General features: G+C 45.3%; 27 protein-coding genes, 1 long non-coding RNA gene and 1 other non-coding gene across 43 annotated transcripts in view; 15 read left to right on the forward strand and 14 right to left on the reverse strand.

Annotated features, from left to right (window-relative positions):
* The window catches only part of LOC143000435 (uncharacterized), a 9663-nt gene extending 8691 nt beyond the window's left edge, over nt 1-972 (forward strand). Inside the window, exons 6-7 of the mRNA XM_076149745.1 lie at nt 1-83; nt 230-972. The exon at nt 1-83 is cut by the window's left edge and continues 140 nt beyond it. Coding sequence (XP_076005860.1) covers nt 1-83; nt 230-422 — 276 coding nt within the window. The 3' untranslated portion in view covers nt 423-972. The remainder of the gene's footprint in view (nt 84-229) is intronic.
* Nucleotides 973-1863: 891 nt separating this feature from the next.
* LOC143000588 (uncharacterized) lies at nt 1864-3315 on the reverse strand. The gene has a single exon (XM_076149964.1). It carries the CDS (start codon nt 3257-3259, stop codon nt 2009-2011), a length of 1251 nt encoding a protein of 416 aa, XP_076006079.1. The 5' UTR covers nt 3260-3315; the 3' UTR covers nt 1864-2008.
* A 1163-nt stretch (nt 3316-4478) lies between these two features.
* Nucleotides 4479-7602, reverse strand: LOC143000581 (uncharacterized). Its single transcript, XM_076149958.1, has 2 exons — nt 7415-7602; nt 4479-6975 (listed from the first exon to the last, which is right to left on the reverse strand). The coding sequence occupies exon 2, from the start codon at nt 6895-6897 to the stop codon at nt 4729-4731; it is 2169 nt and encodes a 722-aa protein (XP_076006073.1). The 5' UTR covers nt 6898-6975; nt 7415-7602; the 3' UTR covers nt 4479-4728.
* Nucleotides 7603-10528: 2926 nt separating this feature from the next.
* LOC143000584 (uncharacterized) lies at nt 10529-13477 on the reverse strand. The gene is made up of 2 exons (XM_076149961.1): nt 13226-13477; nt 10529-12508 (listed from the first exon to the last, which is right to left on the reverse strand). Exon 2 carries the CDS (start codon nt 12428-12430, stop codon nt 11060-11062), a length of 1371 nt encoding a protein of 456 aa, XP_076006076.1. The 5' UTR covers nt 12431-12508; nt 13226-13477; the 3' UTR covers nt 10529-11059.
* Nucleotides 13478-14920: 1443 nt separating this feature from the next.
* Nucleotides 14921-19080, forward strand: LOC143000583 (double-strand-break repair protein rad21 homolog A-like). Its single transcript, XM_076149960.1, has 14 exons — nt 14921-15110; nt 15196-15325; nt 15481-15580; nt 15780-15886; nt 16002-16211; nt 16311-16433; nt 16592-16720; nt 16832-17055; nt 17161-17317; nt 17414-17559; nt 17692-17871; nt 17956-18039; nt 18167-18375; nt 18480-19080. The coding sequence occupies exons 1-13, from the start codon at nt 14967-14969 to the stop codon at nt 18356-18358; spliced, it is 1926 nt and encodes a 641-aa protein (XP_076006075.1). The 5' UTR covers nt 14921-14966; the 3' UTR covers nt 18359-18375; nt 18480-19080.
* A 323-nt stretch (nt 19081-19403) lies between these two features.
* On the reverse strand, nt 19404-20960 carry utp23 (UTP23 small subunit processome component). Its single transcript, XM_076149969.1, has 3 exons — nt 20579-20960; nt 20321-20495; nt 19404-20104 (listed from the first exon to the last, which is right to left on the reverse strand). The coding sequence occupies exons 1-3, from the start codon at nt 20764-20766 to the stop codon at nt 19703-19705; spliced, it is 765 nt and encodes a 254-aa protein (XP_076006084.1). The 5' UTR covers nt 20767-20960; the 3' UTR covers nt 19404-19702.
* Nucleotides 20961-21483: 523 nt separating this feature from the next.
* rnf5 (ring finger protein 5) lies at nt 21484-27453 on the forward strand. The gene is made up of 6 exons (XM_076149972.1): nt 21484-21878; nt 24183-24201; nt 24584-24696; nt 24781-24838; nt 24941-25052; nt 25212-27453. The coding sequence occupies exons 1-6, from the start codon at nt 21664-21666 to the stop codon at nt 25328-25330; spliced, it is 636 nt and encodes a 211-aa protein (XP_076006087.1). The 5' UTR covers nt 21484-21663; the 3' UTR covers nt 25331-27453.
* A 250-nt stretch (nt 27454-27703) lies between these two features.
* On the reverse strand, nt 27704-38467 carry slc44a4 (solute carrier family 44 member 4). Its single transcript, XM_076149959.1, has 22 exons — nt 38321-38467; nt 34672-34720; nt 34403-34476; nt 33138-33216; nt 32923-33022; nt 32704-32829; nt 32500-32560; nt 32254-32374; nt 31717-31800; nt 31367-31479; nt 31064-31186; nt 30871-30970; nt 30642-30734; nt 30382-30484; nt 29894-30153; nt 29666-29760; nt 29365-29468; nt 29197-29270; nt 28987-29057; nt 28595-28689; nt 28415-28499; nt 27704-28309 (listed from the first exon to the last, which is right to left on the reverse strand). Exons 1-22 carry the CDS (start codon nt 38361-38363, stop codon nt 28197-28199), a joined length of 2166 nt encoding a protein of 721 aa, XP_076006074.1. The 5' UTR covers nt 38364-38467; the 3' UTR covers nt 27704-28196.
* A 1538-nt stretch (nt 38468-40005) lies between these two features.
* Nucleotides 40006-48467, reverse strand: ehmt2 (euchromatic histone-lysine N-methyltransferase 2). 3 transcript variants are annotated; one of them, XM_076149956.1, is made up of 27 exons: nt 48364-48467; nt 47328-47397; nt 47057-47221; nt 46681-46919; nt 46407-46476; nt 46233-46327; nt 45974-46114; nt 45666-45786; nt 45451-45537; nt 45178-45314; nt 44901-45044; nt 44472-44791; nt 44153-44386; nt 43987-44069; nt 43760-43866; nt 43477-43599; nt 43218-43316; nt 43011-43115; nt 42715-42869; nt 42451-42618; nt 42194-42338; nt 42011-42088; nt 41648-41763; nt 41355-41441; nt 41192-41270; nt 40867-41042; nt 40006-40750 (listed from the first exon to the last, which is right to left on the reverse strand). In XM_076149956.1, the coding sequence occupies exons 1-27, from the start codon at nt 48388-48390 to the stop codon at nt 40570-40572; spliced, it is 3552 nt and encodes a 1183-aa protein (XP_076006071.1). In that variant the 5' UTR covers nt 48391-48467; the 3' UTR covers nt 40006-40569. The 3 variants fall into 3 exon arrangements, with proteins under 3 accessions (XP_076006071.1, XP_076006069.1, XP_076006072.1); XM_076149954.1 differs by having other exon boundaries at nt 43218-43319; XM_076149957.1 differs by having other exon boundaries at nt 40007-40750; nt 43218-43319; nt 46248-46327.
* A 141-nt stretch (nt 48468-48608) lies between these two features.
* On the forward strand, nt 48609-52355 carry LOC143000593 (uncharacterized). Its single transcript, XM_076149973.1, has 5 exons — nt 48609-48760; nt 49507-49715; nt 49826-50020; nt 50149-50346; nt 50750-52355. The coding sequence occupies exons 2-5, from the start codon at nt 49512-49514 to the stop codon at nt 51914-51916; spliced, it is 1764 nt and encodes a 587-aa protein (XP_076006088.1). The 5' UTR covers nt 48609-48760; nt 49507-49511; the 3' UTR covers nt 51917-52355.
* A 114-nt stretch (nt 52356-52469) lies between these two features.
* nelfe (negative elongation factor complex member E) lies at nt 52470-55302 on the reverse strand. Of its 2 annotated transcripts, none has more exons than XM_076149963.1 (11): nt 55213-55302; nt 54862-54948; nt 54647-54716; nt 54375-54520; nt 54227-54301; nt 53987-54024; nt 53433-53905; nt 53193-53337; nt 53027-53081; nt 52796-52898; nt 52470-52672 (listed from the first exon to the last, which is right to left on the reverse strand). In XM_076149963.1, the coding sequence occupies exons 2-11, from the start codon at nt 54934-54936 to the stop codon at nt 52599-52601; spliced, it is 1254 nt and encodes a 417-aa protein (XP_076006078.1). In that variant the 5' UTR covers nt 54937-54948; nt 55213-55302; the 3' UTR covers nt 52470-52598. The 2 variants fall into 2 exon arrangements, with proteins under 2 accessions (XP_076006078.1, XP_076006077.1); XM_076149962.1 differs by having other exon boundaries at nt 54862-54953.
* A 210-nt stretch (nt 55303-55512) lies between these two features.
* On the forward strand, nt 55513-65265 carry skic2 (SKI2 subunit of superkiller complex). Its single transcript, XM_076149953.1, has 29 exons — nt 55513-55585; nt 56085-56203; nt 56326-56447; nt 56688-56805; nt 57003-57117; nt 57247-57321; nt 57411-57464; nt 57566-57741; nt 57853-58008; nt 58278-58423; nt 58564-58710; nt 58803-58887; nt 58995-59101; nt 59180-59326; nt 59438-59534; nt 59639-59851; nt 60036-60146; nt 60230-60341; nt 60439-60557; nt 60803-60934; nt 61091-61228; nt 61323-61427; nt 61690-61825; nt 62044-62170; nt 62304-62514; nt 63210-63320; nt 63530-63748; nt 64378-64518; nt 64756-65265. Exons 1-29 carry the CDS (start codon nt 55573-55575, stop codon nt 64954-64956), a joined length of 3753 nt encoding a protein of 1250 aa, XP_076006068.1. The 5' UTR covers nt 55513-55572; the 3' UTR covers nt 64957-65265.
* A 263-nt stretch (nt 65266-65528) lies between these two features.
* On the forward strand, nt 65529-73512 carry prrt1 (proline-rich transmembrane protein 1). Of its 2 annotated transcripts, XM_076149971.1 has the most exons (4): nt 65529-65809; nt 68924-69264; nt 69375-69566; nt 70667-73512. In XM_076149971.1, the coding sequence occupies exons 1-4, from the start codon at nt 65791-65793 to the stop codon at nt 70841-70843; spliced, it is 729 nt and encodes a 242-aa protein (XP_076006086.1). In that variant the 5' UTR covers nt 65529-65790; the 3' UTR covers nt 70844-73512. The 2 variants fall into 2 exon arrangements, with proteins under 2 accessions (XP_076006086.1, XP_076006085.1); XM_076149970.1 differs by lacking the exon at nt 65529-65809 and having other exon boundaries at nt 68660-69264.
* A 666-nt stretch (nt 73513-74178) lies between these two features.
* Nucleotides 74179-79133, reverse strand: tmem268 (transmembrane protein 268). 3 transcript variants are annotated; one of them, XM_076149966.1, is made up of 12 exons: nt 78951-79133; nt 78680-78711; nt 78471-78572; nt 78300-78362; nt 77348-77468; nt 77050-77144; nt 76812-76919; nt 76145-76297; nt 75946-76056; nt 75346-75423; nt 74932-75147; nt 74179-74831 (listed from the first exon to the last, which is right to left on the reverse strand). In XM_076149966.1, the coding sequence occupies exons 5-12, from the start codon at nt 77451-77453 to the stop codon at nt 74592-74594; spliced, it is 1107 nt and encodes a 368-aa protein (XP_076006081.1). In that variant the 5' UTR covers nt 77454-77468; nt 78300-78362; nt 78471-78572; nt 78680-78711; nt 78951-79133; the 3' UTR covers nt 74179-74591. The 3 variants fall into 3 exon arrangements, with proteins under 3 accessions (XP_076006081.1, XP_076006080.1, XP_076006083.1); XM_076149965.1 differs by having other exon boundaries at nt 78471-78708; XM_076149968.1 differs by lacking the exons at nt 78471-78572; nt 78680-78711.
* A 1040-nt stretch (nt 79134-80173) lies between these two features.
* neu1 (neuraminidase 1) lies at nt 80174-84069 on the forward strand. Its single transcript, XM_076149927.1, has 7 exons — nt 80174-80394; nt 80924-81113; nt 81409-81671; nt 82172-82354; nt 82545-82764; nt 82972-83208; nt 83320-84069. Exons 1-6 carry the CDS (start codon nt 80308-80310, stop codon nt 83190-83192), a joined length of 1164 nt encoding a protein of 387 aa, XP_076006042.1. The 5' UTR covers nt 80174-80307; the 3' UTR covers nt 83193-83208; nt 83320-84069.
* A 1245-nt stretch (nt 84070-85314) lies between these two features.
* Nucleotides 85315-100278, forward strand: prrc2a (proline-rich coiled-coil 2A). 4 transcript variants are annotated; one of them, XM_076149923.1, is made up of 17 exons: nt 85315-85446; nt 87700-87851; nt 88653-88830; nt 89093-89195; nt 89289-89400; nt 89505-89648; nt 90162-90403; nt 90610-90698; nt 90911-91062; nt 91639-91741; nt 91841-92030; nt 92222-92311; nt 92535-93087; nt 93307-93560; nt 93736-94060; nt 94158-94410; nt 94517-100278. In XM_076149923.1, exons 2-17 carry the CDS (start codon nt 87737-87739, stop codon nt 97671-97673), a joined length of 6060 nt encoding a protein of 2019 aa, XP_076006038.1. In that variant the 5' UTR covers nt 85315-85446; nt 87700-87736; the 3' UTR covers nt 97674-100278. The 4 variants fall into 4 exon arrangements, with proteins under 4 accessions (XP_076006038.1, XP_076006040.1, XP_076006041.1 ...); XM_076149925.1 differs by having other exon boundaries at nt 94203-94410; XM_076149924.1 differs by lacking the exon at nt 85315-85446 and adding an exon at nt 85455-85636.
* Nucleotides 100279-101024: 746 nt separating this feature from the next.
* On the forward strand, nt 101025-176019 carry csnk2b (casein kinase 2, beta polypeptide). The gene is made up of 8 exons (XM_076149779.1): nt 101025-101154; nt 101735-101815; nt 101937-102039; nt 102657-102772; nt 102873-102948; nt 103035-103224; nt 103735-103851; nt 176007-176019. Exons 2-7 carry the CDS (start codon nt 101744-101746, stop codon nt 103823-103825), a joined length of 648 nt encoding a protein of 215 aa, XP_076005894.1. The 5' UTR covers nt 101025-101154; nt 101735-101743; the 3' UTR covers nt 103826-103851; nt 176007-176019.
* On the forward strand, nt 109603-116317 carry LOC143000612 (lymphocyte antigen 6 complex locus protein G6d-like). Its single transcript, XM_076149997.1, has 3 exons — nt 109603-109772; nt 114969-115079; nt 115180-116317. The coding sequence occupies exons 1-3, from the start codon at nt 109721-109723 to the stop codon at nt 115404-115406; spliced, it is 390 nt and encodes a 129-aa protein (XP_076006112.1). The 5' UTR covers nt 109603-109720; the 3' UTR covers nt 115407-116317.
* clic1 (chloride intracellular channel 1) lies at nt 128039-130898 on the forward strand. Of its 2 annotated transcripts, none has more exons than XM_076149795.1 (7): nt 128039-128133; nt 128698-128762; nt 129515-129624; nt 129805-129930; nt 130014-130120; nt 130236-130417; nt 130506-130898. In XM_076149795.1, exons 2-7 carry the CDS (start codon nt 128724-128726, stop codon nt 130665-130667), a joined length of 726 nt encoding a protein of 241 aa, XP_076005910.1. In that variant the 5' UTR covers nt 128039-128133; nt 128698-128723; the 3' UTR covers nt 130668-130898. The 2 variants fall into 2 exon arrangements, with proteins under 2 accessions (XP_076005910.1, XP_076005911.1); XM_076149796.1 differs by lacking the exon at nt 128039-128133 and adding an exon at nt 128308-128415.
* Nucleotides 130976-131259, reverse strand: LOC143000471 (uncharacterized). Its single transcript, XR_012963625.1, has 2 exons — nt 131175-131259; nt 130976-131048 (listed from the first exon to the last, which is right to left on the reverse strand). It is a non-coding gene; the product is annotated as an uncharacterized LOC143000471 (long non-coding RNA).
* Nucleotides 132637-135170, reverse strand: LOC143000619 (prostate stem cell antigen-like). Its single transcript, XM_076150006.1, has 3 exons — nt 134888-135170; nt 134305-134424; nt 132637-133599 (listed from the first exon to the last, which is right to left on the reverse strand). Exons 1-3 carry the CDS (start codon nt 134937-134939, stop codon nt 133388-133390), a joined length of 384 nt encoding a protein of 127 aa, XP_076006121.1. The 5' UTR covers nt 134940-135170; the 3' UTR covers nt 132637-133387.
* On the forward strand, nt 137980-144230 carry ddah2 (DDAH family member 2, ADMA-independent). The gene is made up of 6 exons (XM_076150015.1): nt 137980-138079; nt 138832-139465; nt 139600-139788; nt 140777-140896; nt 141257-141400; nt 143544-144230. Exons 2-6 carry the CDS (start codon nt 139166-139168, stop codon nt 143661-143663), a joined length of 873 nt encoding a protein of 290 aa, XP_076006130.1. The 5' UTR covers nt 137980-138079; nt 138832-139165; the 3' UTR covers nt 143664-144230.
* On the reverse strand, nt 145347-185873 carry ripor2 (RHO family interacting cell polarization regulator 2). Of its 2 annotated transcripts, none has more exons than XM_076149777.1 (22): nt 185499-185873; nt 162462-162582; nt 159617-159772; nt 159394-159472; nt 159107-159130; nt 158683-158736; nt 153105-153254; nt 152758-152821; nt 152612-152655; nt 152380-152505; nt 152023-152171; nt 151744-151873; nt 150059-150805; nt 149777-149949; nt 149456-149618; nt 149229-149361; nt 148928-149089; nt 148646-148831; nt 148262-148464; nt 148059-148142; nt 147864-147954; nt 145347-147682 (listed from the first exon to the last, which is right to left on the reverse strand). In XM_076149777.1, the coding sequence occupies exons 1-22, from the start codon at nt 185575-185577 to the stop codon at nt 147582-147584; spliced, it is 3219 nt and encodes a 1072-aa protein (XP_076005892.1). In that variant the 5' UTR covers nt 185578-185873; the 3' UTR covers nt 145347-147581. The 2 variants fall into 2 exon arrangements, with proteins under 2 accessions (XP_076005892.1, XP_076005893.1); XM_076149778.1 differs by lacking the exon at nt 185499-185873 and adding an exon at nt 175684-175971.
* Nucleotides 185874-194709: 8836 nt separating this feature from the next.
* Nucleotides 194710-194781, forward strand: trnat-cgu (transfer RNA threonine (anticodon CGU)). Its single transcript has one exon. It is a non-coding gene; the product is annotated as a tRNA-Thr (tRNA).
* A 2748-nt stretch (nt 194782-197529) lies between these two features.
* Nucleotides 197530-207083, reverse strand: LOC143000650 (Y+L amino acid transporter 2). The gene is made up of 12 exons (XM_076150041.1): nt 206693-207083; nt 204644-204858; nt 203775-203950; nt 203447-203589; nt 203090-203215; nt 202787-202931; nt 202522-202645; nt 201315-201418; nt 201084-201180; nt 200851-201000; nt 199984-200167; nt 197530-199435 (listed from the first exon to the last, which is right to left on the reverse strand). Exons 2-12 carry the CDS (start codon nt 204770-204772, stop codon nt 199341-199343), a joined length of 1473 nt encoding a protein of 490 aa, XP_076006156.1. The 5' UTR covers nt 204773-204858; nt 206693-207083; the 3' UTR covers nt 197530-199340.
* Nucleotides 207084-208990: 1907 nt separating this feature from the next.
* On the forward strand, nt 208991-215547 carry stmn2b (stathmin 2b). Of its 2 annotated transcripts, none has more exons than XM_076149950.1 (5): nt 208991-209115; nt 214208-214303; nt 214393-214565; nt 214916-215107; nt 215438-215547. In XM_076149950.1, exons 1-5 carry the CDS (start codon nt 209097-209099, stop codon nt 215495-215497), a joined length of 540 nt encoding a protein of 179 aa, XP_076006065.1. In that variant the 5' UTR covers nt 208991-209096; the 3' UTR covers nt 215498-215547. The 2 variants fall into 2 exon arrangements, with proteins under 2 accessions (XP_076006065.1, XP_076006066.1); XM_076149951.1 differs by having other exon boundaries at nt 214208-214284; nt 214377-214565.
* Nucleotides 215548-218404: 2857 nt separating this feature from the next.
* On the reverse strand, nt 218405-221072 carry hey1 (hes-related family bHLH transcription factor with YRPW motif 1). Its single transcript, XM_076149716.1, has 5 exons — nt 220897-221072; nt 220715-220790; nt 220526-220609; nt 220309-220390; nt 218405-220142 (listed from the first exon to the last, which is right to left on the reverse strand). Exons 1-5 carry the CDS (start codon nt 220980-220982, stop codon nt 219472-219474), a joined length of 999 nt encoding a protein of 332 aa, XP_076005831.1. The 5' UTR covers nt 220983-221072; the 3' UTR covers nt 218405-219471.
* Nucleotides 221073-247353: 26281 nt separating this feature from the next.
* zbtb10 (zinc finger and BTB domain containing 10) lies at nt 247354-265124 on the reverse strand. 2 transcript variants are annotated; one of them, XM_076150060.1, is made up of 5 exons: nt 263989-265124; nt 256751-257786; nt 252643-252708; nt 250872-251047; nt 247354-250608 (listed from the first exon to the last, which is right to left on the reverse strand). In XM_076150060.1, the coding sequence occupies exons 1-5, from the start codon at nt 264661-264663 to the stop codon at nt 250306-250308; spliced, it is 2256 nt and encodes a 751-aa protein (XP_076006175.1). In that variant the 5' UTR covers nt 264664-265124; the 3' UTR covers nt 247354-250305. The 2 variants fall into 2 exon arrangements, with proteins under 2 accessions (XP_076006175.1, XP_076006176.1); XM_076150061.1 differs by lacking the exon at nt 252643-252708.
* Nucleotides 265125-266554: 1430 nt separating this feature from the next.
* tpd52 (tumor protein D52) overlaps nt 266555-277863 on the forward strand; it is a 14060-nt gene continuing 2751 nt past the window's right edge. The window contains exons 1-4 of one of the 2 annotated variants that reach the window (XM_076150062.1): nt 266555-266714; nt 276047-276174; nt 276676-276824; nt 277022-277123. In XM_076150062.1, the coding sequence (XP_076006177.1) occupies nt 266696-266714; nt 276047-276174; nt 276676-276824; nt 277022-277123 (398 nt within the window). In that variant the 5' untranslated portion in view covers nt 266555-266695. Of the gene's footprint in view, nt 266715-276046; nt 276175-276675; nt 276825-277021; nt 277128-277863 lie in introns of those variants that run through there. The other variant, XM_076150063.1, reaches the window with a different exon arrangement.

Below are 277863 nucleotides of genomic sequence, written 5' to 3' on the forward strand. Positions count from 1 at the left end.
CAGCTTGCTGTCATGGCAACCTACATCGACCAGGACCTCCTTAAACTGGTGCCGCTGCTCACCATCATATTTGTTTTTGGCAGGTGAGAGCGCGTTGACGGAAGCAGGTGTTTCATGCACCAAAACCAGAAAGTATGTCCGTATCTGTGTGTGTGCGGGTGTAAATTTAATATAAAAGTTGGTGTGTGTGTTCACTTGTGTGCTGCTTGTGTTCCTTGGCGCTCTGCAGGCTGATCTACTGGCTGTGTCTCTCACTGGGTAGCAGCGTGAGAGGATTTGGCTTCGGCTTCTCTTTCTTCCCCACGCTGGCCATGCTGGGTGTCAACCTGTACTATGTCAGCACATCGCTCGGACAGAGTTCCGTGTTTGACGTCGAGCAGCCCACGACTGCTCCTTCTTCCAGGCAGGGTTGGTGGGGTTAAAGGTCGCCACCCCAAGCTCCTGTTAACATCTCTATTATTTCGAAAAGCAGCAGATTTAATGTGCAGGTTTGTGATTGTGTGTCTGCTGAATGCACTTAATAATGTAAATCTCTTTCACTGAAGTAAATATTTGAAGGTATGTTGGATATGGGACATGATTTGTAAAGTAGAATATATTGTAATTAATAACTACTATTGCATACAAAGTTTTTAATATTTCGGTTACTGTTTCTTACACTTTTTTATAGATTCTTGTCTATTTTATAAATGTTAATGCTATATTAAGCTAATACTATACAGAGACTGTTAAATGCATCTACAGAGCTTTTAACTGATGAAAGGTTTGTTTACAGCAGCATTGTTTCTTTTTAATGATCTTTATTAACTTTAGTTAGTAGTAACTTTGATCACTATTGGGTCAAGTTCAGTAAAGCTGTAAATCAAATGCTGACTCATGTTGAGCTACAGGTTCAGGACTGATATTAGACAAATTAAACACATTTTGTTAAATCAGTAGAAATTTCAATAAAAACTGATGTCTGAACTGTCACTCAAATACTGTGAATTTACCAAAGACAAAAATTATTTCACAGTATTTTATTTTGACAGGAACTGGAACCAGGACCGCTTCGCTGGCACATTAGAGTGCAATGCTGTAACCTCCTGCGCCACAGTTCAAACAAACAAACACATCGACTCTGAGGGCTTTTCACTCTTTGCTTGTGAGCTTGACTTTGAAAATAAACTGTGAGCCCTTAAACTTGGACAAGCACAGGATTTAAACTCGCCACATTGCGCCCATTGTACCAGCATTCATCCTGGTGAGCCAATTGTCAGGTGATATTTTCTTTTCAGTTGTGGCTGGTGATACTTAAAGTTCTGAACAAATGTCAAACAAATGAGTGCAGTAACAGGTTTTGAACCCGCATTCTTGTGGTCATGGAGCAGCAGCTTTCAAAGAATAGATGATGACTATTAAAGGCAACAAAGAACAAAACTCGGAAACAAACTGCTTGTGGTGTTCACCATTTACAAAACTACACAACGACGAAATAAGAACAAAAACTACTTTGACAGTAAGGCCATTTATTTTCATTAATCCCCATAATACAGCTCTCAACAACTCAAGTAATCGGTAGTCAAATATTTTTTGACCGACATCAAACATCAAGTTGAGAATTATCCTATTGAGCCAAACGGTAATTATGCTTTACCATCTTTACAACGGACCACAAACTCACAACCTTGTGATCACCAACCATCAGCTTCACTTGCTCATTATATTATTCTTCACAATGAAATCTGATGTTTTAATATGTCAGTCCGATTCAACAAGATCAACAAATATTAAGAACTTGCAACAAGTAAAAATTTTACTTTTTAACAGTAAGCAGCATTTTGAAATCAGATCTGTTTTGTTTAGTTAAGTGATCTGAGTAAAGGAATAATGCACCGGCCACCACAATAGCTGATTATACAAACACAAGCTTTTCCATAGAATGTTTTTGTGTGAAAGGGAAATGATGGACTCTTGTGGGTTGGGCAGGTAGGTGCATGAAAATGAAGTTCTCATGTTCGATTACAATTTAAATATCTAACTGGTTCAGGGGTTTCTCTGCTGTATGGACTCCCATGTGTTTCTGCTGATGCGTCTTCTGCTTAAATCCTTTCCCGCAAACACTGCAGCTAAATGGTCTCTCACCTGTATGGACTATCACATGTCCTTGTAAAGTTGCCTGTTTCTTAAATTCTTTCCCACAAACACTGCATCCAAATGGTTTCTCTCCCGTGTGAACTCTCATGTGTTCCTTCTGATGTGATCGCTGCTTAAAATCTTTTCCACAAACACTGCAACTAAATGGTTTCTCTCCAGTGTGAACTCTCAAATGTTTATTGAAATACGACTGACGTTTGAAATGTTTCCCACAAACACTGCAACTAAATGGTTTCTCCTCGGTGTGGATTCCCATGTGTTCCTTTTGATGTGACTGCTGATTAAATCCTTTCCCACAAACACTGCAACTAAACGGTTTCTCTCCCGTGTGGACTCTAACGTGTCTCTTGAGATCTAATTTTCTCTCAAATTCCTTCCCACAAGCAATACAGCTAAATGTTTTCTCTTCTGTGTGACTTCTCATGTGTTTCTTCTGATGTAATCGGTGCTTAAATTCCTCCCCACAAACACTGCAACTAATAGTTTTCTCTCCTGTGTGGATTCTCATATGTCTCCTGAGATCTAATCTTCTCTTAAATTCTTTCCCACAAACACTGCAGCTGAATGGTTTCTCTCCTGAGTGGATTATCATATGGCCTTTGAGATGCGTCTGTTGTTTAAATCCTTTCCCGCAAACACTGCAACCAAATGGTTTATCTCCTGTGTGGACTCTGGCGTGATCATCTAGATGCCTCTGCTGTTTAAATCCTTTCCCACAGGCGATGCAATTAAATGGTCTCTCTCCTGTATGGAGTCTCGAGTGTTCCTGAAGATGTGTCTGCTGCTTAAATGCTTTCCCACAGATATAGCAACCAAAAGGTCGATCTCCTGTGTGGACTCTCATGTGTCTGTTAAAATGTGTCTGTCGCTTAAATGTTTTCTCACAAACACTGCAACAAAATTTCTCTCCTGTCTTTGAATCTTCATTGTCAGGTTCAGAATCTGATAACGGCTCCTGCCAATGGTCACCACTGCTTTCAGCTTCAGCTTCAGGTTCAGAACAGCCTGAGGTCTCATTGTCACTCATTGGTTGTAAATTACAAGATGGATCCAAGTTACAGTCTGTTTCTAATTGTCCACAGTCCTCTCCATCAACTTCTATTTTCATCTCTTTAGCTGACATGTTGGTTTGTGGCTCTGCGTCTTTATTCGCCTTGGTTTGGCTTTGATGAAGTTGTGAGGAGTTTACGTCTTTTCACTAGAAAAGACGTAAACAGGACCCGAGTGATGTCATCCTCCTCTAGCTCCTCTTTCTGTCTGGTCCATTCTTCGTCCTGTTCTTTTTTAATGTGTGTGAGCTCTGGATGCTGCTGCTCCATACTGGAGGCTAAATAACAGCTGATCACCATCAGAGGTCAGGGACTGAAATACAGATAAATAATAGTTGTTTGGAACACATCAGGTTCAAATGTTATGAGGTCATTTATTCTTGAGTGAACAGTGTTGTCCTATAACCAGAAGAGTAGAACGTTTGACTTGTGAGTTATTGAGTCCAGCAATGCAAATATGTTGTCAAAGTAACCACAGACAAAAATCTACGTTTCCATTTGTTCCGTGAGTAATTTAAAGATGGTAGGTTCAGAGAACATTCGCTTGTTGTTGATGTGCTTGTGAGTAAATGTTTCATGAATGAAGGCGAGGAGACAAACCTCAGCTACCGAGGTGAGCTTGGTTGTCGGAGTCTCTGGGTGCCAGGCTCCATTCGGTTTCTGCCACTGTGACGTTATTTTGCACCGGGTTTGTCATGTACGTGGAGGTTGTGGGCGAAAATGTGTCCAACGGTTTCAATAAGACAAAAACGAGGAGCAAGTTTCCAGTTGTTAGTGACAGCCAACTGCCGCCATGTCGAATCCCACATTCATGACAAAATCTCGCGATACTTAAAGCGCCATCTCCTTTGAATCAAAACAAGCTTCAGACTGAAACAGAGAGATGGAACATAAACGAAGACAACAAAGAGCTGAAACTGGAGATATAATATACAATATGAATCTTCGAAATGACTAGGAATGGTAAATAAATATAGTGGAGTAAATAAAATGTAATCCTCTGAAATAGAGCAGATACAAAGTGCTGTTTCCTTTGCTTTCTTATGAAATCAGTCAGGAGAAGGAAACACTGAACCCCTCTGCAAACTGCAATCTACAAAGTAACAAAAATCCTCAGAATTGTTACATTAAGTTTGTTAATTATTATATAAAATATTGTAAAGCATAAGCAATCTGGATAGGATTTCAAAAGCCTTTGATACTTTGGCACAACCAACACTAATCCCAGTAACATACACAATTTCTATGTATGCAGAAACTGTACATAATTTTTGAAGCATTTAGAAACAAATTTAGTGCTGACACACTTTGCACAGTCAAATATCAGGAGTTTGTGTGCTCACAGTGGAAGACACAGAACAACAGAAATTCACCAAGTTGTCCTTTCTGCTTTATTTATTCATTTATGATGTATTTATTTACTTTAAATACAAAATATATCTGGAGTTGTCATCTTCACTGGCCTAAACACTTAAACCGACATTTCACAAAAGCAGAGCAAATCTCTTAAATTGAATAACTGAACAGAACATAGGACAACCTGTCAGTCATGAATCATAACACTGACTACAAGGTTTTGAGTCGAATTACCATCACCTGATGCAAGTTTATCACAACTAAATTGTTTCTCTGCTGTATGGACTCTCATGTGTTTCTGCTGATGTGTCTTCTGCTTAAATCCTTTCCCACAAACACTGCAGCCAAATGGTCTCTCACCTGTATGGACTCTCACGTGTCCTTGTAAAGTTGCCTGTTTCTTAAATTGTTTCCCACAAACACTGCATCCAAATGGTTTCTCTCCTGTGTGAACTCTCATGTGTTCCTTCTGATGTGATCGCTGTTTAAACTCTTTCCCACAAACCGTGCAACTAAATGGTTTCTCTCCTGTGTGAACTTGCATGTGTTTCTTGAAAGCTGACTGATGCTTAAAGTCTTTCCCACAAACACTGCAAGTAAAAGGCTTCTCTTTCATGTGAACTCTAGTGTGTTGCTTGACATCTAACTGGCTCTCAAATCTTTCCCCACAAAAACTGCAACTAAATGGGTTAGCCCCTGTGTGAACGCTCATGTGTTTCTTACGTTCAAACTGTCTCTGAAATGTTTTCCCACAAACACTGCAACTAAAGGGTTTTTCTCCAGTGTGGACTCTAAGATGTTCTTTTCTATGTGACTGATGCTTAAATCCTTTCCCACAAATGCCACAAACAAATGGTTTCTCTGCTGTGTGCACTCTCATGTGTTGCTTGAAATTTGATTGGCGCTTAAAACATTTCCCACAAATGCCACAAACAAATGGTTTCTCTGCTGTGTGCACTCTCATGTGTTGCTTGAAATTTGATTGGCGCTTAAAACCTTTCCCACAAACACTGCAATTGAATGGTGTCTCTTCTATATGAACTACCATGTGTCTCTTCTGTTGTGCCTGCAGCTTGAAACCTTTCCCACACACAGTGCAACAAAATGGTTCCTCTACTGTGTGAACTCCCATGTGTTTCTTACGTTCAAACTGCCTCTGAAAGTTTTTCCCACAAACTAAACAACTAAATGGCTTCTCTCCCGTATGGACTCTAATATGCTCCTTTTGATGTGACTGCTGCTTAAATCCTTTCCCACAAATGTCACAAACAAATGGTTTCTCTGCTGTGTGCACTCTCATGTGTTGCTTGAAATTTGACCGACGCTTGAATCCTTTTCCACAAAGAGTGCAACTAAATGGTTTCTCTTCTGTATGAACTACCATATGTTCCTTCTGTTGTGCCTGCTGCTTAAACCCTTTCCCACACACAGTGCAACTAAATGGTTTCTCTCCTGTGTGGATTCTCATGTGTCTCTTGAGATCCAACATTCTCTCAAATCCCTTCCCACAAACACTACAACTAAATGGTTTTGTTCCTGTATGGATGCTCATGTGTTTTTTCTGATGTGACTGCAGCTTAAATTCTTTCCCACAAATTCCACAAAAAAACTGTTTCTCTATTTTGTGCTTTCTCATGTGTATTTTAAGATCAAATGTTCTCTCCCAACCCTTCCCACATACACTGCAAATAAATGGGCTCTCTCCTGGGTGGGCTTTCATGTGTCCCTTTAGATGGTTCTGCTCTTTAAATCCTTTCCCACAAATTCGGCAACCAAATGGTCTCTGTCCTGTGTGGACTCTCATGTGTCTGTTGAAGTTTGGCTGACTGTTAAATCTTTTTCCACAAACACCACAGCTAAATGGTTTCTCTCCTGTGTGGATTCTAAGGTGGTCTTGTAGATGGGATTGTCTCTTAAACCTTTTCCCACAAATGCTGCAAAAAAATGGTTTCTCTCCAGTGCTTGAATCTACGTTGTCAGATTCAGTATCTGATAATGGCTCCTGCCAATGGTCACCACCAATTTCAGCTTCGGCTTCACAACTGCCTGGTGTCTCATTGTCACTCGTCGGTTGTAAATGACAAACTTGATCTAAGTCTGACCCAACACAGTCCCCTCCATCAACTTCTACTTCAATCTCAGTTGACATGATGGCTTCTGACTGTTCTTTGGGCTCAATTTGGCTTTGGTGACACTGTGAGGAGGGAGAATTCTCTTCTTCACTTTCAACTTTCACCGTAAAAGAAGTAAACTGGAGCTGAGTGATGTCAGGCTCCTCCAGCTCCTCTTTCTGTCTGGTCCATTCTTCCTCCTGCTCTTCTTTAATGTGTGGGGGTCCTGGATGCTGCTGCTCCATACTTGGGGCTTCACTCTCACTGCTCAGGGAGAACCTCTTCTGTGCTCACAAAAATGTTCTCACCATCGGTAGGGCAGTCTGAAACACATACAAATAATATAAGACTGTGATTTTCAGAGTTGTTATCAGGTTTTTTTGGTCTACCAAGTTGTTGTTGTCTTATTCTTGTGCTGATGCCTTTAACTCTTCCTCAGTGGGTGTAAGCAAAGCGATGCAACGTAACGTTTTAAGGAAAATAAAGTTTGAAGCTTCGAGCCTCCATCATCGCAATGTGACAAATACTTTATTTGTGCTTTAAGAACGTTTGGCTTCTGAGCTATTTCTTCCGGAAGTGCGATTATGGGGCTATAATTGAACATTGCTCCGTGAGAGGTTGTAAGGTATCTAGGTAAGGTTGTCGTTCCTTTGTGTTGTGTTGTGTTGTGTTGCAAGTAAGCAACACATCAAGCAGTGTAAACCGGAGCGGACATCTTTTATTTCTGTCTAATGTTGCATGGATGATGGCGAGGGGACAAACCTTAGTCACCGAGGTCTCCAGGCGCCAGGCTCCATTCTGTTTCTGCCACTGTGACGTTACTCTCCTCCGGGTTCGTCATATACGTGGAGGTTGTGGGTGAAAATGTGTCCGAAGGTTTGAATGAAGCCAAAAGAAAGAGCAAGTTTCCAATTGTTGTTAGTGACAGCCGGCTGCCACCATGTTGGATCCCGCAGTTATGACAAAATCTCGCGATACTTAAAGCGCCATCTCCTTCGAGTCAAAACAAGCTTTGGACTGAAACACAGAGAGAGATGGATCATAAACGAAGACAACAAAGAGCTGAAGCTAGAGATATCATATATAATGTGAATCTTCAAAATGACTAGGAATGGTAAATAAATATAGTGCAGTAAAGGAAATGTAATCTTAGCTGTTTATGTTTGTGCCACAGAGCTGAATATTATACAGAAACTGTTGAATGCATTTACAGAACTTTTTAATGAACAAAGGTTTACAGCCTCATGAAGTTCTTTTCTTTTCTTTTCTTTTCTTTTCTTTCCTTTTTATTTATCTTTATAATACAGAGAAATTTCATCACTATTGGGTTATCAATGATGATGCCCAACTCTGACAACTCTGTGAATGACAAATGAGATCTTAGAAAAAGGGAAAATGCTGTTTCCTTTCCTTTCAGCCTTTGGTACTTCAGCACAACCAAAACCTTTGCACCATTGCTATAGACTTCCAGTAACATCTGTGCATTCGGTCTAAACAAGTTTATCATTACCAACCCCTCGTTTCTCTCCTGCGTGGACTGCCATATGTTTTTGCTGATGTGTCTTCTGTTTGAACCCTTTCCCACAGATACTGCAACTAAACGGCTTCTCTCCTGTATGAACTTTCACGTGTTCCTTCTGATGTGACCGCTGCTTAAATCCCATGATGCTTGAACTTTGACTGATCTTTAAATCCTTTCCCACAAACACCACAACTAACAGATATTTATTCTATGTGAACTCTCATGTGTTCCCTTTATTGGGCCTGTGGCGTGAAACCTTTGCCACAACGATTTCTCCAATGTGAATTCTCATGTGTCTCTTGCGTTCTAATTGTCTCTCAAACCTTTTCCCACAAACACTGCAACTAAATGGCCTCTCTCCGGTGTGGACTTTCATGTATTCTTTCTGACGTGGTCGCTGTTTAAACCCTTTCCCAAGGACACTGCAACTAAATAGTTCGTCTGTGGCTTCTCATGTGTACCTTGAGATCTGATGTTCTCCCAAAACCTTTCCAACAAATTGTGCACATAAATGGGCTCTCTCCTGGATGGACTCTCATGTGTCCTTTTAGATTGGTCTGATCCTTAAAAATGTTTCCACAAACATGGCAATTATATGGTCTCTCTCCTGTGTGGACTCTCATGTGTCGGTTGAAATTTGACCGACTGTTAAATCTTTTCCCACAAACACTGCAACTAAATGGTTTCTCTCCTGTGTGGATTCTCTTGTGGTCCTGTAAGTGCGACAGTCTCTTGAATCTTTTCCCACAAATGCTACAACAGAATGGTTTCTCTCCAGTCTTGGAATCTTCATTGTCAAGTTCAGAATCTGATAATGGCTCCTGCCAATAGTCACCAGTCCTTACAGCTCCAGGTTCACAACAGCCTGGTGTGTCATCGTCACTAATTGGTTGCAAATCACAAACTGAATCAAAGTGACTGTCTGTTTCTGACCGCCCACAGTCCTCTCCATCAACTTCTACATGAATCTCTTCAGTTGGCATGATGGCGATTGGCTCTGCATCTTTGTTCGCCTGGGTTTGGCTTTGATGAAGCTGCGAGGCGTGAGGTTTTTCTTGTTCTCTTTCACTTTTCACTAGGACAGGAATAAACTGGAGCTGAGTGATGTCAGCCTCCCCCAGCTCCTCCTTCTGTCTGATCCATTGTTCCTCCTGTTTGTCAGTAATCTCTGGGAGCCCTCCATGCTGCTGCTCCATACTGGGGGCTTCACTCTTCTGTGCTCGGCATCAGTACCCCTGAAATACAACAAATACTACAAAGCTGTGATTTTCATATTTGTACTTGGGTGTCAATCTAAATGTAAGGGTAACAAACGTCTTGAAGAATGTTAACAATTACAACAGTTATTGTGATTGAGAGCAAGTGGTGAGGAGACGTTTTAATCCTCCTGTCTTGAGAATATGTTACTTATTTTTATCTATTAATGCGAATGGACAAACCTCCATCTGTGGCTCTGGTTTCTCTGGTAATTGTTTAACTGAGTCTCTTTGTTTTCTACAGTCAATAAAACCCTCAAAATCCGCTGTTTGTTCCACTGTGAGATTATCCAGTCCCAGTTTGTGATTCCACTTTAGGCTGTGGGCGAAAATCAAGCCAGATGTATGTTTTAATCCAAAAGAGAAGCAATTTCAAGTCAGTAAAGCACTAGTGTTGTGCTAGTGAGGCTAGTGCTAGTGAGTGCAGCTCGTTCCCATGTTGGAGCTCAGCTTCGCGGTAAAGCCTCGCGATATTCGGGGCGCCATCATCGTCCGCATCACAACAAGATTTTCACTGGAACACAAGGTTTGACTGTCACGCTGACAGAGAACCAGTCAGTCCCCCAAAAAACTGTGGATTGTACGAGCATCTGTGATTTGGTAATGGCGAAACGACGCTGTGTCCGAGGCTTTCTTCATCGGCGCCATAAAAGAGTTGATTACAAAGCTTTCCTACACGGTGCTCGAACCTGACGTCTAGCGGCCAAAGAATGAAGAGCAGTTATATATTAGTTGTCAAGATAATGTTATTCTTGAAATCATATTATTTGCCTGTATTTCTGTAATTTATTTAACAGATACATTCTGTGTTAAATTCGACACAATTTCATATTCCAAATTTACGATTTTGTATAATATAGCAAAAATAAACAATAAATGTAGGAATTAGCACTGTGTGAAATGTGTTAAGTGGTCGTGCTTTATTGGGCAATGTACTTTATTCATTATTGTCACAGGGAACTGTTCATTAAATAGGGAATGTGGGTATTGCGCAGCCTAACTAAAGATATGTGGTTTCTTTCGTGTTTTTCTCTCCTTCTCCATCTTCCAAAGATATGATCTTTTTCACACAGCACTCAATTTACTTTAAAATCATTTTATTCAAGCATTGATTCATTAAGGATCTAATAAGCAAGATGTTTTAATTTTATATGTACAGCATTATTGTTTTGTCATGATAGAATAAATGTATTACATACAAGACATTTTACTCGTCCAACTCATCCTCAGAGAAAGCACATGACTTTAAACAGATTTTTATTGACAATGCAAGACAAAGAAAAACACAAAGAAAACTAATTGAGAAATAAAAAAGTAAAATTATTCAGCTGCAGTTAACCTATTGTGATTTCATACACACTTCACACACACACACACAAATTAATTAGGAATATAAAAAATAGCAAATCCCTCTTTTAAATGACACATTGGAATGTTGAAAATGACTAAAAGATTAAAACATATTTCTCGGAAACAGCTCTAAACAAACCAAAATGTGTATGCACAGTATTTACATGGGTGTGTCTGTAACAACAACACCAACTCAAAGATTGTGTGTTGGAGTTTCATATGATTTCAATGACACTGCTGCTTTCAGTAACATTATTACAAATTCTGATGTTCAGATGTTTAATCCATTCCACAAACACTGGACATGAATGGTTCCTCTCCTGTGTGGACTGCCATGTGTTTCTGCTGATGTGCCTTCTGCTTAAACCCTTTGCCACAAATGCTGCAACTAAATGGTCTCTCGTCTGTATGGATCCTCATGTGTCCTCTTAAGTTTGTCTGTTCTTGAAATCCTTTCCCACAAATGCTGCAACAAAATGGTTTTTCTCCTGTGTGGACTGCCATGTGTTTTTGTTGATGGGCCTTCTGCTTAAATCCTTTACCACAAATGCTGCAACTAAACGGTCTCTCATCGGTGTGGATTCTCATGTGTTTTTTAATATTTGTCTGTTCCTGAAAACCTTTCCCACAAATGCTGCAACAAAATGGTTTCTCTCCTGTGTGGACTGTCATGTGTTTCTCTTGATGCCCCTTCTGCTTGAAACCTTTACCACAAAATCCACATATGAACGGTCTTTCATCTGTATGGATTCTCATGTGTCCTTTGAGATTAGTCTGCTTTTGAAATCCCTTTCCACATACACTGCAACTAAATGGTTTCTCTCCTGTGTGGACCCTCATGTGTTCCCTTACATGTGATTGCTGCTTAAACGCCTTCCCACAAATGCTGCAACTAAACGATTTCTCTCCCGTGTGCACTCTTGTGTGTTTCTTGAGATCTAACTGTCTCTCAAATCCTTTTCCACAGACACTGCAGCTAAACTGGCTCTCTCCAGGGTGGGCCCTCATGTGTTTCTTATGATGCGACTGCTGCTTGAATCCTTTCCCACAAACACGGCAACTAAATGGTCTCTCTCCCGTGTGTACTCTCATGTGCGTCTTGAAATTTGGCTGACTGTTAAATTTCTTCCCACAAACACTGCAACTAAATGGTTTCTCTTCTGTGTGGATTCTCAGGTGATCGGCTACATGCGACTGTCTCTTGAATCTCTTCCCACACACACTGCATCCAAATGTTTTCTCTCCAGACTTCTCGAGTTCAGAATCTGATAACGGCTCCTGCCAATAGTCACCACTGCTTTCAGCTTCAGCTTCGGAACAGCCCGATGTCTCATTGTCACTCATCGGTTGTAAATGACATACTTGATCTAAGTTCCAGTCGTGTTCTGACCCAACACAGTCCTCTCCATCAACTTCTACTTCAATCTCGGTTGACATGATGGCTCGTGGTATTGCCTCTTCTTTAGGCTCAACTTGTCTTTGATGAAGCTGTGAGGAGAGAGGATTCTCTTCTTCACTTTCACTTTTAACTGGAAAAGGAGAAAACTGAAGTTGAGTGATGTCAGGCTCCTCCAGCTCCTCTTTCTGTCTGGCCCATTCTTCCTCCTGCTCTTCTTTGATGTGTGGGAGGTCTGGATGCTGCTGCTCCATACTGGGGACTTCACTCTCACTGCTCAGGGAGAACCTCTTCTGTGCTCACCAACACTTGCTGACCATCGGTAGGGACGTCTGAAATGCATACAAATAAAAGAAAACTGTGATTTTCAGAGTTGGAGTTTAACTGTGAATTCTTTTTTTTTTAATAACAAGCTGTTTACAAATCCTCCTAACCTTTGAAATTGGCCGTTCATCCCATGCTGTCAAGAACAGTGTAGTGCTGTGATCTAAGGATGTAAACAGGCTAAAATCTAGAAAGTATGGGACAGATTTGGAATTCTGCCATTAAAAAAAAGGTTTGGACTGCTCAGACATCCTGTAGAATATTGTTTGTTTTATTTAAGTTCACCACAGGGTAAAACTAAGCACGGGCAGCTTATTAAAACAACCTGTTATAAAAGGTACTTAGGACTCCCTCAGCACATATAAACAGATCCTAATCTAGCTGATTTGTGCATGTATGGAGAGGCTTTCATTCACCGATAAGGGCTTCAGCATACTCTGCTGTAGTCTGCAAATGCTGAAAGTTTGTTCCAATGGTAATAATGGGAATGCCCAAAGAGTTCCAATTGAAAACAATACATAAATCTTAATATATACAGGAAGAAACATGTATATTTACAACATTTCTGTCATGAGTAATCCAATTCTGTGTGTGCCCTGAACGCAGCATATCAGACTTTAACATTGTTTACGTCGTTGAACTGATGGTCCAAGCTTATCAGTGTGTGTTTGGTGTCTTATGATGTGACTGAGAGCAAATTCAAAACTGGAGGAGAAGAAACATACCCCCGTCTGTTATCCTCCGCTGATTCTTCCGCTTTCATTTCCAATTCCAGCTTCCATTCCGTCATATGTACAGTACCAATAATCGATCAAACCCTCTAAATCCGTGATGCCTTCCGCCGTGGGCTCAATCTGGTCCGCTTCTGTGATACATAGTATGCTGCAGGCGGAAATATTCTACAGAAGGCTTTTGTAAATCTGCAACTAAAGCAATTTTTAGTAGTTAACGAAGTATATTGTATGACAGCAGGTCGTCGCCATATTAGATCTCGCGTTTATCGCAAAATCTCGCGAGACTGTGGACACGCTCCCTAAACTTTGACAGCAATGCAGAGAAGAATAATATTAGTTTGTTAGTTTGCTCGAGTAAATCCTTTATACTGTTTCCTTTAAAAATAAAATAACGTTGTTTTTCTTAAAACTTTTTCCAATTGTGAGTAATTATGCACCCCATTGTAACGGAATAATTGAATAGTGGTTAGGTTAAATAATATATGGGGAAAAATTATACATATTTTTTTAACTTTTTTAAGTATTCGTCTACAAATAGAAGGTAAACCCACATTCACTGAAGGGAGACCATTTCAAATTAATTAATTAATTGAGTATTGGGGTATTTTAAAATAACGCATCTTGTCCAAACTAAAATAATAACATAACTTGTGATGGAAGAACAAATACGGATATAAATATGGATATTTACAAAGATTGATAAGTTGATAATGGGTTTTTTGGTACAGTAACAGCCAGTTATAACGACCAAAACATAAGACAACTTCATCATCAAGACATATGCATCATCATCATCAACGACAACAACAACAATAACGATAAATAATGATAATATTATTTCCCAGTTTCGTGTCCCTACATCAGCACCACTCTGCGTCCCGCTGCGGGTGTAGGGGGGAAGGGCGCCATCTTGTTAGTGTCAGAGGGAGGAGGGCTGCAGAAACAGGCTGCTGCAGCAGCAGCGCGACCGCAGCCGGCAGAGCGGGACAAGCGGCGGAGGGCTGACAGGTGAGTCCGCGTGTGTGAAGTGAACGTAAACACGCATACTGATGATCAATCTGCACTCGGGCATCTGCAGCATCACCTGTTGGGATTCATCAATAACATCACTGATCGATCCGATTGGTTGCCATAACAGTGTGATTTCTAACTGTCCAACAATTATTTAAATTGTCTCGCGTTGCTTACAAACCTTTGAGTCTCACTAACACCGTGAACCCTTAAGACGTTAGGCCGTTCAGTATTCGCGCTCATAGCATCTCCTTATAACTGTGATTATTCCTTTGAACCATTGTGCCTGGATGTTTCTACCGGTTTCAGTCAAATCCGTTCAGCTGTCATGCTTTGTTTATCATTGCTACATTTTAATCTGAATTATATACCGCATGTAAAAACATCTACAATGAATTGTTCTAAAAACAAAAACAAAAAAACAGCCCTGACATCAATAACATCAATACTCCACAAGGTGTCGCCACTGACGCATTTTCTGTTTATTTCCACTCAGTTTAGAAGATTTGGAATGGAAATTTAAAGTTGGTATAAATTGAAGAACAACTGAAATACCAGTTCCTCTGGAAATGACCGTTGTAGCTCTCAGATCTGTACAAAGATCAACACCCTCATAACGGAGAGCTTTACAATACTTTCTTCATTAATATTACTTTATGTTCTCACGCAGGCCTGTTGCCCTCCTTCCCTCTGTCCACTGTGGTGAGAGGGCGCGGAGAAGATGTTTTATGCCCACTTTGTCCTCAGCAAACGTGGGCCGCTGGCCAAAATCTGGCTGGCGGCCCACTGGGACAAGAAGCTGACCAAGGCGCATGTGTTTGAATGCAACCTGGAGAGCAGCGTGGAGAGCATCATCTCGCCCAAGGTGCTGTTCATGGTCACCAGCAGAAATGACCTGAGCTTGTTTGAAACGATATGACCGCTGATTATTCTGCGCTTATTTTCCACAGGTGAAAATGGCGTTGCGTACTTCAGGCCATCTGCTGCTGGGGGTGGTGAGGATCTACCACAGGAAGGCCAAGTACCTGCTGGCTGACTGTAACGAGGCCTTCATCAAGATAAAGATGGCTTTCCGACCAGGTTTGGGACAGAATCATGACAGTTTATCATTTATTCTTCTCACACAAACATTTAGCATTCGTAGGAAACATTATAACTCAATTTCTGTGTTCAATATATAAAGTACAAGATGAGAGTACAGATGGAGTAACATCTTTATATTGTGGTGTGTTTAGGTGTGGTGGATCTGCCAGAGGAAAACAGAGAAGCAGCCTACAACGCCATCACGTTACCCGAAGAGTTCCACGATTTTGACCAGCCGCTCCCAGACCTAGAGTGAGTCCTTGCCCTGTCTTTGTACTCCTGAGTGAGTGCGCAGGAAGACAAAGTCACTGTGACAACAAAACCCGATGCAACCAACATTTGGATCTAGATTTGGTCATTTGTCCTGTCAGACCCCATCAGTTTATATGTTACTTCTATTATGCAGAGCCATTCGCACTGGATTGAGTTTTATCTGAATGTTTTTGTGCAGTGACATCGACGTGGCTCAGCAGTTCAATTTGAACCAGAGCAGAGTGGAGGAGATCACCATGAGAGAGGAGGTGGGCAACCTCAACCTGCTGCAGGACAATGACTTTGGTAGGATCTTAGCCATATGAAGGAGATTAGCTTTTCTTGTTAAAAAATTGTTAAATGTGGGGACAAACAGGGATTTCAAACTCACACTTTTCTGTTGTGTATTTCTGTTGTGCAGCTGACTTTGGGATGGACGACCGGGAAATGATGCGTGAGGAGAGCGCGTTTGAGGTGGACATCATGGGAGCATCGGCCTCCAACATTTTACTCGAGACTGAAGGTGCAACGAACCAAATGGCGGACAAGTCCAACCACCTGGCGTATGATGACCAGTACAAGGATGATTTTGGTGACAACCCCATGGAGAGCACAGAGGGAGGCATGCTGGGTAAGAAGTTCTCTGTATTTGAGACAAGAAACTAAATTCTGTCAGTCTTCATTATAATCTTGAAGCACCACAGTAGAATTAGCTCTCATCTCTGTGCAGTGGACAAACTGCTGAGTAACGAAGATGGCGGCGGCATCTTTGATGACCCTCCCGCTATCACAGAGAGTGTGATGATGCCGCAGGAGCACGGGGACGATGAAGACGACTTTGACGCTCTCTCCGGTCAGTTCCGCAGGCATCCCAGCACCAGACCCTGAGCTCAGGCCACCTTACTTGACTGTTGCACTGCAGCAGAATGTGATATGCAGGTGAAGTCATCTATCTGTTAGGATATTAACATCCAGCATGGTGTGTTGATGTCTGATTGTATGTGGTGCCAGCTGGAGCCCCAGACAGTCCAGACTCAGGGCCAACAGAGCCCCTGCCAGCCATGACCGACCAGACGGAACAGACCACCCTAGTTCACAATGAGGAAGAAACCTTCGCCCTGGAGCCCATCGACATCACAGGTGAGTTCAGTCTGTTTGATTTCATCCATATTCCACACACGTTGAAAATATGAACGCACCAAAGATCAGAGATAGTTAGATTTGTCTGAGTGTCCGTCTGGCTCCGTGCAGTGAAGGAGACCAAGGCGAAGCGTAAGAGGAAGCTGATTGTGGACAGCGTGAAGGAGCTGGACAGTAAAACCATCCGGGCACAGCTGTCTGACTACTCTGACATTGTCACCACATTGGACCTGGCACCTCCCACCAAGAAGCTGATGATGTGGAAGGAGACCGGAGGAGTGGAGAAGCTGTTCTCTCTCCCAGCTCAGCCACTCTGGAACGCCAGGGTGCTCAAGGTCACACAAGGCTCCAGATTGTTCACACAGTCGTCATTTCAAAGTAGCATTAAGTGTTATTTTTGAGTTGAATATGTACCTTTAGTTTGATTATTCTCTCTTTAGATGTTCACAAGGTGTCTGACGCCGCTGGTCCCAGATGAGCTGAGGAGGAGGAGGAAGGGCGGAGAGGCTGACAGCCTGGACGAGTTCCTCAAGGACCTGGAAAACCCTGAGGTGCCCAGAGAGGAAACCACTGCTCAGCAGCACAGAGACATTATTGGTGAGACATTAATGTTTTTATGCATACTGAGTGTAAAAATAGCTCAGAAGAAAGAAGTCTGAAGATAAAACCTATGTATGACTGCATCCTCTCCAGATCAGACTATCATGGAGGAAACCAATGCTCTGCAGACATCAGCTGTAGAGGGCAGCAGGACGGCACTAGACGAGGCAATCATGCCCCCTCCTTCCACTCAGCCTGGAGTCAAACGCAAGGCCCAGGACACAGAGCCGGCCCTGCCAGTGAGTGTCACATGTCTGTGAGGCTGTCGGAGGGTTACAGAGACCCACTTTCCACCAGTCAATCTAGTCTCTTCACACTTCTCTGGGGCTCTCTCCTGTAACCAAATTCATCTCCTCCCTTCTTGCCTGTAGATGGGAGCCCTGGACCAGCAGCAGCAGGGATCCAGAGCTTCTGATGTGTCCCAGCAGCTGGAGGTGTCCAGTGTGGATTTGCCCCAGGAAGAAACTATCCCCACTAACATCAGCCAGCTTATAGAGTTGGACCTGCTCTGTGACAAGAAGAAGAAGAGCGACGATGACTCTGATGAGGAGGTGATTTCCATTCATGGAATTGATGCCGGCAGAAGCATTTCCTCAACTTCTCACCTCTACTGTCTGTCATTGTTTGTCTGTCAGGAGGAGGAGGTGCAGGGAGGAGACCAGGACCAGGAGGAGAGGAGGTGGAACAAAAGAACCCAGCAGATGCTCCACGGCCTTCAGGTGTGTGTGTATGAGGAACAGCATGGGGGCTCATTAGTGCAACCTGGAGGAGTTTACCTCCAAAATAATTCAGCAACTCAAGAGTCTCCCTCTCTCAACTACTCTCTCACTCTCACCCTTCCCACAGAGGGTGATGGCAAAGACGGGAGCCCAGTCGGTCAGTTTGCTGGACCTGTGCAGGAACAACAACAGGAAGCAGGCCGCCGCAAAGTTCTACAGCTTCCTGGTCCTGAAGAAGCAGCAGGCGGTGGAGCTGGTCCAGGAGGAGTCGTACAGCGACATCGTGGCTACGCCCGGACCTCGCTTCCACATCATCTAGGAGGACGAGTTTCACGAGTAATAACACAAAGACGACAACAATGATCTATAACATTTTATTTATTTGTGTTTGTTGTTCTTTTGAAAATTAAACTGCACTCTTTTTTGTCCCATTACTGCAGGACTAATGTCTCATCTGAAGGTCCTCTGTCTCATCTGAAGGTCCTCTAAACACTCTAACAAGGAGGAGCAGGAGCATGCACAGTGTCTGTCCAGTTGATGCAGTATGTTTATATATTTACTACCAAGTTACTAAATCCCAGACTCAAAGATTCTACTTTCACAAATGCATAAAGTACATTACGCACATAACATCGACTGTTAGAATAATAATATTTCCGTTGGATCGACCTGTAGATGATGTAACACCAGTGGTCTGCTGTACCTGCATGCTCTGTCCTGAAACATTTTAGTGCAATAGATCCAGACTACAGTTTTTAATCGTCTTGCTGATAGAATTCTTATACAAAAAAAGAATTTAATTGTGTGACAGACACCTTTTGTCCAGTATCCATGTTGTACTGTGATTGCATAATCATTAAGGTACAGCTAAGTGTCTTATATGTCTTGAGAATTGAGATCATCTGGCTGTTGTGGTCCATCACTGTCACAATAACCTGTAATAGTGTCAATCTACTGATTGATAGATGTTAGAATAAAACAGCCTGGTTTTATTTCATTGATTATATTAACGCACACCGTTATAGAGAAAGAGATAATTTACTGATATAAAATAGTTATATGAATTGCTAAGTTATCAAATGAAATCTGCATGTGCGTATCCGGTACATGTGTTGTCCTTTGAAGCCGAAGCTTCTGCTACACTTCTTCCTCCTTGTCCCTTTGCTAAGATGGTTGAATGCATTATTTTTGATATCCAACCCCTTAAAGTGTATATCATGTAATGTTTCAGTATTTTACACTATGTCTATTTTATTTTGTATAAAACTCAAATATAAATCTTGTACATACCAAAGTATTGCTGTGTCAGATCTGTTTGGGTGCATAGAAACATTTATGAAACAAATACTGTGTTCCAACTGCTATTATGTTTTAACAACCCTTTATTCTGTGCAGGCTGAGGCGTCAGAACATCAGAGAGGAAATCAATGTGCAAATGTGACTTTGTTTGAGTTGTTCCTTTTGTTATATTAGTCAGATATGCAGCAATCATGAAAATAACAATCAATGATCAAAGACGCTGACTGATATCGTAGATTCAAACTGGGGTCTCCCAACCACCTCCACTTTTCACAAACTCCCAAATCTTCGGATAGTATTTAAGCACAGAACACAATGCTGTTGCTGTGTTAACACAAAGCAGAAGTCTCTGTCTTCCTGTGTCCTAAGGAGCTTTAACTGAAGGAGCAGACGAGCTGGTGTCTCCTTCTGTCTTCTGTCTCTTATTTCGGCTCCTCTTCTTCTTTCCCATGGCATCTGTTTTTGTCCGTGGCGGCGTGGGCAGTCCTTTCTTCTTCTTTTTCTGGCAGCTCAGCGGGTTTGGGTTGCTCTGTTTCCTCTTCCTCTTCCTTCCCCGCCGTTCTCCGTCCTTCTGGCCGATGCCCTGCTCCTCTTTCAGGGTGCGGATGCTCTGCTGCTGGGCCGGACTGACCAACTCGCCCAGCTGAACAGCCTGGACCTGATCCGAGGACGACTGGCTCGGCTTGTCCAGCACAATGGTGTTGAGGATGATGTACAGCAAAGGGACCCCTGGGATCTTTTTAAGGCCTGCAGTCAAGGTGCGGTCCTGGACATCACACACACATCAAACAGATCTATGATCAAGGTTGCCAAATTTACAAGCATCTCTCATATTTGGTGAACTAATTCATTATGTTTGGGACTCACACTTAATGTGACCTATTTCCCTAATTCTAGTTAAAATCGTTAACAGTCTGCGTGCATGCGTGTATGTATGTGTATAAGTATCTGACTCACACAAATCGAATGTACTCCTCCTCACCTGTGTGGCAATGAAGTAGTGATGCGGGTTTGTGTCCTGCAGCATGGACAGCAGGCACTCTGATGCAGGAACTGGATTCTGGAAATGTTGACAATTCCTGACTTGGAACTTTTGCAGGACGATTTTGGCTCCGTACAGCTGCCCTCCAAGAGTCTCCAGCTCTTTCAGCGCACAACTGAGGCACACATAGACAAGCACCAGAACATTAGAAGTAGTAATTGTGTTACATTTGAGCCGTTCGCAGATTCATGTACTCACTTTGTAGTGCAGAGCTGCACTTCGCCCATCAGATACTTTGGCATTTGCTCCTTGATTTGAATCTTGTTTTTCAGCGCCACCTGACAAAAAGTGCCATCGAGTAGAATCTGAAAGGGTTGCCTGAAATTAAAGTTGTATTTGTAGAAGCTGATGGTTTTCTTAGCTTGTTTCTGTCGTTTAATCTTCATGGTGGCTGTTTAGTAAAGCAGAACACGGGCTGCTCTTTGTAAACTAGTCGGGAGTTTACCAATTCTACTTAACTAAAAAATCGATATGGCGTTTGGTAAAAATGTAGCTCCGATCTTCGCTTTAGGCAGAACGTAATGTTGACAACAAGTATCGCACATTTACGCATGGACACTAACACAACACGCCTGCGGTGCGTACGTGAGACGAGTCCGGGTACAAACCAGATAAAGGACGAAGGTTCCGCTAGTCTACCATATTGTTTAACATGAACATGACCGCTATATTATAAATATCGCTTTCCTATACATTGTAATGAAGATCAAATACTTATTGCTCGTATCCGTTTTTTGTTTGTTATTATTTTCATGACCAAATATATATATATGTATTTAAATAATAGCAATAATCAAAAACACAAACAATGGACCACACTAGAATTACGTCTAAAAATTGTATAACATTAATACAATAAAACGGTCATTACAATATTTCAATCAAGTACAAGAAATAAAACGGAATAGAGTAACAGAGTTAGTTTTTGATTGGAGAATTCTTGACTGAATTAATTTATTGCCTGATCTCAACAATTATTTTGAGTTCATGTATGTACTTGAAAATTTAATTGGCAAAAAAATAGGATTCACAGTAGTAATCAGTAAAAAACAATGTTTGAAACAAAACTAGCCTTCGTCCGCCCCGCCTCCCGTCACTGGCTCTCCCGGAAATGGAAGCTTACAGGTAGAGGAGCAGCAGCAGCGGCGGCGGTGTCGGAATCGGTGTCGGGTCGGTTTGGTGACATTTGTCGTTATCTGCGTGACTCAGGGTCGACTAGCTCGGCTGAAGCAGACTTGCGCCCAGTTTGCTCGCTACAATACCTACTTGTACAGTAAAACACCATGGCGGCCGCAGATCCCCGGTCCTCGAGTGACGGCGGACCGGCCAGCAGAGCAGGATTCCGGGCGGGGGAGAGCAGCAAGGACCGCGACGGCCCGGGCGGCAGCAGCAGCGGCGGTGAGGGCGAACGGGAGCGGGACCGAGCCACGTTCGAGTGCAACATTTGTTTGGACGCTGCCAGGGACGCTGTCATCAGTATGTGCGGCCACTTGTTCTGGTAGGAGCGGGGATGTGGGGAGCGGGGATGCGGGGAGTTGACATATGTGGCGGTTGTAGTGGATTTTGCAGTCTGTGCGGCCTGCTTTTGATGTTTAACTTGGACTTATTTCGGAATCATTTACTTTATTACTATGTGTGTATGCATACGCTATGTAACAGAGGTAGTGGGTGTAGTGGGTGTTGGTTTGTTTTCTACTGAAATGTGTCAGAACTTTAACCCTCTGTATAACCGTGACGTGTGTTGATCACGGTGCTCATCACCAACGTCAGATATGTACTGCCCTGGTTGTGGTTTTCTAAGGAATTAAGTGGTATCTTGTGGGTTTGGAGGTAGTTCGAAGGTAGTGACACACACACCGACACACACACCCTGTGACACATTAACGCTGCTGTCTCACTCTATTTTCTCTCTCCTTCTCGTCTGGTGATCATTTATAGCATGAATCACTCTATTCGTATTGATTGATTCATCTGTTAAACTTGAACACCTGCTCTCTATTTTCAAGTCGAGAAGTGGAATACAATATAACCATATACATACAGTTTGATCCAGACCTTAGTGAGCTTTGAACACAAGCTGCTTTGTGTGTCATGTACACATGAAGGAAAAGTGGAGTGTTTTCAGTACAGACTGGCAGTCATTATGAGATAAGGGCAGTGATTGTAATCCAAAGGGATCACAAGAGTAGGATTCTTTAACATGTAACCTATCAACATTCTACCTGTTGATAGTCAGTCATTGAATCCACATCTGATTCAGGTTTTAAAATGTCAAGAAATAGGTCTAAAAAGTCGCAAAGACAAGAAGTGCAAGTCATTAATAATAATAATTGCTTTGCCTGGATCCTGATCTGCCTCAAGATTGAATTAAATCCTCCTTTTTTCCAATTTTGACTTGTTCCTTTTTCTGCATACAAACATTGGTGAAATTACAAATGTCCGTTGCAGGGCTAATATGGTATTTTACAAATTGTCTAATTGTTATTATTGTGTGTTGTACAGTAATAGAAAAGAAGTAATCCAATTTTCAACCGTGTTTTATTTTGATGGTGTCTAAATTGTGTTATTTTGTGTTTGGCTTCATATATATGTATTTGCTGATTGCTTAAGACAAGAATTGACCCTTGGGGGGGAAGAGAGGGGGTGGGGGGGGTCCAGGTAACATATCATCTAAATTACATCAGTCTAATGTCTGGCATCATCCATCTCTTGGGATCACGTCATTATCTTATGGACGTACCTGGGGACAAGAGAGCTGTGCCACAGAACACAAGAGTTGCGTGTGTCGAAGCGTCTTGTGTCTCAGTTCTCAGGAATATGTTTAGTTTCTTCTGAAGCTTTTCTTTTCTTCTGAGCAGAGAAACAATATCTCTCACTTTTGCTTTGAGTTACACAGGAGCCAGAGTTGTGGACAATGTGTGCGTGCAGATCAGATAAGGCCGCCGTGTTTACTTAAAGTCCTGCAGTCATATCTATATCTGTAAGCATGTGACTGGATCACAGGACACTAAAAGATAAATAACTTCCAAATATTAGCCTGCACCCATTTGTTAGCCGTCGTGTGGCACTTATTGTAAATGAAACTGTTCTCTTTCAGGTCACTGGGCTCAGTTGAACGTGTGGCCACATGTTAAATCAGACTTGAATGGGTCCTTATGTTAGTTGAGGCTCTGTGCTTTGATCGGCTTCGTGCACGCTTAAAGAATGCCAGAACGCTCAGCAGCACTTTGGTAGTTTGTGCTGCAATAACGCAACGCTAAGCCGCCATCCATCAAGGTCGTCTTTTTTTCGCTTTTTGCTTTGTTCCCTCTTGTCGTACGGTGGGGATGAAACGTTTTCAAACGAGGCCTGTTCCACACATCTGGGTCAAGATAAGAGATGTCAGCATTACAGATAAGGCTGGTGAAGAGATGGGACACGAGTCTACGTCTCGTTAAACCTGTTTTCTCTGTGGAATTCCAGTCGGTGGTTTTAAGGAATTGTCGGATCTTACACGTGTCGGGAAAACGAGAAACGATTGGCTCAGAAAAACAAAAAACGCCTCACAGGTTTAAAAAGGACCTGCAACATTTTTCACTGCATGTTGCTGTAGTTTAATTTTGTAGGTCGTTAAGAGCAGCTGCAGGTCGTCTTGGCCAGAGTGAGAGACTGCAACACAGAGCAACAGATGGAACCAATTAATGTTAACGATGGGGAGTCAGGATGAGTTTAATCAGGCACCTGAGGGGGGAGGGGCGGGGCGATATTGGCAGTTACTGAAAACCAACTAATATCTTTAATCTCTCTCTCTCTCTCTCTGCAGCTGGCCTTGTCTTCATCAGGTGAGTGTCGCCCCTCTTCTTCCTCCTCCTCCTCCTCCTCCTCCTCTTCCTCCTGGTCAGCGTGGCCTCCAGCGTTAATTCGCTGCAGGTTTAACCGGCCTAAGACAGTGACGCAACCTCAGCGTGCAGCTTAAACACGCTAATACAATTACAGCTTCACTTCCCGATACTCGCCTCATTGTCATGCTGCATGAGAGATAACACAACAAAACTCACAAAGACAAAATGTGGTATTTGAAAATCAGTGGAAATTCAGTTATTGTGAGAAATTGGCCTCAAATAAAATTGGTTTGATTAAGAAATGTGTTCCTTCCCCCCCCATCCTCTTGACTGTGACCGGGTGTGTGTTGTGACGTCTTTGTCCCTCTGCCGTCTCTGTCAGTGGCTGGAGACGCGACCAAGCAGGCAGCAGTGTCCTGTGTGTAAAGCGGGAATCAGCAGAGAGAAAGTCATCCCGCTGTACGGCCGAGGGAGCTCCAGCCAAGAGGACCCCAGGTACACCCTATGTGTGTGTGTTGTGCGTGTGTACGTGTGTGCGGGCTATAAATATCACGTCTGACCGCTTGTGTTGTCGTCCAGGTTGAAAACTCCCCCCCGGCCTCAGGGACAGAGGACAGAGCCGGAGAGTCGAGGCGGGGTGAGTCTGGTTCTGTCCTTCAGGTTGTGTTTCGTCGGCGGCGTTTTGACTTTGGTTTCCTGTGTGTTCCTCTCCGTCTCTCTCTCCCCTCCCCGTGCACAGATGTTCCAGGGCTTCGGCGACACCGGCTTCCACATGTCTTTCGGCATCGGGGCGTTCCCGTTTGGCTTCTTCACCACAGTCTTCAACACCAACGACCACTTTCACAGTGCAGGTAGAGACGCACACAGACATTTGGTTTCCTTCTGGGGTTACATGAGTTCCGTATAAAAAAGTAATCAAGCTCCGCCTCCGCGTACACGAAGCGACAGAACATGAATACACACATTATCGGAGTAATAACCATCCTGAATGTTTTCCCCCTTCTCATTAGAACAGTACGCGGGCGAGCACCAAGGCAACGGCAACCTTAACAACGGTAATAACAACTGGCAAGATTCCCTCTTCCTGTTTGTGGCCATCTTCTTCTTCTTCTGGCTCCTGAGCGTGTGATGGAGAAGACGGATGGGTGGATGGACGGATGGATGGATGAATGGATGGAGGGAGGGAGGGAGGGATGGATGGAAGAATGGATGGAGGGAGGAAGGGCGAACACACAACCACACACACTTACTCGAAACAGGCTCACACACACACTCATGTTATATTCCCCTGTAGGCACTTACGTGGGAGGCCGGGGGAATGTTTTGTAATGATGATAGTTCGGGGATGTTACTCGTTTACCCCCATGTGGTGACGACGCGTTCGCTGCAGAATGCTTAGCCCCGCCCCCTTCCTTATCGTTTATCCAAGACCCTCGCTCTCTCCCTTTCTTTCTCTCTATCCCTGTGGATCTACGGCTGCACGGAGAGAGACGCAAAAGTGAACACGGCGTTTTCAGAGGGTCACTATTGACGGGTGGAGTCAAGTGTTTTGGGGTGGGCGGGGTCAGTGACGACAGTATTATGTGTTCAGAGAGTCGGAGGAAAGAGTTTGTAGGGAGCCGCTCTGCTGTACTGTGGCGAGAAATGGACCGGCGACAAATTCATGCGGCGACTGACTGCTGTCGGTGTTTCACTTCCCCCCTAGAAGGAGTTGAGTGATTTATTTGTTTAATAACAACAATAAGTTACATTGTCGCTACAGAAATCCGTTTTTCAGGCCAAAGAGTTTTAGTTTGGCGTGACGGAGGAGGGTGTGAAACGTTGTTGAGTCATCTTCCTGTTCACTCACTCACACACACACACACACACACACACACACACACACACACACACACACACACACACACACACACACACCCCCCTGAGGGTACAGCCGGGCCGAGGGAGACGGCACAGATGGATGCATTTTTTTATACGTTTGTCTTAACAAAAAACTGCCATTGCACTGTGAAGTCATTTAAAGAGTGAGTCGTGGTATTGGAGTGCGCTCATGTTGTCTCCGTGTAACAAAGGTGACGCTCGTAACACACACACACACACACACACACACACACACACACACACACACACACAGGGGCGGGGACAGGGAAAGGGGCGGCGGCCAGGGATGTCATCAGAGAGGGTAAATGTATTGTACAGCTTTGAGCTCCATAAAGACGCAACATGACGAGACGCTGCAAATCAATAACAAGTAGCAGGCGAGTTTAATTTATTTGGCACATTCCACGTGTAAGATAATTCAAAGTGCTTTACAGGGGATAAAAGTAGGTACAAAACGGATCCAAAGTGCTAAAAACAAATCTAAAAATTACTATTTAGAAGGAGTGGAGTTGATAACAGTGTTTGTAAGAGTGGAGAGAATCATTTTGGTTAGTCAGCAAACAGGAAATGACACAGCAGTTCACTGAACCAGCGTGATGTGACGTCTCCAACAGGCTTCTTTCTCTGTTGCAGTTGATTTGTTTTCCCTTTGACTGTATGAGTCTGAGTGAGTGAGTGAGTGTGTTGCGTGTGTATATATATATTTGTATATATGAATATTGTAAATGCTGTTTTACGTGTTTCTGAATGGACGAGCAGCCAGAGTGAGAGGGGACGCTGGTGTGTGGCGAGGTGTCAGGGGCTTGTAAGGCTGCGCTGCACTTCCTCTCTCACACAAAAGGCTCGCGGCCCAAATCCCGTCGACCTTGCGCCGGCACTGAAGCGGGTCAAAGGTCACGAGAGAGTGACTCCTTTTCCTGCTTCGAGTGATCCGACGCACGAGGAAGGGGATGTGAGGTCTTTAAAGTGGGACAGGTGCTAGGGCGACCTGATCGGTGCAAACCTAAATCAAATAACAATTGCAACACATTCCTAGTTAAATATGCAGCATTTGTGTAAAAGATTCAATTAACAAAGGCTCGGATTAGACCCCATCTCGGCTCAGACTGACATCTAACGCAGAGGGTCTGTAGCATTATAGCAAACAATGGCACCAGCATCGGAGGAATGAAAGTGTCTCTGTGGGACGGATGAGACGGCTGTGGGGTTTTGTCATTTCTTGCATACTGTCTGTTCACTTTGTATTATGAGGCGTATGTGACTCTAAAACAAGTGGTGAAAATCACTATTGAGTGTGTTTTTTGGAAGACTAAACCTGGAGATATTGTTCAAAACCAAAACGACTACAAGATTAAAATTTGGTTAAAAACATCTGCCTGTTTCCTGCTGTTATTTTGTCTCAGCTGTTGGTTGATGGTTGGCGTGTGACTCCTCTCAACTGGAGCGTGAACATGTGACGGGATCATATGACAGGAATCATTCAGGCTTTGCTGCACGCTGATGCATCATGGGAAATTGCGCTTATCTGCTGCTAATGTGTAGAATTGTGTGCTGTGTTAAATGGTTTGTTGATGATGTCATGGTTTCAGCCGAGTCCAGTCCAATAATCGGGGTACACAACTACAGCCAACACAGTTTTATTACAGTATTTTCAGTAGCGTCTATAACATCGTCATAAAAATATCACCATTTATAAAATGAATCTCTTTACATAAAATATCTAAAAACTTGTGAAAGGTGAATTTTGAAAAACTCGTTGCAGAAGGATTCAGATCATAAAAGTTTTTGCCGTTGAAGCAGTTTACCATTAAATGTCACAGAACACTTTTGTCCTTTGTGAAGCTGAAATGTCACAGTAGAGAGACGGAAATGTCACAAATGAAGAAAAATAAACATTAAAAATTATAATGCAACATACCAGTCACATGACCTTTCATATGAAGTCATTTTCACCATAAACTACACAATAAAACCATTAAAGTGCAAAATTTGCAACTGGGTCAGCGTAAACGTCATTGGAAAGGAAAGGATGCAAAGAGAAATGACCCTGAGTTTCACCTGAGACTCACATGGACCAGCGAGCTGTCGGTCATTGTTAAAAAAGAGAAAAGTCTTCAGTCTTTCGCCTTTTTCGGAGCTTTGTTAGATTTATTCAGGATCTTCATCAGGTTTTTGGACATGAAGTACGGCTTCTGCACGGACCCGTCGTGACGTTCCAAGTCCTCCACTGAGAGAACACAAAAAGGGGGCGGAAGGGCAGTGAGTATGAGTTGCACATTAGCTGTTAAAGTCACCGGCTTTCACACACACATTACTGTGATAGTGTACTCACAGAAGCAGAGGAAGAGTGTATCAACACACATGTTGTACACACTGAAGAATCCATGTGCGATGAGGTAAGTACCAACCACCACAGTCTGGAACAGATTCAACAGAACAGATAAGACTTCCAAATCTAAAAATGAAGAACGGCCGCATTATTTCAGCTCAGTTGTGTTTTGTCACTTCTTACGAAAATGGGCATCCAGTAGTAGTTGAGTGTTTCAGAGCGGAAGCTGTTGCCCGGGAGGGAAATTCGTCCGGAGAAGAAGAAGAAGGACAAGACGCCTGGAAGACAATAAGGCCGATAGGAAGACATGAGCGAGGAGGAGACATGTCCAGCCAAAATGACCTCTATAACATCACAGCGTTACTTCCTGTTGGGCTGGTACAAGTGCGAGACTGCAAGCTTGAAAACTTTCAGTGACTTCAACCCAGCAAACGTCTTCAAACAGCTTTAGTCCCCAAACCTTAGCACCATGTGATGTCACAGAGGTCAGCGTCCCTTGGTATCCACAGCGCCCTCTACAGCCACAACAAGTACCAGCATCAGCCATCATCCTGACATCAAATCCATTTTCTTACCCACTCCGCCAACCACCAACAGTTTCCCAAAAAACAGCAGCAGGTCCGTGACTTTATCCAGCACGACCACCCTGAGGGGAGAGACGACGAAGGGTCAGAGAAAGCCACACCAGGACCTCAGGCCAGGAGCTTTAATACATTTCACGCTCCGGGCAGATCGTTCCAGAAAAACAACACATAAGCAGGAAGTCACGAGACGTCTGGACGAACCTTATTATGTTTCTCATGAGCAGCATGAAAGCGTTTCTGGCTGAAACGCAGAAGTTTTTCCCATATATGGCAATCTGTGGAGGAGAGAAAATCAGCTGGTCTATGTAATGGCTGCATATCAATAAGATGCCATGGACCAAATAGGCTGTAACGATGCGTTTTGCTGACCATGATGTACGCGTTCCTGTTGATGAACTTGATGAATTTCTCCAGGCACCAGAAGCAGCACTTCAGGCAGCACATGAGGAAACGTGCGCAGGGGTTCTGAGCCGCTGGGGATAAAAACGGAAAGGACACATTATTATTACTTTGGTGTTGTTTGCTGCCACCATTTCTTTGATTCACAGGGACAAGTGGGAATGAAGAACCGGAGCTCCAAATCCATCAGCTTTGATAATCACTGAGTCGCACTCACAGGTGATGATGTTTAAGATTCAAACCAGCTCAAAAGCGAGAGAGGGTGACTTACACCTAGTTTTGTGGTCAATGTACTCCAGGATGATCCTCACCACCTGCACCAGCGTCAGGATCAGAGCACCAAACGCCAAGGAACCCACGTGATACCTGGTGGTGAACAAAAAGCCACACTTGACCATATATTCCTGAATTGTAGGTGTAAAACGCCCTCTAGGAGCCAGAGTGGGAACTGCAGGTTTTGGCAAATCATCCAAGAGTAGAATATCAATGTTCATCCTACCTCAGTGTGCGTATGAAGGCGGCAGTCAGGGGGAACATTGGGATATCGGCTGGTTTGGTGAAGGCCCAGTAGTAGGAGGCGAAAGCCCCGGCCAGCGTGCACTGTCCCAACGCGATGACAAAGTTGACGCACCAGAGGAAGGCCACCACGTTGTAGATCTGCAGGTTGAAAAGGTTTCTTTGGAAGAGACCCTCGTCGTTGTACTTGAGGAAGATACAGCTAGCTGACGGACAGCTGGGGTAAAGGGAGACGTTGAATGTCTGAGGAACGAAGAAACACGGGATGAGAGCAGAGAAGAGGACAGTGAAGTCTTTTGGTGTTCACGTTCCAGGTCTTTAGGCGCTTGAATGGATCCTTATGAACACCACAATAAGAGCCAAACATATGTTCTGGGTTCTGTGTTATTGAATCATTACGGTCACACCTTTTGTTTGATACCTATTCTTCCCTACAACGCCCTGCAATTATCCAATTATCTGTAGGCTCACCTGAGGGTCACACTCCTCTGTGCCGTTGATGCTCGCACAGCCAGTCTGGGAGCCGTTGAGCGGCACCACTCTGTACAGCGGGTTCCCTGAAGTCGCCAGGTATCTGCAGTTACTGTGTTAAGAGGAGAACGTGTACTTTGGAGTGTGTGGATGAATAACAAGACGAGTGACTCAGAGTTACCTTAGTGATGGTTAGAATGTTGTAACAGATTGTGTCAGCATAAGGAACACGGTGTAACAAACAGAATGTGCAAGGATACAAAGCAGTGACGCCCCAGTAAGCGATACACACCAACAGGAGAGCAAAGGTGATCAGAGGGTACAGCAGGGTGGACATCATGTGACTGACCGCCCTGTGGAACACAAACACACAGCATATGAAACTGTCTGAACCCAAATACTTCCAGAACGAAGATGGTAGCAGGTTAAAGTCGTTCTAGTCTTCTATAGTAAAGGGGCATAGATGTTAAATATCCAGTAATATCTCACTTGCTGGACTCCTGGATGAGGGCGATGGCAATCAGGATTCTGGTCCGCAGGAAGATGAGGGTCAGCAGAATGATCCCCTCTGCGATAGATATGATTATCACTGAGAGGGAGAAGAGGAAGTGTGAGAAAGACCCAAACAACAACAACAACAACCTTCAGTGTTTTAAAACTAAACTACTTTGGCCGAACGTACAGAAAGCCAGCCAGGTCTCTTGGACTTCCAGGTAAACTTGAAAGTTGGTAGTGAAGCCAACATCCGTAATGGAAGTCGGATTTGACTTGTGGCTATCATATTCCCAGTAGCAGTGCCATATCCCTGCAAGGAAATTAAGAAAACTGACACAACAACTCGAAAAAGCAACAACAAGTACTACAAAGTCTCCTCATAACAAAGTAACTGGCCTAACTGAATGCATTCCCAAAGTGCAGAGCCATGTGATCAAGCCAAGCTACACTGCTAAAGCTTTGACTTGGGAAACCTTTGTTCTGGCTTTACCATATGCTCCTGCAGCCAGGACCCCAACGATCAGCACCCACACCATGACCGGGGCTGTGAACCTCAACAGCAACAGGAACAGCATACTGACCACCATGGCTATCAGCAGCCCACTGTGACGAGAGGTAAGGAGCCGAGAACAACGAGACAAGAGTGTGAACGTTTCCATAAGAAGAGATTCAAACAAGGACAAATTAGAAGTGCATCACACTTGCTACATATAAAGAGGTTTGGTATCTTAAATTAGGGGTGATGCAGATTACAATGTATCTTTATCATTTCATTCTGTGTGTCTGCCAGTAGGTGGCAGCATGTGAGTGTGTGTGTGTAAGTCCTCCATGGAAACGCACATGAGAATCCAGGGCCACGCAGATGCAAAATCCTCAAAGATTCGGACGCCGATTTCCTGGGCATTGAAGCCGTTTACAATGTCCCTGACGAGGACGGAGACAAGGAGACAGTGTGTTAGTCACGGTCCTGCCTTTCACGCAATATAGGTGAAAAGCAAAAGATCGGGGTGAAGCAAATACAGCAAGGCGGAGGAAATGATGTTTCTCTCTAAAACTAAAAAAACTAAAGGACTAAATCTAAAGCTGATGTACTACAGGCAGAGAGCTAAAGCAGTATAAAACTCTGCATGTCCCCCACCACAGCATTTCACACGTTTTAGGCACTACAACTACAAAGAGCTACCAAGTTAACAACAACTCACCCTGACCTGGTGGTAACAAGGAGAAAAAGAGGATTAATATGCACAGTATGTGTTAATATGTGCATGTGCTGTATGTACAGGTCATTAGTCCGAGTGTGTGTGTGTGGAGTCTACCTATATTCAAGGGCACAAGTATGTTTAGAAGCGTTAAGTGATGCCGTGTGCTGCAGCTCACCCAGTGCTGTTCTTGATGATACTGACTGTGTCGTTGAAGGAGGGTAAGAAGGGAATGTCTGCACCAAAGTCTGGAGGTTGGTCGTTCAGGATTGAGAGGTCAGGCAGACATCTTCCCAACACTAAACAGCGTGGAGACAGAAAAAACAATTCAATCAGGCTGAAATGTTGAAATGATGGACATGGAAATGATGGACCACATTCCAGGACACCATTGAGCGTGTATACTGTAGGTAGTTAGACTCACCAGCTGTGGTGGGTGGGGTGAAGAAAGGACACAGCTCCTTGTCTATAATCTGGGCGACACTCTGAGGACACACAGCGATCACTTAGTCCACCACTCTCATTTATGGATTTCTAAGCTATTATTAAGTTACCTAGGAATAAGAAATCAGAAAGATTGTGGCTTTGGTTACTTTGCTCAGCAGGTCAGCGGCATAACGGCACTCACCATCTCCGTCTTGGTCAAATCCAGGGACGGCACGCAGAGTTTTGGGTCGAAGACTTCAGCGGGGGTTTTTAAGTAGCCGTCCACCATCACGGCCCAATATTGTTTGGGGCATTCTTTAACGCACACCTGTGATTGGTGTAAAGGAAGTAAAGGAAGAACAGAACAGTGAGTGGAGGCTTTCTCAGCTATAATGAATACAGAAATCAAGCGCTTCTTTACCTGTTTGGTGGGACACTGCAAACCACCGAGGGCAGCCGCCATTATATTGACAGACGTGGCACATTGGAGAATATTGAAGTAGAACACATTTGGCTGGTCTCTGCGAAAGAGAGGACAGGGAGGTTTATTTAGAGTTTTATTTATCAAATGCATAGATATTGTTGCGAGAAAAGAGAGAGAGAGAAAGAGAGACTGTGGTTGCACTTCAAGCTTACTTATTAGGTCCGGTGCCACAGAACCAGCCCGTTGAGTTCCGTGGGTATAGAACATGTCTGGGATCTCCATAGAGCCAAGCTGGAGGAGAGGAAAGAGGGTAAACAATGAAACACAGATAAGAACTACAGAATAAAAGGAGGGCAAAGCTAGTGGGACACTCAGCCGCGTTGGACTGCTTCCATTTAGTATGAGGTCACTATTTCCCTCGATGCACTTTGGTAAATTCAGTGCATTCACTTCCTTGTACGCCACCTACTGTGCCTTATCAATTTAAAGGACAGAATCGTTTTTATAAACCAGCAATACATCCAATCGGTCATTCTAAACACTTTACTGCCCTGTACTTGTGACCGGCGTGTAATGTAGTAAATAACCGATCATTGGTGTCACGCTATCAGGTCGTCCTATTGACCCGAGATAAGAGCAAAGGCCCAGCGTGATGGAATGAGGTTGATGGCCGAGCAATAACCAACGCACTTACACGGAAATCAGCAACACAACAATGGAGGCTTGTTTTCGACGGTGACATGCATCATGGAAAACAGTGAAATTGAGAGTGAAAGACACGGCAGAAGGTGCAGCCAGAGGAATGATCCCTGCGCTCTCTGCTGTGTGAGGCGAGGCCGGCTCATTTGTGTAGCACCATCCAAACTAAATGTTACCCAAGCTGCTTTACATGAGGCATTAAAGGCAATTAGAACAGGACTTAAAGCGCCAGGCAAGGCATAGACATTAACATGGGAAGGAAAACAAACACAGGTGCTTTTACTGCCAGTAAACAATGTCCACTACGGAGCCCGTCCCACGCTTCACCATGTTGTTTTTGCACTGAACACGTATAGTGAAACTGTCCTCCATTGAGCGATTGAGTGTGTTGGACTCAATAAAGCAAGTAGAGATGGACTGAGACTGATGGATGGATGCAGAGATATGTAAAAAATAACTAAATTTGTATTATTAACATCCATAGCGAGTCCGTCAGGGGCGAATAAACACACATTTGTCATTTGGATTGCCCACTGAAACTTTATACTTAGGCTGCGGCTAATGGTATTTACGTAGAGCCATGGGATTTACATGAAGGAGCCATTCAAAGAGACTAAAGGGAAGGGAAAAAAACATCCAGCAAAGGGGCGTACAAGAGTTACTGAGTGGAATAAACAGAACCGAGCACAGAGGACACAAGAACAAAGATGTGACAATGTCAGTGAGGGCGTGAGGACGGCCCACAGGCCTGCGTCGGCCCTCTGGGGTCGAATCTCACCTAACATCCCGACCGCCAGGTAGCCGAGGATGACGATTATAAACAGGACGCAGCAGATGATATCAGTACAGCCTCTGGTGGACAGAAAGAGAGACACAAACACCTACGTGAGCAGTCTGAGCAGTCTGCATCGAACAGCACCCTCAGGTGATTGATGTGATTCTTTGAGTCAACAGACACCGAGTAAACAATTCAGCTGAAAACACACAGATGTGCGTCTGAGAGCCACACTGGGCTGCGTCGGCTGTAGGTATTTATAAGATATTCACCTCTTGTGTATGGGCCCTGCGAAGTGTGGGTCATACTCAGCAGGCTCTCCTGGGAAAGGCAAACAATGATCAATCAGCTTATGGCTACAAAGCAAATTAACATTACAATACACACACACACACACACACACACACTAACCATAACTGACTTAGTGGTTTAGTAACTTGAGCACATTTATCAGCTTTGACCTTGTGGCACATTATGTTATCTTTTCTTTTATAACACTTCCTGTAGAATTCCAGCACAAGGAAATACTGATGTGATGACAACAGTATGTGTGTTTGTGTGTGTGTGTGTGTGTTTAAGAGCAGAATAACGCAGTTTCTAAGCTATAAAAATGCAACTTTTAATGGGTTGGGTGTTTCTAGATGTTTTATGGTATAATTGCGACAGAGTTTTACAGGAAAGACACGTCTCAGTGCTGCTTCCTGGAGCAGAGAGGGACAGAGAAAGAGAGAGAGAGACAGAGAGAGAGAGAGCAAGGGCACAGGGTTGTTGTTGTTATCCTTTTCACCCTACACAGCTCACTTGTTTCCTTAATAACTAACACTGCTTAGTTGTAATGGTGATTTTGACCCGAGTGCCTGATGGTTCTTTGTTTACGATAAAGGAAGCAAGGGAAGAGAACCTTGAGTAGCAAAGCAAATCATCAGGAATTATTTGAATGAAATTTGAATTTTACACATAGCTTAAGAAGGCTATCAGATCCTGATGTTGGTGTGATTTATCTGGTCTTATCTTGCAAATCTTGTCATTTACACTTTTCACACACATCCTGTTGCAGGTGTTCGGTTGAAAACGTGTGCCAAGACTGAAAGTATTAAGCGGAAAAACTTTCCACACTAATGGCTCTGATGCAAGTTGTACAGGTTCTCCTTTGCTTGTATTCGACACACGCAAATCTAAACACGTGGCCAATCAGACGCAGTGGAATTTTGCAGGCCGGATAACCATTTGTCAGACCTGCTAGACCATTGTTGTTCCTACTGACTGTAATTTGAATAGGCGTGAATTTAAACTGTGTCAACAGTGGAGGCAGAGTCACACCAGGCCTTTCAGTAGGATACACAGCAGGATGTGATGGGCTAATGTAATATAAGACTTAATACAAGACTTATTAAATATTCTGAATGCTGTTTGCTCCAAGATAAAATCAGAAACTTAAACTTATCTTGGTTGATGTTGGATTTGATGTTTTATTTATGCAAGTTTGATGTCTTTGTTTTATGATTCATCATCTTAATATACTTCTATCTATTTTAAGAGTGCATTATTTATGTTATACATGTCAACTTATCTGGTCAACAGCAGATAAGTCGACATGTATATGAATCATATCGAAACATCGGGGCTAGAGGACAACTAGACAAGACCACCAGGATAATCAATATCCATGTGAAAATGTATGTGATCATCACCTTGTCCCAAAACCTTTATTTATGACCCACAATATGTTAGAGAGTCTTTGGAACAAGGAACAAAGGAACCTGTTCATCTGCCTCTTGCAATTCAGGGAAGCTCAAATTTCCGCTCGGTCAGGATTCCACACTGTGTTTAGAGTAAACGATGAGCCTGGAAACAAACTCATTCTGTCCCCATCGACATGAGCTGAGGACTCTTCATCACGGCTCAGATTTTACGCTCTGGTAAACTCTTGAAACCCAGACAGAAGGAGAGTGCAAGGGAGACATCACTTGACCTTTGATATGGAGGAGGAGTGAACCAGTCTCTAGTTTAAGTCTCTTGACCCATGTTGAGAAAAACAATGAGTACATGGTAATGCTTCTTGTCTTGAGGGTTTCTGGAGTTAAATATTACGCAGTCTCTGTACTTTGTGATTCACATCCAACCTGAATCTATACATTAGACTGTAACAGAGAGAAAAAAGGACAGAGTTGTATAAATTGTATATAATTTGTATAAGTGTATAATATATGATAAATAAAAAAGAAGGGATTAGCTATTCAGAATATTCATGCACAGAGGTTGTACATCTGTTATTTAAATCTGCTAATGGCTGATTTGTTCTTTTACTGTGCAGGGGAACAACCTAAACAAAAGGATCCTCAGTACTTAGCTTTGAAATGAAACTCTTCAGTGGTTCTCTTGCGTAACATTTAGGCCTTATTAACCAAGCTGAGTTTGCAGATCAGGCGTTGCAGTCAAGTATAGCAGCTTTAAAACACTTCTAGTCAATGATTTTCACGTTACGGGAATTTTAACCTTGCAGCAGCTTGAGGGGAATGACTGGGTGTGACGGTGTGAAGCGGAAAATATTACCTTTACTTCAAGGCAAAGAACCTGAGCTGTGATGTTTAACCACATCAACCACAAAACCCCCACAAACAATTTTCAAACAGAAGCAGAAGAAGCAGGACCTTTTCAACACATCCACCGTCTTTGTACTTCCTCATGCTGGCTGAACGCTAGAGATTCACTATGGGAACAAATGTACTCAGAATAACATGCAATGCTGAATACAGAAGTTAGGCGGTCAGAATAATACCATGGCAACCACACCTATAGTATCCTCTTAAGCGGCGTTCTTCTTCTCACATGCATGACGACAGAAATCCAACTTTGTGTTGACTTCCAGGGAGGGTTTGTTTATTGTAGCCTTACAAAACCTCCCAGACTGTCAATAGTCTCATGACTCCATCAATATGGGAAAATAAGTAAACAGGGATGTTGGAACAAGATCTCTGCACCACACCGGATATGAAGCTGGCATCCAAATAGAACATGTAGAGGGGCTGGTTTGTATGTTTGAGACAATAGCAGGACAGAGGTTTAATCTTTAGTCTTGATACGAAGAAATAAGATATCAATGGAAGGAGTTGGCTGCTTCTATAATAAACCATTTAGTGTGTGTGTGTGTGATTTCTTTCAGTATAAGGAATTGAGATTTTGATGACTAGAAATCACTACAAAGCCAATAATAAATCCCAAACAGGGAGACATACAATTATTGCAGGAAGACAGTCATTCCATAAAAAGGATAAGAAATAAGATAAGTTCTTGGGCTTTATTTTTTGTTATAGCGGAAATGCAGTCCAAGTCTTCAGGTGTTTTTGCCCATCTGCTACATTTAATTAATTAATGGTCTAAGTTGTACTTGACACCAAATTATGGGGAGATTGTTTGTTGTTGTTGTTGTTTCTCAGCCTAGACGTTTTGAAGATAGAAGACACTAATAACGGCTCTGCGGCATCATTGGCAGATGAATATCAAGGAATTGAAATCAAAGTTGAAACATAAATATCGACAACGTATCAAAGCTTGAGTGTTCTTGTTGGGCTCAGAACTTATCGATCACGATAATATAAATTAACGCCAAAAAATACATTTCTCCTGATAGGCTGGCATATACTGTATAGTAAGAGGACTTCAAATACCAGAACACTTCTGTCGCCTGTTATCAGTTCTACATTATTGCTCAGTGGTAGTTGTAAATTTGCTTTTCCGCTGTCGCTCACAATGACAATCATCCAACATGCATATCTTGTGTAACAATTACAATTCAAAATGTATCCAAAGACCGTTAAATACAGGAAACTAAATGCAGGAAGACAGATACAAAGCACGTTAGATAGTTTTAGTTTTATGCAGCGGAGTGAGGCTTCCGCACTCAAACGCAAGTAAACTCACCATATTCAGAGTCTGAAGGCGCCGTTTTGTCTTTTTTACCCATTTTCCGAGCAGAGGAGAGGGGGGGGAGCAGGTCCCTTCAACACGGGAGCTGAACTGACAAATCTTTCCTCTCTGTCGCCTTGTAACCAGGCGGTGACATCACTGACGCACCTGCCCAGGGACGCACACCTGCACTGTGCCAAAGATCGTCTATAAGGACAAGAGAGGACTAGGAAACGCAAAAACTCTCCTCGTACCACTTCGAAATATTTTGAGAACAATGTGCGGGTTTGGATTGTTTGGTATACAGAATTAACAGGAGTCAAATGTCAAATGTATGTCAAAAATAACCTTTATTATTGTTTTATTGTTTTATCTGCCAGTTAATGTTGGGGCAATCTTGATATTGTTTTGATTTTGTTTCAACAATAACAAAGGGATCATATTTGATGCGTGCTCATGAGAACGGCCCTCAATGTGTGAGTGGAGCTGAGAGTGACAGGTATGTTGACGGAGTATTTCGCTTCTAAAACGCATTTCAATGTTTTATTGACAGTAAAGTTACTTTGTTCAAAGAGAGTGATGTGAGAGGGTCGTAGCATATAACGCTGAAGTCTGTATATGTAATTGTTTCGAAGTTAAACAACAGTTAGTACCTTATTGTTCTAGATTGTTTTATTTTTTTCCCGCGGCTGGAGAGCTGCATTGTGGGTAATGAAGTTCTTTGTGAAAACTGTATGGGATGAATTTGAGGTGCACTGTTCCTTTTGTAGTGTTATGTGTGTGCACATGTGTCACTATGTTCATCCTGTGATGACTTAGACATGTGAAAGGGGGCATATTGATAATATGCTGCTTTTGTTTTACATTGTTATTTTTATATATGAACCTATGCAGTCCCCGTTACATGTTGTATCATTACAGGTAAAAAACACTATATGATTATTTCAATTATTATATTTTGTTTGCACTGAATATAGATGTTTAGTTATATTCACTGTGTTGATTTTATTTGGATTTTTCTAAATGTGACTCAGTTTGTGTTCAGAGCTGAGAGAGAGAGAGAGTTATTTGAGAAGAGGGGGAAGAGGGGAACTCGTGCAGTCCCTGTTACATGTTGTATCAGTACAGTTAGTGTCAGTTACTCCAGAGAGTGCTGTGGTGTTGTGGTGTGTCTTCTTGAGTCCATTTCTCTTGAGCAGGGAGAAATGGAGCACATGCAGCCTTATTGTACTTCAGGGCCACGATTGAGAACCACCGAGTTAGACACATAGGGTTTGGTATGATTGTAATGAACTAGAAATGCAATTGAATATTTCTAATTTTGATATCTTAACAGTCAGTAACCCTGGTAATGTTTCCATTTTGACTAAATTGTGGTCCCATTGCATCTAAACCAAAATATTGATTCATAGAGTTGGAGTTGTCAAAAGAGATTGTTGTAATGGAAAACTTGGCTACATTTGGCATTTTTCCCATTCTAAACTGACAGTCACATGTGAGATTTAAGGTGCGAGAGATAATCTACAGAGTGGGAGGTTTTCGTTATGTTCTTATCCTGATGTTGCACTCGGAGCCCCTTGATCCCTGCTGTTTACGGCGCGTTACCGTCGCCCACTGGCGCAATATGGAACTGCAGTTTATACCCTTTTACAGTAGTTAGGCACTGCTATGCTCCCTGCGGGTCATTACAGCGACACAAGCCCCCCAGGATGGTTCATACAATAGCCCAAAGCCCAATTAATATGCCAATTTATTACACTAAATGCAATACACAAAACATGTATAAAAAAATAACAGAAAATAAAGCTATAAAATAAAGGATGTTATTCCTAAGGTCTTTCCTAAGTCCACCTTGGCAAGAGGTTGACCAACTAGTTTACTTCATGATCTAACTCCATGGTTTTATTGGCACATAAGGAAACATGTATGACTCTTATACAGTGTAAGAGCAAATACTTAATGCACAACCGTCCTCTCCCAATGCAAGAGAAGCACATCATGATACGCAGTAAAGCAAGAAGCATACTGTATGTAGGCTCACGCACACATACTTTTAACAAGTCCCTTAACTCTATCAATATGGTAATGACAAACACTAAAGTGGCAAAAATGTCTGACAAAAAAGATGTGGAAATTTCAAGTAGAAAAAACAGCACCATACATAAAAACAAATAGTGAGACAATAGTCCAAGGTGTATTTGCGATGCAGTACTTGTGTGCATATGTTAAACTGTTAAACGTTAATGCAAAAGGCCCGGTGGGTTTTAAGCATTTCCCAGCAAAGTCATCCCGCACTCGGGTCCCGATTCTGGACAAGCCTCCAGCCGAGCCAGCCTGCTCTGCTCCAAAGCGATGGCCTCAGCCGAGTGCTTGCATTTCTCTGATCCGCACTGACAGGTGAAATATTTGCTCTTTATGTCCCAGAAGCGGTCACCGTAGTCGAACCTAATGAAACGGACAAATGGAGGTGCACAAAGTTATCTCTATAGCCTTTGATCAGAGTAAAAGCCTCACATGTTTGTCTGAGAATCAAACGTTAACAGACTCCAGCGCCTTCTTACCCGAGCTCTTGTCCACTGAGGATGTCTCTGGAGCTGAAGAAGGCGATGCGAGGGAATCTAAGGTCCTGATGCAGCATGAACACCCGCACTGGGATGAGGTTGGGGTCACAGAGGTGGTTGATGAAGCGGCTGATGTTGCCATAGTAGCGAGCGTCGATACAATACACTTCTCCATCCTTTATAGAAAACACAACATAGATGAGCACAGTTGACTGTAGATGCAGCGTTCTTGTAGAAACATGATATCCTCATTTCCTTCCCTCACAGCTCCTTTGTTTCATTTTCTATGCAGCAGAAATGGTTAAGACAAATCAAACAGGTTTACCTTGTTGTCCAGGTCAAACAGGTAGGAGTCGTCTTCTCTGACATCTGCCTCTGCATCAGAGATCAGCTCCCCAACATACCTGTACAGAAAGACACACATTGAGACACAGACCTCATCGCTTTTCATGTTAAAAGATTGAAAACTGCGGTCAGGCCACACTTACTCGCAGATGAAGCTTCCCTGGGGAATGTCCTGCAGGGCTCGAACCCCCCAGCCCATCTTCTCCGTCCTGTAGAGCTGAAGACGAACTCTGAAGGGAGGAGAAGATTAGTCATTATTGTTTAAAGAAAAATGCAGCTTCAGCACAATGTACTAGCTGAGTTCTTAATCTGATGTCATTTGCCAGCAACAAACAATTCACTACAGGATGGAACTAGTTAGACATTAGCACATCAGCTCAAATGCTGGAGAAAACTTGTTTATTCATAACAGTGTTGTATATGGTTGAGCTCTTACTTGATGCCTGCCTGCACTACCCTGTTCTTGCAAGTTCTGTAACAGGAACATGCCATGTTACATTCAAATATAAGTGGAGGTTCAATTTTGTTGAACTCCTGAAGCAACCGTTGGTCCTGTAAGAAAACAAAAAAAAGGCACAGCAAAGTGATTAGTTTTGCTCTTTCTTTCAGGCCAAAAAGGATCTGTAACCAACACATTTTACATTGTGATGTCACTGACAAAACACACTTGGACACAATTGGAATTTCCAATTGAAGGGTTGTGTCTTTACTTTACTATTAACCTGTCTAAAGCTAATGGGTTTTTAAAAAATCTCAGCCATGACATAAGCCACCTTTATGTAATGCCTCAGCTATTTACCTTATCATACCAGCAGCGAATGCTCAGCTGTCCACAGAGGCAGTTACTAGATGAGCAGTCATCAGTGCAGCTACAGTGCTGAAGAAGGACAGTGAGTGTGTGTGTTAATGTAGGGAAGCAAAACGAACAGGGAAGTAAAAACACGATGGATACGATCAGGTGACGGTCAAATTTCCATCCTACCTGTAAGTGTGTGATGTTGCGGTCTATGTTCATAGCAGAAGTTTCACAGTTCTCTGAAACGTATTTGTAGTCTGAAGGACAGCCTTCATCATCCACTGCATTCACACAGGGAATGGGTACATTCTCATAGCCCTGTGCGACGTCACTGGAACATGAGAAAACAACCAGGAAGTCAAAACACCATGAGGGCAACATGTGTTTCAAGAAGAGAAGGTGCTTAAACTTAAAAGGGCCATCTAAGAAGCGACAACACCGACCTGCAGATGATCCGCTCTGTCCGAAGCATGCGATTGGATATTCCCCTTCGCAGCTTCCTATTAATCTGGAGTGCCACCCAAACCGGTGTATCAGCTCGTGCAAGGCTGAGAGGCGTGTCTCCCTCCCTGTTCACAATATCGATATCTGCGCCTCTAGACAGGAACAACCTACAGAACAGAAAGTCATGCCATCTCTAAATGCAATTTTAACAGATTGAAGCCAGCCAAATCTTCTCCAGTAGGTTATGAGTGATGAAGACTTACGTGACACACTCCAGGTAGCCTTCCCTAGCAGCAATGTGAAGAGGAGTGTCCCCGTGCATATTAACAGAGGCGAGGGAAGAGCCAGCGTTCAGCACCAACTCTGCAATATCTACATTCCCGGCATACGCTGCCCAGTGGAGGCACACATTCTGCTCCTGGAGGAAAAGAAGAAGATGAAGAGAGAGGGTGAGAAGAGAAGAATGGTGTATTTACAGTAATATACACTTTTACCTATATCTAGTTTAGCGTACATGGCTCTAACATTTTTCACTGTTACTCCTGAAACAGTGACTCACCTTGTCTTGGATCGTAACAGCTGCTCCTCTGTTCAGCAACGATTTGATCACATCAACGTGTTTGTGCTCTGCGGCCCAAATGATTGGCGTCCAGCCACCGCTGTCCTGAGATGAACAGTAAAGAAGAATTAGAATTGGGCATCATGACCACAGGTGGAAAGTGAACAAACAGTTATGGACGCACTGATGATTAGGCTCTGTCCTTACCTGTGCATTAACATCAACCTGGCCCGTCTCCAGGAGCATGTTGACGATGTCATGGTTGCCCAGTTTGGCTGCATGGTGGAGGCCTGTATATCCTTCTTCCTCCTTGGAAAAGTGACGTTGAAAAGGCAAGAAAGTCACGGCAGATTAATTTGTTGAAACCAAAAGTAAAATCTTTCAATTCTAACTGCAGACCGCAAAGTTGATGGTGTCGTCAGTTAGTGAGGAGGAGACACTTCAAATCTTTAATGGAGTCACTCACAACATGATAGACACAGGCACCGTTCTGGATCAGGTAGCGAGCCACCTCCACGTGGTTGTTGATGATGGCTTCCAGCAGAGGAGTCCTCATGTCTTTGTCTTGAGCCTCCACCTGAGCCCCCGCCTGCCATTACACAATCAAAAGGATTATTCACCATCACCAAGAAGGCCTGGATAGAGTTAACAAGCCAAAACAAATATAAAGAGAATAGACATTCTTCACCCTGACCAATCCTGATAAACTTACAATGTGAACTACGGTGATAATGTTCTCAGTTTCTCACCTGTACCAGGATGTAGCAGACTTCCAGCAGACCTCTCTGAGCTGCAGCGTGTAGAGCCGAACGCCTGTTCTGAGAGTCAGGCTGGTATGTGGGATCTATGCCCTCCACTGTCACACACACACAAACATGCAGACAGTGATTGTGATACACACATTCTGATGCATTCAAAACCAAATAAATGTAAATGTGTCCTTGAATGTGTCAGACACTGATGATAGACGACTCACTCAGCATTAGCAGGACTCTTTGCACCTCTCCTTGTTTGGCAGCAGGGTAGAGCTGGCGGGGATGGAACCTCAATTTTTTCCTCCTGGCCAATCAGGAAAAATAGTGTTTTCCAAAAAAAGAACACAACTGAAAAATACCATACACTCGTTCTCAGTTCTGTCTAACCTCTCTGTGTCCTGCATGAGAATGGCCTTCTGTAGCGACGCCCTGCTGGGCCCGGACGGAAGCGCACTGGGGCTGACGGGTTTCCCATTTGGCATACAGAGCGACGGCCCCACGCTGTCCACACCCTCCTCTGCTGGGGGGACAGTGGCCATGGGTGCCACTGAGGCTACAGGCTGGGGGGGCTGCTGCTGCTCCACTTCACGTGTGACGAACCCGTGACTGTGCATACGTGCACTGGAAGAGGGGGAGAGAGCGAGAGGTAAGGGAGTGACATTTTCCACCTATTCATTCATTGAGGCAAACCGTCATCCCTCCTTACCTGACAGGTCTCTCGGGCATCTTCCCGTTCTTCATCCCCGCCGTGGAGGCAGTGAGAGACGGCGCAGAGGGAACAGACGGAGGAAGAGACGGCGTGGTGGTGGAGGAGGCAGACATGGTGACAACCGTGGTTGCCGAGGCCGTCACTGAGCTGAAGGAAGGGATGGTGACTTCCTGAGCCTCCGAGGCATCTTCACCACAGTGGGGACAGAACAGCATCCCGCCGTTCCCTCTGCTGCGGCCGCCCCCCAGCACCGTCACACAACCCCGGTGAAAGCGGTGAGCAATGCGCTGGTCCGGGCAACACTCCAGGAATGTTCCCTGAAAGGGAAGAGAGGTTCAATGTGAGGCAGAAGATTGAAGGGACCAAAGCATTACAATGAACATTCATTCAGACAGAACAAACAATGTGGAAAACCTGAGCTCTTACCGCTATGCAGAAGTAACCACACCCAGGACAGCAGTGGTGTTTAACCATATGTGAGCGATGGGCGTCACAGAGCACCATGAGAGCCACCCGACTGGATGGACGCATCGTCTCTCCTTTCAGAGTCCAGTTAGTACAAGCCCTCAGCTGACAATCATGGAGCAGGAGAGAAGATTAACAATTAACTTACAGTTGACCATAGATCACGCCAATACTTCCAATGGCTACATGTGCAGTGAATGTACGCATTGAGAAAATACACAAGAGCGAAGAGACGAACCTCTCCGTCGATGCTCTCAGTGGCCATGCACTGTCTGCTGCCGCGGTGGCTGGTGCTGTCGATGCGGGGAGCCTCCATCCTGCAGCTGCACAGAGGAAGCTCCTCCAGCCGCTCTGTGTCCCCGGCATCACTTCCTTCTGCAAATGACAATGTCAACATTCCATATAAGCAAACATGCATTTAATATTAGCCAAGTAATTACCCACCTTGATTAAACAAAACTGTACGCAATGCAGATTATAGTCACGCACTGTATATCCATCAGAGACCTACCATGATGAGGTGAGAGAGTCAGACTGTCTGCAGCAGCAATGTCGAGAGCACCCAGGGGCACCTCTGTGTACTCACTGGGCCTTCCCTCTGAGGATAGAACAGATACTGAATGACTCAATTGTCACAGGCAATCAATCAGGATCCAGGTTTTTGGAATTTTGGAAAGGAAATTTTGGCTTTTGGAAAACACTACAGATGATTTTAACATTTCTCACCTCCCATCGCCTCCACCCCATCAGGAGTGACGTCGCCTTTGTCTCGGTCTGATTGCGCCCAGGGAAAGGCCTCGTTTTCATTTCTCCTCTGAACGGCCCTCTGAGTGTCAGACTTTGAGTTCTGTAAGGGAGAACTTCTGTCTTAAAAACACAGCTGATCTAAATCTACAAACGCTGCACTTCACGAATGGAACAAATGCTAATCTTTCCCACTGTCACTTGGGGGCAACGTGCTTCATCATGTTCAACAGGGAGCATAGGCGATGAGTCACCTCATTCACAAGATAATAAGGAGGTCAAAACCAAACCTTTTCTGAGTCTCGGGTGGACGGACTAGAAATCTGACATTTCTCTGCAGCTTCCTCCTCCGAGTTCCTCACGGAGTTGTCACTCTTCACGACTGCAGACTTGGTAAGAGGATCCACTTTTTTATGGAATAAATTTTCCTCCTGAGTTTAAAAAAGAAATCAGAAATGTGTGTAGAAAATAAATAACTTGGACAAAAGCTAGGACCTTGGTATTTCTGTTAGACAACAATGCATTATATTGCACCATTCTTCATCTTACCATAGTATATGTTACCTTTAGTGTATTGTCTGGAACTTTCTCAGACTTCTCGGGTGCACTATCAGATGACGGGGCCAACTTCCTCCTTTTTGCATCTGTCGAGAAAGAGACACTTTAAAAAGGACAAAACAACATCATCTATGACTTTGTAGGGAATAATATGCATTTACTGACCAGCTTCACTGCCAGAGGAAAGGCAAGCAGAGGGTCCTGAAGGAGTCACAGGGGTCTCAGCACGGTTGGCCTGTCAAATAATACAAGTCAATGACTAAAACGGTCGAAAAGGGGTTGAAAATGGTTGCAAAATGTTACGAAACGCTTTCAGCCAACCTGCTTCAAGAGTTGTGAAATATGATGTGTTAATAACCTTATAAGTAACTCCCTTCATATAAAGCGGTAACTCCCATTTGTCCTCATCTAAAACCTGCCGAGGATGATCTGGGCTCACCTGCATTGGGGAGGGCCTGTTCATGGTTTTGCGTGCTCGGTGGATCTTTGGTGGGGCGGTGGAGACAGAGGGAGAGGAGGAGGCTGTGGTGGGGGAGGCAGACGAGGAAGGTGGAGTGGACGGAAGGCCAGACTTACTGCTACCAGGCCCTGAAACGCTCATCTTTGCTCGGCCCGGGGACAAGGCCGAGGACGTAGAGGGAGAGGAGGACGGTGACGAAATGGACTTAGCCGCATGTCCTGTAAGTAAATGATGGAGAATGTTGATTATTAAAAAATTATTAGCATCTTCACTTTGACATGATAGTATAATCTAACATAGGGTTTATGTTTTGCTGTGAACTGTTAAACCACAAAGATGTCAATTGAAACCCCACCTGCAGCAGCTTTGTATAGTGGAGAGGAGGCCGGCATCTGCTTGTCACTCTCCTCTCCAGCTTTGGTACCATCCTTTCCAGGTTGCTGTGACGACGACGTTGATGACATACCAGCCATTGGCTCTGCCTCCTTAGCAGCCACAGCTGTGGTGGAGGCTGCGTTATCTGGGAAACAATTAAAGTTCTAAATGACAATTGAACAGTAGTACTATCTGTAAAATACATCTGTGAATTTCAAACTTTCGATATATTTTGATGAACTTAAACATACCCTCCTTTACTTGACATGGCCCGTCTAACAACTCTGCATGTGTTCCTGCACCATTTTCTTCAGGAGGCACCTGAAAGATGACAAACAACAAATACTTGGAAATGATTGTGTTGTCAGAAATAACTCCACAATAGCAACAAGAACAACTTCTCATGCAGCACACAAACTCCAGATATGCATATGGACATGACACTAACATCAGCTCTAATCAGGTGCAGAACGCTTAGACACCATTGCAATTTCCAGGGAATCCCAAAGGAATCAACATCATTATCATGGTGGAGTAGCAACATTATTGAAAAGTGGAAGAAGTCGCAAGTAACACTTCCTACGTCTCCGGCAACCATACAAAAAACAATCAGGGGTGCATTAATTCGCCAGATATGCTTCGGATGTTTACTACCTACGTGTCCAATTTCCGCCTTTTTCTCTCCAAAATAAAACTTTCAGCCAATGAATGAGCTCCCCTGCGGTTACGTCAAGTGCCGCCTTCAGTCAATCAGTCCATTCATGCCGTAATACACAAACCCAACCACTAACGACACTCAATAAAAAAAACACATTTACATCTTACAACCTGCTACCTTTCTATTGACTCGCAGCTAAACTCGTTCTGTAACTCAAAGCAGTTTCGATCTCAAAGTATTTGCTAGTATTTGCTAACCCTAACCCTAACCCAACCTGACAGAATATTACAACCACATAATAACACGATAAAAACACCCAGCAGTGGCGGATACAACACAAATGCATTGGCGCGAACTGTTAGAAAACCCACGACATCCACGAAAACACAAACAACTTTGCAATTGTCCTTCAGCTAACACAAAACACTAACATTGCTAGCTGGGTAGCATAGCTTGCAAGCTAACAGATAATATAAATATATATATAACGGAACATGCAGATGAGAATACTTCGCAGCGTACTAGGCTGTAATTTCCCTGCTATTGTCTCTTTGCACTTAAATATTGTATGTCATAAAGGTAACAATAATTCCGTTCGCGTGCCATTTTATGTTGCACTGGTTTGATACCTTTGTCGTCGCCTCAGATGCCGACATGTTTTCCAATGAACGTCGACGTAAATTTACGTCAATGCGTCACGAAGAGCCACGCCCCCTTCGCATGGTTCCTTATAAATAACCGATCAGAAATCAGTGTGCGGGTTTGGCTTTACGACGAAACGCGACGAAATGCGGCCCACACGAACCGACTCCCAGTCAGCCTGTTGTCGCGGCGGCTTGTCAGTGGTTTGTTGTTACGGGATGCGCTTCCTCCGAAAGAGGCCAAAAAGTAAACACAGCAGCTAGGGGCTCGGACATGAACACACACTGGCAGCCAACAAGCTCCACTTAATTCACCCGAAGCCCACCCCATTTAGCTCATTTTACAATATTTCAAGGCTTCTTCTTCGACGCCTGGGACGCCGAGGTGAGCAACGACAAAGTTTAACGACACCTGTGAGGGACTTTGGGTTGTTTGTGCTCCGGCAGATGTCACCGAGCTAGTAGCTAACGGAGCTAGGTGAGCTAGGCCAAGGAGGAGCAAAGGGTGGATGCTTCGATCAATCGATTTGCAGGTGATCGAATAGTAGTTATGTTCATGTTGACGTCATTATGTAGTCAATCAAAGCCCATCCATTCTTACTCTTTGTTTCACCTTCCACCCCGTATAGATATTAGCATGTCAATATGTATATACAATGAAAGGTGATCCCTAGGTATCTGATGAGATGTCCTCTGGTTATCCCACATTAATAATGACATGATGAATATTGCCAGTAGTAATTATTCAGAAGTAGAGTCATCTTGAGTCTCTGGAACTGAGCAGTTATCAGATGTTAGGGCTGTTAAAATGTTATTTGAAGACCATTTGTTTGGATTATTTACAATGAATAGTCTTAGTTTAAAATTGCCATCCTAACAGGCAGAACATGTACAATTTAGTGTCTTGTGTTTGTTTGACAAGAGATTAAACTGAAATTAGATGACACAGCCTGTATCCTCTTTTAGGGGGGTGCAAGACAAATTTCAGATGATGTGTTTGTATGTGACTTGCCCGGATAAAGCATCTGCTGCTTCCTTTCCTCTTTTCACCTCCCTCCTTCCTTTCTGTATTTCTTGCTTAATCCTTTCCTCATATCTCAACTCTGTCTTTGTCATCCTCGTGTGATGCAGACAGCATGGATATGCTGTGTTTCCGCTTGCCGGGCCATGGGGACACGACCCTGAAGCACATGAACTCGCTCAGGTCCGGCCAGCACTTCTGTGACATTACCATTTTGGCCAGTAACAACCAGACATTCAAGGGGCATAAGGTTGTATTGGCTGCCTGCTCGCCCTTCCTCAGGGACCAGTTCCTCCTCAACCCATCCTCCAAGCTCCAGGTGGGCACAAAGCAACAAATGCATGCTTTCACATCACTTTGCTCTTCTCTTTCTCTCTCTCAAGCTGAGGAGAAGGACTTATCCTTGTTTTTATTTGAATTTTTATGCAGGTGTCAATGCTGTATAGTTCAACAGTGGTGTGTGACCTGCTTCTGTCCTGCTACACTGGTCTGCTGCAGTTCAACCCAGAGGAGATAGTCAATTACCTGACAGCTGCCAGCTACCTGCAGATGGAGCATATCGTGCAGCGCTGCCGAGGAGCTCTGAAGAAGTACATGCAGCTAAAGAATCCAACCCCGCACAAGGCCAGTCTACAAAACACTTATTTTAATGGCTTTCTTCTACCTAGTCTCTAGTCGAAACATTTGGTGCACAGTCCTGGGAAAAAACATGAACGCAATGACTGACATCTATGTCGTTCCTCTTCCTATAGATGAGGATAGAGGAGAGCCAAGTGAGGCCAGTGATTGTAAGTGGCAGCTCTCACTCCGTAGCGTCCATGTCGCCTCCCACCAGCCGGCGGTCCCAGAGCCCTGCGGTGTGTTCAGTGGAGAATAACGGCGATGCGTCCAATCAAACAAGCGAGCAACACCACAGTGAAAGTGCAATGCTGGATGAATCGTATATTAAGGTGCGTGTGTGTTTGGACGATGAAACTGAGGCCAATGTGCTTGCAAAGAGAATCAAGCGAGTTTGACACAAGTGACATTCTAGCGATTTTACAACATGTCATGATTTTCTTAGTCAGTTAGTCCCAATTTATTCAATTCAACTTTATTTATATAGCGCCAAATCACAACAAACATTATCTCAAGGCACTTTAAAAACGGAGCATAAACAGACCACAGCGTCTTTCTTGTCTGTAATGAGTTAAGTAAATATTCCACAACAAATTCACTATATCCAGCGGCGATTTGAGTAAAATACAGACTTTGTTTATCCTGTAATAAGAGCATCAGTAGGAACATGATACTGTTTGTGCCAGCTCATCAAATGGCATTCAATTCAGTCTTCAACTCTAATCAACTCTGCAGGTTCGCGTGTCAGATGAGGAGGAAGTGGCCAAACAACAGGACTATGGCGTGTTCAGAGTGTACGTCTCTGGAGAAGCACCGGGAGAAGACGCCAACAGAGATGGAGAGGAGGAGAGAGGAGCTCCCTCTGATGAACCTCAAGAACCATGTTTCTCAGAAACAGAGAGTGCCATGCTGGGGGAAGGCAGTGGATATGGCTCGAACGCGACACAGGAAGATCTCCACGCTGGTGGCTTCTCCGGGGAGGAAGTTTCATTGGAGGGGCTTCCCAATTCGAGACGCAGACTGTCTGAATCTAAATTTGTCCGGAGCAGAGGGCACGGAAGGGGGAGGGGCTTCAAGAGGAGAAGGTGGGTGGCATCTCAGGAGAAGAGGCCTTCAAGCCTGGCGCAGCACAGTGACATGTGGTACCTCACCAATGCAGGGATAGGAGGGGGCTTCGGCCTGGACTTCACCCAAGAAGGGCTGAAGACAGGAAGGCACCTATCCATCGATCTCTCGCGGGTGGACTTCAACATGGGTGACGCTCTGGGAGATCACATGGCTGCTAACGGTGTGGCTCAGTATCCCCTGGAGGAGTCGAGCGATGGTGCCGGTGAAGGGAGCTCTGGGTTGGCGACCGTTCCAGCAAACGAGGGAGGGGACGAGTCGGTGGCGGTGGTGGGGTCCACCTCCAGTGTCGTCGGGCCGCTTATCTGTGAGCACTGTGGTATGACCTTCCCCTCACCCCACGCACTGGCCATGCACGCCCGATCCACTCACATGCTGTACACCTGCCCCTGCTGCGGCAAACACTTCCACCACTCCGGCAACCTTACCCGACACATGGCCGTGCACAGGGGGACCGGCAAGTCCCACCAGTGCCCCCTTTGCTACAAGACTTTCACCCAGAAGTCCACGCTAATAGATCACATGAACCTCCATAGTGGCGAGCGGCCGCACCGCTGCGCGTACTGCCACGCTCGCTTCGCACACAAACCGGCCCTGCGGCGCCACCTCAAGGAACAACACGGGAAGACCACGGGTCAGAATTCCCTCCATGAACAGGAGGAGCGAGAGAGGGAGAGGGAGCGGGAACAGAGTGAAAGCGGAGGTGGAGGAGCAGGTGCAGCGGGAAGAATACGAGAGGAGGAGCAGGAATGTCTCGTTACTGAGCAAGTGTCATAGAGCAAAAACATTACAGGCAAACATCTGGACACACATTCACACGCCTGGCAGCTCTCTGCAGGTGAGTGAGGATAGTAAATGTGTAGCTTGAGATGTTCTGGGAATTGACTGAGCATTTCAAAGGTCTTTTGTAAATCCATCATGATGTGGAAAGATGAGTTGGTTTTATTGCTTTGGGAGTTCTAATGTTCCCAACGCAGACTTTCCCTAGAGTAGTTTGAATCAAAGTTGTAATCATGCTTGTAGTACTGTTGTGTATTCAGTACAAGGACTTGCCCACTAAAGATGATGTACTGAAAAGTGTGTGTAAAGGGCACAACCATGTAAAAATAAAAGCCTTCGAAAAGGGCCTGACTGTGTAATACCCTGTTATGGCCACTGGAGGTCCAGTATTTATAGCTATGGACTGCGTTGAAACTTTGTCCATATTACAAGTTATGCATTAGTTGCTGGTTATACATTTCACTGAGTTATTAGTTCAAGACCCATGAAAGTGTCCGGATACCATTTCTGAGCTCATCAACTAAATCTGTTTCAAAGAGAACAGAGTCAATTTACAACAATGTGCTTTATTGTTATCCAAACAAAAACAAGCAATTTAGGAGATAACAGGTCATTAAAAATAAAACATGAGACTAAATGTGAAAGAAAAGTTGGTTTGAACCTCGTCATTTTGTCTTCATCACAGGAAATCTTCATTGTAAACAACTTGATTCCTCTTGTCCCTGTAGGAGCCTTTGGCACTGTTCTGCACGGCTGTGAGACAGAGAGAGAGAGAGAGAGACGGAGACAGGCGGGGAGAGAGAGAAAGTTAATCTGTAGCTGTGCGGAGACAAAGAGGGATCAATGTTTAAACCGACGGCGGCGAGTTGTGTTTACCCAAAGACGCCCAGACAGACTTCCCGGTGGCAGCGTCCAGCATGGGCTGTTTCCTGGCTATGCTGACTTTGATGTGCGCGTCTCCCACAGTGCTGCCGTTCAACTGAGACAAAAAACAGAGAGGTGAGATGGGACCGGACATCCTGTGCAGTCTAAAGGAGACATGCTCGTATTTAGTCCCGGCTTTAATGATATCTGTCTTCCTGAATCAGCTTACTCTTGAGTACATACCTCAGCTACTGCCTGGTCTGCAGACTCCATCTTCTCATATGTGATGAATGCACAGCTGAAAGGAAAGAACAGGAGACACAAAGTCAGAACTGTATTAAGAGAGAGCGCAATCAGGTTAAACACGTGACAGACACGCCTCAGCAGCCGTGTTCCGGTGGATCCGTACTTGCGTGGGTTGTCCATGGAGAGGTCAATGATGTTTCCATGCTGGGTGAAAGCAGAGCGCAGGCTGTCCTCCACCAGCCCGGAGCCGTATACGTACACCGTGTTCCCCTTCCGCATCCCTCTCCGCTCCGGGTACGAGTCCGAACCTGTGAGGGAAAACAGGACGGATAAATTGTTTACATTTCCTCAGCGTGGCCTTTGAGTTCAACCAGAGCAGTGCAATTTATCTCTTGCAACTCACGTCTGAATGGTCCGTCTCTCTCTCGTTCACGGTCCCTTTCGCGATCTCGATCCCTTTCGCGGCTTCGGTCTCTCTCGCGCTCCCGCTCTCTATCCCTGTCCCGTCCTCTGTCTCGATCTCGATCTCGATCTCTGTCCCTGTCCCTGTCCCTGTCCCTCTCTCTCTCTCTGTCCCGGTCTCGTTCTCTGTCTTTGTCCGGGTCTCTATCACGCTCTCTGTCCATTTCACGGCTGGGCATGCCGCCGCCACCAGCACCAGCACCAGCGCCAGCACCAGCACCAGCACCAGCACCAGCACCAGCACCAGCGCCGACACCAGCACCAGCACCAGGACCTCCACTGGCACCAGCACCAGCACCTCCACTGGCACCAGCACTACCACCGCCGCCAGCACCAGCGCCGCCGCCGCCGCCGCCCCCGCCACTGCCACCTCCATCATCATCATCTCGGTACCGATCACTTGAACTGACAAAACTGGAGAAACAACAGAAAATAAACATGTCACACCCACAGACGCAGATAGTGTTTGTTATTATCCTCATTCAGCTCTCTTACCTTTCATACAGGGACTTTCTGTGGGCTCTCTTTCCAGACTAGAGGAAGCACAAAAGATGCTGCATCAGAATCTGTTTGCATTTCCTACTGAGGTGCATCGTAAACCAGACGGGAGCAATTACTGCGTTAAGTTATAGGTTTGTCTTTATCTTGAGGCATCCAAATTTTCACCAGAACACTAAATACGTATTAATATGTCGCTAATTTAAATGTGTTGTCCACTGAACACCATTACTGTACCTCGGGTAGATCGTCATCTGTGGAGACGCTCCTTTGGAATGGTAAGAAAGCAGGAACCGGGCCTTTCTCAGGATCCTGTGACAGAAAACATAAATGAGACGAAGCAAGGAAATATGGGGGGAACACTGCTTATTGATTCTAACTGCACCTTGAGTTTAATCTCCAGCGTTCTCGAGCGTTTAAAGCCAGAGTTCTTGTTCTCGGATTTAATAGCACTGATGGCACCCGACTTGATCAGCATCTTCGCTTGCTCTGTCGCTGTTGCCGTGTCAACCACCGGCTGGTCCGACAATGCTGTGGAAAAGGGGGAACGTGGGAATTATGTTTGTGTAATTTAAGGTAGTTCTGTGGTGGAGTTGGAGCATTTTAGTCTAGATGGTAATTAAACAAAGCACTTGCAATGGAGTGAAATACACTTACTTCGTTTTAATCCGCTCTGGTTGGTCTGATTGGTCGAGCTCTGCTTCTTCAGAGCGAGCAGGGCCTTTTTCTATTCAAGAGAATGAAAGTTGTGTTCAGGTGACAGCTGACGATAAATAGTACACATTTTCAAAGTGAACCAACACCTCAGAACAATCTAATCCCCTACAAATTTATTTATACTTTACACTGAACATTACTGCAGCCTTTGTTACCTTTTTCTTGAGTTTAGCATATTTCTTCTGCAGCGCCTCTTCCTCCTCCGTCAGTGAACTGGGGAAAGCCACCATGATGGCAAACACCTATTCTAGAGTACACACAGGCAATTTCATGAACAACCGGTACAAATTGTAAGCTGGGAGCAGCAAAAACATTCATCACTTCAACAATCTAGCAGCTGTGGCTCACATCTGCAAACATAGGAAAGATCGTTGCACAAACCAACACTCGACATACCGCCAAATATTCACAAATGTATGCAAAGTATCCGCCATTATGAAACCTCAACACCAGGACGATCGTTTGAAATAAATGCATGGCGTTTTACCAATTATTTTTATACTTACCAACTTTTATGGCGTCAGTTAGCTCTCTATAAGACAGCGGTACAATCATTTAAGAGCTTTACATAGAGAACTCTGTGTGGAATGAAAACATCGGGCGCAGAAATATGACGTCAGATGTATTGGGTATTTTCCCCAAGTAGGCAACAAAAATATTAACAGTAATTCACAGATAATGAACCAAGCTTGGAAAATAATTATAAATTGTGTTATAGGTGAAACAGTGCCATTTTTAGAAATGTAGTAATTTCTGTTTGCGTATGTTAAAAATCTCAATATCCACTTCCGCTTGTCAAAGTCGGTAGCTTCCGGGGCGACAGTAGTTGTTACTGACAACTTTTAATCTCAGTTACGAGTGGGGACATGGACAGAATAGGTAAGATGTGACTTAATAAATGTAAAGTAGGCTCTTTAACTCGGTATAAGATAAAGTCGTGTTTTAGTTTGGTAACGCTTGTATCCGGTGAAGCTTTATAATGGAGCCTTGGTGATGATGTGGCTAAATCACAGGCTAGCCAGATTCATATCGATCACTTCTGACACTTTCTGCTGACACTTTCATCATAACGTATAGATTAACTATTCGCTTCAATTAATAGACATCCAAATATAATATAATTGTTTCCATGTGTTTGTCTTGTAGTTCAAAGTCGTGGAAAAGTAATGCAAATGTATTTGTATGAACCCTGTTGCTAATAATTTAAAATAATTCAAATGAATGAATGTAATTAATAATTATGTGAATGTAATGGGTAGAGCAGAAAATAAAATTATAACGTAATTTTTTAAAGTAGATTTCTTAATATTCCCCAAATTCTGCCTACCGCCCCTTCTCCCTCATAACCTTTTGTGTTGTCATTGCTTTTTCCCTGCAGATGTCCCCCCTGTGGGCCCCCTGGACCTGCCTCTGGCCCTGCTGGAGATGGGCTGCTGCGGCAGGTTTGAGCTCATCACACACCCAGTGCCTGACCACCCATTACTTCCACAGAGCACGGTCAGTACTCAAGACGGCCACACCCTAATCTCAAGTTCCCAGGAGTCGAACACATTGTCATATCATTATTCTTTAACCATAAACACTTTCTGGATGTGCTTTCTGCACGTTTCCCTCCTCAGCTACCCCATGGTCTTCCTCCTACCAGCTTGAGCCTGGAGACTGAAGTAGAGAAGCAGTTTCTCCAGGACCCCGCCTGGCTCCCCTTACACGACACAGACTTTGCCTTCCAGAAATTCCTCAAGTACATAGGCTCATTGAAAATATGACTAGTGGCATGTTGATGATGTCATACTTATAGATCACTACATCTAGTCAATCTTTGGCTCTTACTTGCTGTTTAAAAATAGTTGTTTACATTATATTTTCCAAATGATCATCCTGAACCCATTTCATCATTTTAATTTGAGTAATTGGATACATTTAGTAAACTAAACTTGTGTATGTGAGGACCTTGTGTTTGTGGTTGTCTTTTGTTCTCCAGGGTGACACAAAGAGAGGTTTGTGTGGACTCGCTGCTCAGCTGCTCTCCGTCTCCGCTCCACTCTGGGCTCTCCGTGGTTCGAGATCCCACCACAGGAATGCTGCTGGACTTCACAGAGGTTTGCCCACACGGTTCCATAAACACTCTCCCATTGTTCTTACCATCATTATCTACAAAGTGCAATGTCACGCAGAACGCTATGATATGAGACTGATGCTATCTGTGCTGAAGACGTTGTGCTGCTCTGTATGAAGTAAAGGAAAGTGACAGCTTGATTCAGTGTGTGGGTCTGTTCCTTCTCTTGTTCACCCCCAGGTGTTATTGGAGAACACTGGTCTGTCAGCAAAGAACTCCCTGTCTTTCCAACGACAGCCTGGGCCTCCTGCAGAGAGCCTACGAGGGAGCAACACCAACTACCCCTTCCTGCCTGGTGAGATTCAAGAGTCCCTTGTCACGGTTCTTTCTTTACTTGATAAGTCAGGAAGTGAGACTTTTTAGCTCTGTCCTTGCAGTGATACTTAGTTATACTTTGTGATGTTGCCTTTTTACCTTTTCACAGGTGGTATGGAGGAACTTACTCTGGACCAAATCAAGACTAAATCTGATCTGGAGGAGGAAATAGACTTTGAGAATGGTGATTTTCTGATTTGCTGTGTTACACAATAATAGCAAATCTCCTGCAGTTACTTCATATCTGTTGTGTCGGCTGTTTTCCCCTCACAGATTTACTTAGAGTCCCACCTGGACTCAAAGCTGGGATGGACTTCACTGACAAAGGTTTGTCTCGATATCACACACGGTCCTATTGGAACAGTCGTATGGGGATTCATCAGGATTAATTCTTAATTTTCCCTTAAATCTCCATTTGTTTACTGAAGATACCAAAACACCGAAGGCAGAGGTCAACCTCTTGTCTCTTCTCTCTACGTTTGATGACATCGCTGATTTGCAGCTTGATGCAGAAGAGAAGGAGAAGGAGAAGGAGAAAGACAAAGGAAGTGAAGAAGCTCCTAAGCTCCCCAGAACAAACAGCTTGGAAGACTTGGGCATCAAGGTGCTCAACATGGTCTCGACGATGCAGCTTCAACCAAACCTAAAATCCAGGTCTGCTGTTGCTTCAGGCCAAATAAGGTCTAAACTCTAAGTTCTCTTCTTTCATCTTCAGGACGCTGTGTTATCCTCCTCCACATCACAGAAGGGAAAAGAGGAGAAACCCAAGCCAAGCCAGGACCCGGAGGAGAACAAGAAGTGGGCCATTCCTATCGACATCACCGCACCCTGCGAGGACTTCTACAAACGCATCCCCAACCCAGCTTTCAAAGTGGGTACTGCAATGTCAAAGGACACAATCACCCAAATCACCCAAATCACCCAGTTAACCAAAAATACACTTATTTTGATTTGTCTCTTAACTGTTCGATGCTGTTATTTACACAGATACATCTTAAAAACCTCACACTTACTCTCCTATTTATATCTTTCCTGGCTTTCTCAGTGTGATCCGTTATGGCATGAAAGCCCCTCTGAGCTTTGCGTAGCGGCTGAGCATCTGGCGATACTGACCCGTTTCTCTGCTCTCCTCTGTCCCAGTGGCCGTTTGAATTGGATGTTTTCCAGAAGCAGGCTGTGCTCAGGCTGGAGGCTCACGACTCTGTATTTGTAGCTGCGCACACATCAGCTGGTAAAACAGTGGTGGCTGAATACGCCATCGCGCTCTCACAGAAGCACATGACAAGGTTCGCCTGCTACGACTTACCAGAAAATACAATACTGGGCTCCAAAATACAGAATCTTCCCATTATCACATCGATCATGACATTTATTTATCCTCTAATCATTTTCTGTCCCTTTTCTGTCTGGTTGGTTGTTCTGTTAGGACGATCTACACCTCCCCTATCAAAGCCCTGTCCAATCAGAAGTTCAGAGATTTCAAGAGCACCTTTGGAGATGTTGGACTCCTGACAGGTGACGTCCAGCTGAGTCCCGAGTCTTCGTGTCTCATCATGACCACAGAGATCCTCAGGTACTGCAGCTCTGCGTCGCTCTAACGTCGTCTTTTTAGCGAGCGTCGATATGTTTATCTAGATTCTCCCCTCGCTCTGCTCTCTCTCTCAGGTCCATGCTTTACAATGGCTCGGAGGTCATCAGGGACTTGGAGTGGGTGATCTTCGACGAAGTTCACTACATCAACGACGCTGAGGTCAGGAAAGGTTCTTAATGTCGTTGTTACAGAAACTATACAAGATGAAATGCTGCTAGATAACTGTTTTATTTGCCTCTTCTGCATGCCGCTCCTTGTCTCCCCAGCGAGGGGTCGTATGGGAGGAGGTGTTGATCATGCTCCCCGATCACGTCAGTATCATTCTGCTCAGCGCCACGGTGCCAAATGCTGTGGAGTTCAGCGAGTGGATCGGGTAAGTGCTCCTCCCTGACACGGTACACATACAATCAGGTGAATTCTTTGAATAATTCCTCCTATTCCACCTCTGCAGTCGTATTAAGAAGAAGCACATTTACGTGATCAGCACAATGAAGAGACCTGTGCCTCTGGAACACTTTCTGTATACTGGGAACAGCACCAGGACTCAGAAAGAGATGTTCCTGCTGCTGGACCCCACAGGAACCTTCCTCACAAAGGGGTACAGGAACTTTCCCACCTGCCAGTCATCAAAATCATATTTGTAGTATCTTGGTTAGGGTTTTAGATCAGGGTGGAAGACATTGAAGGGTATTTGAATTTTGTCATGCAGCTACTATGCAGCTGTGGAGGCCAAGAAGGAGCGCACCAGCAAACACGCCCAATCCTTTGGGGCCAAGAATACTTCCCAGAATATGTCATCCAGTCAGGTATCTCCTTCCTTTTTCCCTGCTGATGCATGTCAAAGCATATTTATAGTCATCTGTTTGTCCATTTGTGTTCTAAGTGTCTTTGTCCTCCATTATCTCTCCAGGACCGAGCGGTGTGGCTCTCGCTCGTGCACTTCCTGTCCCAGCGGCAGCAGACGCCCGTCGTCGCGTTCACCTTCTCTCGGACACGTTGCGACGACAATGCCCGCTCGCTGGAGTCCATGGACCTGACCACCTCTGTGGAGAAGGCTGAGATCCACTCGTTCTTCCAGAAGAGCCTAAGTCGCCTCCGAGGAGGAGACCGACAGCTGCCTCAGGTGAGGAGCGTCTCTCTCTGTTTTGAGAGGACTTTGTTGTTGTTGGACGTGTTATTTGCTTCTTGCTTGCCTATCCTGCACAAGTAGGCGAAGTACAATGTTGCCCAGAAAGAATTATAGAAAAAGAATTACATTTCCTCTCCTTGCTTTAAGACTGTAATGACTTGTTGGTTTTATCTCTCAGATCTTACTCATGAGGTCCCTGTTGAAAAGGGGAATAGCCGTCCATCACAGCGGAATCCTGCCAATCCTGAAGGAGGTCATTGAGATGCTCTTCTCCCGAGGTCTTGTGAAAGTGAGTCGCATAGCGGAAAGAACATTTTCACAACGTCTGGCACCTCGACATTAAGCAGGCATGGTCTTGTATATTAATCACAGGTGCTGTTTGCCACTGAGACGTTTGCGATGGGCGTGAACATGCCAGCCAGAACCGTGGTGTTCGACAGTATCAGGAAACACGACGGGACCGGCTTCAGAAACCTGCTGCCTGGTACTATACTCTGTCTCCACCTCTCTGTCTGTCCCTTCTGTCTCGGTCTAGGAAGAGTTGAGTCTCATTCTCGTCCTGTAATCTCTCGTCCTCTCAGGTGAATACATTCAGATGGCAGGTAGAGCAGGCAGGAGAGGCCTGGACGCCACCGGCACAGTCATCATTCTCTGCAAAGCCGGCGTTCACGATATGGGAGACCTGCATGTCATGATGTTGGTGAGGCTCCTGTCATGTGGGTTTCCATACAGCATCAGAGGAGTCTGGACATTCAAGACAAATCTGCAGATAGTTTCCAGATCTTGTTTACTTTCTGAAAGCCGCACACAAAAACAAAGCAGGTTGCCAGAGGTTTTATAGCTACGATTGAAAGGAAAGACAGGAAGGAGCCACAAGGGGGAAATTTTACAGCTTAGTTTTAGTTTCATGCTTTTTTGAAACCGATCCTCTCCCGTGTGTTTAAGGGGAAGCCTACAGTCCTTCATTCCCAGTTCAGACTGACCTACACTATGATTCTCAATCTGCTGCGGGTGGAGGCCCTCCGTGTGACCGACATGATGAGGAGGAGCTTCTCCGAGAGTCACAGAGACACTCAGGTGACAAAACAAAGCAGAGTTGACCATGGAGTAATGGATTAAGTTAGTAAATCACAAGATCCGTGGAAGGAGAAAGCAGAAACATCAGATAATCAATTTAAAAGGAATAAAATGTCTCCTTTCTTATTCTCTCTGAACTTCCTCCTCCTCCTGCAGGCCCACGAGAAGAGGATCACGAAGCTGAAGCAGATGCTCTCCTCTCTGCCTCCGCTGGACACGGAGGGCCAGCTGTCCGACCTGTTGCCTTACTACCACACTGTGACGGAGCTGCGCACCACGTCTGACGCACTCCAGGTTCACACGCCGTTAGACTCTAAGCATCACGAATGCTTCCATCTGCCGCTCCATCGGCTCTTACCCTTCCTTTTCCGCTTCCTTCTGCTTTCAGAATGCCATTGTGGAGTCTGTCAACGGGCTGAAAGCTCTGTCTGTGGGTCGAGTTGTCGTGGTTAACAACAAAAAGAATCTCAACGCTCTGGGAGTCATCCTGCAGGTGTGTGCGTGCGTGCGTGCGTGCGTGCGTGCGTGCGTGCGTGCGTGCGTGCGTGCGTGCGTGTGTGTGTGTGCGTGTGTGTGTGTGTCAGACCTGGAAGACCATTGTACAGAATCTTGTATTTTAATCATGAACTTCTTATTTAATGAATCAATTTAATATATTCATTGGCGACACCCCAGTGATGTCGCCGTGTTATCTCGGGTGTGTCCTTGCCAGAGACGGTTTGTCTGAGCTTCACTTCACTTCCTCTCCCTGCCAGGTGTCCAGTGACTCTGTGAATCGCACGTTTACGGCGCTCATCATCTGCGAGAAGGGCAACGAGGAGAGGGAGGGGAACGGGCCGGACGCCGCCGCTTTACCGCACCTCTTCAACATGGCTCTGTTCGTACCTGAAGGTCGGCTAACAGGCGTCGATAACCAGACGATAGAGCGATACAGACCCACACACCCTCTTCTCCTCACCAACGTGTTAACAATGTCACTGTGCACACACACCAACACGCACACACTTCTACCGATGCAAAAAGAATGAGCTTTGTTTTTCTCTACAGAGCCAAACACACACCCACACACACACTCACACTGTGTTCCTCTCTCCCGCTGTTTTCCTCAGGCCCGTGCAGCCACACGGTGCAGAAACTCAAGCTGCAGGAGATCTCAGCTATCACAGTGAAAACACTTAAGGTGATCCCCGACAGGATCATTGACAACTACAACAAGAGGCAACAACCGCGTTTCAGGTGTGTGTGTATGTGTGTGTGTGTGTGTGTGTGTGTGTTTGCGTTTGGAGAGAAAGTGGGATCTGGTCTGGGTTTGACAGCAAAAAGTTACGGGTGCATACACGTTGTTTACATGCCTCCTCTCTTCCTTCAGACTCGACCCTCCTGGCCAGGCTATCTCCACGGCGACCCAGGAGCTCCTGCGATTGGCTGAGGCTAACCCAGGTGGGCTTGTGACCCTCGACCCAGTGAACGACCTGCAACTGAAGACCATAGACGTGGTGGAGGGCTCCATGAGGCGGCGCGTCCTTCAGGAAAGCCTCCGACACTTCAGCTGTATCCACTCGCCTACTTTCTCTGAGCAGGTGTGTGTGTGTGTGTGTGTGTGTGTGTGTGTGTGTGTGTGTGTGTGTGTGTGTGTGTGTGTGTGTGTGTGTGTGTGTGTGTGTGTGTGTGTGTGTGTGTGTGTGTGTGTGTGTGTGTGTGTGTGTGTGTGTGTGTGTGTGTGTGTGTGTGTGTGTGTGCGTCTCGATTATCGCTATTAAGAATTCAGAAAGAGCATGAATGGCGTCATTTGTACATGGACTTTTCTGTCAGCCCCGTTTGAATTCATCACTTCTCCTCTACAGTCTGATTCATTCAGTCGGAATATCAAACCCTTCCACACATTCTCCGTCTTGTAATCGACCTCGAAGGAGATAAGATGTGAACACTGGAGCCGGCTGTGCTATAATTAACCCACATATCTGCGGCTCCTCACTGTCTCACACGCACAATGTGTCATTTCAGCCATGACACAGTCACACACACACACACACACCCTCACACACGCATGCTCGCTCATTGTGTCCGAGGATAACAAGCTCCTCACGTCTCCTCTTCTCTGCAACATCTCTGAGTGTTGGACAAGGATGGTTAATGCGATGCACTCTATAAAACAGTGTATTATAGTTTTCTGGAGCTTTGAAATCAGGTCAAGTGCTGCAGTACTTATGTGATGTGTTCCTGTTAAGTAATGGGTGTGGGCGGGTGTGTGTGTGTGTGTGTGCGTGTGTTTCAGTTTGCACGGGTAAAGGAGAGGATGAGTGTACAGGAGGAACTGGACAAGCTGCTGTTCCTGGTGTCTGACCAGTCGCTGACTCTGCTGCCTGAGTACCACCAGAGGATCAAGGTTTCTGTCACACACTCACTCTGTGGCCTCAGCCTTAAAGTGACATGACGCCGTTTTACAGTTTCAGGTCATTTAGTTCTGAACTGGGTCACTCACATTGTTTTTCTTTCTAAGTTGGAGATATTTAGCATTCACTTCTGAGGTCTGTAGGTCTTTAAATGGACCTGAATGGGCATTTCTTGAGATTGAGTTGAATATGGTCCATCCAGGTCCTGCAGTCCCTCCAGTACGTGGACAGCAGCGGCGCCGTGCAGCTGAAAGGCAGAGTTGCTTGTCAGATCAGCAGCCACGAGCTCCTGCTGACCGAGCTGCTGTTCGAGAACGTCCTGAGCCCGCTGGCGCCTGAGGAGAGCGCCGCCCTGCTGTCCTGTTTGGTCTTTACGCAGAACACACAGGTGGAGCCCCACATCACCAACACACTGCAGGAGGTAAGCAGGACCGAGTCGTGTCTTTCATCATGGACTCGTGGTTGCGGCGCCTTTGAACGTCCTCTGAGCGTTTACATTAAGCGACTGTTTAGCGTGAATTAAAGTGACCGTGAATATAAAGTGTGTGAGCCGATATACAGTGCAGACTTTCCCTCCTCTGCAGATGATGACCTTACCTGCGCATATTTAATTCATAAGTGCTTTGCCCCGCAGATAAAAACAGCTCTCTTCACCTGACTCACCCAAGTCGCTCACTTATTTATTAATTCTCTGACTGCCACGCTCGAACAAGCACGCACTCGCACGCTGTGTCCTTGTGCGCGCGCCTGTGTGTGTGTGTGTGTGTGTGTGTGTCATCCGTCGTCCCCGAGACATGGAAGTGCTTTATAGGGGGCCTAAATTAGTGATGATTTCCATCTCTGCAGCAATGGCTACATCCTGCCCTCCTCCGAGAGCAACACGGAACAATTTGTGAACAGATTTTTCTCGAGCGCAGACGACAAGGCCTCTGTGCCGGCGCAGAGCAGAGAGGCAGAATGTTGAATGGGATGGAAGTGATGACAGGGATTTGGGGGGGAGGGGATGCGTTCAGGAGCGGCTTGTAAAACTGAAATCCCTCTCTGTTTCAGGGCATCGCCCGGGTGCTGTCAGTGGCTAAGCGTATCGGGGAGCTGCAGAGGGAGTGCGGGATACCGCAGACTGCAGAAGAGTTTGTGGGCCAGTTCAAGTTTGGCCTGACTGAGGTGGTGTACTGCTGGGCCAGAGGCATGGTGAGGCTGGCTTCATCAACTCTACGGTGCCATAACAGGCGTAGTACTCCAAAAGACACAATTCTGCTCTATTCTTACACTGCTCCTTTATTCGTTTTTACGACTTCCTTCATCCTTCGCCCACCTTGTCCTTGCACAACCTTCTCTCGTTCATCATCCAACTGTTTAACGTCACCCCTCTCTGGTCTCTCCTCACCTTGCTGCCTCGTCCCCCCGCACCCCCATCCTCCCTCCCAGCCGTTTGCAGAGATTGCCCAGCTGACCGACGTCCAGGAGGGCACGGTGGTGCGCTGCATCCAGCGTTTGGATGAGGTGCTGAAGGAGGTGCGTCAGGCCGCACGCATAGTTGGAGACGCCGTGTTGGGGAGTAAGATGGAGAAAGCCTCCCTGGCTATCCGCAGGGACATCGTCTTCACTGCCTCCCTCTACACACACTAAAATAGTGCGAGAGAGAGAGGGGAGGTGAATGATTGTGAAAGTGAGCCTGCTTGTGTGAGAGGTGAGAGCGTCTCTGTGTGTGTGTGTGTGTGTGGGAACAGTGCCTGTTGTCTGGTGTCTGCTAATGAGGTGTGCCTATGAATCTTGCTGATGTTTACAAAATCTGGGTCCTGTGAAATTTCCAAGATCACGAAGAAGGGAATTGTTTTTATCAGACCAAACGTAGAGACTGTAGAAGTGAAGATGAGATGAACGTGGGTTTGTAATGTATTGTACAGTAATAAAATATGCTGTGTTCCAAAACAATAATGCTGTGTGTTTTATTCCCTTTGTAAATGCATGACTTCAGTCTATTGACATGTCGTGGCAGGAATAGAAACAATTGTCATGGGCTGCACCTATGGGAGAAATGATGAAATGTGCAGGAATCCACGTAATTAAGAGCAGGTCTTGTGGAGCAGTGATGGGATGATCTGGCCCTTTAAGACGGGCAGAGCTCTGTCTCATTAATGCAGCGTTAGTGGAGAAACCAGCGGCACACACACATACACACACAGACAGAGAGAGGGAGACAGAACATTCTGAGCAGACCTGCGCACAGTGTGGGGCTTAACTGGATTTTGTTAAATAACTAATTCAAGTTATTTAGCGGATTAAAGCTTGTGTGTGTATGTGTGTGTGTGTGTGTGAGGATGGAGACCTCCTAGGGATGGGCTGCTCCTGTTTGGAATAAAACTCCCATCATCGCGCCTTACAGAGGGAAACGTTCCATTCCCTTCCATCGCCAGCTGGAGTGAAAACACATCCAAACGAGGGGAGAAGGGGAGAAGCAGAATGTCGTCGGAAAAACAGGGTAAGTACGTTTTTATTTACCCGTTTATTGTAATTATCGCGATGTTTTGTGTGTCGTGTTTTATTTTGTCGCCTAATTGAGTCAACTCGTATTCCTCTGAGACGTGTGAACCGGGGGATGGAGACACATTCAGGCTGTAAAGACCTGTTTCTCCTCTGCCACCGTTTATCTGCAAAGCGCCGTTTGTACCGGCTGCTGTGTGTGGGTGCAGCCTGAACAGAAACACACTTAACAAGAGCTCATAATGTGGCGCTTTGAGACAAAAGACAGTTTACTGCACTTTGCCTGTCACCTTTTCCTGCCCTGTGGAGACATTTAACCGGGTTGACGCGTTGAATAATTCAAACGGTATTTTAAATAGGTGGATATTGTGACATTTTCGACAGAATTATCGCTTTTATTCGGTTTTTGTGCTTGTCTCGCGCACATCACCATCCTCATCATCCTCACCACCACCACGCACAGGCCCGCTGCGTGGGTGTCTCGTGTCCGCGCGCGCGTCCTTCAGCTCTTTATTGGTTCCAGGAGCGCGTGATTGACGGCCTTTAATTAGCTCTGACGTCACTAGACTCTGATTAATAAGACAATGTATTTGTTTACTCCATGTCGTCGCTCTTGTTTATGTCATCCAGCATGTAAACATCGCGTCAAACACCTATTAAACAAGTAATGAAATGACTGTTTATTGCTTATCATGTGCTGTGCAATTCTAATGGCTTTTATGCCAATTAATTTAGATTAACAGCTGTAATCCCTGGTGATAAAGCAACAGAAATACTTACAAAAAGATTTTCTAAGCCAAAAACCTCAGCAAACATTTCCCTTTACAGCATATGATCACCTAATATGAATGAATCTCGACCATGTAAGTCCATTATGTCCTGTATTACTGATTTGAAGGCACATTCATTTAATATTTTTGTATTTAATTTAACCAGAGATTCATTTACACCTGCAGAGCCAGATGAATGCTGTTATCTAACTAGAGAGGTTCATCTCCCCCCCCCCCCCCCCCCACACACACACACACAGATTCTCAAAATAGCACTTACAGTATCTCTTCCTATCAGACACTAATGCTCAGTATTTGGTCTGTAATCGCTAAACCTCCAAGAGGATTTAGACAGCAGCAGAAGTATTTTTAATTGGAAATCCAGTATTTATTGACATTTGAAGCTTAATTCTCTATGCACAGTAACGGCAGGGTCTTGTTGATTTTGTCACCTGTGATTTCTTAAATTGAGCGTTCTTCATACCCACTGTGGCTGCATTGTTTTAATTCTCTAAAGTATTGCATCGCAGTCATCGATTCCGCAATCTGTAACTGTGGAATATCCTGTCAGCCTGTCAGCAACACTGAATCTCATTTTACACTTAAGGCTGGCAGTCAGTGTTTTAAGAGCAAGGGCACATTGCTCACAGATAAAGGCGCAGACAGTGGGGATTCTCCTTCCTATTAAGTTGAGGCTCTTCAGTGTATAAAATTGTCAATCTATTGATAATTGATGCAGAAATGACCGTGTTAAGCATGTCCTCGTTAATAATTGGCAATCCCAATGTCTTGCATAACAGATTTAGGATGTAACAGATTTAATGTTTTAATATGAGCTCTTCATCCCACTCACTAAATCAGTATTTACTCCCTGCTTATTGATTTTTATTATAGATTAAAACAGGATTTTAGAGTCTGCAGTGTTTATTTCAGTGGTTTACATTAAAAAAAACACACTTAGAATGACTTGATGAGACTTGTGGAAATGTAATTGCATATGTTGTCTCGATTTTAACTTCCTGATTTTCCTTTCTTAGTTGCTAATGAATAAGAAGTGAGGCAATCAATAGTCATCAATAGTGCTATTATTCCCATTGATACTCTCAACATCGCCGGTTTAACTGTTCAAACCTTCAGCTCAGATCAGTGTAGTCATAACAACAACAGTTCATTATAATACAATGTAGACTATAATTATACAACAGCACCTCCATTAGTTATAAATAATTGATGTGAAATTGATCTAAAATGATTAACAATGTATGATTGAATTCAAAACAAACAAAGCAAGTCACAAATATGAAATGGTTGCTAACAGAAGAAAAAGGGTGCAACGTCTAACTTAGTCCCCAACTGAGCCTGATATTGATTACGCAGTGACGAGCCAAATTAGTATTACAAGTATTACACTGAGTAATTGTTTTTTACCCTTTGATTAGCTGATGTTTCATATTCATACAATTGATTATCATGAGAGGAGAGAGTCTGAATGGAGACATTTAAACCCAGTGACTCACTTACTTTCTTCATTCTTACGTTTGCCGGCTGACTGCCTGGCCTTTTAGGGGCATCTCCTCTCATGCTCTCTCCTTCCTCTCAGTCTGCTCCTGGTCCTCCTCTTGCGTTTGACAGAGTTGAGGGCTGTTATGTAAAGCCGGTCCCTGAACACAAGTCGTCATCCTTCATCACTCAGTTTCATCCCTCTGCTCCCCTCTCCCGCTCGCCTGCACATTTCTATTCCCCTTTGTTCTCTCTCCTCTCATGACATCCTCACCTCTAATTTCCTTTCCTCCTCCTCCCTGTTCATGTCGACACGGATTACCGAACGCTTCCCCACTGTGAAACACGGCATCCTGTCAGTCATTTGTTGAACAAACGCTGCAAAGGTGTGATCATGAAATATTCAGACAGCCACAGTGCTGGATGCTTCAATCAAACCATCTGAGGTTCTCCGTGGCTAAAATGTCAAATTTCTAAGCTTTCATCATTGGTACATCTTGTTTTGCATGGGAACAGAAGGGCAGACTGTCATCTTTGGAAGTGAGAATATCAATCACTTGTCATCATTAGCTCACTGAATATACTGGATGGAAAACATCAGGCCTTTTCTTTGTGAGCTCTGTTTGATGAGGCGCTCTGGTCTGTGTAATTGTTTTTCCATCCCAAAGCTTTGGAGATAAGACATTTTATATTCAGCGTTAGGATAAATGTGTTGCCATGCTTGAGTAAGATAAGCACACCTCCTCCATGCGTCTCTCTCTTTCATTGTTCCCTCTCCTGCTTCTCTTGTTTTGTCATGGATCGCCTCCTTCTATCATTCTGTTTTCCTTTTCATATCTCAGGTCTTGATGACTCTGGTCGTCAGACGATGCAGCCTCCTCCATACCTCCCCGGGCCGCAACAAGAACCCAGTGTACCCCAGCACCCCAACGTGCCGCCGGCGCCGGGCTCTCAACCAAACTACCCTCCTCCACCTCCGCCTCCCGGCTCAGATGGCTACCTCCAAGAGACCCAGTTCCACTGCGGCCCGTTGGGGACGGCGGGGGCCCCACAGGGCTACACAGTCCAGACACAGGGCCCTGGGGGCGCCATGCCTCACCCCCCCGTAGGGTACCTTCACCCGGCCTACCCGCTTCAGCTGCAGCCCTGCACAGCTTACGTGCCAGTCTACCCCATGGCATCGGTGAGTCAGAGGAGGAGGAGAAATAAAGGAGACTTTGCTATAGACTGATGCTTTAATATCAATCACACCTCTATGTGTGTGTCCTCTCTCTCCTGCTGTCCTCTGAGCAGGGTCAACCCTACATGCCAGCTGCGGGCGGCCACCCAGGAATCCCACCAGGTCAGATTCACCCCATGCAGATGCCACCCGGCATCACCTTAATGGATCGCCGACCGCCTCACGACTACCTGCCCATCGCTGTGCTCACCACCGTCTGCTGCTTCTGGCCCACAGGCATCATCGCCATCATCAAAGCTGTGCAGGTTGGCGCTGCCTCCTACGCTCCTTTTCAATTATGGGTTTTACATTCTGTTATTAATAACACAGATTTTGGAGGGTAAAGCCACGATGAAGTTAATTAATCCACCATTCTATTTATTGCGCTTACCCCCGTTCTACTATACGTAATATATCAGTTATATAAATCATACCAGCTGCTTTCTTTTGGAAAGTACAGATTTCTGGCTATGTGGGCGGTTGGTGCTTTTATAATCATTGCTATAAAAAAACATTTCAATTAAACTGTTCAAATCTAGGTTGAGCTTGACGTTGTTTGGTAAATCCTTTGTTCCTAAATGCATTAAAGCTCCTTCGCTGACTCAGTTGGAGATTGTCTAAGAAGGCGGCGCAGTGCTGAGCAAGATCTGATAACTCCAATATCAGAAGTATTAAAAAATAACGACGAGAAGAAAAGCAAACTGCCACTGCAGATGTGAGGAGTTAAATTACACACTGAACGGTAATTTATCTTCTGTAATGGCTTTTTTCCCGAAGCAAGTGCAATAAAGTGCTGCAGTGTCATTGCACTAAAAGTTTATGCTCTTGCCTCAGCAGTGTCCTCTATATCCATTCTTGATAAAATGGCACAGTTAGCTCTTTTAGGGGCCTTCTATTGATCCTCCGTCTCCATACCAGTTAAATTGAGCGTGCTGAGAAAGGTAAAGGCCCCAGTCTGAAGGCTGTGTTAGGGCACAATGCCTGTTGTTGGCTGCTGTATTGACTGTTCTGACCGGCATGCACAAAACCCACCACATTACGTAACTGCACCATTGTGGTTGCAATAGGAGAGGATAGATTTTTCCTCTGCGCTCGCTCATCTGGGCTCGAGCTGTGTTCACTGTTATTGGTGAGTGAGTGAGTGAGTGAGTGAGTGTTGTGTTTATGGGCCCTTTTCTACGTATTCAGGATGCACTGCGGTGAAAGTAATCACTTAGTGTTGTTTCATCTCTTTAACAGATTCGACTTAAACAAGGCCCCCACTTGTGCATCTTGGTCTCGTTACATAACCGATAATCTAATTTCTCCTCCCTCCTGTCTTTCTACCCATTCCACCCACCCACCCCTCGCCTCTCCCCACCCTTAGGTGCGCACGGCAATAGCCAGAGGAGACATGGTGACAGCGGAAATAGCCTCCCGCGAGGCACGCAACTTCTCCTTCATTAGCCTGGCGGTGGGCATTGCCTCGATTGTGCTGTGCACCATCCTCACGGTGGTCGTAATCATCGCCTCGCAGCATCACGACGACGACTGGGAGCCGTAACTACGCGCAGCGCCGGTGGAAACGGGGGGGGAAAAACGTCAGGTCTCAATCAGGTGGAAAACATACATGTAGGAGCACTGGAAATGCACTCACTGCTACTGCTTACTGGTACACAAAGGGTGTGTACGTTACACTCTCTCTAACATACACAGACACACACACAGCTCTGACCTAACACGGTTAACATTAGAAACACCACATTGAACGGTTCTTTTATGATAGCTGGTGTACACACACACACACACACGACTCACACAAATCCAAGTATACATCTGTTTAGCTTTTCAAAAACAATGTGCCATGTGGAAACAGTGTACTACTATTGATTTGACAGAGCAGCGTTATTACTGATACCCTTGCATAACTGACTGTCAAACTGATTTACAGAACAGTGTTAGAAGAGATGATCAATGATCAATGGTCAGGGATCAATCATGTTTAACACAACCAAACAGGGAACGGACAGTCGCCATCTAACAACCTGAGATGTTTGTCATTCAGTAGTTTGTTGAAATGATACTGTTGATCATAACCGACACAGTTTGTTTTTATGTACTTATTTAAACAGAGTTTTTAATTTATTTCTATTTATTTATTTATGGATTCAATACCTAACACTGCGTCGTCTCCGTCCGCTCTAATTTACCATATATCACCAGCTTATCGACCATGGGACACAGAAATTTGCTTAAAATTTGATATCTTGTGGGGCAGTATTGCACTTTGTAGTAACCAAATGGCACAGCGGCTTACATTTCTAGTTTTTAGTGCATGTTAAATATACTTTCACGCTGAAGCTTAGGGGCTTTAGTGCAGAGATAACTCGTCTCCCAGCTGTGGTTGGAGTATTTCCACATTTTTTTTTTTTCGTATAGGTAAAGTGAGGTATTTTTCAAAATTGTGGTGGGAAAAAGCTGCTATGGAAATAAGACAAAAAGAGATTTAGATAAATATTTTAATCTAAGGTTTTGCAAGTATTTTTGCCAGTGCTTTAGAAATGTATTGGCTCATTTTGTGTTGCACATTTCTTGTTCTTTGAGCTCTCAGACAGTGTGTGTGAGAGAAGACCTACTGTGAAAGGTTTTAGTGCAACGTTAGACAGAGCTGTATCTACTGCATGGTGTCCTCACTTTGTTCTCATGTATCTTAAATACCGCAGGTGGACGTGAGGTTGTGAGCTCCTACGATAGTATTGTTCCCTCAACCTGCCCGACAACCAATCAGGGTTCCCGGATAGAATAACGCTTTCCCTAATGTAGCGTAGCACTGAGCAGCACAGGCATAGAACGGCTGAAATGTAAACAGTATGAACCAAAAGACTGGCAGGGATCAGACCTGAGCGTGAACGTCTCTGACAGGACAGACAGAAATATGTATAGTTTGTTGTAGCACCTTCCTCGGCGCCTGTGACAGATTCCCTCTTTCTGTCTTTCCCCTGCCAACTTTCAATTATTGGACCTAAACACTGGTATACTGTCTCTCTTCTGCTTACTTTCCTTTGTTGATCTTTATAATAATGCTATTTTTAAAAGATACATTATAGAAATACAGTATATAAAATGGGCTTTGATAATGACAACAAATGGAATTATTGTTATTAACAACTGCTTTACATTGAATTATCATTCATGCATATTAAGCCCGGCCTCCTCTCCTAACTGTGTTCTATCAGCATCTGTTTATGTTTTCTCCTGAGGCGTTCTCTTCATCAGTCTTTCTCAGAAACGGAATTCTCTGTCCCTCCTCATTGTAAACAACATGCATCTATAATTATTTTGGGTGGCGTTCAACAAACAACACAGATTTGTGATACACAGCGTCTTGGAATATACGGTAATGACATGATTTAGTCCTGGTTAAAAGGATTAGACGATCACATTACCATGCAATCGCAGAGGCACGTTTATGGTAGAACATGGATGTTTCATCTCTTCAGAGTGACTGAAGGGACAATGAGAAAAGGCCTCCATTAGGGTGACACGGTGCCATTTCTTTGTACAGAAGGTAAAGTTATCTGACGGTGGGTGTGTGTATACTGAGTGTGTATCTAGTGTATACGGAGCTAGGCTGCGTCTCCCCTGTGTGCTTTCTGACTGGACGTTTCTGTGCTGTTCTTAGCATATTTGGCTCGGCACCGCAAACTCTACGCATCTGCTCAACATTTGGGGCAGATGTGGTCCTCTGTTCTCTTTTCTCGAGGCTTGTAAATGCAGCAGCAGGTTGCTTGTGTGACGAGGTGGCTCCCAAAATGACGCGTGTTCATGTGCTTCTCTTGGGTTTTCTTTTCTTATGTTCATGGACGTGTTGCACATGTATTCATTGTTTCTGACTTCAGTTGTTTGAATAAAATTTGGGTTGTGAATGACAGTCAGTCTCTCTCTCTCTCTCTCTCTCTCTCTCTCTCTCTCTCTCTCTCTCTCTCTCTCTCCCTCTCTCTCTCTCTCTCTCTCTCTCTCCCCCTCTCTCTCTGTCTCTCCTCTCTCTCTCTGTGTGGGGCTATTTATAGCTGCCCTGGTTTTGTCCCTCCCTGTCTCTCGTTCCCTCTCTGTCAGAACATGAACCATCTCTCTCACCATCCAGCATTTCAACATATGAGGTCCTGGCTTTCTCTCTTTTCCCTCCTCTACATAAGGGTTGACAAATACTCTTTTACATCCCCCGGTGGTCACCAAAACCATTACAAGCCCTAATTTGAGTCACTCAGTACGTAATTCTACACTATTGTTGCATTTTTGCCCTTCGTTGAATTTCTGTATTTGCATCTTTACATTTGGACCAAAACCAGACACAGTTGGGGTTTACATGTTGGAAGGGTTAAAGAAGAAATGGATGCAAATGGGAGAGAAAAACTCCTATTCTTCAAAAGAAGAAGTGGTTATTACAGCGCCACTGACTATTGTTGTGTGGAGAAAGGTAAAGAACATGGAGCCACATGATCAGGCCAGTGAAACACTGCAGGGAGACTAAAGGTGGGACTGAATCCAGACTGTGTGTGCAGGATCACAGATGGTCATTTAGCCTCCTGAGGAGAGTCTCTGTCCCTCAGATCATTTAACTTGGACTCGTGCTGCACGCGTCTCATTCCCATCGCACAATCCCAGCCTCCCCTGGACCAACCTGGCTGCTGTTTCACTGTGTGTGTGTGTTTGTTGCATCCTGCCCTGTCTTGGCTCCATGCTGTAGCTGAGGGATATGTGAGAAAGCTGTAGAAATGCTGCATCCTGTCGCACAACACAGAATCACACATGAGCTCCATTTTGCACAGATAACTGAAACACACACACACACACACACACCCACCCATATCATAATCATATGTCAAATTGCCCTGTGTCAGCATTATGTCTTTTATTTGTTGGTGTCATGGTGTTTTGTATGTTGACTCATGCATTCTAAGGTTGATTAGTCACAGATGTGTGTGGCTTGTTGGTGAGGTTGAGCTTATACAGTTTGTGTTGCTTTGCTCTAAGGTGCTACACAAGGACACACATTAACAAATCACAACAGTTGATAATCTGGTATATTATTTACACAAATAATTTAAAGAGCAATGTCTGAAAACATAACTGTCATATACACAAAAGTAACACAACTATTGTTTGACAGCAACTGGATAGAACCAGTGAGAGAATTTGGTGCAAAATGGACAAAAATGTAGATGTACAAAAGTAATGCTGGTATGAAAAAGGCAGCAGTGACCAGATTCACAAAAGGCTAAGTGTCTGAATCTGCTTTTGTCATGATGTCATCAAACATCACTGACGGGGGCACAGTCGGTCCGGGGCCACCAGTGTGGCGCTGCGGGTTTCCAGCGCACCCCTGCTAGCAGAGTTTTGGTTTTGATGTACTGGCAGAGGCAGAGCGAGACGGTAGAGCAGTGATTCCTGTGGGGGCGTAGGCGGTGGTGAGACGGACCTGACAGCTTGTCAGACACCAGCAGTTTCACATACGCTGCACTGTAGGTCAGGAGAAGCTGGTAGGCTTTATCCTGCAAGAAAGGGTTACAAAAATGTACTTTATGTACATAAGATGAACCGTAACCTCACACCCTGACAGAAGCCCTGTGTGACGGCACCGTTATGTCTTACCTGTGCAGGTAAGGATGCTTCAGGTACGAGGCTGTAGTTGGTGGTGATTTTAGAGTCCTCCCGCTGGCTGGAAGAGGTACTGCACTCCTTGTTCTCATCAACAGGCAGCAGAGGCCTCTCCTCATCAGCGCACACCTCAGCCTCTGACCCAGCGACCTCAGGGTCATTAGGCATGGCCACCAGGACAAGATAAGACATCCTCTTCTTCAGTTTTTTCTGGTAAAAAAGAGCGCGGTGATGTCATTTTAATTCCCTCCAAAGCGCCCATCTCCAAAGAGTAAGAGCCTATTTCCTAATAAATCAACGGGCACACACACACCCACTCACACACACACTCACACTCACACACACACGGATACGCAAAATCAATAATGAGCAGGAGAACAAACAGAGTGACAGATGTACTCCACTCACCTGGGCCTCGTTGTCTCCCTCTAAAGTTTCAGTCAGTGCCCTCAAACAGGGGGACATGTCCCAATACACAATGCACAGCTAGAGAGAGAGAGAGGGAGGGAGAGGGAGAGAAATGCAGCACCAGCTAGATGTATTATCAGCCTGCCAATGCTAATTTGTTCCAGTTGATTTTTATGTCCATGAGTCAGCACTGCCGTTTGTTTTTGTCTTTAAACTTTGGCACAAGAACACTTTATGAATTACATCACACAGCACATTGGAATTATAATTACATCCCATAAATATTTGCGGCTTCTATTTTGCAATGACTTCATACCAACAGAATCAGTTCCCTTCACACGAGACACCTTCTTAAAATGCCTTCACATGCAGAGATAGTTCTGGTTTGGTTTAGAAACCTTCCTTTGAACTCTTCTGCTTCTGTCCCAACGTTATGACCCTGAGCTGCAACTACATGACTCATGTGACTCATGATTCATGTGATGTGATGTGACCGTATTACCTCATTTGACCGCCAAGACACAATAAGACAACAGGCGAGCAGCAGCAACAACAGGACCGACCCAGAGAGCGTATTTGTTTAAAAGCCAGAGGAATTACCTGCAGTTTTCCAGTACAGTTCTGCACCCAGTCAGCCACCGTCACCAGCAGCTTGTGTTTCACCATCCTCTCATTCACCAGGATCAGCCGAACATCTAGATTCACGTTGATCTGTCCAGACACACGGAGGGTTTTTAAGAATCAGTTATTTAATAAAAAGGTTCTTAATCATTTCATAAAAGCAAGCGTTCCCTCTCACCTCCTTATTACTGCGATGGAGGATGAAGATGATGGCAATGGTGATGAAGATGGAGATGAGGCTGACACACAGACAGAGCACCCAGTAATCTGCCAGCGAAATGTAGAGGTGGAGGGTGGAGAAGACAGCACACCAGACCACCGCATAGAGCATCTGGAAGAATGAGGGCACAGCCTGTGAACCCAAATCCAACCTGTTTATCCAAGCTTATACAATAACATGAACCAGCTTCTATTTGCTCTGCCTGTCTGTCTTTGTGGCACTGCTTTTGGTTGTGACCTCTGCCTTCCTCTTTTTGACCACAGATTTGTTCTCTGCCTCTGTCCTTGGATTTGTTTACCGTCTGCCTGATACTTCGTCTGTGACTGTAAACGTACCTTTGACTGTTTTTGTCTTTTGGTTTGCTTTGCCTTGATCCTTACTAAAGCTCTACATACTGTTGTTCCCTCTTTTTTTCTCCCCAATTTGGAATGACCACTTCCCGTTTATTCCTTGTTAGTCTCTGGCCCACTTATTTGACTTGTGATGTTATCAACCACTTCTTCTTCACCAACAGGAGGAAGCCTCAACTACACAGCCTTATTCCAAAGGGTGATATAATGATGCAGGGTTATGTTTAATGATCACTGAGGCAGAGACGGACACTGTGCTACATACGATGACGTACCGGCGCCATTACGAGATGGAAGAGAGCCGAGTTGAAAACCACGAATCTCCGGACCGAGGGAACATCCAGAGCGACCTGCAGAGGGGCCTCGAAGTCACTGACTGGGATCTGACATGGAAAAACACAAACACATTCTGAATGCAAAGTCAAAAGAAATAACAAAGTATAGCTCTAAGAGGCAATCTAAACATTTTAGAGGGCTGATTTTGTGTGTGTGTGTGTGTGTGTGTGTGTTGACCTGGAAACCATCCATCTCCAGCTTGGCACGGCACAGAGACAGATCAAAGCTCGGGCTTAACATTGAGCAGCTTGGCATCGCCAGCACACACTGACCTGAGAGAGAGAGAGAGAGAGAGAGAGAGAGAGAGAGAGAGAGTGAGAGAAATATCAAATTATGTTCAAATCTCTGCCTTCACTGCTGTCGATTGAGAATACGATGGAGCTTCCATGTAATGAGTATTGCATCGGTATCCCAATAATCTTTTTTACAGTGCCATACTTAATATCACATTGAGAGGTCAAATATTAATTATTACCATTGGACAAATGGGGTTTGTGGCTGGTAGGTGGCGGAGCTCTGATTGGGCTGGGATCTACATCAGACTCCTCTATCAGATGAGAATTTCCATCCCTGTTCTCCATCGTCCTAGAAGGATCCTGAGAAAAAAGGGATAGGATTTGAAGATATGTGTTTGACCTTGTTTAGAAACACATCAGTGTGGGACACGGAGGACAGTTGGTCAACACTTGTACAGACCGATGTGGACAACTGCTGATATGTGATAAAGAGTCTAATTACAAAAGGGGAAATTCAGAAATGGGCCTAATCATTGACATTTCATGACTCCAAGTGCTAAAAGTCCTTACGAACAATTTTTCAAGTGACAAAAGAGGATCTGAGGTAGCGAAGTCATGCATAATTGTTTAGTTTCATTTAAACTATGGCGAAAAACGGGAAGAGGTAATGACGTGCAACAGTGAAGCAACACTAAACAACAATATATCAACGATCACATGACGAGAAAAATGGAATGGAATGACAGACAGTGCTTTGTAAATAGAGAAATAGGCTTCAAGACATCACATCACATGGCTATAATCTCTATCTAGGTTCCTTTAAGATAAACCATAGCCTTTACTTCTTTACATCTGTGAAGGTTCTCAGCCATCGCGGTCATGGTTTTACATCTTTACATGTGACCAACGTGCTCCAGTAGGTGTCAGTCCTGGCTGGAGTGGCTTCAGTGAAGCTGTTTAAACGCTGCAAGATCAGATACTTCTGCTTTCAGAGCTCCAGAGTGCCTTTTCACAGGCCAGTGATGTGATGACAGCGTTATCTGATCAGCCAGTTCTAACTGTCTGTTACTGTCATATAAGGATTATCTAAATGTTGAACACCAGAATGCCACACGCTTTTATCATGTCCCTCAAGCTGCTCTGCTCAAGGGGGATAACAGGACCGGTAGTTGTTGGTATTGTGTACTGCACCTTAAAACTCTCCTCAGCACTGAAAACACAGCAGACCTCTGCTCCTTTCAATAGCCGAGAGCTCTGTGAAAGAGAGACAGAAGAAAGGAGGTGACATGTGGACAGGACCTGCTTTCTGTCACCTGCCTGCCTGATGGAGGCACATTTTAGCAAAGAAGTGCAAAAACTCACCCTGCAGTTTCAGATTCAGCCTGTCTATGCACTCAGGCAGAGCCGCCGCTCTCGTTTTCACTTCCTCTGGTCTCACTGGCTCTGCATGCGTATCAGCAGCATCTCATCATCCCCACATAGAGGAAATAACATTGTCTTAAAATACTTTTCACAAAACCAGCCTTATTTCATAGAACTAACTGCATGTTGTTTAAATGTTTGTCACGTACTTCTCCAAGGCACAGAAGTAAAAACGAAACTGCTGGAAGAGACCAAATACAGTGTGAGCCAGGATACATATGCATATAATCATTCGATTCAGAGACTTTTCTATTTTTAGGGAAATGTTTGCAACATCTGACAAGTAATTCCAATGAAAGCCTCATTGCTGAGCAGAGACAACAGATGAAAGACTATGAAAAAGGAAGCCGAAGCAGTTCAAAGCCTTTCTCTTCCTGTGACAGTCTTAGTTCATGTTTTATATTGTTAAACATGTCCTACCTGTGCTTTCAATTTAAATCCATCAAATTGTCCCTGACTTTAATGATGCTGTGTTGATCCCCTTCTTGGTTGTATGTAACGCTCCCTAACTACAGCCTCCACACACTCAGACACCTTTCAATACATGCAGCACACAGACTGGGGTGTGTATGTTACTTTCACACTCAGATCAGTCTCACCATCTCTCTCTCTCTCTCTCTCTCTCTCTCTCTCTCTCTCTCTCTCTCTCTCTCTCTCTCTCTCTCTCCCCTAGCGTGTGACTCAGATCAGCCATGCCTCATGACTACAGGAATGCATTTCGTGATTTTTAGAACACTATAGGAGTATAAAGGTCATACAGTATATGAAGAGTGTTATTATAAAATATATATACACATTGGGGGAATCTGAGTCAGTGTGTTTATTGGTACATGATGGGGTTTGTGTTTTATTGGCATTCACTAAAGAGGCAGAGGTGGTGTTTTGTTTTTTTATCGCAGAACGTTTTTTACTGGAACTGTCACACATTAACTCGTCCTCTGAAGCCCAGTGGACACACACATAAAAACACCAGTAGCTGCATATTACTGCTGACATTACTATAGTTCTGGGGGCATGTGTTGTTTTTACTCCTACTTGAACCAAGATATTATTTTCACTTTAACCATAGAGCCAAGTCATCACCCCTAAGAACCATGAACACATCGATAAACATGAAGGGACAATTGGGGGTGGGTGTAAAGATTTGTGCTGCTGCTATGTAATGATACCACACACACCTACACATACATGGACACAAATCTAACAAACTGGCAGTTGTCTCCTGTACCCCATTTCACATACAGCTTTGGAAAGTACCAGATATTACGAGGTATCGCAGGGAAAGTGCGCCCCCCTGTGGATAAGAAAAGAAGAATAGTATTCAATTCGATTTGTTGATGTTTGATAAAAATCGATAATATTTATTATAAACATTAAAAGAGATACATAGTTATGGTCGGGGCACAAACTAGTTATAAATTGCCCTTATATGCTGACTGTATTTATTCAGACACTCAAAACTCATTAACATAATGATTTTCCCCCCCGCTTTTATTTGTACAAAGATCATAGCTCAGTGCAACATGTGCAATAAGAAAGTAACGTCTTTTTAAATAAGAATCTATCTTAGTTGTAGTTCTGTATTTGAGGTCAATAACTTCTCTTTTATTTTGCTGCGTGGTCATGTGACCGCCCAGCGTGGTCATGTGACTTTACAGCGACAGAGCCTGTGGATGTAGTCGAGTTGACGGAACACGGCGCGGTCTATTTCTCTCTTTCCTTTGTTCTTCTTTATAATTCTACATTTTAAACCACTTTTGCGGGATTCGGGGGCGCCATGGAAACAAGAAGCCGAGCAGCTGCTGTGACTCTCCTGCTCTGCGCTCTGTTCTCCCCCAGTGTTTGCCTCCGCAGCTCCATGCAGGTACGTTTACAACTAAATGACAACAAATCCCACCAGAGGTTGGTCAACCTCATCAGATCATCACCGTGGGTTTGATTCCACGTGATTTAGTTCGTTTTTGTTGAGTCTGTACATCTTCCTCCTGTTGTTGTTAAGCTTTGGAGTTGGAGTAGTTTTGTCCTTTCTTCGTTCCGTTCATACTTCAGATGATATGAAAGCATAGACATTAGGATTCCCTCCTGTTCTAGATTAGACATTCAGATTTAAATAACTCTAATTTACTAAGCTACTACATAAACATTTTCTATACATCCGTTCTGTTGTTGTAGTTATTTGTTACGATGTGTACTTCTTCTATCATTGTCTGTGCCTGAGATCCGTGTTCAAACGGATCTACAGACTTTTTATTTGGCCCCTGAGATGCTGCAGGTGTGATTCCTGCCTTGCCAGAGGTTTTGTCTCTCAAACTAAATCTTCGTATAGATTGTAAAGAGTCTTCTTTTCCATTTCCTCTTTTGATTGCGTGTCTTTGCATGGCCTCTCTTCCCAGATCAAACCTCTGCTGTATGAGGAGGAGCTGCTGTGGGTGAGCGGCATGCAGGGGGAGGCCAACACGTATCGCATCCCGTTGCTCACCTCCACCTCCAAGGGAAGCCTGCTGGCTTTCTCTGAGGCGCGGAAGATGTCCTCCGCAGATGTGGGGTCAAAGTTCATTGCAATGCGGCGCTCCACAGACAAAGGCAGGCCGAGCACCAAACAGACACACACAGACATAGAACAACTTCTTAGTGGCTGAAAACCAACAGATGAGTTGTTTTTGTTGCATCATAGGGGGAAAGTCAGAAGTTGTGAGATGATTTGATGGGATCGCCTTCAGTCTTTAATGAGGCTTTGCTCTGTAGTGTATAATTCAGCTCATTATTAGACTTGTTTATGAAGTAACCCCTTAAAACAGCATCATCAATATATGAACTAAATTAGAATAAAGCCTATTGATTTCCTTAATCCCTCCTCTCCCTCTCTTTATCCTCCCAGGAGCCACCTGGTCCCCGACTTCCTATATCCTAGACGATAACATCGCCCCAGACGGGCTGAACCTGGGCGCTGTGGTGGTGGACAGGGAAACGGGTTCAGTGATACTGATCTACGCTGTGTGTTTTCACCAATACCTCTGCCAAACGTCGAGCACCATGATGGTGGAGAGCCGGGATGACGGCCTAAGCTGGGGCCAACACAGAAACCTCTCTCAGATGCTCGGTGTGAAGAGCTTCGCCCCCGGCCCAGGGTTTGGCATCCAGGTGGGACACTGATACTGACCAGTTTTAAGATTGAGTCATGTGGCACTGCGTAAAGAAAGTCTCAGCACTTTTTGAAGTAATGTCAACAAAACAATAACCATATAAAGCAGCTATTTTATGGCCATCATGTTTTATGGGGCAGTAATCACATCATAATCAAGATATAATGATCCACTAAGAATTTACAAGAGTAAGGAATTTGGATGAAGGAAAATCAGAGCTTATTGTCGTCATTTTGTTCCTATACACACGTGATTTATTGTGATACATGATACTACTGGCCGAGCTCCACAAATGCCAAATCATGTGTAGTGCAGGTATATGGGTCACAGCATCTACTACGACAAAGCAAAATCAACTTTTTTAAGTACACAATGAATCGTCAAAGAGGAAGTGCAGCAGATGAAGCAGTTGCAAACTCACCCTAGACTTGGATGAATAGTGAAGACGTTTCTGGATTCATCTGGAAGGTACCTTATCTCTGTTTGTTTGCACGACAGAAACGCTACAACCCAGCGAAGGGCAGGCTGGTGGTGTGTGGCCACGGGACTCTGGCGGGTGATGGGGTTTTCTGCATCCTGAGTGACGACCATGGACACAGCTGGTACAACGGTGCAGCACTGAAGAGCATCCCTTACAACCATGACAAGAAAGCACAGGACTTCAACCCTGATGAGTGCCAGGTACCTTTGGTGCTAGTTGTCTCCTCACAGTAGTTCAATTACAGAACTGGAGTAAAATATTACATTTATCACATTTTAGCCAATTAGTAAATTAACCTTTAAATCACAAAGTTTGTGACTCTGTCCAACTGAACTCATTGTGACCTTCACGCCTCCCTGTTGTCTTTACTCTCCCTCCGTCCTGCTGCAGCCGATTGAGATGCCAGATGGCAGCATCATCATTTACGTGCGGAATCAGAATAATTACCACTGTCGGTGTCGCATCGTGGTGCGCAGCCTGGACGGTGGAGAGTCATTGCCCATAGACGAGCTGTACTTTGACTCAACGCTAATAGACCCCGCTATTGCAGCTGGAGCCCTGCAGAAGGAAGGAGTGCTCTTCTTCGTCAACCCTGCCAACGAATTTCACAGTAAGGACAAGTTGAACCAACGTGTGTGTGTGTGTGTGTGTGTGTGTGTGTGTGTGTGTGTGTGTGTGTGTGTGTGTGTGTGTGTGTGTGTGTGTGTGTGTGTGTGTGTGTGTGTGTGTGTGTGTGTGTGTGTGTGTGTGTGTGTGTGTGTGTGTGTGTGTGTGGGGTTCTTGTCTTAACATTACTGTGTGTGTTTGGCCCTCCCAGGAGTGAACCTGACCTTACGCTGGTCTCTGTCCAATGGCAAATCTTGGGAGAGAGACAATCTCCAGATATGGCCGGGACCGAGCGGCTACTCGTGCATGACATCACTTGATAATGATCCTATAGATGACCAGAAGTTCATCTATATCCTCTATGAGAAGGGCCATAAGGATTATGATGAGACTATATCATTCCTCAAGATTCACCTTTATGCTGGTCGGTAGAACACATGAGAGCGAGGTGAGGAGAATTGCAAGAAATCAGGAGTCAAACAATGACTGCAGTGTGATTTATGTTTTGTTCTTCTGAAAAGTGAAAACACTCATTGTGAGCTGTGTTTTTTCCTCCTAGATGCTGTCGCAGAGGAAGCAGGTATATACTACTTATTACCAACACTTCCTCTGGAAGGAAAGAGAAGACTTGTCAAACTGGCACATCAATTGTGGGAGAATGTGATGCTCAGCATCATCAATGGCCAGTTTTGTGTTTGGGTTATATGTGGAGTTTCCGCCTCATTCTATTCCCCTGCTTCCTAAAATGATCTCAGGGGATTCAATCACAAGTCTTTGCTTTATTTCTCAGTTTTGCAATGTGTCACCAAGCAATAAAGACTGTGTTTCAGAGAACTACCCAATTCAATCTTCAGATAGTTTTACAGACTAAACAAACTAGTGTCTAATCAATTTCAATCATATTTTGATAAGCACATAAATAGAACTAATGTTGCCAACACAGCTGCTTTTTTACCCTGACTACCACAGACCAATGGCAAAATCACATGGTTACCTGTTAGGTTCTTCCAACATGGTGGGTACATTGCAAAGCGTATTATATTTCAAAGATATAGAGTGTGCGTATCTTTTATTTGGTGCTGGAATTGAATGGTTTCTACAGTATACGGGTTCCAGTTCTGTGTATGTGAGTAATACGGAATTTCTGTCTGCGAAGAGTTCATGCTGATAGACGTTGGTTCTGTCTTTGTAAGGTTAAATGTATTGGAACCACTTGATGAACCACTTTGAATTGTCTTTGGTTATGGAATGCTGTTGGAATGATCCTGGTTGAGGCTTGAGATCGAAAATGGTTTTAAATAATCAATGATTTTGATGAAAAAAGGGACTGATGTATGAGTGTGTTTCTGTATGAGTCTGAGTGTGAGAGTGAGGAGGGAGAATGACGATATCGCAATATGTATTTATCTGTACATCATGAATGATGTTCTTTTCTAATGTCTGTACTTAACTCTACTGTCTTTACTTTATTCAGATTTGAAACTCTTATTTGTGGATCAAGTGTCTAGGATCCTCTCAACTCAACTCTTGCTTTCAATGGAATAAAGGATGATTTCTAACAGATTGCATTCTCTTCTACTTTTTGTGCAAATTACTTTTTAATCCAAAGCATCGATAGGACTATGAATTGTACCACAGCATGCATATCCTGGCAGATTTGGTAAGTGATTACAGTAGAGAACAGATTTTCAGATAGTAAATGTATTAAAGGAAGAATAGAGAATTTGAACATAAAACTTTGAAATTGACTGAACACCACAAGTTCATACTGATGTAGGTCTAATAGTTTCAGCGCTTAAAAATAGTGTGTTGTGTATTAGTTCTGGCTGACTGAGTTATTGAGAGGGCAGATAACTGATTGCCTTTGTTTTACCTCTGTATAATCCCACTGGAAGTTCCAATTGCACACCCAGCCATTGGTGGAGAGGGAATCCCATGGTTTCTTCCTTTTGTCCTTACACATTATGGTTTTCTCTGGAGTTTTTGCCTCGTCTTCCTAGAGAGCTTTGGGCTGGGTCGGGCATTTTCCTGATGTTGTGGGTCTGTGAAGCCCTTTGAGACATTGTATGTGACATTGGGCTACACAAATAAATTGACTCGACTTGATTACTCTGTTAAATTGCTTATCAAGAACAAATATGAGTCTCAGCTTTTCCCATTGAGGATTTGTTGATTTTCTGTCACATCATTGTCAAAGTAATATTTTGGGTTTTTGGACATTTTGTCTTTGAACAAACACTAAGTTAAACAGTTAAACAAATGTGTAAAACTTAAGAGATATCAAACGAAGAAGAAAATAATGTATAATATGTACTTTATTTCTCTGGAATACATTTTCCAAAGAAATAACACATTATTTGCCACAGATAATCTCTAACATGCTTTCTTGTACACACAATATAATACACACAATCAATTATTTGCGTCATAAAAATATCATAACTACAATTGATGTAAGTATTTTCTCATTGTCGTTAAAAGTATTATCAAATATGTATTATGAGACCCAAATTAAAAATGCGTGTGTCTGAATTGCTTTTGCGTTTTTTCCCAAGCGGCTCCCATCTCAGCGCGTTAGCCAGAAGCCGTTGACGGCTCTTTAGGTGACGGATCGAGCCCAGCATCACATTTTTCTTTTTCCTTTTTCATTTGTTTTCTGGGGAAATAGAAAATAAAAGGAGTACAAGTAAGCGGCATACTTTCATAAACGTTGTAGAACTAAGCGTTAATCGGACAGATTCCGGCGTGTATAGAAGCCGGATAAGTGAGTAGATCTGCCAGTTTAGCTGTGCGGCTAAATACTTGGGTCACTGGCTAGAAAAGCTACGTGCTAACATTGCTAACCTCACTGCGATACTGCGTCGGGAGGAAAACAGGTCAGTGGACGCAGAACGCAGCATTTTGTATACAAACACGGTTTTTGTTTGTTGCGGTGTGATCGGAGAGCGTGTTTACCTTCATACACACGCGTACCTTTAAGTTGAGTGTTGTCTTTTGTGGAGATACTGTTGGAAAAGTTACCGAGTCTAGGATGGTGTTTGATAGCTTAAGCTAACTGAGCGCTTGGTAGGTAGTTAGCGTTGCTTAGCTACGTGGTTCGTAGAAGTTAGACTTTATACGTTTTATATGTTATTACACCACCGGACAGTTTTAATGTGTCCAGCGGGAGTTAAATTTAATCTGAGGTTGAACGGGTTTCGTCGTACCGACACGGGAAGCTAACAGCGGATGAGTTACCCTTAGCATATTTTTGCTTGGAAAGATTCGGCTGTATGTGTGCATTTGTTTGTGTTTGTAAACTCCCATCACGTTAAATATGTGATTCCATGCATTCCCCGCGAAGAAATATATTAATAGTTGTTACGCTTTCTCCCGGCTACATTAATGGTTCCTGCTCAGCCGGTGTGTAGCGTTTTTACACCGGGCCTGTCGCCGCTCCACCGCCATTTTGTTTTGTTCTCCCATTAAAATTGTTTTTCCCGTCTCGTCTTGCGCTCATTACCAGCGGCAGACAAACACATCATTAACACAAACAGACCCCTACTCGGCGTCTGTACGCGACTCTAAACGCTTAGTGAATATTAAATTGCTGCAAAGACCATATAACGCGTTATGAAACATCATCGCAGTCCCCCTCCCTGCGTGAACACGGAGGCCCCGCGTTAGCTCGGCTAGTTAGCCCCGCAGAGAGAGTCGCTACGGCGCAGGTGAACGCTACAGTTTGGGGAGGGGGGGGGGTTCGTTAATTTTAGCGTCTTTCGCGGATATCTTTGAATGATTATCCGTGTTTTGTGTTTTCATATTCCCGTAATAGACAGCGACGTTGAGGTGTTTCGTGTAGCTGTAAGTAGAGGGCCCGTCGATGGGGACGCACAGCATTGCGGTTATGGCTGCTGCTGCCCCCGTTAATCCCCACACACTCAGAACATGCAGTTGACCGGCCATCCCACGACCTAATTTTCCTAATCTCATCTGGCGACTGAGGCTCGATTTGCTGCTTCTGCATGATAGTCGTCTTGTAACTATTCGTTCAGTTAATTCGTGGTTGTGATGTTGTTTTTGTGGATTACAAACACGCGTTAAGTTGTTGCTCGGGGATACTTCAAGCTTTGAGTGTGTGTGTGTGTGTAAATGCATGTTGCTTTCGATGCAATTTCATTTTAATCTGTTTTTGCGTTGGCTGAGTAAAGATTCACCACCATTGCCGCTTTCTGTGTAGCAGGTGACTCGGGTTTGTTTGATTTGATGACGGGTAGTTGTAATACGTGACAAGGGGACCAGGTGCCTTTGGTTGCAAGACTATTTTTAGCCCTAATGTTGTTGTTCTGGTCATTGATTCACATAGTATAACAATCTGGCAGCGGTGGCTTTGACTGTACTGGTTGTTGCATGGTGATGTCAGAATAATCGTTTGTACTCAGGTGTAATGCCTAATGGTAGACAGTTGGGTGGGGAGACCAGTTCAACCTGCTGGGTGCAACCAAATCACTCTGAAATGGACAGATGTTAGACTGGCATGTTTTATTGATGTGCTGTAAAATGGATTCAAGTAAAAGGCCCGGCAGTTGCCATGGAGCCATCCCTTTCTCAAGGCAAAGCATAGAGGAGTATCAGTTATAACGTGTTTCCACAGCAACCATGGTTTTTTTTCTCCTTTGGTACAGTGTTTCCTGCAGTGAGGTGTTCAGTCATTTACTCTACCAGACCTGCCTGTGACAAGGGATTTGTCCCCAAATCATTTAAAGATGCATAACGCTAAATGTTGCCAAGTCAAAACATGCCTACATAACCTGCCTTTCATTTAACCCGTTTCAAGTTCTCAGACAAAGTATGCGGTTCCTGTTTGTGGCTGTGAACCCAGTGTGTTTACTTTCACTTTCTGTGTCTACCTGGTGTCAAATCTCTCCCTCCCTTCTCTCTCTCCTGCCCTCTCCATTAGTCTCAGGGCTCACCATACTCAATGAGCGGACAGCGCAATGTCAGAGCGCTCTGGGCAAACTGCAAAGGGGAAGGAAGGCAAAACCAAGTATGCGTCTCTCAACCTGTTTGATACATACAAAGGAAAAAGCCTTGAAACACAAAAGCCTGTTGGTGAGTATTGGATCTGAGTTTCTTACCCAAGCTTTCCGTGCATGTCACTGTAGACGTCCGCTCTCATGGAGTTGCCCTGCCTGTCTTTTCGATTGACTCATGGTGTCAAATTCCAAATTGTAGCACCTGTGCAGTATGTGTTCATTTTCTGCCAGATAGTTTTGTTTTTCACTGCCCATGCATACATATTTCATTCAGTGTTTAGAGATGTTTGTACCCTACCCTACCATTTAGTGTCTCTGAAAGAAAAAGAAAACATTACCCACTAGGTTGCTGCAATGCTGTACTCACACAGGGAGGCATCCAGAAATTTAGCTTGGACTAAATCGTATATGACTTATGAGACTTGCTCTGTCAGCTGAGCCTAGGAGACAGAGCCTCACTTGTGAATGGTGTTTGACTGCAGTACCGAGTCCCCAATCTATGTTTTATTCAGAAGCTCCACGCTAGATTTAAGCAGATGCCCCTGTTTTCAAGACATAGACTTTCCCCCCCTACACAGGGAGGCCATGCTCTGCTCTGGGTTCTCTCTTCCCCCATAGACAAATGAGGGATTGATATTGATCTGTAGTAATGACTTAACTGGAAATAAGTATTTTCATTTAGCATGCATTGGAATCATCAGGCCCAAACCACCAAGCTCTTAGCTAGTTTGCTAAGCAGTTAAATTGTATGTTTAAACTAAGCAGCACACAGCATTTCTGCCATCAGTGGCTGTTCGTTTCACCCAGTAGATTTCATTGGTGTCAGCTTTCAGTGGTCTCTCTGTGCTAATGACCCGCTTTCTTTTCCCCATATCAGCTCCTCCCCGCCATGGCCTGCAGTCTCTTGGTAAAGTTGCCTCAGCGCGGCGTATGCCACCCCCTGCCAACCTGCCCAGTCTGAAGGCGGAGAACAAAGGCAACGATCCCAACGTCTCGCTCGTTCCCAAAGACGGCACAGGATGGGCAAGCAAACAGGAACAAGCAGACCCAAAGAGGCAAGTATTCACCCTTCACCACTGTAAACAAATCTTAGACTTATGTCTGTTGCAATTCATAAGATGTACACATGTTGTAGAATGTTTTTGTCTTGCTTTAACTATTGCAACAGAAGAACGGTTGTATGTTAATTACTGGTGAATGGAATGCAGCCTAGGTGTAGAAATGTTGCAGGACACAATATTAGTTTGATCTTTTGCATTATTAGATCTTTTGCACTGACACAGCTTTTGTTGATCTCGCCCCTCCTCTTCTCCACAGTACCGATGCATTGTCAGCACCGCAGCCGGAATCGCAGCAGCCTGTGGTTTCACAGATACCTGCACCGAGCCTCCCGAGAACCCCGCCAGCTTCAGAAGTACAGGTACGGAGAGTCTAGACAAACTTAATATAAGCACAATGTAATGGCCAGAGTTCACATGTGTCTGATGCTTCTTCCTTTGTGTGCCCCACCCAGGCTCCAGCTACAGTTCCAGTTCCAGCTCCGGCTCCAGCTCCGGCTACAGCCCAGGTCGCAGGAGCAAGGTCCTGGGCACAGGCCAGTGTTACACATGGAGCACAAGGAGATGGTGCGTCTGTCTTTTGATAGTGATTTAAAAATAAAAATAAACATATTGTTATTAACTGGCCATTTAAAAAGCATTGTGTCCATCTCTTCACTTTTTTTTTGTAGGTGGAAAGGGATCAAACCAACCGTCGCCATTCTCTCGCGAGGAATTTCCCACCCTGCAGGCGGCTGGCGACCAGGACAAAGCTGGCAGAGAACCGGGCACTGCAGATCAGTGGTATGGGCCCGGACCAAGCCTCCGCCCCCAAAGTAAGTCTTGCCAATTTTTAATAATTGATTTATTTACGGAGTGAGTTATTTGAGCGTCCACGGTGATAGTCCATCCACTTCACTCGGCTTTGGACAGAACTTGATGATAACGGAACTAGTGACATTTTATGAAAATGAAGTCTTCCATGCCGTTGCACAGCAAGATACAAGACATAACACAGCAAGCCTAACATTACAGTGTTCTCCATAGAAGGGGACCTGGCAGCTGATAGTCAGAGAGCAAACTTCTGATTAATTATTAATTTAGTCTGTACACAGAGTTTTAAAGTCAGTAATGCACTGTGAATTCTCCAGTCTGTCTCCATAGTTTTGGTGTTGTAGTAAAACATCGTATTACATTTATGAACATAATGGCTCAATCATAGTTTCATTCATCCAGAGCATTTTATGTTTAATCTTTCTAATGTAATGATTTTGCATTCCAGAACTTCCATTAAAGCCCATAAAACATACTGACTGCTGTGTTCTCCCTTGTGTTTCCTCTCTACTCAGACGTTACAAGTTGGCGGGACGGTGGGGGCCGAGCCCTGGCGCCCACCCTGTCTGGGGAGGGGGCAGTGGAGGGGGGCAATGGTGGTGCTCTATTGATGGATGGGGCAGCCGGGGTCCCTTCTCAGAACTCCCAGTCCCATGGGCCACCTAGGAACCCCCCTGCAGGCAGCCCTGCCTTGCCTCTGCCCCAGCCCCCCGTGGGCCCTGGGTTCCCCCAATATCGAGGGATCATGGCTCCCTTTGTAAGCTTTCCTTTTCTTCCTGGTTTCATTGTGTAAAATCCAAATCCTTAAAATGTCTTGAATAATATTTGGACAGGTCTTAAAAATGGGTTGGATTATGAAGTTGAAGGCTAATATCATTTCTCATAGCACAGCTTTCTTGAGTCCTGTGCTCAGTCTGAAAAGAATTGGCATCTGAAACTGATCTGTATTTCTTTTGCTCCCAGATGTATCCTCCCTATCTGCCCTTCCCGGCCCCATACGGCCCTCAGGGGCCCTACAGGTACCCACCGCCTGGGGAAGGGCCTGTGCCCAGGTAAATGCCTTACCAAGACCGAGTTCCTAAGCTGACACAAACTGTTGTCTATAATGATCAATCTAGTTAAGGATAATTGATCAAAAACATTTGAAATCTCCCAGCTTGAATTCATTTAAATTAATTAAGCATTTTTTCATTTCTCCTTTTTCACTAAATTGTTCCTATTTATTCTTTCATATTCCTGACAAAAAACCTCCCCGCTCTTTCAGGTTCTCTCGTGGGCAGGGTGGTCCAGATCACAGGTCCCAGGCCCCCCCACGTGATGGAGGTGGAGAGGCAGTGAAGCGGCCCTCCATCCTGAAGCAAGATGATTTAAAGGAGCTGGATGAGCTGGACCACGATGGAGATGAGGGTTGGGCAGGTCAGTCAACTTCTAAATTTGAAATTATACTGTTCTATCTGGATATAGTTATTTTCTGAATTATTTAGAATCACATTATTAATCTTATAGTATCAGTAATTAGTGTAATTAGAACTAAAATAGGCAATTTTTGCAGTAAACAATGCAATACTCTTTATTCTGAATACAGCTTTTCTGAGTCCTTTAATATTTATAATCCTTTTTCTTTCATGGTATTGTCAGTAAATAACCCCATTACATTGACAATGAACTGCAAGTACACGTTGATTTAGTCGCTGTGCTACTAAATCATTTAGGAGGCAATGATTCAGTGTAAGTGGGTGATATTAATGCTTTGTAACATGTCAGGATGTATCTGCATATAGTGTTTCCTGCTGACCGAGGCAGACGGTTTCCAGTTATCGAATTGCTGTGCCAGCTTAGAGAGTAAGGGGGGGAAAGGAGAGTGGAGGATCAGGTTCATTGAAGTGGGAGGAAATAGAATAGATGGCGTGCATTTTCCAATGCCCTAATGCATTGACTGCCTATGTGCTTGGCACTGACATAGTTCAAATTTGTTTTTATTTTTGTTTACAGGGGCACATGAGGAGATTGATTACTCTGCCAAGTTGAAGTTCAGTGATGATGAAGGAGATGAAGAGGGAGAAGAGGAGAGAACAGAGAGCCAGAATGACTCACGGTATGTGACCAAGTACATGCACGTTGTACTCAGACTACAGATGCCACTATTCATTTAAAATTGTATTTTAATATGATTTGCTTTTCATGTTTTCCCCAGTGAGCCGCAGAGGTCCCAGGACGGTCCCCCTGCGACCTCTCGTTCTCGAACGTCAGATAGCGGCGGCGAGAACCGACACACCCCTCCCTCTAACACTGACAATGGTCCTCAACCCCCCTCCAGCAAGCCAGGATGGGCCGAGGAGGGAGGCAGTGGCTGGAGTGGCCAGGGAGCACCATCCAACTACCAGGTAGTGTACAGAACATCAGCAGAAAGGTGTTGTTTAGACAAGCCGTTGTTCAGTTATTAAAAGACAAACACATACTGTATGATTATTTGCACACACTCAAAAGCAGAAATGTCAGTGTGTGTATGTGCTTGTGATGATCTAGTTGAGATTATTGCGGTGGAGCATCGCTAACTGTGTCTGCCTATATACAGTGGCGCAGGCCTGGATTGGGTACCCGGGAGCAGACCTCCCCCCCACCAGGGCCGCTTCTTGGACAAGGGCCACACTCCTTTAATCGACAGGTAGACATCTGGATAGAGTCTCATAGATCCACTCTAAACCATCACCATCATTTTTTCATCCACCGCCTGCAGACAGTTTATGGATGATTCATTTTTAGTTTGAAATAATTTTTTTGCCGCTTCAGTATTCCTTCATTTAATGCGAAACTGGCTGAACATTTGCCTCCACAAAGTTCAAGGTGATCAAGAGAAAAAGATAACAAAATTACCTTTTCCTCTTCAGGACCGGCCCCACAACCAGGGGGCTTCGTCAGGTCCCGTGAAGCCTGGCCCGTCACAGCAACAGCCAGCAGCAGGAGGTCCTACGCCATCTTCCCAAGCCGGCCCGCAGGTCCAAGGAGCGCAGGGAGATGATGAGGATGAGACCTGGCGTCAGCGAAGAAAGCAGTCCTCTACTGAGATCTCTGCTGCTGTGGAGAGAGCCCGTCGGCGCCGCGAGGAGGAGGAACGAAGGATGGAGGAGGAAAGACGAGCTGCCTGTGCCAAAAAGCTAAAGAGGTTAGATGAGAAGCAGCAACAGCAGCAGGGCAGCAGCACAGGTGGGGGCAGTGGTAACAGTGTAAGCCCCAGCCCCGATGAGAACTCTACCGCTGCAACAGCTGGCAGTCCCAGTCCATCTGTGTCAGCCTCTGCCTCCTCCCCCAACATCAGCCAGCCCCCGTCCCCATGTGTGGACCCTGAGGAACCTCCAGTTCTGACTGTCCAGCCGGGGTCAGGCCTCGGCGTTAACGACAGACAGCGAGCCAACAGCAACAGCAGCTATGACTCCAGTGCAGGTGATTTTGGTGACTAGTCTGAATTATTTTGACCATACATGCTAGCTAATGTGGCTGAAATACAGTGGTAAAAAATATTGTGCCTTAAACTTTAGAACAGTATCGCATATGTCAAACAACATGTAAACAACTGAATGCTTATTATGGTAGCTTAGATAAAGCCTCTACCTTTGATTAAAGTTCCTGATTCTACCATATCAACATTGTTTCTTGGTTTAGATGTCCCACCGTGCCCACAGCCAGCTGTTTCACAGCCTCAGCAGCCTACTCTGGAGGCAGCTTTACCAGGAGAGAGTAAGGAAGAGGCACTTGGCAATGTTCACCTTCGTGGTGGAGTTGCTGCTGGAGCTGTGGACCCGGTGAAAATTGAGAATATGGGAGGTGGAGCAGGCCGTCAACCTGGGGGTCCCCCTACCCAGGGATACTCAAAGTACCAGAAGTCTCTTCCACCTCGTTTTCAGAGGCAGCAACAGGTTAGCATTTGATCCTGATTAATCGCTTCACGTTCACATTCACCAATACTTTTTTGGTCTTGACAATGCTCAACTTAGTTTTTCAGAGCATGGAGGATGGAACTGCATGTCATTTGCATAGTAAAATTCTTCTTCTTGTATTTATTCTTTTACCATTTGTTTTTTTTTTCATTAGGAGCAGCTGCTTAAACAGCAGCAGCAGTGGCAACAGCAGCAGCAGCAGCAGCAACAACAACAGCAGCAGCAGCAGCATAGCCAGGCCTCCCAAAGCCAGCTGTCCCCCCAGCCTCCACAGGGTCCTTCCCCAGGTTCCACGCCCCAACCAGGGCCTGGACCCAAGCAAGGTGGGCCCCTGTATCAGCCTAGCAATATGGGTCGACCCCCACCTTTGGCAATGAACTTTGACCCTAGATGGATGATGATGCCCTATATGGACCCTCGCATGATGCAGGGCCGTCCTCCACCAATGGACTACTACCCAGCTGGCATGCATCCCTCTGGTGAGTAAACCACTTTGAAGATTGTAAAGTGGTGTCTACTAACTTTAGACAGCGTTTTAGTTCTTTGAAAAAAAACCCAAACACCTCTCTGTCACAGGACTTATGGGGCGTGAGCGGTCTGATTCTGGCGGTTCTGGTTCAGACCCCTTTGACAGGCAGCAGCAGCAGCAACAACAACAGCAGCAGCAGCAGCAGCACCCAGGGCATGCCCATCGTGGGACCCCACCTATGGATCCAAAGCTGGCCTGGGGGCCAGAGGTATTTCCTGGTGGAGGAGAGGGTCGCGGCCTGACATCCCCCCTGAGGCAGAAGCAGGTGTTGGAAGATGAGGATGTTTCCAAGGGGCCTAGGTACAAATACAGAAGCCATTTTGCTTGTATTAGATTCTATATACACATTACTTAAGTATGTGAATAATGTACTGTTCTGTATTCATTCCATTTTGTTTCTCTGAAGGAGTGACACTCCCCCACATCGCATACGAGAGAGTGGCTTGGGCCCCATCCAACAGCCCAGCTCCAGGACATCCAATCCTACTCCACCACCAGTGGGCAGTCAAGTTGGGGCTCAGGGAGGCGGCCACCACCCCCATCACTACATGGGTGGACGGGGCAACTACAGCAACTTCCCTGACCAGGGTGCAAGGATGCCTCCCCACCAGCAGCAGCAGAGGGTGGGTGAAAGGGGAAATCCGCCTCACAGCTTTACCCACCAAGATGAGGGACCACCTCGAGGCTCTCAGCAGGGCCAGATGTGGGGAACCCCACATCCCCATTATGATCGCAACAGTCGCACAGACCACCCCCCTGCTGAGAGCAACTCTCACCTTCACCATCATCACAACCACCATCCCCAGCAGTCTCACTTCCCTGTTCACCCCCACAAGCAAGAAGGCAACCGCGAGAGGGTTGGTGAGGCCGCCAACAAGAAGGCTGATCCTGTTCCCCCACTCCATCAGCCTTCCCTCTCATCCTCCTGCTCTTCTTCATCATCATCTTCCTCTGCCAGGGAAGATGGAAGTGTCAAAGCTAACCTGCATCATCACCCACCCCAGAGGGAGTCTGAAGTTGCTGGGCAGAATGTTGGTGAGAGATCCAGCAGTGGTAATGCTGGAAGTAGCAGCCATGCAAAACAGGAGAAAGCCGGCCCAGGATATGCTCCCCATGCATCCCTGACCTCCAGCCCGCCCCCTGCTCAACATGGCAGTCATACTCAGCCCCAGCAGCATCAACAGCACCAACAGCATCAGCATCAGCATCATCAACATCAACAGCAGCATCCCCATCCCAAATCAAACCAAAGAGGTGGGCGGGAGCACAAGACGGAGACCCAGTGGGGTCCACGACCTGGAAGCAGCAATACAGGTGTGGCATCCTCACATGGCAGGAGAGGCAACAATGCAAGTGCAGGTGGGAACAACTCTCGTGGAGGGGAGGACTCTTCCAGCGCTCCTTCAGACCACAAACCCTCCAACCAAACAGGAGGCGGTAATGCCCACAAGCGGGCTGGCCCCATCAAGAAACCAGTGCTGAAGGAGATGAAGAGAGAGGGAGGAGATATTGATGGAGGAGAGAAAACAAGCCAAGGTTTTGGGAAAGATAAGGAGCATGATGGTGGACAGTCGACCTCCACAAAGCAGGACAATTCTACTGTATCTCAGCACACATCAGCTCCATCGGGTAAGGATGAACATGCCCAGACAGCGAAACCCCGCAACGGAGGTAAAGATCGGTCCTCAGGAGGAGGTGGAGGAGGGTCAGGCAGAGGGCCCAAAGATGCAGACACCACTTCCTCAGGATTTTCAGGCCCTTCCTCCCGGAGAGACCGAGACCGTTCCTTTGAGAGAGGAGCTGGCGCCCACCACCACCATGGAGTACCTACCAAAGGAGGTGGCAGAGGTAGCCGCGGACGAGGGGGAGAGTTCTATGGTCGTGGCCGTGGCTACCGTGGAACCTACACACCAAGTGCAGGGCCCACGGGTAGCAGTCGGGGCAGAGTGGGTGGCAGGAGTAGCAGAGACTATCGTTCTTCAGCTGCCAGTGGCCACCATCAGGAACCCAAGGTTGAGGGGGGTGGTAGTAGGCATGGTCAGGACCGATCCCAGCACAACCCAGCCCGGGCTAGGAACCGAAGTGAAACCCGAAGTGAAGGCTCAGAATATGAGGAAATCCCTAAGAGGAGGAGGCAGAGAGGCTCGGAGACCGGCAGTGAGAGTGGTGCCAGTGACCTCGGTCATTCAGACAAGGAAGACCACCAGAAAACCAACCACAAAAATGGTTCTGATAATGCCAACACAACTGGTGGAAACAATGCTTCCTCTGCACCCCCCAGAAGTTCCCAGGCCCGGGTCTTCACCCCAAGGGGTGTGCCCTCGAGGAGAGGAAGGGGCGGAGGCAGTGGTGGGGGAGGTATCTACAGGGGCAGTGGCAACGCAGGAGGAACAACTGGAGGACACAGAATGGGAGCCAACTCAGGCTCTCATGGAGGTTCTGTTAAGTTGTCAGCCTCAGGTCGGAAACATCAGCCCTCAGCTCCGTCCACTGGGCCCAAAGACTTGGGCCGCGGAGGAAACAGTGGAGAGAAGAAGGACAAGCCTGTTGATGGGAACCAGGCTCAGAGTGTCATCCCCCCTCAGGCATCTGTACCTGCTGCAGCCCCTGTCACCCAAGGGTCCACTGAAAATGGAGGGGTTGTGACCCAGCAAGTTTCAGGCAACACCACATCAAACCCTGCTGGGCCAAATGCTCTTCCTCTCTCCGGTGGCCGTGGATTCCCTCCCAGTGGTTTTGAGCGGCCCCCTCGACGTCGTCGCCATGGGCGTTCGCAGCACCAGCAGGACAAGCCTCCGCGATTCCGGAGACTGAAGGAGCGAGAGAATGCTGCCCGCATTAATGGAGGAGTGGGAGTGATTGGGGGAGGACGACCCTCATCTCCTTCCTTGAATTCAGTTCCGGATAGTAATGGAGCCCCCGCCTCTGCGCCCATGACCGGCAGTGCCCCAAACGCTAACCACAACGTCACACTTGCAGCCAACAATAGCAGTGGAGGCGGGCACCACGGCAATGCAAACAGTCACCACCATCACCATTACAACCAGGGAAACTCTGGGCCAAACCACCCACAGCACCACCACAGCCATGGGGCCAAGTCCCCAGACTTCTCCAATCAGAACTCAGACCAGGCCAATGAGGAGTGGGAGACGGCCTCCGAGAGTAGTGACTTCACAGAGTTCCGAGACAGAGAGGGAGGAGGAGGAGGTGGAGGAGGAGGAGGTGGAAAGTCGTATTCCTCTCACCATCACCACCACCCGGGAAGAGGAGGAGGAGGTGGAGGAGGAGGAGGTGGTGGCGGCGGCAACAGTGGAGGAGGTGGCGGGATGGTTGACCGAGATATGGCAGGAAAGGAGCCTTTGGCTAATAAAAGAAGTTTCTCAAGCCAGCGACCCGGAATGGATCGACAGAACCGGAGGGTTAATACTGGAGGAGGTGGAGGGGGCGGGGGCGGAAGAGGCCCACGTGGTCCGCCTGGTGGTGGCTCCAGTGGAGTGGGCAATGGAGGTGGCAACCGTGGAGAGAAGCGTGGCAATTGGCCCTCCCCCAAAAATAGGAAGTGATAGATCAAGATTTCAGAATATTTCAACTTTTCAACCCTTCCTACACTGAAACCCATCTTCTTACATCTTTATCCCTCTTGAGGATGACGTCCCTCACCATATTAGCCCATTGTACAGTATATGGAGACGGTATTCACATTCACTTCAACTGGCCCAACCCCCCTTGCATTGATCTAACTACCGTCCGTTATTGTGTATTCTTTGTCCCGTCTTGCTCCCATATCAGTTAGGCTCCTTTTCCCCTTCTCAAGAATGTCACCCTAGTTGGATTTGACAAGCATGTTGTTCTGCAATGGAGGCGCACGTCGTTTTTACAGAAGACATTTGCTCAGAAATCCACACACTTGCTTGTACAAGCACAATATGACATCTTTAAACACATGAACATGTGCAGTCATGTGGGTGCAACATGAAAATGTGGGATTGAATTGGCTAATTGTTGGATTGGGCTATTTTTTATATTTATGTATCTGTGTATATTTCTACCACACTTTGAGCTTGGTGGTATTCAGTCGTGCAGATCTGCATCACCTCCCTCACAAAGGGAAAGACTGCAGTTTCATCTTTTAAAGAGAACAATGTACCATAAGATGTTATGTTTTGTCTTTGTATCAGTTTTGCCCTCACTTGTCAGTTCAGTTTCAGCCTCTGAGAAAAGTTCTGGGTGTATGTTTTCTCTTCTACAAAGCAGGTCATTGAAACATTTTTATTCAATTCCCCAATTACTCCTTTTGCTAACTTTTTGATCTCCTGAAAAGCGTGTCTCTGATTACTGTGATAACAGACCTATTGAAGTACTACTGCTCACCTACACTTGCATAAATTTGTCTCTAATAATGTTTCTGCTGCTTATTGAAATAGACGGTGTGAATTTTTCCCCTCCTAGTTGGTTGACCTGCCCTGACTTTTCATTACTCCTGATTGGCCCATTTTTAGGAAATAAAGGCTTTTCAGCCACATCATACTATCGTCTTTCCCTGAAGTTCTGCAAAAATAGAAGTTTCCCAGAAGACTATTCCTTCACTCTCTCATTTGACTTTTGTTTACCCAACGAGGACTGAATTGATAGCTTGGTGGCTTTATATTAACCATTATTTCCTCTGTGATGTCCATTTTTATGGAAACATTTTTTTCCTCCATTTGAACATACTATATGGTGAAATGCCCTAGCCGTGTTAGGAGAAAAATGTTGAATAAAATGTAGGTCATGATAGAATAAAGAACTTTCATATATAAATGCTTCAATAGGCAATCGAATATGTTCCAATAAGCACTCCTTGTAGTATAACAGAATCCATGGTTGCTGTTAATTCTTTTTTTTGTGTTACTTTGAGTAAGTTACATGTGATACAACTAGACATCTACTCTTTCTGGGCCCAGCGCGATGGGCTGTCTTGAGTACTGTACAATCCCCACCTCCTCTGCTGTCCTGCATGCAGTGGTGCAGTCTGTGCTCTTGTGAAGATTCCTCACACTAAGGACGGGTAAGAGCTACGTGTTTGAGGAAGTATTTTTCAAGTGTGTTTCAGGTCGGGCGTTTTAATCACCACACGGTTTCCAAAATTCACAACCAATAATGGATTCATAATGAAAGGCGGATCTTGTTGGATGTATGTAGAATTGTGTTGGACTTATCTATGTTACATGACTCGAAACGACGCACAGTTTGGAAAGGAAGAGGGACAACATCCATGGAGAACAAATCGATATTTGCATCCGCATTAATTGTGTCACTGCTGTAAGTTGGGGTTTGTTTGTTTACTGACAACAGTTGGAAGATAGTCTCTGGGATGTTGTGAGTAGGGCATTTGATTATTTGTATGTGTGTGTGGGTGTGGGTGGGTGCGTGCGAGCGTGTGTGGCATGTGTGCTTTTATGGCACCTGTGTATTAACTTGGAGATGGGGTGGGGACCAGAGCGTAACAAGAATGGCGAGCACTTCCTGCCTGGTTTGCCCACGCTTAAGTTAACCAATATGACAATTCTTCATTTTAAGTTTCTTAAAAACATCCACATATATGCATTCAAATGTGTGTATATGTTCATTCAAATTAAGAACATACAGTGCACTACAAAATGTAACCAGTGTGTGTGTGATCTAAGTATACACTCTATAGCAGGCAAGTGAAGTTGGACTTTTTATTTTTCACTGACTTTTAAGCATGGACACATACATGGGTGCAGCTTGCCTTGCCTGTTACTGGTTTTATGTTAGTAGTTGTACATGTAACACTGTCCGAGTCTTTCATCCCTCCTTAACTCTCAATGTTAATGTGTGCATTATTGTATGTACTCATGGTTTAAAAAGATGTAGTGTATTCCAGAAAATTACTCAAAGATTGTACTATGTTTCCAGCATTACCGAGGTACCTGGAGTGGTTAAAACTTCGAGCATTTATGGTTTATTAATGGAAGCATAATATACACACATGTATGTATATTGGTATGTATCTAAGTTTTGTCTACCCCAACTTACATTCCCACAAACAAATGTTGCCATTTTTAGTTCAAGGGAGCAATGTACAAGCAGAGAAGTGTCTTATTATAATAAAGTTATACAGAGAAGACAAACTTAATAAATAAACTTCTTTTGATTTAATGGAAATGTAATGGTGTTTCTCATTCTTGTTAATTTAAATTGGGACTTTGTCCTGATTACTCCTTTTTAGCCAAAACGAAACAGATGACATCATAGTTGCCAATGGTTTATTGGATGACTTCACTTTGCTAGTTTGATGATATCACTGTTGCCAAAGAAGTGACGCATCTATGCTGAAGTGAGATGCCACAACTAGTAAAACTGAAGTGCCTTTCAACCTCTGGTCTTTAAAAGATTTGGACTTAATGGTATGTTTGAATTTTACAGCCTATTGGGCAGATTTTGTACAAATACTTAATTAGTGCTGTGACAGCTTGCCAAGTTGTTGAAACATTTTCAGTATGACTACATATATTTGTATGTAGCAGAGCAGAGGCTGGGTTGCTCTGTTTGCCTCTTAAAGTATGTAAGGAAAGGAAGTCTTAACAAGATGAACCAGACATGTCCTATGAAGACATTGTGGGATCTGCTTTGAGATACAATTACAACAATGTTGCCAGGCCTAGACATAGTTGAGATTCCACCACTCTCAAAATCCAAGTTTAACCCCCATTTATATACAATACATGTAAAATATGTTTGTAATACATTGCTTCTTACCGTAGATATGTCAACATATCCAGATATACTTTTACAATTCTATTTTAGACAAGGTTTAGATTTTTTGGATTGAAGTGTGGGTTCCTTTAGACTGCAGTACTCGAACTAAACAACGGGTGGCACCATTTACATCTTCTGCCCTGTAGCCTGCTGAAATCTGACAGGAAGAACAAGCGCGAGCCTAGCGGTGAACCGGGAGGTGGTGTCCATCTTATTTACACCCGTGAGCTCTCTACAGTTTTGATCTGTCAGATTTTTGCAGGAGAATAAAGGCAGCAGAGGGTAAGTTGACTGAATCGGTCACATAAACGCGCCTCTAGCTTCATAAGCAGAGACGTGGGCAGTGCCGCAAAGAGCCGATCTCCCTAATGCGGCCTTTCTCTTAACTATGCGCCATATTGGATTTCATTTTGGGTCTTAGCCGCTAAGGTTAGCAACACTAGCTCACTTAAGCTAACGCTTACCAAGGCTTATGCAGAAACGGTGTGCTACTGCGCTGTTCTACGTCACCATACTGTCTTATTTGTTTGTCTTTGATGTTTGGACGAAAGAACAAACTCGCGCATATAAAAGTGTGTACGGCAACTCGTTGAGCTTGAGAAATGTTGACGAGACAGCGTTAGCTAAGCTGGCTAGTTAGCCCTGTGGGCAGGTTTGGGCAGTCATCGTTTCCTAATAAACATAAAGCTACTGTGTTGTTTACTGAACCTGTCAAATAATTATCTTTTCACTTTTGATCAACCAAAATATTTTGATGAAACTCGAACCAACACGGAATAACAGACAGAAAGACATTTACTGAATTCATATAGCAGATTTATTCTTACTTACTGTGTGTGTGTACGTTCGTGTGTGTTCGAAGACTCCAGAGATGAGCAGTTCAGAGGAAGTATCATGGATTTCCTGGTTCTGTGGACTGAGAGGGAATGAATTTTTCTGTGAGGTGAGGATTTGTCTCCATGTTTGTTGTTGATGGAGTAAAACAATCAAACCTTAGAGTTCATTTGTGCTGTAACACACTGTGTCTTCATGTTGACACGTGTCTCTCCTCTCCCTCTTGACAGGTGGATGAAGACTACATTCAGGACAAGTTCAACCTGACGGGACTCAACGAGCAAGTCCCCCACTACCGCCAGGCACTGGACATGATCCTGGACTTGGAACCAGGTGCAGATCCACGTTTGTTTCTTCCTGTAGCTTAGACCGTAACTTCCCGATTGAATCATCTTCTGTTTGCACACACACAACAGTAGTATTTGTTCAAAGTGTGGCCAAAGGAATTATGAAGGGTTTATTGCCGCCTGTCAGTTGAGCCTCAGGTCGTTGACTGTGAGAAAATCATCTCAATAAATTAGAATATCGTGGGAAAGTGAATTTATTTCAGTTATTCAATTCAAGAAGTGAAACTCTGGTATATTATAGCTTCATTACATAAACAGCTCAAGAAACCCCCAAATTGAGTGTCTCAGAAAATGAGATTATTGTGAAAAAGTTCAGTATAGTAGAGTCACGGTGTCTCACTCTAATCATCTCATTAACTCAAATCACCTGCTGAGGTTTCCTGATGTTTGCCATTGAATTGCCTATCTTTATCTCTATCTCTATGTCTCTGTTCACTTCTCTCTCTCAGTTCAAGCTGAGTTCACTGCTGCGTGCGTCACACTTTGACCACATGATCTTCATCAGTCAGTAGGAGAAGAATGTAACCGGTGCTGTTCTTCGTCCTCGTTTTCTTCTGCTGCTAAATCGCAATCTGTTCCTTTTTTTGTGTGTCTTTTTTTCAGATGAAGAGCTGGAGGACAATCCCAACCAGAGTGACCTGATAGAGCAGGCAGCTGAGATGCTGTACGGCCTCATCCACGCACGTTACATCCTCACCAACCGAGGCATCGCACAGATGGTACGAGCCGGCTGCTTCAAGTTAAAGCCTCCCCTCTGCGTCACATCTCATCATTGGAACCACCGTTTTATTCTCCCTCTCTCTATATTTGTGTCTGTAGTTGGAGAAGTATCAGCAGGGGGACTTTGGATATTGCCCCCGGGTCTACTGTGAGAATCAGCCCATGCTCCCCATTGGTGAGTAAATCTAGGATAATAGGGATACACAGCATTCACCAGGAGAGTTGTTATCTCCAATCCCTCTGTTCCCTTGTCCTCTGCAGGCCTGTCAGACATCCCAGGAGAGGCCATGGTGAAGCTCTACTGTCCCAAGTGCATGGATGTCTACACACCCAAATCCTCCCGGCACCATCACACAGATGGAGCCTACTTTGGCACCGGTTTCCCCCACATGCTCTTCATGGTTCACCCCGAGTACAGGCCCAAGAGGCCCGCCAATCAGTTTGTCCCAAGGTCAGTGTGGCAATGAGCCAAAACCTAAAGCTGATGTGTGGAGGTTGTTTCCAAATTGTGATGAAACGGACGCTGTCGTAAGAGTGACATGTCTTTTCCGGTCGCTTGCTGGTCGGCTTCAGGTCATTTTGAAAGGATTTGGTCAGACTTTGACACAAATGTTTCTGACTACCATCAGGGTTTCGAACAGCAATCCAGGCCCGATGGAGGCTATAACCTGAATGTGCCACAGGTCTGCTTTGGTGCCACGTGTGTTCTTTCAGGCTCTCCATGAAACACGAGGTGTCACATGAGGCCGAGTCAGGGTGGGGTGCGATGAGGTGGTGAAAGAGACATTCGCCGTCTCCCTAAAAGCAAACACGATGCTCAGCAAAGTGTACACAGGCCTCATCTGCTCAGCGTAGCATCTAGTCAGCTGTCGAAGTGTCAATAAACAATCTTGTGGTCTCTGCAGATAAAAAATGCTCACAGGTGCTGTTTCTCTCTCTCTCTCTCTCTCTCTCTCTCCAGGCTGTACGGGTTTAAGATCCACCCCATGGCCTACCAGCTGCAGCTGCAAGCCGCCTCCAGCTTCAAGAGCCCCGTCAAGGCCATCCGCTAGAAGGCCAGGAGGAAGAGGAGGAGGAGAGATTTATCGTCAGAAGGGGAGGGGTCACCTGTATTTTCGAATGCTCTGCAGGTGACCCCTCCCCATCACGAAGACTGTATTATTTGGTTTAGATTAGGGTCAATGAAAACAAAGTGTAAAGATTTCTGAGTGTGAGCGAGACATAGAACCGCACAGCCGTGACATTCAGCGCACACACGTACACACGTACACACACGTACACACGTACACACGTACACACACACACACACACACACACACACACACACACACACACACACACACACACACACACACACACACACATTCACACTCTAGTTCATACGGAAATGTGCACATGCAACCACACACTTGGGACTCCCGTGCGAGTACTTTACCAAACATCAGTGCCATAACAGGAGGTGGAAGTAAGAGGAAGCTGAACAATACTGAGGCTCCACGCTGCTGCTTTTCAGTCACACCGATGTGGTGGGGGAAGGGGACGCGGCCTGTGACTCTCACTGGAGAGGCGAACACCGGTGGAGAGCTAAAAAGAAAACCAGGGGGGAAACGGCCGCCTGTTCAGCTCCGGCTCTTTCTCTTGTTCCATATTTGGCACGGTTTGGTAAAGGGTCGTCAAGAACCATCCCCTCATTTAAACCCCCCCATCCCCTCCACCTACCCCGTCCCCACCCCACCACACCCCACCCCACCTGCTCGTCCCATCATCCCCCCCAGTGCATGTACACTCAGGCCCGGCACCCACAGAGGCGGCTCGGACGGTGCCGACGGGCGTCTCTTCACCTGGAAATTTGGTTTACCGGCTCCGTATTTGTCGGGAGCACAAAGCGTTCTGTTAAATTTTGCCTTAAGACGCTCAGAAACCAAGAGAAAGTGTGCGTTTGTTTTTAGTTAGGAGGTGTGGTAGGAATAGATCAAGCTACGGTGACGTTTGTGACTTTGTTACCAGCCCCGCGCCGTCTCCCCTGCTGTCTGTGCGCGTGTCGAACCACCCGCCCCGTATTTTGTGCTTTTTACCATAACTCGTGCTCCGTTTTTCTGAAGACGCGTCCCACCGCAGCAGGCGAAGAGCCAATCTTTGTATTGTCGTCCTTCCCCCCCCCCACCCCCCGACGTAGCTTCGTCTCCCTTTTTAAGACCTAAGAGGACGAGACGCAGAGAAAAGTGGAATTTAGACAATCTGAATCCTTCAGCTCACTCCGCCACTGCACTGACTCTGCATTCTCCAACACACACACTTATTTATGTTAAGGTTTAGCGACAGAATACCAGCTGCTCTCTGTTTTCCGACACACGCGCACACACACACACACTCTGCGACCGCCATCACGTCTCCTTTGTGTGATTGCAACATATTGTTTGGATACGTGTTCGATTTCCTCCTGAAACAAGAAAGATGGTATTTATGTGTCCAGATTTTAACTAATGTTCGTCTGTCATTGTCGGCATTCTGCTACTGTGGAAGGGTGAGCGGGATTCAGAATTCCTAATAAACTTCTATTTTCTTTTCATACCTTTATTGCCCTCATCATTCTTAAGAGACTGCTGTTCCACAACCCGCCACACGATGTCACTGTGGGTAGCTTCAGATTTTAGAGCCGACCCGTTTTCTTTTGTGCTCAGGTATTTGGATTTCAAATAGTAAGCGCGAAGTCAACACAGCAAATCCGTCTTCACATAACTACCGCCGCGTCTCCAAGCAGCCCTCAAAACAAAAGGATTATCTGAAAGCTATGAGTGTGTTTAAGAGCTTGAAAGGATCGGGAGAACTTCCCTCGCTGAAGGAGGGAGTGATGGGAGAAGTCTGATTCTGGGTGTGGCCGCAGCTACATTTCATATGACTGAGTAATAGCAAGGGTGGGGAAACATGGCACCAAACAATGCTGCACGATATCAAAATCGCCCAAAATCATCCAGAAATCTTTCAGCAATTATCTTTGGGAAGGCCTGAGATGAAGGACGCTCTGTCCGGCGCCTCACACACATGATGGAAAAGATAAACACTAGAGACAAACAACCAGCAGACACGAAGGTATGACTTCTTGACGTATGACTCATAGAACGATGAGGAACCCCCACCCTGGTTGCTTACTTAACTTGAATAAGGACTTAAACCCATGGAGAGGCTTTCAGGGTCTTTATTCTCCACAACATATATGGGTGCATAACAACAAACAGTGCCAGCCTGAATAGCTGCAATGGACGAACCACCTCTCTCTCCCTCTTTCTCTCTCTCTCAATTCTTTACGCACGCACAATAACAAGCTGTGTGTATCCTCAGCCATTGCCTATTTTTGTTTCCTCACAATACCAGGATGCTGAGCTGGTGCCTCCCTCCGCTTGGTCACAGCCACCCTGCCTGGACTGTAAATATTGTCGCCCTTTATGAAGTCCTGAGCAGAAGTTAATATGCGTCAAAGTGCTTAAACCATTAACCACACGGGTGCATACATTATGATTAAGCAAACATAACGTGATTTTTTTCCCATGACACAGTTCATATCCTCCTCTGTGTGTAAATTTGCTCTACCTCAGATGTGAACCGAGTTTGGCACAGTTTTGAGTTTTGACAGAGGAACCAGTTTGTGTGGAGTTATTCAGCTGCTCCGAGTCATGTGAAGCCTCTGCCACACCCTGAGGAATTCTGCACCGTTTTCCCTCGTAACGCTGCTTTGAAGTTCTTCTAGATCAGAACCGATCCAATAGGGACAAATGTTTCAACCACAGGGACCACGCGCCCAAGCAGGGTCCAAAAATAAGACGTGACACATGATGTTCAGGCCGAAACGGGAGGGGGGAACGTGGTTTTAGAGCTTCAATACAGATAAAAGGAGCATGAATTTAGCTTTCTTCCGGTTATTTTAACTCTCTGACTTAGTTTGAGCTGTTTTTCTCCTAGTCACAGTGTTTCTCAGTGACATGAGTTGAGGAATACGTCACATAGCTGCGGATCTGTGGGCAAAACAATAGAGGCGTTTCATTGGGCCTGGAGAGCCTCCCACTCACTGAGGGATTTCAAAGCGATGACTCTGAAGTTGCCATTTCTGGAGGTTTCCCCTTTGTGACAGAAAACCAAATCATAACATCTTACTGGCTATCGAGAAACAAAACCAGAAAGCAGATAAAAAATGGACGAACCACAGGGAACAAGAAGGGTGGGAACAGTTTTTGTGGTTTGGTATAACCACTTGTGTAGTAATAGTGGGAGTCATTGTGGCCTATCACACTACCAGCTGACTTTTCTTCACCAGATTGAACGTAATAATGAATTTGAGTCGAGATAATCATTAAAGTCTGTCTGTCACTGTGACGGATGAGGAGAAAACAAACCGTTAAAGTCTTAAGAGTTCCCCTCTGGACAGGTCAGTGGGGTCGGTCGTTTCCTAGACTCTATTTCTCTTTTTCAATCAGCATATTTGCAAAGCTGCTCGTGTTCCGGCATGCTCGGGGAAGCAGTGGGCAAGAGGAGACATGCACATCTGAACTGTGAAGTGAAGATCCCTCCCTGTGTGGAAACATGTTTGCTAACCCCCACTAAGCAGGTTCTGGTCTAATCCACATGCACGTGCTTGTTTGTTTGATAGTAGCGTTACAGAGCTCCGGAGTGATTTCGGTATAATGTTGTAATGTTGTAAGGGTGTAAGGGTGTGGCCCTGCCTGTGGGGACCATAGGACAGCATGGTGGTGCAGCGGTGAGCACAGTTGCATATAACACAACATATAAATCAACTTTACTTTGGGTTTGCTTACTCCGACTAACAGACTTATTGAGTGATTGTAAATGGATTTATTCAGGCGGATTCTCTCTATCCTGTTATTACGCAATGAGCTCTTCGGGTTCGATTGCTGTTGTCACCGCCTAAAACTGACACGGGGTTCAAACTGCTTCAAAAACACAAGTATGTGTTTGGCACGATGCCACAATGTAACTGAAAAACTACAGAGACATGAATTCTAAATGTTTAATACTCGAATCTGATATTCTGATTGAATACTTCCATTTGAACATGCATTGTGTGTTTCTCCACCTGCTGACACACATGTGTGACAGTTTGTGAAACCTGTGTTGACACTGAGGACAGACTCAGCCCTGTGGTCAGTAGGCAGGCGGTGGCTCAGTGGGTAGAGCTTCCGCTTGGGAACCGGAGGGTTGCCTGTTCCCTCTGCGAAGGGTGGTAATGTAATGTAAGTCTCTTTGGATAAAAGCATCTGCCAAATGATCGTAATGTAGATTACAGTACATGTCGTGTTGCACAGCAGTACATTGTAACATGTTCTTGTTATGTTATCGTCAGTGCAAAACTTGAATCAACTTACTTTTGTCACAGTGAAACACAGCACTGTAAGCCTCACACACACACACACACACACACACACACACTGTATTTAACATTGGGTGTATTGTTCTGGGTTTAGCTATATTGCGCCTCTCTCTTTATTTAGTCTAGTATCTATTGCATGTATCCTGTGCTGTGGCTTTAATAGAAGGTAACTGGAATCCACTCCTGGCTGCTCCCTCGGGCAAAACCTGGAAAACATTTGTACGATATTTGAGATCTGAACTGGGCCAAATCAGCCTTTGCCTCTTCTTTTACAGAACACACACACATGCACACACACGTTGCCTGTAAGTCGGGAGGAAGAGCAAAATCTTCAAATCAATCGTCTACTGAATATTTGATGAGATTGCTGTGTTAGTGGTTTTATCTCCAATTAGTGATATTTCATCTATTCGTCCCCACAGGAAACAACACACACTGATACGGATATTACTCTACTCGTCTTATGTGTCAAAGTCAGACTAGTTGTCGTAGGGACGTCTGTCAGAAAGGCAAAGTGCAGCTGAGTCCTCCTGACTAAGACCAGATGCATGCTCACATGGTGTTACTGCTGCATGAAGTCACCGAGTCTCCTGATGGAAAGTCACAAACCCTGTTTCAAATGCAGTCAATTGTTATTTATTGATATTAACATTGAAGACAGCATCAGTTAACTGAGCCACACCCTTAACATAAAGTCTCTTTCATTGCTTAGTTGCTCATTAAGCCATTGTTTACTCCAAACGCTAGAAACGCTGATCTCCTATAGAATATATTGTTTGGTTTGTTTGGTATAATCAATCTCTTGGCCTAATCAATAAGAGCAAGCAGGTGCTGTAGCGTAAGAGAGACAAACAGGAAGAACAAACAGTCTCTTCAGTCAGTTAAGCAAATCCAGCTGCACAGAAGAGCGACACAGCAAACTTGCACAGTCAGAACAAACAAACATGGCCGAGAGGGAATTAAAGGAGGATAATGATTCATCTTCAGCTGAAACACATTTAATATGTGAATATTTTGATACAATAACCTTTAACCTCACGTGCCCCCTTAGGGGCACTTTAGTGGCACACGCACCACCGTTTGAGAACCGTTGCTCTAACATTCAGTGTAGCAGCACGTAGATGAGTCACTTCTTGTCCCGCGTGTGCGATGAGACTAGGTTACTTCCCTTTGAATAAATGTTTAATTTAAGTATTAACACAAATGTAGTGTTGATTTCAAAAAGCATAGTTTGTCTGGTGTCATCATACTGACAACGTGAGGTTTTCCAATCAAACAAACTGACAGCGTTGATGCATTACTATATCAGACACACGCACGCTGCACACACAGGTGGGTCAGATGGGAGAGGGGAGGGGGCGGGGTCGTCGTAACAGATAGCAGCCTCTGATTGGATAACGGTGACGCGTTGATGGGAGGCGGAATGTTATTAATAAAGGGATGGTGAGACCTGTTCGGCGTGTCATCAACGTTATAACGGTCCTCCCGCATTCACACACACACTCACTCACATTCACACACCCTCGCTCGCTCGCTCTTTGTGGAGTTTTCCGCGTGTTTTTCCAAGATGAACAGAATAATCCTCCAGCTGTTGGCAGTGACGGCCCTCTTTGCAGTCGGTAAGAAACTAAACTGGGGGGGGGGAAACCTTTAAAATGTGATTTGAATATCTCTCAGTTCGTGGTGCGTTCAAGTGTTCATTTATCTGTTAAAATTTTCAGTTATCGCTTCGGATCAAAGGCAAAGTAATGTAAATGACTTGTTTTCATAAGGGGTGACGTTATTCTAATGTGCCTGTGGTGTGTTTGTGTTTGGCGTAGTGAAACGGTTTTCCTTTTAAACATCCCCGAACCCTGCAGGATAGTTGCTTTGCTGTTATGAACAGACAAGACACAAGAAATGATTCCATAATCGCCCCAAGCTCGAGCAGTAATTTGGTTAAAAGAGAAGTGACATTAAAAGTTCAGATCCTGTCAAACACGTTATTGGAGTAAAACTACTTTCCAATATTTGACTTGTGTGTTTTTTCTTGGGGCGTTTGTGAGTGTTTGTCCTTGTTAATGTCTTTACTAACTGGGTGTGTTCTCGCACTGCGCAGATGCTTTTACTTTCAGGGGCCTAAAATGTAACTAACGGGCTCCTCAGTGTCCCCCAGATAACAAAAATACGTCATTAAAGTATTTTTGGGGGCTAAAATTAAGGCAGTTTTACTTGTGATGAATGGAAATTACAGCTTACTAAAGAGGGGAACATGACGTTTGTCTTATTTATGCCCATATAAAACAAAAATCATGTAGTATTGTTGTTGATCAGTAAATTAGAGTTAATTTTCAAGAAACTAAATAGTTTACAGGATTCCTCTTTGTGTTTATTTGATTGAAATTGTTATTTAATTTATTGTAATCTTTGCTTTGTGTTATTTGGATCCAGACAACTTTGTCCCTCACAATTGTTCACATTTTTTGTAATATTGTTTTGTTAGTGATATCAAGGTATTCAATTGACAAACGTTGAATTTGCCCATCCCCCTTTTTAAACAGTCTTATCTTGCAGGACATGTTTGGGTGATGCATACTTTGACACACCTCTACATGTACAGACGTGTTTCAGGGAGCTTCAGTGTGTCTCTGTCCCACTCCAAGTCTTTACCATCACACCATATATTCTGGTTTATATGCAGAGAGGCCTGTTTGTGCCGAAGGGTCATCGTCCCCCAGACGTTATTAAACATTGGAGCATTTCCCAACCTGCCATCCATTGCATGAGAAATTCCTCACTCAGGAACAGTTGAGGCTTTGCCATGTCTCAAATTCCACTTGAACAGAAGCGGACTGGATGTAGTTGAAAGGCTATTTGTCCTCTTACGATCATGTTTATGTGCATGTTTTTGTCGTGACCGTTATTGTCTTTTGCCTGCGGCAGCCCCAAGTCTCAATTTTCAAACCACACCCTTCCTCAAGGGGCCGATAACTGGACACCATTTTGGCTTCTTTTCATCATATAAGTGTGACCTCTAGCCCACTAATCTTTACTTTAATAGGTGTTTGTGTGAGAAAATGGCTCCACAAATGTAGATAATTACATGCAGTGCAGCGCCAAGTGACTAGGGCGGATGAATAAGTGTGTGCATCCAAGGGAGAGGTAGTTTAAACTGGATCTGGTTGTTTTTGTCTTTGTCAACATGGTGCAGGATATTGGTGGCGTCTGATCCTTGAGGGACGTCAGTGGTGATGTTTATGTTTGTCTAGATCCCAAGGGAAACTAATTGTATTTGCTCAACACTGCAGACCCGCCTATTTGCATATTTATCTTTACCTTTCGACAGGCCGGAGTGTGACGATGGCGGATGCTTCGAAGGCGTTTGTCATAATTTGACCTTTAGATGTGTAAATATCACACAATAGTTTATCACTTGCAAGATTGTAAGATCTGCATGCAGAAAAGGATGAGGTGGATCTCATGGCGTGATCTCACACTGTGGGTTCAGTTCCAGTCTACACCCTTTCCGCTCCATGTCTTCTGTTTGTTTTTCCCAATGCCAAAACGTCATTAGTGAATTAGATCTGTGATTCTTAGCCGTTCCCAGGCCAGAGTGGGTATTTAGGTTTTATTTCTACTACCTTTTCTTGGATGCACAAAGCTAAACTGTGATGAGTATTTCCTTAAACCAGAAACCAAACTTGTTCCAACTTGAAACAAACTATTTTTAGTTATCTCGTGTCATTACCGCCCTCAGGTGGACGATGTGGGTACTGACTCCGACCGTGACCCCTAATGTATTTAATTACACCAAAGCTGTAATCACCGTTTAATTCAGTTTGGCAAATAATACACAACACAATTAGGCTTACAGGAGTTTCCTCAACTGGAATATTTTTTCCAACACAAACGCCAATCCCATAGCTCGAATCCTCTCATTGTTGCTCTGTTCCTGCAAACAGAGACCAATGAAAGAAAGCTGTAGTTCATAAGACTGATCTATAGAGGGCAGTAGAAACCAAAGATTGATTCATCAGCAAGGCGACTCACCCGGCAACTCTGTCTGTAATTGCAGGTACATATGATTTGTAAAAGTGAAACATCCACTCTGTGTTCCAGTTTAAGTACACTTTCTCTATTAAATGTAGGGATGAATAATCGACTGTTGAAGTTCTCAGAAGTTCCCTTTATGTAACAGCCTAGAGTTATTTTCGAGCTTCAGTTCATTTCAAATGTGATACCTTTATACAAAACCTTGTACGTCATGTTGGAGAAAGTTGATACGCTTGTGTTTTACTGGCATTTATAGCTCACAATCGACTACAATATAACTCAAAGTACAATTCCCTCTTGTTTCTGTCGCCTCTGCTTGATCCATACGAGACGCATTGACATCATCTACCAATGATGGAGAAGCATTTCTCTTGTCAAAGGTCACTGTGTAGGCAACCAGGAAGGAATTTGTACTTGAGCTTACATACAATAGACAATCAACTCACCAGGATCCTTCAGCTGTGAGGCAACCTTCTGTGTCAGGCTGCCCTTGGCAACTCCTTGGGCGCAAAAAGCTGCTTCAGGTGTGGCAACACTGTGCGAGGGGAGAAGCACGTCTCCAAATGTAATTACTGGGTTCACAGACATTGATGGAATAGCAAACTAGAACATCCGAGGAACAAAAAAACACACAACCCAGAAGAAAACCTCACATGTGCTTCACTGAAACTCAGGGGTTAAAATCAGTAAGAAAGAAGAATTAATTCATTTATTCATGTGTACTTTAGAATGATTGAGCAGAATTGGCATATTTGTAGTTTAATAGTAGTAGTTCCCTCAATCCGGCAGGCAGCCACACATACAATTCATCCTTTGGCCGTGATAAAGCTGCAGCATTCACAGAGAAGATTGTTCAGTATGCCAATATCACAACGTTTTGCCTACATTTTTGTGCACTTGCGCCATAATGGCTAAATGCACTTTTTGTGAATTGAAGTCCGAGGTGACCACAAGTGTCGATGGGGAGGATCAGCTGCGGTAACTGACGTCCCTGTTACAACACCAGCAGCTGGGGCCTCGGGTGAGGTGCCGATCAGGGCCCACCTGCTGCCGGGTGTGGCAACGCAGCTCACATGACTCTTCCATCAGGATTTAAGCCGTCATACAAGTTCAACCTTAGTTTTTTAATTAAATTAGCTCTTAATCTCTTAATAAAGTGATCTCTTAATGATCACTTTAAGAGCTGAGTAAAATGATCAATTTCTGATTTTCCTTGCTATTTATCCAGAGTAAGTGAGTGTATACACACACAGTCACAAACACACACTCAAACACACAATCACGTGGGAGAGCAAACAGAATGGAGCTTTGGGAGTTCTTCAAGGGCACTGCTTAAACTTGGGCGTGCCCGAAACTGGCTGTACAGGGTGTGTGTGTGGGCGTTTGTGTACAAAAGTGCAGATGCATTAGTTCATAAATTTAAGTAGATATGAAAAGGTATAAAGATTTTGTAGTTGGAATATTAGAATAAGTAGTGAATGATCCTTCTACTTCATTATTTTTGTACCTGAGGAAGCTTTTCCTTATATTCATAAGTGATGTCTGTCTGACTCGAGTAATTGAAGAGACAGTAGCTTTAAGTCAAATATCTGATGTATTAAAATATACTGTGTGTTCGTAGGTGAAGGACACAATCAAGTACCCCATGACATTATTTGGCAGCGGATTGATCTTCACGTCTGATTGTATTTGTGTGTCATGAAAGCTGAAGACAGTGTGGTGTTTGATGATCTCAGGGAACTGCTGCCGAGTCTGGAGCTTGACTGACATGTTTTGTGGAACTAAATGATGTCTGTGTTTGTGCAAGACAAAAGAAAACTCTGAGGACTGGTTTTTAACTGGTTTACACAATGGTGCATTGGTCTCTTGAGTTTCCTTCACAGTCTCCAGACACAGAATTAAAGAAGTGTGTTTCTTCGAATCTTTTGATTCTGACGATGGCGGATCGGCTTTTACCACAGGTGTAATCACCACGGTAACGGGCTGTGTCTGGGCTGGTGGAACCCCAAAAGCATTTACATTTTTTTTCTTTTTGTTCTCTGAGTCATAAATTGTTCCAAACTTTTAATTTAAACCCTCCGATAACATCAGCAGGACTGACAAACCGAACCAGTTTACTGCCTGCTCGCTCTGATGATTCATTAGATGAAAAAGATTATTTTTGGCCCTCTGCCAGCCTGTGATGCTGGGCGTGAAACAAGAACTGGAGTCAGGTGCCTCCAGACCAGAATGTTTCATTCCAGGTACATAAAAAAAATGTTCTGTTGTTTTTTGAGAGTTAAATAATCAAGTATTACTGTAGCGTTATAGGAAGACTCAAGACTACTTCAACTACTCCAATACTACTAATGCTAATTGAATAACGGGACCGATAATGAATTTTCAGCTTAGCCTCAGCTCACGTTTCATGTGATCACAAACCTGCTCCTGGAGGAGGATCACATGGCATCATTATGGGTTAACTGGCACCATAAGACCTGGAATTTCTGTCTGCTGGGAATTGTTTGTGCAACCTGTTTTGTCAACACCCAGACTATGTGAAAGGAGCTCCAGAGATCCATTGATATCTGGGCTGAAGTAAAATTTTGTGGACGAGATGGTTTATGATCTATGGCATTTGCTCCGCCTCAGCTGATTCAAAGCCCTAACAGTTTACTGGTTTCATGTTTCAACCAGAAGCTCCTGTTCTGAACTTGTGCTGTACTTATTCTGACCATTTCTACCCCGTTTTCATGCCTCTAATTCCACGTTTTTGTCTTTTCTCCCCTCATTGGCGCTCTCAGCTCACACTCTGCAATGCTACGACTGCTCTTTTGGACTCTTTAAATGGTGCATGACCTCTAAAGTGACGTGTAAGGAAGGAGAACATTGCTACAGTGGCAAGGGGAAAGCAGGTAAGGAACCCAGCAGGCAAACATCTCAATTGTTGGCATTCTAGTAAACACATACAGTACATAAATTAATGTTTGTGTGTGTGTGTGTGTGCCTCCACAGCCAGCCTAGTGGAAATCAACACGAAGGGCTGTTTAAAGGTGGCCGAGTGCAACAAGACCCGAGATGTGGATCTCCCAGACAAAATCGCCAACTCCACCACCGTCTACTCCATGACTAAGACCTGCTGCAGCTCCGACCTGTGCAACGCCGCCCCCGGGATGACCAGGACCCCCATGTTTGCTCTGGCCATGGCCTCCATTACTGCTTTGTTTTTGGCCCTGGTGTGATAGAAGATACACATATACATAGATATATATGTATATATATATAGCGTATATACACAGATGAACACATCATGCACACACACACGCACACGCACGCACACACACACGCACACACACCAGCGCTATGATGATTAAATTAAATGCTCCCTGCTTTCTTACCCTCGTGTTTTTGACATGCGTCTTGTGTTTACTGGCCTCCTTCAGGTGCATTATACTTTTAGTCCCCGTAGAAAATGCAAAGGTTTGATATCGTGTGTGTGATTAACTGTTTACCCTGAAATGCCGCTCAGAGCAACAACAGTTTGTAAGGTGAATTAGTGCCAATAGAGTTGAATCTAACATATTCCACCCACTGCATGCCATGTAAGCTACAAGTGCAATATCGGAGGGCCAATGTATGGATTCTAAAGCTTCTGTGGGGATTTGGGTTATCAAAGTTTTCAAACGTTACTTTTGAAAGTAAAGTTTAGCTGTAATAATATCAGTTGTTGTCCCTCTGCTGTCTGTGAAAAGGTCTTCTTTCTTTTGTTCTTTCTCTTCCTTCACCATTCCCATTAGGTGGTAAAAGCTCATTTGTCTGGTTTAGTTTTAGATGTGTATATACGGGGGGAGAATGCGATGAATCAATTGTTTATCATCTGCGTGCATCTTGGCATCTGTACAAGACGGCACAGCAACTTCCAATTTGTTGTAAACCCTCAACACTGAAGACCTCTTGTACCTATTTGATACTGGCTCTGACTTAAACTCAATTCAATCACAAGTTAGGCTGAATGACCAATTAGGTATTAAACTTCCTTCATGAACCAATTTATGACTGTTAAAACAGAAACACAGGCGATGATGTTGTGATGTTACACAAAGAATCTGAAGAATGTAATAAAGGTCTTTGCCAATCATTAGTGGCCCATAAATTCTGCTTGTCATTGTGTGTTGTTCTCTCCGAGCGCCTGTTCAGGACCGACTGGTTCTTCGGCTTAGTGGATGGAAGTCTTTTCAAACTCACATGGTCCCTTTGTTTGATATGTCGGCATTTGATTTGTATGTGCTGACTTCTTATGACTCAGATAATAACTATCAATGCGCACACCTCAGCAGATTAGCATTTTTTTCTTTCTTCCTGAGGTCATTCTTCAACCCACAACACAAATGAGTCAGACGTGGAGGTCACAACAAACAACCGGAAGGGTTTTCCCCGTCGGTGTCTTGTCTCGTGATGTTGGCTGAAGTTTAGCATCATCTTTTAAAAATTTTGGAAGCCTTGGTTGTTCCTGTCATGGAAATTGCAATGTTCTCAAACACGGCTGTTACTGAAGCTTTCCTGACTCCGTTTTTGTTTTGTTTTTCATCTTTTCACTTCAGAAGAAAGTATATACATCCTTCAGTGTATCAGTGTTTGACATCTTATTTAATTGTAATAGTTATGGTCACAGTTGTGTCTCATAGTCTGATCAGGAGCCATCTCTATCATTGTGGCCCACATGCTTTCATTTGAACTTTTATCAAACAATAATCATTTTATTGTGAATTTCAAGGAACCCGTTTATTTACTTTTAGATCCTTAATTGATCACTCACTCACTGTCAATATTATTTTCAGTTAGGAAAGAAAGGGGGCTTTACAAGTGTTTCCTCAGAGCCCCCAAATGACTAAGGCCATGTTTACATTGCCAGGTTCATGCAACCTGATTCTGATGTATTGTTCACACACACATTAGATCTGCACAATGGCAGAGTAACCAGGAAATCAGCACATGGAATCTGATATTTTCAGATCAGATTTAGACTCTCATGTCACCACTTATATCACATAATCCCATTCATTTATGATTTGCTCCTCATTTCACTCTGGTCGTATTGGAATGACTGTGGCCCATCACTCACCATTCACTTTCTTTGTTTACATCTATTTAACCACCGCCAACACAAACTGAATTGCTTAATAAGATCTGGATATGAGGAAGTAAAAGCCTCTGACGCAGGAATCAGATATATAGGTCACTTATAAAAGTAGATGCAAACAGGTTGTCAAAACATCCGATTTAGGCTGAACTGGGCAACAACACCTACAATGCAAATGTAGCCTGTGTTTGATTTTGTTGTGAGTCTAATACATGAGCACTAAAATATAGCGTGAAATGACACAGTAAGCTCCACGCTCACCATCAAATGTGTTGTGCAGATGAACCTGCAGTAGATGACACAGGTGCATTCAGCAAACAAGCCTCCTTTGTCTCCTACCTACCGCAGGTATTTGTAATGTTAATCCTGCTGTTCTAATTCCAGTGTTGCTCACACCTCTTCCCCTGAGCTAAAGAATGACACAAGACGTAAAGACACCTACTTACCACCCCACCCCACCTCCACCTCCACCTCCACCTCCACCCCACCCCCTCGCTTCTTCCTTCCCATCACCTTGTGCTCCTATATAACCCTGGCCTCCCCTGAACAGGTTCACCAGTCTTATATTTCTGTGAGGATTTCTGCCTAGGACCTGAGAACCCAAGAAACACGCCAAGATGAGCAGGATCGTATTTGGAATCATTGTCGTGGTTGCATCTTTCATGCTGGGTAAGACCAAAAATCAACCATTCAATTTAGGATATGTTCTTATTTTGGTACAGGAATGAATAACATTTAATAAGTCAGCTAAAATCCTCTGTTGGAGTAGTGTCAACTTTCTGAATTTAAACATCATCCATCTGCATTAGGATTGAACACTAACAACAAGTTTTTAAATCCAAATCATTCAGAATCAGAACCATTTTTCGCTGTCCAGTACCTGTGCAAGAAAGTATTTTACTTGAGCTCTGAACAGGTTGGAGGTCACGAAAGAAAAACACAGAACTGCTTTTCAATCCTCCTGTTGGCACCCTGGACATCCGGGACACTTTTCTTGACAATGCAGCCTTTAAAGTCACATTTCTTGAATCAGTGCGACATGTTTAAGGGTAGCAGTCAGATCCAGGTGTGGTCAGCCGCGTACTAAAGCAACAACCTGGCAAAGGTCACAATGAATGATGTTGATATTTGTGGATGAGACAGAGATGTTTGAATGAAATCATGATGTACTCTTAATTTTGTGTGTTTCAGCGGATTCCCTGAGTTGTAACAAATGCAATATCGGTTTGGTGGGTTTCTGCTTTTTCCCCCAGTCGGAGACCTGTTCAGGCAACTCCACCGTTTGCTTCACCTCCGAAGCAAGTATGTAAAGTCCAAGATCACACCCATCAGCAACACTGTCATTCTATCACTCCCAACACTGACTCACACACACACACACACACACACACACACACACACACACACACAGTAAGAGTAACTATACACATGTTTTGGCAAAAAAATGAAGTCACTGTGAAGAAAATATATATTATATATTATATACATATATATATATATATATATATATATATATATATATATATATATATATATATATAAACATCACTTTTGAAGAGTTACATAATTCCTCCCATGTTATCCTGACACATCGTTTCTCCACAGAATTCCCCGGGATCTCATCCTTCTTGGGCTTCAACACCCAGGGGTGCAGTGACAACTCAAACTGCAATGGCACCTTCACAGGCACCCTGCCCATTGTGAAAGCGGCCTACACAGTCACCAAGAGCTGTTGCACAACAGACAAATGCAACCCCATCAAGAGCGGCGCCCCCTCCACCAAGGCCACCCTCACTGCCACCATTGGTGCAGCCATCCTGGCCTCTGTGTTGGGGAGCAGGATGTAATGCACCAGCGCAATTCACAGTCCTCCATGGCAATAAACACACAGCAACGACAGGAGAGGCACACCACATATGACACAACAGTTTGACCTTTGTGTTTGAACTAGTAATACTTGTTTCTGATTGGCTGGTGTGCAAGGTGAAACTTAAGGGAGCTTCAGTTATGACGCACCACTTTTAAATCTTTTCTCATGCGAGAAAAGATTAAACATGGGCTGAACTGAGCATAAACACACACACACGTCATTGTTTACTTACATCTGGCCAACTCATTGTGTCAAATTGTTTTTTTTCTTTAATGATGCAGGATTTTTGTTGGAACAAAAACACTGATGATGCAACTTTGGAAGCTTTTAAGAAGAAATGATTTACCTATTGTGACTCTGATCATTCTGCACTCTTATTTACTGGGATGTTTACATTATGGAATTTGATCAATGGAATTTCTTTATATAAACACAAACCACACATTTCTAAGTTCTACATTAAGTTTAACATTTAACCTTTATGAATGTTGTTTTTTTTACCGAAAGAAAATGACGCTGTCAAAATAAATCTTCAGAAAACATTTTTATCATTCTATTCTATTTTATTCTAATCTCTGGTATTCTCTCTTTCTCTCTTCTGTGTGGCAACAAAAAGAGTCAATAAAGTAATTGACGAAATTAAAAATTAACGAGACAAAATCAAAATGTATGACTCAAGAATCAATGCAGAGATACTGGTTGCCAATTCACAGATTTTAAAGCTGGACTGTTGGCTCTAAAGAGCGTGACAATACTCCAATCCAAGTCCAGAGCATGTTGTATACTGGAACAGGAAGCACAGCATTGCCTATTCACCATCTCTCCCTGCTCCACCCACACCTGATCGGCTACACACATAACTATGGTCAAAAGACACTTTTGACCATAGGATGCAAAAGGCAAATGTCTGCAGTAGTGTGTCAAGCATTCGATGTGTCACATTGTATCTTTCTTTGGTGACTATTTCTTTGGTCTCAGTCTCAAATGGACCCGGGTCATAGAGCACAGGGGGTCATGTCTCTAGTAGAGGTTTGGTATCTGCTGATAACAGGCAGGCAAGATAGATAAAGGACCAAGCGCTCAGGCCGGACAGTTTAGTTTGATACAAAAACTGTACATACATATACATTCAGAGTGTGTGTGTGTGTAACTGTAATGGTTTTATTTAAGACTCTTGTTGTCGGCTTATCATGCATTACAGGAATGTGTCACCCCTAACAACCACTTTCTTATCTCAGACCCATTGTTGACTCTTATTTGCAAAGCAGTTCCTGATGTGACTCCTGCCGTATAAAGATTTGGCCCTGACTCAGTGTTCATATTCATCTTAACATCACAGCCAGTTGCGAAGGTTCACCATCACCACCACTGTTGCAATCTGAGACTTTGTTTCGCCGTGACGAGCATAATGAGCAGATTTCTGTGGGCCTGTGCGGCTCTGTTGACTCTCTTTGTTACAGGTAAGTTGTCTTTAATGTATTTTGTGGTTGGAAAAATGTACTTTAAAATTCAAAGCTTTTCTTGTTATCCATAATTTGGTTTTGGACTAAAAGCAATGCAGATATTCTTTTCTCTGTAGCAGCAGCGGCTACTTCAAAGCCAGAGGGTGTGACGTAGTGTTCTGTATTGTGTTCACCTTGGGAGGTTATGCAACAAAATCTGAATGTTTACTTTGTGATTGCAATGTTTGTTTGATAAAGGTGGTAAAGGAAATTAAGTTTGATTTTAGGGTGGTGATTTCAATTTCTTGTACAGTGACGAGGATTTAAACTCTCCTCTCCTCTCCTCTCCTCTCCTCTCCTCTCCTCTCCTCTCCTCTCCTCTCCTCTCCTCTCCTCACAGTTGAGTCTCTGACTTGTCACACCTGTGATGTGGACATTCTCAGCTACTGCATCAGCAAGGGTGTCGTCAACTGCACCAGCGCTCAGACACAATGCATCAGTGCAGTTGCCAGTAAGATTACAGCTGACGAACCAAAACCATTACACACTTATCACACAAGTGTTTGATGAGTGATGGAAATTCCCACTGTGGTTAAAATATGTCCAGTAATGAGCATTGCTGGTTTCTCCCCTTTGCTTCTTCCAGAATTTGACGTTGCCGACATGCTGAGCATTCATCAGAGTGGCTGTGCGGAACAGAGTCAATGCAAAAACAGCAATGGCACCATCCTGACTGCCACCTACACCATCACTGCCACCTGCTGCCACACTGACCTGTGTAACGGAGCCGCAGCCACCCGGCTCCCTGTGACTGCTGCTCTGGCTGCTGCTCTAGTGGCCCTCTGGAGCACCTGGGGCCCTTAGAGACAGAAAAGGGTCTTTTACTTGTTTTCCATTTGAAATCCTCATTGCATTACGCTGCTTCATAATTCTTGAACATGTTTTGAATTTTACACAACTTGCAGTCTTGTCCCTCTGAACATTAAGTGTATATTAACTTAACATGTACTCTGTAGGCATGTATCTCAAAGTACACTGTATATATGGTCTGGACTGGACTTCCATGACTTTCTATGTACTTTTCATACCATTCTATGGCTAATTACTCATTTTCAAAACTTTTACACACATGCATAAGTTCCATATGTAGATGTGTGTGTGGGTGTGGGTGTGTGTTGCTGTTATGTAGTGAACACCTTTGAGGATTAAATAAATTTTGAGTATTCTACATATAGTGTTTTAGAGTATTTACCAACTATTTCAGAGTAGATTTAGTGTGATGTCACCTGTTAGATGCAGGGATGCTCATTTATGTACATGTGCTTGTGCCATTCATTGTTTCTCTAAAACATTATATACAAATTGTGAAAAAAAAGTGAACTTTGTACCTCCCTGCTATGGACAGAAGAAGAATTTGATCTTGTCAGTTGTAGATCACCTTAGTTGAAGCTTCCTGAGATCAAAATCTCTATCTCTGTGTCAGCAGACTTCTCTGTATCATAGTTAACCCTTACATAGATCACACAATTCTTAATGACAAACACAGTTAAATGGAAATGAATATGGTCAAACTCAACAGTTTAGTCAGTAACTAGCAAACTCTTATCACTGAGAGTCATAATTAGGGGGGAGGTATACGCTCTCTGAGTGCCTTTTGCTGTTGCATTCTTCTCTTTAGGTCTGGTGTCTTTATTAGCGGACTATTAAAATGAAGGGAGTGTCCTGTGCACACACAGTGCTTTCAGTGATAATATTTGTTGTGGTATTACGATATTGACTGAGGCATTATAGTCTGTAGAAAACGTAAAGGTCCAAAAATGCTTTTGAAAATGATTACCATCATGGCTTTCAATACATGACATCAACAAAAAGGGTTAACAATGTTTGATGTGTACATAGAAACACACTGACACGCATGTTGGTGTAACGGCATAAAAGCAGAGGACCAAAGCAGGGGAAAGCTCTTCACCGTTCGTTGCCGTGGCGTCATCTAATCCGTGCTGGTATTTTCCTCTGTAAAACACTTGTCGCTATAACAGCAAGATGGACAAATGTATTTGGGTCTGTGTGGCCTTGACGGCAATGTTTGTTACAGGTAAGAGCAACACACAGCACACACACACACACGGCAGAGAGACAACTGTGTGTTTTTGTTGTAGAGAAAAGGATGAAGAATTCATAATTTTTCCATGAGGTGATTATCAGTAATCCCTGATGATCACCTCATGCATGATGCTCAGACATGCGTCATGTTGAGCCAACTGAAGACACAAACGTGACTCATTTGTTAAGAATCATCTAATATGCTGCGTAGTAGTTTGACGATGATGTTGGATTGTTTCTCAAACATTTTTTTTACATGAAAGACATTACCCTTGTTTACATACTGTCTCTGTTTAATGTGAGCTTTACATTTATATTGTTCAAATGGTAAATGGGTTGTGTTGCAAAATGATCAATGTCACAGCATCTTTTATTTACTTTAGATCAGTCAAACTCGGTTATGCATTCAGATGTGACATATGTAAATAGATAAAAACCTTTCAGTATTTGTCGTCTAGGAGCTGATCTAAATCTTTTTGTAGAAACTATGTTTAAATAGTTGAAATTAAGTTTTGATTAAATTAAATGAACATTAGCCTTAGGAGGAATCAGGTCTTCCTCTCTCTGCTCACTTATTTTCTTTCCTAACTCTTCTCTCCTAACTCTGGTTGGCAGGCGAGTCTCTGATCTGTAACAGCTGCAAAGTGGCGTTCGCAGGAAAGTGCCTGTTCAGCACTACTGAGACCTGCTCTGCTGCTGAGCCCAACTGTTACTGTGGAAGCTTGAGTGAGTATCACTTCATGACATCATCAGTCAGACGAGTTTCGGCGATCATGTGCTTTCCTAAGTCTAAAAACAAATGATGCAAGGACCACGAGTGAGTCTGCAGCTAAAAATTAGTGAATGATGTAAGGGAAAGAGACACTTCCACACCCACAAAGCATGTAACACTCCAAAATAACTTCCTATTCCAGGCTGAAACGTTGTGAGGCAGCTCATAGGTCAAGCACATTCCAAAAGAAGGTTTAGGCAGAGGGTTAAAACATTACAATATGCTTTACAAATTGTCAGCAGTGATGTAACGTATGGCCTATGAGGCTGGGTGGACTCAGACCTGTGTGGGAAGATGCTGACAGGAACGATCCCGGGTGCTTGGCTACAGCAGTAGCTTCTCATGTTACCTGCACATGTGTGTGTCAGTGTGATCTGTGTAATGGGGGCAGCTCTGTCCAGCGCCCTCTGACTGACCCTCAGCACTGCCATGCTTCATCTTACTTGTGATTCATTTGCCATAAATACTAGAATTCCCGTAGGTTTTGGTTACTTTGACCATTCAAGAAGCACCTGTGGTTCATGTCACACCATTTCAGAACCACTCAGCTTAGCCATGCAAAAGTAGCAGTCTGGTCTCTCACTCTATTGACCACACGTTTACCAGTTATGTGTCACTCTGGTACACACCAGCATGCCAGAGTGTGTTAACCACAGTGTGTAGCAGCTTGGTTGGTACATATTCCTCTTGTTGCTTATCATCCTCTCTGTAGATAAAAAAACATACATAAACATAGCTGCTGTTGCTATGAGTCATCTGTTTTGTGATACCCACAATTCAGCTCACAAATTGCCACAGCAAGGGTTCTGTAATATCCAACAACCATCAAACAGCCCACATCAGAGTAGTGGCTGAGATGGACTGACTGGCTGATCAGATGTGTTATGTATATCCACCTTATTGTCAATAAGCTGCATAGTGTGGCTCAAAGTTTAACACTAATCTTTTTCCTCTTTCAGCTTTCAATGTCAGTCAATGGATGAAAATGGATGCTCGAGGCTGCCTGGCTACAAAGCTCTGCAACAAAACTGTGACAGGAAGCCTTCTGACTGCAGGTTACACCTCAGTTACAGCCTGTTGCAACACCGACCGCTGCAATGGAGCCGCTTCCATCCAGTTGCCTCTGACTGCTGCTCTGGGTGCCGCCCTGATGGCTGTTTGGAGCTCCTGTTCTCTGTAAAATGAAAGGATGCCATACATAACTGGGTGTAGTCCTTGTATTCAATAATTAAAGGGTTGAAAAGAGGTTTGTGTCAAATGATTTATCTTTCACAAACCTTCAGAAACAACAGACTCATTCCACAACACCATGCACTTATCTAATCATCGCTTAATAAGGCTGACATGTTTATGTATTAATTAATTATAATAAGGACAACATAGATATTATTTATTTAATTCTGTATACTTGCTGGAGATTCATTTGCTCGAGCCAAACTCTTGTGCTTTGCATCGTGGCTTCTTGTCAACAGTGGACAATGTTTTTTGGAATTTGAATGTTTTTTTTTTGCTTAATTTAATGATTTCACAATGGGGGTTGCTTGAGTGGTTCCATTCATGTCAATGTTTTGGTAATGCAAATTAAAAACTAGAAAACGCTCTTTGAATATTTATGTCAAATAAAATGGCAATGAAGAATGAAAACAAAAGGCAATTGTGGGAATGGTGCTTGTTGCAACTGAACACAAACTTACACGCACACACACACACACACACACACACACACACACACACACACACACACACACACACACACACATAGCAGTAAAGTAAGAGCAATGGAATTTTCCCATTGTGCCTTCTGACTCATGACCTCTGGATCTTGCCTCACGGAAACAGAATAACCTGCTTTACCTCATTCCTGTGTTTCTTCCTTGTTTATTTTTTTCCTAGAAGCTTGTCAGTAAAGTCTCAGTTGCAGACTCAACAAACAAAGCAATTTCAACCTCTAAGGTTAAACATTAGTTGAAAGCTGTTGACCCCACAACCTCTATCAGGATGATGAACACATGGAGAGGAGTAATTGTGCTGGGGTTCTTTGTAGCTGCAGGTATGTAGAGCAGAGTGCGTGTGTGTGCGTGTGTATGTGTCATGAGGCTGGTTATATGTTATGTGCATGCACCCAGAAATGGAGGCTCATTATCTGCGATAAACAATGTCTTCGGGACAAACAAGGCCCAAGATGAGTGAGTCGTATCTGTGACCTTCCTTGATTAAGTCTCAGGAGATTTCACCGCACCAGTGTAGTGACATTCGCTCCATGGGGTCAGTGTCTGGTCCACTGCTAATTGCCGCAGTTGAAATAGGGAATAGGGGATTTGGAAATGATCTTGATGATAATTAGATCTAGACAGGTGAGTGTTCAGCAGCCTTTACAATGACAGAAACCCGTAGCAATGGTTTCTCAGTTATGCCTATGATGGGAGTATAAGGATGGAAACTTCGTGTTTGTGTTTATGGCAGCACCTCTTAGAGATTAGTTAATCAAGTTAAATGTTATAAAACAAATTTTTGAAACACCATCATCATGACTTGTTCCTGTTCCTATGAAGATTTTGCTTAGCCAGTTGTGAAACAGATCCAATATTCTTTCCTCATTCCAACGAGCAGCAAACAGCCTGACCTGTCTTCAGTGCCCTGTTGGGATATTTCAGAAGTGCTTTTTTGGAGAAGAAATCTCTTGTGCCAACGGAACACACAGCTGCTACACAGGAGAAGCACGTAAGGAAACTACAACACTGTGCAGACACAGACTGAAAAAGGAGATCAAGGATATCAAGTTTATGCAAATTGATTATACTTGGTTAAAGGCCAAAACTCTGTTTGTTTACATTTTTACAGCAAATATGAGTCATTTGTATCATCAAAAATAGTTTTCAAAACAAGAATATACTCAATTAAAACACCATTCATGGCTCTAATCTACCAATGCTGGTACACTTTACTTCACTGTACATCTCTTCCCTGTTTGCCGACAACCACTTCTGTTTCTCAACTTCCCAGAGTTCAATGCAACAGGGTCGCTGACCCTTCACACCCGTGGGTGCCTGGACTCAGACCTGTGTGGTAAGACCCTGACAGGGTCCTTCTTTGGTGCTGGGTACACCACCAGTTTCGCATGTTGTCGGACAACTCTGTGTAACGGAGCCGGCTCTGTCCAGCTCTCACTGACCGCAGCCCTCAGCGCCGCCATACTAGCCTCTCTCTTGGGCACAGTGTAGTAGTTCACATAAATCTCTGTTTCTTCTTCCTAAGTGACATGTTTGTTTGCACTGACACTGATTATAGATCATAATGCTGTGTATGATGTGACTTACATTTACTGTTGTAGCACCACCTACAGATGAATAATAATCATTGGGTTTGAAGGATTCATTCACGCTGTGTGTAATTGTCATCATCAGAATCTGTTTGTATTTCTCACAATGTTTTCAACCATTATGCTTGTGTCATGCCAAATAATCTTGTAAACAATTACAGAACACAAATGTATAATGCTTAACTCCTCCTTATAGTCATTTAAACCTGTTATGTACCACATTTGCTGCAAATTCGAAGAAATGTAAAGTGGAATTGGTAAAAATGTTTTCTGAGTGTCTTATGTGTGGTCTTTCACTGATAGATTTGTCTTGAGGAATCTAATTTGGTTGAAATTGCAGTTTGTATGACTTAACTGGGTAGCATTGATTGGCATTGTGGTAAACTGAGTGACTGGGTTGGAAAATCAAGTACTGTGTCAAGGGTTCTCCTGGATTATGAAGCATGCTTGAACAAAACACTCCAGTGAAACGAGAATGTCTCTATAAGTAAACTGAAGGAACCACTCAAAGAAGTTGACCCATCTCTTTAAAACCAGCAGACGTACAGGCAGGTCCTGTGTTTCCTGTGTTTCCTGTTCTTTTATGTATGTATCTCCTTGTGACAACTGTGTTTATCCCTTTTCACCGACCAACCTGCAAGTCACTTGAAAAACAAGGACGCCATCTGGTGCATTACGAAGAGGAATACAGCACAGTGACAGAGTGACAAGATGTAAGCCACAGGTGCACATTAATACACAGAAGAACCATTTGAATCAACTGACTAGAAGAATATGCAATTTTCCTGAATCAAAATATTGGGGGTAAATAGAACTCCTAAACAAATCCAGTAAATCAATGCCAAGATTGAGTTAATATTTTGAGTTGTTTACCTTCACAGGTATTGCTTTCCCCGATAGGTCAAACTGTTAAATCTGACCATTTTGACCCAACACTGTAAATCTCCAAATTTGAAGCGTTAGAAACGCAAATTTTAAAGATTCCGCCATGAAGTTGCTTGATCCTGCCAGCAGGTGTCACTGATGGCGCGTCTCGCGTTTGAAAATGACGTTTAAAGCTGAAAAAGTACTTCAATGGCTCTTTCTTTGCTTCTACGTCCACTTCATTAAAGCCACTGTGCGCTTTATGTGCCAACGCTTATGTAATCATCCATTAACACGAAACAGAGGACATGTGAGGGCCTTTTAAGGAGGAGAAGCTGCGACTTGCTGTCGAAAGGGGCGGTAGCTGTGCGCTCGTCCAGCGCGCAGCGGTAAGCGTCAATGGCTTTGTCCAGACTGGGAGTGACGACATGTTTTGCCGCTGATTATCCATACACCGTAGTAAGTCTGGTGGCAAGTGGTACAAATGTGACGAGCTTTAATGTCAAACTTTAATGTCAGCGACATAAAATTGGACAGGCCCAAGTTTATGTGCGCGGGGCGCTGCCACTGCCGCCGCTGGCGCCGCTAGCTTCGCGCGGCACAGCTACCGCCGCTGTAATGGACAGAGGCGGCAACTTTGCAGCTTTGCCGCTTCCCTGCCAGAGCGCGCGGCGGAGAGGAAACAGGGAGGGGAAACCAGCAGAAGCTACAGGCGTTAGCGGCAACTTCCAGCTCCTGAAGGTAGCTCCTCACTTTACACAGAGAACTACTCACTAAAATAAAGCTTTTAAGACTTAGCAGGCCGGTGTTAGATGCGTTTAACTTTTATGTCGCTTGTGTCGTCGCCCCAGTACTTTATCCGTCATTTTTAATCGGAGTTTCTGAGCGGAAGATGGTCTCGGCGCGGCTGAACGAGAAGTTTCGATTTCGTCGGTTTCTCGCCCACTAAGTAGCTGAAATAACTGTCAATATGGCTTCCGCCCCGTGGTGCCTGCTCACTCTTCACTTTCTGTCTCCCCGAAGGTTTGTTTGTTCGTCAGCGGTGGAAGATGAGCGACACTCAACCCAAAGTGGAACTTTTCGTGAAGGTGAGTAACTGAACTCGAATGAAACTGGACAGAAAATCTGCTTCACAAATGGCGACATGAGTGTGTTTAATAAGGGGCTCCCAGACCTGGGTGCGTGCGTGTGTGTGTGTGTGAATCTGTGTGTTTGTGCGCGCGCGTGTGTGTGTGTTTGCTCGTTATCCCGTGGAATGCTTTTTACAGACTGGTAGCTTATCAGCGTGACAGTTTGGGACATGACGTCACCTTGTACGGTCGAGATGTCTCTGCTGCAGTTCAGTTCTTGATATTCATGTCAACTCGACCACCTCCTCTGCTGACCCGCCGGGTTTAAATCTAATCTAATTAAATGCACGTTAAGATAATGGAAAAGCTCTATATTAAGCAGATCTATATTAAGTATGTTGCCCGGGCGGGTTTACCTCAGGGCGTTGGCTAAGAGTGAACAAATGGGCTGATATGAGGGAAATAAGGCTTCCCTGTCCTCCCTCACTCTCGCTCTGGTCCTCATAATGATTCCTCTGTGTGGACACGTGAACCCCCCTCTCCTTCTTTCCCTCAGAGGTGAAAGATGTTATTGTAACCTCTCTAAATCCGGATTTCCAGTCAACCTCCCCAATCAGAACCCAATGAACAGGAGAGTTGACCTCGCTGTTCTAAGCTGTGGGTCTTAGTTACAGTAGGTGCTCTTGTTTACCTGCACAGGGATGTAAACATTGTGCAGGACTAGTCTCCCAACTCTTCCTCTTCTCTTCTTCTCCTTCATTTGTACGCAGGCGGGCAGCGATGGCCAGAGCATTGGCAACTGTCCCTTCTCTCAGCGCCTCTTCATGGTGCTGTGGCTCAAAGGAGTCACCTTCGACGTCACCACGGTGGACATGAGGAGGTGAGAAGAAGCCTTTTGCCATCTGTGACTGTTTTACTTTGCTTTCTCACCTCCTTGTCCTGGCTCCATCCCTCAGTCCTCCATTGTTCTCCTGCTGTTTTGCCCTCTCTGTCTCTCTCTCCTGTGTTTCCATTTCTGACTCACTCTCTCCGTGTCTTGTTTTCCGTCTCTCCCGAACAGGAAGCCAGAGATCCTGAAGGACCTGGCTCCGGGTGCCCAGCCGCCCTTCCTTGTGTACGGCAGCGAGGTGAAAACTGACACCAACAAGATAGAAGAGTTCCTGGAGGAGAATCTCTGCCCACCCAGGTTGGTTTGTTGTCTTTTCAGAGCTTTTTACAGTTCTAATAATCAATGATTGTCGTCATACTTCCTCTCTGTGTGTTGGTCAGGTATCCTCGTGTGGCTGCTCGTAACCCAGAGTCAAACACAGCGGGCGTGGACGTCTTCTCCAAGTTCTCGGCTTACATCAAAAACTCAAACCCACAAGCTAATGAAAGTGAGTGAGCTCCAATCCCTCCAAAGCAAAACTGTTTCAAACTGTGACAGACGGAGCCAACAATTTGAGTTTGTGTTACTAACATGATGTCACCGCTCTAATCTGCTGTGTGCAGCTCTGGAGAAAGGCCTCATGAAGGCTCTGGCCAAGCTCGACAGCTACCTCGGCTCCCAGCTTCCTGACGAGATCGACGAGAATAGCGCCGATGACGCTGTTCCCTCGTCCCGCCCCTTCCTGGACGGCATGGCGCTCACTCTGGCTGACTGCAACCTGCTGCCTAAGCTCCACATTATGAAGGTAACAGGATGTGTTCGTCTCGAGGCGTTGCCGCGAGACTTCAGTTCCTTCTATCAGAATCGCAAACCACAGTCTTTCTCCCTCTCAGGTGGTGAGTTTGAAATACCGAAACTTCAGCATCCCGCAGTCGTTCACTCACCTGTGGAGGTACCTGAATGCCTCGTACGCCCGGGAGGAGTTCTCCTCCACCTGCCCCGTCGACTCGGAGATCCACATCGCCTACGCTTCTGTAGCTAAAGCCCTCAAGTAGGAGTGTGGGGGTACAACGCATGAATACACCAGCAGAACTATACACACACATACACACACACACTTATCTGTAGGGAAACAAGGGAGCACTGAAGCCAGAATAACTCAATTGGATCGCTTCGCTCTCATTCATACACACACACACACACACACACACACACTGTACGTGTACAGTAATGCACGTCAAATCGCAGCCTTCCTTATGTACAGTTTCAGTATCTGTATAAACACACTGTAAAGTTGGAAACGTTTGTGTGGCTTTGTTAGCCTCAGTCTCACCTGCTCCTCTCCTCAGATCTAAAGCCACACACACACACAGACACACACACACTTGAACTGGGTGAATTTAATTGCGTCGACATACAAATAGACACAAAGCTGCCTACCAGATCAGACTAGAATCATCTGAACCCTACACGCGCACACACGCACACACACACAGACACACACACACACACACACACACACACACACACACACACACACACACACACACACACACACACACACACACACACACACACACACTTTGTGGTGAACGGGCCTCTTAACAGTTGAGGATCATAAGCGAGTCCTTCGTTATAATGACATCATCCGGGTGAGGGGCAAGGTGGGTTAGGGGGGTGGTTTCTGCCTTTCCTCGTCCTGCCGAGCGAGCGAGCGAAGTCTCTCGCTGTGCTGAAAACAGCCACAGAGACAGGAAACGGGTTGAATAGACGCACACTTCCTCTTTCTGACCTCCTGCAGCAGCTGCGTAGGATTAATCGAGATTAGTCGAGCTTGTTTTGATCCTGCTGTCGCCCGCAACTCGTTTGTGTTCTGCCCGTCATGTATGAAGGACCTTTTTTCTTTTTTGTTATTGCATTATGAAGGAGATCAAGCGCAGAGTGTACTGAAGGTATTGAGAGCCAGAAGGCAATTGTCCACCTCTTGTGTTCCTCCTGTAAGCCGGGCCTTTTCAACCACGTGGGATCAAACGCATCAAAAGACAAACTTAGACATGCAGTGTGTGAGGAGAAAACAACACTGGGAGCTTTAGATGGAATAGATTCAATATTATTTTTAGATTCTCTTTTTTAAACTCCACTATTAACTTTAATTCTTTTCAGACGTGCTTGAAACTGAACCGGTGGGGAAAAACTGGAACTACTTTAGGTCTCGTTCCACTGTAGCAGCAGCAGCAGCAGCTCAGGTGGAGGAGTTCAATCACTGCAAGGTTCAGTGAGAGATGACTTACATTTGCGTTTTTATCAGAATTTCATTTATACGTGTTTTGTGTCGGATCAGTGCGATTTATCTGTCAAACTATTAAACCCAAGTGCAATTAGACCCAAGTCCTTAAATACAAACTTGCACTCGGTCTCCATTTCTATGAAGCGTTTTTTATACCAGTGCTGTTTAGCATAAACCCAGACTGTACACTTCACAGATGATGTAATGAGTGTGTCAATCAAACAACCAAATGTAGAATGTTCTATTTCTTGACTGAATTGTGAATTTCATTGTCTAAAGTGGACCAAGGGCTATGACGTCATAGCTGCACAAAAGGGAGCGGCCCCATTTTGTTTTCTCCAGCGTGGGAATTTTTGTTACATCCAAATGTTTCAGGGAACATTGAAACTTGTTACTTATACATTCACATAGTTTAATATTCATTTCATTGTTTGTTGTTTTTAAACTTCAGGTCAAGGTTTTTGTTATGAGACCCAAGTTTGTGCTTAGATTGCACTTCATCCACAGAATCAGTGGGCGGGGCCGAACATTGAAATTGTTTTAAGAAATCAGTCAATTAAACTAATATCACATCTAAATGTTTATTCTATGTGTTCTGTTCTTAAAAAACTGTTACAAAGACACACCCCCTTTATCAATATTGCAATAAAATATTTTGATAATTATTCAACCAGTGACAAATTTGTGTTTATTCACTTTATCAACTTTATTCAAAACACTTTATAGAACCAGGAAGCTTTTATCTTAGACGCCATCTGGAGAAGTGACGTACAAACACAACCACATTCTTACAAAACTCCAGTGTGGTTTAAAGTTAGTACAAGAGGGTTATTATCAACTGATATTTGTTATGTTTTGTCTATCAATCAAAATCAGTCCTGGTTAGAAATGTTACGCTGGCTTTCACATGCACAGAGCCCTTAAACAGCACTCTTCTAACTGTAAGTAACTTTGCACTCTCTCAATTCTTTTGGAATACCACAGTATGTAGTAGTCTTATACAGACAGATAGTTGCTTTATTCAGGCCTGCATTTGTTTGTTTTGCTTCTCCGGGAGACGATGTGGTCCGACAGCACCAACAGTAAACATCAATCATCAAATCATGACATGATGTGACAAATATGCCATTCAGTTAGGATTAATGGCACACCTTCACATTCATGATCCACTTTACGCACACAAGGCTAGACTCACTGATTACTAAGCAGTTTAGCTTTAGGACATAAACACTGAGCCTCGCAATGGAATGCACGACATCACGTCTGGGAATCCAAAGGTAACGCAAGCGAACACAAAGTTACTGTATCTCAGAATATGTTCCCCTTCCCACTATTAGGGGGCTCTGTAGTCATGCTTGAATACCTTTCCTGTTTTTCCACTTGGGTTTTTACCGAAACTGCATTAGTATCAGTTAATAATCAAAAAATTCAAATTAATTAATTAATTTGTGTGTGCGTGTGTGTGTGTGTGTGAGAGAGAGAGAGCCTTCAGGTCAACAGGAGAGCGAGAGCAGGCAGCAGGCACAGTGCTACTCCCCGCCAGCAGAGGGCAGCAAAGGACTCTGCTCCGTTGCACAGGTCGGTGTCACAGCAGACGTTGGTGAAGTTAAAGTAGAGGCCTGCTGCATACTTCTGCCCGCTCTTGCCACACTGGGTCGCGATGGCACAGCCCCGCTCATACAGGGTCAGCTGTAGCTCGCCTACCAGAGGGGAAAGATCCATTCAGTCGGATTATTCACAAGTCTTTTCATTTTGAGAGAGGCGTCGATTAGAATGTTGGGGCCCGGAGCAGGTCAAGGAGATGTGGAGAGAAGGATGCAGGACTTGTTTGACCTGGGTAGAAAAGCTTCATATTTAGGGGTCAGGGTTCTGGTGGACGCGGGTATAGCCCCTGAAGGGTGTGTGAGTGTGAGTGTGTGTGTGTGTGCCCCCCCCCCCCACACACACACTGAGCCTGCTTCTATACTTAGAGATAATGTGATTGCATCACAGGCATTAGTGAGCCGACAACCTGGTCATGCTGAGATCTGACCTTTGTCTGTACTCGTGTGTGGTTTTAGGAATAGCAATAAAGAATTAAAAATGATTAAAGGATTAAAAGAATGGTTAAGAAACCACAGGCCCCAAAAATGGCTCACATTTGATTCCTCACACTTAACTATACAGGACGGCATCACACTGGGGCTATAATCTGTCTCTACACACTGTTCTGTACAAAGAAGCTTTGTCTGCTAATTTCCGACCATCGTGCCCCAGATTCTCAGAAAATTCACTGAGCCACAAAAGCGAAACATTCTGTCCCTCCCCATCTCCTTTCTCATCTGTTTGCCTCTCTCTCTCTCTCTCTCTCGCTCTCTCTCTCACACACACACACACACACACACACACACAGATCTGGATCTCACCTCGTTTTCCAATGGCAGTGCTCGCCAGGCAGCGCTGCCCAGCTGGACATTCCTGAGGAAACTTCAGACAGTCCATAGGAGAGATGGCAGGAAACAAACACGTGTAACAGCGCAGACATGCTGAGAGAAGTAAGGGTGATTGTTAGGCAGAAACAATACCAGAGAGTAACAAAGCACACAGGGGATATTTCCTCCAGAGGTCAAACTGAAATCCCACAGCTGGATCTTCTCTCTCACCCACTCGGTTGTAAAATTCCGCCTTTCATTGTACGAAAGCCCAGTGGATGATTTAAAACAGATCCATGGCTCTGTTAATTAACCAATTTGTTGATAATCGATACAGTATGTGGAATAATTCAAATCTAAGTCATCAAGTAAAAGTGCCAAATCTTCTCTGATGACAGTTTCTCAAACGCGTTTTCCAATCACTGTTTCTCTTTATTTTGGCTCTTTTTATTTTCAGAATAACTTTAAAAACGTGAAGACATTTACAAAAGTTCATGCATTTAAGTTGCAAAATGTAACAGACAGTAGGAAGCATCTATTGGAGAGATTAGACGGCTCTGAATGTTTTGCTACATACCTGCCAATGGTAGACAACACAGGCACAGAGTCAGAAGTAGTGAGTGAGCCATGATGCTCCTGGGGAGAAATTGGTTCCAGTTCAGTCTTCAAGCTGCTGTGCCACCAAAATCTGCTCCTGCTACTCTGCAAGTCTGATCAGAGAAGCAGCTGCTGTGATCTGAAGCATCACCCAACTAATTCATAAATTAGATTTTGCTTCCCTTTTCCAGCGTCTTTGAAGTCCAGATGTCTCTCCGGTTGTTTCCCTCCGTTCTTCTCCTTCTCCATTCAGTTCACCTCAGTCTGTTTCTCTTAAACTGGCTTTTGCTCAAGTTTGGCCTTCTTCTAGTCCCATCACACCGCCTGCCACTCCTCTCTCCTCCCAAAAACCTTTAATTTAATTTAGAGAGTATGAACAGCTGACACGGTTAAGGACAGAGGATGCAGGAATGTGCCTTACATGGAGAAACACACATTGTTTCAAGAGACAGCAAAGCATTGGACTATCATCTGATGTTGATGCAGCCACACAGACATGAAGGAACTATGATTGTAACTCATTGATCATTCTAATATCATATTTCATGAGCTGTGATTGTGTCTCAGTGTTACAATCTCTGCTCCATAATGATGTGTGATGTGATGATGTAGTGAGCAGGGACACTGTACTGTACTGTGCTGTGCTGTGTGACCTCTGACCCACTCGACGAGGGAGGACAAGCAAAAAGACAATTTGCGGTCGGTGGGGTGCTGCACACAAGAAAACATTTGTCTGAATACAGATGACAGTTGCATTTCACGCTTCACGGGGGAGGAAAGAAAAATTAGAAGCCGGGGAAAGCAGAGAGAAGAATCAGCATCTCAGTGGAAGAAATGCAGATGAGGTCAGAATGTTGGAGAGTCGCTGCCAGTTTAAGTGAATCATCCTTTAGTGCCTAATGGGAGACGTGAGGGCAGCAAGCAGGACGGTCTGCTGACAGCGGCCTTGTGACTGAGCGGGTCGAGCCGCTCAGACTGAAGAAGCTGTTTACTGGTTGATGAATTACACTCAGCACACAGCACTCAGCAGCCAAACGCCTGGGGAAGCGCCGCAAACGCTCACACACTGCAGACGTATTTACATAAGGTTTCTGTCCTTGGTTGCTTTACACTACGAGTCAGTACAACATGTCTAACTGACGAACCTTCATCTGATTATTAGGATTAAATGAGTAAAAGTGTTTCCACTCCAAATTTCAGCTTTTGAGGAACAAGGTTTGTTTGTAGCTTTACAACCAGACCGGGATTAAGTCACAAATTGTGCAGATTAAGTCACATTTTATGCAAATTTGCCCTTAAATGAGTGTAAATAGAGTCATCTTTAAGTTTCATCTTAAAACTAAACAGTTCAATACCCAACATGGATTGTTGTTCAGATTAAATTAAAAATGTGAAATTGTTGGCTGGAGCTCTGGGGCCGTGTGATGTTCACTTGCCACTATTTTTGTTAAATTAGATTCCATAGTTTAGTTTCAGTTGATAATGAAAATACTTAGTCACAGCCACATGACAGATTTATCGGTATGAGCTGCCCCTTTAAATCAGCCCAAGCCTGTGGTCAAACCCTGAGGACAAAAGGCAGTGAGGGTGTTTAATTAGTGGGGAGTGGCAGCGGCCGTTTCCATGGTGCTGGTGTGGAACAGTCTGATGCTGCTGTATCCGGCTTGGATGTTGTTTTGTGTATTGAGTATTGGAGCTCGGTGGACAGATGGTGTCCTCTAATCCTGTCTGCAACCTCTTCCTCCTCTCCCTCCTCCCTTCATCATCCCTCATCATCAACCTCCTTCTCTGGTTTGCATGCAGGAGGCAAACTTGTGTTTCCTCTTTTTTCCCTGTAACACCTGTATCTCTGATTCTTTCGATGAACCTCTCTGGCTGCAGTAACTCAGTCTCCTCAATGGAAGGGGATATGGCAGTGTAGACATGTTTAAACTAGAGTAACCACACACACTTTAGCACACACATACACACACACAGCCGCCGCCATCTGTTGCCAAGGATCTGTTTATGCATGTTTACACTGCTGTCCAAATCTGCAATCCTCAGTGTTACTAAAGTTCAGCCAAAGAAAAAAGCTTCTTCGCTACATATGTCTATTAATTATAAACATGAAGCTGCAACTTAAAAGGAATTCAAATTAAAAATAATGTAGATTTATTATTGTGTTATTGTGTGAGGATGTGTTAACCCCATAGTTTCTTGTCCACTGTGGTTTGACCCACATTGCCGGAAAACCGATAATACAGTATCTGAGCAGGAGGGGGGGTTGGAGGGTCTCTGGCCTTTCTGAACAGTACATCAGGATTACAGTCATGACAACACACAAGTCCTTAATCCATGGCAACCTTGAAGAAATACTCCAATCGCCATATTGGTGTTTTTTGAGCCAGATGAGTAAAAGGATCTGGGAGGAACACATGTTTTCTAGGCTGAATGTTTACATCAAAGATATAGATTTTAAAAATGTTGGGTATTGGTTTATAGTAGTCAGATCGAACACAGCTCTAGTAGGATTCACTGGACAGCTTTTAGTTATACAGTCTCTATACACTGCACGGTGCTGAGACGGTAATCAGATTACTGTTATTTATGACGGGTAGCTGTAACTTCAGTCAGATGGATGGAATCCGGATAGGACGTGTGGGGGATGGTGGGGGTGCTTGGATGAAAGAGTGAGACTGCATCGTCGAATGCTTCGTAAACACAGGAAGTCAAATACAGTACCTTACAAAATAAAACTTTAAATCGCACCGATTTCCAAATCGAAAACATAACGAAAGTCCCAATAGCAACCGAAACCAATTAATTGGATACCCATTAATATCCAATTCATTTCTGTTGTCTCTCAAAAATACCTCTTGACTCATTGTAATTAAAATGTATTTTAATTTAAATTTCAATTAGGGATTAATGCGTTTCTGTAACGTTATAATAAATAATGTTTTTACATTTCGGATTAATGTTAAATTGAATGAAAAGCAAAGCTACGTCAAAAACACCTTCTTGTGAGAAGAAGACGTTGGACGGCGTATTATTTTGAAAGGCGCGGCCGGAAATGCTTGCGTACACATCCGCAGTCTTCACGCTGGTTGTTTGGGGGAAAAGAGGATAACGGGAGTCTGCTTGGGTATAAAAGTCAGAGGAGAAGGAGACAAACGTGAAGGATTTAAACGTAAGTAACTCAAAATCCATGAATTTATCTGTTTAATGCAGCGGGCGGGATCGTTAGTGATAGTTTGTCCGTATAGCGTGATTAAAAGTATTTGAAAAGAGGGCGAAGTGAAGTGTTGGGCGTGTAGCAAACGTTTAACGTTGTCGTGTCAGAAAGTGTGACTGTGTAACTTTGTCAACTTCAGCTAAAAAGTAATAAAATCGAAGTAGAATTTGAGAGTCTGGCTGAGCTAAATGGCTCCCCAGGTGTCCCTAATGACTCCAGCACTCACGTGGCGCTAATGGGAACGCGTGTTTTTTAGGTGTGTTTGTAACGATAAATGAGCGCTTGGTTAAGTTTTAAAGCCGGTTTGATGTTGGCGTGGAGCAGAGTTGAGTCCCTGCTGCAGCCTCATGGTGGGCGGCTGCTGTGGACTCACTGGGAGGACGATAAAAGACCAATTGTCCCCAATCTGTCCCACTGGCCAAATATGGGAAGACTGTGCTGCATATCACCAGGCCATTGGATTTGTTCCATTATGCTTCCTTATCTAATATGAACTCAGCTGGGTTTGTTTAGCTGGCTCGCCATTTGTTTGGAAATGATGATGTCAACACGTTTGAAATGTCCACAGCTCATAGACCTGTGTGTGGGTGTACCGGCGCTCCGGCCATTGATCCTGGTTTCTCTGACCTACTAAGCAGCCATAAAGCACCCTGAGTTTCACTGTGGCCTTGCTAATGTGTCCATATTCCTTACCCCCCTTGTCTCAGGCTGTGTGATCGTCAAACAGAACCGCCGCTTCCGCTTCTTGGCATCTGTACGGCTGTGGATGGAGAAGGAGTTACGGGAATGAAAGAAGAGGAAGAGAGAGAGGGATGAAGGAGCTCTCCGTTCTCCCCCTGGATACCGACTCCTGACTCGCTCCATCAGCTTCCTTTAGTGTTCACGCTGATCTTGTTTTAAGACCAGACTGTGGAAAAGTTGAGATCACACGTACACACACTTCTTTTCTATCCTCTCGTCTCTTTGCATCTCTTAGGGAGGGTGCTACAACTTTTTACAGACGGACTTGGAAAGGAAGACAAAGAACTCTGTACCTAAAGAATGGCAAACATTTGCCCATACGGCCATTTCACCCATGTGGTGGTTCGAGGGATCCCAGAGACCTTTGGGAAGTTGGCGGAGGATGGCGGTGAAAATGGGGAGATCTCAGTGGAGCTGGCTAAGGCCCAGCGTCAGTTTGGCTGCCTGACAGGCGCCCTGAGGCAGAAGGTGGGCCTACAGCTGATTGAGATCCCCCCCAACCCGGATCTGCCAGAGAGCTGGAGGATTGAGGACGTGGCCATCATCCAAGGAGACACAGCACTGATAACCAGGCCCTTCAGACAGCAGAGACGCAGTGAGGTCAGTAAAACATGGACAACATCATCTGAACTGGCCTGGGTTGGAAAAGTTGATGGAATTTGTTAATGTTGACTAGTTAAATAAATAGACAGAGTGAATATGCCTCTAATCTATCTCTCTCTCTCTCTCTTCAGGTGGAGGCAGTGAGGAGGGTGATGTCCGAGCTGAACCTGAAGGTGGTGGAGATGGGCTCTGAGGAGGGAGGCTCCGGCGGCGCCACGCTGGAGGGCAGTGACATCCTCTTCACAGGGAGAGAGTTCTTTGTTGGTATTTCATCCCACACCAACCACAGAGGGGCGGAGGTGCTGGCAGACACTTTCAGGGTGAGCCGAGCTGCATGGAGGCAGATGGAGGGAGGAACAATACATCCATAAACTGTAAAAACCCCAAACTACCAGATAGCAGAACATGAGGAGAGGAAGTAAACATGTGTGACTCAGTCATGTAACAGAAAGTGTTTATTGGGGCCAGAGTAACTACAGGACATCACATCTGAAGAGACTATACCACAATATTGACCCTATGTCTAGTCAGTGTGCCTGATGTCAGTCAGTAATGCATATAGATGATGTAGAGAAAGTAGATCACGTAAAGGAACAAACCTCCTAGATTTTACATTTTGATCGATAAAGCACAGACAGATTTTAGTGGAGGCCACAGCGATCCGTCTCAGCTGCCAGCTTGAGCAGTTGGCTTGCATGTGGGGGAATTAGAGTCTATGCGGTGATGAAGGAGGCTGCTGCAGGGGCCAAATCATGGAGACCACACTGTGCAGTGCAGCCCCCTCAGGTCTGAGGTGACCCACCCATTAGTATTGATCCCCTCACTCCTCTTCAGTGCATTACACTTTGCATTTACTTGTGTCCAACGTACCTTTTGCTTTATTTCTCATATTTATTGTCAAGTTGTTTGTGTTCTGTTCAGGTTTGTCAGAGTAGAGTGATGTTTGTGTATGTAACAGTATTCATCTCTGGTTCATTCAAAAGCAATAAATAGTTTATCGTAACTATGCAATGTAATGCCTAACAGTAATGATGTCACTCAGCAGCATTATTTCCAGTGAGGTCATTAATTATTAAGTGTTAGAGAGTTGTCCATGGAGTTCAGTGTGTGTGTTTTTGTAACGTGATGCCTACTAGAATGTTTTTGTATCGCAGCTGTTTGGTTTCCTCTGTTCAGTAGCTTCCATTTTCAAATCCAAACTGTGAGTTTGGCTTTTCCAAGCTGCACGTACGCCAGGAAATTAAAAATGAAAGCGTAGGAAAAGTGTGCGAATCAAACAAACCTCTCTCCACCTTCCTGTCTGTCCAGGACTTTGCAGTGTCCACTGTTCCGGTCTGCGGCGGAGCTCGGCTGAAAAACGTCTGCTCCATGGGGGGCCCAGACACCATCATCATCAGCAAAAGTGACGGGGCCAAGAAGACACTGCGAGTGAGTGTGTGTGTGTGTGTGTGTGTGCATGTGGTATTTCTACAATGTTCTAGGAAGCAAATGGAAAATCTTCTTGCTGGGACATCTGCTCTACACATTTAAAATGGCTGAGAATAAAGGACAATTCCAAGCAAAACCCTAAAACAAGAAGATTGAGTCATCATACAGAGTAACACGAGGCGTTGCAGTCCCTTAGTGTTCGAAATCGGGGACATCATGAGTTCATGCTCAGGTTTCTCTAACTCCTGACAGATAATGTCATACCGCTGGTATTGGTTTTGGCTGTTTATGTAATGGGAGCGCTGTGGAGCAACAATTGTCTGTGTGTAGCACTGTATTAATATGTTGGTTTGTGTCCAGATGATGGAACAGCTAACCGATCACCACTACGAAGTGCTCACTGTGCCGGAGGATTCGGCGGCAAACTGCATCTACATCAGAGGTCCGTCCAAGCGGGACTTCCTGCTGCACCGTCCTGCTGAGGAATGTCCTGACAGTGTCTCTGTGAGTACAGAAGATGATTCTCTTCTGCACATTTTCACCCTGAAGAATAATGCCAGTGTTTTTGTCCTGTTATCATCAATGCCCGTGGCGTCTACACCTACAAATGGAAATTGCAGCCTCTGCTTTGATTTGACCAAGATCTGCAACCTTGATAAGCTTTGTTTTTGTTATCTCAGGACTGCAGTCACCTTTGGCATTTGTTTTTGTAGTAGCCAAGACAGATTGATGAAAGATATCTGCCTTTGTCTTGCTTCACTGTTACTTCACTATGGAGCAGTAATAACCTGCAGCTATTGAATTGTATCTGCAAAAAATTAATATAATTTAAATATATATACAGTGGGGAGAACAAGTATTTGATACACTGCCGATTTTGCAGGTTTTCCCACTTGCAAAGCATGCAGAGGTCTGTCATTTTTATCATAGGTACTCTTCAACTGTGAGTGACGGAATCTAAAACAAAAATCCAGAAAATCACAGTGTATGATTTTTAAGTAATTAATTTGCATTTTATTGCATGACATAAGTATTTGATACATCAGAAAAACAGAACTTAATATTTGGTACAGAAACCTTTGTTTGCAATTACAGAGATCAGACGTTTCCTGTAGTTCTTGACCAGGTTTGCACACACTGCAGCAGGGATTTTGGCCCACTCCTCCATACAGATCTTCTCCAGATCCTTCAGGTTTCGGGGCTGTCGCTGGGCAATTCGGACTTTCAGCTCCCTCCAAAGATTTTCTATTGGGTTCAGGTCTGGAGACTGGCTTGGCCACTCCAGGACCTTGAGATGTTTGTTACGGAGCCACTCCTTAGTTGCCCTGGCTGTGTGTTTCGGGTCGTTGTCATGCTGGAAGACCCAACGACGACCCGTCTTCAATGTTCTTACTGAGTGAAGGAGGTTGTTGGCCAAGATCTCGCGATACATGGCCCCATCCATCCTCCCCTCAATACGGTGCAGTTGTCCTGTCCCCTTTGCAGAAAAGCATCCCCAAAGAATGATGTTTCCACCTCCATGCTTCACGGTTGGGATGGTGTTCTTGGGGTTGTACTCATCCTTCTTCTTCCTCCAAACACGGCGAGTGGAGTTTAGACCAAAAAGCTCTATTTTGTCTCATCAGACCACATGACCTTCTCCCATTCCTCCTCTGGATCATCCAGATGGTCATTGGCAAACTTTAGACGGGCCTGGACATGCACTGGCTTGAGCAGGGGGACCTTGCGTGCGCTGCAGGATTTTAATCCATGACGGCGTATTGTGTTACTAATGGTTTTCTTTGAGACTGTGGTCCCAGCTCTCTTCAGGCCATTGACCAGGTCCTGCCGTGTAGTTCTGGGCTGACCCCTCACCGTCCTCATGATCATTGATGCCCCACGAGGTGAGATCTTGCATGGAGCCCCAGACCGAGGGAGATTGACCGTCGTCTTGAACTTCTTCCATTTTCTAATAATTGCGCCAACAGTTGTTGCCTTCTCACCAAGCTGCTTGCCTATTGTCCTGTAGCCCATCCCAGCCTTGTGCAGGTCTACAATTTTATCCCTGATGTCCTTACACAGCTCTCTGGTCTTGGCCATTGTGGAGAAGTTGGAGTTTGTTTGAGTGAGTGTGTGGACAGGTGTCTTTTATACAGGAAACAGGTGCAGTTAACGCAGGCAATGGGTGGAGAACAGGAGGGCTTCTTAAAGAAGAACTAACAGGTCTGTGAGAGCCGGAATTCTTACTGGTTGGTAGGCGATCAAATACTTATGTCATGCAATAAAATGCAAATTAATTACTTAAAGATCATACACTGTGATTTTCTGGATTTTTGTTTTAGATTCCGTCACTCACAGTTGAAGAGTACCTATGAAAACAATTACAGACCTCTGCATGCTTTGTAAGTGGGAAAACCTGAAAAACCGGTAGTGTATCAAATACTTGTTCTCCCCACTGTATATTATAATTTAATATATTAATACATTTGTGCAGGTCAGGGAAAAACCAAGTTGTCATAGTCACATTACAGGAACTCAAACACACCAACTTAGGCAATCATTTGATAAGCAAAAGCAAAGCAAGTTTTTGTTCCTTGCTCTCTTTTATTAGAGCTTAACTTCTGCTTTTGGCGTGTGTGTGTGTCTAATTCACTTCCTTTCTCTGCAGGCCTTCCAGAAGCTACAGGACTACACCCTCCTGCCCTCCGCCTGCAGCGAGGCCTCAAAGCTGGGAGCAGCCCTCTCCTCATTCTGCCTCCTCATTAACAGAAAGCACACGTGTTTCTGAACAGGGCCACTTAAAGCCGAGCGCACACACTGCATTTAACTGCACATGTTCCCAGCGGGGGTGGCAGATTTCCACTAACAAATTGAGAAAGAATATATTTGTAACTAATGCGTGCGCAGTGAAGCAACAGATTCTTGGCACAACTGCTCCCCCTGCTGATGGAACACTGCAACATGCTGGCTTCTGCACAAAAGTCGGAATTATTCACGCCACTGAATGCAGTTGTAGTTTCTCACTGTTCCTGTGGACAACTATAGAGCGGACATAACATGTGTACAGAAAACTGAAATGATAACCTGTCCAAATTGGTTTTTACTGACTGTTATCCAAACCTCTGTGCAGATTCATCTAGATCATCTAAAGCAGCTTTTTTGGCAACCATTTTGAATAATTTTCTTAATGCATTAGTTACTTATAAGTCTAAATTAGGTACATGTAGCTAAAATTATAATGTTTTAGCTTTTATATTCATTTGTATTAAGTGTATATACCAATAAAAACATCTGACAACTACCAAAACAGCAGTTTTCTTCAGGGGCATCTAGCTTTGAGCTGGATTTGCTGCTTAGAAGTCTTATTAGATCTTGACTCTTCTAACCTAAATAACAAAATAAATAAATGTTACAAAAAACACTAGAGTTTGTTTTTATTTACCCTATTTTCATATGGTCTACATACCTAGGAAAGAAATAGAAAGCTAGAATTTCAGACACAACCCATGGCACTAATATCCATTGGTATAACCTTGAAGCAAATTGGTAGAGCGGGGGAATGTAGTGGCACAAACCAGGTATCTTCGGTTGCTGGTTCAACCCCGACAATAACATCTGAATAAATAGTCCATTCTCATACTCGCAAAAATGAACCATTTGTTCACTCCTTGTGTCCTGTAGATGCTCTGATGTTAGAGCTCTAGCTCTTAAATTGACCAAGATATGGGCTTTTGAAGACACCGAACGATTTGGTTCATGGTTACTGTCGTAAATTTGCCCCAAACTCACAGAAAACGATCCTCGTGTCCTGCAGATGCCTACTTTGAAAAAATTAGAGCTCTAGCTCTTAAATTGACCGAGATATGGGCTTTTGAAGAGACCGAACGATTTGGTCCATGGTTACACTGTTGTTCGGGAAAATTGGACCAAAAAAAATAATTTGCCCCAAACTCACAGAAAATGATCCTCGTGTCCTGCAGATGCCAACTTTGAAAAAATTAGAGCTCTAGCTTTTAAATTGACCGAGATATGGGCTTTTGAAGACACCGAACGATTTGGTCTATGATGATCAGATGCCTACTTTGAAAAAATTAGTGTCCTGTATATGCTGTTTTTGAAATTCTAGAGCTCTAGCTCCTTAATTGACCATGATATGGGGTCTATTGTGATTTTGGCTGGCGTTTCACAATTTGCACTGTGTTCAGCGGGTCTGACGGGGTTATTATTATTATATTGCAGTACAGTATTATTATTTATTACTTGTCTTAAACAATGTCAGCTCAGAACTTACAGGGAGCTTCTACGGAGGGACTGAAGAGTCGCGGGTCCTGACCCATGGCTTAGTAGTAAGGTTACTGGACAAGGATGGGGACATACAGGTTTGATTCCCGAAAGGACTAGAGGTATCCCTGGCAACAAATTTGAAACCTTTGGATAAAAGCAGAAAAACACTGATTACTGGAAACAGTAATTATGCAAAAATAAACTTTATTGCAACTTTCAGAGGAAATACTGCTTATCATGATGGGTAGTATGCAGCTAATGCAATCAGTACTGAAGCCACAGATATGGAGTGAGTTAAACTGCAAATTAAACCAATTTCTAAAATTTAAAGATGTTGCATTGTGAGATGAATTAAAGTTGAACAGCCAACAAAACCTATAGCACTGGTCAACAACTGATTTGTAAAAGGTATGTAGCTCACTCACAAAACAGACTGAGTTTGTGAAATAGATCGAATAATGTAATGCTATTCACATCATGGGAGAAGCCAAATCAAAGTTAATGTCAAATACACCATGTGTTTACACAAGGCTGTCACCCTGCATAGAAACAGCGCCATCCTCAGCATTTAGTAACAACTTTCACACGTACAGATATAATACAAAAAATAATAATTCATATTCATAAAAATATCACTTGTTTTTTAATCACTATGGCTTTTGGATTGAACAGTTAGAACCAAATGTAAGATCGGTTATCGGTTTGTCTCAATTAAAAGTTGTGCTTCTATGTGTGAGCGAGTATTCTGGCCAAACATGTAAATGTTCAGAGTACATTTTTATTAAAAGACAAAATAATTAAAATCTTTACTTTGGGTTAAGTCTGTAAAGTAATAAAGTAACATTTGTAATATATACAGTCCCATTATGTTTGGGCCTTTCAGGGAAAAGCATAATATGATTAAACCATTGAAACAATCTAATATCCTTTCAAAGTAGACTCTTGTTAAAGTGAAGCATGTGATCGTTTGTATGATATAACTCAGGCCTTTTGCAGACCATAAACAATATTTCAAATACTACACCTGATCCAAACTGGAACATAAATATACAGTTAATTTACATACCAGACATCTGCACTATTTTCAGTATGTAACTCCCAAAATATTAGAATTACAATGAGTAAATAATAAATAAGGTGTGAATACATTAGATCTCTGTTGTGCACCAGCACCAGACTCAGTAGTACAGTTACAGTGAAGATAGAATTAAGATGCTTGGGTTTCTCCCCTCACACTGCAGCTTCTATATGTCTAAATCTGCCATTAGCTCACATATTGATCCACAGGCTGCACCACTTCTCTGCCCAAAAGAGAAAGTGCAAACTCACCATCCTCAATGAATGTATTGCCCTCAGCTGTATCCGTACCAGGAAAAAGTAGGAAAAAATATATTTACAAAAGCGCATATGGTCAAAACTCAACTTTCCTCCCATTTCAGCTGGGTGCAAAAGAGTCACGTATGTACAGAAGAATTGCACTTGTTAAACTGCAAAGACGAGAACACGACCAAAAGTGAGTGAGCGAGTGCACCCTGACCTGTGTCAGCTCCACTCGTCAGTTTCCCTTCTCCGATAGCTGAGGTTAAAAACTGTAAACGTTTGTTAGAATGAGGGCTCTTTCATAGCATCCTGATGCCATTCCTGACTTAGCAACCGACCTCTCTGCCACAAAAACCTCACCGAGAATCCCTGAAATTCAAAAACGGAACATATCAGAAAAAACCGACTTGACAACCCAGTTTGAATACATCCACGTACATAACGCCAACAGTGTAAAATCTGCTCTATTTACATGCCTTCAACAGTGCAAACATTCTGAAAGCGCCGGGGGGGAAAAGAAAACCGTGTGCACTCAAACACAAACCACCAACAGAAACGTGTGAAACAGTGATAATACAAAGAGCATAAGTAGGATATCGAGGTGCTGGACAGTGATTAATCGCGTATGATGTGCACTAGTAGATGGCTTGATGATGAAGGTCGTGTGGAGGGTGGAAGATGTGTTGCTTTAAGTCTTTGGAGCATCTTTCTTGAAGCTTTGTGTCCAGTTGGATTGATTTGTGCTCTCCGGTTAAAATTCTTTGTGAACAATCTGCCTGGCTCAGAAAGCAGGGTGAAGACATTAGGAAGGAGGGTGAAATAGTGAGGAACGTGTGTGTGTGTGCACACAGAGAGGGGGGGGGGTGTATCAGGTGTGTGTGTTTTTGTGATCAAGACAGTTGTATTATTATTACTGTTTTAGGAGGCAGTTTCAGTGAAAATAGTAACCAAAAGGTGGCAGTGGTGATCCTTTAAGTCTGTGCCCATTTTAATCAACGTACTGCAATAATTAAGCAGATCAATGAGCTGATCAGTCGTTTACAGCCCTGTGAGGGCGAGAGGAAGGGGTTAAGATGGGGTTATAGCGTCGTCCTCTGTGATCTCAGAAAGCAGTTGTGACGGCGTTCCCACGCCGCGTACCCAGACGGATCATCTCCCCCGGCACGGTGTCCAGCTGCTCGTACGCCAGCCGCCCCTCCTCACCTGCCACGAACATGGAAAGCGTTACTATGAGCAGCGAAACTCTAAGGCTGGCTGAGGTCGAAGGTCAGGTCAGTACGTGAGTCGACACACAGCAGCATTCACGGTTCTCTCTCTTTCTGTGTCTTTCTCTGATATTGTATGGAGTCAGACAGATTGTGGTAACATCGAGTCCTTTACTCACCAAATGTCAGCAGGGTTTCTATGGCGACATGACGCAGCTCCTCATCGGCTGAGTCACACAGTGCTACCACGGCCCTGATGCTCTCCACTGCCTGCAGAGACGACGACAAGACAAATAGACACAAGGTAAATAAAAGTCCCTGATTGGTTATAAACCTAAAGCAGCTCTAGATCCTGTTAGTGTCAAACCACTGACCTGCAGACAGCTGAGAGCAGAACAAGCCGCTCTCTGGCTCTGAAATCCAGCCTCCGACAGCGCCTGGGTGTAGCATTCCACTGCCTGTAGACACACACACACACACATTCAAACACAGGTTTAGTTTGGTTTGGGTTTGCGTCCCGTCCGGTCTTTAACATACAGCAGTTCTCTCTCTCCCCCTCTCATTCACGTCTGCTCACCTTGGTCCTAAAGTGGCTGTGTGAGGCTGCAGATGTGAGGTAGTTGGCCACGGCCTTGTTAACCTGGTGGTCCTCCGCGGTGAGCAAGTGGGCCATAGCCCGCAGGGTGCTGGTTCGAGGCCACAGGGACGACACAGACACCTCCTCCAGCTCTGCTAGACACTGACTGCTGTTCCCGCTGGACAAGGCCTCTGCAAACACCTCTGAGGAAAGGACACACGACACACACTTTACATTAAACTTTCATTATTTCTATTTGTCTTTCCTCTCAACATTCCCTCTTTATTCCTTGCTTCCTCCTTTCCTGCCCTCCTTGTATTCTTTCCTTATTCCCTTCCTTTCTCTTTTCAACAAACCCCATTTAGTATTTTTGTAGCTCCTCACCCTCTCTGGCCAGATGTAGCAGGTGCGTCTCCATGTCCTGCACGTCGTGTTGGCAGACGTAGCTGTGGAACTGAAACACGGTCAGGACGTCCTGGGACAGCGCAGTGGATGGGGGACAAGGATGGCAAACTGCTGCCGCCACCAGCTCGCTCCTGTCCACCATCTCACCCACGACCACGCCGATCACTGCAGAGAGGAAGAGAGAAGATGTTTGGAAGAGTTTCATCAAAGTAAACAGTCCCGTGTGCGGCTCAGAACTTATCAGTCAGCCGATGGGCTCACCTGTGTCGGCGGCGTGCAGGTGCGTCTCCTGCAGTGCGGCCATGTAGCTGTGGTTCATGTGTTTCAACACTCGGTCCAGCGTGGTGTGGAACAGTCCCACAGACCCGCTGCACTCTGACCACAGGTCCATCATCCCGGGACGCTCTGCAAGTCCTGGGAGAACTGAGACGAAGACACACAAAGAAGACAGATCAGAGGAGAGAAACACAGTCTTCCATTTTGTTTGCTAGTGTACAAAATACATTTTTAAGGAGGTTCAATTTCAGAAACACTGACTGAACTGGTTTTACTTGGTACTTACCGTCTGTCACATATGTAAGGGCCGCCAGTTTGTCGGCGCTGATCTCTGCGAGCTCCTCTAACAGCTGCGTCTGTCCGGCGAGTTTGACCAGCAGACTGCGACGCTGCCACACGCTCACCCCGCTGGTCAACAACTGTTGTTACACAAAGCACAAACGTGTGTCAATAAAGTGTGTTTACACAAAGGGCACGTGTGTGGTTTGGTGGGTTGTTGTTGTTGTGCTCCACCTGTATGAGATGGTCGCAGTACTGCAGGTGGATGACGATGGCCACGTCCAGGTTCTCGTTTCCGGTGGTGAGTGGGATGGGGCTTCCTGCCACGCTGTTGCCCACCCCGGTGTCCTCTGTCAGGGCCTCGCTCAGGTGGCCCCTGGCTTCTGGATGCTGCCCTCTGAGACAAGCAAGGACACACAGTCACCACCAGAGGGCAGCAGCAACACAAATAACAGTAAGCTACTCTGGTCCAATGGTTTATGCTTGATGATGTGGTGATATAAACCGGCACTCTACTGTTAGTAAGATATCTCTGTTCGTCTCTTCCACACTCACCCGATGCTTTCTCCGTCCGCATCAAAGAACGGAGACCTCTGCTGGGGAATGGAATCATCTCCGGTATCCTCATCATCAAAGTCGGACGTGTTGAGGAAGTCGAAGCTTTCCAGGGCGCTCTCCACCGTCAGACTGAGGCTGGATGAGCGGCTCCTGTGTCCTGGGAGACGACACTGTGGAGGGGGCGGTTACAATCCTTTAGCCTTACAAATCCCAGCATATGTTGTTCTGCTCATGCAGAGTAAATGACAAGTGACGACAGATGTAGAAGACGTGAGTTACCTTCAGCAGATCCTCCAGACGCATCACTTCCTGCTCCAGGTCTTGCAGCTCCCGGCAGCGGTGTGTTAGTGATTCCAGCCTCATCAGAAGGCTTTGGATGGCTTCCTCCAGACCGCTTTCCAGGAAAGCCCTGCTCCCCTCCCCTGCCCAGCTCGGGCTTCCTCCTGCCTCTGTGGAGCTCCCACTGGGTGGAACTATTTCCGACGAAGTCAACCGCTTCACCAGCTGTCGGGTGAGGCTACCGGCCTCCTCTGTGTCCAGTTCGACAGGTTTCAGCTCGTCAGCGTTGTCCAGGAAAACGTCCTCGGGGGCCACAGTAGAGAGGTGTCCGTCCGAACACAAGGACAGGGCAGCAGAGCCACAGTTTGAGCCAGAATTCCTCTGAGATTCTGTGCGCTCCCACTCTGAGTCGTCTGCCGCCTCTGCTTCATCACCAGCGAGGCTGCCACTGGTTCCACTGCCCCTGCTACCAGTCTCCCCATCCTCTTCCTCCTCCTCCTCCTCCTCCTCCTCTACAACATTTTCCTCTGCGATTGAGTCCTCTCTTGTTGTGAGGATTTTAATTGACGGGTCCGTTTCTGGGGGAGTGACGGTGATTTCGGGGTTGGACGGGGCGGTGGAGTGGGCGCTCGGCGCGGGGCTGGGGCTCGGTGTGGAGCCGGAGGTGTCGGAGAAAGTGAAGGAAAGACGTTTGCACTCGGCTATGCCACAGCCACCATTCTCAAAGACGTCATCCGGTAATGTGGACTGAAAGGAGAGAGGAGAGCAAATATGAAAGACGGGACAACAGAGAAAGATTGAGATGGAAAGGAAATAGAGAGACACGGCAAACAAACTTAAAACACCTAAACGCCATGTTTTCATCCTGTTTCATTTTAATAGTTCTGATCTACCAAGATAGAATCACACTCTCAGATCAATCTAAACACATCATGACATCATCACTAAGAGTAACGAACCAGAGAATCATGCAGGAATGAAGCAAACACAGCCACAGGTGGCGTACAACAAGTCCACACAGAGGGAATGGACAATCCAAAGTGTGAGGGTTTGAATCCCCTCCATGTCAATGAGGTAGAGAGGGACAGAGGTTATAGGTGTAGATTTCAGGTTAAGGGAGGGAGCAGGGGCGGGGCCACAACACACTCACATAGACCTCCAGACTGGATTTGGGCCTTGGCCGGAGCGAGGCCAGGTCGCCAAACGAGCGACTGCGCCTGAGCTTCTCGAGCAGGGTGTCGCGGAGCATGTGCAGGAAGGAGAGACGCTGGCGCTGCACGGGATGCGGCCGCCACTTCATTACGCAACGCAAGCAGGTGAGTGGGGATTTGGGGGGGGGGGGGGGGGGGGGGGGGTTGAGGTGTTGGGGTATTTTCGAGTGAGGGCAGGTGAGATGCAGGAGGAATGGATAATATTTGTGGGAGTTTGTGGGAGAGGGATTTTGATGTGGGAATGCAAAAAAGAGGGGAGGATAGCAGGGACATGAGTGAGGGTTAGTTTACAGGAAGCAGCTGCAATGCCAACAAACATACAATGCAATAACAACTGTGTGCAAGCTTTGGGCCCATCATCATTAATGCCACTCCTGTTGATTCTGTGCATGCATAAGGCTTTTTTAAAAGTGCATTTTGCCTTTAGTCGCAGTAAGGAGAAATAATTCATGTCAGTTCGGGTGTTGCACTCACGAAGAAGGAGGTGTCCTGGAAGGTGGGGGTGTCCGGTGTTCCCTGGCTGTAGATGGACACCCGTCTCTGGAGCGCCGCCGCTTTGCTGATGTTACTAGATGACAGAGACAAGTCCTCCACATCGAAGGGGCTGGACGGCAGAAGAGAGATTAAGCAAGTTTAAAGTCTGAAACTGAGCCGGGAAGACTGCAGGGAGTTGAAGTACACACAATCCCCCAGCAGATGGCGGTAAAAGACAAACTTCTAGACAGCTGCTCCGTTATAGAAGACTTGACTTACTACCAGGTGACCTCCAGGTTGAGCTTGATGGTTCCCAGGTCATTGACGTCCACAGCCACCACCTGAGGCATGGCAGTGAACAGCTCCTTGGTCTCGCAGATCACGCTGCCGACCAGCATGTGATTGGCCAGACCCTTCAGCTCTGTCACCTGAGCAGTCGACAAACACACACACCCACACGGCGTTATTCACTGTTCATGTCCCAAAAAAAGATTGCCACAAGGAATTTTCTTGTGGTTCATGATGTGTTTTTTTTCAAAGCACAGATAATGAACTCTGTATTCAGCCTTTAGAAAGTCGGTCACTATAGCAACGTGTTTTCAGCACGCAGTTACAGATTATGGATCGCCACGGTACCTTGATGTTGATGAGGTCGGTGATGAGAGGCATGAAGATCATCTCGTCTCCATCCCAACTCTGTCTGGAATTCACTTCGATCCTCCCCTTCAACTTCCACCGCTGGCGACCGTACCGCATGAAAATCTATAGGAGGGAGAGAAGCACAGAAAACACTTAACATATGGACATCATTAGGAGTGTAAAAGCTCCTTTATACAGTCCTGTGGTAAATTTTGGACAACGGACTTGCCTCGTACTGATCTCCGGGACAGAGCCGAGCAAAGCCTGCCAGACCTGAGAGAAGAAAGAGGACACAAATAGCTGTTTAACATTTCCGCGACTGTAATAATTATCTTGTCAGATGCAGGAGTTCTCTGTTCTCTCTCTCTTTCTCACCTTTCATTCTGATATGAAACTCTCCCAGCAGGTTCTCCAGTTCGCTCTCAAACGCGCTCATGTTCTGTCAGGGGGGGGACGCAAGAGAAACAACAATAATGGAGTGAGATCTGCAGACTCTAACAAAGCCTGTCCCTGCGGCTGGTGCTGACAGGTGCGTGTGTGTATGTGTGTGTGTACATGTTGGGATTTAAAGGACAATGTGTAACCACGTGCCTTTAAATGTCTATTTACGGGTGGCAGTGTAAGCAGTAATCTGGATTCTTAAGTAAACTCTAATAAGTGTTGTCCGGAGTGATGAGCATGTAATGTTTGTTTACAGTCAAGTGTGTGTTCTGTGCTGCTACCTCAGTGTATTCCTTGTAGCGGCGGTTGACCTCGGCGATGCTCTCCTTGGTGCCTTTCGTGGAGGGAGAGGAGGAGAAGGCCTGCTTCATCCGGCTCGCACCGTCCCTCAGGCGACTCTGGATACAGAAGGCCTCATACAGCTCATCCACCTGAACACACAAACACACACAAGCAAAAGTTATATATCTGAATTCCAACAAGTCATTCCAAGTCACGCAGACTCTAAACGTCCTGTCGCTCTTATTGTCTGACTTCCCATACCGCTGGAGTGACAGGCAGGCAAAACAAAGCACCTCTGATGAGCCTCATCAAAGGAACTTTTGCAGTGTGCCTGGCAAGAGCGCTGAAATATTGATGCCTCCTGCTCTTTATGGCTCTCATTAGGGGGAAGTGGGAGAAAATGGGCCATTCCAGGCTCCTGCACTTACTCTGAGTGTTTGTTTGTCTTTATGTTTGAACAGTGGAGTGCCGGCGTGCTTGTGACCGTAGACGGCGTGTTACTGTGCGTGTGGACTGAATACATGTTGAGATGGTGAACAGATCCTGGCATGCAGAGAGGAAATTATAGTCTGGAGCTGGATTGGCAGGAGATGTAACCGAATGGGAGTTATAAGTGGAAGGAGGCTGCACGAGGCTGCGCGATGCCCTAAATTTGTTGTTTTAATTAGACAAAAATAAATCTGTAATCTGCATCTGGATCTGGATCAAAACATTCCATAATAAAAGACAAACGTGCCGATTGGCTGACGGAGGCCATGATTTGTAAAGAACACAAAGACTTTCTACATAAATGGATGGACTGAACAAAAGTACCATAACCACAGATTCTGCAGCAGCGCCAACTAGAGGCCGAATGCAGATATAGCAGGAGAGCTCAGAGCAGATACATGCATGCATTCAGTTTATACGTACGCATCTAAGCGTGGCTGCAATTGCCCAAAACACGAGTTAAAGCAGTTTGTCAATACGTCCACAGCAAGAACACTGCAAATGCAACAGATGAGTAATTTTTAGGCTCATCCAAATAGTTTATATAACAGATTTTGTGAAGACTGCTAGAAATTTGGGGGAGGACTGGTGAAAAACTGCTTACCAAGAAACCAAAAGAAACAGTGTGTGTGTGTGTGTGTGTGTGTGTGTGTGTGCGTGTGTGTGTGTGTATCTTTACCACAAAGTAAACAGCTCTCCCTCCATTGGCCCGTGACCCGAATGTCTAAATGTAATGTATGAACTTATTTAACTTCTGTCAGTTGGAGCATTCTGGAGATATTTGGTGTTTGACCCCTGACACGTCATTCAGGACAAAAAGGTTTTTAACAAGAAGTAAGTGAGAGGATGTTGTGGCTCTTTACAGTACACGAAGGGCCAAAGTAAATATAGAACACAGACAGATTTTACAAGGTGATGCTGTCATTATAGCATAACACAGGATGCGTTAAGCTTTTATTGAGGCGTCCATAACATCTCCTCTTTGCAGTGTGTTTGTGGACTGACTTCTTGGCTAGGGTCAGACGTTTAGCAAACATGCACATGTAAGGAAGAAGACACACTGTTCCAACCAACACACTTCATCTTCAACTTATCAAATAAGGCCTTCACGGCTCAAACTCTGCCCTGTCCGTATCAATGTATGTACGTGAGTGTGTATGAATGTGTGTGTGTGTGTGTGTCTGGTATGCGGTGGGGCTGCGGCAGCCGAGCTGTGCCAGCCATGAAACACCCTCCAACCACAACTGTTATTCTGAGCTCTGATTGGTCTGGAGTTGGCACAGAACCAACAACCGACAGCTTTACAACACATTTGCTTACAATGAAACTCTGGCACTGAATAAACCAACAAATGCACAGGAGTCCACTACAAAGAGTTATTCATTTGTAGAAATTGACGTGCGCTCCAATAAAGAGAAGCTTTCACAAACTAGGATTTGTGAATGGATACAATTATCACCATGCAATCAGTGATCATATCATTATCGTCCAATTAGGTTAATTTTGTCCTCCATTACAAAAGCGTTTTGCTGCTTTCGAGGAAAAATGTCCCTTTGAAGGTCAGCCAGGCTTCTCTCCAGAGGACAGCCATCAGCATACTGCTCTGCCTGGGGCCCAGTTTACCCCAGGAAGAGAAACATGAAAAGCAGTGCAGAGAGAGAGAGAGAGCGAGAGAGAGAGCGAGAGCGAGAGCGAGAACTGGCAGATGCATAAAACTGCACATATGCAAAGTTCAACCATGCAAAATCTTGAGCAGAGGAAAGTTTGGACGACAAAAAATGAATTCAAGACAATACACAATGTTCTGAAGGCACACCTGCCTCTGGAGAGACACACACACACATACGCACACACAGGCCCCCTATGGAGATTTTCCTGACTTTGCACTTAATCCTGCCTCAGTTTTGTCCTTCTGCATAAAGGAGGGAACATGTTCACTTGGTTCTTACCAGGCAACATTGTTCAGTCATGTGACCGCCAAGATCATTTGTGTGGATATTTTCTATATGAATCATGTTTTTGTAATAAACTAAACTTATGTGCTTTTCCAGTGCAAACCAGGTTCACCAAACTGAACTGGAGGACCTGAGTGGTTGTTCTCTATATGAACTCTTCTGGACACCAAATCCACATATTAATTACATCTCAGTGGGACCACAAACGCAGCACGGCTTCAAACCAGAGTGAGGGATTATGGGAAAAGCTTTGTTATGGAATTAATTACAGTCAGGGGGAGAAGACTATAGTTTGAGTGTTTAGTTTCTGCCTGTGTTTTGTGCTGTATGTCACCTTGAGCTGCTCTTTAATAGTGTGAATGTGTGTTTAGAGGTTTGGCTCTGTGGTAAATGTGGGTTTTTACAGATAATCACTGGTACTTTTAAAGGATTGCTTCCATATCTACTGTATATTTAATTTTAAACTGTAGGATTTGGGATATGAGCAGAGAATCTTCTTAGGATGCAACCATTATCCTGGATTGTAGGATAACGGGACACACACATATTTTCTACTAGGGGCAGGGTGATTATAAGGAGATTAAAACAGGCGGGCCACATCACACACACAAGCCCCTCTCTGGGGAAATGTGGGCGCGTGTGTGTGTGGCAAGATTAGCATTCAAGGGGGAAGGCAAAAAGCCCCATATTAAAATAATGACATGCAAATATTCCCACTCGTTTTGGACTGAATTTGGCGCACACGCACACGCACACACACACACACACACACACACACTTTCTCAGGGGACAAACAGGCGCCTGGTAGTCTCACTTCTCACCTTCAATCTCTGTCACTCGTCTCTTTAATGATGCCCTGCTGACACCAGTGGCCAACACACACTCAAACACACACACAGATATAGCCGTTTACACATCCCACAGACCCTGATCCATGCAGGACATCATGGACGTTACATTGTGCCACCTGCTTCCATCACACGTGTGCCAATTACGCCTTGGACATCTGCAGGCAACCAGCATCACAAAGAGGAACAAAAGAGCGACCTGATGTGACTCACAAACACACACACACACATACACACTTAAGACTTGCTGACGGATGGCTGCTAAGTCATCCCTTAACTGCAGCTGTCCCATACAAAGAGGCACGCCCAGGCCTGTACACACACACACACACACTCACTTACTGTAAGTGCTGAGTCCTCTGGTAGTTGCTGATTAACGTGAGGTGTAGTGATCTGCTTTCCTGTTATCTTCATACTGTATGATTATATAGGTTTGTGATGTGTGTGTGTGTGTGTGTGTGTGAGAATGACAGCAAAATGTGAATATAATGAGGAATGATGGCACCACTTTCTACATTAGTAACGCCTATATCCCATCCCAACCTTTTAATATTATTATTATTATCTGTAACATCCTGCGTCCCCATATCAAGGCCTCATCTTTCATATCTGAAGTGCTCATCGCTCTGGCCCAGGAGCCAAATCTACAAATGAGAAGGTGATGAAGGCTCCCTCTCCTCCCCCTCCTCAGTCCCATCAGCACCACCTGTCTCCTCTCCTGTACTTCCTGTTTTGTTTCACTGCCATACTTCCTGGACACGCGCCCTGGCCAGAATTAGCGTGCAGCAAGGCGTGTAATGACACAAACACACACACATACACACACAAGACATAAACAGCAAACGTGTTACTGTGTTCTAATTCACGTTTACACTCTTGTCTGTCTGGAGGTAAATAATAGAGGAGGTGTGTGTGTGTGTGTGTGTGTGTGTGTGTGTGTGTTGGGGGGGTAATTTTCCGACAACCTTGCCTGTGTGGTCGGACGATTATTTTAGCTGGACGCTATAATTGATCTCACTTGATGGGTAAGGTGCTGATCCTGCAGAAGGCAAAATGGACCTGGGTGTGTGTGTGTGTGTTGTTCTGCACAATGACAATCAGAGGGCATTCTGGGCTGGTTTGTCTTGGCATTTGTCTGATCCATCAATCAATAACGTATATCCTCTGCCTGTGTTGAACCTTTGGCTTCAGTTGTAATTAAAACACCCTAACTTTACTTTAAAATAATACATCACGACTCTTTCACGCTCGGCCTAGACTTTAAAAATAATAGATTCCGATACTCCACTTAGTATTTAGCCAACACGGTGAGATTTACTGGATGCACACAGACAGACAAAGGTTTAGTCACGCAGTGTGTGTATATAACACACGTCTGCTGGATTTGACTTTCCAGGCTTTTCCCTTTGCCTGTTTTGGAAATGAAATCAATCACTCTAATGAATTTCTGCGACTCTTTGAACAGAGGATTTGTTCTGTTTTGAGAACAGTGCGGACGCGGGATAGCAAACGCTTTGTGTGTGTTTGTTTAACCGCCGCCCTCAGCGCGGAACCAATCTGCCTCCGTTTGGCCTTTGTTGTCAAAGTGTTCCAGACAATCTCACCTGCTCTCACATGATTCTCTCCAGACCTCATTTCCTCTCTGTTCTGTCTCCCTACTCCTCCTCCTCCTCCTCGTCTTCAAGGCCTCTCAAGTCTCTTCCCGCTCAGAGCCTTCCATCTCCGCCCGCGACCTACATCTGCTGTTGCCCACACGCAGGCCACGGGCCGCTGACTGTCCCTTTTCTTCCCGAGGTTTGTCTGTTTATTGCCTGTCGGCGTGTACATGTTTGTACACAAGGATAATGCCAACCAATACACGGCCCCTAGGAGCTCTTCAGGCCTTTAAAAGGCTTCGTCTTCAGGTAACCATGGTTACCTTTAGAACAGCGCTGTTGTTTGGACACGTGTGTTCTGATTGCCTGCCGTCACATCTGATTTGACGCACAGCGAGGCGGACCATTACAACACTACAAAGGGGACAGGAGGAGGTAAAGTCACCCAGACTTCAGTCGGGTTTGGGATTTGTGTCCCCAAATGGCAACAGAGGAGGAGACAACAAAGGGAAAAAAAGGTTTCTGGTTCAACCATCCAACAGCACACACACACACAACACGCTCCCAACAGAGAAGGCGTCGCCTTATGAAGGTGAAATAAGGGAACATCTGGAAACCACAGCCTGACCCAGAGCGACTGCTCTCAAAGGTGAAGCACAGAAACGATGAACTGAGAAACCTCCAGCTTACCTTGCTCATGTGAAACTCCAGACGTCTCATGTATCTCTCAATGGTTTTGATTTGCTGCAGAAGGTCAAAGAAAGAAGACACTTTTAATTCAGCTGGAATATAAAGCATATTTCTAATCAACAAACTCATATTTCAATCATTAAATGTACAGATTCAAATCATTTCTGTTTCTTATCTGCTCGTCCTATTTTCCTTGAATGCATTTGCTTGATCTCCCTCCTGACCCGTCATACATTTGCTCCCTCTTTCATCCCTCTTTCCTCCATCACTCCCACACACCTCCACTCTGTCCTCCCTCCCCTCTCTTACGTCAAACCCTCTTTCCTCCTCCCTTCGCTTCTTTCCTACATCAAAAGATTCCCTCAAGATGGCATCAAAAGTAGAGCGCCGTTATTACAACAAACCCTCCTCTCCGTCAACTTACCTTGTCGAGATCGTACAGCACTCCCTGGATGGAAAAGAACACACACACACAAAAAATACTGTTATTAGAGAACGACAACACGGCAGAGGTTGACTTCATTAATGCAGAGCAGATTGTATTTGTCTGCCATCAAATAAAGAATCTTCTGAAACAGCTTTTAAGACGCAGGTGCCATCTGTGAATTCCAAACACTAAACCTGATGTATCGGCAGGAAATGTCAGTAAAACAGAAGAGAGACGTCAAAATTGTATCACAGCTCAGACGACTTCTTGGCGTCGCTTCTTACCAGGCGAGAGTTCCTCTTCATGTCCTTCATCAGAGACATGAGTTTGTCCAGCTCCGTTTGATGGACCTCCAGATACTCACTAAAGGAAAACAGAGATGGAGATGGTTTGTGTTTGGACCGTTTTGGACCAAGCTGAGATGAAGCTTTAATCAAACACACGCACATGTACACACACACACACACACACACACACACATACACACACACTGCTGGTGTTACTCACTCCAGGCCTTGCTTGAGCGCAGTGTAAACCTCCTCCAGTCTCTTGGGTTGTGGTTCCCGGGAGCTGCTGCCGCCCTTGTGGCCGGACGTGTGGGTCTTCTTGGGCTTGGACTGGGGCTTCTTCTGCACCGCTGCGTTCCCCATGAAAGAGTTACACCTACACACACACACACACACACACACTTCAGTGAGAACAGCAGTAGGGACCACTACAGGCTCCAGTTTAACCAAGTGGAACTTTCACGATAGAAAGGCACAAACGCAGTGATTCAGAGCACTCGAGGGCAAACTTTCACATTTTTGTCTTTTCAACTTCTGGCTGGATTGCATCACTGGTGAGGCAGCAGCAGGAAGAGATTGACGTTGGTTTTGTTTCCTCCACAGTTGGAGCAACATTCCAAAACTAGATGCTGTAACTTCTTGTAAATATGCAAATATCCATCCCACGGTCCTGTAGCCTCCTTAACGTGCCCTTGGGTCAGCCTCAGCACGTGTGTGTGTGTTACACAAGGCTGACACATGTAACCTACATATCATTCAAATACCCTCAGCGAAAACTGGTCACACATGCAAACTCACAGCTTAAAGAGCGAATTGCATCAATCACTGTAGTGCAAACACACACAAACACACACCCACACCCACACACACACGCTTCCCACTCCCACTATCTGCGTTTGGTCTGTAAAAGGCTCCTGCCATTAATCTTCTGCCAGAGGGAAGACACACACATACATACACATACACACTGAGGCAATCAGTGACATTCAAGTGCACTCTCTCCTCTGCAGTCATTTCACTGGTTTGACAAACAATGCGACTAACACAAGGAGGAGCCAACAAATGTGGATTACACGCCAGGGCCATCCCCTTCATTACAAGAGTTGATCAGGGGTGTAAAAAGCAGTTCAGAGCTCTTCATCTTGGGCATCAAACTCATCTACAGAAGCCATCTTTTATCCTGGGGCTTGATTTTTAACATCTTCGTCATCTAAAGACAGAAAGATGCCGATTTTCCCTGCTGCATTTAAAACAATTACAGATTCAGATGACAAAACAACCTTTCTGTAGATTTAATGAAACAGCAACAACAGGCACGTCAGACGCACAGCGGCAATCCAATTCCAGCTCTCGACATGTTGGAACACGCCGCATGGAGCTGCATGCCAGGGAGCGCGGTGCATCTTAGGGCAAGCTGCCACAAATCTAGGGCAGCGCCGGCGTGAATGAGAATGCAGCGTAGCCTTTGGGGGTCACGCAAGCTGTGGAGTTACAATGGAGACTGGGACACACATGACCACATACATGTACGACCACATACATGTACATACGCACAAACGGACCCGTTCATGTGACGACACACTGACTTTTGCTTGCTGATTCCCTCTTGCATGCATTCACAGATTAATATGCAGCCATGTCGCACACACACACACACACACACACACACACACACACACACACACACACACACACACACACACACACACACACACACACACACACACACACACACACACACACACACACACACACACACACACACACACACACACACACACACACACACTTCATTATCAGTAACGGTAACTTGTCACTCGCCCACACAGACGCGTCATTACAACCAATTACCCCTTTTGCCACGGGAGGAGAGCAGTGTCTTCAAATAGGTTCTCTCAGCAGGACCGGAGCCTCTGCAGCGAGCCCAGGCACAGGCGGCGACAACGAGAGGCTAAGACGGTAAGAGTTATATGTCGAAGATGTAATAGTGGGGTTTGTTTGCTGAAAACGGAGCGAGAGTCGTCCACGTCAGTCAAAGATGGAGGAAAACTACAAAGACTGAGCTCACAACTTCTCCCAACCAACTTTTGGCTATGAAATAATTACTGGAGCATTGGGAGTGCAGTTATGTAACGCGTGTGAATTTAAATCTCTCGTCTTACAGGGCCTGAGCGTTGCTATGGCGCCACTGAAGAGTTTGAAAGGCCATGAAGGTTGAATTCAGATCCAAAAAGCAGTAAATTCCTCTTAGACTGACAAACACATAAAGCCTCATATCACTTATTTATATGGGTCCTCGTGTTGATGTCAGCTTAGTTTGTCTCGGGCATGAGGAGGTGTGTGTGTGTGTGGGTGTGTGTGACGGACAGATTTACTGTGGGCCAAAAATTCACCGTTCTTCCAAGTGGTGAGTTACTGCTTTCGTCTAAGAATAGATGCCTTCCTCTGGGCTTACAGGCCTTTCTCTCCTTTCCTTTTATATACAGGATCTGCTAATTGACAAAAATGGAACAAGCTTGAAGGAAAATACGCTTGGACGAATGTTTTGAAGAAGCGTATTCAGCGAGATTACACAAGCTGTAGATGCAACTAGACAACCAGGCAGCTTCCATGACTTTGTAGATGACAAAGCTGCAACGTTACAGGCAAATGTCCGGCAGAATGCATCAAACTGCATTATGAGCTTGAGACCTGCGGCTGTGAAAGACACGACGCAATTACAATTATCGGTAATGAATGAGATCAATACACGACGGTGATTCATGGAGTGAAAGTTTCATCAGCAAGTCTCGGCTGTCTACATTAAAAATCTCCCTCAGGTACGTCGATAACACAAAACGAGGAGCGGATCATCATAATTTATCGATTGACTGTTAATGATCTATTAGATAAGGTTTGTTTGACAATGACATAGTTGAAAATTGATCTTTCATTGTCTAAAGACGATTGGTTTTGAAACAATAACATTTGAAAGTACATTCATCTCATCATTGATTCAGGAAAATTGATTTTTAAAGTCAAGGTCCCTACTGACAATCTTCCTCCACTCACACTAGTCTGCTTACCGTGAGCGTCTTTCCTGCAGCGTGCTGAAGCCGGCGAACGACTGACTCCGGATTATGCCGTTGGGCCCTCCGGGGGAGTGGGTGCCAGCCGCCATGATCTCCGGGACACGGGACGACACTCCTGAGGGACGAACAGAGACACGGCTTCGTTATGTCTCGCAACTAACGTGAGGGCAAACATTGGTGGACTTGGTTGACAGCGCAACAAAACCCCAGCTAATGCCAAAGCTTAAAGACAGAGGAAAAGGTGCGCGGTGAGCATTGTGCAATCAGACACAAAGTAGCTTGTTGTTGGTAGGCTGGTGTTGCTCGCCATGTGCGATGTGGACGAGCAGCATTCAGATCCTGTACTGACATGTTTCGACTCCTCTGGCCAATATGTCACCTTCCCACTCTGCCTTTTCCTTCCTCAGGCAGTTGTCACCAAACACAAAGGGTCACGTTCTATCATGTGTTGTGTATTTTGTGCCTATTTCCTCCCTGGAGTACGAATCTCATGAGTTTTAGAGGCGAGCTGACAAAGCGGCAGATGTGGCACATGCAGGAGTCACTACGGAGTCCCATGATTTGATCACCGCTCAGTGTAAACGGCCGTGTTCGCCTCACTAATCTAATTGTGAGAGTTACAAATTCCAGGAAAACCAATCTAGGCCATTCTGCAGCCCAGTTATCTAATCAGCCTCACCTATAGTTGAGACATGTTTCGTCGCCCGGGTCTATATTTAACAGCACAACCTTGTCACATTTCAATCTTTTTAGGCTTTTTAAGAAAGCAACATGACTCATTTGGGTATTGGAGAAAACTGAAAATAGATGGCAGATAATTATATGGGAGTGTTACAGCTCCACAGGGATCCAGTGAGAATTCATAAAAAACAGTTTTAACAGGGATTCTCCACAGATCTTTCATTCATTTTGTAGCTGTGATCGTCAAACCTCCTCCACAGAGATCAAAGTGTCAGCAGCAGATCAGCAGTATGTTGCTCAAGGGCACTTCAGGAGGTTGGAACCCAGATCCTCCAATAACGAATAATAACAAACTGACAAGATGCCAAACTGGAATGATCCTGAAGAACTAGTATGACTGATCCAGATCAAAACCTGTGTAACTACCAATACTACAAACTAGGAGAGATGTGTGTGTATGAGATAAAGGCAAAAATATAGAGTACAACAAAAAAAACATAGATTTAATAGGACTGTTGTTTCCCAATTACACGTGACTCATGCAAGGTTGTGCAGGCTGCTGATACCAAGACAATCGATCGTCTACATGCTTGATTAGATTAATAAACAATGACATCATCTATGGACACCAATGTTGATTTTTTTACCAATCTGCAACTAATGATGGTGTTTACATTACACACAGGAGGAGACAACCACAGAATAAGAGCAGAACCAACATACGGACTGTATTAAAATAGGAAAGTGTCTTATTAATCTGTAGCACTTAAATGAGGATAAAGGGGGAAGTGGATGTGAACACAAACTGCCTGGAGAGGACAGAGAGAGATGTCAAGTCTAATTAATCTGAATAACAAGCAGATGAGTGTGTGTGTGTGTGTGTGTGTGTGTGTGTGTGTGTGTGTGTGTGTGTGTGTGCAACCACAGTCTTCCTCTCTTCCCTTCCTCACACAAATGAGATAATCCGACTCCCAATGTTACCAGTTAAACAACTTTGGAAACAGTAGCGACAAGTAAAGCACAGAGGGGTTTGGGTTTGTGTGTGTGTGTGTGTGTGTGTGTGTGTGTGTGTGTGTGTGTGTGTGTATGTTTCATTTGGTCTATGGGGCCCCGTGTTTGCATCTGTCTGCATCATCCATCTTTCTGTCTGTACCTCTGGGAGGGGGGCAGGGCAGGCCAAGGCTCATGTCATCAAACAAATGTGCACACACGCACACGCACCCAGACACCGACCACCTCCCTCCGTTGACTCCCAGGGGAGTCTGCAGCGTTTCACCATGCTGAAACAGCAACTGGATCCCCTCCGTTGTGGCCCCGGGGGCCAGGAGGGAGGGGGATACCTGTGACAGCCAAGGGACCACACGAAGACACGACACAAGGCCCTGAGAGAAAGACTAGAGCCTGGCCTCGTGTCAGGAGAGACAATGGGCCAGGAAGACTGATACTGGTCAGACTATTTATAGAAGCTCAGTGGAACTGCGGGGACTCGGGCTGTCGGCTGTGACTCAGTAAATTAATCAGCAGGGCCGTTGGTGTGGTCACATGTTCTGGACAGGAATAGTTTGGTCTTATTGGTCAGATGATTTGGTTCTACTGACTTATTAGCAGTGGTTTATATATCAAACGATTGTCGGCTGTATCATATGATCTGTGTTTACTCCACAATTGTGCGATAATTTACTAATACATAATTGTATTAGCAGCTTGGCGAGACAGGTCAAGATCTGTCAAATTCGTCAAGTCCAGAAGTCATTATTGCAAACATAATTGACTGAAGAATGCAGGCAGTGATCAATCAGAGCAGTGTGTCGTATAATCACGTATCGTAAAAGATTGAATGATTCTGCTTCACTATCCTGGAGCATTCGGGTCCATTCTGGTGTTGAGCAGCATGTTTTTCCTTCCTGGCTGTGCTCATTTCTCTGACTTTCTGACTCACTCCTCTAAAAGAAGAAGAGTGGGTGGCAAATTATGGTACATTATGTTACCTAATGCTCTCTGGGTAATAACAGAACAGGCTGGACACTGTTCCCAGCGCTTCAGCCATTTCCTCCATGACTTCCTTGCGACTCAGGTGACGCGAAATGATGAAGGATGAGCGGGTAGAGACACGCAAAGACAGAACGTGAGAACGGGCGATGTTTGAGGTCTGGAGTTTGCATCCAAAGTGTACAAACAGTTAGAACTGCCCGTGATTAAGAGCCAAGACATTAAGTCGAGCAGATGAGTGAGAAGATCTGGACGACTCCACCCACTACTGCATAAATGTGGCTGTTATGAAACGATAATCTCCTTAAAAAGTGAAAAAGTGACAATAACATAGCATCAAATCTTTAGAATGATATTGTCGAGGTGTCAATTCTTTTCAGTTGAGCTTCATCCCCTTAATCAGTCATGCGATTAACATAAAACTACATAAATCTTGTTTTCCTTGCTGTGTGTGTGTTGTGCTCCAGTCCATATTTGTCACTCACTTCCGAGTCCCATTGTCAGAGAACTTTCCACACTCGGCTCGTCACAACAAACCAGGCAACTGATCAGCATTTCCCACGTAAGGAGGCACAAACAGCTGTTGTCTTGCTGAATACGCACACACACACACACACACACACACACACGCACTCACTTTTTTCCAGCACTGAATCATAAAAACCTTTCTCTTTTCTCTGCACCTCTTAGTGTCATCGCTCATCTCGTCTAAAGAGCCTTTCAGAACGCGAGTAACAAAGCCCACTGGCAGTGTTCTGCTGAGCTTCCAGGCTTTTAACCGCCTTGAATTCAGCTGCCAGTCAGTCCATTCAGCAGCTTTCTCTCTGGCTCTCACACTCTTAATAGCCTTAAATGTCCTTCCCCGTTTGTGTGTGTGTGTGTGTGTTTTTGTGGACATTAGATTGATCAGTATTCTGAGCTGCAGCTTGGCGAGACAGGAAGAACGATACACACACACACAGACATGTAAGGAGCACACAAATACACACAGGTTAGTGGAAGGGGGGAGGAAGGGGCGGGGAGGGGGTGAGTGAAGGAGACACCTGATGTAATATCAATTTTCTATCTCCTCACCAAGGTGGGGGGGCATTAATCCATTAGTTTGACCACAGACGGTGTGTGAGTGTGTGTGTGTGATCTAGATAAGTGACTGAATGGAGCGTTCTGAAAAACCAGGGCATCAAAAACAAGACGAGAGCGGTTTTGTGTCTCACACCCTCCTTTCATGTTTCTGACGTCTCGCATGGAAGTGACACAATTATTATTAGTGGATTTTTCCCAAGCAATTCTCCCGCTGAGGTCGACACACATCGTCTCCCCGGATGACATCATGACTCACTGACGTCTTTCATTCTCCTTCCCCTCATTTCACTCTCACTCCACTTGCATCCCAGATGAGCTTCAGACAAATTTGATCAAAGGGGAATAGGTTGCAATTAATATCTCCATCATGTTTGTTATTATGGCTGCAGCCACTGATTATTCAAATGAATCTATTGACTATTAATTTAGTTTGACCAGAAGTCGATAAACCCAAAGAGATTCAGTTCACAGTGATATGAAACAGACAGAAGATGGAACCACTGTGTTTTACCCAATAAAGTCAATAATCAATAATTACATTTGTTGTCAATTCATTTACTGTTGTCAACCCGATTGATTTATTATTTCCCTTGCCATAATATTTTGTAAATTCTGTAAAAAAAAACAAATCTGTACCGATTTGCTCATGTAACACTTCTCCTCTCTGCCCACTTCATTTTCCTCTTTGACACAACAGCTGCACACACACTGTAAACCCTTTAATAATCCTGTGAGTGTGTGGAGATTTTAGTTTGTCTATGTGTGTGTGTGTGTGTGTGTGTGTATATGTGTGTCAGCCCACGGTGCTTGTTAACAACAGGAGCCTAATTCTTAATGCCTGTATAAATTAGCCTCGCCATGGCAACAGCAGACAAATGGGATGAAGAGTGTTACGTAAAACAACGGTTATGAGCCAACCGCCAAGAAGTAGGACACACGCCCTCGTGCTACTGTGCCAGGCTTTTAAAGAACCAACCCTTCATTTGGAAAAATTCATAAACAGATCAATTACAGATGCCGCTCTGACATAAACAGCCGGCTGTAACTTCATTTTAAGAATCAACAGGTTAATCTGGTGGCGTGCATCTTTGACTTTACGCATCAGGAAGCAGAGAATTACAGAAATGGAGAAGAGAAAAGAGGGGAGAGTGCAACAGATGCCCAAAACACAAACTCAGGCTTCTGTTGAACCTCAACCAGAGCAAACCGCAGTGATACACAGTGGAATGATAGTGATGACATTGTATATATGTGACTGAGATGCAGTTACACGCTCCAACACACCCTGCAGGTTGCAAGCATGTGCCTGACAAGCTGTTCACTTCTCCCACTTCAGCTCGAGTACACGCTGGTGTGAATGGATTCAAACTGCGGCTGAAGCTGGCCGGTAGCCGCCATTTCCCTCATTTCTATTGTCTAATGTAGTGAAGTGCCAAAGCTGCGCAACTTAAGGTTGACGTTGAAAGAAATGCAACCACTAAGACAAACCAGTAAGTCCTGGACTGCACCGAACGCTGTTGGCCAATCAGAACAGAGCGAGGAGGACATCTTAAAGAGGCAGCTACGGAAAACTACCCGTTTCATTCAGTGTGCACAGCGGGAGAGCAGAGGTGTTCTTGCAGATTAAAACATTGCAAAGGTTTCAACTATACAACATGAAATTTAATCAATAACAAATTAAAAATGTACTTTGAAAATCTCCCTCGCTAAACTGTTTACTGACTTGGCAAGAACTGGTTTAAAACTAAAATCATGCCAGGTTTGGTAACTCACTTATCACAACTGCAGCCATGTAAGACATCTGGATATAAAGAGATAGAGACAGAGAGGCACTTTATTCACCCCCTTAAGGGAATTCAATATGCTAATATGATACACAAGGAGAGGGCGATGTTAATTTAGTATTAGAACAAAGGGAATTTGCCATTTCTCTCCAGTTTACTGTTAAAAATGAAGCTCTTCACTTTGGTTAGCAAGCTCAGCTGAGGAAAATGCAGCCATTCATCTTCACTAAGAGGTTTCACAATGGTGCTAAGAGGCGGCGAGGAGTACAGCGGGAGCAGGAGAGACGTGGAGATGAGCAAGTGAAGTGGCTCTGAAAAGCCTTTAAACAAAAACAAGGATCGACTCGGCTCGGCTCTCTGCTGGAGAAACTCAAGGGCATCAAACATGGGGAGCAAGTTTGATGTCCTTGTGCCTTTTCATGAAGAGTTTATGTTCAATTATTTATACGATTCCAGATGAGAAATACACACAAGCAACACAGATTACATTAAAAAAGGATTTTCTCCTCATCTTCATGACCCCCCTCCACACACACACACACACACAGATGGGGCTGGTGGGGGTGGGGTTGTAAATAACATGACTGGGTTACTGCCAGGAATCCACCAGAAGCTTTGAACCTGAGAGTCTAGATCAATCGACCGCAGCCTGGGCTAAGCTGTCACCTATAGGATGATGAATAACACACATACACCCCGACTCCAGACCAGGAGTTACAAGCTCGTGCTTCCAGGAATCCCACCAAACAATGAACTTTCGAGAGGTTTCAACACATCCAGCGTGACACTGGTATGAGGTGACGACACTTCAGGTGGAGAGAATAGCTTTGGAAACAGTCACCGTCACTGATCTGAACAAAGCCCCTTTTTACAATTGTCCCGCTGAGTGTCGGTGGAACAGTCCTGTGTGCATTGACAAAACCAACAAAAAAAGACAAAAGTAAATGATGACACGTTTCACAAGTCGCCCTCTGTGACCCTGAGCAGGTGAATTAACACAAAGGATCACTGTAACGTGTCCAATGTTAAAGCTTAAACTCTGACTGATACTGCATCAGACAAACAAGCCGCATCATTTCTCCATCCAAATTTACAATGTGTGTGTGTGTGGATCATGGATTGAATGTCGCTGCTCCACACACAGTCGTGCTCAGCGGCATGAGCAGCTTTGAATACCTGAAATATTGAACCACAACCTCAGGCACTTCAGTCTGAGAATCATAAAACTTGAAAAGAGGAAACACAGCAGCTGAAGCCCTCTGGAGCACTTACAGATACTTATTAAATATTATTGAAAGGAAACCATAAAGGCATGCCAAATAGTGCTCCGGAAGATCAATCAAATGGTCCAAAATGAACAAAATCCATTCACATACCGTCTCTAAAATAACAGATCTGAAGGTTTCCAGCATTATTTCAGTTTTATAGTACAACTTGGTTGAACCTCACGGCCCATTAGTAATCCAAACAGAAAGGAGCTTCCCGACCTCCTGACACATAATGAGACGCCTCACCTGAAGACAACCGAAGGTCAACATTAAAGTTAAATAGCATTAAGGGACCGTGAGTGGAATCAGGTGAAGACCGATTCACTTGAACGGAGGACAAACCGTCTCTACGTATGTGAAGATAGTTGGCAACATTTGGGACCCGTCTCAACTTTCAAACATAAAAATCTCACACACACACACACACACACACACACACACACACACACACACACACACACACACACACACACACACACACACACACACACACACACACACACACACACACACACACACACACACACACACACACACACACACACACACACACACACACACACACACACACACACACACACACACCATTAACCTGATCCGATCGTCTTTCATTCCACCGTCACCTCAAACAGCCCTGGTAGGTGATATTCTGAGTGTGTGTGAGCCGACACACTCGGTAGCGGTTATCCTTTAAGTCATTTATATTAGTAATAACCAAAGCTTGTTTTCGCTTAAACCTGGCAACGTTCCCCTAAGGGTCACAGGGATCTACTGGTCTTTACTGATCGGTGTGTCTGAATGTGTTCAGATTTCACCCCTAACATCTCGGTGGAGTTGCAATGATGAGTCGTTTGGTTCCCATTATAGCTCAGACACGTGCTGGTGCATGCTGGGAAAAAGCCAGGCACCGACGTGGCATTTAAACGTACAGATGACCAGATTAAGTGAGGCGTGACCGGACTCGAGACGCACTCGGGCAGCTGGCGGTGACATTTCAGGGGCGAGAGCCAGCGTTTAAATCGCTCATTAGCACACAAGAGCCGCGCCAATAACACAGCCACCAATCCAGATGAATGACCTCAGAGATTATGATTATTTGTACTGTAGATTATGTGAAAGTGCAGGAGAAAATGGCAGCAGGGGGAGAGACGAGAGCATAAAGCTGACACACACACACACACAGTCTCTCTCTCTCTCTCAAATTGAAATAAACAGAGCAGTTCTATTCAAAATCTGAAGCTCAACAGTCTGATTTTGTTTTGTTGTCAATACAAAGCCAGATTTGTATTTAATACTTTCATATCAGATGTAGGAATCATATATCCATCACATGATTTCTTTCTTGTTTGTGAGAAATAGACAAGAGTCAAACAATGCCCTACTTTGTGACATAAATTAGATTCTAAAAGATGTAAATAAAGCCTATATATCTATCCAAATTTCCCCAGATCTGTCGTTACTTCCTCACATGTGCGATTGAGTCATACTGAGGGAAATGACATCATCAGTTTCACAATTTCAAGTCTTTATCTTTGACTTGCATCGCCTATGAGTGAAAGGTCTCCACATTCCAGGAAGACTTGACCTTCTCGCTCAACATACATTCCACCGCGTTGTGTGCTTCTTCTAGGAATGCCTTTGGAAGCTTCGACGGTTGTTCGTAAAGGATCGGCGTCTTCGATCCTGGCGGTGGACGAGCACCGATGTATGCAGCTCTGGAATGCCGCCGCCATCCAAACAGGATTACGGCGGGTTATTTTGGCTCCATTTGTTATTGTTAGCAGGAAAAGATGACATTGTTCTCAGCGATAGTGGATACAGTGATCATGTCAACCCGGAGAGTTCTACATCTCCTAAAGTCTCCATGGGAACCAGCCAGACATGTGTGTTTCACGTGTTATCATTATTCAATACTTCCAATGAAGTTGTGGGTTTGTGATGTTATGGCTCATACCTAGTGCAGAAAGATTCAAATGGAAAATTATAAATGACATCGCCTACGTTTTCCTCCTTGATGCTTTCTGCTTGTATTTGTGTTGCAGTGCAGTCATAAGTGCACCGTCTCCCTCAGCAGTAATGCACTGAACGCCACCGGTGTCATTTACAGACAGAAGTCGGGCTGGATCTCTGTTGTAACCTCCTGCAGCTTCACTAAGTCATTAACATAATGTTCACAACAACATAAGTGCAGAAAACAGAAGCTCCCACATGTTCCCGGAGATGGAAAACACACTGGGGGTAATCGTTCCGTCTCTTCAAACTGTTTAAATATTTCAACTACCTCAGAGTTCCAGCGATTAGCGGGGGTTAATTATTTACATGACAGCGCGTAGGTCAGGAGAGATTCACGATATGAGACGCAAGAAGTAGAAAATGGATTTTAAAAAGAAAGGAGGAAAGTGTTCCAATCAGATTAGTCTGACCTTTGCTCCACAATGAGGTGGAGGGGAGGAAAATGGCACGAAAACACTTTGTCTCCTCGTTTTCATTCAGCAGTGCCGCACACACACACATGCACATACATCAGACTAGTTGGCTGCCACCTTCACACCGATTTTGTCGAAGGAACATCGCAGTTTAAAAACAGAAGAGTGACTCGCCTCGGGACAAAGGGGCGATGTCATTCTCTCTCTCTCTCTCTCTCTCCTCCGCCTTACTTCATCCGTCATCACACAGCTGTGCGTTCTCGGCCACCCTGAGGCAGCTGGGTAATGGGAACACACATTTCCCCGCTACTTCAAAAAGTGTGACTACAGAGGCAACAGAGGAACTGATGGCAGAGTCATAGGAGGGGCGCCTGACATAAAGTTGCAAAGACCTCTGGGATGATGATGTGTTAGGCAACACAACACCGCACTCACTCGCACTCGGAGATGGACGAGGACACGAGACTCCTAAACCAAAACAAATCTGCATGTCGTCTTCATCCTGGCAACCCAAGACACAAACATTGAACCACCGACCACGTGACCTAACTGTGACCTCCCAGCTGCTGGCCACTGTAAGGAACTAGAGCTCACCGGATACCAAAACACACAGATTATGAGCTTAGACCCTTTAAAACGCTTAATAAAGCCATCACACACACACACAAACACACACTTCTTTGCTTCCCAGCTGCTTTGCCCAGAGTGTGTGTGTCAGTGTGTGAAACATTACTACGTGTCATCTACTGTACGGCATGTGCCATGTGGTGCATGTCCGGCATTCCCTCATGGACGCAGGCGGAAGGGAAGATTAATGGGACAACCCTCATCCCAACCCCAACCCCAACCCCACCCCCACACACACACCCATCAGCGAGAATTCCATGCTGCCGTAGAGTCCTAGATTTGCTCCGAAACAACAACAGGAGGAAGGGTGAAGATGAGTTCAAAGACCCTTACACACATTCTCAGTTTGTATCTAGGGAGGAGGGAGAGATCGACACACACACATACACACACAGACGGACCTCATTAAAGCATTAGCAGGACATAATTGTTCCGGGTATCACTTTTCATACATCATTACTTCACACACACATACACACACACAGTCTGAGCCATGAACTGCGGTTCCGCAGCACCGACTCTCAAGCCTCTGATGTCTCTGAGGACAAAGCCGCTCTAAGTAACTATTTCAATAAGGAAATGGTACATCTCAATGCCTCCATCAGTGTGTGTTTGTGAGTGAGAGCGAGAGAGGGAGAGAAGGAGAGAGAGAAAGAGAGAAAACACTCCACTCATCTTCCGTTCGTCTCCCCTCCCCGGAGACGCCGACTCCCACCTCGACTCCACCACTCCTCATTCCTTTCACCCCACTCCCCGGTTTCTCCCTTTGGCTCCTCCCTCCGCATACCACTTAACCCCCCAGCGTCACAGCCCGCGGCCCACCTTCCAGACGGCAGAGAATTCCCCCCTCCTCAAACACTCAGACGCGCCTCCTCCCCTTTAGGAAATGGTGCTTTTAGGGTTTAAGACATGTTGGGACAGGCGAGCAGGACAGACCATCATCTCCTGAGCAGATAAGGCCTGAGTCAAACCTCTTATCTCACCCAGTCCAGTCCACTAAATCTCCTTAATATCCTTCACCGGAGGTAAAAAGCTTGAATAATGTGTGTAAGCAACTGTCTTCTACATCTGTGAGCGGAATGTCACAACTTTCCCATGAGGACCATCAAAGCTTCATCGACGTCTTCATCTTCTCGATTGTCAGTTATGGTTCATATCAAAGCAGCTTCCCAGACGCCGTCACTCCAGCAGACTGCGGGGTCGAGTTAAATTTAGAGTTTGTCCCCTTTAAGCTCAGCTGGAGAGATTTTCACTTTATTGTTTCAAGTCGCTGTCATCATTAAAGTGATTTTCAGGAATAAAAGCAAAAAGGAAAACTGGAAAATAGCGCCAATCTAAGAGAAACACCTCCAAAATGCTCCAACTGACCAAGTTTAGACGCAAGCAATAACATTTTGTAAAAATCGCTATCACTTTAAAAAATCTGCTTTTGGGACTGAAATCGTTTCTTCCTCCATCCCGACTCGACTTTCGCCGCAGCCTGCAACCCGAAATAACTGTCAGCTGTGAAAACTTGTGCGAGCCGCTCCTGCTGTAAGAATGCAAGGCCTTCATTTCCCCCCCGTCACCGCACATATGGTCACAGATGGACACACATATGTACAGTATGAGCATGCAACACATGCACAACCACACGGGAGGAGGACCGGGAGGAGTGGAGTGGAGTGGGTGTTCTGAAGGGTTGGGAAAGGTTAGGTCAAGGGTTGAGGGAAAGTGACGTCGATGCTGTTAAAAGCAGTGAAATCTTCATCACGGCAGCGAACAGAAGGTCATAACTCTCCTCCTCCTTCCCTGTCCATCCGGTTTGCCACTTACACAACCTCAGTGGTCTGCTGCCTCTGAATAAGTGGGCAGATAAGAGTTCAGGTGAGTCTTTGGAATGAATTCATCATCACAGTGGTGCATGATGATGTTTACTGGGGGGAAAACCCAATAAAATCAAAACAGCACGTGTGAATTTCTTCCAAACCGCACAGTCGTTATTCCCTTAATGAGGCTTTGCAGAGGAAGGGATGGAAATTAAAAGTGTGTGTGTGCCTGTCTAGAATCTGTGAGTGTGTGGGAGCTGAGCTGGTGAGGGAGTCTGGGAACTGATGCAGGTCGAGCATCTCTGCTGCCCAGCTTGGCACAAACAGACCCACACACACCCGGACCCCTCAGTACTGTGTGAGCTTCCCCCCCATCAAACTTGCTCAGCTGTGGACCAAACAGGCTGGCAGGGAGGCAAAGCACTTCCACTTAACCATATGAAAGTCTGGCACTGGTGCACAGAAAGAGCTCAGGAGGGAAAAAAAAACACCTTTTAGCTCAGAAAACACCAGCAGCAGCCGGAGAGAGGGGGGATCTGAACGTGTCCTTAAGTTTAAACGTGCGGGAGGAAGTCTGTGAAAGTAACTTGTGACAAATTGTCTTTAAAATTGGAATCTGTTCAGTTCAAGTGGCAACAAGATGTGCAAAATATTCAGGAAGTTTTGTTTGTTAAAAGGAACCGACACACTGGGAGGAGGAGGAGGAGGAGTGAGGAAGGTGGTCGAGCAGGTATGAAGCTCTGACAGAGTTTCCCTTAGTGCTTGGCTCTATGCTGGTTGATCCACTGTGGGTGGTATCAGCCCACAATGGATGACAAAGCACCAAAGCCCTTTGAACCCCCAAACAAACCTGCAGGGGGATTTTTCAAATCACTTCTCTCATGTTTCACAGGGGTGTCAGGAGTGTGTGTGTGTGTAATCAACCGAGTCCACAGCCACAGAGAGAGAGAGGTGGAGGCTACTCAGCAAATCAAAGCTAATAAACGCGTTTCCAGGGAATACAGAGAGAGGTCAAGGTCAGATATGAGTCATGATTAATCTTCTATCTGAGGGTGAAAGCACAGAAACCTGTGAAGTTGCAGCTCTGGTGTTTAGATCGAGCCGAAACTCCAGTCAGAATGAAAACAAGCGGCCGAATCACCAGAAGACGCGTCTGTTTATTTATCATTTTTAAACAAAACGTAACGCTCTAACATCACTCGGCGCTCCTGCTCACTGTTACATGTCTCAGCTCTGATCAGTGTTTGCGTGGGATTGAGTGGATTTATCGCGGCGCTCAGTTCATTTGCTCTGGTGGAATCACGCGACTCTGTGATCCACTGACCCACTGACTCCACACACACACACACACACACACACACACACACACACACACACACACACACACACACGCACACGCACACGCACACGCACACACGCACACGCACACACACACACACACACACACACGCACACACGCACACACACACGCGCATCCGTCCAGATTGTTGTGTTGATCGAGTGTGTGTATGCGTGTGTGAGACGCTCCCGTGGATAATGTTTCAACTCACCTCCTCGAAAACTTCACTCAAGTGTCTCCTCCTCGTCACTGCGCCTCTCCATCCATGCGTAACAAACCGGGACAAAGTGCGTTCAAGCTGTTGTTTCTCCGCCGATCTGCTCGCGGTGCACGAAGGCAAAAAAAGCAGCGACTCTGTGCGCCTCTCCCTCCCCCCGCACGGAGGCTCCTCTCCGGGCTGGGATGATGCTTTGGTGCCGCTGGTAAAAGTGTCGATGCAGCGGCGGCGCGGAGCGAAAAGCAAACACTGGGAATCACTCACGCACATTCCAGCTTGTGTTTGCGACTCTCCTCCCGAACAACCGGCCAGCCAATGAGGAGAGAGGGGATGGAGCGAGGGGGCGTGGCCAAATCATTCTTGACCCCCTCTTCCCTCCTGTGTGTGTATGTGTGGACGTGTGTGTACGTGTGTGTACCCCCATCTTCTCTCTTTTGTCTCTCTCACTCTCTCTCTTTCTGTCTGTGTGTGTGTGTGAGGTGTGATGATAAGCTTGGTGGTGGTGGGGGGGTCAGGAGTCAGAGGTGAAGAGTGAGCAGAGGCAGAGGAGTTCAGGACAGCAGGAAGAGATAAAGGGACGGTGGAAATGTACACAACAGATACCAGAATGTGAATAGACGCTAGAAATCACGTGACAGCCCTTTGAAATGAGACACACACACACACACATACACACACACACACACACACACACACACACACACACACACACTGACTGGAGGCTCATTCATATCAGATGTGTATGTTTTCTAATGATAGTGATCAGATATTAAAGGGAGTTGCTGCAAACAGTAAACACAGTATGATGTAATGGCGCAGGTCAGTGTGTCACTCTTTCATTGAATTAGTGAATTATTGGTCGTGTTGTTTCCTCTAACAGGATCTGGCTATCCATTGACTGCAGGCGAGGTCATCTAACCTGCAGATAAGCAAACTATTGCTTGTCTTTTTCTGCATGTTAGTCTCTTTCCTGCTCACTGTAGCAGAAGAGTAGAAAAGAATAGGAATTCGACCCATATTTCAATCAAATAAAAACACTTTCTTTGTATTTTGATTCATGTTTCTGCTTCAGAAACCAGTGACCATTCAGTTTGTGACCGACACACACACTCACACTCTCTCTCTCCCGTATTTAAACAGCTGCCACCGTATGAACTCTCTCTAATATCCCTCTTTGCCCTTGTAGTCTGGGTGGCAGAGCCATTTTTAGGCGAGAGAGCTGATACCTCTGCAGCCTTGGGGGTTTAAATTTAGACCCAACGTGGTCGATAAACCCAGGATTTACTGACACACAGTCCAACCTGACACATTCAGCCGTGTCATTGTTATACTCTGTGAAAACAGCCTCTGAAATATCGACAGGTTGTGAAAATGACGGTGCGATCACCTGTGATTACACATCACAACAACGGGGGGTTTACAGCTTATTGTTTTACAGCCGACGGCAAATTGATTTATATTGAATGGAGCCGTAAAAAAAAGACAAACAGCAACGCGTTTGGAAGCTGCACACAGCGTGACACACACAGGAAAGGGCATTTCAGGGGGGGACAACGTTGGATTATGCGAAGTGACTAGACGTGAACCTCTTCTGCCAGTGTAATTGGCCTCCATTAGTGGATATGATGTTCCACTGTGTCCATACAAATCCAATTCAGCTCCGCAAAGGGAGCAGACAAATGCCGCGTCCCTTTTAATCCATCAGTCTGGTATCAGTGGGAGGGGAATATTCATAATGACTCAGTGATACCATTGTTTTTACTGGGATCTTTTAAAAAAGGTAATTTCATTGCTGTGTGTGTTCAATAGTGAGAATGATAATGGCATTTTCCTAAAAACAACATATTTCCATGAGAAGCAGGAGCTTTGGATAGAGATCAGTAAGGTGTTAAAGAGCTTAGATGATTTATATTAAAGGTGTTGTGAGCTTGAATACATCAACATGACGCAGGAGAGAAGAGATGGATAAAGCAGCGGAGAGAGGGAGAGAGAGAGAGAGAGAGAGAGAGAGAGAGAGAGAGAGAGATTACAGATGCATTAGAAGTTTGTAGGCTTCTCTCTTCATGAGTTTGTCCACTCAGCTGTCAGTCACTTTCCCACCTGAGTCACACACTTCACCCAAACTGACCCTCACACAGTCCTTTGCTGACCCACTGTCAGCTCAACCTGAGGCTGTGATTGGTCTATTTCTGAAGCCACTCAAATGTAAAAATATGTAAAAACCATAATCAGTCTGCATCCTCCTCCATAGATGAAATCCTGGGTAGAACTCTGTCGTGGGCGTGCGCAGACACACACACACACACACACACACACACACACACACACCTCCCTCCTCCTCGACTCTCAGCTGCTGAACAGCTCAGCCTGTAATTATGTCGATCATCAACAGCCCCTGACTAGTGGCTATATTTACTGGAGAGCTAGTGCGCGCACACACACACACGCACATCTGCAAAGATGACACCGCACACACACACAGACATATAGCACTATGTGCAGAGACACACACATGCACAGAAATAACCTAAGCTTTTTTTGGTAGAAGTTGCCAATCAGAATAAGAGCTACGGGTAATTTAGTTTTATCTTGAAAAGCATCATTACCCTCACAAACTGCAACAGAGCTCAAAAGTTTGTGAATTTTAATATTGTGCTAATCGTTGTTAAATGCCATGCATTTATATTTTGTCCTTCATGTTCCATAAAAACACCTCACACTGGACACACAAGTGTTACTAATGAGAGCAGGGATCCACCTGAACCAGCACTCACAACACAGCAGCACTTTCACTGGGACACCTACAGTAAATGGAATGCGGCCATGATTAATGTTCACACTGTAGTCACGCGTGTGTTTGACGAGAAAAACCTTCCACTGTGGGAAAACTTTCTCAACTAACGAGAGAACTATAGTACCACAAGGATAGAAACATGATACTGATGATTGAAATCTGCTCAGTGCTTTACAGTTTTACACATTTCAACCTTATATAACAGAGAATGTGCACAAGCAACACACACACACACACACACACACACACACACTGACCTCCCAGCAGTGCAGTCCGTTTCTTTCCATACCAGCCGACGTTGGCCTTCAACACTGATCTGCTGCTCCTGACGTAGTGTGGCATTTAACCCCTCTCTTTCTCTCTCTCTCTCTCTCTCTCTCTCGCTCTCTCGCTCTCTCTCTCTCGTTCAGTTATCCATCTAGCTCCGTCATCCCACACTGTCCTGTCATGTTTCTCCTGCTGTCCCTGCTCCAAGGTTGTCCTCCTCTTCCGTCTCGCTCTCACCACTCTTACACTTTACCAGCCAGAGAGTCCCACAGAAAGGCCACATGACTGGAGGGCAGAGAGGTCAAAGCCAAGGGATGTACAGGCACAGCTGAGTGTGTGTGTGTGTGTGTGTGTGTGTGTGTGTGTGTGTGTGTGTGTGTGTGTGTCAGAGGGAGAGTTTATGTGAGGCGAAAGGACATCAGAGGGAAATGTTGAGTGCCACCTCCTCTCCAGTTACCAGCCCAGTTAGAAGTGACTTATTGTTTAACAGTCAACCTTTTTCAAGCTGTAAATACCAAACCTGAATCTGAGCAAACTCTCACGCCTGCAACATTGTTAACCCTTGTTACAGTTTACAACAGAGACCCGAAGGAATCTGTAAATGTAGCTGTAAACGTATACGTGTGTGTATGTCAGGGCCACACATGCAGCTCTGAACCCACAGGTGTGTTTACATTAGTGCAGCTTCCCAAACTGCGTATTACGTCTCAGCAAAAGTTACATTTTTTTCCGTGCACGTGTTTGAGAGACAGTCAGACAGTCAGACAGACGCACAGAGGTGAGCCAATTACAGACTGTGCTGCCCTGTGGCACGACGGCTCCACACTGTGCCTCCTTTGGTCTGTAATGACAAGCTGCTCACTGCAGGTAGAGTCGCTTCCCTGAAGGGTTTGGATGCACGTCAGCAGGCATGCAGACGGACAGACTGCACCAACAACAGTCACACACAAGGTTCTCACTGACGCATGATTCTAAAACATCATCCAGGCAGTAACTACTTATGCAACAGGTTTTGTTTAGTTCTGAAGTTGAAGGAGTGTGGTAAATGTGATCTGATTGCTCATTATTTTAGATTTATAATGTGGCAGAATAGCCGTAGTCAAAACAGAACCACATGCAGTAATTAGATATTGGGGAAGTGCGCAGTTTCAAATTGAACTTAGGTCAAAGTAAACATGTATTGGCACAGGAAATATGACTCATTGTGGGAAATGTTTCCTGTCAAAATCCTCAAAAGGTTTTTGACATCCAAAGCTTGAATTCTCAAAGACTTATGAAATTATGTAATAAGAAAGGATAAAAGTATAGAACATTTTAAATGTCTTGATGGTTGGATTGGACAACATCTAATGAGCTTGTTGTATTGAATTTAAAGCCTTAAAGCTGCAAAGTGTCTCATTATAGTTGTCTCATTATGTAAGATCAAGTACCTCAAAGTAATGTATCACAAATCTGATTTTAACTGCATTAAACTTAAGGTTAGGGCTCGTCTGTAGCGTCTCACTGTTGGCTGTAAGTGAACAAACACACGCAGTGACGTGTCTCGACCTCGACGACACAGAACCTGAAGTTAAACCCAAACGTGGCCCCTACGTGTGTATGAGTCCCGGGTGGTCCGTTAAGTTCCACCGTTTCAGCAGGGTTACCTCAGCGTGAGAGAGGCTCCAAACCGCCCAGTGTAAACCCTGCACGCCCACTGTTACGCACGGTGCAGATTGTCATGGTAACCACGTGGGAAATGTAAAGCAATGGTCAAAGAAATACAGTGAAGCTGCAGCCTTAGGTATGAGCCACATGTAAACACTGGCCAAAAATTTCAACCAAAAATTGAAACATTGGAATAAAAACTCAAAACGAACAGAGACCCTGAATGCAGCACCAGTAAAGCTCCATATTGCATAAAGCTTCTCCTCCTAACTTTCACTCTTTTCTTTTCTCTTTTCCGGTGAAAACAACAGCAAATAATAATGTTATATAGCCGGGTTGTTACGACTGAACTAGGTCAGTGGAGCAAACTGTCACAAGCAGCAAGACTGAAGCTCAGAGCAGTAAAATGCCGCTTCAGTGCCCTCAGGTCACAGTTACTCACATCACAGCGTGACGCACAAATACTGTCATGTTAGTCTCTGTTAGGCTCTGATGCTGTGGGCAGAGAACACATCTGTGGCCAGACAGAGGAGGTGTGTGTGTGTGTGTGTGTGTGTCCCATGTCTCAGGATAGAGGACAATGTGTGTGTGTGTTTGCATGATGGTATGCTCATGGGTTGTTTGCGTGTGTCGGTGAGTTGAAGGAGAACTACGTAAACCAGATCCGAAATAAAAACAGATCTACATATGACATTAACCCAAACCCATGAGAAATGCAGGTCAAAGGTCATTTCACTGTTTCTCATTTCACATTCCTTGTATCAGTTCAGCAAATGGAGGTTGTATAAATACTGAGATGTCCCATTGTTCTCTGTGCAGCTAAATCATCCGTCTTTCCCTCCCGGGTTTCCAGTTAGTGGAGCAGAAGTTTGCTCGGCTCGCTGGGCACCATCTCAGCTCAGAGGAGGAGGAGGATACAGTAACCAGAGGTCTGCTGCACCAGGCAAGCACCGACAAGAAGCTGCCAGAGAAATGGATTTGTGAAATCTGAGCTGGCTTCTAGACTTACAGCCTTCTCAGTGAGCTCTGCCTGTCATGCTGATGCCTGTGTGTGTATGCATGTGTGTATGCATGTGTGTGTGTGTGTGTGTGTGTGTTTGTGTGTGTGTGTGTGTGTGTGTGGGTGTGTCTGTAAGGGGGGGTGTCCCCTGTCTCACCCTCTGGCCATGAATTGAAAGATACTGTAGACAAGTTTCATGTCAGCAACTTGCTAAAATAACGAGGATCAGTTGTTGTCAGTCTTGTTATTTCAAGCTGTGATTGGATTAGAACCTAGGTATGAAAATAAATCTTGGATACAGACGTGATTTATGTCTTCTAATGTCCAAACAAGCACTCTGTGGTGCACTGACACGACTGAAACATCCACCCAGGGTGCTGCAGGCCTATCTTTGGGTGTGTGTGACATGCCTCTATCAAAGGCAGCCTGCAGCAGTTGTGTCATGCTTCACATCTACTCCACCTGCTTGTCCGGTGTTGCTTCATTGACTCGCCAAGAAAAAGCCTCTTAGCAAAATGGAGCCGATGCTTAAAGCGCCGGGGAAGATATTACAACATAGTGTGAAGAAAGTAGTTCTGCAAACTCCCCACCTGCTCTGACATCAACACAACAGGCCAATTTCCGCATGAAACCCTCCAGCAGAACGATGATAAAGGGGGTTTCAGGTCCCGACCAGAGGGGCCTAATGCAGGTGTGGCGTAGCTCCACACTGCCCCTCCTCCCCCCATGCAGGAATTATCTAAACCTTCATCTAAAGGACGTCGGTTGAAAGAAAAAACACCTCGCAAATTGTGCCAGGAGGAATTCTCAACAACTTAATTCAAACAAAAACAAACAGCGGCCGTTGAGTGCAGCAATTAGTGGTTTTGTTATGTAATTGGCAGTCGGAGGAGGAGAAGAAGAAACGCATCCTATTGCACAAAGGGAGAAACAATGCGGAAGATTCCTGCACCGGGCGGATAGACTTCTCCAAAACCGTTGAACCAGCGCAACAAGAAACGAAAAAAAAAGGATTTCAGAGTCTCAAAGACGGCAAGCTGAAGTCAGAATGGAGTCTAATGAGGCTTGTGAATGTAAATACAGTTGATCAGGGAGCTGCGGGGCCTCCTGGAGACAAACCGCAGCGTCTGTTACTAACCGAGCTCCTCACTTGTGACTGAAAGCAGCTCTTCATGCTCCTTAAAGCCCACCTGACCTGACCCAGTTATTCAAACACCGGCTTGTTTAGACTCCAAACACGACTCCCCATTGCTGCGGATCTCATACTCACCTTTATTATGACTGTCATTAAAGACCCGAAGCTGCGGTCGCCCCACTTTGGGACTTATGAGCCACTCAGGAGGAGAAAGGAGGACTTAGTAAAGAAGCTATTGTGTTTATTTTGGTCTCAATGAAGCTGCTGTCTGTTTTGACTTTTAGCATTTTACTTGGTTGAGCCTGACTTCTAAGAAATGCTTCAGGAAAGGCGGGGTGCCTCTGTTTGTGTGTGTGTGTGTGTGTGTGTGTGTTTGGGACAAAAAGTGTGAAAACAAGGAAGAAAGTGTGTTTTTGTGTGCGTGTCTGTGTTAATTGGCGTGTCGAGCTACTTTAAAGCTTTAACTCTCGTCTCTGTCGCAGTGAAAGGACGCCGTCTCAACTCGTGCTTCTCTCAGGTGAAGGATCTTCATGCAGGGGCCGATTTTTGCAGGGGACTGTGGGTAATCGTCAGGGGCGAGCTGAGGCACCGTTTGTTTCCCTGCATCATAAAGCAGCGATCCTCATAAACTGAGTGTGTAACAGTTATTTTTAGCAGCTTATTCGTTCTCTTTCATAAAGCCTCTGTCAGCTATAGTGCAGTGATTTACTGTATGTCAAACACGCTGGACGGCCACTTAATTAAAAGACAACACTGAGCTGCAGCGTGAAATGCAGCAAACCATTAAATATGTTCACAGACTCACGCCGGGAAAACTGTTTAATCTGGTGTAAAAAATTTCCTCTGTCCACAATTATATATAACGACAAATGCCCTGCGTCCTTTTGAGAAGGCATTTTAGGACCAAACACAGAGGGAACAACACACTCAATTCCATTAAAAAACATCATGTGACTTGTGTCCTGTGAGGCGTTTAAGGAGCCCCGGAGCAACACTGAGTCTAAAAAATATTGTGGCTGAATCCAAACTGTATGACCTGCCTGGGAGGAAGACACACACACACACACACACACACACACACACACACACACACACACACACACACACACACACACACACACACACACACACACACACACACACACACACACACACGCACACACACACACACACACACACACACTGGCTCTGCTATTGTCTCACATCAAATCTCAGCCCTGTTTTATTACTGTAACTTCAGCTCACAGCGGAAATGTTAATTTTATACGAGATGAGGGCGCTTGAATGCCAAACAAAGCCGTATTTAAGACTCGTTAAACTCTCTGAAAGCTTTCCAATGAACGTCTCGTAAAAACAGTAGATAAAACTATGTCAACACGGCAAGTATTGGTCCTTAACTTTGCCTTTTTTCATCTCGCAACTGAGGGTCGGGGGTCAGGACAGCAGGCAGAGGGGGATGCCACTTGTTGAACGCACCCAGACAAATCAAGTCGTACATCACTTTCACCTCTTCCTTTTAAACTGGTGTCACACAGTTTGGAGCTTCATTTGCTTGCCAGTGTAAACACATATCCCTGGATGTTTGTGTTGCTGTGACGTTTCTGATTACGCACAATGTCCTTGAGGCATGAAAGGTAAACAAAGGAGGAGGAGGAGGAGGAGGAGGAGGAGGAAGAGGACCCGTGCTGCTTTAACAGTTACAAAAAACCACAAAACTTCCAGCTGTGTCCATCTGACACTAACACTGGCAAAGCCCTCAAATAAACACAAATCAAAATGGATAATTACAACGCAACATGTCTGCATTCTGCAACCTTTGACCGACGCTGTGAATAAACACCCGGCTGCTCCCGCGCCAGCCTCCGCGTGAATCCCAGCTCTGTGATTGGCTGCGGTTTCTGTTGCGGTAGTAAGCCAAGCAGTCAGCTGGCCGCGTCGCTCCTGGCTGCTGCTGCCGCCGCTCGCTCGCTCGCTGCTCAGAGGGAAGCCAACGTCACATTCGCATTGGTGGGTCTTCTCAGTCATAAGTGGGTCAATGGAGGCATTAACATATATTACACACACACACACACCGAGTGATGCAATATGCTCACTGTCCACTCAGCTTCAGCACAACCGCAGAGGAAACACACAATTCTAGCAGTGAACTTGAAGGTGCACTTGAGAAGCTTCTGATTCATACTGAGGAGAGATGAGTGTAATCAACTGTAGTACCATCCAAGTGTGTGTTTGTGCGTGTGTGTGTGTGTGTGTGTGTGTGTGTGTGTGTGTGTGTGTGTGTGTGTGTGTGTGTGTGTGTGTGTGTGTGTGTGTGTGTAATAAGAAAGGAGGGAGCGGTGCAACTTCATCGGAGGTGTGCTGAAAATACTTCTAACACAAAAAGCTTTGGAGAGCAGAAGAAGAAGAATAGCAGTCGAATAAATCTGTATTCCATCATTCCATCACAGTTTAATGTTAAATTAAGTCTGTAGTTTGTGTTGAAATAACATAAACAGTCTCATGCGTCCATGCTGAGCAGATTGTTCCCGTGGTTAGGAACATCTGGCTGTTATACAAGTCCACCCACACTGCAGAGGGCAAAGCTCCTTCAGCTCTCTAAAAACGGTCAAAGTTGGAAAATCGATAAGCAAAAAACACAGCGTGGAGCTCCAGTGAAGAGGGACAGTTACAGCTAACAGAACTAATATGATCTTAAAAGCGTAGAATCAGCAGCAGAGGAGGTGATGTTTGTTGTATCCGTGCTTAACCGAGCGTTCATCAAGCGACCACACCCACACAGCTGATGAGGTCCCCCGGGCCTCCACATGTACGCTCTTTAACCCTCCACCACAACCACAAGTCACTAAGCCCAACCAGGCTGCTTGCCCCGGCTGCCCCGCCCCCCTCCAGCCTGACCCTGCATGCGGCCCACCTGTCGGCCCTCGTCTGCCTCAAAGCCCCCGCGCCCTGACCCTGGGTGAGCCTACCGTCCTCGAAGAAGACGTCCTCTGCTTCCTCGCGCATCATCTCATCCAGGTCATCCTCTGCAGCGTCGGTCATAGCCATCACTATTCCTTCTCTCCTCCTTCGCTCTCTCTCACTTCACTCGACTAATCAGAGCTCCACACAGACACACACAGAGAGAGCGAGAAGAAGAAGTGACTGTGGGCTGTAAAAAAAATCAAATCATAGTTGTCCCGGCCTCACAGCGTCTGATTGGCGATGGCTCCTCGTCTGAGCAGGAGAGGGGACTGGGACAGAGTCGAGCTTCAAGCTTACAGCACGGGTATGCATGTGTGTGTCAGAGAGAGAGAGAGAGAGAGAGAGAGCGAGAGAGAGAGAGAGAGAGAGAGAGAGAGAGAGAGAGAGAGAGAGAGCATGTGTGTGGGTGAGCGAGAGAGGACTCCCAGAGACCTTCACGAAGTTTCAGTAGCAGAGCCGATTTCATAACATCCTGTGAAAAGCTGAAGTGAGAGTGTGCAGTTTGAAGTGCATGTGTACAAGTGTGTGTGTGTGTGTGTGTGTGTGTGAGTGAGGAGGGAGAGTGATGTGTGAACGTGTGTCTGCATATTTGTGTGTGTGTGTCCTTGTGCACAGCATGGCCCTCCACGATGAGTCAGCCCATGTGGAGGTTGGTTAAGAGGAATAATTAGCTTCTGTATTTTGAGACAGTATAGACATGGAAAATGTGTGAAAATGTGTGTGTGTGTTAGCTGTGCACGTGTGTGTGTGTGTGTGTGTGTGTGTCATGATGTGAGGCCGTCTCTGCTTGCCGTTCCCTCACAGCTCGCTGGGAATCATGGGACCACACTGAGTGCCGCTGCTATTTTTCCACTTGGCCGGCGCTCAAAGGGCCTCGGTGACGCTGATAACGTGCCAGCGAGCGACTCCACGCTGCTGCTCCTCATCTTGACAACACCAAACACACACACACACGCCCACATCTCACAGCCCTGCGCCTCATACTGCATTTAATTACTACACAGTGATTTAATAATACAAACTTGGAGTATCTTTATCACCAAATATAAGTCAGCTCTCTTGCCATATGTAGAAGCAAACGTAGTAAAAGCACTAAGACAACAATGGAGCCGTGGTTCTCAAGCTGTGCTGTGTGGCCCACCGGATACAATTTCTGCTGTGGATCAAAACAATTACATTCTATGGGGAATTCTTGTAACTGGGGCTTATAAAATGTTGTTTTTAAGTTGAAGTTTTCTTATGTGGCTGTTAAGTCTGACACTCTGTCCTATTTTTGGAAGTTTCACACTTTGAACAGCAAAACGTTCCACCACATTAGCAATAACAAAAACAGTGAAACTCTAAATACGTTGTGCCGTTGAGCAAAACCGAGGCTGACATGCAGAGTTTATCCCCCGGGGGTTTCACGTCCAGTCCCAAATTACTGCAAATGTCTTCCTTTCACTCTTCGACCCTTCATTTATTCTCAGATTGGAAAAGTCAAGAGGGCAAGCAGATAAAAAAAAAAAGAAGTCCCTCCTCTTCGTCACGCTCTGCTCCAGCGTGTCTTCGTCGCCGCACAGTTTCACTGACTCACAGCCTATTTAGATCAACCAATCCCTACCAAAATAGAAAGTGGGCCTGGAGTCATTTCATTATCACTTCTTCCTCAGACTTCCTGTCCCCTGACGCCGCTCCGCTGTCAGGTCGAGGCTTAGGGGAGCGGACCTGGAGACAGACTCATTTTCACTCACACACACACACACACACACACACACACACACACACACACACACACACACACACACACACACACACACACACACACACACGTAAAAGAACACCTCTCAAGTTTGAAAGGGATGGGTCAGGACCTGTAAACGAGCGACACATGTTTACTGTGATGAGATTATTATGTAAGATTATTGCCACATAATTTATAGCTTTTTACAAATTTAAATCCCGAATGTGAACATTAATGCAAAGGCACTTCCATGTTAATGTGCTCCGTGTGTTTAGATACACGTGCAGCAGCTACATTAAGTCCCACAAGTGGTGGCGAGAGTTTACAAAGCGAACGATGCAAACACACACACACGCACACACACTCACACACACACACAGGTCTGTCTTAGTGTGTTTTTGCTGAGACTTCAGGGTGGGACGCAGCAGTGAGAGATGGCAGATGGCACAGACCGGCCAAGGCAACAACCCGCTGACACCACGGCAAGTTTGCACCCTCGCTGAATCAAAGATGATAAATTGTTTATGCGGCTCCGAATCACTAAAGGAGTTTCGGAGGGGGTTTCGAGCGCAGAAACGCTGCAAGTCGCTGATCTGATTCGTGTGCGAGAGCCAAATTTCCTGCAGGCGGTGTAAATTAGGTTACACAGTGAAATACACAGTATAAAGGAATAATGCATCCAGGAGACGCGGTGTAATCCACTCAAGTGCTGTGAAATTATTCCAACACAATATACAGCTGCTTAAACTGTAATATTCTCCCAGAGGGCCGTCTTGTAATTGTGCATATCTCCATCTTTGATTTTCACGGGGGAAAGAAAAGAGGCCACGGCGTGAAATGGAGCAGGAACAGGCGGAGTGGAGTCGTATTTACGCCACGAGGATGTCGGTTATTCAGAGAGCCGCAATCAGCTGCTCGCATCCTTCAAATGATAACAGTGCGCTAATCCCACACACACAGAGATACACAGGAGAGTCATGAGTCACGCGGGGAAGAAAACAGCAAACAAACTCTTACACACACACATTTAGAGCCACGTATAGACGGGATGAGACCTCCATCTTATGCCGATTCGTCCCACTCCCATCTGCTCTCAGCATAAAGCGTTGCATCATGATATACAGTAATGTGCAAGACATTTACAAGATTCCATAATCCACGATAAAAAAAAAAGGTGAATTAAATGTTTTATGAAGGCGTAGGCGGGGAACATTTTGATCTTTCCATCCTTTTTCTCACAGTGAGCGGCTCTGCAGGGCCCAAAGGAACAGGGTCACGTTTGGGTTGTACTCACTCTGCTGCATGTCAATGACTGGGTACATTGTTGTCACCAGTAGACCCCCCCCACACACACACACACACTCACCCTCCGCCCCTCCTGCTCCGGGAAACGCAAACACACAATGCCACACACACACACACACACACACACACACACAGACACACGTACACACCCACACATGCACACGTCTATATAATCATACTGCACAATCACACACACAATAGCACCAAAACAAGACAACAGACAAATGACTAGTATGTACACACACTGCTGCACACTACACAAACACACTCACACACACACACACACACACACACACACGCACACACATGCACACACACAGGCAGTTGTTCCAGCGGCATTGCAAAGAGTAACACAATCAGACCCGCTCGGTACAATGGCGTTGTTTGAATGGGGTCAAACAATGGAGGTCTTTGGCATCTGAATCGAGCCAGATGATGCGTATCCCAGGCTGCTGAATAGGAGACTTCAGCCTCCTACACAAGTCGCCCCTCCGGCCCTGACAATATGCATCAGTGTGCCGCCTCTTCTTACTGCGGCCCGAAATATCTGTTATTAGCGCGGAAGCGGCGGCGCATTAGCGTCGAGGCCAATTCTGCTGGTGCGGAGTCATTTGCAAGGATTCACACACTCTGCAAAACAGTGAGGGTTCACTGCGTGTCACACTGTGCAGTCTGATCAATGCCTCCTAACCTATGGAGAATGATAGCTGATGATGTCATCTTATTGATTGTTGATGGTTCTATGATAAATACTAATTATGGTAAAATTGCACTAAATTAGGAAAGGAAGTTCATCTAAAAATGAGTCTCTGTAGAAGCTGGACTGGAGGGGTCAATAAGAATGCCGACAGTGATGAGGGATAATCAGAAAATCAACAAATTGCTCAAATCTTTCAAATGTGTGAGTGAGGAGATCGACACACCGACACACCGACACACAACAACAGGACATTGTTTCAAGACAACAACGCCGATTCCTAAGAAACAAAATACAAAAATGTGGAAAGTGGATTTCCGAGTACAGGGAAGTTGAGCAAGTGCCTGCAGCAACAGTGTGTCATCATCCCGCAGAGCCTGGAGGACAGGGACAGGCTGGGGAATGGGCAAAGACAAAGTTCCTCTCTGCAGCAACACGACAGACACACACAAGACCAAAGACACCTTTCCTGTCCTCTCCCTCCAACCCGGCCTCTGTTTCTCTTTCTCTCTCTCACTCCCATGAAGACGGGATGACTGTGAAGGGATGTCTGGTTACCCCGGCAACAATAATGAGGGCTTCGCCTGGCAAATCCAATTCGCTATGGCACCTCTTTAGGGGAGGAGGGGCAGGTGAGTGAGTTAGTGAGTGTACATGTGCCACGGCTTCATGTGTCTGATGGACGATGACGTAATGTTCCACAACACACACGCACACACATGCGCACACACTCTCCATTATAAAAGCAATTTCATTATAATCAACACCCGTCTCTATTTGTAGAAAGTGTACAAACAAGAACGAACAGGAGGGTTAAATGTTTCACAGCTAGTCACACACACACACACTCACAACAACCACACACACAAAACAAAGCATTGAACAGATTTCTAATCATATTTCTTTACTTTCTGACTCTGCGTTCACACTGAATATAGAGAAGCTTTTCCATTCCAAGTTATGCAGAACAAAATTGCTTAATTCTTGAATAAAAGCAACGTTATTTCTTTACAACTCTACTTAATGATATGAATTCCACCATCAACACGTACCAACAGGTTTAATTCACCTTAGTTATTGTTTGACGTGGAGTGTGAAGTTTGTGAGTGATTAAGATCAGTTAAGTTGATTTTTACGATTTCTTGCTGATTCAAATTAAGTCTAAACTAACTTCATCTCTTAGTTTTAAAGGCAGCTGGATCAGAGACAGAACGTGAGCGCTGATGAATCACTGAGACATTCCTGCGTTAAAGTCTCTGCATCGCCACAACCGAACAAATGAGTGTAATGATTTAAAACTAAGAGCTGCTGCATAAAACATATCAAACATAATGCAATCAGTGCCAAACCACTGAGTGAACTGCCTCATGAATACAGGGAATCAAATGTGTTTAACCTGAAAACGAGGTGGAAAAGCAGACGAGCTCAGAGTGTGAAACGTCTCTAAGTGTCTCTAACGGGTCGTTACAGCAGCCTGCGACTTACGACATCCAATAAAAATACCTACTGTAGGAATATCGATATTGTTTCATCTTTACGTGGTTGTACGTCCTCACTCTGCGGTGCATGATGTTAAAGGTTAATCCCAGCAGACGTCTGCGTGTCTCTGAGCGAACCGGCCGCTGCTTCTGCCTCGGCGCCGCAACATTTGTCCGTCCCTCGTCTTTCCCTGCCCCCTATTGTGTTTTGTCCTCTACATTGGACTCCTTTCTGTCCTCCACTCACCCTGCCCCTCTCTCCCTCTTTTCCCAGAGGGCACCGAGGGCGTCGGACAATGGCAGCGACACAGCAGCGGCGTGCCAGCTGTGTGGACTGGCACCGCCGCCGCCGTGTTGGGCCCCGCTGCGGCTTGGTGACACCTGGACGGGAGAGATAACACACAACTCAACCACTGGACCCAGTGAACCAGAAGGCCGTGACCCTGTGACCCCTAGAGTCAGATCTACTGGAGAAAGAGACCAAGTACTCCATTATAGTTCAAAGGGAAGTACTGTTGTTTTCATCCCACCACATCCACAGAATTGTTACTCATAGGACGGATGCTTTTCAGGTAGATAACATACTTTAAAGTCCCTAAACAAAATGATCTATCCTGACTGAGCAGTTAATATCACACCACAGTCCCCAGTGACCTTACGACATATTGCATTAGTGCTACTTTTATTGAGAGGAGGAACCGTTTTCCGGAAGTGAGAGATCCAGAGGGCAGATGAGTTGGGCGGCAGCAGGGCGGGGCGGCTCTGTGGTGAGGACTCTCTAAGCCGCAGCTTCCTCTCCCACGCCACCCAGAACATGAGAGTGAACTCCCCTTTACATCACACACTGCACCTGCTGGCCATAGAATGGGGAAGTTCATGTTCACACACCAGAAGGACACACAGATATGAGTCTAACTGACCACCATACACACACATGTGTACAATTGTAAGATACTTTACCTTCACTGCTTTAACTTCTGTGTTTCAGTAGGATTAATCTGCATTAATCTGACGGCCAGAGTTACTTACAGATTTACAGAGACTTATGTAAATCTTTCTTTCTTTCTTTCTTTCTTTCTTTCTACATAACGGAGGTGAGGAAATCCTTTGTAACACAGCATTTCCCCATTTTTTGCCTCTTTACATTGACTTGAGCAGAGGATTGAGCCCACATGCACGCTCGAGCACGCGGAGGGAACAGATTAATGAGGAGGAGGAGGAAGAGGAGGAGGAGGAAGGAGGCATTTTATAGATTAACACAAATTCTACCGGGAGAGGACAGGAAGGGAGGAAAATGCAGGGTGGGGAGATGGAAGGAAGGTTGGGCAATAGTGTGTAAAAAAAACAAACAAAAGCAAACAAGTGCCGATTGCAGCTTTATTTCACCGGCTTAAGCAAGAGAGAGAGAGAGAGAGAGAGAGAGAGAGAGAGAGAGAGAGAGAGAGAGAGAGAGAGAGAGAGAGAGAGAGAGAGAGAGAGAGAGAGAGAGAGAGAGAGAGGGAGAGAGAGGGAGAGAGATGGAGAGAGAGGGATGATTTGCTGTGAGTGACAGAGGTCAATCCATCCTTACTATGGCAGCAAAGGGCCCCCTGGTGCCTTGCTCAAGGGCAATGGCAGGAGCATTAACTTCACACACGTGACTTTGATAATTGAGGAAATCAGAATCACTGGAGGAAACACACATAAACATGAGGGAGGAAGTGGAACCTACACTCAGAGAGACTGTGAGGCACATACCTGAGCACCCTGTTATTATCTCACTCTAAACTCACCCAAAACTGAAGCTAGTGAAGCTTTTGGAATGTGGACTGATGATGCGTCACGCTGTGATAAAAACACGGCGGCACAAACACCTGCATGACTCACTGTGCGTCCTGCGCTCAGGCCCCCGGTGACGTCGCCGCTTGTCACAGTCTGTACGTCTGCGTTTGTGATGCGGTAGGGGTTTGGTGCCGAGGAGAGAGAGAGAGAGAGAGAGAGAGAGAGAGAGAGAGAGAGAGAGAGAGAGAGAGAGAGAGAGAGAGAGAGAGAGAGAGAGAGAGAGAGAGAGAGAGAGAGAGAGAGAGAGAGAGAGAGAGAGCGAGAGCGAGAGCGAGAGCTTGTCCCACATATTAGGGAGTTGAAGCAAAAACTCTTTCTGGTTCATCAGCATTTGAATGTTTCTTCTCGTCTACACAGCCAGCATCCGTTTTTACTAAGGCCAGCATCTCCCTTTCTCACACACACAGACACACACACATACACACACACACACACAGCAGGATGGACACTCTCTAAAGCCACATCCTGGCCACCACAAAACACCCAGGAGTTCGACTGAGAAACACAAAGAAGCAACGGGCAACCCCGTCTTTCGGCTTTGGCCTGGAAAACTCTGTGAATTGGCAAAAACCTTGACCAGTCAGCTTCAAACTATTCAGCATGAGCGTCTCATTTGTGTGTGAATGTGTGTGTGACTGGGACGATGACGGAAACGTTGGAATGCTTCTTCTTCTTCTTCTTCTTCTTTTGGTGCATTACTGGTGACTGCAAATGACAAACCTGGCAGCTGCTCTATACATCCTGACACAAAAGAGTCACACACACACTTTTTTCATTTATCAATGATTTGCCTCCAGACTGTAACACCATTCCTCATTCCCAAAGGAGACATTTTCATTTTCATCTTTGTCTCCCCCGTACAGGGAGGTCAGGGGTCAGGCTTTGGCCCCCACAGCTTCTTCTTCTTACCAGCGTCACAAAAGATGACAGAAAACACGGAGGCGCTTCTATGTTCAATGCAAATGGGACAGAAACAGAAAAGGACTTGCTGACAACTATGTCATTTTTCAGCCTCCAATGTGTGAGAGAGATATGTGTCCTGTTGGGGGGAGTGTGTGCATATTCCTGTGTGTGTGTGTGTGTGTGTGTGTGTGTGTGTGTTCATAAGCAGCCCACGCAGCAGCAGCCCTGCTCGTTGACATTATTGTGCGAAATTAAAGAAAAGGCGATCACGAGTCGAGTGCCCTTCCAGCCTGAAAGATAGTGAGAGCGTTCCAAAAAAAGGTGCAGAGGAGTGTGTGGCGTGTGCGCATGTGTGTATTTAAGAGACAGTACCAGAGGGAGGATGAAGGCATCCAAAATACGAGCGAGCAACGAGAGAGAGAGAATCAATTTCATACACAGCTGACAACTAGAAAATGAGCCGAGGCGATATGTAATCTGCTCTGATGTCGTTTTACATCCCAGCGCTGCCTCGTGCATTAGTGGCTACAGTGGTGAGGAGGCGCGTTGCTATGGAGTGGGAAGATTTTTCAGAGAGTGAGCACTATTGCAAATCTGGTTAGAGAGAGAGAGAGAGGGAGAGAGAGAGAGAGAGGAGGCGGGGAGGGATAATAAGACTTGGAGGGAGGAGATCATTGTGATGGGGGTTGTGTGACAGCAGAGAGCGAGAGAGATGAGGAAGAGGAAGTGACGATGAAGAGACACAAAAAATGATTGATAAAGAGAATGCATGAAGGACAGAGGAACCAAGTGCACGAGGCGAGGATGTCAACAAAGAGAAGAAGAACAGAATCTGGTGGAGTGACGGGCCGACTCTATTTAAAGTCAAATGAGAGGTTAGAATTATAATAATAATGATGACTAATAATAAAAACGTGTTTAGGGGCTGTGAGAAAGAGGAAGAAGAGGAGGAAAAGGAGTTTCATCATTGTAAACACACTGAGCTAAACGACTGCAATCTCCTTATTGCTCAACTTCCCTCAGCGCCCAAGAGATGAACATACTGTGTGTGTGTGTGTGTGTGTGTGTGTGTGTGTGTGTGTGTGTGTGTGTGTGTGTGTGTGTGTGTGTGTGTGTGTGTGTGTGTGTGTGTGTGTGTGTGTGTGTGTGTGTGTGTGTGCATAGCTGGGAGGAACACAGCAGCATCAGTGCAGGCGTTCATTGTACCACGGAGGCCCCCTGCTGGCGAGTACCGGGATCACATTGTGTCATGACAACACTATTGGACAACAATTGGATTCATAATATCAGGCGTGGTGGCCAAGTGGTAAGGCGTTGGTCTCGTAAACCAAAGATCATGGGTTCAATCCCCATCCATGCCTTTAAGAGCTTCTCAAGATGAACCTGTAACCATAACAACCAAGCCCATCATTGTAATCGATATTGTGAAACTCTTGTTGCATGTGGCACGTTTGTTATTTATTAGGCTACCAGGCACACGATGACCTTTAGTGGCAACAATCTGCACCTTCCTGTTTTAGCTGAGTCGCCATTTTGGGTGTGGGTGTGGGTGTGTGTGTGTGGCGACCAAGCTGCCCAGTGAACTTTCAAGCCTTCCTGTTTTTTTCTATAGGTGTTACTGCAGGGGAAACTTACTCACACACTCCTTCTATTTCTGTCCCGTCTGGCCGGTCGGCGTGTGCGTGTGTGTGTGTCTGTGTGTGTGTCTGTGTACCAAATGGGTTTCAGTGGCTCCATTAAACAACATTGATCAAATGCCACACAGACAAATTGAATTCTTGCGTCCGACGTCCTCCCTTAAAGGCATCAGCACTTCCAGCCGCTCCCTCTGTCATAACCGCTTAGTGGCATCAGCACGCTACACCACAAGGCCCAAAGAGCCCAGTGCTGAGTGACCAATTAGCCAGTCCATCACACACACTGTACACACACACGCTCTTCTTCACCAGACGAATCAACACAAAGCTTTTTTTACAGGATGTTGCTGAGTGCTGAAGCTCTTTTATCATCTATTGTAATCAATCCACCATTTAGCCTCGCACAACGGTATCATATAATAATCAGGTATCAGATTCCGGTCCAGATTTCAGAACGTACACAGAGAGTCCCTGTCCTCATGGATATGCATATGAATCTGGACTGATCCAGCTGCAATTCAGCCTCACCTAGCCTGCATGACACCCAGTCCAACGCGGGAGAGGAAGTAAGAACATGGCTCACACAATCCTCTGACCGCAGGCCTGGTCAAATATGAAGCACTGTGGCAGCACAGAGGGATTTGTGATTCACTGTCTCAGCCAAACAAAAGAGTAGCTCAGGCAGGCAGCAACACACAAGAGCACAGGCAGCGGGACCAGGCGTCGTTTGGAGGAGCCAGTGACGACTTCACTGGGAGCTTCTCAGGTTCACCGCGATCACTTACACAAATAAAAGACTTCAAGGGAAATCAGGGCGCACAGAAATTAACAACACACATAAACAACACTGAGTAAAGTAACAGAACTGGCAAAGATCCACCCGGCCCCTCTTTCCCGGCACACACACACTCACGATTGAACTCCCTCCTGTAGACATGAGGCCTCCAGGGTCGGTTACGTATCCAGTTCAGGCGTCGAGGCAGCTCCATGATGCCAGGCAGGTCCCAGTGCGTTCTGGACGCTCACCCATCAATGAATATCAAGCCTGATTGTCCATCCATGTCCTCCCCAAGACTGATCCTCCTTCCTGGGCATCAGTGGTGCCCGGTGATCCCTCTTCACAACCCACAAGACTTTCTAAAACCTACACACCTCAGCGGCTGTTGCAGTGGCCGTAGCGGCGCTCAGCTTGTTTCCCTTCCCCTGCTTTATCTTTTATGCATGAGTCGGTGGAACCCAACTCCCAGGTTCTGCGAGAGACGGAGGCAGAAGTGAGTCAGGCTTCTCCCCCAAGACAGAGCGCCTATTGACAGGCAGCATCTGAAACCAAGAGTGCACACCCCAGTGAAATGTGACGCCTCCGCACCAACCTACCTCCCCCAGGGGAGACAAGGTGGACAGGCAGGAGGCGGGGCTTTGTCCAGGCACCTGAGGAGGGCAGGAGGTAGACAGGCTGCAGGGCCCCAGATGTGAACCAATCAAATTATAGAAGCAGATAAATAAATAACCAACCACACCTTCTGCTTTAACACAACCTGATGTTGCTCCTCAAGTGTTTCTCAAACTTGGTCCTTCATGTTTTCCACCTCTCCCTGTTGTACACACACACCTGATAAGCCACTCTTGACCTTGATTTGGGCTTCACTTGTTGAGATGGTGCCTCATACAGCCTGATTGGCCCAACACAGCTGATTCAGTGAGTCAGGCTTTACTTACATAAACATTGACGGCTTACCTGCTTTCAGAGGCTCTACACTACGAATCTGACTGTGTTATGCAACACAAATATCTGATACTACCTTTAACATGCAAATCACAGGCTAAACAGATCAACCTTTTCCTCAAAATCTCAATTTCTTTACTTTATAAAGAGCTTTGTTCAAATGTGTCTGGAAATATGGAGTCATACCCATCATGTGTGAATAGTGCACCTCCCTCTCTCTCTCCCTACAAATAGCGAGATGGAGAGAGAGAACAGCTTCTGTAAGTGTGTGACACAAACACACCAACAGCCAAACTGACAGTAAGGCAACATCACGGTGCAGGAGCCCGATAAGAACCGACAGGACTCTGCTGCCCGTTATGAGATCATGACCTCTAGTGGCCGCTTTGCGATGCGACAGATGAGCAGGACAGTTGTTGGATTGTTTACATTGCACGCACACACTCAACCTGGCTTTATTTGAATAAAAAGGCACGGCACCCTCCTCTGCTCTCAACATACAGCATTTCTGCCATTTGTTGTGTGCATGTCAACAAATAAATACAAGCTGAACAAAGAGAGAAAGTTCTTTGAAGACATTATTCCATGAGTCCTGTTCCACACACACACACACACACACACACACACACACACACACACACACACACACACACACACACACACACACACACACACACACACACACACACACACACACACACACACACACACACACACACACACACACACACACACACACACACACACACACACACACACACACACACACACACACACACACACACACACACACACACACACACACACACACACACACACACACACACACACACACACACGATACTACAGAAATAGATACAAGATTATAGGTACTAGAAATCTGTGACACATTACAGGCTCAGTGGATAACTTCGGTCCCAGAGAAGAAGAAGAAACAGTACATCTATGAACTAAACGCTCTGTGTGTGTGTGTGCGTGTGTGTGTGTGATGGAAGTGGGCACAGCAACACAGAGGATGTAAGATGATGAAAGGCTTCATTAGATCCAGCTGACAGTTCACCTCACTTCTACAACAACAACGGCTGGTAAACACATTTCAAATGAGGTCTGTACATGATTTGGCACAATCTACGACAATATGTGTGTGACCCGCAAACTGTAAACAAACACTACATGCACGATATCAAAACAACGGACGCGGCCATTGGGAGACCAGAGTCACAGAAGGCACATAAACACTGAGAGAGGGGCCACAGGATACAGCAAAGAGTGTACAACAGCTTTACTTGCTACCGATTGATCCAACAGTGACCTATGCTGTCAGACATGGAGGATAGACAGGAAGTGTAACGCTTACGCAGCTGCCTGTAGTGCGATCAATATCATCAGATCAGATTTCTCCACCCTGTAGAAACAAGTAACAGAACCGTTGCATTCTGAGGAAGAGGAGGAGGAGGGTCCAAACACCGACTGTCAGCCTCCGTCATATGTACTTTTGGTTATGCGCGGTGAATAAGTGATCTATATTGTCGATCCACAAACATCTCCATATATGGTATTAAAAAAAACGATGATATCAGCAACATAGTGTGAACATGAGTGCGACTGAACTCAAGATGTGCGTCGACCTTCATCTCAGTCTGAAGACGATCCCAGCAGGATATCAGCTTATTTTGCTACACAATCTATGAACCACGATATCTAACATTTAAAAGTTCATCGGGGGGTGGTCTTGTCATCATACAACCACTGGGTGGCGCAAACGAGCCACAACACAGCGAGGAAACAGGAATAAGAGGATGTGGAGAGATATTGCACTGAAGGGAGGAATGAGAATTAACAGGTTCGACGATTCAAAGTCCACAACTAAACTGTAATTAACAACACACACACACACACACACACACACTGCAGGAGGTAACAGCACTTTGGAAAAGAACACCTTCCACCCGTCTGTGATGGTGATCCCCCGTTTTGCCACAGGCGTGTTCAGACTTCATGACTATGCTTCATCACAAAGAACCCAGTAACTCAGGCAGGGATACGACTTAACAGGAACGTAAAGAAGTGCGTCTGTGTGAGTGTGGTGCCGTTTAGGATTTGGAACGATCGCTTGCCGTGCCACGCATGTTTAAACTACCTGATCTGTACTACAATTCATTCAAACATGGAACCCAGTACCTGTTTACCAGCGTTTCCCCACACATTCATAACTTATACACACACACATATATATAACTATAGGATTTATCAACTTAATCTGTCCGAGGCCAGAGCAGCCCGGCGGTGAGACGACTGCAAACTGTGTGGAGAACGTAACGTGTGAATGCCTCAGCATCTTAGTACCAAATTTAATCTCTGAAATGCCCTTCAGCCGAGCCGTAATCCAGACTGAGGCTCGTGTATGCAGAGGAGGAGGAGGAGTGTGACGCCGCTTCATCTTCCTCAGTGAAGCCTCCAGCCCAAATCTTGATTGTCTGCAGTTGCCAACTCCTTTCTTTCACCCATTCATTCCTTCCTTTCATACAGTTCTCCTAAAGTTCCCTCTTGTCCTCCTCCATCAGTCCATTTTCTCAGGGTCTATGTTGTCCAGGTCGATGCCGGGCGACGCCTCGCAACACATGGACAGTTTCTGTGTGTACATGGTGATCACATCTGCAGTGACAGGAAGACATGAGAAAGAAAACAAGTCAAAACAGCATTTTTAAGAGGCTCTGCAGTTATTCTGGATGTTTCAAGGGGGGGGGGGGGGGGGGAACCTAACAAGGGAGCCAATTCCACGCTCACACAGTCATGGGGAGATCAAATAGAGCTTTCAACTTCAAACACAAGTCGACGCTGGTTGTTGCTTCACTCGCGCGTTTCAGCTGCAAATGTCTGCACATGCATGGGAGGGGAAACAGCTCAGTGTTGCTGTTTGGCATGCGTTTGATAATATTAAAGGGTCATGGGGTGGAGGGGTGTTGTGATGTAGCTACAAATTCCCGACTCTGCACAATAGAACCCTGCATGTGTGCAAAACGTGCACTGAACTTTGAAGCCCTAAGCCACATCTCTTCTATACATCTTTATAGCTATATATAGAATTATGTTGTTATTCAAATCGTAATACTTGAGACAGAGGACAAAGTCTCCACACCCTTACCTTCCCCTCATACCTTCATCACAAACTACAAGCGTGTGGCACAGTGGGAGCCGCTTACCGACTATCCTGCCCATGAAGGCCGGCCTGGAGCTGGGCGGCAGGTGGATGCAGACGAAGTAGACGGGGACTCCGGACAGCGCCACGCCGATGCCCACCAGAGAGTTGATGGTGTCGCTGTAGAGAGGCACCACCACCAGGAAGACGGTGCACAGGCAGTAGACCACCGGGAAGAACAACGACAACTAGAAAGAGGAAAGTAGATGGATAGAAAATCGATTAAAAAGTTGTAAATGATGACAAAACATTTAAGATATCTTTTGACCGTGTGTGTGTGTGTGTGTGTGTGTGTGTGTGTGTGTGTGTGTGTGTGTGTGTGTGTCATAGAAGAGCTGAGCAAATTTTCACAGCTTCACCGTTTCTACTTTGTTTACACAATAAACTGTGGATGGTAAATGAACCCCACACTTAGCAAATATTAACTTATGACTCCTGGAAATTCTAACAGTGTCTTTGTTTACCCGCGGCTACTGTGCAGAAATTGCAGACAATACTCTGAATAAAATTCTAATGTCATCCAAATTCCGTTAAGTCAGTCAAACCTACAGGTCTCAAAGTGGGTGTGTGTGTGTTTCATGTTATGCCGTTTACCCAGTGTTCTTTAGATATGCCTGTATAATCCACTATGACACACAGGCAGTCAAATCCTGTCCTGTGAACCTGATAACATTCAGCCTTTGTTTGCATTGTCAATGGTAACAGATAACGGCCTTAGTACACTGTGCTGGCAACATGAGCCTGCATTGTATTGGAGGGTGTTTCTAATATTCTGACGCCCTTATGCATACGATTGAAAAGGCCACTGAGTGTGTGTGTGTTTGTCTGTGTGTGTGTGTTTTCGGTTGAGTTCTGTGGATTCGTGTGCTACCTTAACGGGCCGGTGCAGCTCTGGCGCCTTGAAGCGGAGGTAGATCAGACTGGCGATCGACAACCCGATGAACAACCAGTAGTTGAAACTGAAGTAATTGATCAGCTGGTAGACGTCGTGCACGCACAGGTAGACAAGAGCCATGGCGCCCTGGAGGAGAAACGCCACGCGTACACTGAGACGGGCGACAAGAAACACAAACGAGCACGCCCACCACAACGTGCAATACTCACGTTGAACAGCAGGGCGGGGACAGGAGTGAAGCGCTTGATGTGAATCATGCACAGCACATTGGGTAGGTGACCTTCTCTGGAACCCACGAAGAACAACCTGAGGGAGACAAACACACAGAGAAGGTGAAGATGTTTCTACACGACCTTCATCCTGAGACATCTGCAATCATCTCCAGACTTTATGACACCAGGACCTCGTCCCGATCGTTTGTGGCGCTCGTGCGTACAAACCTGGACGCAGCGATGATGGAGGAGTTCAGGCCTCCGTAGCAGGAAATGGCCACAGACAGAGGGATCAGCCAGCGAGCCCAGCCAAGCACTTCATCTGCAAACGTCTGAGGAAACAGGTCACACACTTAACATTCACCTGATCACTTTAGGTCAGTCGCTACATCACCTATAAACTCATATCTCATCAAGCATCACTTCTTATGCTCACTGCCGCTTATAACCTCTTTGTTTTGTCGTCCATTAGGGATTTAACCTCCTTCCATTAATCTGCTATACATTTCAAATTGGAAAAGAATGCAACATGCTGTAAAACAAACACACTAATGATTTCAGCAGCCCAGTGGGATTCGGAAATTAATAGCTTCTATAAGAGAGACGGTAAGTGTGTGTGTGTGTGTGTGTGTGTGTGTGTGTGTGTGTGTGTGTGTGTGTGTGTGTGTGTAAGTGAGGGTGTGGTGCTTCTCGGGTGGGAAAATGAAATGAACATCAGCAGGAATGGCGATGCAGCAGAGAGCCTTGGGAAATATTGCGCCACTGCACCATTTGAGGGGATCTGACTGAGCAAAACAGAGGAAGTGGTGAAGCATAATGTGGGTTATTGTCATTCCTACACCGTCACCTCCCGCTATTCCAAATCATCTTAACTCGGTCGCTCGGGGGAGGAAGAGGCGGCCGCAAAACTGCTTTTCACAAATCTGAATGAATCTTCACTGAATTCAGAAAGCCGGCTAATTGCTCATTGACAGCTGGAGCGCCGGTAAAAGCCAGAGTGAGGGAATGAATACCAGATTGAAAACGACGTCGCCGAAAAAGCCCAGGAAACATCTTCGTCCTCCACATTGCGCCTTAATTATGTCATCAGCGTCCCTGTGTTCCTGTGTGGGGCGCTAACCTCTTTAGCTAAACGAGGTTCCTCTCATCATCTTTGACTTCTACATTCATTGCTAACCACAAGGGGGGTAATGTTCCAGACACGATTGCCTGAAGGCTGCGGGCTCGACTCAAAGACGCGACGACGAGGGTGGAGGGGGTGAGGGGGGCGGCGGGATGAAAAGCTGCTGCTCTATGAGGCAGAGCAGATGCCGCCACTTTGAATGGGTCTGGTGATGAGCTGATGCAGTTTACAGGTAAGAGATCAGCCAGATTGTTTTTGTTCCAATAGTAGGAGATGAGTGGATGCTGAACAAACAAGCGGTCACATGCTCACCACGGCGACGGCGTCACTGTTGATCACTTGCTCTGCATTCAGCACCACGTAGTACGCCACGTTGGTCAGGATGTAGATGATGGTGACGATGGGCATGGAGATCGCAATGGACAGGGGCAGATTCCTGAAGGGGGGGGAAATTGAGCAGTACAGCTTTAAGACCTACCCCACACACACACACACAGCACTTTTTGACCACCAACAAGGAAGGATATAAGAATGGAGCTCATTGTAAAAGTCTTTGGGCAGCAGCAGGACTTTGTACCTCTCTGGGTTCTTGATCTCCTCTGTAATGAAGTTGAGTGTGTCCCAGCCAGAGTAGGAGTACAGGGCAGAGTAGAGGGCCAGGGCCATGTCTCCAGGGTTCAGCTTGGAGCCTTTGAATGAGTCTTCAAAGTTTTGGTCGAAACCTGCAAGCACACGAACCCGTGAAGAAGAGTTCTGCAGCAGGAATTGTGTTAAGAGCCCGACGAGCTCAAACTCATGAGCGTGACTCTGTCCAGGTGTAACGTCGGATCAGTCAGGTTGGATGGGGAATGACGGAGACAGATCTCCTGGGACGGCCTACCTTGCGCCAGTCGAACCAGGCCGGCGATGATGATGACGATGAGAGCCAGGACCTTGGCTACAGTGGAGACGACTTGAAGAATGGCCCCCCACTTCACCTTCATAGAGTTGACATAGGTGAGCAGACCTGGTTGGTAGAGGGAGAGAGGAGGCGAGTCATTAGTTATGAGCTGACGTGACCCCTGACCCTGAGAGCTGGTTAAGACCGACTGAAAGAGTGATTTGTCAGTAAGAAAAAGCTAAAACAATGTAGCCCTTCCAGTGTTTTCACATATCTCCCCCCCGCCCGACATCATTCCTATGCAGCAGGTGACACCCAGCACAGCAGTGTGTGTGTGTAGTACAGGCAACGGCTTACATATGATAGCAGCGGCGATGAGGCGGACAGCATCATAAGGGGCGGGGCAGCTGGGGTAGAAGGGTTGAACCAGGTAGTTGGAGAAGGTCAGGGCTATCACTGCCTGACAGGCTGGCTCCACAATCAACAAAGACGTCCAGAGTCTATAAATAAAGAGGGACTCTCAGTATCGCTCATCACGGTTCGTAGTAACCGAGTGAGCCACTGGTGAAGGCAGATCATTCGTGATGAGGGTGTCAGGCAGCTCAGTAAGGATCACTCAGACAGAACTTTCAGGGAGAGGTCATCACCCCACACACACACAAACAAAGAAAAAACAAAAGCTTACCGGATGAAAGCCAAGAAGCCTCCGAAGGACTCGAGGATGTAGGCGTAGGAGGCTCCGGATTTACGAATGGTGGTGCCCAGCTCAGCGTAGCACAACGCCCCGAACACTGAGAACACACCTCCAATGGCCCAAACCACCAGGGACATGCCGAAGGAGCCCGTGTAGATAAGGACCCCCTGCAGAGAGACACAGACCAGACAGAGGGACTCAATGTGATGTGTAACTGCATGGATGATGATGTTATCTAGTAAACATACAGTGCCTTAAGGACATATCGATCTGGACTTCCTGTAATCATCTCCAAAATGACCCTGAGATTATTGTGCTTGGCCCTTAACACCTTAGATACATGTTGTCTAGGGAGACGGCCATCATGATGACATTGCCGTGGCCTCTAGCGCCACCTTAAGGTATCCAAGTCGTCTTTGATGCATTTTTTCATGCATTCAGTGCAGTTATAGTATTCTGATCAAAACCAGTGTGGTAAACAATTAAGATTCAGTCAGTCTGAAAAGATGGCTGCCTATAACATCACTGTTGTAATTAGAATTTGGGATGTTATTGATATTCTTGCCACTGCATCATGCATAAAGATCTGTGGGGAGCAGATATAAATCAGAGTGTGTGTGTGTGATCACACATGTCATTGCTCGCTGATGAAACCCCAACTGATGTGGCGTTAAAGAGCCAAGCCTGACCAGAATACCACAGCTCTGTAATGGCGTGGATGAAAACGACAAATAGAAAGAGAACAAAGCATAGAAGATGTTTTGCTTCACAAAACAGCAACTTGTTGTCATGCGGCTTTACACCGCCTCAATAATAGTCACTTAAAAATAGCGTCAGGCCAACAAAGTAGAAGCTCCTACCTTAGGTGAGATGAAGATGCCGGAGCCGATCATGTTACCCACAATCAGGCAGACTCCGTGCAAGAGGGAGATCTCCTGCTTTAGTCGCACAGCGCTGCCCTGGGACACAGAGTCATCTTCAGCAACCATCCTGGAGGCTTTACTACAGGACGCAGCCTCGAGGTAGGAACAGCTCGGATGGGATCCAACAGGAGCTGCCAAAGAGGATCTGCTGACTAGAAAAACCACAAATGGAGGCATGAGCTGGGCGTGGCACCAGAGGTCAGTCACAGCTCCATCTTCACCGGCGGGGAAATCTGCAAGAGCAAGAACACATCACCACTCCGTCTCACTTCCGCTTCATAGATGCGTCGTCTGTGGCACACGGCGTTTGTCACGCGCACGACGCCGGCGGTGACAACCAAACTATCGACGTGACAACCATGATGTAATACGTATACGTTGATAAATCTAGATCACCGTTATGCTCCGAGGTCTCAACAAGGTGTCACTCTCTCATAAGGGCCCTGAGGGGAGGAGAGTTATTGAGTGTAAACAGTGCGCACGTTAAAGGAACGGAGTATGAAAAGCAAATACGATGGGATGCATCCTGAAGTACTTCTGTGTCTATTGAAGACAAAGAGTATCCAAGAGCCTCACATTTCCTGCACCTATACAGACAGATTCATTAAATGACCAACATGCTCATTTACACAGGGATGCCTTCATGTCTCCATCTAGAGTCATATCAGACCGGTAGTGATGTCGCCGTACTGCGTCGCAGCGGAGGGTCCGGTGCTGAGAAGTACATTACTGCAGAGAACAATCACCTTACACACAGCGACATTTGTAGCATTTTTTTCATGGCTCAGTCAGTCATGTGGCGGCTTGGACTTCAAAAGGAAATCTTAGGTATTTCACAAGCAGCATACGATATAAAGCTGCTTACTTAAGTACACTGGAATTCAATAATGACGGGAGAGTCTGAGGTTGCTGACAAGTCGACAAGTTGACCTTGGCCAGGTTGTTCTGTTTAGTGTATGTTATGACCATCAACTGACATTTAGTTTGGCATACCCTGCGAATGACCTCACACAGGCACATTCAGCTGGGAAATCAGCTGGGAGAAGTTAGCTTTTTTTGTCAATGCAGCTCTTATGGGCATTTTCATAAAACTAAGAGGTGTAAAAACAGGCAATTATATTAGACAAATCATTACTCTCATTAGTCGTGATTCGAATAACGAGTAAAGTAAATGTACACACTCCTTCATGCCCGTGCAGAGATACACAGTGAAAGTGAGTGTTATTAAAAACATGTATGTCTTTGCCATTGCCGTAATGGAGTCGTGGTAATGGGCAAGGGGACAAACGACAAGGGTTCAAATGTGATTACAAAACCATCTGGTCTCTGCTTCACCTCCAATTACATTTCCCTGGAAAACAGATGAGCATGTTTATGATGCAATCGTCATATTAACTTACTCCACTTTATATTCCCCCTTCTCTTGATCTGTGATCTTGTCAGACCCACGTGTTCAGAAGCAAAAACACGGTCAGAGATCAAGAAGGAAGCGGGCCGAAACGTGGACACACACACACACACACACACACGAGACATCAAATCGACAGAAAAAGCCGGTTACACATTAAACACTGTTTTATCTATGATAATATTATCTTTGATGACAACCATCATCGCTGCCACCTCATTCAACAACGCGCATGCACGAGTTTGCTGCGGTGAAACACGCGCCGGCAGCCTCGTTTTGACAGCGTGTCATACAAATACAGGAACAAACACCGGCGTCACACACACACACACACACACACACAACCGGTTAATCGGTAACAAGGAAACGGTCACGGAGATGAAAGCTAAACTCGTGTTACAAAGAACAAACGACGCTCAAAATGCTACAAGCTCGTGCGTTGCTCAGTCGGCTGGCGAGCTAATGGCTAACTTGAGGACATTTGGAGGAAGGTGCTTCCGTGTCATATTGTTCTCCGCTGTATTTATCATTATATGACATGCACAATAAAATGACAATTAAAAGACACCTTACTCTACCTGTACAGCGTCCTCTTCGGTTCGGTGGCGGGAAACACGACACGCCAGACCAAGGGACCAACTTTGCCGACTGGACCCGTAGCGAACATCTGCAGCTAGCTCCACCTCTTCATCTCGTTAGCTACAGTTTAGTGATGACAAGCGGCGAGGCAACATCCTTTGCCAGGCGGAGAAGTGGAGAATTGCTGCTACATTAACTTCTTACAATGGCGTCTCGGAATTTTAGGAATCGTCTCCAATCATCTGCTCGTAACTTCTTTGACAGATAATTAATTCATTGCCGGCAGCGCATCAATCTTTCGTGTACCAACGGAATTGGCAGGTGACGTCCGTCTCTCCACCAATCAGATGTGTGGGATACGCCGCCGCACACCCGTATTACGCCTCAACCTCAGACTAACGACAACCAACTAGTTCTGTGTCGACTCTCTGTTAGGATACTGCGGAGAAGTGACGTATGCTAAACGCATTACACTTTAATTAAATAAAAATTGATACATTTCATTTTTGTTGTGTTGTGTGTCACTACCTACATTTCAGTTTGTTTTATAATTATTTAGTTAAATCTGCAACGTTGATTTGTTGTTTATGCGTTTTTATGACTTATTTTATCGTTTTTACCGAACAGCTCACTTACATTAATCTACTCAATGTACTTCTCATCATCCACAAGTAAATACCTAATATACAGCGACTATAATGTCACTGGCCCTACTCCTATATGTCAAACAGAAGTCGTTTCTTACCCTCTCTCTTCTACAATTATTTTGTAATTCCACTCTGACAATAATGAGGAATGTGACAAGTGTCTCTTCACAGTATTGAAACACATTTATTAAATGCCAGCACATTGGCACACACGATGGGATAAGAGGTGAACAGACATTTTTATACTCCTTGTTTGTCATAAATTCTTGTCTTTAAGGTTATGCCCCCCTCTCTCTCTGTCCCATGGGTGTCTGGTTTGACCTTTGTTTATCTTCCAACTAACTTCTTGTTACATATATTTGGTAACATTCTGACATATTTGACTGGACATCATGACATTGCTGATCTTATCACATATGTTTTGTCTGAGTGAGACAGAGAGGCAGCAGTGGAGGGATTCAACCTTTAGCCTAGATGGTTGGAAAAATACAGCAGCATGTAGACGGTAATTTAATAATTATATGAACTCAGCATATTATAAAATATTTACATGGACAATAAGTATATTTATATGTTCAGGAGTATTTCGTTTGTGTCATAGGCTGAAATGAGGCTTTGAACAGGCATCAAGCATGGATTCAGTTACATGGATGCCAAATATGTCGATTGAAGTGTCTGCACAAAACCGTGAATGCAAGTTAAGGCATGTTGAGTTCATTTGGAAAAGTACGTAAATTAATATACTGTGGATTCCCTCAAGCGATCTTTGAATCAAGCTCGAATAGCTTGTTAAGGTGCTGCCCCCTGGTGGCTGTCGTTCATTGATCCACTCATTTGATATAATTCAACCATGGTCATTTCGTGCAATTTGATGGTGGTAATGACTCACTGGGGTAATACAACTGACTCACTTTCTGTAGGGATTCTTGTCATCAAAGAAGAGCCAGGAAGTGCTCGTAGATTTACTTTAGTCAGACTCTTGAGGATTTCTAACCATTTTACATGAATAGGCCCATAATACCTTACATTTAAATATTGTCTGTATGTTACAGAAAATAAGCGGAAACCATGTCCAGCGACCTTTGACAATCAGCCCCATAGACAGTTGCTTTATAGTCCTGCCGCACTTCTCACCAGAACAAAGAGGGAACACCCACCCTGTCAGCTCTCGTAGGGGGCCTTGAACTCACCACCACAGGAGACACTGGATTTGTCAGAGCCTTGCTTAGGGAATGCGCATCAGGATAGATAATGGTAGCCAAATCCTATAGGACACACAAGTGTTCAGCAGTGAAGTCCAGCCAGAATAAATGAAAATACTTCCGGTCATACATTTCAAAATAAATCCTCCACGAAGCATTTTGTACTCGTGATAAAAAAACACGTTTTATCCCATAATGTAAAAGTTATGGAATACAGAGCAGCAGGAAATGTAGCTTTTCTTATTAACTTTCAACACTGTTTCTACGTCATTTTGTGGTAATGTGCTTTCAATGTGAAACAGCACAAAATCCTAATATCGTGCCTTAAAGTAGCTTCGTTATAGTTTTATTTTGAAGGCACGCTCTGCTCAGTTCCGGTCCCGGGCTAGTTATAGCTCGCTTGACGCAGCTCGGTCCAGACCACCAGGCGCACCGGCAGCCCCCCGTCTCTGCTGACTCAGTGCCTTACCAGCAGTCCCCTCGCCCGAGATACAGCATCCAGCCACCGACGCACACTCCTCCGGCTAAACTCATCCCGACATCAACGTACAGAAATGGCAAAGACCGCAATCGGTGAGTTAATTTGCACAGATTTCTTTCGAGATAACGGTGCTTACGCAGGTTTGAGGATGCTGAAGAGAGAGAGCGGCGACACCCATGGCACAAAAGGATGCTGAGGGTTGATTAGGTGGGAGCGGCCAAACTCACTTAAGTGGCGAACATTTTACCATCATTCCATCCATATTTGGTATTATCTTTCATTTAACAGTTTGGCTTTTGGTCTATTATCGAATCCATATCGGTGCTGATCCATATTGGCTCTAGTTCAGCATTGACTTTGGTGCTTATCAGTGACGCACATTCATTCATTTACTTTTTAAAAAAAGCGAGTATAAAGGACAGATGTGGCTGTGGAGGGCGAGCACAGGCGGCTTCTCGTCCCTCACACAGCCTCGTTCGGTCGGTTGCCTCCTTGCCGCACCTGCCGTTATTGCCTGACTCAGAGCCGTGCAGCATAATGCAGCGCCAGCGACCCCACCCAACATCTCCGGTCCCTCCAAAGCAGCAGAGCAGCACCGCCGCTCTCTGTGGCTGTGGAGGAACATTTCACCATCACAAATCTCTTTATGCAAACGGGGCCAGGTTATTTATCTGAATACTGGAAGACTGTTTAAGCAAAAACATGTTTTAAAAATTTTTTTGGAGGAGGGTGACTGCTTAAGGCATGAATGGGAGGGGATGGGAGAGGGAGGGAGGGGAGGGGGAGCATCCATACCCACGCACATATGGGTTTGCAGTATAGAGAGAAGAATTTATGACTGGAGATGGAAGGTGTGTGTAAATCAGCCTCATCTGTCTGCGAAACCAAGCAGATAACTGCATTATTACCACGCTCCAGGATTATGGTGACAATATTTCTCAACTGCTTATAGATAAATACGATCTAATGGGCACGTTAAAGCAGCTGCCAGGCCTCGAGTGTGTGTGAAGGTGTGCTGGCAAGTGTAGGAGGTTTCATGGGTTTTAGAGGTAGAAAAAGACCAATATTGTGTGTGTGTGTTTGTGTGTGTGTGTGTGAGTGTGTGAGTGGCCAATCTTGGGGGCAGTGGGTTTGCTTTCCGGTTGACTTGACACTTGATGGATGGAGGAGCATGCAGACAGACAGAGGGAAGGGTCCTGGTGTCTGCGCCGAGGCCGCCGGCACCCAAACCTGTGTTGTGTTTATTACCCTCTCATCCTCATCCTCTTCCTCCTCCTCCTCCTCCTCCTCCTCATCCTCATCCTCTTCCTCCTCCTCCTCCTCCTCCTCCTCTGTCTCCCTCTATGACTCGAGCTGTGGGCACGAAGCAAAAGGGTGGGCAGGGAGCAGACAGCTTGAACGGCCATCATCACCTCGTCCTCAGAGCCAGTCAGCACTGATCAGGGAGTTAATATGGGCTCAGACTCAGCAGCTCGTCCCTCAGAATCACCTGTGGAATTTAAGATTTCCTCAATAATGTATTTGAAGATGAGGAATTCTGTTCAATATGTCATCAAAAGGAATCCTTTCCTTCATTCTCTGGGTGTGAGCTTATAACACCCTGAGGTCCCCTACACTATAAAATAAAGCTGCAGCTATAAACTCTCCTGCAGACAAACCAGCGCAGAGAACAAAAGCACACACCCATGCACATTAAGGCCTCTAAGTACTTTTCCCGATCCCTATCAGGACCTGTCATATCCAATTAGGTGCGGTCATTTGCTTAATACCCGAAAATCAATTCCTTTGTGAAGGAGAACAGACACAAGAAGAAAAAGCGTTAGACATTTCATTCTATGTCATTTACCAAATTTTGCCACATTAACTTTTTAGCATTTGCACCCAAATCCCCAAAATGGAGCACCTGCATAACTGACAGTCTCCCTGCCCTGAGAATTCATCAGGATCTGTGATCGAGTCCCATCGATCGATGCAGACACACTCCCATTACTGCTTCAGATGACTGTTGCTCTTTAGACTGTAGCCTTAAGCAGGAATAGGTGACATCAAGCACAGGGTGATGATGTCGTCTCTGTGTGCGATCTATTCATCAATACAAACAGATCCAGAAGCCGCTGACATACAAATCAGACATTTGAACATCCTAGTTTTACTGATTATGGGCGTGTATGTATTTTCCTCAAATCAAAAGTCTGATTTGAATAGAATGTGACTGATCTCCTCCAGACAGGGTGTGGTTGTCCTGCATTGTGTGACTGGACCTGCCCCTCTGATCATTTGGGTGCTCAAACCTCCCATTTAATATGGCAGCACAGGCACAGAACCTTCATCATTTTGTGATTACATTGTTACCTGGTGGCCTGCGGCGAGTCGAACAGAAAGGCAGAACTCATATTGCGATAAGGTTGTAGCGCCCGGGAGGGTCACATTTTTGCAGGACAGGCATTTTTCAGCTGTTTGCTCATGGGCTCTCTCCCTTTACGTCTTTTTTGACTCCCTCATCCAAGCACCACAGTCTCTCAAAGAGGGTGGGGGTGGGGTGGGGTGGGAATTTAAGGAGAGAGCGGAGGAGGAGTGTGGTGGTTTGAGGCTCTCGAGGGGGCACAGAGAAGGAGACGGAGCCAGGGTGGGACTGAGGCTGGAATACATCAGCAACAGCTGAGACGCAAACGACGCAGGGGATGAGAGATGCTTGTGGGGGCGGAGGGAGGTATTGATGATCTGTGCTGTTGGGCTGATTGATCTGGAGAGGGAATGCAGCTCGCCGGCCACGTGTCTGCGGCCGGGGGCAGGTGGAGCTCTGCGTGAGGCTGCAGAGCAGAGGGTGGAGGCGGCGTCAGCCCGGCCGCTCTTTGTATATCACACCTAACCGCAGGATCTCTGGAGTCCAGTCGACGCTTTTCAAGCAAAGGATGCTGTTCCAGAACAGTGGGCATGTAACCGTGCCCAGTCAACAGGGAGCAGAGCTCATTCTGCTGCTAACAGGAGGAGAAATGTGTGTTTTCTGTCAGGAGAAACACACTTTCATAGGTCCTCTGCAACAGAGAACATCATGTTTTAACAACAACAAATGCCTCTCTGCTGTAAAAATGGATTTGTTGCTGATATTGCTCAGTTCCAACTCAGTGTGGTTGCTTTATTTCCAACGTTACTCAGAGATCTTTACTCCCACAATGTCACAGTAAACATTTCACTAAGAGCACCAAATAATACTCACCATGCCTGAGATCTTAAACTTGAGTCGATCCAAACAGTCACTTAAGGACACATGCTCATCTAAGAAACAGGGAGTGTGTAGAGACGCTGGTGAGAGGGTGGTTTGACCTGTTTCCTTAAATCCACATCACCTGCTCCACTGAGCAGTTAGTGGCTGTGTTTAGGCTGTCAAGCAAGTGTTGCTGAGCAAAGGAGAAAATGGCTGCAGGGTTCAGACACGCACATAACACACACACACACACACGCACGTGCCACTTATTCATGAGCCCGTGACAACCCCAAAAGCAAACACCCCCACCCTGTCAGCAGGAATGGTACTGTCCGCTAATTACAAATTAAAGCCCAATCCACCTGCGGTAGAAGCGTCCATTAAGCTGCACAGGGGCGGGGGTGCAGGGGCAGGAGGGTGCAATCCCTGTGGGAGTCGCAGCCCCACCCAAAATTTACACATGGACACACATGCACACACACACACACACACACACACACACACACACAGACAGTCTTATTATTCTCTTTTTTTTCAGTTATTAATCCTTGGAAAGTTGTTTGCATAATTTTGCCCCCCCTTATCCCCCACCCACCCACCCACACACACACACACACACACACCTGCCCTGCACCCATGCATTTACCCACTCAACCCTATTTTCCTCCACCCACCTCACCCCCCTTTTCTGCTTTTTCTTTTCTTCCTCTACCACACTTTTCTTCTCCACCATCGCCCTCTCTCTTACTTCCTCCTTGGGGTGTGGGGGTGGTGTGTGTGTATGTGTGTGTGTGTGTGTACGGGTTAACAAGGCCATCAGAGAGTTGTGAGTGCTACATCTGAGAGTTGATCACATTACCGTGGCGTCTGCCAGTCTGCAGGGGTGGAAAGCGAGACACAGTAGTAGTAGAAGAAGAAAAAGAAGAAGAGAGAGAGCGAGTACAGAATAAGGATTTGGATTAATGATGCTGTACCCGGCACCCTGCTGTGCAGAAGCTCTTTCATAGCAAATTTCATTTCCAGCATCTCGTATCCTGCTGCAGACCATGAATCAACGTGGCACCGCTCATCCCTGCAGGGCTTGTACACTGGGTGATGGATTACGCTGTGCTGTGACACTTGGCATGCAGATCTCCACACTGAGGCCCCGCACCTTCACGCAGCACAGCAGCCGTACGCAGAGGAGAGCAGGAGGAGTGTTTCTCTACCTGCGGCATTTTTGCAGATATTTTTGTCTCCCTCTCTCCCTGCAGAGAGTGCTGCTGAACTCAGGCTCACGTTACAATGAAAGAGGTGCCAAAAGCATGAGGGGAGAAAAAAAAAACACCATCAAGGTTAGACAAGGATGGTTGTTCTCTATTTTTCTCTCCGTCTACCCTTTGGGGCACATACAGCCAGTATGGATTTTACTGCTTTGCTGCACTTTTTGGTCCATAAATGGGCTCAATGGGTGGACAACAATCCTATGTGTGTGTGTGATACTGATAAGCTAGAGCTTTTGGTTTGAGCCTCCACCCAAAAGCCTCAACCAAACGAGATAAGAAACAACTCCAAGATCGTCCAATTGCTAAATCCTGACGTTCTCCTTTTGTGTTATCTGAACCAAACACACCAGGGCAGGATGTTTTTGGCCACAGAAAGGCTGCAACGTAAATAAATCATAGGGCAAAATGAAATGCATAGTTAATGATGTGTGGAGAAATCCTGTGGGGACGCCGACGTCTCAGCTCTTGGGGAAATTAGGCCAAGTGAGGACAGAATCCATCCTGCTGCGTCCTCCTGCTTGTTTAAGGCCTCAAAGTGCCTACAAAAACAAAACACAGCGCTGTTTTATCAGGCAAAAAATCTTAAGATGTCATTGATAACGAGGACCCCCTGTGGAGGTGAAAGTGGGTTAATGATGTTTCCTTTGTGTGTGTGTCTGTGTGTGCGTGTCTGGTACTACACAGTCAAACTCATGTCTCCATTCACCCCCACAGCTTACAAGGAGAAGATGAAGGAGATCTCAGTTCTCTCTCTCCTCTGCTCTTGTCTGTACCCGGAGAGCCGTAAGAATGTCATGGGCGACTTTCAAGGTAAGAAGTCTAAGGTTGAAGCTGTTAATAAAATATCCGTGAGTGTAAATAGATACGGACATTTGATTGGAAGGATCTTTCTTATCTAGATATGGACATCAAGCCCATTAACAAGCGAGCCTCCGGTCAGGCCTTTGAGGTCATCCTGAAGCCGCCCTCCCCCGTGTCCGATGCTGCCCACTGCATCACCAACCCCCCAAAGAGGGACATTTCCCTGGAGGACATCAAGAAGAAGCTGGATGCAGCAGAGGACCGGAGGAGAGTAAGGATGCTTTCAGGCTTTTACACCGTTACTTCAGGTCTAATTTGATATCTGGCATCACAATGGCCGCTTCTTCACAACCGCCAAGGAAAATCAAATTGGGCGTTGGCTAATTCCAACATGGCATCGATTCAGGAGTCAATAAAGTCAGTTGAGCTGTTGACAAATCCAGCAACTCACATGCAAATCAATCAAACTAGTCAATAGTACAGTTTGATAGATATTTTTTTCACCACCGCATGTTCAATAATGGGGTTGAAACATTTGATCTATACAGGACGTGAAAATGGCACAATCTGTCTCTGCCTGAATCAATTCCTCCTCCTCATCCTCCTCTCTCCTCTCTCCAGTCCCAGGAGGCACAGGTGCTCCAGGCACTGGCGGAGAAGCGGGAGCACGAGCGCGACGTGCTGCTCAAGGCCATGGAGGAGAACAGCAACTTCAGCCGCATGGCTGAGGAGAAGCTCCACATGAAGATGGAGCAGATCGAGGAGAACCGGATGGCCTACCTGGCTGCCATCATGGATCGCCTGCAGGAGAAGGTGAGGAGGAGACGCAGGAGATGCCAGAGCATTGTCAATTTTGTCATTTCATCTGAATTAATGTTCATTCAAGGTGTTATTTTTAAGTAAAGCAGTTATAAGTAGTATGATAATTGGTAGTTTTTTGTTTAATATCTGCAAATTGAAGCATAGAGGATATTTGGTAAAGATGAAGGTGACGTTCCTGTTGGCATTTGATGGAAACAAATGCAAACGCAAAAAGGTCACAGAAGAGAGATGGTGAAGTGTGGGGAGAAGGAATGTCATGGCAGGAAGTGAAACAAGCTCAATGTATGTGTATGTTTGTGTGTGTGTGTGTGTGTGTCTCAGGAGAAGCATGCCATGGAGGTGCGCAGGAACAAGGAATTGAGAGAAGAGTTGACAGCGTGAGCAGCCGCACCAGGTTCTCTGCGTCCCACCCTCCAGGCCCCACAAGGAACACCCCCCACCTTCCTCCCCCACCCACCTCCTCCTCCTCCTCCTCCTCCTCCACCACCACCACCTCCTCCCATCATGCCCCTCCTCCACCCCCGGCCCCACCCCACCCCCAACCCCCACCCCCACCCCCACAGCCGCCATGATGCTACTACGAAACAACCACAGCCCGAGATATGTCAGGGGGGGAGGTTCAAATGGGGGTTGGGGGTGGCAAAATGCAAAAAATGATAATAAAAAAAAAAGGAAAAAAGAAAAATGTATGTTTCCCGCCCACTCTTCCCAAAAAAGAGAATGTTTTGCTCTGTTTCAAATGAGAAGAAAAGACGAAAATAATCCAAATTGAGACGTGACAGTGGGTATTGTTTTTTGTAAATACTTCTTTTTTTGTTATATACAGTACGATACAAGCAGCAAAAGTATTGATTGCAGTGTGCCATTTTTATATATAATTTTCTCTCTCCCCACTTATACCTGTATGTGGATGTAACCATTTCTGTTGATTTTCATGGTTTTTGTTGGTTCATTTCAGCCTGAGAATCATTTTTGAAGTTTCTCTAGTGTGGTAACAGGCTTAGGTGTTTGTCGTGAGTTTGCCAGCTAGCTGACATTTGTCGTGACCGCTTCTGCGTCCTCGCCAGGCGCCGCATCCTGGTTCCCCTCGTCCCCTTGATTGACCCCCGCCCCCATCTCCTATAAAAATCTGACGGGGGGGAGGACATGATCTCTTCTGGGTTCTGGGGTGATTTTCCATTCAAATTCCGCCTCTGTTCCAGTTAGAGGGACACGTTTGGGTGAAGGGGAAAGGGGGCCGGTTTGCTCTGCGGCGGGGGGGAGACGCGAGCCGTCACTGCACATCCACTCCTGTGAGGTAGACGGTGACTGTACCACAGGAGAGTACTATAGCATTTAATGAGCCCATCCTCATCCTCACTCTCTCCATCTGCAACCTCTTCATCCTGCCTCTCTCTCTCTCACTCTCTCCGTCTCTCTCTCTTCACACTTCTCTCCGCATGCATGCATACCGCAGGAGCATCCACGCTCACACACACACACACACACACGAGCTGTCCCATACGGGCAGGCATTTAGCCAGATCTCGGGAAGGAGCTCGCCCAATTCTGTTCCAATCTGGCGATGTAATGCTCACATGGCATGGTTGACCAACTGCGGGGCCTCACGTGTCCTCTGGCAAAGCAAAGCAAAGCACAATCAGCATTTGGGATTGTGTCGCATGTAGTAACAGATGCAGGCAGAAATGTTAAGGATGAATTCCACCGTCCTCAAACGCACCGCAGGCTGGATCGGTGTTCAGCGTCAACATCACTGCGTTTAAACTGAAAAGGCCTCTGAAAGGTAAAGATGCATAAGAACGATATTAAAGCCATAACAACACATCACTTCAACAATGACTCATCCACACGGAACTTCCATCTCAAAGAGTGTATAGGAGTGTGTTCAAGCGTCCAAATAGTTTGTAAGTAAGTAAGTAAGTAAGCCTGAGGTTGAATCCGGTCGGTCACACATGCACCGTATAGGCCAATACATGTTTGTGAGTGTGTGTGTGTGTGCGTGTATGTATGTGTGTGTGTATATATTTCAGAACGGGCAGGTGGATATGTTCGTGCCATGTAATATTGATCTGGTGAAGTATTACCCAACGCCAGTCCAGTGTGTAACAAATGTCAGACGCACATCACAGAGTCTGACAACGATCTAACCCTCTATCCTACCTGCCTCTCTCTCTCTCTCTCTTTCGCTCTCTCTCTCTCTCTATACATTTGTGTGTTTCCCCCTCTCCACGTATATCTTTGTGAGCAAGCAGTGGTTAATAAAGATTTGGGGTTCAGTGAATGAAACCGGTTTTGAGAGTGAATTCTTTCAAATAAAGTCATCGATCACATGAATGAAACATATTTAACATTTGCATTTTAACATTGGATTTGATTCATTTTAGCTGAACCATGCTGGTTTCTACACTCATGCATAATTCATTTGTTTTCTTACTTCATCTCTGTGCGTTTAAGATAGATTTTATGATCATATGCAAACTATAAATCAGATATATTGCAGTTTTCTCAGTTGCTTTCAAAACTAAATTTGCATTTCCCCAAACAGAAAAGCAGCACAGCACAATACTTTATCGCTCCTGCAAAACGTCATAATTCAGACAAAATATCGAACTCGTTTGTCAAAATGAAATAATTGTGTAAGTGCCACAAAAAGGAGGAAGAGTGAAACGCAAGTCTCCACAAGTGCAATACCATTTAAGGCCACCAGAGGGAGACAGGACACCAGCTGTCCGTACTGAGGCGCCACATTGGGCCTGTGTGGTTCTGGCAGCAGTGAGGCTTACATCATTACCTGGCCTTGCATCATCCTTAGAAATGACAGAAAAAGGGGAAGAGGGAGTTTCGCTTTAGAGAAAGAAGAAGAAGAAGAGAAGTAAGAGGAAGTAAGCTTTGGGTTTGGCAGAAGACGGGAGGGAGTGAAGGAACAGAGAACAGACGGTGCAGCTGGTATGAGCAGAAACCGTGGCAAGGGTACAAAAGTGTCTCCTTCCTCCTCGCTCCATCCCTCCTTACTTTCCTCCTTCATCCTCGTCCAACCTTCCCTCCCTCCTCTTCTCCTCCTCCTCGCCTCCACTGTAGTTCCCACGCAGTGTGTGGCTCCGGCCGGGTCGCCATTGTCCAGGATATCCCCTCCTTGTTAATGGTTTCCTGTGCACACACAGAGGGCTGCTGAGAGAACAACCAGCCTCATCTGATAGCTGGCGTCACCACGTACACTGCACACACACACACACACACACACACAACACATACAAAAACCGTCCCGATAGCGCCACAGATGCTTTATCAGAACTCTTTTATTACAGGGAATCGTCATTACCACCAGCAGCAACTTTGAAAGGCAGAGAAATGTGATCGATCAGTGCTCGCTCCTCAACCGTCAAATATACAAAGTCACAGTGACGCTTACAAGCAGACACACAACAAAGACACATAACAAGATCGATATGTAATTGTTAGGTATTTTCTAAAACACGACATATAGCGGAAATGACAGCTTTGCCTGGTTGACTGTATCTGCTGCTGTGATAAGTAGAGGAAGTGATTACTGATCAATAGCGTTAGGTGACTACCAAATGTACACGAGTGATCCGGTGAAGTGAATACAAATGGAAAAAGGTTATATAAAACCTCAACTGTGGATTGGCAAAGCTAATCAGCGCCTGACTGTATTACAGAGGAGAGGAGGAGTGAGTGGAGTGAAACAACAGATCAGCGTTGGAACATAACAGCTTGTAGGTAAATCATGGTTACGTTTATTTGAAGATGGTAGAAAGCGTCTGTTCCCAGCATTTAGTCAAACAAACACCTGGTTTCGGTTATTCCACCCCATAAAATGCCGTAAAAAGGGGGTGACCCTCAACCACCTCGTGCCCTCCTCTCTCTCTCACACGCACACGCACACACACACACACACAGACACCCCCCTCCTTCTCTGTAGCCAGGGCACCAATACTGGGTGTTTCAGCTCTGAGGGGGGAAACAAAGGGGGGACAGTTTCACCCAGGAACTTGACAGGCGACTGCTTGACCATCTGGAAAAGCCATTCCTGATCGGCTGACAACAGTGGTTGAAACTTCTAAAGGGGTGGGCAGGAACAGAGATCAATCAACACAATAAATCACTTGTTGCTTTTTAGTCGCGGTCTCCCTCCTCACTGTTTTTTCATTCTATACAAAAACACAAGTCATTACCAAGAATAAAAATCCTATAGCTATAGGTATAATCCTCTGTGGGATGTCAACATCATAGAAAAAATAGTACTTTCTTAGCAAGGAAAGGAGATCCGGTCCAACAAAGTCCAGCTCAGCTGGGTAGAGTTGAGTTTGGGAAGATTGTTGGGATTTTCTTTTTCAGTCAGAAAGCTCCTATTTCCAAACTCCAGGGTCTGTAGGGTTTCCCAACACTGGATGCAGGAGCTGGGGGGGTGAGAGCCACACCAGGGGACATGAGTGGGAAAGCGCTGAAGGGGAAGGGGAACGCCGAGAGGGAGGAGAGGAGAGGAGGGGAGAGCTTAGACGCTGACGACGAGACCAGGGCCGGGTGCAGGACGGCGGTGGGAACATTGGAGGTGGGGGGGATCCGGATCGGCCCCTGATCGGAGTGGGGGGTGGCGCTGCCGCTACGCCTACCTGGCCCGTGGGTCTCTGCGGCTGTGGATGAGGAGGTGGAGGAAGATGAGGAGGGGGAAGATGAGGTGGATGAAGAGGACAGAGGAGTTTTCGGGCTGCTGGTGGTGCTGCGGGGTAAAGCTGCCAGCGGGGAGCCCTGTTGGTGCTGGAGGAGCAGGGGGTGGGCCAGGTGGGCCGGAGGGGATCCGAATGCAGAACCCCAGGCCAGGTGACTGAGGCCGGAGTGAGCCTCTCTCTGACTGGCGTAGTTGTTGAGGTGGGAGACCAGGCGGATCCTCAGAGGGTCCGTGCTGTCCAAGCCCTCGATCAGGCTCAAGTAACGGGCCGTCTCAGCCAAGCACTCTCTGAAACCCAGACCACGGTAGTCCATCGCCAGGGCGTGAGCGTCAAAGTAACCTGGGAGGAGAAGAAGAAGGAGAGAGACAAAACAAGTTAGAATGAAGGAACTTCAGTTTGGGTTCAATCTAAATGCCGCTGGCTTAGAGTCTGTGACAGAGCTCCAGAGATCAAATGAGGGATACTAGTCTTCCCGTCATGTGTGTTTACGTGCAGCCAGATGTACCTTTGCCCCCAGCAGCATGGAGCAGCTTCAGATGATCCACTGTCATCTGCAAAATCTCTGCTTTCTCCAGTTTGGCTGAGCCCTTTAATTTAGGAGGAGACAGAAAGACAATTAGGGAATAAATCATCCATAAGTGCACAGTGATTGGAACGTTTTCACATGTGAGACTTCTAACAATAGTGTGTATCATTATCTCATGATGTGGCCTCTGGCTCACCTGCTTCTCAAAGGCGCTGGGCACGAGTCTCCTCAGCTCGCTCAGGCTGTTATTGATCCGGTCACGACGCCGTTTCTCAATAATCTGTAGAGAGATGAAGTTGTTATTTGACTGATCTGTGTAGAATCCGGAGCGAGTATAAGTGGATTTTGAGGTGTAAGTGCGCAGATGCATTAGAGAATCACTCACTCCTCTGCGCCTCTTCCTCGCCTGCACTTGGGTTGTTGTTGTGGGAGACATGGACCCGAGAGGAGAGCTCATGTTCCTGCAAAGAGATCAGACAGGAGAGTTCAGCGTATATGATCACTCCCATGTTTGTCTCATTCCATCCAGATGAGGTGATGATCATAAGATAACTCAGCTAAACTTACCCATTCTCATCCGCGCTCTCCTTCTCCACTTCTATCGTCTCATCCATTTCGCTGTCCGACGAGCTAAAGTCATGGTTCCGTTTCATTCTGATGCGCCAGGTTCTTCCACAATAGTCCTTCAGTGTGTTTGCCAGACGCGCGTCTGCCCGAGTTTTGCCCAGAGCGCCTCTGTTTGAAGCGCGCAGCTTTCCCACGGTGTCATTTCAACACCGCGGAACGGCCAGGAGGGGCGGAGCCAGGTGCTGGATCGGCCAATCAGAGAGCGGCAGCGTGCGTGAGCGACAGCGCGTTTGGCCCAAATACGGCCGCGTCTCGAGTTAGAGAAGGGAACAACAAGAGGTCTCACTCTGAGGCCTTTAGAGGAGAGCTGCAACACTTTAACACCTGTAAACACAACAACACAAACACGCTGAAGTATGGTGACTAACCAACGATTGGATTGTTTTAGCTGAGTACCATTCAAGTGCTCTGTCTCAGCATCACTTTAATCACAGGGAAATGCATCATATTACACAGTATATTAGTCTTTATGTATTATGTGGGCAGGTCTCTGAAGTGTTTGTATTTTTGTAATATTCTAAGGTTTCTGTTTAAGCTTGAATATTGACTTTTCCTGGTCTATCATCAGTCACTGCTGCATTTTGTCCCTGAAGGTGAGCTTGAGTTCTGATGAAGAATGATACAAAGAAATGGAAAGAAGTGGAAATCTGACCTTCAATGAATGCTTTTGTGACAGAGCTTGATTTTTTTCACTCACTCACTCACTCACTCAATCGATCAATCAAAACGTGTATCACACTTTTCATACACAAATGCAGTTCAAAGTCCCTCCCATTGTTGATCACTAACACTCCTACTAACCCTAATAAAAATAACACCAACAACAATCAACAAGTAAATACTTTAACATGTTGTCACACTTCAAGTGCACTCGTCGTCACCAAAACATAGACGATCTATGTAGAAACTTTGACAGCGGTCCAATAGACTTTTGGTCCGTCGCTGCCTCCCCACCTCCTCCCCCTCCTCCCCCTCCCTCCTCCCCCGTGTGTGTCCCGGCGGTGATGAGGAGTGGCTGGCCGGCTGTCAGCACGCGCTGGCCGTGGGAAAGTTCTCCAAACCGGCGCTGATAACCAATCAGAGGCCGGCGGCCGTCTCCGGCGCTGGAATGAATGGAGCAATTGGTCGGGGCGACGGGCGGTCTGCGAGCGAGCGTGTGAACCTGTAATCCAATACTAACTCAGCCCGGGGAGAGAGGGAGCCGAGCGGGCCGCGGAGGAAGCCACCAGGTCTGATCCCGCCCCGCACAGGGACCTCATGCACCCTGAAGACGCTTCGGGGACTTCAAGGACTCTCCAGAAAACCATAATGCAATTAAAGCATGCAGCCCTCGACCTGCTCAGTGAGCTGCCACATCATCACCGCCACATGACTGGTGGCTCCTATTTATGGTCACACTCCCCAGATAATTTGACAGAGCTGGTGTGTGTGTGTGAGCGTGTATGCGTGTGTGTGTTTGTATACGCAGCGGGCTCATGTTTCTGGGGAGCTAATGGGAGCGCTGCACTGAGGGTCCCCAGCAGAATATATACAGAACATCACACACACACACCGTAGTCATCTAAGAGTACTAATGACACTATGGACTAGTATCATTTCACATTATTGCTATACATACTCTGAATCAAGGGTGTTGAAGGGTTAAGGGAAGTGGGGTTATTGATCTCCTATAGGTTGATCAGACCTGTTGTCCGCGAGAGACACATACATAAACAATAACACCCCGTCACTGATCAGTCATTCTCACTCAATCAATCATTTTCTATTGTGCAGATTAGATTTTTGCTTCCTACCAATCAACAACAACACAAAAGACTGAATTAATATGGATCACTCATTGCTTACACACACACACACACAATAATACAGAGATCCTTATCAGTGGGAGACAAAGTGAGCACAGGCACAGTAATCATGGTGGAGTGAGGAGTCGCCTGCCTTGTTTGCCTATATGAATGAGAGGAAGCACTTAGGGCTGTTTTCATCTTATTGTTGTCGTACAAGGCTACACTTATAGCAGGGCACACACACACACACACACACACACACACACACACACACACACACACACACACACACACACACACACACACACACACACACACACACACTCCCACGTTCATCGAAATGATTATTGACGAGCTGTGTGTGTGTGTGTGTGTGTCGGGGTGGGGGTAAAGTCCCTGCAACCTGAAGCCTTTGTCACAATAAACACAGGTGTGTGTCCACGTTACTCTGTGACTGTGTGTGTGTGTTCGTGTGTGTAACCAGGGAGGGAGGGAGGGAGGGAGGGAGGGGTGTGTGAGCCCTCTTGTTGTATTTCAAGTTCACCCAGAGTTCCCACGCTGTTATTTTCTGCCCGGCTGTCTTTGTTCTACCGGTCTCATCACATGTTGTGATTAGCAGGGCCTTTCAGGGGCCGCCCTTTGAAGGTGAGGGCCCGCAACACGACATCATCAAATCCCCACCCTTTCCCTCCTCCCCCTCCTCCTCCCTCCCTACCTCCCCTTGACTCCCTCTGCAAATCAGGCCATCGAACCGAGTGAAACCCCGGGGCCCAAACGATGATGGTTGCGGTAGGGCCTTGACCTCCACAGCCTCCTCGCTCCCCCTGGTTCTCCCCTTCAAACTGCAGGGGTTAGCTGTCAGTTCAAAGGGGGAAACATTTCTACATCCTGAAGTTTTGGTCAGAGATGATAAGGTTTCATGTGGAGTCGTCGTAGGCCCGAGTTTCACTTCAGTACTAAGCCACAAGCAGAAGCGTATCATCAGCGTACAGACACACATCCAGTCTAGACTCTCACCAGACGGAAATGGTTGCAGTTCTGTGTGCACATTTCAGGCTTTGAAGTTGTTTTAAAAAGGGGGTCGAGGAGGGGGGGGGGTTCACCAATAATTCACATCAATGTTGTACACAGGCTTGAATTGTTTTGCATTAAAGTGTCATTAGGTCTGTGCTAAATATTTAAACAGCAGTCAGACGTGTCACCAGGTGTTTGATTGGAAGGTTTGGCTTTTGAGTTTCAGACACAGTCAAGCTGCAGTACTGACAGAAGCTCAGTCAGGCTCATACAAAGCAAATCCCCATCAATCACTGTGGAGTTTAAATGCTCTGGAAACTGTCCAGAACTGAAAAAAGTGATAATTCAGTCACATTATCAGCATCAGTTTAAGTTTCAGGTTGATTATTATATTTTTAATGCAACAATGCTCAATCTCAGTAAAAGAGGAGAAAATAATTTTGATTATGTCTTATTGAGAAATAAGGAAGTTTTGACAGACGAAGTTAGAACGTTTCCATTGTAATCTGAGTGTAAAGGGAGTTTATTGAGTTATTATTATTTATTATGAGTTAGTTTCATCTAAAATCAATTGCAATTATATTTAATATGCTCCTAAATGAGGGGATTGAAATTTAAAACAGAGTTTAAATTAGGTGTTGAGCTCAGAAACTGAACTGTTTCTCACACATTCATACATTTTAGAACTAACAGAATAAAAAGCAAACCTATAAATGTAAACAAATCGGTTCAGTTCCAGTAACAGATCACCTGGAGGAAGCGTAAAGCAGACATGGCGTTAAAGCTCTGCGTGCTAACTCAGCTCAGCTTCTGTACCTGAAGCTGCCATGGCGCCTGCTTTCTTGGTTACACAACACAATCCAGTTTTTGAAAGTGTGAGTCATTGTGAGGCCAGTGTGAGCGCCGCGGCGTCCCCAGGTTAGCCACAGACAGATGTTCGTCGTCTGCAAACAATGTGCCGGACAATTGGAGCGGCCCTCTGGCGAAACCCTGCGGCGGGCCGAGCCTTGTTATTGTTTATAAATAGAGCTGAGCGTCGCACGGAGGAAGGCGAACTTTGTTTCCCCCCCAACGGCGAGAGGAAGCGACGGCTAATTCTGCTTGAGACGTGTGTGACACCCGACCATTGTGCCTCGGAGAGAGAGGGGGGGGTGTGAGAGAGAGACATTGTTTATGAATGTGAGTGTGTATCCGTGTGTGACAACTCCTCACATTGTGTCTTTGGAAGGGTGGGCTGTTTGTGTGTGTGAGTGAGTGTGTGTGTTTGGGGGTTATATGTGTGTGTGTGTGTGTGTGTGTGTGTGTGTGTGTGTGACACCCTGGTATTGTCCTTTGGGAGTTGAAGCTTGAAAAGGGGTTTCATTGTCTGCCTCTGTCAGTCCCCCAAGTGCATTGTGGGTTTTGTTTTTGGGGTCTTCTCCGACACCCCTCTTGACTTGTATTCTTCTCTGCTTCCCAAATTGGTTACACACGGGACACAGGTTCCGCTTGTCACTAAGTGGATGTGTGTGTGTGTGTGAGCATTCGCATTGAGGAAGTGAACGATGAGTTGAAGTTGACCCACTGACACTCATCTCTGTCACATCTTCCCATGGGAAGTGTTCCAGCGCCTGTCTTTCTCTCACACACGCCGACAAACACACGCACACGCGCACACACACACACACACACACACACACACACACACACACACACACACACACACACACACACACACACACACACACACACACACACACACACACACACAATTTACCAAGCTTTCATTTTCATTTCATAATCCTGCATCGTGAAGAAGAAATGAAACCAAAATCTAATTAATTTTCTTCCTTTCCTCACAGATATGATTTAATATTCATCTTTGAAACCTTTAAAAATACAACAAATTTGCTGAAAATTGACTAACATACTACATTTTACCCGGTTTATTCAGGGCAACCTTCAGCAGCTGAGCAGGTAGCCAGTGGTCCTGCTCAAAGGCACATTGTTGATGGACACATCAGCTGTTGTGGGGATCAAAAGTGGGACTTGTGTTACAGGACGGCTTCACGTATCACAACCTGAACCTCTTTCATCTGGACTCCCCCCGACTGCTCCTCTAATCTCTGCGTCTGGCACATTTGATATCTGAATACAACAGGTGCCCGGGGAAACTCAACTTCCCATTTGTCGCTTCCAGTCGACCCAAATCCAGAGCGTGACCTCGCATTTCCGAAACGAGGGAAGTAAAAGAACCCCAGAGTACCTGCTGGTGAATATTCAGGGCGGCGACATCGCTGGGGGTGGGGGGGCGAGGTGGGAAGCGGAGCGGCTGGTTCTGGGGCGTGAGTCAGGTCTGGAGTAAACGAAACTCCTGATGGGTGGTCACTGTGAGGCGAGGGAGGGGAAGAGAAAGAGACTTAGAGAGAACAAAGAGCCATATTCAACTTCCCTCTCAGGTTGGATAATCCCACTTTCACAGTATAAAGTCAAACAAACACACCTCATTTGACTTCTGCCCTGTTTCTACTATTCCCTTCATGCTAATCTGTGAATATTGTAGATCACTTGCTGAGATTACGCGCGAGAAAACATGGGCGTGCGTCAGAAGTCACCAGTTGTGACTTGAATTCCGTGTAAGAAGTTTCACATTTGACCCCGTGACCCAGACGGCCCCGGGCTGGATCCTTTGATACGGCTACTGCATGATAACCAGGATCAAGCTTTAGGTACGTAATGGGAAAAACATCACTGGGTCCTTTGTCAGATGCAGACACACACACACGAACACACACACACACACAACCGTACACTCTCCCATTTGACTAATTTGATAATGAGCCTGAACAGTCGAAACATGTTTTAACGTTTGACATTTGGCCTCCAGAAAAAAATATGAGACAAAAATGAGCACCTCCCTCACCCCGTCTCCCTCCCTCGGTATCTCTGCCGTCTCGTGAGTGAGCGAGAGAGCGGCGCCCCCTCCTCCCGCCGTACTGAGGGGTTGCTGCTCCTCTGACCCCGGTAATGATGAGGGGTCAGGAGTCAGGTTGTGTGAAGGGACCGTCTACGTCTGCGGAGCGCGTGAGGAGCGCCTGGGAACCAGAGCTCGCCGCGTGATCCCGTGAAATTGATCTCTCCAGAGGGGACCAGTAGTGTGTATTTATATTTATGTGCGTATTTGAGGTTGTGTGTGAGTGTGTGTGTGTGTGTGATAGTGGGAGTGTGTGTGTGGGAGTGGGAGTGGAGCAACCACGACAGGAGACAAACCAGCGGAAATAGCTGATCCCAGTGGTCGGCCCGCCGTGCCGTGACCAGGGTGCCCCGTCTGCCTGCCTGTCTGACTGGCTCATCAGGAATGAAGGGAGAGACAGAAGACAGCAGAGAGAGATGGAGGGAGGGAGAGAGACAAATACAAACACATAGTTAGAATATCTTTGTGTTTGACTGGCAAGGGTGGTACAAAAAAAATTCTTGGATAAGCAACTTTTATCGGTGTAGTACATCAATTGAACGATCTCTGTTTGAATAAAATTTGCAAATGCATTATCTACATTTATTTATTTATGATTTTATCACAAGGCCTACAACATTTATTTTATTTTATTTTATTTTATTTTATTTTATTTTATTTTATTTTATTTTATTTTATTTTATTTTATTTTATTTTATTTTATTTTATGCAGTTTTTCTTTAGGGATTCCAAAGGTGAAGTCCAAGTCAAACCTCAAGTCTCAAGCATATTTGTGTCTAAGTTGAGCCCTCACTTGAGTCTAGAGTGTGTGTGTGTGTGTGTGTGTGTGTGTGTGTGTGTGTGTGTGTGTGTGTGTGTGTGTGTGTGTGTGTGTGTGTGTGTACTGTATGCGTCTCTCCCTGTGAGCACTTCAGTCGTATCTGCAGGCTCATTATAGCAGCTACAAAAACCAATCACACAGGGATCTGCTCAGCTTCTCCTCGTCTGTCCGCTCCCTTGCAGAGGCTTTGAAGAGGCATTAGGCAAAAATCACGTCTATTAGTTGGGACTTGTGATGTCTGATCCCTCATCTGTCCTGTCTGCAGAGAAACAGAACCAATCAGAATCTACCAGAACTCTGCAGTACTGAAGTCTTTACCTCCATTATTGATACCGGTGTCATCCTGTATGGAGCCATTTAACATTTATACCAAAAGCCAGATTGTATTGTTCTTATTCAGACGTGGGTAACAACAGAGTGGCTTTTATGCCACGTAACGCTGCTTCACACTCGTCCATTTATTCCTCAAAATAGCCCACTAGTTTGTCGTTTCCTTTGCTCAGAATAGCACTTAGTCCCTGATAAATACGGGCATTCCACAGCTGTTTACCGTCTATATTTGGCCTAATACATTGTAAACATTTTCAATTGTTTACATCAAGATTTGCATTCAAATAGTTGGATGGAAACATGGCTACTGGGTAGTGTGTGTCGCATTACATCACCGTTTAAATCAAGTGTTTAGAAAAGACATGACTTCCTTACACTATATAGGAACAATTACACCATGTGATGTCATTCTATACCATAACATGCTGTACAAAACAATAGGACTCATTGTTCTGTGACTGATTAATGCTCCCAACCCAACATGATCCAGTCTAATGTGATGATCCCTCATATCAGACACATGTGCTGCTCTGTGTCATGTATAGCCCATAATAAAAGTCAAATCCATGGGAGGGAAGTCACACACACACACACTCCACAGTGAGTTAAGTGTGTATGACTTACCTGTTGTCATTACGTCACTCAAAGGCCAGAATCAAAACATTCATTAGACAGACTTCCCCGGCTTATTTGCTTTTGGACTTGTGAGTGACGTGTGTATGCGTTTGTGTGCACGCAGGCATGTGTGTGTGTGTGTACGCTGGTATATAAACTTGCGAACGCTGTGTGCGGTTGCTATGATAGGAGTATGGGTTTGCTCACTCGCTCTGTGTGTGTGTGTGTGTGTGTGTGTGTGTCTGTGTCACAAAGTGGTTAGCACAAGGCTGATTGCTGTTTATTTGGTCTGCGGGTTGACACAGAGCCTAACAGTCAGAAGCTCTACTGACAGCTCTGTTTTTCTTGCGTCCCAACACTAACAGTGGGGTCGCGCTCGTCCCTCTGTCTGCCCGACACTCTGACTCCCACAACGGCTCTCCTGTCTGTGCTTCAAAATAACTTAGAGTAAACCATTCTGACTGAAACAAGGCCAGAACGTACCGCTGCTAGAATTCTACTGCAGTATCTGAATGAGAGACGTGATCGAGCTCTCAGATAGATAATAAGATTAAACTGGGGGTTTGTTTACAATTCATTTCTTCACTGCAACATTTCTATTCTTGAATTTGAAGAGGAATTCTGGTCAGACTTTCCCCTTAAATCTTTGTGTGTTTCTCTCTCTCTGCTGTTGAACCTCTGAGCTCCTGACTCGTCACGCTTCAGTCCCTCACACGCAGATACGGCCTTAACACACACACACACACACGTCGACATGCTCAAGATGGTACACGGTACATGAACACTTAGTCAACCGTGTAATGTGACCCTGTCTCAGCCAACACACACACACACACACACACTGCTAAAGAGGTCACCGCATTGCCGTCTGGTGGTCAGACCCCCACCTCTCTCTCTCTCTCCACACACACTCATAACCTATACTGTAGCATCCATGTCTTAACTCCTCAACTGACCCTGTTAGACACACACACACACACACACAGACACACACACACACAGATCCCTCTGTCCAGCTGACAGCTCCCTTTACCGAGAAGGACAAGGGGACGGGGTGGGGGTGTGTGTGCGGAGGTGGGACCACGGCTGAGTGTGTGTGTGTGTGTGCTGTGTGTGTCCCTGCTGTAACGGCTGCTCCCAGCCATCCACACAGCTGTCTGCTACAGACACACACACACACACACACAGCGGCTGTGAGATATCACCCCCACGAGTGCTTCCCAGGCCTGTGACTGAGCGAAGGGGAAGGAGGGGAAACGGCTGGAAAGGATTACACACACAAACACACACTTGAAGACACATGAAACAGATGCGTGAACGTGCACACACGCACATGCCGACATTATCCTTAACTGCTGCGGACACACACTCAAGCACACGTCCCTGTTGTGACCAAGTGAGGTTCCACTTTAGGAAAGCAAACGTTTAAGGCAGAAGTGCAAAGTGAGACGAACACGCAGATGGAAACCATGCCAACATACACAAGTCGGAACTTGAAACACGACCATATAGGTGCTAATACACTGATCACACTGATAACATACAGGATACACACACTCCATACATGCATGTGTTGTCAATCCAATTAAAAGGAGAGATGCAATTAATCTGCATACACACATAGGACCTGTTGCGTAATCACAGTATGAGGAGAGCGACAGGCTGCTTGTGGTCGCTGGACACGAGCTGCAAAAGCTAAAAACAACTAGGAGTCAATTAACAAATGACATAACGGCGTTAAATTACATTCACAAGTGTGTGTTTGTGTGTGTGTGCGTGTGTGTGCAGCTCCAAAGCAAACGCAGAGGTGTTAAAACAGACACATCCTTTGTAAGCGTGGAGGTTTCGGTGTTTTCCTTGCAGTATCAAAGCTTTCTGAGCGTTTCCAGGGCCTGAGGGAGAAAACACGCAGAGACTCAGGGACGCTCATGTGTTTACGTTTGTACAGACTTGATTTTACGCTCTGTGTGTTTGTTATCACTGCCGGTGGAGACGGAGAGCGGAAAGGGTTCGTTTGTTAGGCGAATGGGCACCCGGGCCTTCACTGCTGGTCGTTAAGCTAGGAAGGAAGGAAAGAAAGAAAGAAGGCAAGAAAGAAAAAGAGAGAAGACAAGGAAGAAAGAAAGAACGAAAGAAAGAAAGAGCGTGAGGCTTCATGTTGTGACATCCCTGTAATGACTCTAAACCGCAGATTTAATGTCGCCCTTGACCACACATATTTGCTTTGTAGTATTTTAGTGTGTGTTGTCTAAGCTCTGAGTTCTGAGCGTGTGTGTATGTGTGTGTGTGTACTTGTTGTGGCTATTGATGCATTCTTCTTTTGAGGCAGCGCATTGTGGGCTGGGCAGAAGTTAAGAGAGTGGTGGGGTGTTTGTTGTGTGTGTGTGTGTGTATGTGTGTGTGTGTGTGTGTGTGGGTGAGCGAGACGGAGGGGAGAGACAAACAAAGACAAAAGATCCATGAAGAAAAGAAGGAAGCCAGCGAGAGACAGCGAGCGAAATTAAAGGGCAGGAGAGAGAAAGAGAGAGAGTGAGAGAGAGCAAAACATAAAGATGCTTGTGTGTGTGATGTGTGAGAGAAAGAGGAGTCTCTCTCTCTCTCCCTCTGTGTGTGTGTGTGTGTCTGTGTGTGTGTGTGTGCATTGTGGTGGCAACCTGATCCAGTGGGAACGTGGTGCAGACTGACCACACGGAGCCATAAACATAACAACAGGAAGTCAGAGCACAATCACCGTCTTACCCAAGTGGAGTCACTATCCACACACACACACACACACACACACACACACACACACTGATCAGTCTGTACTGTATATACTGTAACAGCGCTCCTTCCATGTAGCCTTCTAAAGTGTGTTAAAATTAGTTTCATCATTTTATGTTATACTGTGTGTGTGTGTGTTATTGCTTCAACAATTATTTCATTAACAATTATTATTAACAATAATTTATGAATCAGATATGAATATTTAGCTGCTTTTCCCTATTTCACATTTTTGCCAAATGAAGAAACGAGGTTGAAGAGACAAAATGCACACTCTAAAGACGTATCAGGCAATTTATGGGACAAAGATTCATAAACCGACTTTCCGATACCGCATGATGTAAAACTATAACAAACTGCATGTGTGTGTGTGTGTGTGTGTGTGTGTGTGTGTGTGCGTGTGTGGGTGTGGGGAGCAGCAGCTGGTGCATTACACGGTGCTGATGTGTCCCTCTTGTCCAGCAGAAGCTGTTGTCATGCTTCCTGCATTTTGGCCAGAGGTGCATGATGTCACTTCCTGCGCTAGATAGCGTGTGTGTGTGTGCGTGCGTCTGTATGTGTGGGAGTGTATGTGTGAGAGGGTGCGGTGCAGCTGCAATTGGATCCTTCTGTCCCAAACTGAAATTGGAATCTGTCTCAAACGCGATTAAATGCTTCTCTTGTTTTCCTCGTCCTGACTGTCTTGCATGCAGTGTGCAAAGAAACACTTTATTGTCGTAATCCTTCTTCGAAAATGGATTAAGTTGGTAAATGGCACATAAAGGCTAAAACCTGAGACTTAAAGGGATTTAAGGATGAAATGTTGATTTTCATGGTCTATTTTGAAACTTTTCTAACGCTTTAATGTGCAAAAACAACATTCAACCACTTCAACACTCTCGTGCCGGGGGGACGTACTGCACACTGAGTGAAAACAGGCCACGTCTCCTTAGGGCCTCCCCTCTCGACACTGTGGCCAAACACTCACTCAGTGGCATAGTGCTCGTAAAACCAGGTGTGTGACATGTAGCCATTATTATAAATTAATATATAAGAATATCATTATTGTTTTTATTTAACAATTACAATGTATCTATTTATCTATTTACATGTATGAATTTACATTTATCTTTTTTACATATATTTTTAAATTTTTTAATTTATATTTATTTACATTGATCTATTTACATTGATCTATTTATTTATTTACATTTATTTACATTTATTTATTTATTTACATTTATCATTATTATTAATATTATTGATTATCCCTGCATTACTGTTCTCCACCCATACATTCAGTCTAACATGTAGCTGATTGAAACATGATGGAAATGAGCTGAAACAGAGGTGGAGGAGGGCAGGCGGAGCTCAGGAGGAGCGATAAAAGTGATGAAGCCTCATTCACGGAGTATATCGAAGATTAAACAGACGTTTGTGAGCGACAGGAAGAGGATGGAGTCTCCGTGCAGAGGAAAGAGCTGAGTAACGTCCACACACACACACACACACACACAGGATCTGAGTGGGCAAACAAATGCGATAAGCAGGTCGGAGCGATCAGGCTGAGTCATAACCAGGAGACAAGAGGCCTAATGTCAGGGAAGCTGATGCTGATTCATTACGGCAAAGAAGAACAATAAGCTCACTGTGTGTTATTATTATTATTACTACGACGCAAAGGTTTCCCAAGAACGAGGTGTGTGAGGAGTTAAACAGGAAGAGCTGCTTGACTGAATGTGACGTTAGTTTATATTACCGCAGACATAAAACACACACACGAACAGACACTGGGATTAAAATGTTTCAGCAGTTATGTAATGTAGAAAAAGACTCTATGGGACGATTCAGACTTCTTCTTCTTCTGGTGAATATACAGAACTATTAGAACGACATCAAACACACACACACAGACACACACACGCCACTCAATCATCACCACCACAGCTACGTTGTGACTGATTCACATTTCCAGTTCTGATTGTCACGTGCACCGATTCCTCTCCTCATGTTCACACTTGTCTCTCTCTTCATGTCTCCATCCCTCCTTTCATTCCTTTCTTCACTCATCTCTCCATCCACCCGTACCTCCGCCCGCCCCCTGACTCCTGATCTCTCCCCCCTCTCGCTCCTTCCTCCCGTCGCTCTTGCCAGTGCGACCTTGTTTTGGAGTCGATGGCTGCCAACACTTGTGCTTCATTGACTGGGATGTTCTGGCAACACACACACACGCACACACACACACATACACCCACCCTGTCTGTCCTCTCACACCATCTATTATCAATACTGGGGGACTCACAGTGCTTAGGAGCTGTGTTCACACGCACACTGACACACACTCACAACCTCTGAGATACACACACACTGAGGCAATCCCAGAAACTCTCACGCAACACACACCCACACACACATACACACACACACACACACATGTATAAACACACAGAGGAAAATAAGCAGCATTCTTTTTCTCTCTTCCTGTCAGTGTGAGAACTTCAACAAGATCTCCTCAACCGAGTCACACAGATGTTCCTCTTGGCACCTCAGCAGGTTGCGGTGGGGTGGCTTGGGAAGGGGGGGGGGGGGGGCTGCTTGGCTCAGGGGGCCATTCTGAGGTCTGGGGGGCCACCGAGGGCCAAACAGGGCCCCAGAGCCTGGATGAGAGCTTCCTTTGTGGGACACAAAGCATTGTCTGTGCTGGGAAAGGCCATGGGGATGGGAACACCGCCCAGAGCTGGACACTGAGCAGCGATTCTAGTTTGGACGTTTGTGAGGGTGTGTATGTGTGTGCGCGTGTGTGTGTGTGTGTTTATTTGAGAGAGACTAGGAGAGGTATGAAATATTGAGTGTGGGAGACAGAAAGAGAAAGTGTGGCCTAACATATGACTGCGTACAACTCTGTGTGTGTGCGTGTGTGTGTGTGTGTGTGTGTGTGTGTGAGATGAGAGAGGGCGCAGCTGTACGAGCAGCGAGCTACGATTCAATTTATAGCTGTCAGTCTGCACTCAGCCTGGAAAACATTCATGTACTTCATCCATGCAGAATGTTCAATATCTATAACAGAGGGACCTGGAGAGCTTTGACCTTTGACCTTTGACCACATTTCTTTGCAAGCATGTAAATCTAAAGTCCTGGAACAAAGATCCCGAGTCACCACAGCCAAATCAAAGAAATAAGGTTCTCTACACCAAGTTGGATACACAGGGGTGAAAGGTGAGTCAGGGGTGGAAGGTCCCATCTCAGCCGGGGATGCTGGGGTCCCCAGCTCAGATGGGAACCAGAAATATTCTAGTAGGATTATATAAATACATGTTATGTGTTCTATAGATGAGGAAAAAAATCCAAAGTTAACGTTACAAAACCCACAAATAGCTCAATATTAATGAAATCAGTTTAACGTCTCAAGTCCACCCATGAGCTCCCCCCTGCCCTGTAGCAGATGGTTCAGTCTGCTCTCCAGTTCTACATACAGTATATTTGGGGGTAATATTCTTTCAGGAGCCCCCCCAGGATCTCTAGCTGCGGCCCTGCTCGTATTTATTACTTTGCAGATAAATTGTAATTGTAAAATGTAATTTGATGAAAACACACCCTAATGTGTTTGTTCACCTGTTCACTGTCGCCGTGTGTGTGTGTGCGACTCGATGAGCCGTCTGACTGGTTCAACTCCAGTTTGGGAACTGAGCCGGCTTCTTCCAAACAAAGAGCCGATTCATTGAAAACTTTGATTTTGATCATTTTTCAAACTTTGTGTTTTGGCAAAGTGTCACATATTTCCAAGTCAAAACATTCAAGTCCAGGTCATCCATGTCAAACAGTTGACAGTTGCAAGTTGAGTTGCTTTTACAAGTCGAGTCTCAAGTCTCACCACTGGTATGTTTGTATATTTAGATGCCTCTCGCTCTTTAATTACTTTTTATGCTATATAACTATGACTATTCCAAAAAATGCTCACTATGCAAACTTAGGTTGTAACTATGGCAACAGACAGTCTAACAAGCAGCACCGCCCAGCATTTTTTTAATCACATATGATAAGATACGGTGCTGATGAAGGAGCAGGAAGGCAGGCGGCTATTTTCAGGCTTTGGGAACAGTCGCTTGTAAAGTTAGAAAAAGTTGGCATGGGCGTGTGTGTGAGTGTGTGCGAGTGTGTGTGTGTGTGTGTGCGTGTGTGTGTGTGAGCGTGAGTAAAGGAGTGCGGTGGGGGTTTCGGGGAGGGTGGGAATGGACGCGGAATGTCAGAAAGCCAAAGAGGGGGAAAGAATGAAAACAAAAAAGCAAAGAAGTGGTTTATGCCCACAGAACAAAGATGGAGAGAGGGGTTTTTATAATTGGCCTTTTCCTCCGGGTCCCAGACTCACTGGCTGAGAGGAGGAGACGGGGGGACAGAGGAGCGCATGTAGACTCTCTCCGTCTCCAACACACACACACACAGACACACACACAGAGAGACCACAAAGACAGTCCAGACTGCAGAAGACTCCAGAAAGATATTAGGCGAGTTTGGGACAGAGCTGCATTGAGGTGATGTGGGAACCAAACCCACCAAACCATCAACTGTCTATTTGGTGCCACTGAAGCTCATTTACTGGCCATCCACATCACACGTACACACACACACACACACACACACACACGTACCCCACTTGGTAGCCTTTACAAAAACACATGCACACACGCACACACACACACACACACCACTTTCTCAACTCATGTGAACATCAGGTTGGCTTGAAGCCCTAAAGTTCTCTGTGGGTAGCAGTGTTTTACATAAGACAAGCGTGACCTTAATGCACTGTGCCGAATATGTGAGTGTGTGTGTGTGTGTCCACTTCACAAACCACTCTGGAAAGCCCCCGCTCCTTAAAAGCCATGTTGGTCTTTGCAAAACACTGCAGAGCTGCTGTCTCACAGTTTATTCGGCTATTTCTGGGACTCGGGTTGTTTCTTTAGAAAAGCTGGAAACCTGAAAATAGTTTGGGGTTTTTTTTCCGTCCAGAGGTTCGTTTGACTTCTGACTGCTTGTTGCTGTTTTATATTTTTTTTAAGTTTAGTATTCTGCAGAGCTGCTGGCAACAAGACGCGTCCACTCCAGGGTTAGGGAGGGGAAAAAGGACTTCTAAAGAGGAATCAATATGTTATCTGGGTGTGGACGTGTGGGAAAGAGAGAGAGGGAGGGGAGAGAGAGAGGTTATTTCTGTCTATTCTTGAGTCCTTAAAGTCGCTAAAATAACAAATTTCAGTACTTTGAAATGAAGAATAGATTAAGTCTGATGATGTCACTGGCTGATATGACTGATTTGTTTTCAGAAGTAGATTTTTAGGATTTAAAATGGTAGAAAATGGGTTGGTAAGACTGAAAGGAACACTTAACAGAGAACAATATACTGTATGTAAAGTACTTTGCCTGTCTCTCTGTCTCATTCACACGCACACGCACACGCACACACACACACACACACACACACACACAGGGTCAGACAGTAGTGGCTGTCAGTGAAAAGGCTGCAGTGGCTCCGGTTGCCGTGTCTGGTTTCCACATGATGAGAGCGTAATCCGTGCAGGTTCCTGCCTGCTGCTTTGTTTTCCTCGCCGTCTGACTCATCCCTCCAACCTGTGGGAAGAAGTGTGAGGTGCACAACGTCACTGTCATAACACCGGATTACTGTCGGGCAACACACTCAGCCCGACAGGAAAGACGGCGCAGAGTTTCAGTCCAGTTGAAATCTCGTCATCATCACGAGTCAGAATCAGAATCTTCCATTTATTCCTCCATTCTGATGTCATCAAACCCCCGTCCAGGCCAGGCTAACCCTGAATCACTGAGACTGAATGCCTTGCTCGAGGGCCTGCCCACATAAGAACAATCGTGTGAAACCAGCTGATTCTTTAAGTATTTTTCCTTAGTTTCACACCTGTGTGTTTATAATAATAAGAGTTTTCTGTCTTCAGGTGATCAAACATGTCGGGTCACACGATCCAAATGCCGCCTGCAGGAATACATACATTTTGTTCTGGTATACGGGTCTTGACAGAGGTTTCATCATATTCACACACCTCCAAGCAAAACAATTTCATCCTCTTTCAAGATCCTACATGCAGCCGGCGTGAGGAGGAGGTGAGAGCTGCTCGTCTGCAGTGGTTTGCCCTTTGGCTGGAGCGGTGACATCAGAAGCCACACACACACACACACACACACACACACACACACACACACACACACACACACACACACACACACACACACACACACACACACACACACACACACACACACACACACACACACACACACACACGCACGCCTTCCAGGGTGCCAAAAGAGCTTAAGCAAGAACACATAGGAGCTTTAAACCTACAACACTAACATACGATCATACACCTGCGAGGGAAGAATGATGGTGCCGATAACAAAGCAACCTGTGTGACCTCATCTGCCCTCACTAAGCCTCTGAATGGAGCGGAAGGGGAGAGTTAATGCACGTCGTGTCAGTCGCCGGGTAATTTACGGTCGCATAGTTGAGGTTTGTAACCAGGTGTAAGCATACTTCAGTGTGTGTCTGTGAAGGTTTATACATGCTTAAGAGTAGTATAATGCAAGTTTGAAGGGAAGACTTTGGGTGAGAAACTCGTTTTGTTTCCTCCCACAGTTCAAACACATGCAGGTTAGGAGGAGATCAAGCGTCCTGACCTCACACTGGTTATGGGAAAGTTCGTGCAAACCGGAGAACCAGCAAACACACACACCACCGCCACAGCCGAGTCTAATCTGAGGTCCGAGGCTGTTTTTCAGAGATGTGAGCGGCCAAACAAGGCTGGTAAGAATAACAAGTGAAGGTTGACGTATTTTGATCTGGAAGAAAAGGAGGAAGCTTTGAATTCGGAACGCCGAGTAGTTCAAAGGCGAGGAGCTGGCAAGAGGTTGGAAGGGTGAGGCGCGTTCACACACACACACACACAGGCACAATCCACATCCCTGTGAGCCCTCACACACAAAGACTGGCATATACACGCATTAGGTCATTCAATTTAAACAAACAAGAGGCCTCATGGTCCCTCACAAGGCCGCGTTCGTTTCTGCCTCACACACACACACAACAAGGTCCAGAACAAACAGGAGACCCCTGCAAGGCCCGTTGCTGCAGGTCATTGTAGTGTTGCACACACACACACACACACACACACACACAGCCCCTCGACGCCTCTACTGTTACAGCCTCGTGCACCCAGCAATGCCTACACCCACACAGGCGAGGCCTTGTGTGCAAGCGGCCGTAACAACTGTGACAGTAGCTGCAGTAGGTGACCTTTGACCCCCGGCAGCATGGGAAAGTGGGGGGCACTCAGCTGTCAGGCTCACAGGAGGACAGTTCCCCCCCCCCAACCCCAGTAATGATTAAATGACGAGTGGACATCAGTGGAAAGACACCCAAAGCGATGAGAGAGGAATGCCGTAAGTAAATTAACAAGCTGTACTCTAACACACACAATAGAGACAACCCTTTGATGAACACACACACACACACACTTCATAAGATCGCTGACGTGGCCCCTGCAATGATGTACGACAAAGACAAAAAAAGGAAGATAGAGACAGAAGCTACTCTCATTAGGCCTGTTAGTGATTGGGAAAGCACACACACACACACACTCACTCACATTGACCTTGTTCCAACAAACACAATATCACAATAGTCCACCTAATAAGTGCACGTTATGATTAAGCAGTACTATTAGACAAACAGTAAACACAGACTCACTGTAGTACATATGGCACACACACACGTTCTCACACACACACACACGTTCGCACACACGGCCTTTTAAGACCAGGGGAACATTTCTGCTGCTGTCTTTTGGTTCTCACAGTCCCGGGCCTGTGTAGGAATGCCAAGTATCCAGGAACCCCCCCAGCTGAGTAGACCAGTGGTTAGGCCCTGATTTAAAGCAGCCCCGCTTGTTCCCATGTCACACACACACACACACACACACACTCTGACAGCGGCAGGGTGGGTGGAGGGGTGGGGGTCCGTCCTCTCTGCATGCGGCTTCACACTGTGCCACATGCAGGTGAAGCAGACCCGTTCACCTCCAGCAGCTGTCAGCTCGTGTTAAGGGACACGCGGTTAAGTCGTGTGTGTGTGTGTGTGTGTGCGTGTATGTGTGTGTGCGTGTGTGTGCGCGCGCTTAGTGGTACCGCAGGGCACTTTTCCACAGGCGGAATTGTGCCACTTTGGAATGACAAATGTGTTTTCCTTCCTTCAGCTCATGCCAGCGCGACACTAAAACCTCACGTGTGAAGAATTACAACAAATGAATAAACGCAGGGACGGAGACAGAGTCTTTCTATGTACTGCAACATTCAGAGTCGTCCTCCAATTAGGACTCTGTCTCTCACTAATGACAGGTTATGGACTTAGGTCCCGGTCAGCTGCGTACCCGTCCCTCACAGTTTAGACGTACAGACGGCACTCTGGGCTCTCGTCTGTAACAATTAGCAAACCAATGCTCCGTCTTTAACCTTGGATTGTTCTAATCCCACAGACAGCTGGGACACTGACGGACTCACAGATGCCCAGGCGAGAGGGAGAGAGGATGGAGTGAAGGGGGGTCAGGTCAGGGGTGGAAGGATGGGCTGGTGAGGAGCCTGTTACTGATATACATGTGAATATGCATGTCCCCGATGAGATGCGTGTGTGTGTGTGTGTGTGGCATAAAAAGGTTTCACACAGCATCCAAATCTTCTCAGGTTAGCAGCTGACTGTGATTAATATTTCACAGCTAACAAATGGAGCACAGGCAGGCTCTGTGTGTGTGTGTGTGCAACCTTTTCGTGAGTAATTGACATAATTATCCACCCTCGTCAAGCATCAGACACACCCCATGCACACATGTACTGCCAGACGACACACACACACACACACACACACACACACACACACACACACAGCCAATACACTGCTGTCACATCCAAATTATATTAAACCCAGAAGTCCCTTTGAATGACTTTAAAGTCTTTTATACTACCAGAAAATATGACATCATTCATTTATACACACCCAGCAAAAGAAACAGAAACTTGTTGTAGAACTGATGATCATTATTTGTCAACATACGTACGAAACATGCAAGTATAGCTGATGTATCATAACTGTACCAGATAAAAAGCAGAATTGATAATTTTTCTCCACATGATTTATAAATGCTAGATTCAGGCTTTATATTGAAAAAAAAAAGAAAAAAGCTAAATCAGAGGCAGATGTGTGTGTGTGTGTGTGTGTGTGTGTGTGTGTGTGTGTGTGTGTGTGTGTGTGTGTGTGTGTGTGTGTGTGACCTCAGGTTATTGTTGCGCTATCACAACAGTTTCTAGTCTGTTTCTAGTCTGTTTCTGGGGAATTCTTTATCACACCCTCATATGAGTGTGTGTGTGTGTGTGTGTGTGTGTGTGTGTGTCGTTCATCATCTTTGTTGTCAGCTGAGACAGCGACACATGTGTGGTACATTTAAAAGGTTTTCTCCCAAAACACCACATGGAAATACTATGAAGATAAAGACATGCACATAATTTAATAATAGAACTTGAGAACACATAAATATGTCTCAGCAGCCACTGTAAAGCCTCTTCTCTCTTCTGTTTGAGTGTAAATGTCACTTTCTAGTCTCTCTAATGTCGAATCAGCAGCTCGGGCGCCACGTTTCTCAAACAGCAGACCGATAGACTAATTTTGGAACAAAAATGAACGCGAATCAAAAGCGTTATCTTTGTTGATTCAAAATAAAAAAAAAGCTTTATCCCGTGTGAAAGCGCCCCCGCCTCCATGACGAGGCTTTGATGAATGCTTTGAAGTGGACTACTGGAGTAATAATGGTGATGATAATGGTGATGATGGTCATTGATAACGTTGGGCTGAACGGAAAGTGGCCGTTCATCGGGGATGGGAAGCCTGGCTGGATGCTGAGGAGCCTCGGGCTGTGTGATAATCAAATTGCTAAACAAGCGAGGGGCTGGGACCAACAGGGGATGATAAGAAAACGTGGTATTTGGACGTGTGTGTGTGTGAGTGTGTGTGTATTTCCTTGTACGTGTGTGCTGAGAAGTATGTTTGTGGACACTTCCAGTACATGTTTTTGTGAGTGTGTGTGTTTGGGGGGGTATGGGGGTATGGAGGGGGGGGGGGGGGGGGGGCAGCAGGTGGCAGAACGGTCGACAGCCAAAACACACTGTCACTCTGATTAAAGGGGGGAGTGTGTGTGTGTGTGTTGGGGGAGGGAGATCAGAGAGACAGAGAGAGAGAGAGTTTACTTCAGAAAACAAACTAGAAAAATGAAAAGAAAAGAGGAAAGAGAAGAAAGGAAAAGAGGAGTCCTAGGCAGCCTTTGTCTGGCCATGTATGTGTGTGTGTATGTGTGCATATGTGTGTATGCATGTGTGTGTGCTGCAAACTAATGGAGCTGGCAGGGCGGAATCAATTACTGACCAGCAAGGATTTTCCCACAAGCTTGAGCTTGGGAAAACAGGAGCACTCCTCAACATGTACAGTATCTATGTGTGTGTGTGTGTGTGTGTGTGTGTTTGCATCTCAGTGTGGCTACAGGTGTGTGAGTGGGTGTTTAGGTATTACAATGTAAGCATATTGGCAGGTGTATCTGCTTGTCTACTATTACTGTGAGGTGTGTGAATGTTTACTGTGTGTGTGTGTGTGTGTGTGTGTGTGTGTGCACGTGTTTGAGTGTGTGTGTGCACGTGTTTGAGTGTGTGTGTGTGAGAGAGGACAGCTGGCATGGAGCAGGCACTGGGAAACGAGCCGACGGGCCTTCAGAAAAGAAACAAGTTGACTGATAAACGAGTGACTCAGTGTTCTGCTCTTCTTCCATCGCTCACAGGGGAGGAGGAAAAGCCTGAGAGAGGAAGCATCAAAGGAACAGAGAAGGAGCTAGAGAAGGAGCTAGAAAAGAAACCGAAGGAGTGAAGGAGCTAGGGAAGGAGCTAGGGAAGAAACTGAAGGAGTGAAGGAGCTAGAGAAGGAGCTAGGGAAGAAACTGAAGGAGTGAAGGAGGTAGAGAAGGAGCTGAAGGAGTGAAGGGGGTCTAGTTCCTACCTAAAATAGTTCCTTTAAAGTTCCACTTGTAGTCCAAATGTTTGTGTGCCTGTGCTTATGTGTGTGTGTGCGCACGTGCCTGTGTTTCAGATGAAGGACTGGAGGGGACAGGTGTGTGCATAACTAGACCAAAAACATTATGCTTACCCACAAAATGACTCCAAACTTTGGCTCAGAGGACACACACACACACACACACACACACACACACACACACACTTCCAGTTAACAAGCATTCCTCCTGCCTGCTCTAACACATGCCACTCAGATAGCACTCAATACACACACTTGCCTGACAACAAACAAAGTGCTGAATGCACACTTGTGACTGTACAAACACTTGTACATTAAAACAAGCGTTTACACACACACAGATACACACACACACACACACACAGATACACACTCCCACATGCTCCACGCTGCTCTCACACACTCCCTCTCTGCCCTTAATCCTTCATGATGTGTTGATTTTTCTTTTTTTGGTCTCCCAACACACACAAACACACACTCTCTCTCACACACACACTCTCACACAGCGGTCCCACACTCCCTCACATCTGTTTGGACTTGTTTTCTGTCTGAAGCAGCCCCGTCCATCTTCCCCTCCCTCCCTCCCTCTCTCCATCTCTCCTTGTCCTCTTTTCTTTATTTAGTAGCCACAGCATGCTAACAACTTCACACACATACACATCACTGGTCTTCTCTAAAGTCACACGCTCCAAACATACACACCTTATAGACCTGTCTGGTTAGTTACTTTGCCGTGAACAATAAAAACAGAAATATTCAAATGTTATCTTAATTAAAATTGTATTGCTAATACTTTTGCAAGCCTACTTCCATGGAGCTAACATTAGCTTGTTAACACGCTATAGCTCTATATTATATTATTATATATATATATATATTATATTTTCCATATATTATATTTTCCAGCTTCAGGTTCTGTTTAGATGTTTATGTTTTTGGTAAGTCTAGTAATATATCACCACACACATTTACACACGATTGCTGTCATGTGGAACTTTTTATTTTAGTTGTTTTAGTTTAAATTTCTTGTTGAATAATGTCAACATGTTCGCGTGATGCAATACCTACAAAAACCTAAGGAGGCAGTAATGTCCCCTTTTGTCACTTACACTTAGACTTAGATAGACTTCCAAAGTTGTCGCTGCCTTGGTGTACACACAATACAAATTAATAGATATATATTATGAGATTATTTTATTCATAAGGTAATTATCTTTTGGTGTTCCATCCACAGCGGAGATTATTTACTGTATATGTGGGAGCTCCTGTTGCCCCCTGGTGGATATAGCATTTAATCCTCCAAGCAAATACTTTACTGTCAAAATCCATTATAATCCTGTATAACTATGTAGTATTACAGATATGCAAGTTTCATTTCTTCATCAGTTTAATAAAACTTGAATTTGTTTTTGGAATTTTGTAAATAAAGTCAAGATTGCCAAATGTTTTGTTTTATTACTGAGGAGGTAATAAAGGATGAAATTTAATAATGTGTCCGTGAAAATTGGATCCCAGGCAATTCTTTAGGTACCAGAAGTGGGAAAATAAATAACAAATAATAATAATAATCATATAAAACATTCAGTCCATGTTAAATTCTCTTTCATACAAACACATCCGCTTACACACACGCCTACACAAATACACTCTCAGACACATCACCAGCATCCAACAACCCCCAGGACGTCTGAGCATTAGGTATAGGGTGTCAGGCCAGTACATGTGTGTATACATTTGTACGTTTTTGTTAACATACACAGAACGTGTGTGCGTGTGTGTGTCTGTAAATGTGGCTGCTGCTACCACGAAGCTCCTGACGTTGACACAGTAAACCGATCCTAGAGGTCTGAGAGAGGAAATGTCTCACCACACACACACACAAATGTATATACTCATACACACACACCAGAGGGAGAGGAGAGCGCTGGAGGAGCGGCACTCACACGGAGATTGTGTTACAGCTGAATTAGATCTAAGCTGTGGGAACCAGCACCTTCCCTTAGACACACACACATGCACACACACAAACACACACGCACGTGTTGTCACTTCTCGACACTGGAGACACACAGGGACACACGTTGAGATGATGTGTATACATTCTCACACACATGCACACACACACAAACACACACATACCAACAGATGCTTATAAGACAACACACGGCCATGAACAGATGCAAGAAGACTTTCAGGAACACACACACACACACACACACACACTGAAATGACATCAGTCAGTGTAAACCCATAAATAAAAAGCAAGTATGAACACGATCAAAGTGTGTGTGGCTGGATTAATTGACATAATCATAAACAGAGACACACATCTGTAAACACACGGGATCAAAGAGCAAACACATTTCTGTCATCAGGGAACTCGAGACTGATGGAAGCCAACTTTATATTTGGCACAAACACGGACATGCACAACGTGTGTGTGTGTGTGTGTGTGTGTGTGTGTGTGTGTGTGTGTGTGTGTGTGTGTGTTGCTTGTAACAGGGTAGAGATTGTTGGCCTTGACGTGGAGTTGGTGGCCCTAAATAAAGCCAGACAGAAAAGAAAAGGACAGAAGAGAGGCCAGTAAACTCTCCACATCTTAATTGCCCTTTCGTTTTCACATGCTAATTCCTCTGTGTGGGTGTGTGCGTGTCTGTTTATTTGTGTGACGCTGCCAGGTTCACACAGTGTGTCTCCCCTTGCCACACACACACACACACACACACACACACACACACACACACACACACCAAGCTTGACGCCACATTGACTGAAGCGTCCATCCGGCTGTGTGTACAAACATTTTCCCCGAAATTCTCAAATTCAGTTTTTTTGCACATTGAAATTGGTACTCTACTCTGAATTATAACGCTACTATGTAACTATTTGACATACTATGTACATATATGACGAACTGCATAAAGATGAGTGATGTGTATGTCAGGTTGGTCTTGTGTGTGTTCAGGTAATTGGCTGTATTATTGACTTCAGGTCACAGAAGGTCATAACAAAGAAACCAGCCATCTGAAAACAGTATTTTTGATTAATGTTTCCCTTCAACCCAATGAGAATCAACAACAACACACACCCACACACACAGAAATGACCCGCAGTACCAGCATGAACACGTAGGCACAACATACTCCATGCACGCATTAGGTGGCGCTGGTGATCGCCTAACAGCAGCTGCAGCTGTGACCACACGATTACCTTCTGAGATATTTAATGTCCAAACTGTCCACACGGACACACACACACACAAATATACACACACAACTTCCCCCTCTACAACACACACACACACACTGCTGCCATCCGTTTCCCTCCATCCCCGTGGACACACTCTCCAGGAGCACCAGGGGAGAGAAAGGGGAGTGCAAACAAACTCTCCCCAGGTCCGGGGCTCCGGTTTCAGCCTTCCGTCCGCTGTGGCTGAGGGGCCATGGGAACATGAAGCGCCAGGGGCCCTGTGTCAATAAGGAGCAGTGGTTCAACACAATGGAGGCCTGCCTGCAGACAACACCGCTGACAGACACCCACACAAAGGGCCTGTGAATGGGAAGGAGGCTCATGCATGCTCATGGACAAGTACACACACACATGCATGTGAGCAAACAGGCACACACACAGACACACCACACATGGACATACACAGAGAAGAATAAGCCAGTGTGTGGTTGCCCACAAGGCCAGTGTTTCATGATGGCTTCTGTGTGTGTGTACTAAACAGATTCAAACACACAGCAGCACTCGGGCCCGTGAGGAAATAAACACAGCATAATAAACTGAGGCTCATATATACATACATGCTGTATGTGCACACATTGCTTACATGATCATCATCATAGCAGTTGTAGCAAAAGATGGGTGGGACTAACACATGTAAGTATGTTCTTCAATCCATCACAGAAGCTCATAAAATAGATATCAGCCATCTGAAAACAATATTCTTGATTAATGGTTCCCTTCACACCAATGAGAATCAAAATCACCACACATCCACACACACACACAAAGCTAAAATGATGTGTGTAATGAAGTACACACACCATTTTAAACTCAGAAATATACCAAACTCGGCCCTGAATGCTTTGGTCTGATACTTGATACTTAACTGTGTGTTACATCGTCCCCTGTGTAACAAACTAAGCATGTTTCTGTTCTGCTTGTATGCACACACAGGTATTACATCATCATACACTCATCAGCATATGTCGCTGTGAACACAGACAAGATGACACAGGAACATGTTTACATTCTTCAATCAAAGACAAGTACAACATCGCTTGCCACCTGGAGGGCATAGATACACACATACTAAATAAAAAATTGATACATAAATTGATTTACAATTAGATCATTTAAAAGTTGCATCTAATCCCCTCGCAAATGACAAGTTTGTCTTCACGAATGTATCGACTACTTTGTAAAGTATAGTGAGTAACCAAATCTATCCACACAGTTGTAGATTATACAGTTTCTTCACTCCTGTATTAGGGACTGAGGTTATAGAGTGGTTATAGCAAAGACAAGTGCTGCCCCCTGCTGTTAGCAAATATAAAAGCTATATTTATTTTCTTTTAAATGTTATTCTAAAACCTGACAGCAGGTGGCAGCACTGCGGCTTTAGAGGGAAGGTGATTGATCAGCCCATACAAAACAATCTCTCCTATCATGTCTATCTATCCACCAGCACCAATCACACGGCTGGACAGTTTGCAGAGGAATCCAGCTCCTCTCACATGCCGATAAGATTAGAAACGAGACATGACAGAGGTCGTTGGGTTTGTCCAGGGACTGACAAAGCAAACGTAGAAAAGGAAGTATGTACTAAAGGTGTGGGACCTCAGAGAAATGACTGGGCCCGGTGTTACACAAAGCAAAGGTCAATTCCCGCTGGAAGCTCCCAGTTATTTTCCAGGCTCTAAAGCAAAAACCAGCAGCAGCAGACTTACAAGGCAGATCTCACCACAGGAGAAGAAATGGGACGGCAAAACTGTTAAAGCAATATCAAAGTTTTATTCTTAAAATGTAGTATAGAGAGGAACAGTAGTACAATTGAGACAGAAAAAAGGAGAGTGTAGTTCCATCTTTGAAAACCTTAGATAAAAACGTAAAAAGAGTAACCTGAATTTGCTGTGTTCGGAGGGGACCGAGGCGTGGCCCGAGTTTTGCATCACTGTTAAAAGTTCCAGAGAAATTGAAAAATACAACCATTTGCAACAGCGTAAAAAAATACAGCTGGGGGGAAAAAAACCTCTGCTTTAATATCTGTAGTGTTTTTGCTTTGTTGTTTTGTGTGGTTTTCTTTTTTTTCCTCGTTTTGTTGTTGTCTGTATAACAAATACAGCATAAAGTCTAAAAATGATACATCATAGTTTTTGAGTTTTTCCATTCGTTACAGTAAAATCAGTAGGATGAAGGTGAATTCGTATCAAAAGAACAAACAGGACGACAGGATGGTGTGATGGGACAAAATACACGCCGAGGCCAAACGGAGAGAAGAAGCGGAAAGTCAAATGGTCACGGAAATGAACGACCACGCCGGGACGTTCGTACAGCCGACTGTCATCGAGTAGCTCCACTAGTTAAATAATAGATTCTTAATATATATATCTTATCTCATATATTCTCATATATTTATATATATATATATATTTACTCCTAATATAACCCCTCCCCCCCCACAGTGATTAGAAGGTAAAAACAACACAAAGGATGAAGATGTTCTCTACACCTTTAAATATAGATCTTCTTCTTCCACTGAGAGTAAAGGGACATTACACATCTTCTGTATTATTAGCACTTCAGTACGTCGTGTACATTGTACTGTATACTCCACTGCATATGAACAGATACTGCTGTTCCAAGGTTTTAACCCGCAAACAATCCGTGTTTCTTTAGAAAATATGTGCTTAACGAAATAACAAAAAAGGAGGAAAGGAAACATCTGTGGCAAGGAACAAAATTAAACAATATATGTATCTAAGGTAAAGTGAATGATTCTGTAGCATAAAAACATTTACAAATCTCAATTACAGACACGAGCAAGGATTTTCTACACTATGCAAGTTTTCACCTGGCTTCTCTCATAACATTATATCTCAACAATAATTAATAAAAACAAACAATTTTGGTTGGACAAATAGAAATTAACAGTCTTGATTGCATTTTGGAGTCAATATATATATAATATTAAATAACAAAAGAAAAAACAAAAGGTTGAATAAAAAAAGTTGCGCATTTGGAAGAAGGACACACAACAGTTTTTTTATCATAGTTCCATTCAGACCCTCTTTAGGGGGAAGCAAAAGAAACATCAAATGATTTTCGTGAACGCAAAAAGTAAGTGCATGTCTATGAGGCGCCATAGAGCTTCACTTTATGTGGAACAAAGTGTTTCCTACCTGGCAGACCTAAAATCAAACAAACAAAAAAAATAAAAAATAAAAAAACCTTGTGTCAAATTCAAACTATGACATTTTGTTTTCCTTTGACGCGTGAAATAAACGGGAGTTCGGCCAGACTTCATACACACACACACACACACACACGTCTCTGATCGCTCCCTCCCCTGGCGTCACACGTTCAAGTCATTCAAAATATATTTTTTTTACCAAATATAACTCAGTACCAAGTATAAACAAACAGGAGCGGATGTCCACTTAGGTCCTCATAATGTCAATTTTAAGTACTGCCGGTAGTTCTACAAAATGGTATGTGAGTGTGTGTGAGTGTGTGTGTATGTGTGAATTAAATAAAAGCTTAAAAACAATGGCAAAGCATACCTGATAGTCGCCGTAGCACAACAGTGTTCTATAGTTTAAGCAGGTTACATATGTATAACTGAGTCAGTTTAAGCCTTATGATTATAAACATCATATATAGCCTGTAGGTCCAGTATCTTGCGACAAGCATTACAGCACCAAACGTTTTTGTCATTTGGCAAAAATTCAAGCTTTAAGTGAAAGTCAAATGCTTTTTTTTCTTTTAATTATAAAGTGTTACTGTGACGCTGTGATTTGTATAAAGCTAGCAATAACATTTCCCCTTGTACTTTCGCTTTTTTTTATTCGTCTTTTTATTTTCCCCCGCTAAAAAAAAAGCCTCACCCTGTCTTTCTTAAGCGTATTCAGTAGTTTTAGTTTCCTGCGCAATCTTGGTGTGCGGTCTGCTTGGCACAATACCACAGCCCTTTGTTGTTTTTTCTTCTTTTTAAATTAATCATAAATATGGCTGCGATACATTAGAGTCACAAAACAGATTTTTTGGTTCCAAGATTTGTGCAGCAGGGAAAAGAAAAGAAAGAAACAGGAAAGAATAATATAATATTATAGCGCATCTAAACAATCTACAGAGCAGGATAGAAATCTTCCTGTGGGCAAATTAATGCTCTCTCTCTCTCTCTCTCACTCTCGCACATCTTCTACAAGCACCAAGCGTTATACTTTCAGACGGAGCGGAGGACATCCATTACTGCGCCTCTGCTCACAGACAAACGACAGAAATTATAGCATTAGACCATTATAACCTCTCTTCATAAATTAAATAATTAACATTTCTTTTTCTTTTTTCTTTAAATGATTGGCCTAACCCTAACTCAGAAACTCTGTACATCACCCCCTGCCCTCCCCTCCCTGCCCCGCCCACCTCCCCAAAAAAGAAAACAGGAAATAAACACACATCACCATAAACCTGATTCATCATATTATTCGTCTGTAGGATGGTTCTCTGTCAGGCTCGGGGCCCAGAGTTGGACACGTTTCAATAACAAATCTGTACATCTTGGAGTTCCCACTCTACCAAAGCTTTAGTCATCTCTTTGCCGTATACTTGCACGATTAAGTAACCTCAAGGTTTGATAGCACTTTGGAGTTGATTGTTTACCAGCTATTTTTTTTTTTTATGTAGACATATATTAAAACGTGAACTAATTCTGTTTTTGTTTTCTCTAGCTTGTTAGAACTTCCTCGTCCAGGGCGGCACCAGTGTCACCCTCACCCCAATTTGATTGGTCGTTGTCAGTAGGCTCCTCCCCCTCCAGGTCGTCCCCTTCCTCCCCGTCAAAGTCATCGTCGCGGGGGAACTCCATGCCCTCCATGGCGTCCAGGCCCTCCTGAGTGGCCTGGTGCGAGTCGGCGCAGTCCACGCACACGCCGTAGCGCCGCGAGCCGTGGCGGATGCCCACGCTGGCCGCCAGCATGAAGATCTTCTTGCACACCATGCACTTGTACTTTTTGTCCTTCTTGTGCACCTGGAGGCGAAGGGGAGGAAAGAGGATTACTCATGATGGTTTGGAAGTTGGGGAGGCTCTGGATCTCCAGAGACAAAATGGTTCTAGCAACACACGAGGGAGACGACAGCGATGTGAAGGTCGCCAACACGCCGCAGCGTTTGGCAGAAGACGGGGAATGCAGGTCACGCGCTGGAACGGAACCTCTAGAGTGTGTGTGTGTGTGTGTGTGTGTGTGTGGGGGTTGATTGTGTGTGCCAGCCTGTGTGTGTGTGTGGACTCACCAGGGAATGTCTCTTGACGTGCTCACGGCGGGTGAACAGCTTGCCGCAGATGTCGCAGCTGAAGGAGCGCACGCCCGAGTGGATGATCAGGTGCCTCTTGAGCGTGCGGCGGTGCTTGGCGATGTAGTTACAGTGGGGACACTTTAGCTTATTGAGGGCCAGGTCTGCTGTCTCGCCTGGGTGGAGAGGGGGACAGAGCACAGAGAGCAGGAACAAGGTTACAAACAGACGGAACCTTCTACTAATGGGAAAGGAAACTCTAATGTGACTGAACTAGAGGAGATATAAAGTTGGATCGTGTCGAAATCATCCGCTAACAATTAGACACAAACACAACCTGCAGAGCCACACACACGTTCCTACAGTGGAGGTCAGCTGTAGTATTCAAACTGCACTGATGACTTACTTATCACAAAACATCCATCATAACCTGCTCTGTTGCTAAGTAACTGAGCGTAATTATGTTGAAGGTCTCACCATGGCAGCGTTACAAAGGAACACTGATTCACATTAGTCTACAAATGTAAGCAACCAAATAGGGATGAGATTATCAAACAGAGAAACTCGTTAAAGTATAGAAATTGCCGTTTGATTGCCGATTAGATGATCTGTGAAACCATGGTAACAAATCAGCTTTGCTCCCTTACTCATTGCTCCTGTTTTCGATTTATCTAGTGTTCATTCTAATTGGAACGCCGTCTCGAGCCAACCACAATAACGCTAACAAACAAATACTGCCAGTCTGATGCTGCATGTAAATCTGGAAAAGTTCAATCGTGTATGATTAGAAAAACAAACACCAGCAACACCGGCATCAAACATTAGTGAATCCCAACACTTCACACACACACACACACGCTGATAATGTCTCATTATTCATCAGTGGTTCCTTCTGTTTACATATAAGCAGAGAGGAGATTAGCACGCAGCCACATCAAGACATCTGTGACAACAACAAACCAACAAGATAACCTTTGATAAGCTGAGGTTTGTTGAAAGTAAGTTTCACTGGATTGTAGTGTCAGATGTGTATGTGTCAGCGTAGGAGTGTGTGTGTGTGTGTGTGTTTTGTACCTAAACAGCCCCTTGGACAGCTGGTTTACTAATAAATAAGCATTGTGATGAATCTGAAAAGGTTTTAAAGCAGCGTGCTCCTCTTCCAGAGTGTAAGGGTGACAAGGCTCGGCCCCTTTGTTTGAGCCAGGGAGCGCACAACAGAGGCGTCGTCAGGGCAGGTTGCTATGGGGAGGAGAGGGGGTGGGGGGGTGGGCTGATGAAAAGCAGGTCACCTGTGTATTTCCTGTATGTGGGTGCATGTGTCTATTCTACACAGCAGAGAGGCACCCTGAGGTGCAGAGGGCTGCTGGCTGATCATTTAAACCAACATGCAGGAGGAAAAACAACGTGTCGCCATAAAAACAGAAAGGAACAAAATATAACCATCAACAGCTCAGAATAGGGATTAGTAATGCAAGCGCCACCGCCTGGTGTAATGCAGAGGATGAGCACCCTTTAAAGTGACACAGCACACTGCCAGGCAGGTCAGCCGAGTGTGGACACGCACACACACAGGTTGAATGAGGGGAGGGGGAGGGGCTTAGGGAGAAGGTGTTAATCTGCTCTGTAATTTACAGGGAGACATTAGAGCTCAAACAGCAGCACTGCCCACACTCGGCTGCAGAGAGGCGACCATTACAAACGGGCTTCAACAGACACGGAGGCAGCCGGCGCTGGCTCCGGCTGCGGTCTACAGCGTGCGGGTGGCTCTTACCATTCTCCCACGCCTCCCCTTGCTGTGAGTCTTGGATGAGGCTATACTGGAACTGATTGGCCAGCTCTGGGAAAGGAGGAGGGGACAGAGAGCGAGAAGGAGAAAGAGAGGGAGAGGTGGTTGAGAGCCTGGGGGTGCACACCTCACAACGCCCTGTGTACAAACCTAACCACCACCCCCACGTCACAAACAATGGCAGTCTCAGTTAACAACATAGGCAAACACACACACGCTCACAGAGGCCTGTACTGTATGTAAAGCTGCCAGTCCCACAGGCCGGAGCCTATAGTGTTCAGACGGCAAACTAAGTGGGGCTCCAGCAGCGGGGGGGTTAATGAGGGAGTGACAGAGTGGAGCCCTCACACCGGCTCAGCTTACACTACGCTATTGTAAGCACTTGTGTGAGCACCTGTGTGTGTGTGTGTGTGTGTGTGTGTGTGTGTGTGTGTGTGTGTGTGTGTGTGTGTGTGTGTGTGTGTGTGTGTGTGTGTGTGTGTGTGTGTGTGTGTGTGTGTGTGTGTGTGTGTGTGTGTGTACGCGTGACCAGTTCCTCCAGCATCAGCGCTTAGTGGCCATTAAAGACACACCCGTGCGTGCCTGTGTGCCTGTGTGCCTGTGTGTGTGTGTGTGTGTGTGTGTGTGTGTGTGTGTGTGTGTGTGTGTGTGTGTGTGTGTGTGTGTGTGTGTGTGTGTGTGTGTGTGTGTGTGTGTGTGTGTGTGTCTCTTCATTCTCCCTGGGTCAATATTTGGAATGGTGAAGACAGGCCTGTGCATTAGAGTGGATTAGGGAGGGAAGGGACGGCCCCCTGAAGGCTTTGCACCTCTCAGGGATTGGGGGGGTTATTGTGTGTGTGTGTTTGTGTGCGCGCTTCAACAGACACTGGCCAACATGCAAATGCTTTTCACCTGTCTGTCTTTGTGCGACTCCCACCCCTTTAACAACCCAACAGTCGTGTTTGGAGAAGACCCAAGAGTTTACCGGCCACAGGTGTCGGCCCAGGGTTCAGCGCCGCAAAAAACAGAAAGAGCTGGCGACTCTCTTATGCCCTTAAAGACCCTCGTCGCTCCAATCCCTTTAGTTTCCACCACACTGTCCTTCCTGTCACTGTTTAAATGGCCTTCAGCTAACATCAAACTGCCTCACTACCTGCTTTGGCTCAATGTAATAAGAGCTTTGAAGTCTAAGAAATAAGTGTCACCACAGCATTTTCAGTCTGGAGCTGATAAAAGGATGAATTTTAAAGCAGCACTTAAACAGAAATCCACATTGAATATCACCAAACTATCCAATAACTGCAGTTGGTTGCAATTATGACCCATTTTCACGAGGTTCATTCTCTAAAAGCACATCAACGTCAAATCACTCCTGATACATTTACATCCAAGGACGTATTTCGGCAAAGATGTGAATTAAGTCTGTTAAATTCAAACATTTTGGAGGGAGCAGCGGCACAAATAGAGAGACACTTTTTTTAATAGATGAGAAAGTTGAGTTGGTGCTCCGTTCTCTGAGCGTGAGCACAGAGATCAAACTGAGCCCGACTGAAAGTGAGTGACATCACAGCGGGGAAAGTGGGACAGCCAATACTGTTCAGATAACCGCTCCCAGGCTGACACTCAGACATGCAGGGCAGGGATAACTACAGAGAAATCAAAAGACAAGAATATGGGACGGAGACATCGCAGTAAAAGTGGAGTGGAATGCTTTGACTACAAGGAAGAGCGAGTGAACAACGCTGATATCATGTACAGTATACACACCTAACACATTCCAATTCTTCATAAATCCCATTTTATTGGGCTTTGTAGGCTCACACAGGCACACAGGCCACGTGGGGACACCTTTGTTCTTCCATCTTCACTATCTGCCATGTATGAAAGCATGAAAGCCACAGTCGTCCCGTACGTTCCTGTGTTTCTGGGCCGCTCTCTCTAAAGAAGCTGCAGACACCAAGGAGAGCACCAAAGGGAATACTCCCATTAAAAAAGGAAATGGGACACACGCACTTTAAGAGATGCACTCCTCTTCCCGTGGAAACTGAAGAACGCTATACGTCTATATATAAACATCGGCAGCTACCTACAGACGAGCACAACAAAGAAACTGACTCATTTCCAGAGGCTCAACTAAATCTCTGCTCGCCGCACGTCTCGTCTCTCCGATGGCATTTCGAGAACAGGAAGTCAACCGGTGGACATAATTGGAGACGGTTTTGGTGAGACTGGTGTGGACTAAACACCGGTACGTCCGTGTATGGAAACAGTTTAGCCTAGACCGCCATTCCCCAACTGTTTACCCGGATCCTAAAACATCTGAAGTCTGCAGCACAGTGTGAATGGACTGTTACTGGACATACAATTATAATAAAGTGGTAAACAGATGCCTACACGTGAATTTGGAACTTTTTAAACGTGATTAAGAGCCTCCTTGAAGTCTTAACCGTATCTTTATTTGGAAAGGCAGCAGACATTAACGCAGACGTGTCTCTAAATAAAGACAATATATGAAGAGAAGAGAGGATGGAAGCGTTAGCGCGCGCACACACACGCAGGCGAACTCGCTCTTAAGCGAGCGTCTCTCTGGGCTATTACAACACTTCACACACACATTAAAAGAGCCTGAGGAGGAGTTGGAGGCACTAAGAGCATCGGAGTGCATTTAGGGAGGCTTGCTGGAAGAATGTTTCCTTGCTTTCTTCATTATCCAGCATTAGAGAGCTTTTTACTCTTGCACACACAAATTGTTCTCTCTCTCCCTCTCCCTCTCGCTCGCTCCCTCTGCGCACCGGCCCCTCCCATCCCCCCCCCCCCCCCCTTAATATGTGATATCATTACAGTTACATGGAGTGCCACGCTTAATGGGGCCAACAGAAGAAGGCTGAAACCGAGAGAAGAGATTACCAAGAGCGGGGCTGTGTGAGGATAGGATGGCCGGGTGGAGGGATCGATGCCAGATTAAAGGGCAGTAAGATTGAGGCATCAAAAGGTGAACGGACACGATGAGACAGGAGAGAGAGAGAGTGAAAGAGAGAGACAGCGAGGGAGAGAGAGAGAGACGGTCATATCTATGTTTTTGCATTCAGCGCCATGGCTTCAGTTTCATGCACGGAAATGAATACATTGCTTTTCTATAGGACTCAATTAACTTCTGTCCGTCATATTTAATTAAATCTACAACTCAGATGAGACCCAACAATGCCACGCCCCAAGCCACACTTCCATCCTAAAGCTTGATAATACTACATTAACATAAGGCAGATATAAGGGCTCTTCTACCCAAATGTTGTAGATAAGAGACAGAGAGTTTGAATCTTGTTCAAGATTCCCCGCAAGACAAAATACGACAGCCATATATTTAAGGTCACTTGAGGGTATGTTTAAGAGCAGAGCATTTACATAGACATGGAGGCCGGCACTGCAGGTACAGACGGCACGCTAACTTACACAACTTGTCACTCTGGTCTGTAGTGAGAAGCAGCTCCAGGCTACACTTGGAGATAGAACCAGACTGCCGGATCTCGAAACAGTTTAGGTTTGTACAAACGGGAACAGAGAGCCGAGAAGAGACGACCGGAGTTGAACAGGAACGGCAACTGCTCGTCATGCACCGTTAATCAAAAGGGCTGTACAAAGGGTTAACAAATACCCCTGAACTCCATGCAGACGAACTCAACATTGGTAAACTGATAGAACATTCGAGTTCAAGGCCCTGCCCATGTTAAACCCTGCTACCGACTTCATTCCTGTCTCCTTCAAAGTCACTGGTATGTGTACTTCCATTCACAGAGCCTTTTGTTCGGTGGCAAAAGCACAATGTGTCTAACCGGAGGTGAAAGTGCTTGGTGGAGTGTCTCATACTGTATATCATGGAGGGAATATGCAACCCATACGGATGTTACATTTCAGTGCTGCCCAGAACAAATAGTGTTTGCATAACTTTGCATACTTCTCAGGCAATAAAATGACCCCTTGTTCAGCACTTTGAGGGAGTACACAGTGTGTAAGTAACAGGGGTATGGAAGCCTCACAGTCACAGTGAACGTTACATTGTATGGATGAGAGGGGAAATGTGAGAGAAATGTGTTAAATGTACAAACGTGTGGCATACCAGCGTTTTCAGAGAGGTAGGAAAAGTCCTCTCTGGGGTAGGAGGCCGAGGGCTGGATGAACCCAAAGCCCTCATCAAAGCCCTCCTCTGGTTCAGGTGGGATGTTGTAGACAAAACGCCGCGTGGTGGCCTGTTTTTTCCTTCGCCCGCTTCCAGCCGCTGCATCCGCCGCCTCCAGCTTGATTGCTGCCGGAGCTGCCGCGGCGCCACCTGAGGCCGGCTCGTTCCAGACGAATACCTGCCCCTGACTACTCGCCACCCGGGTATCATTGGTCTCTGCCGAGTCCGACGAGTTGTCGTTGTGGTTGGTCCAGCTGCCAGAGGCTCCGGAGGTCACCAGGGCACAGCCCTCACCTCCAACCACTGTCACCTCTATGTCACTCGTCTCCTCCTTCATCCTCCCCCCTTCCTCTTCCATTGCATCTTTTCCTTGGTTGTTGCTGGCTTTGATGGAGAGCTTTGACAGTATGCTGGTGGCCCAGAAGTTGCTCGGCTTTCGATCCAGCCCTCTCCGTCCGTCTTTGGTCACCGTTTGCCTCTTGTTGTAGTCCACCACCACAGAATCAGGGGCCTCCTGCTTGATGCTAATATTCAGGGCGTCCTTTATGAACGCCCTACACGACTGTACCACCTCCGTCATCTGGAGGTAACTGGCGACCGACATCACTTCAATGGCATTTTGGCTAGTTAGCAGCAGGTTCCCAGAGTAGAGAAAGTCGAGGATAACTGAGAAGCCCTGGACGGCGGCCACATCCAGGTGTGTGACTGTGGTCTGGTACTGGTCCTGGTCCTCGCTCTGCGTCAGACAGTAGAGGGTCTTGAAGTAGCGGCTGCCTGCCACCAGGATGTTCTTGTGTGCACGGAACCTCTTGCCAGAAACAACTATGTTGACATCACAGAGGATGCCACTTTTGCGTTGCTTGTCGAGCTCCTGGAGTAGCTGGTAACAGTAGGAGCTCTCATTAGGCTTGTTGCGGTAATCTTCCTCTGAGGTGTTAGTGGGATGGCTGGAATATTCTGATGGCCTCTCTGTCTCCTTTTAGAAGGAAGAGAGGGAGAAAGAAGGAAAGAAACCATTATAGCAGAAGATGTGCGCACTCACAAAGGCATAATGCAAAAGTAAATTGAAATGTACACAAACTTCATCCTCATTTCCCTTCACACATGCACAACTCTCACGATCCCAAATGAGAACAACCCCCGCACCCACCCGTGCTCAAACCGATGCACCTGCTCTAAGAGGAGAACAGGTCTGACAGGCTTCTGTTGTGGGGAGGTGGGAAAGAAGCAACGACAAAGCATATTACTTTGGACTGGATAGTATTACACAGGCCTTTAATCAATCTGCCTGCACAGGAAACCCAGAGACTAAAACATAACCACTTCACATTTAAAAGAGATAAGAAGATCCTGAAACACAGATAACTTTGATGTTTTGATGTTCCTCACCATTGTACTTTCCATTTTAGAGTATTATATGTTAACAGAAGTGTCATTTGAATGACACTTCCCCTGAAACTACATTGTACAGAATGCATTTTGAGAAATCCAAACATCTCCAAACTAGTTGCAGTAAGTAAATGTAGTAAAACGTACCTGTCCATAGTGCGTAAGCTTACATAGAGGAGTCAACAAAGAACGAGCAGCATCTAACTGCAGAAGACCTTCTGTTGACCAGATCATTTTAGGGAGCTGAAATCATTTCTACTCGTAGCATCTACATTCATATTTCAACAGCCTTTTGCCTTTGCTTGAGAGAAACAAAAGGGGTGCGACTAGTGACAAAGGTCGCTGGTTTTGTAGCAGGATGTCGCAACTACATGCCGTGCACCAGATCGCTCGTCCACTAGGTCACCCATAAACATCTAGTGTTTAAAGAGAGAAAGAGAAGGAGAGAGAGAGAAAGAAAGAGAGAACCCTATAAAAGTGTTTTAGGGTGTTTTTCCTCCCCTTGAGTCTACAGTAAGGAATCTCTTTTATCAATTTGCCAAAAGCAGACTTGCCCTTCCTGCCAAATAAATCCGACCTGGAGTAACACAGAAGAATCTCATATTTAAAAAGAGCTCGAGGCAACGCGAGATAAGTTTTAACCACCTTAAATTAATCTAATTTAGAATGTATCCTAGAATGGGCCTTCAGCTGATACCACTACAGCACATCAAAAGGTAGACTGGAAATCACATATCTAAGATTCTACACACACATTTAACAATTAAACTCCAATAGAAAACACATTTCTCTCCTGGAGACGAGATGAAAAGGCTCATGATAAACCTTGGAGGAGGGCTACAAGTGTCCAAAGTAGGACACAACCTAACTGTGGGATAAAGAAGCCAAGAACTCAGCCCTCCTTCTCCTCCCCCTGATGGGGCAAAGGGCCAGCCTGGTACGAGAGAGACACACACACATACACACGCACACACATACACCTACTCTCACATCTGCACAAATTTATGGCAACACAGAAAACACACGTCAGATTAAATTGTGTACGACAAAACAGAAATGTCAGACTGAAGTGTGTACACTGTTCTAAGAGTCTACACTGTACATGTTTGTGTATTTTAACACACACAAACTGTGGCAGACATCTCTGCCTCATTTTAGAATTGCACAGCAGATGTCCTAATCCAGAATAATTCACGTTGCTCCCGCCCTGCATTTTTGCCCCCTCCCACCCTCCGTGCACGCATGCATGTACAGACACACACACACACAAATGCAGAAACCGAGCTGCCTTCACACATACACACAGCTGGGGTTTCAGCTGGCGTAATTCAGATTAAATCCATTTCTCTGAGGTCCCCACCCAGCCCCCACCACCACTCCCTCCACAGTGCAGCTCTTGTCCAGGGCAGCGCGGGCACACACAGGATAGTATAGGGGGGCTTATCATCCTCTGCCACAGCTGGAGGGGAAGAGACAGAGAGATGGGATGGAAATGAAATGAGAGGGAGAGAAGGGGAAAAGTGGAAAAGCTTTATAGGCTGGAAGAAATAAAAGGGGGGGAGGAGGACAGAACGTTCCGTGAAAAAGGCAGGAGTAGTGATGAGTTGTGATGGAGAAACAGGTAGAAGGAAAGCTACTAGATACAGTATGTATGCAAGAGCAAAACGGAGATGAGTAATGGCTGGAGGATATTAAAAACAAGGGAAAAGCCTGACAAAATACACAAAGATAAAGTGAGCGAGAGAGAGCGAGCGAGCGAGCGAGCGAGCTGGAGCCTCGAGAAAAAGGGCGGAGGAGAAATGTGGAGCAGTGGGGGACAGAAAGCGACAGAGGAGTTGGGTCACCCCATTTTAGCCTTCACAATAGCTCGTGTTCTCCCTCAGGCTCATTGTCCACTCACTGTGGGCCTTTGTAAAAGGGCTCTGCACTCACTCTCCATTTACAGGGCAGCTCCCACTTGGAAGCACAGAAAGAGACCAGCGTGTGCTAGCATGTGGGTGGGTATAAGAGCAAGATGAGAGGGGGGGAAATTATTCCATGATATACACATCAAAGCCTCCGCAAGGGCACAGCCATCATGTTGAGTACTGTGGTGGGACACATTGGCACAGTGGTATTGCCAATCAGAATGGTTGAACATGCGTCATTTCTATCTGATATTGATCAAATATCTTGACAGGTTGCTGATATAATGTGTTGTAGGGCAAACCTTATGTTGAAAACAAACATGTAGTAGAGTCTTCTTACATTGTAGTTTCAACAATGTATATTTGCTTCTCGCTGACAGACATTTAGACACAATGACTACCTTCACACACACATGGCATAGAAAAGGGTGTATGTGATCCACAGAGAAATTTACACAAGACATTTAACATGCCACAAATAAAGAAACATTCAACATTTATACCTGGACAACAGAGTTTAGGGAAAATGAGGACGTACATCCATTTGCCCTCAAAATGACTGTTGACAGCTTTTATCCATTATACTTGGCAAAGGACTGGGCCAGAGAGGTAAGGCTCGGTCTGGCAGTTCTGATATGTGTGTGCGTGGGTGCATATTGGAATCAGGCTAGGACAGCCTGGTACTGGATAAGTTGCTCCATACTGGCCTCATCAGCAGCATCATCCTTTCTCCAGATGTGCCACGTGTGAGCAGAGAGCTTAGAGAACCAGCAGAACACTGCACAACAGATGCTGTAGGCCAAACTATCCTGAGCTCAGGCTAAGTAAGGCAGAGCCAAGGGAGAGTATGGGGACAATAACATGACGTGGCTCGTTTCATTTGAGCCAGAGGTGGTATCGGCGGAAAAATGGAAGACAGGGAGACGGGCGAGAGAATCCAAAGAAGAGGTAAAGGAGGAGAAGCCTTTAATCTAGGTCAAATATGCATGCAGGAAAATTACAGATAGATTTCCATGTATAATCACACAAACCAAGGACACCATGTATTACATAATAATGACCACACAGCCACAATATGCCACAACTTGAAGAAGATAGTCTTTAAAACAAGACTACTATATATTTCAACCTGAACAAATCACACAGCCCCAAGGCCAAGATATCTGTGACAAATACAGACACACCTCAAACAAATCATGTGATACAACGCTCTCTCTAATGACACACTGGGGCTGTGCAGACATGTCCAGTCACTGTCTACCCCCACTTACTATCCCCATACAGTCCCATGACCAACCCAGCCCCGAGGACATCTCAATCCATCCTTCCCAAAACGCTGTACATCAAGCCTTCCCTCATCCCCTCACCCAACCTGTCTTTCCCTAGATGCTAGAACAATACAGCAGTGTGCGTTTGGCCCAAGGTGTGGGAGGGCAGCACCGAGTGTCTCCCAGCCTCCTAACAATGCTTTGACAGAAGAGGGAGGGAGGCAAAAGTGGGGAGGGTAGAGACACTGATAGATTCAACAAGAAGAATTCTCCCTCTGGCTCCACCCCACCCCATTCCACTGACCTGTGGCCCCCAATAAACATCCCATGTATTTGGCAGGCACCAGACAGCAATGGGTGGGTCCCCTTACCCCTTTGGGTAACTGTCTGTCTTTGCTAAGCTGCGAGGGTGAACTGACCTGGGTTCTACATACTGATCTGAGATTCAACGGTCAACTTTTGCCTCCCATGAGCCTTTTATCTGTTTATCTGCACAACTGAAATAACACTGAGCACAAGACTTTATTTAGAAACAGCACTACTCATACTGGTCCTAGATACTGATCTCTGGGACTCGCATAGCTACTTTTGCCTCAACTTAACCTTTTGGCACTCGACATAACCAAAAAACACCAAGCACGTGAAATTGTGAAATAAGGACAACGGCCCCTTCTCCAAGGAGACCCACATTTACCACAGCTACCCTGGTGTGTTAGGGCTAATCGAGTTAGCCTTAACGAATGCAGTAGAGGCCTGACTAACATCAGGAATGGGTGAATAGAACAAGACGCTGCCTCGTCCACCATCATTTTTTCTTTTATGTACTTCTCCACAATGCAGCCCGACTGATTACAGTTTTGACAGCGCTACATTCAAGGATGAATACATCTAATGGATAAAATAAATTTACCATTGACAATTAACTAGGAAGGTGATTATTGCAAGAACAAACCATTTGAAGGAGGAAATGAAAATGACCCTAAACTGAATTAAATCAAATACAATGAAAACATGTCCAGGAAAGCAGTACAGGGGCTGTCTCTGCAGTAGTGTGTTATACAAGGAAGAGACAGGATAACCTCTCACTCCAGTGCCTGGGGTCCTTGTTGCTAGGGAGAAGCCACACCAAGCCCCTAATCCACTCTTACTGCTCTTCTTACCAATTAGAGATGTGTACAAGTTAGTGGATCACTTTAAGTCATTCTGATTAGTGATTGCGTGTACAAGGAAAGGAACTAAATGTAGCAGTCCAATCCTCTTCACTTACAAATTAAGAGTCAAACAACACCCTGAACTTAGTTACACTGACAGCTCAGACCATACTAAAGATATGAAGTGTATGGTGTTAAAGATACACAAGTACAAATAGGGAGTTTATTATAGGACAATTCATTAAAATGCCCTTTGAAAATTCAGACATTGCAATTTCTTGAGTCCATAAAAACACACCTCGTAAACTCTGTTGTAATAGATGTAGCAAATAAAAACATTGCACATTGCAATTTCACAGTGAGATATGTGGTTTTATTGTTTCACATACAGGGTGCGGCTTTTATCATTAGATGTGCCTCAAATGTAGAACACTAGGGTCGATTAAGCCACAAATATATGGACGAGAGGGTCAGGTGATGCCCTGACATTCTGTTTCACTCCTTCAAGCCTATTCAGAAGGTTGCATATGGACAAGCAGGCTGTCAGGCTCCAGGCTACGTGATTTACTCTGCTCCTCTTGTCCAGCCTTGCAAGTGACACCATCTATGGATTTTGGGGGGTCATTCTAGCACAATGCCTCTAATTTAGCTCCCCAAAGGGAGGAGGAGGAGGAGGAAGAAGAAGAAATGCGCCAGAGGTCATTCGGGACTGCGAGCCAGAGGAGTTGCATGAGAGGCCAGGACATGAGGCGGGGGTTGGGTAGGGGTGCGGTTCCCCAAAGGCTGCTAGGGTCGAGCCCTCGCCATTGTGTGACCTCTGTGAAGCTAGCAATCAAGACAGCTGCTGAGAAGACACAAGGGTCTGCTGTACACTTTGGACAACGTTTGACAAACCCGCTAAACACACCATGAAACCACGGTCCACTCCTGGCTGATTCACTTTACGCTGCTCGGGACACAATAAGTTACGGGACATGAGATTAACTCTTCATTCGGCCATAGCAGGTGTTCTCTCTGTGCACCTTGCGCCCAAAGTGAGTTTGACAGATGAGTGAGACACGGGGAGTAAAAGTTACCTTAACCCGAGATATTCACGTAACTTATGAGGGAAACTGGCCGCCTGCGTCTAGCTGTTCAGTGGCAGGCGCGGTTAGCTGGTGTTAGCCCGGCTAGGGGCTTTCCACCGCCGGTACTGTCCCACAAACTCCGGTCGGGCAGCCAAAGCTACACGCAGCTTGTCAGCTAGGCTAGCGGTTAGCGCAGGTTAGCTGGCCAGCGCTAGCTAATTAGCCAAGGGATTGTGAAGATTAAGCAACAACCAACCTTCGTCTTTATGGGGGGTTTCGGAAGTTCTTTCAAACCCGACGAGTTAAGTGTTAAAAACGACCTACAATGTTTGTTAAAGTAGTAAATAAATCACTCGGTGGGTGGAAGAGGAGGTTGTGGAGTGGAGCTAACATTACCTGTTTGGTGGGGTCATTTCTGCCGTGTTCAGAAGACAGGTGATGTCTCAGCAGCAAGGCCCGCTTGTAGTTGCGGCTGCCTTTAACAAGCTCGTCGCTGTTTTTAGTGGCAATGTTGTGACACCAAGAACACGACATGAGTCCCGTCTCTTGGCAAAATTTGAGCCATGGAAACTCCTGCAGCCACGAAGCGTGGAAGAGCGAGTGTTTCTGAAGCAGCGTCTGTGGTCTCATCTCTACGCCCGATTTCCTGGATCCCGACTCGCCTCCCGTCACAGCGCTCCGCGGCTCCGGGCCGTCGGCGTTATCGGGACCGTTCCCCGCTGTCCGACTACTCCCCTCCTTGGTTCCGTCTTCGCCTTCCCCCGAGCCGACGCGGTTGCCGCCGTCCCCGGCTGCCCAGCTGCCACCTTCCGGGTCCTCTTCTTCCTCCGCCTCGGGTTCCGTGCTGTCGCTGACGGACCCGGCGCTCTCCAGTCTCTTCTGCGACGGTCCTTTCGCCCCCAGATCCCGGTCCTCCTCTTGATCTGGCCTGTTCCCGTTAAAATGTCGGTCTTGACAGGCCGGGGCCTCCCAGCTGTTACTGTTCCCCCCGCCGATACTGCTGGAACCCGTAAACCCAGCTAATCCACCTCCTCGGAACGCCAGCGACCTGCGGTTTCTCTCACCGGACATTTTTCCTCAATATATATCTGAAGCTTCACTTTCTCAACAGTATCCCCCCCACCGTCAAACTGTATAAAGGTGTAAACGATGTATTTTCCGAAAGAGGTGGACCGTCGTCGTTCCTTCCCTCCGCTTTGGCCCTCCCGGTGAGAGTATGTAGGTTATGCGGAAATAAATAAAGCTTTTAAACGCATAATGAATTTCAGGGTTCTCGCTGCGTCCGCGCAGGCCCCGCAGAGGTCGAATGGCAACGACTTTCCTCCCCACAATGCACCTCGATCAGGCAGGGGGGCGGAGAGGGAGGGGGAGCGTTTAAAGGAAGATGGGGGTGCTGTCGATCAGTCAGGGGGCTTATTTTAATCAGCAGGGGGTGTTTGTGTGTGAAGACTTCATCCGTGTTCCCGCATGGCTTTCATCTGTTCGCTTTGCTTGTGTTTCGTTCAGACATGCTGACTTCTCTGCCTCATTTCAGCCCTCATGCTGTGAGGGGTTACCTACCTACCACTATCCCCGCATTATTTAAGGTTGGTTTACATTAGGATTTAAACTTAACTACATTTATTTTTAAATCTCCCGCACACTATTATTGTTTTATTTGCTTTTTTCGACGTCATTAGTGTTGTTTCTTTCGGACCCAGGTGGATGAGTAATGTCTAACAATAATTTAACAAACACGTCATCTGAATGTATATGGTGTAATGATATGTAAATCATGGAATGATGGTAAAATAATTAATTATTATTCATTTGAAATTCTAAAACCTTAAGACAATAATAATGATAGTCCACAGTACATTATTAATTGTTACGTAGTGTGATACATTCCCTTTGCTGCGGTGAATTTTTTTTCATTACTGTACGTTTGTGACACTTCATGAATAATTGTCAAAAAAGACAAAATAGATATTAAAAGAAATGAAGTCAAGAATTGAAAATGTTTGATTATATAATGCTACTAACTCATTTCTTTAGCATCTTCCGGACGCTAATGATTTGTAGTAGTAAAATATTCCGACCGGTCAACGCCTGAATATTAAGCTGGTCAACACGCCAGCAGGTGGCAGTCTTGTAGTTTTTCATGTGAACCTCTCTCCCCTTCTCTCCATCTCTCTCTTCATGCGTGTGTGTGTGTGAGAGAGATTGTGGGTGACATAGCTGGGTGTATAGTTTCAGTGCAGCCCAATTAAGGGCTTTACACTCAGGGTGTGAACAAGAGTTGGATCTGACTTAGGTTTTGATTACAATAGGATCTAAATTCCCAAAGGGGTTACATGAGGCATGTTGTGTACAATTAGCAGGGCTATTTATTGCCCCAGCTGATACAAGCACTTGCTATCATTGGACATTTTGATGGATCAGACAAAATGATTTTTCCCTGCAGCGAGTCGGGCCAGTTGTTGCCAGCCTGTGTTACATTACTTCAGGGAGGAAGTAAATGAGAGCACTGCAGGTATCAGTGATTGATTTGTGGTGCCAAAGGATGGGGAATAGACCAGTTGATCCTCTTCCCACAACTCAAAACAAGAAAACTGGTACAATAACATTATCATATACTATCAATCAACCAATAAACTGTACTATTTTGTGGAGACTGCATCATGTCATTCCAATGTTAAATTGTATTTTGTTAGTATATTGTGCTAGGCTTGTATTCATTTTAGTAGCAGTAGTATAAACACATCATAATTCCATCAGTGTGCGTAGTCAAACCTCTTTATCACTTGTTGTTGAAGCTCTTTCCATCTTTCTTTCCTCCGGTATGCTCTGTTTACCGAGGGTTTGACAGTAAGGTAAAGCAGGCCGACACAATGACGTGTCACAGCGGCGGTGGGGTTGTTGATGGTGTAAAACTCGATCCACGTGCTCGCCTCTGTTTACAATGCTGCGTGATGACGTCAGGGCAGGCCGACCCCACCCACGGCGAAGCGAGCTGCCTGGCAACATGCGCGAGGCTACATGAGTCTGCTTGCAGGCAAAGTGTCCAACGTGAAGGCGGCGTGTGGAGCTAAAACACTCACAGAAACAACGCAACAGCTGTAGAATGGAGGATGCAGATAAAGGTAATGGACCCTGCAGAGACGCATTCTCAATGGTGGCGACATATTTGATGACGTTTGCAAACTAGCCGCTTCGTTTTTTATAAGTTAGCACGCGAGCTAGCTAAGTTTGACACCGCAGCCGAACATATGCTTCTTTACCAAACTCGTGTCAATTTGTTTGGTGACAGTTACAAAGTTAAAATGGCACGGGTGTTGGAGTTAAAACCCACATAGCGTCGTTTCATCATTTAGCGACATTAGACGGGGGCGGAGAGTTGCATAAAACTTTTTCCTGAGGCAATCAGGGAAGCTAAAACGAGGAAGTTACATCTGTTTGTTTGAATAGACAATTTAAAAGAAAGCCACGAAGGGGTTATAACGTTTGTTTCAATGGAACACATTGATTTTTTTAATTTGATTTTACGTATCTATGAGTTGGCATTTATAGATTCTGCTCCTTTACTTTGAACCGCACCTACCTTTAACATTTGATTCCCCATTAAATGAAAACACCTTTCTACCATCATTACCCCGGATGTCAGAGTGTCTAAACCTAGAGCAATGTGTTAGTTTTGATGAAAAATCCCCCCTGAGGTGTGTGAGGGGAAATCAAAGAAGCCCCAAGTACACGCGTGTGTTTGAAGAGGCGAATGTGTGTGTGTGACCTGCAGGTGCGCCGTGATCACGTCCTTCCGGTCTCTCCCCTCTCTCACACACCTGAACATTTCCTCTCCTGCCAAGCTGCCACCTGTTCTTTTTCTCTCTCACTCACACACTCACACACACACACACACACACACACACACACACACACCACTTGGGCCACGTTTGTTTACCTGCTCATTCCCCCAGCTGCCACTAAAATCTGCCTTTAGCACATTGATTCCTACATAAACCCACCTTATAGGTCTTGTGGAAAGTATTTGAGTGTGAGGTAAGAGAGGCACAGGCATGACCTGGTTTCCCTTCAGCAAGGGAGAAGAGGAAGAAAAAACAAATCTACAACCCTTTGGTCTCAGAAAAGTAATTTCCTGATGTCTGCTTGTTGTATTTTGCGTCCTTGCCTGAAGGTCCAAACATCACCAAAGGGAAAGGCTTGGTATATTTTCTACATGGACTTGGGTCAACAAGATGAAATGGACGGATGAATCGCGTCTCTAGATATCAGATCCACATGTGTCTGAGAATTCAGTCAGGGGGTCAACACAATAACAGAAACATGCTACAATACACAACACAATACAAATGCCCTGTAGTCAAATTGGTGAAGCTCTTATTATATTTGATTTTTATGTAAATTACCTTTTTTTAAAAGTACTGATTTATACACAGGACAGCAAATTTAATAGGATATTTAAAAATTCTACTACAATCTATTGCCTCCTGACACGAGCTTCATCAAAGTCATTTACTGCACACCAGCTGTTTCTGTTATTTTGCTCCTTCCCTGAAACGGCATGGATGGTTTCTAATGCTTCCGTCTTGTCACCGTTTCCCTCTAAGTGTCATGGGAGGTGGCCGCTTTCCTTTTGTTGGAGCCTCACTACCATGACAACAAGATAGTAAAGTTGTTTTTCTCATTACATTTTAAGGCAGGTAGCTTCGTCTGCTCCTGCGTCCTCCTTAACCTTCCTGTCATTGTCGCTCTCCTCTGGCTGGGTTTGAGACTTGATGGCTATTATATGGTTTTCATTTCCCCACCCTCCGTCTGTTCTGGAGTCTCATCAGCGTATCCTTGGTTTTGTTTTTGTTCAGTCTTTTCGACAGTGCTCCAGGTGTCACACACTGCAAATAAACGAATGAAAAGGAGCTGGGATTGCAGGTTTAAGCAGAATAGAGGTCAGCGTGCATACCGGGCGCTCTGAATGGTGCGAGTCAGAGGTAATATCAAGGGAATGAGATCTGATCCGTGCTCAGCGGAGATTTTCATTTTTCGAAACATCTCTTTCTTTGTGCTCGCTTCGCCCCGGTTAATGGAATTTGTAATACTGACAATAGACACACATGCTTCCATTTTTCTGAGGCGGAATGTAATTTATAGCAGGTTTCACTCCTTAGGGGACAGACGGTCATAGTTCATGCTAAGAGTTTGTGATAGTAAAACAGTTTTTAGAGAAAGCCTTAGTTGAAGTTTGGCAGAGAGATTTAAGTCGATTGATTATTCAGGGGGTTTAGTTGTCTAACCTTTTGAGATGGATGAATCATTGTAGACACTTATCAAGTATTAATGTTAACATGTTGCCTATTTCCGCTTTTCAAATAGCATTGATAGAATTTATATGTACATTTCATTATAAATTCAATCCATTTGGGTTTTTATGTTTGATTTGAAGCCTCGGTTCCAGACGACTCCGGCTTTGGCTCAAACCAGATCTTAGACTTCCCAATTTTCTTGTTTTTCCCACTCAGTTGTCTCATGAAATCGACCACCATGAGCAGTGGCCAACATTTTTTGTTTTTTTGTTGAGTTATTAGATTTGAGATGAGGTACAATCGGCTGTATTCAGCTGTGCAGAGGGTCAGAGGAAGTCACTGGCAGACAACATCCCCCCCCCCCCTTAACCCTGCTCAACCAAATATACTTCTGCAATATCACGAGCCTGAACATTTGGATTCTTGCCAAGTTGTCATAATTTAAAAACCTGTATCAAAGTAAATGTTTCATGTATTTGCTTGATAAATGATTCAATTAATCCAAGATGTCATTGATTCATTTTCTTTTAATTTAGTTTCCTTAATTGACTCATCAGTGAATCTCCTAGTTTGTTTTGTTGAAGAGTGAGCGTGTGAGAGGAGAACCGTCCCATAGTCGCTTGTTTCCCTCTGTCATTAGCCGCCATTCTACCCAGAAATCAATTTCAAAAGCGTTTTTTGAAAGGAGCTGCTGTGAGGGCTTAATGTGAGTCATTATCCAGATTATTTAGCCACACCGTATTTGGATTTCATGAATGTTTAATGAATTTGTGAGATTTGGCCCAGCAGAGCTCTCAGCAGCTTTGGGACGAGACGGAGAACTAAGAACACGACACTGCAGAGAGAGAAAGTTTGGGCCTCGCTGTAAGATGGAGTCGACTGAGCTCGGGACTAAAGAAGTGAAATCAAACTGTCTTGGTGTTGTTTTAGAGGGTTTGGCTTCTGTATCCAACCATTGATTCCTTTGCACATTTACTGTACACCAAGCAAACACATTTGTGTGTGTTGCACTTCAGTGTTTGCCTTCCGGCTCACTGTTTACCTATGATGGATTTCTGTGGGAACATCGTGGGCACACTTGCTGTGACCACACTCATCCATGTCTCATGATTCTCATTTTAGACGAATCATGTGACGGAGGGTGCCGTGAATAATGGGGAAATTGATCTCATGCCGTGCTTTATTAAGCACTTAAAAATGGCTGTTTGTTCCTGCTTAGAGTCCGGGTGCAGTGGTGTCACGCTTGTTTTTGGTTTGGCTTTTTTGTTTAGTGAATCAAAGTTTCTACGACTTTGCTATGACTAGCGGTTTGGGTCTGGGACTAGTTTGAAAGTCAGTTTGTGATGGTGGAGTTTCAATTGTCAGCAGCATTCATTGTTGATTAAGATGTTAATGAAAAGCTCACTAATAGCTCACTCATATGTTTGTTATTTCCGGCGACTGCGAATAGGAATTTTCTGCACAATTTTGCAAACTAAGTTGAATTGGAGGAACGAACACCCAGTTTGCTGTTGCTGCCGCCTTTTCTCTGCTGAAAGCGGAGCTGGCAAGGATGCGTCGTCCTTGATTTTGGGCCTATTTTAGTGTCTGCTGTGTGACACTTGATAGTCTGCGATGAATGACCGTGTGCGTGCCACTTCCCTAGGCGACCTTGCTGAATGGAGGCGCAGGGGCGGTGCAGTAAGTCTCTACAAACGGGACGCGTCACAGTTACAGGCTCACATTGTTCCTACTGCGAGTTGAACAAATGTATCAGTATTAATCATTTATAGTCACTGGCATTATGTTACAGTATTTGTTTTATACGTGGATAGTGCTGATCCTAATGGCAGTGCTGTTTGTTCTCTTTTATGCTTGAGTTTTACCGATCACATGTCTTATTTTTGGAATGGGGAGGGATCGTAGAATTTGTTCTATATTCTACTTTGACATGGCAGGGCTCTTGTATCTGCTTGTTGTGGTCGTTTGGTGTAATTCCGCCTGTGTGTGTGTACAGGTTCCTGTGTTTTAACAGATTGCAGGGAAGTGCGTCTGGCCACTTGCGTACCCAGAGTGCAGCGGGTTACAACGAACAAAGGAATCAGAAATGGACGCAGCTTTATACGGACAATGCCATTATATTAAAAAAAGGCCTTGATCTGCCTCGGGGAAATCCTCGATACAAAACCAGCCAGAGTGCATCCTGGGTATGATGGGTGTTTCCCTACGATTATAAAAGGAGGATATATCGTAGCGTTTCATGTATTTGTTACAAAGTAAGTGCCACGGGTCGGTTATATGACACAAGCTAATGGAGGGTCCTTCCTGTCGCTGCAGTCAAACGTGTTTTGCAGGAAAAATACAGGAGCTCACATTCTCTTGTTTGTTTAGTTTAGTTTAAAAACTCTCATACATCTTAAACCAGTATTATGTGTTGGAATCGATGTAAGGGTTCTTTCCCCACTTTGTGTGTATGAAAAGCACACACACACACATGCACAATACCTAGTGTAGCCTCTGGCGTTCCTCCATTCTATCTGCCTGACATTACTGCTGCTGCATTGACCACCCTGGATTAGAGCCTCTCTGTAATCTGGGACAGTGCAGATTATGCTTTTCATTTTATGGGCCACCCCCCCACACACACACACACACACACACACACACACACACACACACACACACACACACACACACACACACACACACACACACACACACACACACACACACACACACACACACACACACACACACACACACACACACACACACACACACACACACATACCACGTGACCAACACACACAAATGGGACCTTTCTCCCCCCTCCGTCTTGGATGACAAAATGCAATGGTGGAAAGCGAGGGAGGGAATAGAAAGGGAGACCTGAGAGCTTTAAAGCATATAGAGTGTCACGCAATGCCACTGCAGAGCTGTGCTGCGTCTCCGTAGCAGTGCAGGCGTCTGAAAAGGCTGATTGTGCAGAATGGATGTTTGAAGGATGGACTAAGTGTTCGGAGCAACCTTTGGATTTACTGCAGCGAGAGAGAGAGAGAGACGGAGAGAGAGGGAGGCAAAGGGAGTGTCCCTGTGGAGTGTGTGTGTGTGTGCGCGCTGCTGAACCAGCAACTGTCTCAACGGACAGGTAACTCATTAACAGAGAGAAGAAGGAGCAGGGAGAAAGCGCCCGTGCCTCGGCCTCTTCATCGCACAAGAACCAGCAGGGGAAGTGCATCCGGAGCACGAAGAAGACTGAAGTGAACTGTAACCACATCTGTCACCACAAACCTTCTCCCACACACATACACACTCTTCACATCCACTGCATCACTGTCTTAATTGACACACACACACACACACATGCACACACAACAGTCTGAGACGCTGTAAACAAGGAGACACAGAGACGGCCTGCACGAGCTTGGATCACATGCTGCCAATCAGCGCTGGGCTCGATGTTTGTGGGCAGCGGTGGTGTTTTGAAGGTGGAACGACGCACTGGGAGCCATAAACATGGAGCCCCTGGAAGAATACCAGTCTCCCTTTGACTTTGAACAAGGAGTCAACAGCAGCTACCTCTACCTCTCTCCAGCCTACAGCGACACTCCGCCCAGCTCGCCTGCTGTCAAAGCCAGAGGTAATCACAATTAAATGAGACAGGCCAGGCCGCAGGTGTGTGTGTGGGTGTGTGGGCGCTCACGTGTGTGCGCTCACGTGTGTGCATGTGTGCTGGACAGCGTTTGCTTCCCACTTGGGGAATAGGTAGCTTTGGATTTTGCCAGTTTGAAATTGTTCTCTGCATATATTTGTACTATGCCCTTGTTTGGGACATTTTCTTCTTCTTCTCTTTGTTCTTTAATTCGACTGAAACATCTCATGCCTGTTTCATCCTCAGTAGCAATTACTTAGCTTTGGAAGTGTAGTTTGTCTCGGATATCAGATTTTACAATCAAAGTATAATCCATCGATTGTAACTCAGTTTGTGGGAAGCCTAGTTGAGATGAAACCTAACCTGAGAGTCCAGGAAGCTAAACTGACGTGGCTCTCTCTGGCTGCGATGAGATCACAATGCCACCGGGTCAGTATGCTAGGATGGATTTGATTGGCTGTTCAAACGCCTGACTGAAACTGTTACATATGCAAATAGGTTTGAATTAATTGATGGGGAATCACAGAGCAGTTCTGCCGTTGGTTGATAATCGAGGCTCTTTGACCGCTCAGAATCCAGAGCACAATCTGGCTTTGTGCTGCATGTAGATAACCAGTTGCTTGGCCACAATATCAGCAACGAGCAATTTCTTAACTTCTTAATGCAATTATCAAATAATTGGGTTACATTAGGGTCAGCCAGCATAAACAATTGCAGTCTTCTTCCTTTGGCTCCTTATCAGGGAAGGAGATAATTAGGCGCTGGGTAAGGCTGTTATTATTATACTCCTGTCTCTTTTTCTCTCCCTCTTCTTTTCTCACTTTTTCCAATTTTATGGATTTGACAGCCACAGAAAGCTAAACAATCACAGAGCAGAGCGAGTTTAGTCTGAGGAGGTATAATGTTTGCAGTTTGGACTGTGAGAGCCAAACCTCTGCCCTAGACCGCCGGACAAACTCCTCTCTGGCTCTCAGCACCTCCAGATGGAAACACACCTCTAAGGCACACATATACACACACACACACACACACACCATCGCTACCCGCTGACCTGCTTAGACACACTGATCTCGCGTTTGGCGCCCGCAGGAATGTATTACGAGCAGAAGCTGGGAGGGGCGCCGGCCTGCCCAACCTGTTCCTCCTCCTCGGTGTCGGAGCTTCCACAAATGCAAGATGAGACGAGAGCTTGAGGGTAGATGAGGTGTAACGCGGTGGGGAGGGGGGGTGGTGCTTTCAAGTCTGAGGGGTGAAGCAGAATTTCCTCTATTTTTTCCTCATAATTACCGGCCGTCCCCGCCCCCTCTGTTCCCTCTGGGGTTTCTTTGGTCACCGATTTCCAGTTGGATCTCTCGTCGCAGGCCATTTTGACGTATAGATGTTTGCTCTTGAAACGTATCCAGCTGGCTCGGGTTATTCCCATGACGTTAATTAGTGTTCAAACTATACACACACACACACACACACACCATGCCACAGATTCTTTTCTTTTTTTTTGGGCTCGTCCAAAACACTAAGTGATGACAAATCAAACGGGCAGAAGCTTTAGTCTCCAGACAGTTGTGAGGAAATTCCACTTTTGCTTTTACGGGAGTGTGTGTGTGTGTGTGTGTGTTGCAGCGTTGCCGTTGTTGTTGTTGTTGTGATTTGATATGGATGCCGTCATCAAATGCACAGTACATTAGTGTTGGTTAAGATGTTGTTCTTGTGTCGGGAAATTGGGTTTACAGGAAGGACAGGAAGTGGACCCAGGTGACTGGGAATGAATGCAAAGGGAGAAATGATTGAAATATGTTACATCATGCCTCACAGCAAGTAGAATAAATGATCAATACTCTTATCAATTCTGTAAAGCAGCTACGTCCTCAGCAAAAGTCATCAGGACTGATTATCAGCATGAGGTCCATGTTTGTTCCATATTTATTCTACATCAATCTTCCTTCATCTGAGGACTAACGACTCACTCTGGAAGTCAATAGTCCATTAACACCAAATCAAAAGAGGCCCAGATCCCACTGAGAGTCGACATTGTTCCCCAGACAGACTCAACCAAAACCAATGCAGGACGTTGCCGAATGCCAAACATACCGGTGAATATGAAGTTCAACAGGTTGCTCATGTGCCTCTGTGGCTGCCAGAGGAGTGGGTTGTTGCTGTGAGTTTCCTGGTGAATCTTTCTGCCCCCTTTGGGTTAAAATGGGTCGAAGTAGCTTTCACAGATCTAAAACCATTAGATATGCACAACACGAAGTTGGCACCAAGTTATATTCATATTTTCTGCCATTTAAATGAACTAACAATGCAGCCTGGAGGTTGTTTCTCTCCTGTAGTCAGCAGGGATGAGTGTTTATTTATTCAAGCCCCAAGCACGAGCGCTGCTGTGAGACGCGTTCAGCAAAGCGTCTCTGTACATCACGCCGCTCCAAGTCCCACACGTGTTACACAAGCAACAGCTGAGAGACTTTAAAGGACACAAACGTTTGAAAAAGCAGCTTTTGGAATTGTCACAACTTAAATCGTTATCAAAAACAAAACTGTAAAAGCCACCAGCTGTGCTTTACTTCTCTGTTCCATCATTTAAAGGATTTATCCATGGCTAATATTTAAATGATGATTTGAATGATGAATAATTCTATTTTGGCTGCATGTTGTAACTTCATGCTGCATGTTTTGCATTCATGTCATGCTAACTGTACGTTCTGGGTTTTAAAATGTAAGTTCACTTTTCATGTTCTCCTTTATCTCTTTGTAGAACCTGGATTTCCTCTTTTTTATGGACTTTTTCCTCATTCCACATTTGCGTTTGTACTTGTAAACAGTGCAGTAGTGTTGAACAGCGGGTCTGCTTTAATCCCTTTGACTGAAGCAGCCTAACACCCCCCTAGCCTAACGCCCCCCTGCCTAACCCCCCCCCCCTGTTCTCTCACGCTGTCGGAGTCCTGAATGTCTCCATCCAGAAACTTCTCTGTATTATTGATGCACTGCTGCTCCTGCTGGCTGCAGCCCAGTCAGAGACGGAACATCAAAGCCAAGAGCACACACAGTCTACTGTAATATGCATGTGCCAGTGTGAGGAAAAAGTGTGTTTGGAACTGTCCACACACACACACACACACACACACACACACACACACACACACACACACACACACACACACACACACACACACACACACACACACACACACACACACACACACACACACACACACACACACCATGAAAAGATTCTCCCTTGAGGCTAGTGGAAACCATCAAACAGCATCGTTAGCTTCTCTTAATTCTCCTCTTCGCATCGTCTTCCTCTCCGCCGTCCGCCCTACTCTCTACACATTTCCACCTTCCCCTCTCCTCCTCATCCCCCAGAGGAAGAGGATGACAGCTGGAGTCTGACAGCCAGCATCAGCTCACCCCCCTTTGTGCCACCTGTTTGCTGTCACAAAGCACACATGTGACCAAGCACGCCAGGTGAGGCGCTGGAGATGAAACAAACATCCTCTCTTATTTTTTTTCCGCCCCCCTCCCTTAGGTTCCCAGCAGGAGGCCGAGGCGCTCCCGGAGGTGGGAGAAGATGCGGTGACGGCCGTCGGCTCCCCTGCCCCTCCCCCAGGCTTGACGGACGAGGAACGCGAGGAGCTACAGCAGGAGTTGGTCAAGGTCAGAGGGTTGAGGGGATCAGGGGGGCTCAGGTGGTGAGAAGGTTCACAGAAGGTGTCAGGGGGGTGTTGGCTCTGGTAAATAGGATCTATAGACGGCGTGTTGGATGATATTGGATACACAGGTGTTCCAGTTATACCGGTGCTGCAGGATCCACACCACCCTGATGAGAGTTCTGCGGTTGAGCAGCTTCTCGCCGTTTTTTTCTCGGGTTATGTGAAGAGGGCAAGAGTCGATGACGGCTCTTATAGTTTCCATAACAACGAGCTGCTCATTTCAGCCCAGCTCCTTTTGGAATTTGCAGATCCAGTTAAATGCAACAGCCGACATTTGTTCTAACAATGACTTTGATTCAAGTCCAGGGAAACATAAAGCCAGCATGTAGTCAGGATGGAAGAGAAGAACAAAGACGCCTCACACAGTGTGACAGTGTGAAATGAAATGTGTGCATGCATGTTTAGAACTTAAAGTCCATAATTGTAAATGTGTGTGTGTGTCCAGGTGGAGGAGGAGATCCTGACTCTGTCTCAGGTGCTGGCGGCTAAAGAGAAGCAGCTGGTGGAGATAAAGAGGAAGCTGGGCATCACCACACTCAATGAGCTGAAACAGAACATCACCAAAACCTGGCAGGAGGTCACGACCTCCACCGCGTAAGAACTCAACTGGGCCATCACAGCACCCCCGACCTTTGACCTGCACCACACACACGGCTCATATGTCACAGCTCCTCACTAAGATGCCACACTAGCTTCAGCTTAATTTTATCCGCCTGTGTGAAACAGGAAGTGAGCGTCTCTTCGTCACAGTCACACCTCGCTCTCTCTCTCTCTCTCTCTCTCTCTCTCAGCTATAAGAGGACATCAGAGACGCTGAGCCAGGCCAGTCAGAGGGCCACGGCAGCCTTCTCCACCATGGGCTCAGCCATCACCCGGAAGCTGGAGGACGTCAGGTGAGGCCGACGCTCCATATCAGAGATCCGAGTGTGAGATTTCGGTGTAAACGGCTGAATCTATTTTCCACTACAAGCTTCACCTGGCCTCTTAGAGGGTCAGAGTTCAGATCTGTTCACGACCTCCACCACTTCCTGCCTAGTAGGCCGGAACATTCAATCCTCACAAGTTCATGTCTCCTCTCTGATTCACAGCTAAATAACACATTCTTCTTCTTCTTCTCTCTCCCGTGAAGCTTTGAGCATCAACACATCGACCTTAAAGTGTCAGTTTAAATTCACAACGCGTTCTTCTTTCTATCTCTCTCCCCCATCGCCGCCAAATCCACTATTTATTATTTATGTGCTTTTTTACTTTGTTTTCAATCTGTCCATTTCAAACCTAAACTCCAGCCGACCCCAGCACTCCTCCTCCTCCCCCCTCCTTCTTCTCCTCCGGATTACTGAGCTCCAAACGAGATTATTCAGGCCCCCCAAAGCTGCAGTGTATCTGCTGGATGCACTCTCACGTATTAGACGGGACACATTGCTGTTTAGGGGTGTGTGTGTGTGTGTGTGTGTGTGTGTGTGTGTGTGTGTGTGTGTGTGTGTGTGTGTGTGTGTGTGTGTGTGTGTGTGTGTGTGTGTGTGTGTGTGTGTGTGTGTGTGTGTGTGTGTGTGTGTGTGTGTGTGTGTGTGTGTGTGTGTGTGTGTGTGTGTGTGTGTGTGTGTGTGTGTGTGTGTGTGTGTGTGTGTGTGTG

Source organism: Genypterus blacodes, unplaced genomic scaffold, assembly GCF_046128005.1.
Source record: "Genypterus blacodes isolate CSIRO-AG114 ecotype Tasmania unplaced genomic scaffold, CSIRO-AGI_Gbla_v1 ptg000048l_1, whole genome shotgun sequence".
NCBI classification, from domain to species: Eukaryota; Metazoa; Chordata; class Actinopteri; order Ophidiiformes; family Ophidiidae; genus Genypterus; species Genypterus blacodes.

Coding starts and splice junctions, on each gene's coding strand:
- LOC143000588 (XM_076149964.1), bottom strand. CDS start 3,259: ATGTCAGCTAAAGAGATGAAAATAGAAGTTGATGGAGAGGACTGTGGA.
- LOC143000581 (XM_076149958.1), bottom strand. CDS start 6,897: ATGGAGCAGCAGCATCCAGGACCCCCACACATTAAAGAAGAGCAGGAG.
- LOC143000584 (XM_076149961.1), bottom strand. CDS start 12,430: ATGGAGCAGCAGCATCCAGACCTCCCACACATCAAAGAAGAGCAGGAG.
- LOC143000583 (XM_076149960.1), top strand. CDS start 14,967: ATGTTTTATGCCCACTTTGTCCTCAGCAAACGTGGGCCGCTGGCCAAA. Junction 15,581..15,779: donor CAGCCGCTCCCAGACCTAGA/GTGAGTCCTTGC, acceptor GTTTTTGTGCAG/TGACATCGACGTGGCTCAGC. Junction 15,887..16,001: donor GCTGCAGGACAATGACTTTG/GTAGGATCTTAG, acceptor TCTGTTGTGCAG/CTGACTTTGGGATGGACGAC.
- utp23 (XM_076149969.1), bottom strand. CDS start 20,766: ATGAAGATTAAACGACAGAAACAAGCTAAGAAAACCATCAGCTTCTAC. Junction 20,496..20,578: donor GTGCAGCTCTGCACTACAAA/GTGAGTACATGA, acceptor TGTGTGCCTCAG/TTGTGCGCTGAAAGAGCTGG. Junction 20,105..20,320: donor ACTACTTCATTGCCACACAG/GTGAGGAGGAGT, acceptor TGTGATGTCCAG/GACCGCACCTTGACTGCAGG.
- rnf5 (XM_076149972.1), top strand. CDS start 21,664: ATGGCGGCCGCAGATCCCCGGTCCTCGAGTGACGGCGGACCGGCCAGC. Junction 24,697..24,780: donor TCCAGCCAAGAGGACCCCAG/GTACACCCTATG, acceptor GTTGTCGTCCAG/GTTGAAAACTCCCCCCCGGC. Junction 25,053..25,211: donor CGACCACTTTCACAGTGCAG/GTAGAGACGCAC, acceptor CCTTCTCATTAG/AACAGTACGCGGGCGAGCAC.
- slc44a4 (XM_076149959.1), bottom strand. CDS start 38,363: ATGGGTAAAAAAGACAAAACGGCGCCTTCAGACTCTGAATATG. Junction 31,187..31,366: donor CCTGGCTGCAGGAGCATATG/GTAAAGCCAGAA, acceptor ATTTCCTTGCAG/GGATATGGCACTGCTACTGG. Junction 29,469..29,665: donor CATTGACCACAAAACTAGGT/GTAAGTCACCCT, acceptor TTTTATCCCCAG/CGGCTCAGAACCCCTGCGCA.
- ehmt2 (XM_076149954.1), bottom strand. CDS start 48,390: ATGTCGGCATCTGAGGCGACGACAAAG. Junction 46,115..46,232: donor TAAAGGTAACATATACTATG/GTAAGATGAAGA, acceptor TTTTAAACTCAG/GAGGAAAATTTATTCCATAA. Junction 41,764..42,010: donor TTCGCTGCTGGTATGATAAG/GTAAATAGCTGA, acceptor GTTTTCTTACAG/GACCAACGGTTGCTTCAGGA.
- LOC143000593 (XM_076149973.1), top strand. CDS start 49,512: ATGGATATGCTGTGTTTCCGCTTGCCGGGCCATGGGGACACGACCCTG. Junction 49,716..49,825: donor ACCCATCCTCCAAGCTCCAG/GTGGGCACAAAG, acceptor ATTTTTATGCAG/GTGTCAATGCTGTATAGTTC. Junction 50,021..50,148: donor AGAATCCAACCCCGCACAAG/GCCAGTCTACAA, acceptor CTCTTCCTATAG/ATGAGGATAGAGGAGAGCCA.
- nelfe (XM_076149963.1), bottom strand. CDS start 54,936: ATGGTGGCTTTCCCCAGTTCACTGACGGAGGAGGAAGAGGCGCTGCAG. Junction 54,717..54,861: donor ATGCTAAACTCAAGAAAAAG/GTAACAAAGGCT, acceptor TCTCTTGAATAG/AAAAAGGCCCTGCTCGCTCT. Junction 54,025..54,226: donor CAGATGACGATCTACCCGAG/GTACAGTAATGG, acceptor TGCTTCCTCTAG/TCTGGAAAGAGAGCCCACAG.
- skic2 (XM_076149953.1), top strand. Junction 58,009..58,277: donor TCCCCAACCCAGCTTTCAAA/GTGGGTACTGCA, acceptor CCTCTGTCCCAG/TGGCCGTTTGAATTGGATGT. Junction 59,327..59,437: donor GGAACCTTCCTCACAAAGGG/GTACAGGAACTT, acceptor TTTGTCATGCAG/CTACTATGCAGCTGTGGAGG.
- prrt1 (XM_076149970.1), top strand. CDS start 68,878: ATGGATCGCCTCCTTCTATCATTCTGTTTTCCTTTTCATATCTCAGGT. Junction 69,265..69,374: donor CAGTCTACCCCATGGCATCG/GTGAGTCAGAGG, acceptor TCCTCTGAGCAG/GGTCAACCCTACATGCCAGC. Junction 69,567..70,666: donor CCATCATCAAAGCTGTGCAG/GTTGGCGCTGCC, acceptor CCCCACCCTTAG/GTGCGCACGGCAATAGCCAG.
- tmem268 (XM_076149968.1), bottom strand. CDS start 77,453: ATGGAGAACAGGGATGGAAATTCTCATCTGATAGAGGAGTCTGATGTA. Junction 76,298..76,811: donor TCCATCTCGTAATGGCGCCG/GTACGTCATCGT, acceptor TCATTCTTCCAG/ATGCTCTATGCGGTGGTCTG. Junction 74,832..74,931: donor AAGCATCCTTACCTGCACAG/GTAAGACATAAC, acceptor CCTTTCTTGCAG/GATAAAGCCTACCAGCTTCT.
- neu1 (XM_076149927.1), top strand. CDS start 80,308: ATGGAAACAAGAAGCCGAGCAGCTGCTGTGACTCTCCTGCTCTGCGCT. Junction 81,672..82,171: donor GCCCAGGGTTTGGCATCCAG/GTGGGACACTGA, acceptor TTTGCACGACAG/AAACGCTACAACCCAGCGAA. Junction 82,355..82,544: donor TCAACCCTGATGAGTGCCAG/GTACCTTTGGTG, acceptor GTCCTGCTGCAG/CCGATTGAGATGCCAGATGG.
- prrc2a (XM_076149923.1), top strand. CDS start 87,737: ATGTCAGAGCGCTCTGGGCAAACTGCAAAGGGGAAGGAAGGCAAAACC. Junction 88,831..89,092: donor GAACAAGCAGACCCAAAGAG/GCAAGTATTCAC, acceptor TCTTCTCCACAG/TACCGATGCATTGTCAGCAC. Junction 93,088..93,306: donor CAGCTATGACTCCAGTGCAG/GTGATTTTGGTG, acceptor TTCTTGGTTTAG/ATGTCCCACCGTGCCCACAG.
- csnk2b (XM_076149779.1), top strand. CDS start 101,744: ATGAGCAGTTCAGAGGAAGTATCATGGATTTCCTGGTTCTGTGGACTG. Junction 101,816..101,936: donor GGAATGAATTTTTCTGTGAG/GTGAGGATTTGT, acceptor CCCTCTTGACAG/GTGGATGAAGACTACATTCA. Junction 103,225..103,734: donor GCCAATCAGTTTGTCCCAAG/GTCAGTGTGGCA, acceptor CTCTCTCTCCAG/GCTGTACGGGTTTAAGATCC.
- LOC143000612 (XM_076149997.1), top strand. CDS start 109,721: ATGAACAGAATAATCCTCCAGCTGTTGGCAGTGACGGCCCTCTTTGCA. Junction 109,773..114,968: donor GACGGCCCTCTTTGCAGTCG/GTAAGAAACTAA, acceptor TGGCGCTCTCAG/CTCACACTCTGCAATGCTAC. Junction 115,080..115,179: donor CAGTGGCAAGGGGAAAGCAG/GTAAGGAACCCA, acceptor GTGCCTCCACAG/CCAGCCTAGTGGAAATCAAC.
- clic1 (XM_076149795.1), top strand. CDS start 128,724: ATGAGCGACACTCAACCCAAAGTGGAACTTTTCGTGAAG. Junction 128,763..129,514: donor AAGTGGAACTTTTCGTGAAG/GTGAGTAACTGA, acceptor ATTTGTACGCAG/GCGGGCAGCGATGGCCAGAG. Junction 130,121..130,235: donor AAACCCACAAGCTAATGAAA/GTGAGTGAGCTC, acceptor TGCTGTGTGCAG/CTCTGGAGAAAGGCCTCATG.
- LOC143000619 (XM_076150006.1), bottom strand. CDS start 134,939: ATGGCTCACTCACTACTTCTGACTCTGTGCCTGTGTTGTCTACCATTG. Junction 134,425..134,887: donor GTGTTGTCTACCATTGGCAG/GTATGTAGCAAA, acceptor TACTTCTCTCAG/CATGTCTGCGCTGTTACACG. Junction 133,600..134,304: donor CACTGCCATTGGAAAACGAG/GTGAGATCCAGA, acceptor CCCCTCTGGTAG/GCGAGCTACAGCTGACCCTG.
- ddah2 (XM_076150015.1), top strand. CDS start 139,166: ATGGCAAACATTTGCCCATACGGCCATTTCACCCATGTGGTGGTTCGA. Junction 139,466..139,599: donor GACAGCAGAGACGCAGTGAG/GTCAGTAAAACA, acceptor CTCTCTCTTCAG/GTGGAGGCAGTGAGGAGGGT. Junction 139,789..140,776: donor TGCTGGCAGACACTTTCAGG/GTGAGCCGAGCT, acceptor CTGTCTGTCCAG/GACTTTGCAGTGTCCACTGT.
- ripor2 (XM_076149777.1), bottom strand. CDS start 185,577: ATGGCTATGACCGACGCTGCAGAGGATGACCTGGATGAGATGATGCGC. Junction 148,832..148,927: donor CCTGCACGCCGCCGACACAG/GTGAGCCCATCG, acceptor TCCTCTCTGCAG/TGATCGGCGTGGTCGTGGGT. Junction 148,465..148,645: donor GCTACATCTGGCCAGAGAGG/GTGAGGAGCTAC, acceptor TCCTTTCCTCAG/AGGTGTTTGCAGAGGCCTTG.
- LOC143000650 (XM_076150041.1), bottom strand. CDS start 204,772: ATGGTTGCTGAAGATGACTCTGTGTCCCAGGGCAGCGCTGTGCGACTA. Junction 203,590..203,774: donor GGCTTCTTGGCTTTCATCCG/GTAAGCTTTTGT, acceptor CTTTATTTATAG/ACTCTGGACGTCTTTGTTGA. Junction 199,436..199,983: donor CTTCATGGGCAGGATAGTCG/GTAAGCGGCTCC, acceptor CTGTCACTGCAG/ATGTGATCACCATGTACACA.
- stmn2b (XM_076149950.1), top strand. Junction 214,566..214,915: donor CAGCAGAGGACCGGAGGAGA/GTAAGGATGCTT, acceptor TCCTCTCTCCAG/TCCCAGGAGGCACAGGTGCT. Junction 215,108..215,437: donor TGGATCGCCTGCAGGAGAAG/GTGAGGAGGAGA, acceptor TGTGTGTCTCAG/GAGAAGCATGCCATGGAGGT.
- hey1 (XM_076149716.1), bottom strand. CDS start 220,982: ATGAAACGGAACCATGACTTTAGCTCGTCGGACAGCGAAATGGATGAG. Junction 220,791..220,896: donor GAGAGCGCGGATGAGAATGG/GTAAGTTTAGCT, acceptor ATCTCTTTGCAG/GAACATGAGCTCTCCTCTCG. Junction 220,610..220,714: donor CGAGGAAGAGGCGCAGAGGA/GTGAGTGATTCT, acceptor ATCTCTCTACAG/ATTATTGAGAAACGGCGTCG.
- zbtb10 (XM_076150060.1), bottom strand. CDS start 264,663: ATGTCCGGTGAGAGAAACCGCAGGTCGCTGGCGTTCCGAGGAGGTGGA. Junction 251,048..252,642: donor AGGGGAGGCGTGGGAGAATG/GTAAGAGCCACC, acceptor CTCTCCACCCAG/GCGAGACAGCAGACCTGGCC. Junction 250,609..250,871: donor ACGTCAAGAGACATTCCCTG/GTGAGTCCACAC, acceptor CTTCGCCTCCAG/GTGCACAAGAAGGACAAAAA.